General features: G+C 39.7%; 3 protein-coding genes across 15 annotated transcripts in view; all 3 read left to right on the forward strand.

Annotated features, from left to right (window-relative positions):
* Positions 1–15,561, forward strand: part of pfkfb4a (6-phosphofructo-2-kinase/fructose-2,6-biphosphatase 4a) — a 15,640-nt gene extending 79 nt beyond the window's left edge. The window contains exons 1-14 of one of the 4 annotated variants that reach the window (XM_077573643.1): positions 1–130; positions 6,082–6,198; positions 6,275–6,371; positions 6,439–6,505; positions 6,597–6,671; positions 8,845–8,901; positions 8,990–9,111; positions 9,652–9,859; positions 9,975–10,121; positions 10,228–10,332; positions 11,357–11,486; positions 11,792–11,854; positions 11,964–12,028; positions 13,819–14,506. The exon at positions 1–130 is cut by the window's left edge and continues 79 nt beyond it. In XM_077573643.1, coding sequence (XP_077429769.1) covers positions 76–130; positions 6,082–6,198; positions 6,275–6,371; positions 6,439–6,505; positions 6,597–6,671; positions 8,845–8,901; positions 8,990–9,111; positions 9,652–9,859; positions 9,975–10,121; positions 10,228–10,332; positions 11,357–11,486; positions 11,792–11,854; positions 11,964–12,028; positions 13,819–13,878 — 1,368 coding nt within the window. In that variant the 5' untranslated portion in view covers positions 1–75 and the 3' untranslated portion in view covers positions 13,879–14,506. The other 3 variants (XM_077573642.1, XM_077573641.1, XM_077573644.1) reach the window with 3 other exon arrangements.
* Positions 15,562–24,631: 9,070 nt separating this feature from the next.
* On the forward strand, positions 24,632–158,794 carry magi1b (membrane associated guanylate kinase, WW and PDZ domain containing 1b). 10 transcript variants are annotated; one of them, XM_077573570.1, is made up of 25 exons: positions 24,632–25,429; positions 78,478–78,594; positions 100,346–100,465; positions 102,400–102,639; positions 105,078–105,303; positions 106,890–106,972; positions 107,597–107,632; positions 111,787–111,844; positions 112,239–112,363; positions 113,370–113,483; positions 116,208–116,393; positions 116,535–117,191; positions 129,270–129,301; positions 129,772–129,816; positions 132,972–133,218; positions 137,348–137,439; positions 137,605–137,797; positions 139,065–139,442; positions 142,190–142,393; positions 147,827–147,920; positions 148,751–148,838; positions 149,489–149,632; positions 153,219–153,357; positions 154,904–154,983; positions 156,935–157,136. In XM_077573570.1, exons 1-25 carry the CDS (start codon positions 25,132–25,134, stop codon positions 156,989–156,991), a joined length of 4,053 nt encoding a protein of 1,350 aa, XP_077429696.1. In that variant the 5' UTR covers positions 24,632–25,131; the 3' UTR covers positions 156,992–157,136. The 10 variants fall into 10 exon arrangements, with proteins under 10 accessions (XP_077429696.1, XP_077429689.1, XP_077429692.1 ...); XM_077573563.1 differs by lacking the exon at positions 154,904–154,983 and having other exon boundaries at positions 156,935–158,794; XM_077573566.1 differs by lacking the exon at positions 154,904–154,983 and having other exon boundaries at positions 142,226–142,393; positions 156,935–158,794.
* Positions 158,795–209,619: 50,825 nt separating this feature from the next.
* Positions 209,620–261,719, forward strand: adamts9 (ADAM metallopeptidase with thrombospondin type 1 motif, 9). The gene is made up of 39 exons (XM_077574099.1): positions 209,620–210,007; positions 210,191–210,579; positions 212,630–212,795; positions 215,057–215,391; positions 217,471–217,554; positions 217,637–217,761; positions 217,869–217,909; positions 218,047–218,152; positions 218,811–218,957; positions 219,482–219,623; positions 221,670–221,774; positions 222,474–222,619; positions 224,226–224,407; positions 224,498–224,634; positions 226,164–226,281; positions 226,404–226,499; positions 227,363–227,529; positions 227,694–227,823; positions 229,504–229,630; positions 229,740–229,953; positions 230,043–230,207; positions 231,672–231,833; positions 233,114–233,233; positions 236,202–236,309; positions 236,439–236,606; positions 238,953–239,201; positions 241,532–241,693; positions 241,934–242,110; positions 251,115–251,285; positions 253,271–253,447; positions 256,983–257,153; positions 257,251–257,445; positions 257,723–257,852; positions 258,098–258,192; positions 258,621–258,715; positions 258,787–258,920; positions 259,327–259,418; positions 260,345–260,449; positions 261,519–261,719. Exons 1-39 carry the CDS (start codon positions 209,911–209,913, stop codon positions 261,606–261,608), a joined length of 5,820 nt encoding a protein of 1,939 aa, XP_077430225.1. The 5' UTR covers positions 209,620–209,910; the 3' UTR covers positions 261,609–261,719.
* Positions 261,720–288,358: the final 26,639 nt, after the last annotated feature.

A 288,358-nucleotide genomic window follows, 5' to 3' on the forward strand; every position in this document is an offset into this window, starting at 1 on the left:
TGTGTGAGCGTGTGTTCCCAGTAATAAGCAAAGCATCAGTGCGGCGCTTGGCTCGGGTCTCCATCCATACGGTCCATGATGAGAGGCTGCTGCGGCCGATCCAAGCCGGCACAGAACCAGGGCAGCGCGGGTAAGAAGGCTTCCGCTTCTCGTTGTTGTCTTGGGCTGTAATGCTGCGGTCTAAACGTGGGACAGAGTCGCGCGAGGGAGACGTAAACAAGAGTGAACGTGCTGCCTCTGCGCTGGCACTGTCACCGGGACCTTTACCCTACATAACAACAACAACCTCCCAACGCTGCTTTTTGCGTTGCGCACGCGCTGCTTTGCAAAATGCTTTATATTTTAATACATACATTTGACAATGCGTGTAACTGTCGGTGAAATGTCACCATATCATCAGTCGATTGCTTATTTTGACGTTCGCCATGCTGATGTAGCGCTTCTTGTTCATTTTGATGGCTCATTGAATGCGTAGCTATAGCAAACAGTTCATGTAGCCTACTGTGTAACATAACGTGCATTTTTAAGCGGAGATGCGTGTGTGGCGATCGTCTGTTTTCATTACCAGTAGGGACTGGAGGAACTGATCCCGATTATTTAGTCCATCTTGGGCTAAACGCTGTTAGCTGCTGGAAGGAGGGGCAATCCAATAAAGGGGACCTCGTTTTACGGCGGAGTTTACGCTCATACGGCGGCAAGATCATCCAAATTTGTATATCAACTGTGCCGATTGCAGTAATAAAATCAGACTCAAGTACGTGTATGAAAACCAGTGCTAGGCTACGCATGTGAAACTATCAAATTCAAATGATGAAAACAGTACGGCGGTAACTGAACCTTGATTTGTGTCGCGTGTGGAAGTATTATTGCGCCGCTGCACAAAATAGTTCAATGGGGGCCGAATACAAACCCATACGAACCCCAGTTAAGTGCTGTAATTACGCTGAGTTCTTTATTGTGCACCTGAATGGCTAGCATTATCAAAATGTGCTTGAGTGTAGAAACATTTGTGTAAAGGTCAGTTTGAGTTTATAAGACATTGTAATGAATGTATAGGCTGCTAATAATTTATAAGTTATTCTAATTATGACTGAATAAAGATATATTTTTTTCCACAATAAAAAAATAGTTGTTATATAGTATATGTACACTAGGCTATATTAGCCTATATGCTAAGGTGGGCAAGAGTTGGTGTGCTGACACACATTTGAGTCCACTGACAGTTTGTGGGAATTAAAGGAGCTATTTAATTGAAAAACCATGTTATCACATCATATGTATGTCACATACCCTGTTGTCCTCTGATGTAAGTTTAATATAACCAGGCAATTAAAACATGCCAACAAACTGTGCTGTTACAATCGAAAGAGGCTTTTATCAACAACAAAGATGAAAATTCTGTATTGTTCCTGTAAACAAAACAGTAGTTGTAGTGCAAAAGACAGAGTAAACAATAATGAATGGGACTTGTGTCAATGGCTTGGGGACTTGCATTGTGTTATGCTGAAAGGCAGGCACGTCATATTCAATCAAAAATAGTGATAGGACTTTGGCCCGAGTTATTTCTGGGTTGATTTGCTGATAACGTTAATGATATACAAGTTGGCACCACATGCAGTGTGTGAGGAAAAAGTGCAATGCTGCCATCTAACGGATATTGTTTGACATGGGCTACTCCACTACTGTGTTAAGTAGGCTATAACAAAACAAAACAAAACAAAACAAAACAGGTAAAGCCAGATTACTGGCTCACAATAATGTCAGTATTTTTACATCATGTGATTGGTCGGTCAGAACGAGGCTCGTTACAGTCAACTTTGACTAGCTGAACACGTCAGTAGCGATCTGCACACAGTAATTCATTTAATAATCATCATCTCTGGTGAGTATTAATTAGGCCATTTAAATATTTATCTTTTGTCACATTATTAGAGTAATATTTTATTATTGACGTGGCACAGCTGTTTGTTGATAGATTTTTTTTTATGGTATTGACAATGCCAAACTTCTGGGCATTTCTGATATTTCTGGAATGCAACGCAATGCAAACACTTCCAGCGGTGAAAACAAACGACATATTGCATTTCCTTTGCCTGTGACTAGCATGCAAACCAGGCAGATTGTTATACTAGTTGACGTTTCAATTTTGAAATCAAAGTAATCCTCCCAAATCAAATTCCAATGATCCAAAGTCCAGTGCTTTTCAATAGATGGAGAGGATCATTTCACCGCCATTTTGACTTGTGACGTAAAATTGGAATAGCCAATTGATGGTTTCCATGGTGGCGTGATGTTATTTAGAGGTGGATGAAGTTCTAAATCACAGGGCTGGACTGGCCATCTGGCATACAGCGCAGATGCCTAGTGGGTCAGTGTCTTTTGGGGCAAATGCGGTGCCATTTAATTATCATTTTCCTGAATTTCACCTCAACAGACTGGCCCGCAATTAGAGGGAGCAACCGATTAATCAATTTCCAATATAGATAGCAAACTAAACCAATCAATATCAGTGGCAGAGCTACGTGGTAGCCATGTCCATCCATTTATCTTTGTAACCGCTTATTATTCACAAGGGTCGCGGCCATGTTTGGTCAGAAATTGGGCTGGGCCAGGCCGGCAGGCCTAAGTCAAACTGCCAGGGCCATTTTTTTTGTGTCAGTCCAGTCCTGGTAAATACCCACTGAAGGCCGAGGTACCAAACTTCAGGCACGCCACTGTAGGATATAGTGTGATAGATAGCTAATTCCACTACATATTTGTTAGATTATAAGGCAAACAAAGCAAGTTTATCTGTATAGCACCGTGCCGTTCATACACAAGGAAACTCCTTAGTGCTTCACAGAGGCAGTCTGTAAACATTGAACTGAGGCAATCGGACTCCTATTGTTGGTTGAAGATGTACCAACTGCCGCCGTAGCATCGTGCTTTGGGGTGTTTTTTTTTTACTTCGTCTGAGACTGGAGACAATGTGCAAGGGATTATTCAACAGTGAGTGTTAGCACAAGATTTTAGGCTTCAACAGATTGAAAGGGGACTGGAGAACTGAACCATTCTTTCTTTCTGTGTATATGTTAATTATCAACGGATGCTACAGCTGCTTGTTTACTTTGAAACCTAGCATGAAGCAGACGTGTGTGACGTCATGCATGTCGTGATCATGACATCTCTGATCCTCTGATAAAAGGAAACTGAATCTCTCCTATTTTATCTATGACCACTTCTAACAACAAAGCGCATGTAGGAATGGAAATTGTTTTTGTTGCTTCTTTTTTATGATTGTATTATTGTTAATGTTTTATGTCATGTTTTCTGTAAAGTGCTTTGTTAAAGCTGTTGTGCAAGCACTATTTAAATAAAAAGTTAAGACAATCCTATAACATCTGGTATGTATTTGGGGTAAATCTAGTGCTTCTCAATTATTTTTTTCTATCAGGCCCCCCAGAGTTAACACGCCTTGCTCTCTAAAATTGAGAGCATCAACTGTAGTGGATATGCAATTATTCTTTATTCTACTAAAGCAAAAAAAAAAAAAAGAGTTCCCTGTGGTAATTCTGAACACATTCGCATCCACAGTACAGAAATAGGAAGTTGCAGCCCTGTCCACAGAAACAGTGTGCACTGTGTACACTTGTAAAACCAGATTATATCAGTTGTTGTTTTTTGCTTACTCATTTGCAAAGAGTAAAAAATCAATCAATCAATCAATAAATAAATAATATAGGTTATAGGTCACAACGGTGGAAAAAAGTTTTGAAGTGATTTATCTTGGTCTTCATTTCATTATACTGTATCACAAAACACAGCTTTTGTAGACTTTTCTGTATCCGCTGTATTTGTAGAGGAAAATAAATTAAAAACAAGAAAAACTATTAAAAGTGATAAACCGCGACATGAAACCAAGATAAGTAAAAAAATAAAAATAAAAAAAAGGGGGAAAGAAACACTAAAATTATCAAATGAAAAATAACTGGAAAATAAAAGAGGGTAAAATAATATTTTTGATTTATTAAAAAGATAGTAAAAGTTGTCAGGCAAAATATGAATGTTCATTCATTGTTCTTTTATTTCAGGCAGCTATCACAATCAAAATATATCAATGTAATTGACAATTTGACTGTTTCAGTCTGAGTGTAAAATAAATAAATGAATAAAGTCGTCGTCATCGTCTGTGTCGCTGTGACGTGTTTTACGGTTAAGCGTAAAAAAAAGTGCCTGCGCATGCATTATGGTCATTACGACCAAACGTCGGTCTCCTGCCAGGCGACATTGCACGTGACGTAACATAGCGCGATTGAGTGGGAGGCTGACGGAGACAGCGGCTGCATCCTCGTCTAGCTATCACGATGAAACCTCGGTCACCTTCGGAGCAGCATCACGGGAAAAGACCTCGCTTCCCCCCCGCGGCGGCCTCCACGTCGCCGCAAGACGCTATGGAGGACACCACGCCGCCGAATCCCCGGGAACTCACCCAAAACCCCCTCAAGAAAATTTGGATGCCGTGTAAAAATGGCCTTCCCGAGAGACACATTTCTCAAAGGAAGGGTGCGTATGGCGACGGCGTGGTTCTGACATGTCATTATTCCACTCCTGTGCTACTCGTTTGCATAACTTGTTTGCTTTTAACGCCCTGCGTTAAAGCAGTCGAACCTGCTTTGATTCCCGTGATGTGCTGCTAGCTTAAACCGTTAGCGCGAGTGCTTGCTGCTAATGCGGTCCTCTTGCACCTCACGTCACACTTTGAATGGGCCGAGCAGAAAGGAGCACACTGTACTACTCTGCGTGTCGTCGTGTGTAATGCGGACTGGACGCTCAACCCTGTGCCAAGCAACCGACGAGATGTGGCGCTAATACGGGGGTCCGCGTTTTACGACTGAGTTACGAGCGACGCAACGGAACGCCACTGAACAATTTACTCGCGTCGCGCAGTGTACGTATGGACCATCTTTAACTTTTAAGTTGCCAGGTAAGCGTGTATGAACCATCACAGCAATGGACACAAACACTTGTGACACACGCTAGAGCAGGGGCGTAGTTATGCATATGGCAACCCATTTGTGCATTTATGCTTGCCCATTAGTTTTCATTCATAATTCAGCGCACTAGTGGGATAGTAAATGCTCAAAAGGCTTGCCATAAAGAAGCACAACTATTCGAAGATTCTACTTGTTAACATCTAAGGCTTGACTACTAGAGAGCAGATGCCAACTTGTGCAATGATTTTCTTAAGTAGTTCATGTAGTTGTCCTACTAGTAGGTCAAAGTTGTCCTACTACTAGTGTGCTGAAATGCAATACAGTAGTGGTGAGGGAAAAAAATAATGAAACATTCTACTACTGTGGTTGTTGCACAACTAACATAACTCGATAAATCCAAATTGTATTTTTCATTTTGCTCCATTGGAACGCAGTAATGTAATTAAATGCATTTTTCAGAAACTCTGAATTAAATGAAATTGCTTTCTTGTTCAAAAGATGATTAATGATGTAATCTGATGGAAAACAAAAAGAATGTCAAGTGTTCAATATAGAATGAAGGTGAAGTGGACCCAAATGGCCAGCATAGAGCTCAACTCAGGCAGTTAACCATACAGTCAATTCCCATGTACCTATTGAGAAAAAGCGAAGCATTATGGGGAGAGTCTTTTCTGCTGCTTAAACTGGAGACATGAAAGTTTGTGTTCCTATGGTCAACAAGTAGAGCTGTCATTTCCAACAGCCTTTCAATGCGTCCTGGTGAAATAAGCAAAGGATGCGTGATCATCATTTTAAACCCGGTCCGGAGATAGAAAAATATCTTCTATCTTGCGCTGGAGTTGAAGCAATGAAATGTCTGACAGACATCAAAACAGAGACGCTATTTGGCCACTCTGCCCTCTGATACAGCCATCTGTGCAAACACTGGCCCAGTTAGGCAACTGACTCGTAATGATGTGAATGTGTAAAAGCGCTGTTTCACAATGCGTGACGCCAACACATTCTTCACAGGGATCACGGTATTGAGATGATCCACCATGATCTAATAATAAAATAATATGAATGATGTAATAAGATAATCAAGCCTGTCATCTCTCTTCTTTTGCAGTATGTATGACCAACTGTCCTACCCTGATAGTGACGGTGGGCCTTCCTGCTAGGGGGAAGACCTACATCTCCAAGAAGTTGACCCGCTATCTCAACTGGATAGGGGTTCCCACCAGAGGTAACACCTTGTCACTTTTTCATGATTTGAAGACTTCTTTAAAGATTAATGGGAGCAATCCTTCTGTGTTCTCCAGAGTTCAATGTAGGACAATACAGGAGAGAGTGTGTGAAGATCTATAAGTCCTTTGAGTTCTTCCGTCCAGATAATGAGGAAGGGTTAAAGATCAGAAGGTAAGAGTCTGTAATCATTGTGAAGTCGTTGATGCTGATCGCTGGGTTTTATGTCTGATCTTTGCAGACAATGCGCGTCGGCAGCTTTAAACGATGTGCGACAGTACCTCACAGAAGAAGGAGGCCAAGTTGCGGTAGGTCCCATGTTGGGTTAGGTGTTTGATGCTGCTGAGTTAGTTCAGTGTGCAGTGCCTTCATCGTTGGTTCTCTTTTTGTGCGGTGCAGGTTTTTGATGCTACAAACACCACCAGAGAAAGGAGGGAAACCATCATCGAGTTTGCAGAACAGAATGGCTTCAAGGTAGAGTCAAGTTGTCTTGATTATAGTAGACTAAACACCAATCAGATCAGCCAGTAGTTTACGTTTTTTTCTTCTTATAGGTTGTAATGTCTTAATTTGTGAGTGTAACTCCTTTAACTCAATTGGCTGCAATTAAACAGTTTTTCAAGTTATGTAAACTATTTTTGAAACAAAGACATATGCTATTGTGAACCTTGTTTCATAACACCCTCACTGCCTTCAAAGTTATATAGTCTATGCTAAAGTCTACCACTTATATAGTGCAAGACTATACAGCAGCAGCATTCCACTTCACATCATTCTGCCAAACAGGAGTTACGATTCATAAATTTGCATGTAATAAAATTATTTTTGAAAAGCTGAACCATTAATTGTATTTGACATTGACGTAATCGTGAAAGGCTGCAATTAAAATGGCCATTAAAACGAAGTGGAAGAAGAAAAAGAGGGAGGGGGAGCAGGAACGTCACCTCTGTAACTAAAACCTGCCGCCATAAATGCACGTAATTTTGGTAAGGTTTTTTTTTTTGTCTCATGAAACCTTGAGACAAGTGTCCAACATGTTTAATCGATTTGATCTTGGTTTTAAAACAACACTTCACAGTTGTGAGTTATGACTTTTCGGCTGCCGTAGTGTCGCGCGTTTTGTAAACTGAGTGTACACGCAAGTATGCGGCAGCGGTTGATAAATTTGAGTTGTCCTATGTTTTGAGGCTAAATAGGTACGTGGCCATATGTTGTGTCGTCCGATTTCACAAATGAAAATTAGGACAGATGAAATAATTATTGCTCGTCATTTAGGAGCCGCCACAGCCTCTTTTAATGTAAATGTATTGTAGTGTTGGTGAAGTAATCAGGCCAAGCGACGAACAAACAACTCCTTAATGACAATTTGCAAGTAAACGTCGTCCGTAACCACGCCAGAACACAACAGCTCCGGACGCGCTTAGCATACCAAAACAAAAGTATGTGGTTGCGTTCACGGACCGTCCAGACCATGGGAAACTACGCAACCCGCGACCCACCCACAACGATAGCTATAGAATGCTAGTGGTTTTTGAAATCAAATCGGAAAATGTTATGTGATATAATCGGGTATAATTTTACTTTGCCTACACTTTAGCATGTGTGAGTTTACTGACTGGAGATAGTATTTATTTTTTATTTTTTATATATATATTGAATTTATTTATTGATAAATACAGTTTTTAAAAAGTGCAGTGTTTACAATACCATGTTTCATGTAACATGAGAAGTGGGTATGTTGAAGTGGTAAATTGTAACTAACTAATTGTAGTAGAGGGGAAAAAAACTGATATAATGGCTTCATTTGCTTTTATTTTAAGATCCTGTAATCTATAATAGATCTGATATTGTTCATTATAATTAACTTTTTGTTGGGTAAAAAAATTATTGAAAAGAACCTTGAAAAAAAATAATTGCATATGATATTGCAATCGAAATTTTTTTGGGGGGGGTGGGGAATTGCAATTAGATTATTTTTCATAATCGTTCAGCCCTAGTTCCAACAGTCATCAGTACACAAATATACCAAATAAATAAACAAACTATTTAAATAGATATCTTGCTCCATTTTGTGATCGGGTTGGTGATCTTTTTTTTTTTTTAATTCGCTGATTGTGATCGGCCCTAAAAATCTTGATCTGGTAAAGCCTACTTAAAGGGGAAGTCAACCCAAAAAATGTTTTTACGATAACATTCTGATTCCAATTGCGTTCGTCAAATATGAATTCAGCAGCAAAATTTACCTGTCCATCTCAGGAGGCAGCCATTTTGGCACTTGCTGTTGAGTGAAAATCACATCACAGTTGCTCAGGAAACGACCAATCACAGCTCACCTGTTTTCTGAGTTTGGTCATGTGAGATTAGCGAGCTGAGCCATGATTGGTTGTTACTTGAGCCCTGAGCAACTGTGATGTTGTTTTTACTCGACTGCAAGTGGCAAAATGGCTGCCCCCAGAGATGGATAAAAACAGGTGGATTTTGCCGCCTAATTCATATTTGCCAACCACAAAATTGATCAAAATGCCCTGCTTAGACTAGTGTGGGCACATAGAACATATTATTTTTAACTTTCATAACAAGTTGTTGCATGCTTTTGTGATTGCTTTCGCTAAGGACTGTTAAAAGTGTGCTTGCATGTTTTCTTCAGGTGTTCTTTGTGGAATCTGTGTGTGAAGACCCAGATGTAATCCAGGAGAACATTGTGGTGAGCATGTAAATGTGTATATCAGATTACATCAAACCCAAATGAGCAAATGTCAGTTGTGCTCATTGTTTTCTGTGGTTCTGTTTAGCAAGTGAAGCTGGGCAGCCCTGATTACACCAACTGCAACACTGAAGAGGCGGTGGAAGACTTTATGAAGAGGATCAAGTGTTATGAAAACTCTTATGAGACCCTGGATGAGGTCTTGGACAGGTGAGAGTGAGACTGAGTCAAATAATGGTGTATCAAGCATTTATCAAACCGTATCATACCAATACCACCAGACATTATTATTGACATTACAGCATTAATGCTTTGTGAATAAATAGTATTCTGAGTGTAGTTGAGATTAAATGGCAGATCAAACGTAACATTTCACAATATACATCAATAAAAATGTATACCTTTGAAATTGACCCTACAGCTGTTGATTTCCATAGTCATAAGACCCAAGATGGGAGAGAATTGAGACATTCCAATCGTCTCTTTCTAAACTCATCAGCAAAAATGAGGCTGATCTTGAAATACTTCCTGCTTTCATCTTTCAAATTTAGTGTTGCACGATATAGTGCTGCCATCTAGTGCCCAAATGTTGAATTACACCCCCAACATATGAGTAAGAACTGGACAAAATACCGCGAAATACACTGGTCCGAAAACCCGAAACCCGCGATGGAGTGTTGTTTACTCTACTGTTGTATATAAACAAGCATAATGGGACACTCCGCATGATTCTTACTGCTCTCCGCTCAGGGATCTCTCCTACATCAAAATCATGGATGTAGGTCAGCGCTATTTGGTCAACCGGGTATTGGATCACATCCAGAGTCGGATCGTCTACTATCTCATGAACATCCACATCACGCCTCGCTCCATCTACTTGTGTCGCCATGGAGAGAGTGAGCTCAATGTGAAGGGTTGCATCGGAGGAGACTCGGGTCTGACACCGAGAGGCAAAGAGGTACGGAAGACATGGCCGCCAAAGTGTGGCTTCAGCATACATGATAGGGGAAGTCAAAATCTTCACCATCCTCTTCCCATGTGTCAACTTTTTAATCTTGTTCTCCTGTTTGCAGTTTGCTAAGAAGCTGGGCCAGTTCATCCAGGCTCAGGGCATCAGTGACCTGAAGGTGTGGACCAGTCAAATGAAGAGAACCATCCAGACCGCCGAAGCTCTCAGCGTGCCCTACGAACAGTGGAAGGTCCTCAACGAGATTGACGCCGTGAGTGCTGAGCTCAAGCTCAAATGATCGCCCGCCATCTTTTTCTGCTCTCATCACGCACTCTGTGCGGAGTGTTGATCAGTGCGTGTGTTTGGTGCCACTTCAGGGTGTGTGTGAGGAGATGATGTATGAGGAGATTCAAGATAACTACCCTCTGGAATTTGCACTGCGGGACCAGGACAAGTACCGTTACCGCTACCCTAAAGGAGAGGTCAGTCACGTAATGGAAGGTGTTTGACAAACACGACATTCATGGATGGAGACATAAATGATGGGATATGTGCTTTAGGCTTACACTAAAATAAAGGCAAATGAACCATGAATTTATATGTTAGATATTATTTAGCTCCCTCAGTTAGAGTTGTTAACTTAAAGGGGAAGTCAACCCAAAACAATAATGTGTTCTATGCAACCCCACTAGTCTAAATATGGTAATCTGGTTAATATTGTCAGTGGAATATGAGTTAAGCAGCAAATTCAGCCATTTTTATCCATCTCATGGGGCGGCCATTTTGCCGCTTTCTGTCGACTGAAGATGACATCAATGTTGCTCGGGTCTCGGGTAACAACCAATCACAGCGCAGCTTCAGAAAACAGGTGAGCTGTGATTGGTCGTTGCCTGAGCCCTGAGCAACATTGATGTCATTTTCAGGCAACAGTGAGTGGCAAAATGGTCGCCCCCTGAAATGGATAAAAAATGGCTAGGGTTTGCTTCATAACTCCTATTCCACAAATGTAATATTAATCATAATATAATGTTTAGACTAGTGAGGTCACATGTAACATATTATTGTCAAGTAATGTTTAAGGTTGACTTTCTCTTTAACACGTTGAGTTGCAGTTTTGAACATCCCAAAATTATACCAAACAAGTGTGGCATAAACATAAATCAGTAAATTACAATCTAGATCAGATTACAACAATAATGTAAACATACTTGTGGCTTTATCACTTCAACTTGTCATGTTTCATGAAACAATACTATGTATTTTACTGTTTGTATAAATTGCTCAATATGTTTAAGAATATGTTTATTGTTTTGGTCATGGTTCAAGTTAAGAAATGCATACATTGTGTGGTGTCATAGTTTTGTCCCTCCTAATAAGTGAATAGAATCAGTTGAGACTGACCTACATGTGCTCCATCTGTATTGTCAGTGGTAGACATTTACAATTTACACTTGACTCCAATCAATAGCATCTTGGCATACATGTCATTGTTTGTTGTTGACTCAGTCCTACGAGGACCTGGTGCAGCGCCTGGAACCCGTCATCATGGAGTTGGAGAGGCAGGAGAACGTGCTGGTCATCTGCCACCAGGCCGTCATGCGCTGCCTACTGGCTTACTTCCTGGACAAGACGGCGGGTGAGTCTTTGAGACGAAACCACTCGATGGCCTCTTGTAGAAAGACGTGCATCACTGCTGATAATTGCACTGATGAACCACAGTGAGTTTTTGGGAGGGACATTTTATGTATCAAGAGTACTTAGTGGTATCGTTGATGTGACAACTCAAGATTTGAGTACTCGCACTGGTATCCATCTGAAGAAAAAAAAGTGGTATCAAACATCCCTATACTCCGCTATACTATGAGCCCAAAACATTTGAACTATGATCCTGCTGTTGGTTGTGGTAGTCCCATGATTGTGTTCGTAATTGCATTTCCACAGAGGAGCTGCCCTACCTGAAGTGCCCGCTGCACACCGTGTTGAAGCTCACTCCAGTGGCGTACGGTAGGATGCTTTATTTTTTTGATTTTGTGTGTGCCTAAAGTGTACATACACAATAATAGTGTAAACTGTGACGGGCGCTCTTCTGACAAGTCTGGCCTCCTTTGAACAGGCTGTAAGGTGGAGTCCATCGGCCTCAATATCGATGCTGTCAACACGCACAGAGAGAAACCAGAGGTGTGTGCAATCATTCATACACAAACACACACACACACACCACTCGACCCACATTAAGTGCAAGGAAACTGGACAAAACCGGACAGCTTCAGGCGCTGAACATGATGCTGCAACATGATTATTTTTCAACATTTGGCATAGTAATCAGGTTACATAAATCTGAACTCCCCCCTCGTACCCTTCACACTTTTGTCGCAACACAAACGACAATTACAAAGTGTGTCTGGATTAGAAATAGGATTTTATGGTTTTTATAAGGACGATGACAATTATTAGAAGTCAAGCAGGCCGATACTCGATACTTGAAGCCGATATTCATTTCCACTTAAGAGGGGTTGGGGGTGGGATATTATGGCGTCAAGTAAAAAAAAAAAAAATACAAATACCAATCTTGACTTTATTGTAATGTCTTAAAGCGGAAGCCCCAAACCCCCCCCCCCATGTATGTTCTATGTAGCCCCACTAGTCTAAATACAGTATTCTGGTTAATATTGCATTAGTGAAATATGAGTGAAGCAGCAAAATCCAGCAGTTTTTATCAATATCAGAAGGCGGCTATTTTGCCTATAAGTGAAAATGACATCACAATTTCTTAGGTTTCAGGTAACAACCAATCACAGCTCAGTTTCATAAAACAGTTGAGCTGTGATTGGTCATTGCCTGAGCCCTGAGCAACTGTGATGTCATCTACAGTCGACAGCAAGTGGCAAAATGGCCGCCGCCTGAGATGGATAAAAACGGCTGGATTTTGCTGCATAACTCCTATTCCACAAATGTAATATTAATCAGAATGTCATGTTTAGACGAGTGAGGTCAGATACAACATATTTTTAAGAATAGTGTTGTTCCGATACCGTTTTTTGGGCCCCGATTCCGATACCCAGCTTTGCAGTATCGGCTGATGCCGATACCATACCCATACTGAAGTTTTTTTTCTTCTCAACATGAAAAAGCTGTCCTGCCATTGGTTCAGAGCATTCAAGATCCAATAAGATATGTTAGCTGGGCATGAAGTGAACATGTCATACATCAGTGAATGTCATGCATGAGCAAGACACAAGATGCTGCATCCAAAATCCTATACTAGCATCAGAATTAATGGTATCGGCATATTACTTGTTAGTACTCACCGATACTTTGTTTTAATGCAGTATCGGGGCCTCTGCCGATACCAGTATCGGTATTGGAACAGCACTAGTTAAGAAAGGTTTACGGTTGACTTCCCCTTTAAAGCATGTTTATTAAACAAATTTTCTGACCTTTCAAAATGTATGTATGTATGGCTTTGTTTTAATGTCGAACAAAAACTAATGGTTCAGAAGGTTCCCACTATCAGCAGCATCTCAGTAATAGTTCCCTGAGATGAAAATGGGCTTTAGATTAACTTTTTATCCGCCGTCAGATAATAATAAAAAAATAATAATGCTGAATCCGATATTCGTCAAAATGCCCAATATTGGTGTCCCTAGTCTGAATAAAACTTGATTTCCAACAAATACAACCTGGCCTAATGAAATGTTATATAGATTCCTGACTGAACATGAGAAATTAGATGCAGGTCAAATTTTACATTACAAATAAAATGTTGACCATTTTGATAGCTGACGAGCATGTAGCCTGAAGATCACTGAATAAAGAGAGTTGTACCCGAGCGTCCCCTGCTGATGAAAATACTGTTTGTCGAACAAGGTGGACTCATGGCTTGCTAACTTGACAGTTGTAATATCATCCCACGTTGTTTTGATCCCTCCACATTTGTGTGTGTGCTTTCCCCCTTCCTCGTGGAACAGAACGTAGAGGTGTCTCGGATGTCCGAGGAGGCTCTGCTAACAGTGCCAGCTCACCAATGAGGCAGTGCCCCTCCCCAGAGCTTCCTTTAGCCCTCATTGCGCACCTCGCCGTAACCCTTGTGATGCACACACTGCACCTACCAACTTCTTTGCTGTCCATCTTCCTTCCTCTCATACTATTCCTCTCCAACGTCGCCTGCGCTTTCTGCACTCGTATAAATGTTCGTTAGTGGAAGATGTGATTGATGATGCTGATAGCTGACTGGAATCCAGTTCATTCTTGATTATTTGTAATAATATGACACGGACTTCGTGTCATGCACATTCTCCCTTTTTTGGAGAACTAATGAAAAGATGTGTGGATGTGAGGCTCCCAAATGTGAAGCAACAAGACGAAATACGTCGCCCTACGAAGTTTCTTTGTTTTCCCCTAATGATTGAACTAATGTAATTGTGTTACTTTTTTTTACACATTTCTTGTACTTTTGCAACATTGCACAACTTTAATTTGTCACCAAAATGTGTAGGATGTCTCAACTCATTCATACGAGAGTAAAAATCATGGAAGTATGTTAACTTTTATTTGACACTGTGTATGTTTTTTTGTCCTCAAATCACTGACACTAATGAAGCAGACATTTCTATTAACTGTTTCTAAATAAACTTCTTTCACTCAGCATTGCTCCAAGCTCACTCTCTCGTCAAAGTCATTTCTTAATACTTTATTCAACATTTGTTATTCACACAGATCTGACATGTAGAATATTTCCACTTAACCGGCAGTGCAAATGGATTCATTCATTCTTCAACCTGAATTGAATACTCACTATTGTTGGGAATGTTTTTTGTCAAGTTAAAAATGGACAAAACCAATTATTTCAGAACTCAAGCCATTGTAGTAAGGAATAAAACAAACAGCAGAACAACAGAAAAGATGGTCTCAATTGCAGCAGACATGCGTGCGTCCGTTATAGGTCGATAAGAGCTCTGACACTGCTGCGTTGCTCTTTCCAGAACGTGAACGTCCATCGAACAACAGAGGACGCCCTGCAGACCGTCCCTGCTCACCTCTGACACTGCTGCGTGCGGCCCCCAGTGAGCCTCGCGTTTCCCTTGTGGTGCCCTATTGTCGCGTTCCCGCTCTCCTTTTCCTGTTCGCGCGTCAGGCTGAAGTGCCTCCTCTGATGCATAAACACCTCTGTAGCTCTTAGATAGGATTTGAAGGAATTCATTGATTTTGGAAGTTTTGCACCTTGTGGTCACATTTGCCCCAGCATGGTATCAGTGTGTCCATATGATTGTGCTTAGGTGCAGTAGTTTATTAAGTACTGTATTTTTATTATTATCAAAATGAGTCCCATCCAAAGATCATTTACTTCATATTTGAATCGCTTACATGTACAATCATTGTTTTTGTGATTGTGTCCTCAGTGTTTTTGTGCAATTTGAAGGTTTCTAACCTACTTAACCTGGAAGAAAAAGCTTTTATCTTTGCAAATGACATGACGGGAATCATATTAAGAACAACAATCACTCACCTCGGTTGTTTCCACTAACTTGTCTTTTATGGCTCGCCTCAAGCAGATGTACTGTCATTTGCAAATTCTGATATTCCATTAGGATGGACAATTGTGATGAGTGCGTGTGTGTGAGTGGGTTAATATGAAAAGAAAAAAAAGTTCAGGTAGGGTTGTGATTGTGATTCCATTGAAGTTCAATAAAAATGTTATTTTTACACACTGATCAATGTTACCAGTACTTCTGATTTATATTGGGCTTTTTATATCGCATTACTGCGATGTTTAGTGACAGGTTATTGGAATTTTTTCCCCTCCAGCCTATTCATTGATCAAACCATTTCTAGCACCTCCCCATGAAGATTTATCTGTACACTCTGGCTAATATTTGTGTAGGACATTGACACCAGAAGGCTGTTTTTACATCATAATTCCTTCTGATGTTTTTATCCCAAACAAATTTCATTCCACACCCACGGCCATTTAACTTATGACCCTCATATGTTTAAACATCTTTTTACCAGAGTGACACCCTGACATAATGTATTTCAATATAATGCAGGCTAGTGTCAGGCTGAACACACTTCACTTGAAATTAGAGCGCTAACAAAAATGCTGCTTTAACAATGAGAATTTAAACAAAAAAATGCACTGCCAACATAGTACTGTATATTCATTTAACAATGTTTAGTAAAAGGTGTGTACTGCATCATACTGACCTGAGCTGTTCATATTTTCCTCTATCATGTAGCCAAAAGAGTAAACAAATAAATTACAGTATTCAAGCTCTCTAGACAGTTTGTAAAATTATAGTATGCTATATTTTATTCAAGCATCTCAATTGTATTACATAGTTTATGCAGGTTTATAGCTACATAATGTGAGTGCTGCACATTAGATGCCAAACATAAATACAATAAAATCAAATCTACTCATCTACTTTCTCATCGCTGTCTCACAAAGACTCCGTAGTATTAAGATGAGCTCCATAAATATGGATAATGAAAACACTTATTGTGCCTTCCAGTGTTAAAATAGGCACTGCAAACAGTCAGAAGAGAACCGACTTTTGTCCGCTCACCCGAAAACGAAGTAACAAAATCCAAATGTACAACTAGATAAAGATTGTTTGATTGAAATACCTCTGCAACAGCGTTAATCAAAAGTGGCATCAAATCAGAAGTAATCGGTTTACGACGGGGTTCCGTTCTACGGCGGCCGCGTAAAAAGATTTTTTACGGTGCACTATCGCCGTCCACCGTTTGGAACTCTATTCAGGTATGTAAATCGAGACAGTCGTTTTCAGAGGATCCGCAGTTATGTTTTCAGTCCTGGGTTTCTCCTGCACTTAAAAAATCTTAATGGCCACCAGAGGGCTCTTGTCGCTGTCACTCTACTTCAACCCCATGTCTTTATTGAATTTAAGGTACATACTGTATTTTAATTTAGAAAAATCTCATCGACAATCAACAAAATGGCACAAAAAGTTGATATAGGGCAGACAAAACAAGTTTGACTTCTTTCTGTCCACTTTCATTTCTTTTACTTTACTTTGAATATTGCCTTATATTGTCTTTTTTTCTTTTACAAATGAATGAAATCAAAATGATTGATTGATTGAAGTGGATACACAGAATATTAATCGCCACGTAGAGGAAGAGCATTAGTTGCTCACTGCAGCCGGCATAGATAGATGAACAAAGATACATGGTTGTAAGAAATAATGTTCTGACCAATTAAGTACAATTGGATTATTTCTCACTTTACATCTGATTATCTCTGATCGCATTATGCAATTTAAAACATGAGATTTATAATTAAATATAAAAAATACAGTTTGTGTTTATGCATTTTTAGTGTTACTCGTAAATGGATTAAACCATTTTAGTAAAATAAATAAATGCTGTAATAAATACGTCGCCCAATACATCAATAAAAGTAACAGTTACATTAATACATGGTGTATGGTAAATATTGTGCCCACATCTGATGATATTTACATGATGGAGCAATTATCTATTCTTCAAAATACGTTTTCAGGGACAAAATTGACTGTTTGCACATCTTAAAACAAAAGGGTGATCCCGCCCACTACACTGTGTAGGCCTACAGCAGGTGAGCCTTGGATAAACATGCAAACACAACCGTCATGTTGACTGACAGAAAACACCCTGTGCATACGTACAGCGGCAGTCAAACAATGTCAGGAGAGCTCGGTTTCACATCCACTTCAGTTATGACTGAGCAATGCATAGTAATCATTGTTAAATGTGATACAAGTGATCCTTCAGGTCATTGTGAAACAAAACATGTTGTTGGAATAAAATACAATTGTATAAAAATATATATATTTTCTATATCTATATTCTAATAAGTTGGCACTGAAGTATTTTTTTCTTCCACAAAAGACCTAATGTTGTTTGCCATGTGTACAGATGCTACTAACCTTTGTTGAACATGTTCAGACTGAGTCAATTATAAATGTAATGGTTGTAATAAATAAATAAATGTCGGTTTAGATACATCCTCACGCCTGACCTCATTGCAGGCAGTGCGGGTTCTTTTCCCACTCAGTGATGGTGCAAATGGATGTCTTCCGCTCTACAGTATATGCCTTTGGATTGACTTGCATTGCCAAAGTCAGTTGAGATCAACAATTTACTGAAAACGGATGGATGGATTTTTAGCATTTTTGGAAGTTGGGCTGTTCATTAACTTGTTTTAGGACTGAACTATAATACATACTTGCCAATATGATTTCAGAACCAGAAGCTTGAAGACGTTCTTGCTTGGACTTTTAACTGAAGAACTCCTTGATAACGATAAACGATAGTAATGCTGCAGTGTTACTTGAGATGAAGCTCCAATTTAAAGGGACGGAAGAACCATAGAACAGCTTCTCATGTCAGATCTAAGAGGAAATGTATGTCTTCATGACATAAATGCGGTCAATTCCTAACCCAAAGATGATACTTAACTCTGCTCAGCTCCAAGTTCAAAAAAAGGAGATGATCTTGTCTGGGTTGCCGCTGACAAGAGAAGCTTTTGGAAAGCATTTCAGAGTGATCCCGACTCCCTGACCCAGCAGTTGAACGACTTAAAATGTGGACTCATTTGTCTTTTCATTTGTTGACTACGATATGTCGATGTTGCTCAGGCAGAGGTCAATTTATCATAGAGCAGCGACGCATTTCTACAGAATACATTTCCTTTTAAACCATTGACAGCTTGTTAGGGTTTACAATATTAGGCTTTGTCAAAAAAAAAAAAAGAAGAAACACTGCGGTTCTGTGCTTCATTAACTCATTCACTGCCATTGACGGTTATAGACGTCAAAAATTCATTTGAACTATTTCTATTAATTTAACTTTTTTTCACTTTTGTTAACAAGATTATGAAAACCTAAAAAAAATGTAATTGTACATTTAGAACAGATATAAAATGAGTGATTAATCATGAGTTAACTAGTGAAGTCATGCGATTAATTACGCTTAAAAAATGTAATCGCCTGACTCACGTTTAATCACAATTTTTTACATCTGTTCTAAATGTACAGTAAAAAATGTTTCTAGGTTTTCATACTCTTGTTAACTAAAATGGAAAAAATGTTAAATTAATAGAAATAGATTAAATGAATTTTTGACGTCTATAGTCGTCAATGGCAGTGAATAAGTTAAAGTAATTGAAGAGCCAAATATGTGCAGCTTCCAGAACCAGCGGATGTTTTATTGCTGGAATGGTTGCCAGGTCTGCAAACGTGAACGTAAGCAATCAAAACTGGTGCATCATGTGCATAATTCACTCATGGATAGTGCTCTGTCGTGCCTACTACTGAACTATTTCCCGACACCATAATTTTGGGAATATCATCACAAAAAAAAAAAGCTCCCTGTAACCGGTTGTGATATGACAACCCATTCTCATAATCTGATGGCCTATTTGGTCCGAGCCGTTCATCCTTAATCTTACTGAGCAATACTGAGCTTTGCAGTACAGCGCTGCTTTGGTTCAAAGAAGGATTTCTCACTATTTCTCCCACCTCCTGTCAATCTACTCTCACGCTCTCATTCCCTCTAATGCTTTGTGGATATTACAATGAATAAGGCATTATCTGGCCACAGAGGTAAAGAAGATTAAAGTGAAATTTAAAGCAAAAAAAAAGAAGAAAGTTCTGCTCATTTACAAGGCCGTGCTAAGTGATGAGGAAATAAATCATGGGTTAGTGACTTCTACAAGTCTCACATGATTCCAATAGGGGGAGGGGCCCCTTGCAGCCAATCCTGCTATAGTGCAACTACAGGCTTCAGCAATAAGAGCATTTGACTTATTTATGAATGATGCAGATGCGGCTTTACAGATGTGCGAAACGGTACATCAGTGCACAGTCACGCCACTTTGACTACGAGGTCACGTGGGGACTATGAGCTATGCTAGGGATTTGACACATACGTTTAAAGGTTAATATTTTGAGACATCAAAAATCATTTTCTGTCTAGATTTTAGATATCATCCATCCGCCCATTTTCTATATTTCTTTTCATCATTAGGTGACATATAGTCTATCAAGGTACAACCTCAACTGGTTGTCAGCCAATCGCAGTATGTACAAACTATTACATAAATAATGATATGTATGTACTCCAAACCTATATACAGTCGAACTTTTCTTTGCATTTGACTTTGTTTTAGGCTGTTTGAAAGTGCTATATAAATAAAGATGACTTGACTTCACTTAAGTGGTTGACTGGTTAGCACGTCCGCCTCCCAGTGCAGAGGATGTGAGATTGAGTCCGGGCTTCGGCCTTCCTGGGTGGAGTTTGCATGTTCTCCCCGTGCTTGCGTGGGTTTTCTCCGGGTACTCCGGTTTCCTCCCACATTCCAAAAATATGCATGGCAGGTTGATTGGACACTCCAAATTGTCCATAGGTGTGATTGTGAGTATGATTGTTCGTCTCTGTGTGCCCTGCAATTGACTGGCAACCAGTTCAGGGTGTACCCCGCCTACTACCCGAAGCCAGCTGGGATAGGCTCCAGCAACCCCCGCGACCCTTGTGAGTACAAGCAGTAAAGAAAATGGATGGATGGATGGATGACTTCACTTGACTTTTACACCTGTGACTATGCTTTGGACCTTTATTATGTCAGTTGATTTAGTCATTTATTTAGTGGGGCCAGGTGTCTTTGATTCCCTTGTGTATTTAAGCTCTAAGCTCCTCAGTTAAAGCGGAAGTAAACCCCCCCAAAAAATAATAATCATACTAATTAACTCATTCACTGCGATTGACAGCTATAGACTTAAAAAAAAAACATTTGAACTATTTCTATTAGTTTAACATTTTCTTCCATTTTTGTTAACAAGAGTATTAAAATGTAGATTTTTTTGTACATTTAGAACAGATATAAAATTTGTGATTAATCGTGAGTTAACTAGTGAAGTCATGCGTTAATTACGATTACAAATTTTAATCGCTGATGCCCCTAATTTTTAATAATCTTTTCTATAAAAAAAAACAAAAAACATTTTTTGTTTAATTTTTAATAATCTATTTTTTTTAAAGAAAAGATTATTAAAAACGTTTTATCGGAATTTATCGCATGACTTAACTAGTTAACTCATGATTAATCACACATTTTATATCTGTTCTAATACAATAAAAAATAATTCTAGGTTTTCATACTCTTGTTAACAAAAGTGAGAAAAAATGTTAAACTAATAGAAATAGTTCAAATGAATTTTTGACGTCTATAGCCGTCAATGGCAGTGAATGAGTTAATATTGCGTTTATGGAATATGCATTAAGCAGCAAACTCCACCCGTTTTTATCATGATCCGGGAGCGGCCATGTTGCTACTTGCTGGCAACTGAAAATTAAATCAAAGTTACTCAGGGCACAGGTGACAACAGTGGTAATTGCTCTAAGACTGCAAGGGAAGCTCAGATTCCCCTAAATGCCCCTTCCACTGCTGTGTGTACAATTCATTATGCCATAGAATACCTTCATCTTTTGTTCAGAATCAGCTACTTTTCGAATTATACAACTTCCTTCTCATTCAGCCATTGCACTTTTATTTATTTGTTTACACAGTCGGACACTGCTTTGTAGAGTGGGTTATTCCACTGTGCGAAAGGCGGACGGTCATTGGATAAATGCTGGGATGTTTTCTTAGTGTTGACTACATGTTTTATAGCGGTCTACAACCTCACTGTGCCTTTTCCTAATCTCAACCATTAGTGTCCCATGTAAAGACGTAACGTGTACTGTACAACCTCACTGAAAGCCTAATGCTAAGTCCAACCATTAGTCCGACGGCATATTGACATACATGTCAACACACACAAAAAAACCCCCCACTAATCTCATTACTGGCCTGTTAGCTCAGTAAGAGAAATGTTTGTCTACTGACCCGATGACCAGGGTTCAATTCCCATTACTGTGATTTTGTTATTTAACATGGCTGATATGGAGCATAGCCGATAGAGGTCTCTAAACTACAATATGTAACACTTGGTCGTATTTTGGTGCATGGTAAAACGACCGATATGGTCGTTATTGTGGGAAGACTTGTTGAATCACAGCTCACCTGTTTTCTTTCTTTGGTCATGTGATGTTTGCAAGCTGACTCGTGATTGGTTATTACTTGAGCCCTGAGCAACTGTGTTTTAATTTACAGTCAACAGCAAGTGGCAAAATGGCCGTCCCCTGAGATGGATAAAAACAGGGGGATTTTGCTATTGAATTCATATTCCACAAAGGCAATATTATTCAGAATATAATGTTCAGACTAGTGGGGTTGCATAGAACATATTATTGTAAAGAAAACGTTTGCATTTAAGCCCTTTTCACACTGCACTCAGTGTGAAAGAGTTGCTTGGCAACGCAAAATTACCAGTGCCCATTATTGGAAGTTCTGATGTAGCAAGTTTTAACCTACTAGGAAGTACCAACATATATTTTGCAGATATTTACACCATGCCACCCTAGACAAGATGTAGTTTTCATTGTTGTGAAAGAAAGCCCTGACTTATCGTTTACCTCCTGTTGGGTGATTTTGGTGTGTACTTTTGCAGTCCAAATTCTGCCCCTCACGTCACATGTACATCTTTTTGGAAGTCTGCTTGAATATAATGCAGAATCTGATTTTCAGCAGGATTAAAATGAATAGTAGTGGAAGCCTACTACAGGGACAAAAAAAAACATCCATGTGCTGAGATGTGAAAGCAGCATTAATACAATTTGCTGTTATCTTCTGATGATACTGACTAGAGGGAAAGGAAACAATGGATGGACAATTTGAGATAATCATTCAAAAATTCAGTGCAAGGGCTAGATATGAAAGCTCTTATTCAATGACAATGCACCGTGGCGGGATTTCTAAGATCATTCTGCAAGCCATTTCACTTGTAAATCTCATATCGTGTGTCATACTGAAGATGTTGACATACATGGAATGTAAAGCATGCAATTTTCTGTTTAATGCAATTCAGGTGGAAGACAACGCACAGATGTGCATGCACAAAGATGAAATTCATGAACACGTGCATGAGAGTGAAAGACGGTGATGGCGTGACACTGACTTGCAGTGATGCAGCAAATGTCAGAAAGAATATGTTGACATATCTGGACTGATGGATGAGGAAAACGAAGAATGTTGGAGCCAGTGGCTTCTTCTGTCGATCTGATTTATGACTGCAAGTTGGCAGAGAAGCTTTTGTTTCTCGTATCATTCTGTAGTTCTTCTGGTTGATGTATTTTTCATCATTGGAGCACAGTAAGTGCTGTTTTACTCAATAGTCTTCTGCCTTTGAACAAGGGTGTTCATAATTTATCATACTTGAGTCTTGGGTTATGCTCAAAGTGTCATCCTGTATAATTATTATTTTTATATGTTCGTCTTAAAGGGGTATTTTCCACCTCAAATGATGATAAAATAACTGAACTGAAGATAATGACTAAACATAAGGTTGTAACACTTAGTATTTCCCCTCATGTGGACCCATGTTTTTCTGCCCCATGAGACCAAGAGTGCTTTCAGTTATATTTTTAGATTTGGGAGAAGCTTATCTGATGCTCCCGAGGTGAGAAGCCTCGCCATTTGATTTCAATTCAACCCATCTTGTTTCTCTGTTTTAACGATCCACCCACCCATTATTTTATTGTGCCACACCCTCATTATGCATGTCCTCAGGGCAAGGAGCAGGAGTACACCCTCGACTGGTCCAATCAGAACCATGTATGCATCGGAAATTTAGAGTCTTCAGTTAACCTAACGTTTCATTTCTTTCAAACCCAGGGAGGACATCCAATGAAACAGGCGAAGCGGAGATAACTTCAGAACATCGTGCCGAACCAGTTTAAACTACAATAACTTTCTTTGCGTTGTAAGAGTTGCTTCAAACGGCTTTTTCTTAACAGGCTTATGTAGCTCTGGAATTGTATCATTGAAGACTATAGAATAGACCTATTTTTCCCTTGGTTTATTAAATAAAATGCTGCAAAGACAGTAAGATTCAAAAAGCACAGTAGGCTGAGTTGAGAACAGGTTCCACTCATAAATAAAAAATGCACTTCATCCTGTCCAACCTGAAATGCAGCAATCTTGACAAGTAGTATCACAGTGAGTGTAACAATGGGCCACTACGTCTTCAACGCTTATGGAAATATCAATAATGGATAAGTTCCCACTCTGCAGTTGGTCACATCAGTTTAATATGACTTCATATATGGACTATAGCATTCATAAGAATAACTTCCAGAATGGAAATTAAAACTATAACTTTCATTGACTCAACCATTCGCACGCTTGTCACGCATGCGCATTTGCATTGACGCTGCCTTCAAGAGCTCCTAATAGTGTGCGTCAAAATAATAAAGTTTGAATGAAAATGGATGATTAATTGAAAACCCACGTGCATACGCAAACAGTCACGAGGTGTCACCGTTCAGTTATTTGACATTTATTTCAATGCTGCTTTAGTCTGGGTAATTCAATGAAATGACATCTACAATTCACGTTTCAGATACGGCAATTATACCTTTAAGCGATGTAAATTTGGTTTACATTTTTGTAGCTGGCACAGTTCCTGACTTACGCTAACAGTTCCTCCACAATGAACCAATAATGATTGTTTACTTGTCACACTCAAGCTAAAAGTGCATTTAGTGGAAACAATAATATAAGATTTCCCTCATAAACATACTGCTTTTGTCACACGTACGTTGACTAATCGCGACGAGTATTTGCGACGCACACACCTTGAATCGAGTATTTCCTACAGTACTTGAATGTAGCACGAGCAGAGCACATTCTCCGCGCGCCGCTTGTGAGCAGTTCCAAGTCACAAGGAGAAGAACCCGCGTCGTACCTGGTCAAACCAGCCCTGACTAGCACGGGACCGAGGAGTCATCGACGGGGAAAGCAGAACAGCGAACCGTCGCTTCTCACTTTAAGTGAAGAAAATCGTATTTGAAGTGAGTTTACAAGACGTAAGTGGGGTAATTGCTAAGTGGCACCGTAGCAGATGTAACGTTAGTATTACCTCGTTAACGTGGGACTAAACCTACAGACATGTTGAAGAAGATACAACACTATCCACTGTGTAAGAAGTGACTTCCAGGTGGACGGGAATGGCTTGATTCTGCGTGCGACACTACTGTCAGAGGCGCTCATGTTTCTGTGGAAGCAACAGAAAGTTTGCTGCGCTTCACTAGGAAATAAAGCCAGTGTTTTGTGACTGTTTTAACAACACCCGAGCGGCAACGTCCGTCCGCTCGTGTGCCGCTGTCCCACTCCCAACATGTCCAACCCCGCGTTTAGAAAGAACCATTGGACCTCTCGGATGAACGAGTGCTCCGTGTCCAAAGATGCCCTCGGAGCCATGAACGTACCACTGCGCGGCGGTGCGGAGAATGGAGAGTTTGCTTTTATCGGGCAACTCAAACAATACCAAGTGCTTTACAACAGTGGACAGTTAAATGACGGAGAGATTCTTTTGGAGGTGGAGAACCTTCCCATCTCAGGATTACCCCTGTACGATGTGCAGACCCTCATCAAGAGCTGCAAAGGTCCCGTCAGGTTAAAAGCCGTCAAGCCAGGTAAGCGCTAAAGTGGCACCGACACACTTGGAAGCTCTCAAGTTGCTCACTTCCATTAAATGCATGAGAAAAGGACACTTTTCTTTTTAGAAAGTCGTTGTTAGGTCTAGCAGAGGCATAGCTAGTCATTTGGCCTTGGGGCTGATGCATCCAGGTTTAACTAAATGCATTTAATCAAGTAATGTGCTTTTGGTTAAATCTTGACAAAAGATGAGTTTGTTATTTGGTCCACTTTGTCCTGCTTTCGTAATCTAGGCAGCCTTATGTATATACCACATGTCATAAACAAGACAACACAGTGTGCATCACACAATGTGCTTAAAGCACAACAGAAGTATTTATTAACAAAACAGCTAAAGACATCAAACGGCAAAGAGGACAAAAGCTAGATATGCTAGTTACATAACCATTATTTATTGTTCAGTGCTGTCCAGCCAGTCCAGGGAATGCCATTTATCACCAAATATTTCGAAAATTAAGAGAGACGCTCGAGTATTGTCTAACAAGTGAATCCTCCCAATGCTTTTAATAGCAACAAGTTTTCAAAAATGACAGTCTGTCAAATTCTGAATCTGGTTAGAATGGCCACTTCAATCTGAGTGCAATAGTTTTTTTTTTTTTTTAATCTGATGATAAGTGCCAGAGAAATTGAGTAATATATTGAATGACTACCTCACGTTGGAGTACAACAGTACATTTTTTTTTGACATACTGTACCTACTCGGTCCTTTTGTTTAATCTACCAAATAACACATGGACACCAATGCCTTGTTAGGTTTTTATTTTGGAGTTGGCCTTGGTAGCGCGTTGGTAGCATATTACCATAATGCATAGTATGAACAGCTGTGGCTTGGTTATCTTTGCCTGGAGGTTGGCCTTGCTATCCTATACTGTTGCCACCAACATTGACACAATGCCATACTGAAGTCATATTCAATCTCTAAATCAAGGCTCTAATTAATTATGATGTCAATGTTTAAAATTGTATAAAAAAAGTGGCAGTCACCGGTGTAACAATGTTAGTCGCTAGTCACGATTACCTGGTAGGCTTGCGACACTGCCGTCGTGCAGTTAATTAGGCAGAAATAAATCTGCTGACAGCCTGACACAGTTGCAATTCCTTTCGATCCGTTTTTGACAAACCAGGCTCACTGAAATGTGCCGTTTTAGCAGGCTAACTCTGATGTCACCCAACATGGTGCCCCCTCAGATTGACCAATCTCACCTATTATTATGACGTTCATTTCTTATTCCACAAACACAGCATTAAATCTGAGTTTGGTCTAGTACTGGCACTTACAACCAATTATTGCAAAGAACAAATTTGGGTTGAGTTCCCCTTTAAGCACAACCCCTAACTATTAAGTCAAGTTAGGTTACTTTTTCAATTGTGTTCAGTTTGCTCCAGCTTGCTCTGTACCTGCACCTTTGATAAAGGAAAGAAATACATACATGCATCCCTTTATATTTGAGATAATTTAAGACGTACAGATAATGGATGGATGGATAGCATGCTCAAAGAAAGTGTTGGGCCTGTAGATTCTTCTAGTAGCTTGCTAGACTGACAAGACTATCATAAAAAAACAAGCTTATGGAACAGCATGCTAGCTAGTGTGATTGGTCTTTCTCGTTCATGGTCATCTTGACCCGGCAGGGCCCAGTGGGTTTGACACTGAGCCACTGTGACAGCTTCCGAGCCAAGCATGGCAGACTGCTGAAGGGACTCCACTCGGAATTATGCTAACTTCATGTTGCACCAGTCACAAAAAGCCGCAGTTCAACGATAAGTTTTAGAATTTGTGTACAACGGGACCATCCGTAAAAAGCACATCGTATTCAAATGATTTGAAAAGTAACATTACACATCTAATGCATTTCAGTCAGTGATCTACTTTTTTATTTTTACGGGAATTCTTGTTCTTTTTTTGTGCTCAGTTACAGCTCACTGTTTTATTTGGATTTTGTTCAAATGTGTGTTTGAAACAGTCAAAACTTGTTTCCTTCAATAGTTTTAATTGCTTTACTGTCTTGTGATTCCTCTATTTTTTAATTACATTTTTGGGGGATGGTTACACCATGTCACGTTTGTCTAGTGTCGTTCTGTGCAGCTGATTTAATAACCACACCTTCTACACATACTGTAATAGAAATTCAAAGTAGAGAGCGTTAGAGGGACAAATTGAACAAAACAGCTTGCTTGATGGAAGTGGTGCTCATCCAAATACCCGTACAAAAAATTGCAGTCATTGTGCATTTTGACTTGTCCTAATGTCTACTTATGAATATTCCTCTTCACTCATATCTCTAATGATGTGGATAAAAGCGAGCACATTGTCCATAATGAAACATAATTGGTTTTATGCATCAATGTAGTCCTGTATTCCTCCTCCTTGACAAGGATGGCACAAATCTCTGAGGCAGTGAAATTAAGAATAGTTAAAACCACCTGTGTTTATGTATTGGTTTGACATGCAGCAAACAAACGAACGAGGAATTGTTAAATTTTACCTTTAGTTTATGTTCAATCAGGTATTGGAAAAAATCTAGTTTCACAGTCAATTTCAATTCATAATATATTGATTTTGGCTTGTTTTATATTAATCGGTTAGTGATGGCCGCACATAGCCACTTTACAACTATACGCCCAGGAGGAGAAAACATACTATTCCACTTTTTGCTAATCACAAGGCTTCGGGTGGCATCTTTTCTAGGTCCCATCTGGGAATGTCGGGTGTCACTGCCATACGACGTCACGTGATTTCATTCCATTTGGAAGTTTTTAATAATTCATGCTGTCTGGGAATTTCCTTCCCTAATCACTTTTAATTGGGAAAATATGCTTGGCTATGAAGGCCATCTGTAAAATCAGGTTGACCTAATTTTACCCAGAACATGTTCCAATTTCTCACTTTAATCAAGTGAGATGTGAAGAGGGAATACGTCTAGAGTGGCTCCCTACTATTCAGGAAGCGCCGCGCTTGCTGACTGCCAATTGTATTTAGAGATTTGTTAAAAGCGTGGTGTTGGTCCCACACACATGCTTCGGGTACTGCTGAGCCCACGAACAAGGAGAAGTCAAGTTTACTGTGTATTGATCTGACAAAGCTATTTAATAAGATTATATAATAGGCAACTTAAACATGGAAAGTAGCTAATCTCAGTGTGATGGTCTACAACAGGGGTATCAAACTTATATTAGCTCAGCGCATAGAGGAAAATATATTACCAAGTGGGCCGGATCGGTAAAATAATGGTATACAACTTAAAAACAATTGCCGTCACTTATACGCAGATTTTCGCTATTTGTGGGCCAGCCCTACACTTTGCCTGTATGAGTTCAGGATGTGTTAAATCTACCTGTTTTGCATATATATTGTTCTCAGAATGCATTGTGTGGCGCAGTTAATGAAGTTTTAATCCTTGTCATATGTGTTTGTTACCAGTGCAGTAATTTCTGACCTATAAGGCGCACCTGACTATAAACTGCGGTAGCTAAATTCGGGGAATACTCAAGTTTGTTACACATATAAGCCGCACCCGACTGTAGGCCGTGTTTTAATGTTACCACACCGGGTTCCCGCTACTTTCTTTTCCATAATGAGGGTGCAAATTGTCTTGCTCTTGTTCTTGCTTCTCCTACTGTATTTAGGCTCACTTGGTTTGTTTTGCTCTGCCTGACACTCTTAAGCTTCCTTTCGAGTGTGATCTGATGGATAAGCCGCACATTTGTATTAGCCGCAGGGTCGAATGCAAGTGAAAAAAGTAGTGGCTTATAGACCCGAAATTACTGTAATTGAATTTGTGTCGTATTTACTACGTTTATGATAATAATTTTTTTTTTTAAACAAACCGTAACTTTAGGTTGTGTGTAAAATAATGACATCCAGGACGAGAACGTTGCATTGCTCATCTGAGGACTGCTTGTGAAATTGATATATGATATTTATATGTTTTGATTGTGGATGGCTGATTAATTGGTCCGACATTATGCCCCCCCCCCTTTTTAATATATTTTTTAAAATATATATTTTTTTAAACTTTACAAAATCATCTCGTGGGCCGTATTAAACCCCTATGCTGGCCTGATCCGGCCCATGGGCCGTATGTTTGACACCCCTGGTCTACTTTTTCAGTATATGCGTGATAATGATTGACATGGATGATTCTGTACATTAGGCTGCATTTGCAAGCATACATTCATGTCATGATTAGACTTGTCGAGTTGTTAGCCCCATCACACTATTTGTATAGCTTATTTTAGGCCCTTTAAAGCGACTCAAACTCACTGGATTTAGCTCAACATCACTCGTAGAAGTTTCTACATCTTCAGCTACAATATCCTCAATACAGTTCAGTTCAGTTCACCAAGGTCTGATTTGGATCAGGTTTCAGGGTTGTGTTTACACTGTGTGTAAGTAGGGTCACAAATCACGATAACTGCGCCAACTAGGTTAATATTACATCATACCAGTGAGAAAGTCTGTAAATAAAAAAAAAACGTAAATGAATGTGTTCCAGTACAGTGCAGTGTTCTAATTGATAGTACAGCTCCGTGTTGATATCCATTAACAGTCTTTGTATTCAAATCAGTTGAAAACAATAAGTGTAGCTAGCTCCAACCTATTCAAAGTGTACTATATGACATCTAAATGAAGGAATACTAAACGGTGAGATGGTTCAGGTCGGATATTCCGTGACCCGTTTCATTGGAATGAAACTCTTCGGGGAAATTAGGTTTTTCTTAAGCTGCTCTGCTGCTTGAAAGATTTACCGGTGAAAGGAGGAAAAACACAATCACAACTGGGACTGTTCACACTGAGATCACCAATATCATACAGCATATAAAAATCTACATATTATGTTGAATTGCATGTTTGTGGGTATTAAACGGATACGGATTATGATTTGACTTCTCTACAATGATAATTACGATGGTACAGTAGTGTGTGTGGTTTGCCTGGAAGGAATCTGTGCGTGTGGTGTGTGTATTGTCTTCAAAATTTGACACACATTTGACACTTTTACACTCTAAAATACGAGCTATCTTCATGTAACATCAACCATAGTTTAGCCCAGACTGGGAATCAAGAAACCACAGCTTGACGCGAGTGTTTTCCCAAGATGGTGTGATGATGTGTAATACCCCATTAGCCATAAAATGCCTGAAGACTAAATTATTTGTCGTCTTCAAATTGTGGCTTGCTAATTAGAGAGCCTCTGGATTATTCCATTAATGCCACTCGTGTGTGGATATGTGCCAGTGTTCTTGGCAGAGTTTGCATATGGAAGTGCTTATTTCCTTTTCTCACAGTAGGAAGTTAGACACCCCTTCTTTCTCTTAACAATTCTACCAGCTTTATATCCTCTGACCACAGTTCAAGGACTCCTATTTCCTTATTCAGAGCTTTGCTTAAGCAAAGATCTCTGGCGTTAATTTCCATGTGTGTGATTTTTATGTGAGCATGCGAAGAAACGTAGATGTGGTAAGTATAAGCGCCTTACCTACCTCAGGATGAAATTGTCTCTAAAGTGTATGTCGGCACTTCATTTTAAGATCTCCATTGAAATCCAGCATACCAGAGGGATGCTTCCTTTCCAACTAAAGAGACTATCACATGCTCTTTCACTAATGCCGCACATTTTTGTAAGTTGTACATGGGCAAAGATGGGTCCTGTATGCTAAATAATTGACTTTCTTTCCCTAATTAGCTCAATTAGAGGCAATTGTATTGTGGAGGAAGAATAGTTGGTCATGCTTGGCACTCTTAGTTACACACTATGTCAGAGGAGGAGAACGTCAAACTAATTTACGATGGTAAGAATAGAGGCACTGAGTTCCCCTTCCTGAAAACTGCTTTTGTGTGTTGTCCTTAAAATATATTTATATTTACACGTTACAAAAAGAAGACATTAAATTAGAGGCAACTCTAGACAAGGTAGCAATATTTTGGCAATCATACTAGCCTAAGCAGTCCCTTCATCAAAAAGCTAATGGGATACAAAAGTCAAGATACACAATGTTCTCTCTGAACATGAAAATTAAAGTATTAAACTTTACATTAGTGAAGTTGTGTTGACAAATCTATTCCAGAGCTCTTTTCTGAGTAATACTCTGACAGTCCCTCTGGTTTCTATGTTGCATAATCTCACAGGTATGAGGATGCTCAACATTTGAACAACAATTACAACCCTGCAACTTCCAAAGGTTTCGATACTTGTTTTCATGTCAAATGTTCCACTCGCATGAACAAAGGAGATGTTTCTTGTAAAGTCTAGTGTGGAAATCAGTCACATTGTCATAGCTTGGAGTTCAAGTGTAATGCTACCCAAAACATATTCATAGCAACAGTAATAGAATTAGGTTGTTATGAATCAAATATATTTGCTATTTCTGTTCTTGTCCTATTAACCAGTTTAAAAACAGCCATGGAATCATTAGTCCAATTTTTGCTTTGCAGGTGTTGAGGCCAACAAAATCTGCAGATGTTAATAGTTAAATAGGTACCAAGACCTTTAAAAACGGATTTGCATTACGAGCAGCTGATGCTTCACAGCGTCTTATTGTTCACTGTCACATGGTCTGAGCATTCCTGTTCTTTGTACCGTGTCCAGTCAGGAATGGGATCATACGGGTATGCTCCCAGAAAGCACTCTTGCATGTGTGCAGCCAGCCTAATGTGACCAAGTCTTTATTAGCTCAGCTACTGGAAAAACTTAGTTGAGAATGCGGTTATGTCTCTATTGAGTTTAGCTAGAAAACCAAATGAAAATCTTGGTTTTAATATTGAAGTGAAATTATAATTTCAGATCCACCCTGAAAATTGTGATGTCCCCTTGTCCTGTCTTCCTCATGATTACCGTACAAGCATCGTGCAGCTCACTTCACAATGGTTATGGTTGACAGTGAACAGCAACATGCGTAATACATCTTAATGTGGATGGCAGTGAAGGGAGACTTTGTTAGGTTAACAGTAAAATAAATAAGCCGAGGAAGATCTGAAGCAGGGAAGAAAGACAGGTCCACATGTGTTAGTTATCAGCTACAATGTAGAATTGAGTGAAGGGATTCTCAACTGTGGCATGAAGTCTCATCTAAAGGTCTTTTATTCAGTGTCCAGTGTGTGTAGGTATTTTTACAAGTATGCATCTATGGTTTTGCTTGGGATCTTCCAACTGTGCTACCAACACAGCTAGAAGTCCTCAAGAAGCCAATCATGTTTTTTTCCCTATTCTGTAACGACAATCTTCAACCAGAGAGCACCCTAGATGCAAATGTCATGGGAATTGCCCCCCACCAACCCGGATAAAATAACACTCCTCTGACAGTTTCACATGCCATATGAAGCCTTAACCTGCTGGTTTTGTGCAGAACTATCACCAGAGACATTGGATCTTTCCATCTTTCTGACTGTTCTCTGATGATTTCCCGGTCTGTGTATAGTTTCAGAACATCTTCAGTTAGATTCTGTCAAGGCATAGATGTCTGTATAGATGCCTCGTGACAGAAATACCTACTGGTCATCTGAATTTTAAAGGTCAGACATGACATTTTGACTGCCCATACTTATTTTTGTCAGCCAATCAGCCGCCGTCATGCTAAATGCTGCTGTATGCTGGCTACGTACAGTCTGATCTTAAATTGAGTCATTTAGTTAATCAAATATAATCAAATCAAGTCTGTGCAAATGGCGAATATGGAAGAAATGACAGTCTTATTGAGAGAACATGTGTCCTCTGGGTTTGCTGGAAAACCATCAGGGCACCGAATGGCTAATTTCTTGTGATGTCAAAGGGGAAATGGTTACGTCATCACAGGTGGCCCTCCACTACTAAGGAATTTTGAAGAATAAAAAAGGATTTCAGTGATAGTGAATAATCTGCCTGTCTGTTCGATCCATGCTTCTTCTTCAAGTTAGTATTTAAGTTGTTCTGAGAATCTAAACAAATTATTCTGTCTTTTGCTTCGAAGTCAGAAGTCAAAAGATGTATACAAAGTACATTAGGAAATAGGATCAAATTGGTCTTAGAATGTGTGGTCTTGCAAATAACGAAGAATGAGGTTCTTTATTTTTATGTGGTGGTCAAAGTATTGTACATGAATGTTCTTGGTAACGCCAAGCAGCCTAAACTCAGACATTAATCTGTCAGTCATTGCTACAATAGAAATACGTCTGTTATTTTTCACAAGACCCAAGCACTCACTTTAGTAAACCTACAGTGTGTGTAAAGCGTGACAGTTTAGTGATAGAATCTTAATGAGACAAGCAGCGTCTAATTAGGCAAGACAGGAAAAGGATGGAGTCTTAATTGAGTCTTGATGAAGAGGTCGCTGGTAGCCATCTTTTCTCTGCGCTGTGGGCATCACAATCATGTATGGTGCCTTAAAGCGGCATTTGTTTATGTGACTTCACAGGCTTTCGCAATAGTGCTCCACATCACGTGGGAGTCGTGCCACTTGAACCCAAACTCAAGTACACTGTACTTTAGGAAATCATGCAATAATGTATATATTTTTTAAACCACTAAATTACACAATAGTGGTGTCCATCTCCACAAAAGATCATTTGTTATGGTTTTCATTCAATACATGGGATGGGAAACTATTCAAGGATGGTTCGATTTTAAAGTGTAATGATTCGATTTGGTTTGACTGGGGATTACAATTGGATTCGATATGGCACGGCTCAATTCGAGACGGTGTGCAATTACTTTTTTGTTGTGATTTTATATATATATATATATATATATATATATATATATATATATATATTTCAATGAACTTGTCAGTACTGTGAGTGTGCCATTTCCTTCTAAGATATATCTCCAATAAAATATAATTTGATCCGCATCTCGATATATTTAAGTGGACGATTTGAATACGTGTTTTGTTACTCAAAATATAACAAATCAAACAAACAAATTTGCCTCTGATTCCCCCCTTCCCTTTGTGGTTCAGCATACTATTTGCATAAAATAAATTCATGATAAAATCAACAAAAATGTCTATGCTATTAGAATCATTCAATCAATCAACACTCATTTGATTATATTCTTATCAACACAAGTTAAAGTATTTAAGTAGTGCAACTCCGCTGGATAAACCTAACTGTATTAGTGTTTTAATCACAACTGCTACAACTGTGTGGTGTCCCACTTCGGTCGTGACACACACACATGCATGCATGGCCAAACTGAAAACTTGACATGCATGCAACATGTCCTGTCTTCCCCCCATACTTCCCCCTAGAGATCCATATTCTCCTTTACTTGATCAGGCTCACATTTTCAAAAATGTGATTTATTTATTTATTGTTAAAAAGGATCTTGTGTCAGCTGCTTTGGTTGGTTATTTGTTTCAGTTCAGACTAAGATGTTGAGACAAGGCACAGTGTCACATAGGCTCTCTGCTGCCATTGTTGCTTGCTCTTGGGTTTACAGACAATATTAAGTGACAGCTGCAACAAATGTGCTGTAGACTGAATGGGGGATGTGTGTCACGGCTTGGAGTGGCCACCATGACAAGTCCAGTCTGATACCCATATGGAAATGGTGCCAAGCAGCATTATGACTTGACGCGTAGCCTCTAGGACTTGTCCTCATCCCCCCACCTTCCCCCAATCAGGAGTGCATTGACTGACTATAACAGGGCTTGATGGCGGCTGTGGAAAGCTGGTTATAAACCACACAAATTACGCCTGTACTCTGAGAAACCAGAATGTTTGCAAACTTAGCATGTAAGAGAACACACATTCGCACACATGCACAGTTTGCACACACATCAAAAAGTGTTTTTCCTGTGCTCTGTACTGTTCAGGAATGCACTGTTTACACAGCCGGGGCTGTCCTACGTCAGCATTTGACTGTTGTAGGTGTCTGCTGGGTGTCACTGACATATATTATGCTATCGAGCAGCTTGAACTCCATTGTCATTTTGCCAGCGGATATGAGCATGTGACAGGTTTTGATATTTAATATTGTTATGAAAAAAAACTTCAAAGGGGAAGTTAACTTAGCCCCCCACCCCACCCAGAATTCTTAACAATAAAGTGCTCTATGCAGCCCCACGAGTCTAAATACGGTATTCTGTTTAATATTGCGTTAGTGGAATATGAGTTAAGCAGCAAAATCCAGCAGTTTTTATCAGTATCACAAAGCGGCCATTTTGCCACTTCTTGTCGAGTGAAAATACATTATAGTTGCTCAGGTCTCAGGTAATAACCAATCACAGTTCAGCTTCAGAAAACAGGTGAGCTGTGATTGGCCGTTGCCTGAGCCATGAGCAACTGTGATGTCATCTTCAGTCGATGGCATGTGGCAAAATGGCCGCCCCCTGAGATGGATAAAAACGGATGGATTTTGCTGCATAACTCAATTCCACAAATAAAATATTAATCAGAATGTTTGTTACACTAGTGAGGTCACATATGACATATTATTGTCAGGAAATGTTTAAGGTTGACTTCTGCTTTAATACAATGTGCTAGCTTTGTTGAAGTACACAAAAATATCCTGTTTTAACATTTAATCCAATATGCTTTTAGCACATCTTAAATGTTGTCACAGTGGCAAATGCATGTAGTTGCACGGAAGCATGCTATACTACTTGACATCATTTGAAGATAAGAACAGTTTTAAAACATCTGCCACTGAACATAGAAAGCTTATCACATTAGACTGTGCTCGTAATGCGGGCCACGCTAGTGGTGGATGACATTCATCTCTTATCCTTCCTACTAGAATTGAATCTCTTGCAATGTCAGAGCAATGTTGCTCCATCAGTACACAGAAAATATGAAAATATATAATTTTTCTCTCTAAATCTTCCTAATCCTATAGGCTACCAGAGATGTACGGTATTTCAATCTACTTAAAAGACAGCCAATCATCTGTTTCCTTAATAACACATTGATAGACCAAGAATATCTCTCTCTCCATGTCCTCAAGCTCTACTAGGCTTAGAAACTCATAAATTAGACAAGAAATCGAATTACTGTTGGGCTTTCAGGCACAGAGATGTGCTGTTTCTTTTCAGGGGCAGTTGATTTGTATTCTTCTTGATGTTTATAGGAGTATGGCTGGAGCTGGATTGTTGTGTAGTTGCGTGCTGAGTCACCGTGTAATAGTTCTACTCTCTGTCACAGGGACTCTAGGGATTTACCAGCGCGCATGACAGGCCTGTCTGCTGGTGTCTCCTCACAAGTGGAAGAAACTCTTTTTTTGGGGGGGGGTTACTAGGTATTGTATTGTGTTGCTCCCTCAGTGCCACGCAGGTCTGCCCCCTTACACATAAACAATGTTATCAGAGACAACAGCTGGGAAACAAGTGGTGAGATGATAAGAAGACTCATGTTAAGCATTGTCATTTTACCAAGCCTCTCGTCTCTTTCTAAGGCTATTTTTAAAGTGTTTTTTTTTCTCTTCAAATCCCCCACTCCTAATTCCTGCCTTGCTTCCTCAAACCATTGTGTTGCTTTTCTACACAGAGGTACTCATGGCATTTCCTGCATGGTAGGGCGGAGGTTTTCACACAGTTAGGACATGGTGTATTGGAGCACATTTGGACTTATCTGGCAAGTCTACAGAGTGTGTTTCATCCAATAAGATCATGTGAGGTCTTATAAAATCGTGACTCTTCCGATCACAGATGCCATTTGAAAAGTGAATTGTGCAGTTTGTGTTTTGATAATTCAAATTTTCAAAGCTTCAAATCACTGCTGGCACCATGGCACACCAAACTAATAAACTTTGTGAGATGATTTGTAGACAAAACCTAACTGTTGTTATGGTAATAAGCATTTAATCTTTGAGGTCTATGCTCTACCCATCCATCTATTTTCTATACCGTTTATCCTGTTCAGGGTTGCAGAGTTGGGACCTATCCCAGCTGACTGCGCAAAAAGACAACTGCGGCCCAGTCCTTAGGCTGCGTTCAGACTGCAGGCAAATCGGATTCCTCCTCAAATCAGATTTTTAGGGCTGACTGTACAGACTGTTTTTAGCAAGTGTTTAAATCCGATCTGGCCCTGTTCAGAGCATACTTATTGACCCATCTGACAGGTTTCTGTAGCAACGAAGTTGAACGGAGGCGGTGCTCAGCGCGTGTAGTGTTTGGCGTCATGTGACGCTGTTTACCGCTACGTACTTCCCATTTCTTGCAAGCACGTTAAGCGGTTTTCTTTTATGTATCTTCATTTATTTTATTTATTTTTTAACAACCATGTATCTATGGCTATGACCTGGCACTATTTCTGGTTGCGCATGTGAAGATCTGATGAGGTAGCGAGACCGGCTTTAGCGCTAGTAACGTATATTGTCAGTGTCACTGTATTTTCGGTTGAGCATGACTGCAGCCGACGGGGCAGTGGAGCCGTCAAGGCCATTGACTGCCGGGCATGCGAGGAAACAGCCTGGCAGCAAACCGATTGGATATTGACGCGGGCGCATTAGTTTTGCATACGTAGAGTGACGTCAGGACAGTCAAATACGTTCTGAGTGTTTCAATAATAATAATCAATAGGCGACTCGATTTTTAAAAAAGTCGTCAGTGAAAGTAGTAGTATTGTTTAATGTGAATCATTACATTGAAAATCTGAATTGTACAATTTGAATGTGAATTCATTACATTTGAACTGAAGTCCCATAAATTTGAAACTGAATTTAAAATAATGAAATGTATTTCAAGGCTGTTGGTTCTCACTGAAAATGCAACTCTACATATTTTCGCTTTCAGTTCAATCAAGCAAATTCAGTTCTGTACATTCGGATTCCAACTGGCTTTGACAGACATCCGGGTACGTTTGGATTTGCAATCCATTTCAGATACACGGATCTCCTCTTCGTCTAATCAGCACTGTTATCATTCAGGGGTTCAGCACACGGTTCAAATTTTTTTTGAGTAAAGCTATCGATTTGGCTCTTTGTTTACACAAAAACATTTCTACTATATGTAAAAGGGAAAGAAAAAAATCCTCCTTGTTGCAACTAGGTTTTACAATTACTCAGTCTTGAATCAGTCTATTTGGAGGGTGATTTTACAGTGAACAACATTAAATATTTGAGTTAACCTGCAATTGAGATGACTCAAAAGAATGCCTTTAGCTTGTTTCTTTTAATAGCTAGCTACTATTGATGAGTAACTCATTCTTCACTTTTGGATCAGTTGTACAGTCTATTTAGTTGAAATGTTTTATACCTGTCCATGTAGCAAAGCCAGTCCGACAGGTTGGAGTGAAACTTCTGCATAGTTGTGCTGCACCTGTCAGCGGCTGCACTGGGCAGTAGAATGCAGTGGAGGGGCGGGGGAACACAAGCTACAATGTTATAGGGAAAACGGTGCCACACACACCCAGAGGATTGTGAATTGTGTTATCATGGCGATCCCAGAGCTCTTCAGAATCAACCTTAAAAATATCTTTGTAACAGTACAGAATAGATTAGACTCCACTGATGTAGGATATGTATACGCCCTCCCCACCCCCCACCCACCACCACCCTGGTTATATCTTAAACTTATAAGAACTATGTCTTACCCGGCTCATGTCCTCAATGTTTATATGGGGTGTGCAAACATGGCCTTGATTGATGTCATGTGACCTTTGGTTTCCATGGCAGCAAGGTCCTAAATCCACAGGGGCCAGTCATCTATAAGGGCTTGGCTGATAACTAAATACAATCTTTCGGGATGCGTGCACACTCCCATCCACACACAGTTGGGAACCAGTAGATAAACATTGGTGGCGAGAGGAGAAGCTTTCAGTCTCATGATGTTGCGGGCAGATCATTATGGACAGACCACATTCCTATCATTTCTCTGCATGGTACAACAGACTTGTTATCCACATGTGGTTAGAGTGGAGTGTCACTTTGATGCAAGACTTGACTGATATAAGGCGGTTTTGTTGAATTCAGGAAAGACTCAATTTAACAAATAGAGAATAATAATAAAGAATAATCCTTTACCTGTGATATCCCCAATGTTTTGTTTATAAAAAGTTTACAATATGTTGCCACCAGATGCTTTCAATAGAGAAAGTACATTCTTTTCACTACAGACTGATTAGGAAAATCACTGCATTAAATGCATCTGTCTCATGATATCAACTTGACTTTAGTCTTCTAGCTAGCTGTGCCTTGCTAGGCAGTGATAACCAGCGACAAGTTCGAAACTCCTCTCCTTTGTTATAAGTAGGAAGACCGTTTTAAAAGTATGCCTTTATCCGTAGGATCACATTAATTCAGCAAACTCTGACTACATTTACATGCAGTCAATATTTGGGTTTTGGTCAGTATTCTGGTTTCTGAAACATTCGAGGTAACCTGTTTACATGCGTGGTGGGTAGTTACTCTCGTTTACATGGTAATTTGTGCTCAATTGGAATATTCTGTTTGGATCGTGATGCGCGGACAACGTAATTATGTAAATAACGTCATTTCCGCTTTTAACTCATTCACTTCTGGCCATTTTCACTGAAGCAACCCCCTTCGCTCCCTGCTGTTTTGACTGGATTGTGTTTCCATTTTGCAGCAATTAGCATTAGAATATAGCTAAGTTTCCTCATCATACACAGTGGTGGAAAGAGCTTTTTGCAACATGGCCCTGGTTGATCTCTTATACTCTGCTGCCACCTGCTGGCCATTTTTGTAATAACTACCATTGCTTGAAGCATTCTGTTTAGTTCAGAGGCTGCATCATAGCCTTTTGTATGCTCTAGCATAAAAAAAATCAAACGTATAAATACGTTTTTGAAAGTATGGTAATATTTAAAATAGAACGTATTTATACGTATTTTGGGAGCAAATGAGTTAACTTACTACATTCAATAAAAGGCATTATATTTATGTCACTCAAGTCACCACGTTAAATAAAGTCAGTCAGTTTCCTCCTCGTTCTAGAAGTGTGGTTCTTCGCTGCCTTATCATGTTTGTTTACACCGGCTAGGGTATTTCCGGTGGGTTACATGCCAGAAGCACAGACTTATATACTTGTACCTATGTGTGTATAGGCACAAACTGCCGTTATTTCACAAAATAATGTGAAAACGTTTGGTTAGTCCACACGCGTGGTTGTAATTTTTTGCAAATTATTGACCAAAAAGTAAAGTGTTGAAAACTAGGTGTGCACCGATCACAATTTTCCAGCTGATCCCCAATCCCCGAACTTTTAAAAAGTCTGATCTGCCGATCGCGATTTTTGCCGATCACGATTTTTTTTCTCCTTCCCATAACAAGCAGCATACACCTCCAGTGTTCCAATCCTGTTTTATTGGAAAACAATGAAAAAATATCTGTGAAATCATACAAACAGGTTGTTTTATCTGCACATGAAGTAGTTCTCTCAAATAAAAATGAAAAGTTAGTCATCTCAGCAGAAGAAGACAATGGCTGATTTTTTTCAGAGATCGGTTTATTTTTAAGGGATTGGCCGATTACCGATCCCCCAAAATTAAGGAAATCGGGGCAGATAAACCGCAGATCGATCTATTTAAAACAGCTTGCTCTCTTTGATGATGCAATGTTAATGGTTGAAAAAAACATGCAGTTTTTTGGGGTCTCCTGAAAAGTGATGATTTTGGAGGTACAAGGTTTTGGCCCAAATAAATAGTCCACCATTTTAGCAATGTCAGCAACATACTTTAAATAATACAAGCGGCATCATTAGGGTTACTTGTGTGAGGCTATGTTTACGGTGGTTATGGACAAAATGGGATTGTTGTGAGATAATGCGAGGGATAAGATGAGCAACGTGGGAACGAACATACTGGCAACTCTGGTATACTGCTGGTCGAAACAAATGTGCTTTTGAGCAGATTATATTTAAAAATTTTATATAGTGTAGATTTTAGATGTTGGTGTCTGTTCTTGTTATACATGATTTAAAAAAATCTTTTTGTTTAATCCACCTTTTTGACATTCGTTATTCATCCGTCCATCCAACAACCCATGTTCTTTCTGACCGCAGTGACTTTTTTTGTCATCATTTAGAAAAAACAAAAGTAGTAGTACTATTTTGTCTCATGAGTGTAATGAAAGTTGTATCAAAGTAGAGAAATATTGGAAACTAGTCTTAATGTTTCCATCCTAATGAGACAAACTGGTGCAGGTAAGTTGAATAATTCAATACAGTTTTAAACAAATGATGTCAGAGCATTGCTGTCCATTGTAAAAAGAAAGCTTTGTTCAACTTAGTTAATGTTCACGCCACTGCTGGCCCAGTGTGTACATGTGGTGAGTTAATGAAATGGCACCTGTACACCTCTGCTGAAATTTTCTGTGCTACACCTGGGGTCGCACCCCACACTTAGGGCAGTTCAGGTACACTGTAGTGTGCCTTGGTGCACGATACACACATACATACGCAGTCCATCACATTTTTCATCTGACTGACAATGAGGTGAAATAGAGCAGTAAAAGATGAGATGGCAAAAGTTGAATAATGAGTGGATCTGCTTCCATCCATCCATCCATTCCTCCTGCTTGTTTTCGCCCAGCTGAGTGCCAGCTGCACATTGAGGTATTTCAGTTCTACCTGAACATGGAACCCAAGTCAACCACCACAGTCCCATCACTCTGTTTTTAGTTGAATTGACAGCTTGAGAATGATGTATAGGCATTATGTATTTAAAGGGACATGCTATGAAAAATATATTTTTTTATTTGAATATTTATGGCTCTGCAGTGCCTGCCAACCCAAGTGTGAAATTAGACAAATATGTCTTTTGTTGTTTATTTCTGAAAAAGCTTGCTTCATGCCTCCCTACCTACCTGCCAGGCTTCTTTGAAGCTGTTTATGTCATTTAACCTGCTAGCTCTGCGGCCATCATGGTAATGAAAGTTATTGATGATCAATATTACCATGATTTTGGAAAAACAAAACAAAAAATACAATAAAATAAAAAACAATAGCGGATGTACTTAGCAAATGTATTATTTTTTTAAATAATAATAATAAAAAAAAGTAAAATCTTATTGCCAATTAGAAATTGGGTGGAGTTCACAAAGTCAAAAGACTTGGCGGCTAATTATGTGGAATTATTTTTCATCTGCCTCTCCCTCAGTTTGTAGGTGAAACAATTTTGGACTTTTTACCAATGTGTCCTAATTGGCATATGCACCTGATTTCTTGTTTTTCACATTTTCCACTTTTTTGATTTATTCTCACTTGTTTACTGTTGTGGCATGTACCGGAAGGGAGAATCTGAACAAACAAATTACAACATATGTATACACAACAAATTATGTGAAGTTCTTGGCTTTGAGTCACGGGGAATGGCAAAAGGAGAGGAGATTAACTAATTGTGCTGCCATTTGTACTCGTGTGACGTTCACGTCACACCCTTTTCCCTTTGTAGGGCACTGTCGTCATCACTGGCTATAGATCAAGTCAAGTTTATTTATATAGCCTTTAATCACAAAAGAGTCTTAAAGGGCTTCACATGCCTACAGTTGACAAATATTAACATCCCCTGATTGAACCACAAGAGGCCAAGGACAAACTTTAAAATAATAATAATAATAATGAGAAAAAAAAGAAACCTTGAGAAGGGGCCGCTCATAAAATCTCTGCTGCTGCTACTGCAAGCGATGACAGTGGTTTAATATGACTTCATAGTGCATGTAGTACGAGAGTGAAGGAATTACCATTAATTGTAATCGTTTGCGTGTTCAAATAATTCCAAGATGAGATTCTGGTGAAGAGGGTCCTTGCAAGGTTGGTTTATTACAGAGATCTCTGGGCACACAATTGCATATCACCTAAGCAGTGTCATCCAATGTGTGTGTCTTCTTTTGCCCACACAGCCTCTTTATTCAAAATATGAGGAAACGCCTCTGCCATCCCGTGAGGTACAGAATGAGTTTGCATTTTCCCAGTAAACTAGATCGTCCTTGAACTTTTGACAACCGGATTTCTGACGAACAGCAACTAGACTTCTTAGATAAACATAGAAACATTTTAACTTTCTCATGTCTGGGAAAACAGTAGAAAAGATAGCAAGAATGTCAAAAGCATTACTCACACAGGTTATATCAGGTCAACATAATTACACCTTCATCAACACATCTATAATGAAATGTAAAACTGGTCAAATGTAAAATAAAACAATGAAAATGTTAATAATGTCAACAAGAGTAAAGGCTAAACAAAGCAAGAAGAAGACTGTGATGTTTTTTCCCCCCACCTATCAAACCAATACCGCCCCTCTTCCCCTGAGACTCATTCCATCATTCAAAACTGAAATCAATCCCTATCGCTCTATGTGCTTCCTCCTAGCTCTGATTCCCTCAGTTGGATCTTTCATTCCTGACTTATCATCCTTTGTTCGCCAGTGGCTGCAATCTAATGAGGGCAAAGTTGGTCTGTGAAGAATGTTTGCTTCAAAGTTGTTGCTTTTAGTTTGAAAGTGAAGGAAGACCCCCATCATTATCCTATATGCCATTTGGCCTTCATACCCAGACGCTTCTTGGGTCAGCGTCACCTCATGGCCCCTCCTCTCTGCCATGGGTGTTCATCTCTGCTTGTGTTCCCACACTAAACAGTGGCAATGTTGACATTTTTCTTGTGGACCTGTCACTTTTTTTTGTCACACAACAGGCAAAGCTTGATTGTGGAAAGGTTAAAGAAGGGTCACAGTGGGGGAGAAGCTTCAGCTGGACAGAAGGATTGTTTTAATGACTGGTTGATGGTGGTTTGAATTTTTATTTAGCATTTACAGAAAGATGGGCATCGGCCATAGACAAGTTCGATCCTAGAGAGCCGCAGTTCTGCATGTTTTTGATGTCTCCCTCCTCGGAACACAGCTCAGAGGCTCCTGCAGAATGTAATTATGAGCTGATGATTTGAAACACCTGGGTTGGAGGCAGGAGACACCGAAAACGTGCAAGACTCTAAGACCGAACTTGCCTATACCTGGGATAGGCCTTTATAATATAGCATGTAACAACAGTATGAGAATTAAAGTACACCAAACTTGTGTGTCTTTAGATCTAGAGACGTAAACATTTTTAGACTCCCCAATAAAAAGAAAATAAAGCTGCTCTGTACCTCAAGTCAGGAAGAAGGCAGATTAACAAGTAATTAACATCAGTGATTTAATCATCTCCTCCTTAAAGGTTGAGTGTTTGTATTGTGGTTGTTATCATTCCTTTTTGCCCACACTTTGCACGTGTATTACGCCCAATTCGCACTGACTGCGGAACGGACGCGGTGCGTTTTCCGTGCGGCTGCCGCAAGGAATAGAAAGCATTTGAGTCTTCGTGTCAATTCACACCAGCTGAAGTGCGATGCGTGTGCGGAACTGATGCTGCGCTGCGGAAGGTTTCCGCAAGTGTTCTATTTTTTTCACGCAACGCGCACGGTGTGAATTGCAGTCCGTGCGGATGCCGTACGGAAAACACACCGTAACCATTCCGCAGTCAGCGTGAATTGGGCGTTAGGAATATTGTATTTGGACCACTTGGTGACATTATGTACCAAATGGATTTACCGTTGTAAATGTACCCATCCAAGTGGCAATATTTTACTTAGTTCTTCATCCATTTAAATTTGGTATTTATATTGAATGGCTATATATTTTCTGTGTATAGCCTTTGTATTTGAGCAGGAATATTCCCAATCTGCATGGGACTCATATCATGTAGTTTTATGGTAGAGGTTGTCAAATACAAGTTAAATGAGAATTTCAACCCACAATTTAGCTTTCTATTCACTATTTCCATTTAAAATTACACCACAGTCCGCACTCTTTAGCAATCTTAAGGTAAACTGTAGTTAAAAAAAAAAAGTGTTTCAATTGTTTTTCTGGTATGTATGAGTCTGAAAGAATATTACAATATGTTTTGCTGGCGTTGGGTGGAATCTCGGTGGAAACCATACATTTTTCAGGAAACAAAAAAATGCAAGTATGAGACATTAACATGGAATTGTCAAAGAAAGCAAACCATTTTCAACACTTTCGTCTGGTCAGTAATTTGTTAGGTATCACAAATACAAGTGGGGACCATTAGTATAGATTTGTTTAAAAAAAAAAAATATATATCCCAGAGAAATGTATAGACATCATTCAAGGTGTACTTTTTTTAAATTTATTTTGTCACCAAGTTTTACAATCAATTCACCATCGTGGAATGAGTTCATAACATTAAATTCTCCAACTTCAAAATCAATGTGTATTATGCAGATAATGCAGCTGTCTTGTAATAATAATTTATGGCCGGTAATCCCTGACTGAAGGAATGTAAAATGGTAACATTTCAAAGGCTGTGCTCTGTGCAGCGCTCGTGCATATGTACATCACACGGCCACATCAAAGACGTTATAAAATAGCGCTTGGAACAAAGTTTGGGGCCAAAGATTCAACACCCAAAACACATTTTTTACTAGAAACTTTCTAGTAGAAAGGGTTCAATTTAACTTGCGTAATCAAGGCGCAGCTACACACGGTCACTGGCGCACGGTCAATGAGCGAGAAGCACATCTTTCCATCCATTATCTGAACCACTGATCCTGACGTAATGCACTTTTTATGAAGCCGTATTTACAGTAAATGTTTATATTAAAAATACTTGTGCCTTAAGCCCGTATCTCACTGAGCGGCGCAGGCCTGCGAGGGTGCGCCCATGTATCGAGTATTGACTTTTAGTCACGTTTTGTTCAAGACTGCAAAATGTTGTAAAAAAGTTCAGCAGACTCTCGTAAACCATTTTATTGCGTGCGCTGTGCACACCACTTTAATGCTCGCAGGCAAATTTTGAATGTGTTCAAAATTTGATGGTCACAAGAAAAGCTGTCTGCGAGGATCTTGAACAAAAGTTGACAAAATACCAGCACCCGCAGCAAGCCTGCGCCGGTATACAAATGGCAGTAACTGAGTATGCCTTCTTGTGCTGCCTTATGATATATACATCCACAACGTTATTGAATTCTCATCTAACGGTACTGTTGTGAGCTCTCAGGACCTCTCTAGGGAAACATTTTATCTTAGCGGTACTCATTTTGTGAAGGGAGCAGTTATCTCAGGAACAGAATTGATCCTACAGCACATCTTCTGTGTGACTTTTTAATTAGGGGAGTTCTGCCTTGCATTGTCGCGTCTCTTCACCACAATGTCTCCTCACTGCTTAATTAGAGAAGAAGGTTATTTGAGGACAGCACAGCAGACCACTGCAGCCAGCAGATGGTAACCGTGTGTTTGTCTCATTTGATGCCACCTGTGTCTTTCAGTTCTCAAACACTCTTTTCTTCTTTGCAACAATTCACTTTTTGGAAGTATGCTGGGAGGTTGTGGCCTTCCTCTGCCATCCCTCTACTCTCTCTTCATCGCTCATGTCTGTCTGATACTTCATTTCTCCCCCCTGCTGTGTCCTCGCTGGTTTTGATTGATTGCTTTTAGTAAGCTAATAGAGTCACATTTATCACCTCCTGTGGATGGATTTGAAAAATGAGGACCTCCCCTTCGATAAACTTGACTGGGCCTTTCAAAATAAAATGTAGTTGAAGATTTAATGTACCTGTGTACTGTGTTGTATTTCTTTAGAAGACATACATCCATTACTCTCAGGGGATACTCGTTTTTAAAAATGACTGAGCTGCCATCTAATGTGAAGGTTCTACTAACCAGGGCTAGGGAACCCAGACCCTGGTCCTCGAGAGCCACTGTGCTGCTTGTTTTCTTTATGTCTCTCCTCAAACACAGCTGACTCAAATGATCAGCTAATCAGCAAGCTCTGTAGAAGCCTGATAACAATCTTGCTAATCAGGTGTGTTGATGGAGGGAGACATGGAAAACAGGCAGGACAGTGGTTCTTGAGGACCAGGGTTCTCTACTGTACTAGACGGTTTTTAACTGAAAATGCAAATGTGTGAAAAGCGGACATTTTTGAAAACGCGCGGTTAACATGACTACATTTTTCTTTAATTGAAAAGGGAATCTTTATCATACATGTCCTCAAAGAGAATCCGTAATGTCCTTATTTTCTTTAACTCATTTGGTCCCCAAAAACGTATAAATACTTTGTATTTTAAATATTACCAGTGTCTCATACGTTTTTGTTTATGCTAGAGAATACAGGCTTTGATTCAGTCTCTGAACTGAAGAGAACGGTTTAAGCAATGGTAGTTATTACAAAAACGACCAGGAGGTGGCAGCAGAGTATAAGAGATAAACCAAAGCTGTTTTAAACAGATTTGTGAATAATGATTAAACTTAAGCTATATTCTAATGCTAATTGTTGCAAAACGGAAATAGATAGAAATATACTTTTTTTCCTGATGAAAGAAGAGACTCTAATCGTTTGGTAGGTTCCATGTTTTTATAGCAATATAACAAAATATTCTGTGGGCCTTGCAAAATCAGTCAAAATCCAGTGAAACAGCCAGGAGCAAAGGGGATGGCTGGGAGTGAATCAGTTAATTATGACAGTATATGTGAGCATAAAGAAGTTATTCTGTAGCCACAATACTTTTGCTCATCTTGTGGAGTTGTCCACCAAGATGACAGCTTGGTTAAGTTAAAGTGTATGGTATGCATTTTTTTGTGGCTCCAGCCACAGTGGTGTGGTTCTAGTGAAATGATGGGCACACTGTTGTCTGTTCATTGGTCGACACTAGAGAATCATCACTTCTGTGAGGTATGAAAAGAACACAAAGGATGTATTTATACTGCATGGCTCATGTGACACAATTCTGATGTACTGTATATTTATTTTGTGCTCTCAAGTGTTTCGGATATGCGTCATGGCAGCGTAAAGACAGAGAGAAAAAAAAGCACGTGGCATTTAATATCCTCGAATCAGAATCAGACCGCCTCCAAATGTTAATGAAAATCTGATTCCTATTGGATATCTGCCAATGTGACTGCAGCGTAAAAAGGCAGATGGGATATGCCCTGTGAGTTGCAGTTTGACGTCATCCAAGATTGCTGATGTACAGCAACACAAATAAACGCACAGCTGTAAAGCTAGACTGCAGCCAATAAAATTAGACATCATTAGGTAAAATCCCCGCGGACGTGTGGATGACAGGGCAAGCCGCAGAAAAATATCTCCCATTTGCCTTTTTTGGTATGTTTCTGAAATTTGCAATAAATTGGAATGAAACGTAGACCTGCAGTGTAAATTCAGCAAAAGTGACTTGTTACCACCGGGTGGAAACATCGCTTATTCAAATAATAATAATAAAGTTTCAAAGCGTCTGAAGAGACACTTGCTGACTTTATGCTACTGCATGTTGTTAGACCTGTTTATCTGGATTACTAGTGGTCTGATAGTTTCTGTCTTCACGCTGCACAGCCCAGCTTCAGTTTCAGTGCACATACATACATACATGTCCTCAACTCTCTGCCTGGACAGTCTTTGATCTTCTATCATATCAAGTGTTCAGGCATTTAGAGGCTGCTTTCAAGGCCTTTTTCTCTTCTGATCCTATGAACTTGTGGGGGGGGGGAATAGCTGCACAAACAACAGATGTGCACTCTGTTCCCAGATCACCACTTACATTTTCAAAGAATGCGATGTTCTCAACCCCTTGACGTTACTTAACAAGAGGCATATCCTGAGAGAACAGTGTTTTTTATTTATTTATTAAAAAACAAAACAAAACTCCACCCACCTTAATCGTATCTCTGATTGCAACTGACATGTTTATGTCTTTAGTCTTTTAAACTGTTGGTGATGTTTTCATACCTAAATGGCCCTGCACGCTAGGAAAGAGGAGTGAGCATGTTTATGCATTTTTGTGCTTGTACACACTGCCAGCCACCTTTACACCTCTCGCACATGTTCACGTGCATATTTGCTGAGGACGCAGGAAAGTCATCTGATCTCTTCCTAAATTCCCACACTACAGAGACACAAAGACTCCTTTTTGGCCGACTGAGGGTGAGGTCACTCTTTTGACATTTTCCCGGGGCATGAGCTGGGTGAGGTAAATAAAAACTTTCATTAGTTGTGTTTACCATCTGTGAATAATCAGTGCTTCAAAACATATGTTTAGGTATAGCATAAGGGCATTTTTCTGTTCTCCTTATGATACGGTCTTACTGCTCAGTTTGCTGTGATAGTTTAGAATTGTGATAGCAATGTTACAGAAACCACTGCCTTATTTTAATTTACTAAAGGCCTTACATGATTAATGATACTGAAAACTCTATTAAGATAAATTTTGTGATGACCAGAAGTTATGTGTTTGATTTCATCTAGATGTAAAAAAACAAACACTAATTTAGATGCAAGTTTTGTACACTGATACTCATGACACTCCTTTATTGTTTGCATTTTGCACACTACATAAATGAGATTATCAGGAGCATCTTCCTTTGTTGGTCCTGTTTTCTGTCTGCAAACCTAATTTCCTCTTGAGTATCTTGCTCCCTAGTCCCCAATTCGACTCCACAGCACTTGGTTTGAAGTAGTGTTAATTTTATCCGCCATTTTTAAATCTAGTCTCCGTTTTAGTCCAGTTTCAATCACGCTTGTTAGTTTTTATCTTAGTCAACCTCATCCCGTTTTTATTTAGTCCATTCTTAGTGAAAAACTAAATGAATCTAGCATTTTAGTCCAAGAAAACATAATTTTATTCATCTAGTTTTAGTCAACGTTTTAGTCTAGTTTTAGTCATGACAATCATTTTACCCCTGTATTTATTTTGTCAGCAGATAATGTTGAAAATCTCGGATCTAAAACTGTCCCATAAAATGTTTTCATCTTTTTGATGAAAACCAACCAAGCACGCACGCACGCACGCACACACGCACACACGCACGCACGCACGCACACACGCACACACGCACGCACGCACGCACGCACACACACACACACACACACACACACACACACACACTTAACAGTAGTATTAACAAGCGGCTACTATGGCGCCATGCTATGAGCTAGTAAGTTAGCCAGCATTAGTTAGCGGTCGGATTAATATTATTGTTGGAACGTTACAGCCGTTGAATTAATGTTACCTGATTTGAAAGAGGGTCTACCGTCACTGTGTGTCACATGACAGCGTCACAGTGACAGATTAGCACAGACAAGATTTTACAAAATTGTAAAATTGTTGTCTCGTTTTTGTTCATGAACTAAAATGTCCATAGATTTTAGTGAAGTAAATTTTTGTCTCGCCTTTATTAGTTGTCAAAAATGCATACTGATTTAGTCCCAGTTATTGTTTATTGATGAGGGTTTTAGTCTAGTCTAGTTTTAGTCCAGTGAAAAATGTGTGTTGATGAAATTAACGCTAGTTTGGAGCGAGCTGCCATCAAAAGAACCTGTATGGTCTAGGCTGGGAGCAAAAGAAGTTCACTTGAATGCAAATGCAAGCACTGAGTGCTAGATACTCATCTCTCTCAGGGCTTTTGCTTTTTGTGGTCATCAAGCTAATATGCCCTCTGTAATTTAACAATTCAGTTTTCCATTGCCCAGAAGTAGGGTGAGTGTTTTGTGTGTGTGTGTGTGTGTGTGTGTGTGTGTGTGTATATGTGCCCTTCTGAACCCGGCGGCTCTAACATGGTGCCTCAGTTTTTCTGGAGTCATTGGGCTAGTGTAAGAGAAGAAGATGGAGACAGGGACAGAAGATTTGATGAGAGGATTAGCAGGTGTGTCTGTGTAAATTGTCTTTCAATTGTAATTCAGGTACTGAAAGATCAACAGATTGAAATGCAGCAAAAAGAAACATCGGCTCTTCAGGCCTGCTACTTATTTTCTTGCCAACTATGGATTTTTTATCTTTCTGTCATTGTTCTTTTCATTGCTGGGTTATTGCAGTGCCTGCCTTACTATAAGTTTATTTCAGCAGTGCTTTCAGTAGAGTTGAGGTCACATGTAGGTTACTACAACCGTGTTTAATACCCAGAGGTGGTGGTGCAACATGATACAGTAATTGATCCCACTGCTTGCTTTTTAGAGACGCGGTCACTTAAAAAGTGAAGTGATGTAATATAGTCATTGAAGACTGATTGTGGTCACTTTGTGGCTATTAGGTGAGGGTTTGGTCAGCTTTGCAGGAAACTTCACTGTATGTAGGAACATGACTAACTGGAATATTTCCAATATCGTGCTAGCATGAAACTCGAGTGAGTTGCAGTGGAACATTTTGTGGACATCAGATAGACATGAGTCTCTGGGACAGAGAGGGTTCAAAACAATCAATTTTATACTGTCATGCTTGTAATTATTATTATTATTTTTTTAAACCTTACAATCTAACTCCATTTGAAGATGAGTCATGTTATGTACTTACTTGTACAAGTTAAATTATAGTTCACCACTGTATAGAGATCTAGGAAAGAAAATCAATTACAGTACAGTAGTAGGGATGTAACAAGATCCAACCATCACGATACGATACCACGATATGAAGCTCACAATACAATAGGGGTGTTAGAAAAAATCGATTCGGCAATATATCACGATATTACAGCACGCAATTCTCGAATCGATTCGATATGCGGCCTAATCGATTTTTAAACATCCATTTTTTTAAATGGTAATATTCAACAAAACGTCTTACTTAGGGTTAGGATTCACACATTAAGCATGGAAGAATGTTATATTAATAGAACATTAAGCCTTAATATTTTATTTCAGTGCTGTTCAAACATGAAACAGACTGCAACATGTTTGTTAAATGCAGTGGCTCAGTTATAAGCCTGAATTTTCAGATAAATGAATACATTTTCATACAAAAAGTTAACTGATTTGTATTTTCTAAATTTGAGTTAAAAAAAATCGCAATAATCAATTTATAGATTCGTATCGGGATTAATCAGTATCGAATCGATTCGTGACATATGAATCACATATACGTGATACCAATCGAATCGCCAGGTACTAGGCAATTCACACCCGTACAATACAATAATTATTGCAATTTTTGTGGGGAGGTTGGCGATTATTAAAAAAAAAAAAGGTCACAATATTAGAAAAAATTAGCAAATGCTAAAAAAAAGCACAATATTGTGATTTTGTACATAACAGCAATGAATATAAACCACTTACAATCTCTAATAACACTTAATATTGAGGCACTTACTTGCTAATGCACACACTCATTGAGTTCCTCCACATATTAACTCGCTTCACAAGCATATTACGTTCCCCTTCATCTGACAATTAGCGGGAATTTTAAACATAGAAGGGCCAAAACATCCCTAATGAAAATTAAACTGCACTAAAAAGAAACCACCAGAGGGTGCTAGAACTGCACAAATGGAAATTAACCTGACTTTTTTAACAGATGTGTTGCTTTTTATCGTGACATGACGACGACTATATTGTGGCAGTTTTAATATCGCAATATCGCAGTTACATCCATATACAGCAGTATTCTTTACTTTTGCTTTGCTCAGTGGAAGAATAGCAAATTAATTATTTGTTTAATCATTTGTAGGGATGTTTAATACCACTTTTAATTTTTTTTACCGATACCAAGACCAATACTCAAATCTTTAGTACTTACCGATACCGATAGCATAAGTGACGATAGCATTAGTACTTATGATACATAAAATTTCCCCCAAAAAACTAAGACAGATATATATTCTTTTAAATGACATAAATCACAACTAAAGCTAATTTCCTTAAAATTGAAAACAATTAATGGCAATTATTATATTTATATTATATTGTTTTTCAATTTGCTCATAAGTCATTTTGCATAGAGCACACACTAAAATTAATTTGATAAAAAAAAGAAAAAAAAGATAAAACAAATAATCCAGTGGCCAGAAAAAAGGCCCCAATCAAAATATGTGGTTGTACAACTTATTTTCAAGGAATACAGTGAAGTGCAAAGAATTAAATTCAATACAATAGGGCTTCAAGTAATTTAGTTATATCTTCCATGTTAAGAATTCCTCAAGCTGTTTAGTGTGTGATGTTTAATTATATCTTGTTTTGAAATTCATGCTTTAATTTTGGAAGGCTGCTCTGTATTTCCAGTTCCTGTTTCACGTTATCCGTTCATTACAAATATAATGTAGTACTGTATGTAAAATAGCTATAATTAGCGTCTAAGATGGCTTTAAATGGCACCGTTCTATTTTAGCATCGCAGCTCGAATACGTTCAAAAGGCAATTAAGTGCACGGCAAAGTAAACGAGGCAATTAAACATGGGGGAGTTATTTGAGCTACAAACATATATAACACACATTGAACCACAGATAAAGGTGATATCACTCGCAACAAGAGTATTTACTTATTCTCAGTAACGCATGCTGAAATGGCGATGCCGAAAGTAATGAAATGAACAAGTGTTATCTCATAAGGAGACACACATGAAACGAACGAGACGGAGCAAAACTTTCGTTCCCCCCAGTCTTTCTGATAGTTCCTGACCGAAAAATGGCCACAAGAGCGGGAGCTGATACCAGTATCCATAACCGTCGTGAGTATCAATACCATGGAATGTGGCCAGGTATTGGCCCTCGCCCCTCCCTAATTATTTGATTTTACTTCTTTACGTCTTCTTCTGTGAACGTTGGACTGCCGGAATGCGGCTCAGCAGTAGCTGTGTCTCCCATAGCTTCAGTTGTAGCTTGGAGTACAGTGTGCTTTGTTTGGAGCCATCTTTGTGCTTAATTGATTACATGGGGAACTCTGCAGCCGCTGGTCTTTTAATACTGTCAACAAACTTGTACACATGGTGAGAGGAGAATCTATAGGAACACATGTCACATTACAGTTAGAACAATCAATCACGGCTGTTCTTGTAATATTACTAGTCTTGGCTTTTGAACCTTTTAGTATACCGTATGTGTGCATACAATACATTAAGTGACAGAGAAAAAAAATGCTCATTAAAGTAAACTTAGTGCACGGCTTTCTCAACCTGGAGCAGAGTTGCCATAAATAAATCTGCCTGAACTGTACTTGTTCTCCCCACTAGACATGATTAGACAAGTTAAAAACAAAACTATTGATCAGCAAGAGCAGAGGCTAAACATCACTGGCTAGTAGTAGGTATGTTTAACGACTAATTAAACGGCTTCATTAGGAGGGCACAGGGCTGATTGTCTGTGCAGAGTCATGTAGTCCATTTTGGAGCTCTGTAGTCTACTGATTTGTTTATTGTACAATGTGAGGGATTTGAGTAGAGATTAATGAGAAATGAGCAGCTGACATGGAAAACTGTGACAAGAAGACTGTCTTTGTGTTTTGGGCTTGAACTTGTTCCGTTTACTTTGGGTATTCAGTGTAAAGATTGCAGTTGGGAATTAGCAAAAAATAATGTTCATAATAGATATATTATACTGAGAGGTGATGTAGATGCATGCTGAATTGTTGCAGTTGACTTTTTTGTTGTCCTAAGGCAATGAAGTATGATTGGGCAGTTGCCAGCCTCCCCTACCAATTGCGGCTGGCGAGTGTATTTTTACACACTGTCCTCAGTTTTTATTTGTAACACAAATGCAGCATCAGCAGCAAAGGATATCATCTGCTAATTAGTCATTTTAGAATGCAGAAGGTTGTGCAGAATAGCAAACAGCTGTCGATAGTTCCCATTTCAATTAAGATACACTCTTTTATGTGCCCCCCCCCTTTTTTTCCCCCTCCTTAAATCATAGATTGATCTCGACCAATTGCTCTTCAAGCATTGTCTGACGCTCGTGGCCATTGACAGTTTTAGATCACATCGACTCTTTGCCGTTTAGTCTCTTGAAACAGTGGACAGAACAGAAATCAAGACTTAGACGAGAGCATTATTTATTACTTCAATGTCAAACTTTGACTGCGGCCTTTGTTCCCCTAACTGTCAGTTTGATATGCATTTCCCCTGAATGATCCAGACATCTTGAAGTGCTTTATGGTAACCCTAAGACCAACGCGCTCAACATCATGTCTTATGCTCTGTAAGCTGATTAACTGCTGTTTCTCAAGAGTTGCATCAACTTCAAACCAGATGACATTGTCATCATGCTGGAACATCATTTAGACTAAACGCATGGAGAGAGACAAATGATTGAGATTGATAACATTGAATGTGTTACTTGAGACTAGGTCTGCAAATACAGTGTTTGACCCTCGATAAAATGTTTCAGCAATTGGAGACAGAATGTTGTTTGCATAAGGACAAAAAAGGTGGCTTCAGACTGACTTTGAAGCGAATTCCATTGCGTTTTCCTAGCTTTGTGGTGTACAATGGCATTAAACAGACATTTAGTGCATTCTATACTTTTCATTTTTTATTTTCAGACTTTATATTAAATAGAACAGAATGACAATGTTTGTATTGGCCCAGCAAGAAACATTTAATTTCAACATTTCTTTAAATTATGTGCAGTGTGCTGATGTCAAAAATACATATTAATAAATCAATCTAAATAGTGATCTAGTTTTTAATGTATAATACCTGATTTCAAATATTTTCATTAATCCATAAATTCCGATTTGGAACATAGAGGGACAGCTGAAAATCGAGTTAACATGGCCCTTTTGGTAAATGGGACTTGCTGTTCTTGTGAAGCACACATACAAACCATGAACATGCTTGGCTATTTTCTTGTACATGTTATTATGGTTTTACTGTGAGCCATTTTTATTGAAAGCAATTGTAGGAAGTAATTGCAATTTTATGTACGTGGTCACATTACTGCTTAAAGGTATTTTGCACTTTAACTTTCTGGAACAAATTAAAATTAGAGTGGGGTAATTCCATTTTTGTCATTTTGCAGGAGATTTATGGCTGCAGAATAATTCTGGGTGATAATTTATGTCTTAATTGAATTATATAGCAATGATTACTTCCTGATACTTGGTTTTCCTTAGATCCCCCCAATGGCTCAGTTTGTGAATGTCACATGACTATACCCAGAAAACAGGTTAGCTGTGATTAGTCGTTTCCTTTTTTTTTTTTTCTGGAGAGCTCAGTATTGTTCATTCGGTAATTTTACCGATTTGACATGTCATCATCATTGCTCTTTTTTTTTTTTTGATTAGTCGTTTCCTGAGCCCAAAGCACAGATGGTGGGTGTCATTTTCAGTCGACAAGTGTCAAAATGTGTTTTTAAAGGCAATGAAGATATCAAATTAATTACAGACAAAATATTAACATTTTATCACTGAAAATGGCAAAATGAGTCAAGTATCCCTTTAAGGGGGAAAAGGGACTCACCCTTAAGCCCATAAGCCATGTTAATTTTTTACAGAAGGTAAAACCTTCCTTCATAAATTACTCTTATATAATTTTTCTGTAGTATTCCTTATTTGACAACTTTAAATGTTCTTTAAAATGAACAACTTAAGTTAAGCTAAGGATAGAAAGACAAATGGGTTTCAACAGATGACTTCAGCAAAGTTTGTAATGACTGTTTAATTAAAGATTAACAAAAAATAGCGATTAAAATTGCATAGAAAAAGCATTGTTTTACGGTGGTGAGTTTATTTTTCGATTTTTGCGTTAACTGCAGAGCCTACCAAAAGGCTTTTTGTTTCGATTTGCATTTAGCTCGCCTCTTGTGTTGTTTTGAAAGACTTGATGTAATTTTACTTTCAATGTCTACATCTAGTTGCAGAAGTCAAAGATAAAAAATACAGCACTGGGTGAGAATATTCCACCCCTGTACCTGGAGGTGTTAGTAATTCAAGATTTCAAGAGTTAGTATAAACTATAAACTACAACACACAGCAAACTTATTTTGTCCCAACTCCATCTGCCAGATCTGATGAGTCATTACCCCCACTTGGCCCGAATGTAAGTGGGCTTTAACGGCAACAAGTGAAAATACATTTTCTTGGTCTGCACAACCTTAATGAGCTCTTCTCTGGCCCTTGTGCCTCATCTCTCCAAGTTTTCTTGGAAATTACAGTGAGCATTTTTTTGCGCTATCATACTAACTAAATAATTCACTAACCTACTAGCCTAAACTCAGGCCCTTGTACTAAGTGGGCTTCTGGATGAGGTAATTTTTTGGGGGGAAATCACACTCATGTTGCGTTTTGGCACAAGGTTGGCTACATTCTTGTCCTTATTGTAATGCAGAAATCCATCCATCATCAGCCCTTAAGTTTCTACACTGCTTTGTTATGACCGCATGCAGAATGCATACACACTTTATAAATATTATAGCCAACATTATCTGTTCAGGGAGGGGTTCAGTTGTTTGGAGAACAGATTTCTAGTTCAGCAGCCTTGTATTCGCTGCAGGGCGGAGTGAGAATGGGGAAGGGTGGGGGTCTTATGGGAGATGGGGGTGCAGCTAACTAATTGTTGTAATGTGGTCTAACTGTGCACGACTGTTACTCTTTACGTCTGTCGTTGTGAATCAACTTGCCTTTGAGTGCTTCTGTCCTCAGTCGTCTGGAATGCACACTTGATCATGCACGCATGCACAAATGAGTTCTGCAAAGGGATGCCAGCCAAGCACATCTGCACATTTTTGTGCTACTTATAACCCTGAATTGAAAAGTTTATTCACTCCTGTATATGTATATGTATTTCTACATTTTCCCATTGGAATTCTCTTTATTCTTAAAACTCGTTCTGCCTGTGATTTCAGCTTGCGTAAAAAAAAGATCCATGCTTGTTTGTATGGTTCATTAAAACATTAACTCATTTGCCCTCAAAAACGTATACAAATGTTATATTTTAAATATTGCCATGGTCCCCAAAATGTATTTACAGTGCTCCCTCTTTCCAAAAACTACCCGCGATAATGTAAATCCGCGTTAATCCCCCCAGGTAATCATATATATTTTTTGTTTTTTTTGGTATGATTTTTCGTTTATTATGAATGCTTTTTCATTCATCATAAATGTTCTATTTTCATTAACAGTGTTTTTTTCCATTAAAAGTTATTTTTAAATTTACTTATTATACAGCACAGTATATATATATTTTGTTTATTCTAAATGTTTTTTTCGCTCATACTATATTTTTTTCATTTAGGTGTTAGAAATGGAAACAAATCGGCGTAGCGGATCCGCAATGCACACGCATGTGGTGTAATCTAGGGGTGAGCCATGGGGCGGTGGAGGACGCATGCTGGAGCGTTCCTGTGCATGAAATTGGGGAAACTGTCGGGCCTCTATCTCGCGAACGTGACAGGCAAGGTCATAACACAACGGGCCATACACTGTTGGAAAGGTCTTGTCAAAACAAATCCGCGTATGTCCCGGCTACGACGTAGGGCTGGGGAGATACGGCTGGCCAAAAACCTCCAGGACACCAAGGATTTTCAAAAAGGTAACCAACCGGTGATTGATCCCATCCTGGGTAAAATTTCTATGTTTGTCGGTCCCTTGTCTCCAGCCACCCAAAGACCTCCAGGACACTGACGATTTTCAAATGGTTACGACTGGTTTGGGGCGTACAATCTTAATTTTAAAGATGAGGCAGGACACGTAAACCCATTTTGACCGGGACCGCATCGACGCGGTGCCCCTGAAACTCCAATCGAGCGTGACCGACGGGCCCGCATGAACCGTGGGGCGGGTGGTGGACGCATGACGCGCTGAGTCATCAATGGGCACGACTGCATGGTTCTTGGCGAACAATTGCTGCAAAAAGGTGATAGATAGAAATTAACTTTTTTTTGTCCTGATGAAAGAAGATACTGTAATCTTTCTTTTGGTAAATTCCATATTTTTTATAGAAATAGAACACAATATTCTGTTGCCCTTGCAAAATAAGTCAAAATCCAGTAAAACAGGCAGGAGCGAAGGGGGTTGGTTGCTTCAGTGAAAATGGGAGTGAACGAGTTAATAATCAGTTGTGTTATGCTATACTTTGGAGAATCATCAGCACGTATGAGTGAGGGGGTATGTGGAATGACAAAAAAGTTCAGTGAAGATTCAAAAGGTTGGGAACCACTGGAGTAGACAACTGCTAGGCTAGACTTAATCCTGCCAGTCTCCTATATATAAAAGTCCTCTAGTGGGTTGGGGGGTTTAAGCACTGCACTCAAGCGGCAAATACTGATTGAAAGTCATTTGCATATAAATTGACATTGAATTTTGTTTTAAAAGAGCCTTCCTGATTTTGACAGCAATCTGTCGAGGTGTATCATCTCTTTGACCTAACTTTGAAATTCAAATATGATAAGATTCAGATATTTTCCAGTCTCATCTAAAATCTTTCTATATGGGAGGGCACAGTAGATGGAGGCTCATATGAAATATTGGAAACGCAAACGCCCCTCTCATCCCTGTTCCACCCACTTCCTTTTTTCCTGACTAACACCCTTTTCTCCTACCCTCTGTGACTCGTATCGTTCCGGCATTCTCTCACCTCTTTCCTCCCCTTGTCCCTAAACATTCCAATATTATAATTATAATGGATGGATAATACATACAGTATATGTCTCTGGTTGTGTCACATTTCCTTACTCTGTGGTACATCATTTATCATCGCTTCCAGACAGCTATACAATTTCCAACTATGGCTGCTCGTTTCCATCAAGGCCTTACATGTGGTGTCTGTGTTGGTGAGGCTTGATGTTTATCTTCCTCTTTTAGAAGCCGAGAGTGTGGCTTTGTTACACCTCTCTTTCTGCCACGCCAGCTTCCAAGGTAAACAACCCTGGAAGCCACAGCAACCTCTCCATGTAGTGTTAGCTTTCGGTCTTTGGGTTGAATGCTGCTGAAGTTAATGCTATGGCTTCTGACTCGTCCCAGGACTTTGCCAGAGTGCTAACATTAACACCATAAGCCCTCACTAAAGAATTAAAACAAGTCTGTTTCTACTCTGACCCACATTTTCATCTGTGACATTTTCCGACTTGCCATTGCCTGTTGCAATGACATTTGACTGTTTTACGGTATGTAATGCAGAGCCTATTATTTTAATTTATCAATGACGTCCTCGAATATACCTAGTGGACTGTAATGACATTTTTGCCTTGCCAACAGTAAATATGACCAGTTATTATGGAGACATATTAGTCTACAAGTTTACCTAATGCTTTGTCCCGTGAGTGTTGAGGGCACGTCTTCTCCATTTGTGACTTGCCCTATCACTTTTGTGCGCCTTGGCTTTTTTTTTTCTTTTGCTGAATGTGTTCTTTTCTTTGGTGTTTACTAAAGCTAAAAGAGACCCAAGTAGTTTGAGTCAATATGTGAATGTGATTAGATCCAGTCAGCACATCAGTCAGAGTGGTGGACACAGAATGTCTGGTGTATTGATCCTGGATTGGCTACTGAGCGTCTGTCTTTCTTTGACATTGCATTTATTTTCATCCTTTCTTGGGTAGCTCTTTGGTAATATGACTTTGAATTTAACATGCAAACAGCAACATAGCTGGAGAGTTTCACTTTCACTTTCTGTGGTCCACTACTTGAGTATTGTCAAATCAATCAGTCTTGGGCCCAAGCTGTACAACCGGCCTGATATGAGTGCCACTTGTACGCACACGACCAAAGTTTACAAACAAAAAACCCTATCATAGTCATGTCTGTGATTTGACTCCTTGGCCCATATTATGAGGTAAAAATCAAACATTTTAATGACCTAACTTTATCTGTTAATGTACACTCTAATCCAGAGGTGGGCATCGAGGGCCGAAGTCCTGCAGGTTTTGCATGTTGCCCTTCTCCAACACAGCTGATATATGATCAGCTCATCAGGAAGCTCTGCATAAGCCTGATAACGATCCTGTTGATTGGAATCAGCTTGTGTTGGAAGCGAGAAACTTCCAAAACCTGCAGGACTCCGGCCCTCGAGGACCGAGATTGCCCACCTCTGCTCTAATCAGTCCCAGATGTACTTTGCAATTTGTGCAAATTCGTTAATGTCAGCTTAACTACACCAATATGGTGAATGTGGTTAACATTTAACTTGGTGATGCTTGGCATAATGTTAGCAATTTGTCTTTTGATAGCAAATAAAAAATATACTGCTGTGGTCAAATTGAAACCTCACAACCTGAGTTGTGAAATACTCAAAACATGGGCTACTTTTTTAAAAAAAATTTTTTTTATGATTTTAGCTATTGTTACAATTGTCTTGTTTTTTTTCTCTCCCAGTCGGATACATGACAACTGTGTTTTTGTAGTTTAAAATACACAGTTTTATAATCAAACATTTTAAAATAAAAGTCCTAATACTTTATTTGCAATGTTACTCCATCAATACTGATCAGTGATTCTAACAGTAAGTTTCTTTTTCCACTTTCATGGTCCTGATTCTTGGAATGACTAATCATGGTGCCAGGTAAGACAAATACTCCCTTCTCTGGTTTCACAAGATGTCTCGTATGATAAATATATACAGAATGCATGTTCCACACTACAAGAGACTATTTCTTTACAGCAAAGTGTAATTCTCAAAATTCTATTTCTACAAATTGTTGACACGAGAGTCGAGTAAATCAGTCAGCAAGACAGACAGTTTGGCACTGCTGTCTGTTTAGCTTGGCGTGTAGTAATATTTTAAAAATGGGAAGCTTGGTGCCAGATTATAGGAGGATACAATTGTGAGCAGATGTACACACTGTACAAAGATTTGAAGGTGAAGGTAAATCACTTTTTTTTGTTTTGCCATTTTTAAGAAGTCATGATTTGCCTCAACCGGTTTAACCACTCACAATCTTATGAACCACAAGCACTTCCCCAACTAAGCTAATGGTGTCATTGCAAGTGACATTTATGTTTCCCGTTCCTCTGATCTCCTAAATATCCAAGCTATGATGAAGGTTCAGCCTTCACAGCTCACAAAAGGCCCGTAAATGCAGCTAACTTGAAATGGCAGCATGATAAATCTCACAGAGGGAAGCCATCTAAAGCATGAGACACTTTTCATCTTATTCAACTCATGGATATGCCACTTAACTACCTTTTCATCTGGAAGTCATGCCTAAGTCCCCTAGAAGCACCTGTAAATAGTGTTGTATTAAATCTAACCTTTTATATGCCCCCACATTTCTTGGGGTAAGAAATAAAAAAGCTCACTAAAATAAATAAATGAATGAATAAATAAATCAATATAGAATGCTGGCACCTACGAATGTGTTTTTACAAATATACTTAATTTACCACGCCCCAGATTGTTTAAACCGAAGGAAATGTACTTGCTGTGGTAAGTATTGACAGTGCATTTGTCCTGGTAGTGATCCTTCCACAGCACATTTGAGACATTTTGCATTTTGCTATCTTCAGTGCAATGTAAGACACCATTCAGTCATTTTGACGTGGAACTTTTCCGAGTTAATGCTCTCTCACAAGATTGCTGTTCGTTTGTGCCCCTGCTACATACCTAGCTGATTTTGAAGCAAATTTTTTTAAAACTTTTTTTTACAGTATAAAATGCAAATCTGAATTTAAAGATGCAAGAATGTACAGCATGCCAGTGAGTGTTGTTGTATGCTGTGTGTGTGTTAGTGTGGCAGTTGTTCACGTTTATAATTTCCGTACCGTCTATACTAATTTCCGTTAGCTCTTCTACGGCGTTTCACATTAAATGTTAGCATTAAGCTAGTGAACTTTTCCTTAAATGAAATGGCATGGTAACGTTGAACATTTTGGTGTGCAATTTTTTATTTGTATTTTGTTTTAATATTTCAGTCTTACAATGAGTGGTGCAACAGATCACAAAAGTCAAGGTTCGGATCGGATCATGGATTTGAGTCACTGATCGGATTGTTTTTCCCAAAAAATCTAATATAGCCGTGTAGGATTTAGTGTCTTCATTTATTTTGCAAAACGTCTTTTTCTATTAAATAAAAAATCAAATAAAAAAATCAATACAAAATGTCTGATATAGCCATTTAGGATTACAACTTTTAAGTGCAATATGAGGCAGAAACATTCTTATTTTTTCATGGTTCATGTGTAAAATAAGGTATTAATGGCTTAAAGTTGTGTTCCCATAATCTAAACAGCTAAATTTGAAATTTTGAGTTGAATGTTTTTCTTTTTAATGGGCAAAAGTGTTTTATAAAATAAATTAAGATAAAGTTCTATTTATCTTTTTTTTTCTTTTTTCTTTTTTAATAATGAAAAGCCCTCAATGTGCAATTTAGGGCACATTCCCTTCCTTTAAACATAGAAAGTGAATTACAAAGTAGCCTTGGTCCAGAATATTGAAAAATAATTTAAGTAAGCTGTTAAAACTTACTTATCAGCCGGCAGCCAGACATTCATTGGTCATGCTAACAGGTAGCCGCTAGCCGCTAGCCACTTGCGTCGGACACTTCTGCATGTCATACAATGACAGCGTAATTAATTAGTGGTTTCTTAGTGTCCTAAATTAGCGATTGAATACGTGTTCGGGATAGCGTTGTGTTGATGTTGGTCGCAACTACCATGTCAATGAACTACGATAACGTAACGTCTAAAAGGGATGTCAAGCTAGCCATCACGCCACAACGTGGGCGAACTTCAAAGTAAAAGTGTACTCAGGCTATTTGCTTTGCCGACAATGTAAGTTTTTGGTCAACTTTATTGTGAAGTTAGACTTAGCGTGTATACTTCGAGTATGTTTCGGCTTCCTTGACATGTCAGAACGGTCTGTGAATGCGCACTTTGTTTTTGTTTTGTCCCCCCCCATATACAGCTTGAAATGCATGCTATACCTCTTTATTTGGAGAATTGTGCGAGTAAGAGCAAGACCAGGCGTTAAGGACTATTTTAAAAAGTGTGTTTTAATAAATGTAATGGTGTGTTTTAAGTTTAAATGTGTTTAAAGCACAGGAGAGGGAACTATTGCAGACGGTTTGGAAGGTATCCACCATAATAAATGTTGTAAACTTTCAGCCACATGCAAATAAAGCTTGAATACCCTCCATTGTTGACCTTTGTTTAATGTGTTGTTCCAGTCACATTGGTGCTTCTTACCATATGTAGTTGACGTAACTTATTGCCATCAGGATCACAGAACCTTATAGACGAAACAGAGTTCACGTGTTCACACAAACCCATACCATGACAAGCTAAATTAAAGTGTGCTGCATGATGGAAAACTTGGCTTTAGGTCATTTTTCATGTGTATAGTTTCTGTCCACTAAGCACATTCCCTCTCAGGTACAGCAGTTATGGCACATCTGCGGTACACCCCCTATCCTGGCATCAGCCCAACAAGCCCCTCTACATTTCTCACTCCCTAATTCCTCCCCTTGCCTGCATTATTCAACTCCAAATATGTTTTTCTTGTCATTGTTGTTGTCATTCATTTACTTACTATTTCTATTTCCCTCCTTCAAATCTGAGGAGGCTGTGATTGGTGATAGCGTTTTGCATTGCTGATTCAATTGAAGCTCATCATGATTGTCCTGTAATTGAGTGGCAACTGTAGTCGGCTAGGAATATGCTCCGCCACTTGTCACGATTCCTATACTGGATAATCGTTAAAGAAAACATAGTATGCATATTTCTCTTCTTGGGTACATGGTCACATTTGCTCATGTGAGTAAAATGAACAGGCTTTTGTGTAATTTTTAGATTGAACACAGGGATTTTCGTGATTTGTCAGGCTCCCAAACACTGTGGTTGTGGCAGGCTCACAAGTGGAAGTGTTGTGGTTTGTGATTAAGTGACTAAAAGTTGGGAGCATGACAAGGAACTCGAGACCCATTTCAGACTAAAATGCCAAACAACCACGTGAAACCACAGCACAAAATCTTGCACACAAAGGATGTGACTGGATGAGTTAGCAGCGGTCTGTTATGTAAAGTATTTTTTATCCTGATTGCTTTTTTGTTTGTCCTGCTGATGTTAGTTTTGTTTTTGAGCTCATTCAAAACATTTTGGAACTAAAAGTGACCACTGCCTCTAATGTCTCGTTTTCAAGCTAGTATTGATCCTTTACCAGTAGAGTGGCTTATGTTTTTTTTTTCAGGGCTGATAACAAGACCAATTATTTGGAGCCAATGTTTTTTCACAAAAATGGAAAATATTGGCATCACAATTTTAGAAAATACAAAGTCCAACTGTAACTTTGTTGAAATGTTTTGAAGCATGATTGTTGAACACATTTTCAGATTTCTTCTTCTTTTTGTTCTTTTTTTGTGTCTTTTTTTCTTTTTCTCCTCCTCCTCATTTTATTATAATTATTACGATCTTAGACGATAAAATTTTTTGTTTTTTAAGCAGTTGTGTTATTAGTGATTTGCGAGTACCAATGCCAGGTATCGGATTTGGGTGGATATCAGGCTTTATTTCAAAGTATCAGTACTCGTGACTGCGGCCAATACCAATATCGGCCACCCTCTTGTGGCCACATTAAAATCATGAACTAGAAATTAGAAGAATACAATATTGCCGTTAATTTCATGCAACATTAATGGTAAAGGTTATATTGGAATATTTAGGTCTTTTTTTTTAATTTATATTCATCTCTCATTTTTGGGGTGGAAATTAAATGTATCAAAACTACTAGTGGTATCGGTACTTGGTGTTGTTGAGTACTCATACGGATATCGGTTTGAAAAAAAAAGTATCATACTTATTATTCTCTCTTTCTGATTGGCAGAAATAAATGACACTTTCAGCATTTTTAAATCTACATATACAATAACAATTACATTTTTATTATTAAAATGCAATTATTTTAAGCGCATCATAGATAACTGTATACATTCCATGTTCTAGAACAGGGGTGGGCAAACTTTTTGACTTGCGGGCCACAATGGGTTTGAAATTTTGACAGATCGGCCGGACCAGGAGCATTTGGACCTCATAGCACAGTAAAAACACACAGATAAATGTACAACACAATTTACTTATAGTGTGCACTTAGGACTGCGTTTTTCAAATGTGCAAAATCCACATATTTAAAACAGCTTTTCCAATAGCTTCATTTTTATTGTTTTAGCTCAACTTTTGCTGTGTTTTTATGCTTTGTAAAGTGACCTTGGGTGTTCTGAAAGGTGCTGTTTTTAAATGAAATGTATTATTATTATTATTATGATTATTATAAAATAGCCCTAATCCAGGTAGTACGTTTGGCTCAATGAATATGCAAGATGCGGCATTTACAAACTATTTGGCAAAGTGGGAGGAGAAATGTAAATAGATTATAATCGCACATACACTGTGATCTGTCAAACCTGGTGACTGCATCTATTATTAAGAGATTTCAATTCAAGGCGTAAAGTTAAAGATTTTTTTCCCATTGGCCCACCCATTTTTAACCCGGGCCCACAGTTCGTGTGACACATGCGGCTGCATGATAGCCGCTGCTGCCTGCCACGCGCTGAGGACAAAGCGCGTACATCCAATCCGCATTGCAGGGACAAAATGAAATTAATAAGATAAGATCCACTGATTGTCACACCCATCTAAGTGGGGCGAAATTTGTTCTCCGCATTTGACCCATCCCCTGAGGGAGCGGTGAGCAGCAACAGCGCTGCGCTCGGGAATCATGTGGTGATCTAACCTCCCAATTCCAACCCTTAATGCTGAGTATCAAGCAGAGTGGCAATCGGTCCCATTTTTATAGTCTTTGGTATGACCCGGCCGGGAATTGTACCCACGACCTCCCAGTCTCAGGGCGGACACTCTAACCACTCCGCCACTGAGCTGAACAAAAAAATAAAAAAATAAAAATAAATGAATTTTTTTCTAGCCTTATTGGATAAATTCGGCGGGCCGGATTTAAACGCATAACGGGCCGTATTTGGCCCGCGGGCCGGGGTTTGCCCATGTCTGTTCTAGAAGCTGATGATGGCGGACCAATTCTGTCTTATTTAAATCATATTCTCAAAAGATAGTAAGCTAATTTTTTATTAAGATTTGACAGAGAAGGGGTAGGTGTCTCCGTCACTGTGTCGTCAGCATGTCGTGGAGTTGAGGCCTCTGTGAGGGATTAAGACTCAGTAAGAACTGGCGGCATCAGCCTGGGTGAGCGCCCACAGTTTTTTTTTTTTTAAGAAAGTATCAAGCTTCTTCTATTATGTTTCATCTGCATCAGCCCAACAGCTCATTTAAGTACACACTTGCTGAGCTCTGCAAGCTCTTCCTATGGTTTGATGAGCTTTACCTTTCTTCACACAAATAACACACATTTCTATATATCTATGTTCACTGTAAGTGCACATGGCATCAAATAAAGCCAATTAAGTGCATGTCAGTAGGATTTTGTTGCTGTAGTAGTACAACTTTGTGTGTAGTGTAATTCTCTGTGAAATTACAGTATGTGCATTTTCATTGTCAAAAGGAAGAATAGAATTGATCCTTTCCATAGCACATTATATACAATTTGTATTGTAATAACCTAAGAGCATAGAATGGACCTTTTCTGAGGACATGGGGCATGAATGACTCAACCTTTTTGAAACAACAAACTCCTTGTTTGATACACACTTGTGAACTAACAAATTTGCTCAAGTATGCTCATGTGGTCCTTGGGGGCTACCTGGTGCAAAAAAAATCCATGTCAGCACCCATACACTAGGTTCGTTAATTATATGTGTGTGGATTTCTTTTGCATTTTCCCTCACTGATGATTGGGTAATGACTTTAATTCATATCTACTCTACAAAGTCATATTAGAGACTGTGAATGTTTTAATGGAGATGTATTTTGATACTAACATCGCCAGCTGCCAGCCCCTCTTGGTTGTAAGTTAATAGAACAACCTAATTGTTGTGTGTGCGCGTGCCTCCATGTCTGGCCTGGAGTGGGCTGTAAAGGGATGCAGCACTGGATGAGTGTTGCCTGATGCTGACCCAGAAAGGACTGTGGATGTAATCAGCAGTGACTGCTTCCACATTAGCCCACAACACTGTAACATACAGCTTTATGTGTGGAAATGAGTGGCTGCTTTTATGTTCATGTTCCTAGTTTTCTCTTATTCTCTCAAATAAAAGACGGGAGGGTTAATAGCTGCAATACTGCAAATACTATATGAAGGTAAAGGCACAAGTGTGAGGGGTCCATCTTTTGATGCAGTGCATGAGGAAATGATGCATGTTTCCTCCATTTAATCCCCATTTATGCTTGTTCATGTGAGTATGCGTTTCTGTTCCCATTCTCTTTCTAAAATTAGATCAGCGAACAGATGTGGAGAGTTGAGTCCCTTTTGTATGCATGTTGCCAAATGTACTCAAGCGCATGGACAAGACTCTGTGTGTGTGTATTTGTGCTTCACACAACAGCTTGAGCGAGTCTTGAGTCAGCAGAGTGACGGCGACGGACGAATGAAAAGTGGGTCAGTTGTGCCTTTTGATGGCACGAGAGAGGTGGATATGTGCAGGATGATGACTAGAGGTGGATATTTGCTGTTCAAAGGGTGCTGCTGAGAAAAAGAAATGACTTCTGGGGTCATTAGCAGGGGATTACATAAACATAGAAGGAGCAAGAAGTGGAGGCTGAGAAGCTTGGACTCACCAGTACGATTAGGCTGCCTACAACTCAACAGGAAAAAATAGAACTGGCGCAACATTTTAAAGCATGGGATCTCATAATCAACATCCTAGCTAATTTCCCAACAGACTCAAAGCAATGCTAATAGTTTGCAGCTACAAATATTAATGAGACTGTACCTGCATGACCACAACCCGTTTCCATGTTATATATATTTTTTATTATTATTTTGACAGTAGGTCAATGAATTCATAATTCAGGCCTTGTGCACATATTTGCACGGTATTTTTAAAACCGAATACTCTCCATGTAAAAAAATCCATCCACACTGCCTCGTTTGTTTAAAAAGACACATTCACATAAATGCACACAAAAAGTGTGTGTTTTTCAGATCAGAGTTGTGTTTTTAAGCTCATTTATTTCGGCAGTAGTTGGCCAAATACTGCTTAACTTTAAATTATTATTGTTTTTATTTATAAAAATACATGTAAACAGTCAGTGAGTGCATCATAAACAAAGCATAGAGGAAAACAAAGAGGATAAATACAAAATTACAAAAAAACCTTTAATTATCTTTTCTCTTTTTAAACAATTTGAGGTACAGTATGTGTGTGAGTGACGTGTGTAGAGCGATGACGTAAACACAGAGAAATACGGAGAAATGCGCAAATCTCCAATTTGACTGGAGTTTTTGGAAACCTTTGTTTTTTAGGAAAAAAAAACCCAGGGAACTACTTCCCTCCTAGCTACTAAATAGAGCCAATTTTAATCTCAGCTCTTTCAATACAAAAAAATAAAAATAAAAATCGGGAAGCTGTAAAACTGATAATATGACTTTTGGTGGAAAGATGTCCTCCTCCCATTTGGGGTAAGATCACCCGAATGATGGCTTGGTGGAGTAGGGGTCCCCTTCACACTGGAGGTGTGTGAAGGGGGGTCGTCTTTTACAGGCCTGAGGAGTAAGATGCCCCTTTACAAGATTTTCCATTTTGTTTTGTACCAGCAAAGTTGTAGTCTTGTGCAATCTAATTACCCCCCAGATGTATTTCCTTGGGCATACGTCTTGTGGACATATTATGTTGATTTTTAAAGAAAATTAAAAAATTTCTTTAAGGGTGCGCCACTCTTCTCTAATGCACAAGTAATGCTATGAGCAGATTCACCATTAAACAGTTGAAGCAGGGCCACACTGTCCACACTGTCCACTGTCCCCACAACCTGTGTGATATTACACCCTCTGGTGGCAGTGTTAAAGAACCACTCCCACAGCTTGCATCCACCCATTTTTCTATATTACTTATCCTCACGAGGGTCCCCGATGAGCTGGAGCAGGGTGAGGATGGTGGTGGGGTGCACCCTGGACTTGTCACCAGCCAATCACAGGGCACACACAGACAAATATTTCAATGGCTGCCCTGCTATCATGACACTCTTCTCAAATGTATTTCTTTCATTATCACATTTCCTCTGCAGGCCTACAAAACATTTTCTTTTGTCACATAAACCATTAACAGTCCATCCCACATAATTGGATGTATCATTTGTGATTACACATTTGTGACAAGTTTGGTATTGATCCATCTTCTTGCAGGACATGTGGTTATTAAGTCTTTCTCTGTGTAAAAGTGCTAAACTAGGTTATTAGCTGTAGGCCTGCATTAAATCTAGCAGCCAATCAGATGGCTTGTCACATGAGACTAATATATTGGTGTTGAAATACTGTCTTGTCAATGAGGAGAACCCCCGATGGAGCCGCAATTACCCTTCTAAGTACTGGCTTCCAACTGGCTTATACGTCAGTCCCACAATCACATCATTAGCCGGTGCTGACAGTAAGTTTGCATCAAGGAGGGTAATCATGGTTCACTCTGGCTTTTAGTGCTTTGTGGAGATATTTTTTGGTGCTAAATGTAAAATATTGTGGCTTCACTTGCCTCTTAGGCCTTTCTGAACTTCTCCGGAACTACCATACGGTTACTTCCACTTGTAACTCTGACGGTGAGTAAATCTCATGGAGGTAATCATTGGAAAAATATTAAAAATTTTAAGATTGTGTTCAAGATTCTCAAAGGTACAATATAGATGTGCGAGGTGTTTAGTGTTTAACTCATTTACTCCAAAAAACGTATAAATACGTTCCATTTTAAATGTTTTAGGTGTCCCAAAGACGTATTTATATGAAAATTAAAAATATAAAATTATGCTAGAGCAGTGATGGGCGTCCTGCATGTTTTGGAGGTTTCCCTGCTGCAACGCAGCTGATTCCAATCAACAGGATCGTTACCAAGCTTATGCAGAGCTTGCTGATGAGCTGATCATATATCATATATCATGTGTTGAAGGAAACATCCAAAACCTGCAGGACTCCGGCCCTCGAGGACTGAGTGTGCCCACCCCTGTGCTAGAGCATATATACTTTAATGCAGCCTCTCAACTGCAGAGAACAGTTGAGGAAATGGTAGTTATTACAAAAACGGCCAGCAGGTGGCAGCAGAGCAAAGAGATCAACCAGGGGCATATTGCAAACAAGCTGATTTCCCCACTGTTTTATACAGATTTGTGAATAATGATGAAACTTAGCTATATTCTAATGCTAATTCCTACAAAATGGAAACAGTTTTAAATATACTTTTTTTCCTGATGAAAGAAGAGACTAATCGTTTGGTAGGTTCCATCTTTTTATAGCAATAGAACACAATATTCTGTGGGCCTTGCAAAATCTTTCAAAATCCAGTAAAACAGCCGGGAGCGGACGGGGTGACTTTAGTGAAAATGGTTTGGAGTGAATGAGTTAAGAATTGGCCAACTTTGACAGCCATTTGTGTGGTATATGAGGTGTGTCAGAAGGGTTCCAGGACTTGTCACAAAAAATATTTATTTAAAACCTAAACTTCAAACTACAAGTTTTTCCCCTTACATGTGGGACAGACGATTATCCAGCATATCTACAAAGAGATCCTGCGGCATTAGATTTGTTCAATCAGTGAGAAAAGGCGAAAGTTGTGACATGACAACTTGTGGTTGCTTCAGCATGACAAAGAACCTCCTCACGTCGCTCTGAGCATCTGACGGTATATATCATAGTAGACTTAAAAATATACAATTCAGATATTGAAGGAATCTAAAGAAGAACCAGTTTTGTCATGGGAGTTTTGGGCCGGGCACTCATTTATTGACAACACAGAACCATCGAGTCATAGCGTGCATATTAATGCCAAGACAGAATGTATTGGGTGCTTCCTCTGTGCGTTGCTGATTAAAAATTCGACAATTTCAGGATTATTGTGGATTCTTTGGTACTGATTAAGGTTTGTTCACAATGATGACATCATCCCTGAGAAAATCTGTTCAGTCATGTGCCTTCTTTGTCTTTTGTTTTTGTAATACTTTGTTAGTCCAGAGGGTGGCGGCAGACTATGAAGGTCTGTGACCGCTGTGTTTTTACTCATCTGGCAGCTGTTGCCATGGATACAGTGTGCTGCCATTCCTGCAATATAAGCTACACATCTGAGGGACTTATATGGTAGTATTAAGATCAGATACAGGCATGCTTGCCTACCTGTCATGTGTTTGTGGATCTGCTTATTCAAAATAGCAAATTCAGTTTAAGAGTTGCATGTGCCTGTTGTAGGAGATCTGGAAGGGCACAGCCATCTGCCCTTTCTCCAGAATCCCCTCCAGGGTGGGCCCTTGTGGTTTTATGCATCATGCTTTGTGCATCTGTTATCCATTACTGGTACCTGAGCTTTAACAGTTTGTTAATAGATGAGATGAAGATGTACAACAAATGAATTATGAGCTAATAGCTCAGATACTGGTTTTATTTATTTATTTTTATTATGCTTTTTAGTCCTACAACTGAAGTCTCAACTCTTAGCTCAGATGTAAATAATTTCTGATGATAAATGCTCACTTAGTCTTCAGATCATTACAGCAATATATTACAGTACATTGTTCTTTAAAAAAAAAAAAAAAAAGTTTGTAAAATCTTCAACATTGCCGAGTAAAAAAAAAAAAAAATGAAAAAAAGACTGCATCATCCAGTTGGTCAAAATAAAATACTAGTGTTTGTGTGGCTACTGGCTATGATCCAAGATTTCCCCTATAAAGGGTCACATGACCTCTTTCCGCCTGTTCTCTGACAAGGAGAACATATGGTTAAGCCCTGATCAGAATGATGCAGAATGTTAACTGTACATAGCCACCACTGGTTGAATCAATTAAGTGGTGATTAGCCCTGATTATCTGATTAACTGCAGCCAAGGATGAAGTCTTCACTTAAGTGATTGATTAGTCTTGACATACTGTAACTTGGCATAATTCATGGTTAAACCTAACTCAAATTAGAGAGGGATTGAAGGGCAGAAATCCAATTACCATTGAAATTTGTTTTCTTAGGAATGAACCTTTTGAGGGAATCTGAGGTATGTTTGCATCTCGACAGATATTTTGGCCCACTATTCATGAGTAAATAGCTTCAACTTTCACAGACTGTATGTTTCAGGTTCTTTCACACGTCTAATGTATCAGGACTTTTCTAGTAGTACTAGTACAGTGTTCTGTTCTTAGCGACTCTTGTTTTTTGTTGCCCTTGTGCTTGCATCTTTATCAAGTAGGAAAACTCATGACCTGCAACTGCGACCAAGCTTTCTTACACTGGACAACACATACTGCTTCAAAATGGTTTGAGATTTCATTACACCCAAGACAGATTAAAGACACCCAGTGACAGTTTTAGCAAAGCAGCCCCAGAATATAACTGGACTTGCTTTTTGTTTCACAGTAGGTGAAGTGATCTTTTGTTTGTGTACACGACACAATCCGAATTGTTGGTATAGTTTAGTTAAAGAATCACACACAATCATTACATTAATTTTGCCCCGAAAGCATTGTGGCTAACCTTATTGATTTCAGCGAATTTCATTCTGATTAGTTTTAAATAGGACTGGAACTAAACATTATTTTGAATAATCGGTTAAAAACATATATTTTTTTAATTGCTGTTTCTTTACGCAAAAACACGTTATTTCAAAATAGCATTGCACAAATCTCAAATTAACATTCTTATATACTCGATAGAACAGAGGTGGGCAAACTCGGTCCTCGGGGGCCGGAGTCCTGCAGGTTTTGGAGGTTTCCCTACACAAGCTGATGTCAATCAACAGGATTGTTATCAGTAGGGCTGCACAAATATATCAAAGAAATATCTATCGCGTTATTGGCCCTTGCAATATGCATATCGCAAAAAGTTTCATATGGAATTTTATGCTTTTATCTGAATTTGACGAGTCAGCTGCTAAATAAAATGTGCGCCACCATCCAATAGTTGAACATTATTGAGAGGTGTAATTAACTAAGAATATATTGAGTTTGCTCTTTTGCTGCATAAAAAAAATAATTCTTTCATTATATAATAAAAATGTAATTTCTTTAGGTACATGATAAATATCGCAGTAATATCAATATCGCTATATTCAGCAACTATATCGCATAGCACACGATTTTCCAATATTGTGCAGCCCTAGTTATCCGGCTTATGCAGAGCTCACTGATGAGCTCATCATATATCAGCTGCCTTGGAGAAGGGAAACATCCAAAACCTGCAGGACTCTGGCCCTCGAGGACCAAGTTTGCCCACCCCTGCTCTAGAAGATTAACCTTGCCAGCAAGCTGAACTCTTGCGGTATTTGTTCACAAACACAGCAAGATTTCATCTTGTACTGCTCCCGCTGATTAGTTTGCAACCGACGTTTTTTAGGTCAGACCAATCAGGGGTTATTTAGGGCGGGACATGAAGCTGTGACGAAACCAGGAAGTGCCAAGCCCGGAGGAAACAAACCTAGACGAATGAACGCTGCAATTTTGTTCCTGCAGCAAGTAATTTCTACGAGAGGCGCTTCGTGCATTTTTAGCTGGTAAAGATGTTCGTGCTGTTTGTTCTCTTACGACGACGACAACATTCTAATCCGTTGCCGTGATTGGTCAAAACAAAAGTTTGGTAGGCGTGCACAAGTTAACGCATTGTCCAATCAACTTGAAGTATTGTACAGAATGTCCGAGCAAATCACAGTGGAGCAGTCCCAGATGAGATTGATATTGTGAAGTACTCCTTTGATTGAATCACTATTATTAATGTGGCTATTGCTAGGTTAATAGAAGATCTTTTCACCAACAACATTAGGGCCATTCATGCAAAAAAACCTCAAGATGTAGCTGGACTAATTCTTTCTAAAACAAACTTGACTCTTCCAAAACCCAAAGAAATCAAACAAACTCTTGGTTTCCACCCATCCCCACAATCGACGGATAGTTTCAGTTAAGACTTTATTTCCTCTTCTCAGGTGTGAATACTAGGGATGCACGATAATGCTATTTTCAACCGATATCGATAAACCAATAATTTAGAAAGTGCCGATAACAACAACAACCTGCATCTCATGTTCAAGATGGTAAAAAAAACAAAACAATCATGGCTCATGTCCTCCTAAGCCTTTAAGGCAACTAGTCACTTCATTCAAATGACTGCCAAACATGTTAAGGCCGTAAGCCCATTAACTACTACGACAACGACAACTACTGTACTACAACAACTGTATGTACCTTGTTCTGTTTTGGTACAGCAAGAAACCGGCTAGGCTGTTATTAGTTCACAAATATATACAGTACGCAATAGAAGATAGCCCTCATTTGGCCTAATTTTTATTCTCCACCTTTTATATACCGTATACACCATCAAACACGGAGCCCACATTTGGTAAAGTAGAGGTTACGCTTACTTATTCCCATTAATATCCATGATGGGTGCAGCATGCACAGTAACTGCACAATTGCAAGTGCAACTTCTTAATCATTGAAGTATACATTGAAGTAAGAAGGCAGTAGGACCTGGCTAGGAAAAAAATTGGCATGCTTTTAAAAACCCACCCACCCCCAATTTGCTTTTGTTCGATGATAATTAAATAAGACATCTTTCAAATGCTGCACACCTGTTATACATTTTCCATAAGATTTGGGGAGTGCCTATAAGCCATAACAACTAAAGTAAAAGAGGGACGGAGAGTTAGCCAGAGAGAACAGAACAGCCAGTCAGGCAAAACATGAGTACATTTTTTGACATGGATTAAATGTGAAAAGTTTTGTACTTCACAGGAATGTGCTATTGCAACTGCCAAAACCCCCTCTTTCTATGCTCCCACACTCACCAAGCCAAGGCCAGACATGGCACCAGCCAGTCAATCATTGTAATTGGTCGCACTTAAGGAAATGGAGGAAACAGCCAAACCATCCACTGGAAGTTGACATCTGTATTCACTAGGGATGCACGATAATATCGGTGGCTGATAAATATCGGCAATTATCGACCAATTTGACGTCAAACAAATAAAACCGATAATAAAGAAATCTGCCATTAATTATCGGCGATTATCAACCAATTTGACATCACACAGAGAGGCCCAATAATACAGAAGTCCGCCGATAATAATAGACTTGCCGCGTTGGTCCATCTGTTGTGGTTGCGGCTCAACTCCTCGACCCCTCCCCTCTCCTATGGTAGTGTGAGTGTCGCATATTTGTGATGTCATAATGCGCACAACGGACCTTGTGTTGACAGAAGATGCATCATGGCAACATGGAAGTCGCCAGTGTGGTCTTCCTTTGCTGTGTCTCTCCAAAATGTTACCCTCACAGTTTTTTGTTGCATTTTTAAAACGTGACTGTTTTGTTTTGGCAAACTCAAAATAAGTTACTGGTTGTCTTTGAAGCAGAGATATCAATAACATTCAGCTTTATGGTGATTTGCACAATGTTTCAATGTATTTGTACATGTTAGCTTTATAGTAGGACTCGAAAGTACATTTGTATTCAAGTTAATTTTGCAAACAATTATCGGCTTATTTATCTGTTATCAACATTGGTACTTTCTAAATTATTGGTTTATCGGTATCGGTTGAAAATAGCATTATCGTGAATCCCGAGTTGTATAAGTAATTTCTAAATGCAACAGGGGCTTGCGATCGTTTAGAAAAGGGGGAAATTAAAACGACATCTGCTGTAACAGAGCAAAATTCATACCAGAAGTTTCTTACCGGTAGTCACTCGCATAATTGTTTCTTCATGAGAACCCTCAGGAATGAGGTGGATAACAAGAAATGTGTACTCACATTGTAACTATTTGTATTTTTTTTTATTCAATAGGTATGAATGAAGCGCAAGCTAGGATGCAGCTGTATGAGGACTTAATGCTGTTGCTCTCAGTGCTCTTTGGAGTATTTTTATTCACTTCCATATTATACTGAGCAGGCTGCACAGTATTGCACGTACCCAATGGCTGACGGGGTGGCCTATTTACATATGAACATTTGGTGTGAGGTGTGCAAGGTTTCACTTCACTTGTCAAATGTTTCCATGATATTTTTCCACTGTTACCAATTTATGGTGGCATCACAAAGGAATAAAAAATAGTGGAGATAATCCTTTACTCACTGAGCTAACAACGAACAGTATATATGGCCAGTACATTCCAGTATTTAAGTCTCACAAGAATCAATTTCACGAACAGTATGATTGGGTTGTCTGTACAAGGTATTACATACACCAATTCAGTAGGCGTAAAGTAGTTAAAAAGAATAAGGCGCAATGTACTGTACTCCTAAGACCAATGTTCTTTTGTGCTTCGTGCCTTTCTCCGTTCAGAGAGCTAGCATTTTGTCATGTTACAGATTCCTCATGTTGAGTCTGGGCCACACACACATTTTATTGGTAGTTTAATATCCATGCTCTCCAATAACTGGTGTCTACAAGAGCATGCTGCCGTGTGTGCTACGTACTCTCTGTTGGCCCGAGTGCTTGCCTGTGACCTGTGGTGAGGATTACAACACTGCGATTTGTCTGGATGGGACGGCGCCAGGAGCAGGGATTCCTCTCGCGAGTCGCTTAGACAGTGGGCCTGAGAGTCAATCTTTCTAAATGGCTACATTTGGAACTGAATGAATGAATGAATGAATGAATGACATTGAGTTGGTTGTTATTACTGATTTGTACCAGTCAGTTGTACATATAATCTACATAATACATGAAGCTGGTCAGTCAAACGATGCCTGTAGGCTGTACATGCAGATTCAATTGTAGCTATTCTTCCAACCAGTGCATAACACTTCCCTGTACTATGCTTACAATATCAATCATGTTATTAAACACACAAGCACATACACAGTTTCCATGGAAACAGAATCCAGGGCCTTTATGACTAGCTGTTTGCCCAGGAAAACCAAAGATGGCCTCAACAGCAATGCAATTTCCTTGAAGCCACTGACGTTGTATATCTTTCGGAGACGATGCATCACAATTAGCTAAATTATATAAATGTGTGTCATTTCCATGTCCATGCCATTATGCATGTCATCATTCTGTTTGTATTGCTTTTCACACATTTAACATTGTTAGTAATGTGGACATTCACGGTAATGCGTACACAAAAACACTTGGAAGCAAACACACACACTTGCGTGTATGCATATTCTCACCATTCCATTGAATAATGTGTTTCTGGGGTCCAGATGGTCAATCGGTAGGATGACTGATTTGCAGTACTAGCTGTAATGCTAGCAGTAAGAGTTCTGGCTAGCTGGCAAGCTACGGAGGGTGATTCTGCAACCAGCTGCCTCCCTTTAAGTGGCAATGGCAAGTGTACAATGCAAGTTTAGTACTCCAAAAGCATCCTGTTTATTTTATTCAGCAGCCAAAAGCAAACCCAAACTTTAACAGTGATTTGTTTTGATGCCGTTACCACATGTTTTCCTGTTTGTGCTCACAATGACAGGAAATAAGCTGAACAAGGATCTGAAACACTATCTTAGCCAGCGGTTCCAGAAATCTTCGCCGGACCACGAACTGCAGCAAATTATCCGAGACAACCTCTACCGTCACGCCGTGCCTTGTAAGTCTGTGAACAACTCACCTTGTGCTCTTTAGCTGCTTTCCTCCCCGTCTTATTCTTCACACTGACTGCAAACTCCTGAATTCACAGAGGAGAACAACTTCAAGATGAATGAAATGACTTGTTCTAGCTGCGATTCAAAATGGAAATGATGACATGGAGAATAGAAGGCTGGTGATACCTACATAAAATTGAATACATAAACCGGATCACAGTGGTTTAGAAGTTTAAATTTGTAGTTAAAGAGTATTGATTTTTCAATATTATTAAGCCCTTCCTTTGTCCAAGATATTTTTCATCTGCTGGCCTTCTGATTAGTTTATTTACAGCGCGACACATAAATTACTAAATGTTTTCTGGTGGCTTGTTTAGGAGACTTTATCTGCATTGCCTCCTCTGCCATATGTCAGGCAGACACTGCTGGTGGCGGGTGGGGGTCTTGCTGTAATGGCCAGTTTAATCACTGAGTGTTCTATGGCCCTCTCGTAAAAAACTCCCAACACTGTTAGCTCGAACCAAAGCGTAAAGATGTTCCCTGGGACATATTGCTTTGTTTGTTTGCTGTGTTAGCTCTTCCATGTGATGGCGTTGCTGTTAATAGATGTGAGAGGTAAATGTGGACGTATGTCAGTTGGGCATCTATTGGTGATTAGTGCACAATGAACAGGTGGACAAACCCCGTTATGAATCTCTGGAAATGCTGGTGGGGGGGGGGGGGGGGAGATAAAAGTGATCAGTCATATTTACAAACATACTTCACAAGAACAAAAAATGTTTTGATTGGTCGATTGTGTTCCCTTAACTTTTCAGTAGAGCTGTCAAACGATTAAATATTCTAATCAGATTAATTTGATTTTTGAATTTTGATTAATCGCTTAATTGAAAAGGCTGAAAATTAATAGTGTGACTAATCTTTGTTAATACATGATTAATGTGATCATTTTTTGTGGTTAATTAATTACCGGTAGTTAACGCTTTAACTTTGACAGCCCTACTTTTTAGCATTGTAATTTGCTAAGATAACTTTTTAGCAGGGGAATTTGCTAAACAAAATGTGTTTTGGGTCAATGAATGGATTGGCTACTTGTGTTGTTGTTGAGGTGCAAAAATATGCAGTAACATTCATTATTTACTCTTTTTTTTTTTCAAATAGTGTTTACATGACTTTTTGGTGTTTACTTTTGTGTCTCACATCGGAGGATGCTAGCAGCTTCACTTAACATGGCTGTACTCCACTTTGTATTTTCAATATCTCAATATGACATTTTGTATCATGTCAACCAAAAAAGTTATATAACACGACAGAAATCAACAACAAAAAATATGTAACACGATAGAAGATATGGCACAGCCCGAGTACATTGACAAGTTTGTTTTCTAGGAATAGTAGTCTGGATGCACCACATTTTGGCGAAACATAATTCTGGCTGGCACTAGGTGCGCACCACTTCTTCACACATTACGTCATGTGCAATAAAGGAAAGACTCCAATCAAATGATGTAATTTCCATGGAACTTGAGAAAACTGAGCAATACTTGAATATGGAGGGACAAAAATCGACTAAATCCCGTGGCGCACATTAATACAGTTGGTACTACTTGTTGGACTGTTTAATTTAAGAATAAACACAAATCAGTTTAACAACTAAGGGTGATAGTATAAAGCAGAAAAAAGATTAGAAAAGAATCATGACAACTTACATGCTATGAAGTTAAAAAGGAGGCGAAGTAGGTAACTGATAGCTACTAGAAGTTATTCAGCACAATTGTTTCCATAACATAAAAGGCATTGCTCTCCCACCCTCCCCCATTATCCAAGGCTACCATCCCTTGTGGTCACCCCAAACGCTCATTCAGCATACCCATTATCTTTGCCGACCCTCCACTCTCTCTCTCGCTCTCATTGTTGACCCCGACCCAAACTCATGACAGCAGTGCTTCTTGTCATCCCACTCTCCCTTGGTTGCGTTCATTAAACTAGTTTTTGTTTGCCAGATGTCAACTTGTAGTTGCACCAGAAAAAATGAGTAAGTTGTGTCTATGGTTGAAGTGATTCGGGTAGCTTAGTCTTCTTAAATGAGCGATGGTTGCGGACACTAGGCTGCTTGTGCTTTTCTGAGCGAGGAATCACGGCGCAGTACAGACGATTGGGCGGCCCGTATATAGGCTAAGAGGACAGCTAGGAGGGCGGGGGGAGTCTGAAGCCTTAAGGATGGAGATGGGGGTTGGGTGGAGTTCGGGTGTGTGAAGGAAAAGGGTGGGGGCAGTAAATGGGAGATGAAGGAGCAGAGACAGATGGAGAGATGCAACAACACTCTCACACACTCCAATGCATGCTGGCTTCAGTGAGCTAGTGAAGCTAAGGTAAACACTTTAAGTTGGCTGTGTGAGCATCAGCAAGCTGGTGGCGGGCATACTGAGAGATACACCCACTGACGCAATCCCATTGTGTCACCTGAACAAAAGAGATCTTCCACTTAGAAATGATTGTGGAGTTCAGAAAGACTTTGGCGCAAGCAAAGCTCAAGATAAAACAGACCTAATATATATTTAGCTTCACCTTTTAGGCTCACTATTAAAGTTATGTCCTATTAAGCTATGTTTTTTTTCCCTGTCCATCTGTGAAATAAACTGTTAACTGGATGTACTACATCACTCATATAGTATGTCTGCACATGCTGGTGATGACCATAAGAGCTGAATGCTGGCCAGAGGAGATCTTTGAACCTAAAACCTTCGGTCAAATTGAATCAAAAGAAACTTCCCAAACAGAATCAATGATGGTCGCAGCACCCCTATATCCATAGTCCCCAACAGCTCCACACACATGCAATCACTCATGTGACTCTCAATCTTGTTCGTCCGTGTAAGCGCACAGACAGACATTTAGAGCAATTCATGCCTTGCACTGATAAAAACAATATGTGTAAATGTGCAAGCTTATATGTGGGGCTCACGGGTCGGTCAGTGTGTCGACGTGGGAATGGTTCCGTTGCTACAGAGCTTCCCTGGTTCCTTTTGAAATTGAATTAACTGTCATCCCTTGACACAATATACATCATGAACTGCTAATATTGCATAAGAAAGTGTGATTCCCCTACAAGAAGTCATATAAACTGTGGCACAGAATTAAAAAAACACCACACAGCAATGGACTAGATGCATTGAAGGTGGTATGATCTTCCAAGTCAAGTCAAGGCGTTGTCACTCTTTTCCAATTATCCTTGTTTCATTTCCGTAATGCCTGCTGTAACGAGTTGTACATTGTATCAAGCTAGGTGTGGATTTCATATTTCCAGACACTCCCATTCCCTTGACTGTAATGGAAGCTAAACTAAGGACTCAAAAGGTCAGTGTAGTTTAAAGGTCACTTTTGACCCATGGATTTTTTTCGGCACAATGGTGGGCTCATTGTAATATTTTGCAATCTAAGTAAAAATATGGCATTGGACTGCTATTGAATCTTTTTTGGTTATGTCGGACACTTATATTGCTACGTCTACAAACGGCGAGCTAAATAGGGATTTAACAGATATCACACCCATCATTCTTCTTAATGTATGCCAGCTTTTATAGAATGATAGAAAGCTTACTTGTTTAGATATTTGCAATTATTAACGGTTAATGCATTGATTGACTTTTTTCTGCCTAAGTTTGAAATGTCCGACAGTATTTGAATGCAGCTGCAGAACGCTGTCATTTGTTTTCTCTCCTGTTAGTGGCTAGATGCTGCAGACTTGGGTCGTATCCTAAGTGAAAGACTAAGTGAAAGACTAATCAACAGAGTAACTAACTTTCTTAGCGTCCTTAATTGGCAATTAAATACAATTTCGGGGTGGCGTCGTGTTGACCACGTGAGGACGAGTCTAGTTGGCCGCCTTAAACTGTGAGCCGTGCGCTATACCGGGACGCAGATACGGTGACGTCAGCAACATGCGCTACCGCGGTAAGACGTTAGAGTCAAAATCTCTACCTTTGGCAAAATTTATACCTCTGAATATACCGTTTTTATCGCCCAGCCCTAACACGTAATTTGTAATCCCAAAGCAATGTTGGACGATAAAGTAAGGTATGATTGGGGGGACGATGAAGTTGTCAGGAAACCTGAGGAAGGATCAAAGAAAAGTGAAAATCAGCACCGACCAGACATCACCTATTAACTACCGGGTTACCAACCAGAATCTTTCACCAACCCCAGAAACATCTAAATTCCAACAAATTAGGGAGACCTCAAGTGACCAGAGGAAAGACTGAGGAAAGGAAGGAAGGATAGATGAAGCAGAGTGAGATCCACAGACATCAGCCTCCACTGATTTAACGACCAGAGGAAGAAGCGGATTGTGTTTGAATTTCGGTAGATGCTGGTGTGGTGGATCTGGCATGCATGAAAACCTCCACTAAAGAGGAGAGCCGTCGACCCGGCCAGGACAGAGCAAGTACAGCCCCCCAGGCAGCGCCAAGGCACAACCCCCGGGCCCCTCAGGGGCCACCGTCCGGAGATCAAACCCACCCCAACGCGGCCCGCGCCCCAAGCCCAACACAGCAGAACGGGGCATGGCAAGCCCACCAGGTACCCCACTGTCCCACAGCCCCCCGCTACCACCACCCCGGCGGGCATATAAAGACAGCACGGCGGGGCGATAGGGCTCATCCACCCGGATACTGAGGCCCGCCTGAGGTGCCAGGAGGCAGGCACAAAACACCCACCCGCCCGGCCCCCGGAGACCCGGGCTCCAGGGGGAGGAAGGTGGACGGAAGGGGGACGGGGGGAAGAGACGACAAGAAGGGCAAGGGGCGGCAGCAGGGCAGGGCAGCAGAGAGAGGGGGGAGGAGGAGGAAGGGTGACGAGGGAGAAGGGACTGGGAGGCGGAGGACGGGCGGCAAGGGGGAGGGGAACCCGCCCCAAACCGAATCGCCGGGCACGGAGCGACGGACCGCACCAGAGAGAGCACCGCAACGCACCCCCCAAGAGACCCAAGGAATGGCCAAGACGCAGCCGCCAAGACGCAGCCGCCACCCAGCACCGAACAGAAGGGCAGAGCAACCTGACTAATGTTGTTCATTTGAAACATCTCTTTGATCTTATGAGACTGTTAGGGATGCTCGATACCACTTTTTTTCAGAACGATACCAGTATGAGTAGGCTTGAGTAGTCACCGATACCAAGTACCGATACCACTTCTAGTACTTTTGAATGAAAACAATAAATTTTAGAGAAAGACCTACCTTGTGTGTGTGTGTGCGTGTGTGTGTGTATGTATATGTGTGTATATATATATATATATATATGTGTGTATATATATATATATATATATATATATATATATATATATATATATATATATATATTAGTTTCTGGTCTTAATGGCCACAATGGGGTATTGGCTGCTAGCGTGAGTACTGATACCTTGAAATAAGGCCGGGTATTGGCCCGATACCTGGTATCGATAATCACCCATCTCTCAAGATTGTGTAAATGTAGTTAATCTGTCCTTTGAGTTTACCTGTTGGTTATATATCGATTGCATGCCATGGACCTGTACCTAACTGATTAAGTTGATTATACACACTCAAAATACCTGTACACTGGCCCGCTGTAGTACAGTTGCAGTTTTTCATAGCAGAATCTTTGTGAGCTGACCAGTTGATCAGTGATGTTTGTATGGAAGAGAAAGGGGGGTGAGAACCAAAAAGAGGAAATAATGGGGGTAAAAAGGGGGAGGGTGGGACAGAAAGAGGGTGAAAAAGCGGGGAGGTGGGCGGGTGCCTGTGAGACGGGAGACAGCGGGGCTCAGTCAGCGAGAGAGGGAGAGACAGAAGCCTCGCATTGGCGTTTGCGTGTGTTTGGGAATGAGACGGCACACATTCTAAGCCAATGTGTGGCCACTGCTTAGCTTAGCTCACGTTAGCTTAGCATCACAAAGCTGGACAGAGGACAGACGCTGGAGAAGAGGACGGGGAGGGTGACGCGTCGAAGGGGCTGCAAATCTGCACCGCTTTTTCTTCCACACCTGAATGGATTTTCTTTCCTTCTGTCTCTTGTCGACGCTCTGTGGACGATAGGGGAAGGAGAAAAGGATCGCCCACTGAGGTGTGTTGCTTTGTGCTTCATTTGAATAGGGGATGCTGCCATTTAATGGTTGGGGGTTGGGATGGAAAGCTGGGGAGGCAGGCAGTGAGGATGGCTGTGCATCAGGCGGACGGCATCAGGAGTGAACAGGCGGCGGCGGCGGCACATTGCTGGCAGTAATGGAGGCTGATGTTTTGTGGTCAAACTGAATGTGTGTGTGTGCGTGTGTGTGTGTGCGCTCCCTCAGGTATTGTCCATCTTTGCATGTCTCGCAGGTAGATGCCTGAGAAGAAAGTGTCACTTCCCACATTACATATGTTTGTGTTGAAGCAGTCCAGCTCTGACGGCTGTGTTGACATGGTTTGTATTGTTTGAGGCGGTTATAGCATCTGTATGTTTGTCTGTCTGGAGTCTTTCCTCTCCTTCATTCTCCGCTTTTCTTTTTATTCTTTCTTAGTCCTTTTTCCCCTCAATCTGTCTTTTGCCTGCATGACCTCCCCCTCCCTGTCTCCATCCATCCATCCCCACTCCCTCCCCGCCCCTCTAAATGGATCATTTTAGAGCCTTTCTTTTCCATTTCCATGTTGCTGTAGGTATTCGCTAGCCCACGGTGCTTTTTACCGGGTGCAATCACAAGACAAAAGGCCATGTGTGCATGTTGACGAAGGGGGTGGGGGGCATTTTCAGGCAGCTTTCTGGCTGATTTAGCTTTACTCTGCACTACTGGCCCCTCAGGTTTTTTGTTTCTCTAATTTCGTAACCTTTTCTCTTTCCCTGATCTTAGACTAGGCCTATATTCACCCTTTTCCAGCTGTGGAAAACCAAGCATTGTCCAGGAAGAGGAAAATGGGGGAAAATAGTCCAGAGTAAGGCCTGTGTTGATCCCCAATTGGTGGTCGTGTGTGTGTGACTGCATGGTCTCACCATTGCGAGCCTCTTTCAGTCAGCCGGAGCAGTGAAAACAACCTCCCCCGACTCAAAACACTCCGTCCTAAATGAAAGGTGTCTGCACCAGTGTTAAAAAATCCAGGCTTTGATATTTAATTCTCCACAACCACCATGAAGGGAAGTCCTCTTGAGGGATGCGTAATTCAGGTGTGGCAGCTCTAAGATTTGATGGTGATGGTTTGTACCCCCCACTCTCCGACCCCAAGTAAAACAAGCAAGGCCATGTGGAGACTGGAAAATGTTAGATTCTGCGGCCTGTAATTTTGCTTGGATTAACCCCTTATTGGGACAGATGGCTGCATCCCCCTACCGAGCAAACAAACCCCAGTCAGCTCGTCACCCTGGGTATGTGCGTGCATGTGCAACACGAGGGGGGAAAAACAGCAACCAAAAGAACTGCCAGACTAGCTGTGGCCAAGATGGTGGATAGATCTGTTTTGGCTTAGAAAAATGACCACAGTCTGCTGGCCTTCCCCTTGTATATACTGTTTGTGTGTACGTTTGTGTATCATGCCCCAATATTCTCCTGGAACATGTGAAAAAAAAGCCTGGCTATCTTATCAGTAGAGCATATTTATTATGGTTATGTAGAGAATTGCTCGTGCACAACAGTTGGCAGTCTTTCAGAATTTTCTCTCATCTCCTATAATGATATGAATGAATACATATTTATAACTGCCTTTGATAAACACCCAGCCACACATGTACAGTTTAAAATCACATTTTATTGTCACAAAATGGAAATCAGACATTTCTAATGTAGTGTAGAATTATGAAGTATTTTGCTTTACAGTGTTAGATGCCCTGTAGAAGGATTTGTCTCAAGGATGTGACACAAATTCGCTCACCTACTTATGGTGGAATATATAAAGCATCACTTCTGAATGTTTGATCCCCCCCCCAAAAAAAAATCTCTGTAGACTAATGCTACCTTAATCCAAAATTATGATAAACTGCACCTGGGTTGTGTTACAGAGAATACTTTTATAGGTTCATTTTGCATGCATAATCCACTTGTCACACACATCTGAACAGCAATATATATATTTTTTAATAACAGCACGTTATTATTAGAAACATTTACCTTTTGTCCCTGTGGATGTATTTGAGAGCTCTATTCATTTAATCACTACACTGAGATTAAATGGTACATATCCGTTGAAATAAGTTGGTGGCTTGAGGAAAAACCTGCTCATCCATCAGTAAAAGACGAAAGCACGAGCACTTTTGAGGCAAGAATCACGTCAAGAGAATTTATTGCCGCTGATTTTCCTACCAAGCGTATGTGCAAACGTTAAAGTGTACCCCGGCGGCCCGTTTCGAGGTATTGATGGGGTCAGTGGAGCAATACTGTATAATTTAATATTTTGTGTTCCCATCTTTGTGTCTAGTCTTGCCCAATTTGCCCGAAAGTCGCGCCCGCAACTAGGGCTAGGTTTAAAAAAATCGAAAAATCGATACCGAATTGATTTTCCTTTTTGAGCGTGATCTCGATTCACAAAACCATAAATCGATTATTTTGATATCTCCCCCCCCCCCATAAATTAACTAGAAAATATAATTCTAAAGCCTGAATTTTTTTTGTATCTTAGTTTTTTTTAAAGTTACTGTTCACATGAATTTAAAAGTATTTTCTATTATGACAATTCAAAATCTTTTAAGGGAAAAAAATTAATAAATAAAAATCAAATCAAACTGACCTCTTGTGAATCGAAATCAAATCGATTAAGGAAATTTGACTCAATATCCAGCCCTACCTGCAACCCCCCGGTTAATTTTAATGCACAGTGCTATCTGATATGTTTGGATCGGACGTGATGTCACGTCATTGACTGGGCTTTCAGTTTATCCGCCAGTTGCTATTGAGTGATGCACCAGATCGTTGTTATCATATTGTCACTTGTCATATATATTAATTGTCTTATAAAGCGCTTAGGGGCTGTAATCCGCAAATACAGTTTCATACTAACAGTCACCTTCCAACAAATCCATCCGCTAGTCATTCAAGCTGCTAGCTTGCGCTAAACTCTCTTGACACGTGACAGCATGAGGCAAGCAATCAAGTATCAAAGACAAAGGATGCTGATCACACATACATCATGGCACGTCACATGAGATGTGTGAGCGATATGTGACTTGTATCTGGAACAACTTATTCTGTGTTTTGTTTGTGACAGCCAATTACTGCTTATCCTTGTTTTTGGGCTTGTTATAGAGACATCCATACGCTTTGCATTCCGCCATGATAGCTTTTTGATCGACCAGAATCCTGTGCGATCAGGCACTGCAATCCACAATAGTGATCCTGATTTGCCTATCAGCGACTCTATATCACGGCTGCACCTCCTGCAGACCAAGAAGCAGCAAATATGTCTGTGCGCATTAGTTGCCATGGCGTCTCGAGATGATAGGTCCCATGAGCTATTAAAAGCTTGCTTTAATACAACCAGTTGTAACCAAAATATGTTTGGATCCAATTTTTCTTGCTAAACCATATATATTTTTCCTTCTGGCTACCACAGGTACACTTAGTGGCCCAATTCACAAGAGGGTAAATCTAGTTATCTGGTTGAAATAGTCATTTAATGTATGTAAATGTATGTAGCCAGAGCTATATATAACAGCTCCTTTGATAACTTTTATTTATGTACACATTATCAATTATGTTAGATATTCCAAGCACATTTATGAGCACTGCCATCCATATCACAAACTGCTTAAATTGCATGCTTTCAAATAAGTCATGTCCTGAATGACCTGTATGCCTACACACAAGCTGAATAAGAATAGAGGCATCTATTTATAGAACAATTATGATACTGAATCATTGCTAAACGCATTTATGATGTCCTACTTTTGAATCATTGCGGTTGTGTTTTTTTTTAAATTTTATTTAGGTTGGGTTGTACAGTACGGTGCAAAAATCTTACACCAACATTAGCTTTATTTTTGAGAATTAACCCTTTAAAGGCAGGACAGTCTAGGACACATAAAGTTAGCAGGTTACAAAAATTACAAAAACAATTTTCACCCCAAAAAAAGTTGTGTAATGGTGTATGAGTCCCTGAAAAACTAAAATGTTGTTCAGTATCTGGATAAACGTGCTGATACAGAAATTATTATTAAAACAAATCAATTTGAGTCAGTATGGAACCAATAAAATCTTCCATGTTTGTCATCGTTCGTGAACCAGAAAAGTGGCCTGCTAATTGTCAATATGGAGACACAAATACAAAACTCTGATTATTGTGATGCCCCACCCCCACTCATTTTACCAGCCTTGGTGGCGACCTATTACTTTTCATTGTAGACAGCTCTTCTACTTAAGAATAGTTTTAATCAGGTAAAAACAAGTCTGTTTTTGTTGTAAATTGTTATGGATACATCATTTGGTGGTACATCAACTGGTATATAAAGTTTGGTTTTAAGAATCTAGAGATTTTGACACCAAAACTGGCCAACATGTAAATGAAAATATAAAGCATTAAGGCCCCTCCTACATGACTCATTGTTTGGACTGGTGTGTGTGTGTTTAGAGCGAGACGGACTCGTTGGTCTTCCTTGTATTAAAATGTTTTAGTCTCTAATGTTAATTGGATCATCCAAATCCGGTTTGGACAGTTCTTCCCTCATACATGTCATTGAGTTACAAATCAACTAACATTCTAATGCATACAGGATACAGTATGTGTTTCCTAAATGTCGGAAACAGAAAAGTTTGTTTACATATCTACAGACACAGGTCAAAACACTGTATGAAACCTGCGCAGTTTTGCGTAGCCAAAATATTTGAAACACCTCCCGCTACACCAGGAGTAAGCAGTGCCCTTCGACATCACACAATTTGAAAAGGGCCATATCATTCAAGCCTCCATCTTTGACTTCCATCTTGTATTCATCTCATTCATTTGTGCTGCTCTTATGTCAACCTCACGTCCTAAAGGGCAAAATCCATTCAATTCCGCTACTGTTTGTTATATTTTGTTACGCACACACGCAGACATGAAAGAAGAGATGTATGAGTGAAAGGGGGCATTGCATGCAAACAATGCTGCACTTCTTGAGGTGGAGGTGGGAGGGGTGACAGTGCCTTGCTCAAGGACACTCGAACGGTAACAGGCTAGAATCTCTCCAAAAACTAGTTGCCATATTTGACATTTTTTGTCTGCGGTGGGAATTAAACCGTGACGTTCCTGCCCCAAAGCCAACATGCCCTTACAGATGAGCTACTTACCTTTTTGCAAATAAATAACCCTCACATTTTCTGTTGAAATGTGTCCCTTCTGTGATGATGGTGTAAATCAAGAGGATTTGGTGCATGGTGATTGCGTTTTTGGTATCACACTATTTTAGGATAATCTGTATTAAGTAGAATTTAATAGTGTGTATGTTTTAGAGTATGCTGATAATACCATATAGTTTTGTTTTAATGTATTCTAAATTTAAGCGTTAAAAAAATGACAATCAGTGTCAGGAAATGGTAAATAAACATGAACTATTTTTCATTTTAGTGACTTCTACTATCGGATTCTATACAGGGGTGCACATAACAATTTTGATGTGTTTCTCAAATGAGCACACAAGGTTGTTGTTTGGTGCTCATCAGACCTCATGTAAACTCTTAATAAATTATACTCCATTTTATTTTTTTGTGATGTACTTAAACTTTCAGCACACATGGTTAAAGTCTCTGACCAATCCTTACCAACCAACGATCACCACACTTCATTTTCAGGTGTTGAATTACACCCCTTTCTTCCCTGTAAATCTTAATTCTTCAGTTTATCAAGACATCATGCACTTTGCACGATTCAGTATTTCCGACTTTGTGGCAACAGTTTGATCAAGGCCCTCTTCAAAACTTGCCAACTGGCCCGATTCATGCGGGAGACTCGCAAATTTCACAGTATCTGGCAACAAGTCGCCAATGTGGTGAGAAGGCCAACTTCAAAACCAGACCTTACCAAATAATATGTTGAAGTTGTTCCTGGCAACGTGTCCTGGCATAGCAGCTTACTTGACCCATTGACAAATTATTGTGACCGACGTCAACAACAATTTCATCCTGAAATCATGTTCTATCGCCAATTAAAGGTGCTACAAAAAGACTTAATTACGCTGACCTTGTATTGCACGGCCCCTGTTGCCAGTGTTTAGCAGCGGCTAACAGCGCTAGCGCTAACACCATTTGCGGCTAACAGCGAGAGCCATCGGATTACTTTTCAAAAGCATTTTAATTGACGTAAATGATTCTGCACACTGATGCCGACAGCCTGACAGTTGCTGTTCCTAGTGATGACTTCAACAAACAGGGCTTACTCAAATGTGCTGTTGTAGTCGGCAAAATCACAACTGGGAGTCTGGCGTCACGTGGAGTGTGGAGTGATTTGTCTGAAATCTCACTAACAGTGATGCACGATATGAAATTATTTCTTATTTAAAATATTTCTACTGATAACCAATAACTACCTGCTTTGTGTGAACCATGATGAAAATCCCAAATTAGCTACATTCGCACAATTTGCATGCATTTGTCGCTCAGTGACATACATTTCATTTATGTAATTATTCAAATTTCCACTTTACTTTATGAAAGATATATATACAGACGCTCCCCAACTTACGAACGAGTTACGTTCCGAGCGATCGTTCGTAAGGTGAATTTGTTCGTAAGTTGCTTCAGTGCTATATTTTGTATTATAATTTATAAGTTTAAAGAGAATACGTACAGTACTGTACTACGTATGTTAGAGAGAGAGAGCGAGAGACACACACACACACAGTATGTACATGTACGTAATAAGATAAATAAAATGAAGTTTAACTTACTTTTGGAAGATGTACTCGATGCTTAAGGATTTGATGGAGGAGGAGGAGGAGGAAGAGGAGGATTTTATATCATGAGAGGTTCTTCGTCGTCGCTGGAATGGGCTTCAAAAGTTACTTCCTCCTCCGTAACTTCAATGTAGGAAGAAGTTGAGGGTTGATGAGGATTTACTAGAAAGGATTTACTAGAAACTGGCCGAAAGAAGCGATCTAACGACGATTGCACAGTTTTCTTCTTTTTTCATCATAAATGATGCGGTAGCACTGTATGGCATCATTCAATTGATTTGCAACCTTTGTGCAACGTTCAATATTTGGGTCTTGCTGCTCGAAGAGTGCGATGGCTTTATCTATGAGCGACAGGCGTTTCTTCTTCTTCCTCCTCCTCGACACGTTGCTGAGCCTCCAATGCTGGGTGAGCTCTCACAGCGCCAAGCGTCGGTATTAGCGGCGGAAAGAAGCACTACAGTACTCGGAAAAAGGTGCGCAATAAAAAATCTAACTTACAGCATCTCTTTCTGAACATTTTTTGTATGTACCGTTGTTCGTAACTCGAATGTTCGTAAGTAGGGGAGCGTCTGTATATATATATATATATATATATATATATATATATATATATATATATATATATATATATATATATATATATATATTTTTTTTTTAAGAGCTCAGTATTGTTCATTCGGTAATTTTACCGATTTGACATGTCATCATCATTGCTCTCTTTTTTATTTTTATTTTTTTTATTTTGTATGTGTGCGTGCGTGTGTACTCATTAGTTCACCTAAAACCTATTAAAAATCCCATACCGTTCACCTAAACCGAATACTTCAGAATCCAGCTAGTCGTGAGGTTGTCAGGAGACCCGAGGAAGGATCAAAGAAAAGAAAGAAACCCAGCACCGACCAGACATTATCGACTACCTACCGGGTTACCAACCAGAGTCTTTCACCAACCCCAGAAACATCTAAATTCCAACAAATTAGGGAGACCTCAAGAGACCAAAGGAGAGACTGAGGAAAGGAAGGAAGCATAGATGAAGCGGAGTAAGATCCACAGACACCAGCCTCCACCGATTCAACGACCAGTGGAAGAAGCAGATTGTGTTTGAATTTCGATAGATGCTGGTGTGGTGGATCTGGCACGCATGAAAACCTCCACCAAAGAGGGGAGCCGTCGACCCCGGCAAGGACAGAACAAGCACAACTTTATGAAAGATGATGCTGACACTGGGAATACTCGACACTTTATTTTAAAAAATGACAAATTTTGTTAAAATTAAGAAATAATGCAGACATTTATTTACAGTAGAATTTTTTAGGGAGCTATTTACTTGCTTAGTTTTTAATTTAGTTTAACACATGGTGATGATCCGGTAAGTAAGCTCCCTGCAATTTAAAAAAATATTTTTTAAAGAAAGCTGTCTCTTTTTTATATAATTACAATTAAAAGAAAAACATGAGTGTTGAACATTCGAAAAGTTGTTTTGACAAACATGCTTAACGACATTTCAACAAAGGTCATTTTTAAAATTTTGACGCTAATCTTTTCTCTTTTACTTCAAATGAATATCTGCTTGAAATATCGGTTATCGGCCTCCCTGACTACTAATAATCGGTATCTGTATCGACCCTGAAAAAAACATTGGTTCTATCACTTAACTACAAAAAATGAAGACCAAATGAAAACCAAATTAAGAGATAAAAGTGCATACTCAAACAAAGCTGAACCATCAACTAAAGGATTTATAGAATTGCTGCTACTAATGCATTGACTGCGCTAAGCAATAGTAGAGATTTCTAATTTCTACTCAAAATTTTACCCTCCAAGTTGTCAAATATGTTTTTTCCTGAAATGCTTTAATATCCTTGAAATGCTGAGTTTGCTGTAGTCTTTCAAGGTAACTGTAGTCAACTTCACCATGTTATCACCTTCAAATGTGTTTGTATGCTGAACTGACAGAGTCTATTTTGGGTGCAGGCATCATTCGGCCATTAATACTCATTAGTCTTGGGCGCCTTAGGCTTATAGTGAGGTCCTCCTCCAAGTTTGTTCAGTAAACAGACTAAAGTTATACCCAAATTTCCTGTTGAGTCTGACAGAGTCAATTCACACCAAGATGTCGCAAGATGTTTTTTCATCTGATCAGTTGGATGTAAAAGGAAATCTACTTAAATGTGGCCTTCCTTTTTTCCTGCTCCCCATCGTCATCAAATTCAAGAATGTTTGGACACATTGACCCGGGTCTCTATTTTCTTTTGGATTGCCGACATATGGACATGTTTAGTCTTTCTTCTCTGTCGCCTTGTGGCTGTTTTGGAGTTCGCAAAAAGAGAAAGAGGCCTGGAACTAATTTTCGGAAGGTGTACGAGTCGGGTTCCCTCGCATGTTTTGAAATTAAAGAAGACCACGTTGTTGGGAGAGAAGCTGGCTTACATTTTCAAGCAGGATCTAATAAGATTATAAGGAAAAACTTCCCAGCACCCAGCCATGAATCCAACATCCAAGGAGTCATGCCCAACATCGTCCTTCAGGATAAGATTAAATGTGGGTCAGTGCTAAATTGCAATACCATGCCTGTAGGCACAGAGGTGACTTAATTAACTGAAAATAAACTTTTTTTTCCTTCTAAAAAAACAAACAAAAAAAACAAACAAAGATTATCGTTTCCACTTTCCAGAATTTGGGTTCTGGTTGTATGAATGCATGAAATTATGTTCTAACCACCGTAATCTCCTTTTTTTTAATTTTTTTTTTTAGGTATATAATTTACCTAACTAATTTTATCAAGCAGTTTGTTTTGCTCAAAAAGATAATGAGTAGTTTAGGCACCCAGATAATTCCAAGACTGTCAAGTCATTCTGTGCCTTTACAAGTGGAAGGAATTTTACTTCTGTCACACATCTACAGTAGAAGAAAGCCATACGCTCCCCTAAAATAGTCCACAATCCGTTAAATATAGATGAGATGCTTGGATTTGTCTGCCAACACACACAGTGCTTGAAGAAGGAAGCACTGATGGTCTTTGTTTACGACTAGTAGGTTTTTTGGAGAATTTTAATAAACACGACTTGTTCGAGTCAAGTCCCACAAGCCATAAGCATCATAATGCAACATATAGGCAAACCATTAATATAATTCACTGCCAAATAGGAATCTAGTTGTATCTGTGTTTGTCATGTATTTTGCGGTACTGACTATCTCAGTCAATTGACCTCAAGTTATGAAAAGATAACTTTTAACTACTGTACAGTCATGACAACGAACAAGGTCAAAGAAAGAGACAAATGTTGCATGGGCATGTATGTCTGCCTCATACTAATTTGAACTGCAATTTTTATTTGCTCCCTGAACTGACCATAAGTATTAAGTACCGTAATAAATGTACATATTGAAGCGTTAAAGTTGCAGGCAATATAAATCCTATGTAGAATATATAACCATGAAATGCCTAAAACTTCAAGGCTCTGGTACTCTGGTTATTGTAAGACACAAGTCATAATTGAAACGTGTCATGAACAGGAACTTCCAAGTCTCAACATAAGTTAATTTTTTCCTGACTACCACCGGTACATTCCAGAATAGTTTAATTTTCATGGATACCATCCTGGTCTGACTTCTGGTCAAAGAGTTCAAATCTGCATTTGCCAAAAGTACAAGTGTACTGTACTGTACTTTTGTGCCACTACTAAATGAGGATATTATTACAGTATGTGCATCACCACCACATTTGTTTAATTCTACAAGGTAGTTAACAGTTACAGTTGTGTAGTGAGCACAATAAATATTCAAAGTAGAAATGAATTGCTTCAAATTGTTCCAACAGTATCCTTATCTTCATGCATTCAAGTCAGCGGCGTTTAATTGTACTTATGTCAGAGGTCAGCGAGTTCACAAGCTTAACATCATGTAGATACAGTAGATGCTTCCAACCTACCAGATTGAAGATGTATGTATGAAAGAATGAGATGAGTAATGTAAGAGTTCCATCACGAGAATTTTCACCTTAGGGGTTAGTGGGTCTAGTTAAGATCCTCCCCTTGTTATGCTTGGAACACCAAATTCACTTAATATTTATAACAGAAAGCATTGTACATTATTTATTTTCTGGTCCAACTTGTACTGGAAACACAAATATTGGGACATGCAGCTGGATTCAGGGCATTATTTTTGATTTATTTGTTTTAAAATTTTGGTTTAAATGGGATACAATGATTTGATGGCTTTGCTATAATATGGTTAGAATTTGGACAGCAATGCCTAACTTAAAATTATTCCCCTCATGACCATGTAAGTTTAGCAAAAGTTTATGAGTGTATGTTTGCAACAGCTGCTAGATCGAATACACAATCAAGTTTGCATGCATAATTGGCATGCATTTAGACACGTGTTTTTTCTAAAAATGATAGACTGCATCATAAAAGCTTTCTTCATGTAGTGTATCTTAAAGTGCATATAGGACAGAGGGAGATTATGTTCACTGGGTTTCATATGTCATTCTTCAAAATTACTACAGCACCTCGTGTTTTTTCGTGTTCAGTTTCTCATATCTCTCGGTCTCACTCTTTTCATGTATGCATCATATATGTTTTCTCTTGGGGATCAAGCCTTTGAGTCATGCATCTAAATCTTTTATATTTGTATGCATGGAATCATAAAATGTAGGAGAACATAGAATACTATGCATGTTTTCTGCTTGTATGACTTTTTAGACAAGTGAACTGTATTGTACAGTAGATGAGGTTAACTAAAGACTTGAATTTACCCATGGATATATGACATTATGGTACCTAAGATTGGCGGGGAAAGATCCATGCTATAGCCCACCTCCTACCTAAAGTCGGTATAGTAGGGGTGGACAATTAATCGAAATTTAAGCATGATTTTGATTTTGGCTCTCCTGATCAAAAAAAAAAAACATTGAAGAAAAACAATTAATGAATGGTGTGGTTATGAGCACTTCAGTTAGTTTCAAAGCTGCCAAATGTTACGTATCATCCCTATTTTGTTTTAGAACTCACTGGCTGCTAACTCATTACGTCTAACTAACGTAGCTAATCACATGCTGAGCCGTGGAGGTGAAAGTTGGTGTCCGATGTCATAAGCTACACTTTTGGAATTTATAAAGGGATGGCGGGCAATAAGTTTAAAGGAGAAAGACTGAGAAGTTGTAGTAATTGCTAAGCTAACACACATGTTGACATGCTTGGGTGATACAATAGACTTGTCACGTAGGTCTGACTGGAACTGCATTATAGTGGAGACTAACCAACCTTGAACAGCAAAATAGGCAAAAATAATACATGTCTGAAGAGAATATACAAAGAAAATACAAAAAAACTCTACAGCTGCACAGGACAGGAAATAAATTAGTACGTCACCACATACATCTGAGAGGGGCTTCTAAGATTAAAAATATATTACAGTAATATAATACATTTGTCTAATATAAGATCATGTTTATTAGTCCCACAATGGGGTAATTTGCATATTTTCAGCAGCACTAGTAGATATAGGAAATACAAATAGCATGCAAACATAAAATAAGTATTTTACACAAAATAGAAACCTAAACTATTTTCCGTGTATGAATTATCCAGTCTATCAGCGTGATTTGTTTTTTTACAAAATACAGTGCTGACTTTTTAAATGTAACTTTTGAGAACTGATAAATTTGATTTAGTAGCATTGCTTTCTTTGTTACGGTTCAAAACAGAAACAGTACAGGTTAATTAATCCAATGACAAAAATCAGTTAATAATTGTGTTTATTAATAACCATGATTTCAATAATCAAAATGATCATGATTATTATTTTTACAATAATTACCCACAAATTAATGGTTGCTGTAGTCTAGGTTGTTGTTTGCACTAGTTAAGTGCACTGCATCATACAGATAAATGGTAAGATTTTGTGCATGTTGGTTGTATTTTGTTAAAGCATTGGTGGTTCAGAACTCCATGTGCCACAGCTTGACCTCTAATTTCTCACCACTGGATTCTCTGATCCACTTTTTGAAATGCAAATGCTTTTTAACACCACCCACCCATGTTGGCGATGATGTTCAAGTTGCAAAGTTACAAGCAAGTCTGTTGTGAATGGACACAATTTCACCTTTTTTAACGATCCTGTAAAAAAGAGCAACAGACTATGTTTTATTTGCTGTAAAATGAAGCAGAAAAATAGAAAAGTATGTATGGAGGTTGTAAACACACTTGGATGGTATCTTGTCATTTGCTGTAGGTGGACTGGAGGAAAGACACTTGAACTTGTTTTACACCGATAATTTACAACATCACCATCAACACGTCATGCTGTTTTGTGCACAGCAAAAGGCTCTAACATTGCTTCTGCTACAGAGTACTTCATGTTAGTTTGTTTCACTTACACAGACTGTCACGAACTCTGTGCCTGCTCTCTGCCGTGTCTTTCCATTGTTACCGGGTTTACATTGTTCTGAGGTGAGGCCAAAAACTACTACATAAAAGCTTTTGCTTTTCAAATTCTTCTGTTTTCAGGAATTTACCTTTCATGAAGACTTTTATTTTTGAACATATCAGGGCGCATCTCACGCTATGCATGGCTCTCATGATCCCCAACCTGTCTTTCCGCTACACTCTATTTAACGGCTTGGTCAAAGGAGCCTTTGTGGGGGCATTGAATTAATTAAGTCTATAGAGATGACAGTGTCCAACCTCCTGGGTTTAAGCCAAGCTTCCATTTTTTTTTATATCCCATTTGAAATACTGGTCACATTTCCACTTCCTGTTTAGCTTTCTTTGAGTTGTAGTCTTGTACTTCTTCCTACTCCCTTTGAACATATAAACTGCGCGGAACTCTGACATCTTTGAGGGTCCTTTCCTTTCCACTTCTGCCATATATGAACCAGTATAACGGCGTGTCAGTTCCCTTACCTACAGCCTCCAACTGCTTTTCCGATTCAGTTTTAGATGGATTTCGGGTAGAATCCAGACTTCTTGATGATCATTAACTCCAGCGAGAGTCTCATAACTGGCCTCTTACCGTGCAAGCAGGCCAGGGTTGCCAAATACGGTGTCAAATATTCCCCACAATGTCAACTGTTTACTTCACTCTAAAACTGTTTCGTGTACAAATTTGTGCGTATGCACGTTAGTAAATGAGGCCCATTGTGTTTAATAAATGATGTAATTCACACAGAATAACATTCTGTCAGCTATACACATCCATTAGTCCTGCCCATACCTATTGAACTGCATTTACTGTTTCATAAGAAAGTAAGATTATCACAGCATTTAACAGGCAAAACTCCTGCCCATTATTATTATTCTGAAAAGGCCTAATATCGGTGTTAACAATTTAGAGCTTGAAGCAAACATATAAAAGGGAATTTGTAATTGTGACAAAGGGGTGAGGGGAAATAGCTGCATGTGAAAGATTCAGCAAGCCTTCACGTGTGCTGCATGTAATCTAGAGTTCGCGTTTACACATCTGTAATTAATCACTTGTGTCACTGAACATGGCTGCAGTGGGAGGCGGTCCCAAAGTCCCCACACATCTATTTTTACCGGTTTATTACCAACACACTTGTAACTGAGTGATTGTGAGATTAGACTGCTTAATCAGAGTTTGGGGCATTACTAATTTTATTTATTAACAGTTGACAGAAATAGAACTAAGAGGACAAACACATTTGTGAAACAAATTTGGAAAAGAGCTACATGGCATTTAAAGAGGGCACTGGGAAGATGGGTGTAGTGATCACCACTAGTGTGGTTTGCGTTGTTTTCTGAAGGGGCATAACCGTAAACATGTTTACCATTGACACCGCTCTCTGGCCAGCTATCAGCAGTTGTTAAAGGCAAGTGCCAGGTCACACTATTTACATGCCAAATTGTCCTCACACATGACAAATGTAGCACCTTCATGGGAGTGTTACATTGATATTTTGCTTTCTGAGCCAGCGTAAAAGAATAACGTAAACAGACATTGATTGTGCAACATTCATGAACTGTACTGCAATACAGTAATTCCCAAGCAGAGTGTGATGACGCCCTAATTCTTTTGTGAAAGAGGAGGAAATTATCCAATTTCATTTCATTTGCCCGAAAATGATTATTTATTAACTCAATTGCTCTCCAAAACGTATAAATACGTTCTATTTTAAATATGACCATGCTCCCAAAGAGGTATTTATAAAAAATATATATATATAATATATATATATATTTTTTTAATGCTAGAGCAATAGAGCATAATGATGTCAACTTAGCAATATTCTAATAATGCTAATTGCTGCAAAACGGAAACAGATAGAAATATTAAATTTTTTTCCTGATGAAAGAAGAGACTGTAATTTTTCTTTAAGTAGGTTGCATGTTTTTATGGCAATAGAAGACAATATTCTGTGGACCTTGCAAAATCAGTCAAAATCCAGTAAAACAGCCGTGAGCGAAGGGGGTTGCTTCAGTCAAAATAGCTCGGAGTGAATGAGTTAATAAATGCTGTTACTCTATTTATGTCACCAAAGTGTAGTGATGGCTAGAAAAATTAAATGCTCTACCAGTAGTTAGCGGAACGTTAAATGTGTCCACCTGTTGGCATTCATACAGCCGAATGTCAGGGCTTCCTGCGACTTTATTAGCTTTGTATTCAATGAATGAAATACCCCAGATTTAATTCTGAATGAGTCAATTTGAGAGTAAATTGAAATGATCGCTTTATCGTTTCATTACTCAGTCTTTTGTTGACTTTTTTTGTTTGGTGGTGTGTGCCATGAGATTCTTGTCATGAAAAAACATGTGCCTTGTCTCAATATAGGTTGGGAAACACTGCTGTAGGACACTTTCCAACCAAAGTCTAATAGAGGCTCTAGTTTTGTTGTTGTTGTTGTTTTGCTTACTTTCTCCTCTCTTTGAATGTTAGGTACAACCCGACCCCCTCGTGAAGGAGAAGTCCCTGGTGTGGACTACAAATTTCTTTCAGTTCCGGACTTCCTGGAGTTAGAGAAGAGCGGAACCCTGTTGGAAATTGGAACATATGAAGGTAAATTTAAAGTCATTTGAATTGGTATACTGTATGCTAGGGGTGTAACGGTTTATGTATTCGTCCTGAACTGTCTTGGTTCGGACGTAAAGGTTCGGTGCATACACATGATGATAACGCAAGTTCATTACAATATCTGCACTCCAAACCAGGTGGCAGTTATGCGCCAAAATCAGTTTGCCTAAAAAATAAAAAAAACACGAAGAAAAAAATGTTGATGTGTTAGCGTTTGATGAGAAATGGACACAATAGGGTTTTTTTTCATACTCGATAAATGGTAATTTGCTTGCGCATTTGTTTACATATGTTAGTAACATTCATTCACGTTACTTTTTGCCTCTTCTGTCTGTCAAATACTTTTGAGTCGGCACGCACACGCACACACTAGTAGTGGACTTAGAGAGGCTTTTGAAAAACTGCTCAGTTCCACAGTTCCAGTTCAGTTAATGTCTCAGGGATTTATAGGCGCAACTCTTTATCTAATTTTTAGTAAGGCGCAGCAGTGTTCAGTAGCGATGAGTATAAGAGCAAACTAGCACTAATCCTAACCATAGTTGGGCTAACAGCTATCGCTACGGCTCTCTGTTTGTACTATTTCATTGCTTTTGGATGACTGGATGGATTTTTTTTGGGTATTGCCAGGAAGTTGACTGGCAACCGGCAGTTTTGAGCGAGACCTGCGTACTGAGTCTCTCAAGGTCTCCCGTGCAGGGTAAACCGTTACACCCCTACTGTATACCTTTTCCAGAGATAGCAGTCCTATCAAGCACTTAATTTCATTTTGATGGCGAGGTTTGCAGCGGTAACGATGATCTGGCTAGCGTTTCTACATCAGAGAGTGTAGGTGGTGGAGTTATGATTGCTGCCTTATTTTCATTAATAGTGTGACATCATAGGAGCTTGACCGGGAAGGGACAAAATCGTGACAAAAACTGTCAATTGTCTTTGTGTGTAGCCGGCTTAGTATAAACAATGTCAAGCGGACTGAGGCTTGAAGCTTTGTAAATCAAAGTTGAGCTATGATTAAAGCTGTGTTGTTCCTTGAGTGAGTGTGTGGATGTGGCGCTGAAATTGACCAGGACATTTAGTCAATTACGATGAGGAAAGGGTGAAGATTGACAAATGACGGACACTCAAAGTTCAATGATGCGCCCACCTCCGGTGAATACTTGAAATCACTTTGAGATGGCCACCGACTCCTGGTTAAAAATGGCAGCTTTATGTCTGTATTATGCGCTCAAGCAGCCAAGCATCCCTCTTGTGGTTATTTATTGTTATGGTTCGAAGGGATTGAGGATTGGGATGTTTGATACTCTTTTTTCAGACTGATGCCACTCTTGAATAGTCACCGGCAAGTACCAATAGCATTAGAATGTTTGATACATAATATTTTCCACCATTAAACAATAACAGTTTTAAAGGACTTATATTTCCCAATATAGCACTTTTCTTAAAAGTTGCATGAAATTAATGACAATTTTCTCTTCTTCTACTAATTTTTAGTTCCTGATCTTAAAATGGCCACAAGAGGGCATCCAATAGCATTATCGGCAGTTGTCACGAGTATCGATATCTTCAAAAAAGGGTTTTGGCCCGATACCAATACCTAGTATTGGTACTCGTCCATCCCTAATTGAGGGGGATGTGGCTTAAAAAGCTTGGGAGCAGGTGAGCTAAAACAACAACAGAAATTATTTTCTTGAAATTGATGGTCATTTCTTTCACATAATCCTCTAAAAGAAATCAAGTCACATTCCCTCAGACAAACTCCAAACTCTCTATTTGCATACAAAGGCTTTGGCAAATCCCCCAACACGCACGCACGGCCAAACACAAATGTTGAGCCCTCCCCTTTTGCCCTCCTACTAAAATACCCTTATTTTTCTCTTTAAAAAAAAATCCCGCTCTGTGCCTCCCCCTCCTTGGTTGCCTAGGAAACTATTATGGGACACCCAAGCCGCCAGTGCAGCCCCCCGGTGGGAAAGTGATTACCAATAGCAGCGGCGGTGATGCCCCACGGCCAGACGGGCTCAGCGGTAGCCTGCCAGGCTCGCAAGACTCCACGCCCCGACGCTCCAAGTCCTACAATGACATGCACAATGCTGGAATAGTGCCTGGAGAACTGCCGCAGGAGGACGACGAGGACCTCCTTGACATGAACAGTAGCTATACAGGTATGTCAGCAAGCAAGGTCAAATGTTAAAATCAGCCTCTGTCAATAATTATCTGTGTTTAGCCTTGGAAGTTGTACATAAAATGCTATCAAGATAGTTTTGTACCTTTTTCAAAGCGTTTCTGGACAAAAGCAAGGCTCACACAAACACTAGGGTTGGGTATTGTTTGGTTTTATTCGATACTGGTGCCTTCTTGGTACTATTCAATTGGTTCCGGTGCTTAAACGGTTTTCACATCGGTATCTAAAAAACTGAAAATTGCTCATTTTCTTGTCAAAAACAATACCCTTTTATTTGCAGGGTTATATTGAACATAATATTATAAATAATGGTAAAATGAGTCACTGTGGTAACTTGAAAGCCAGAAATAAAAAATATTCATATCAAAATAGTTTAGAAGATACACCTAACTCTTCAAGTTACTAGTAGTATGCCATTCTGATTAACAGCTCACAACAACTGCATTTAACAAAAACACGGCCCAAGGCAGGAGGTATATTCGAGACAGGTAGGTCACCTAGTCAACAATCTTTAGCTAACCTTTCTGTTAGTGTGAACATTTTACATACAAAATTTCACACAGAGCACCAAGTGGAAGTATACACACATGCTGTTGAATGGCAACGGTGTTTGCTAGCAAGTTTGCTAACCAAAGTTAACAAAAATTTACGGTTGGCATTAAATGATGAGACTTACCCGAAGAAGAGAAAAGACTGCTGTCAGTGTAGTCAATGTCATCTGTCATTTCATATATACTGGTAGTGGCAGGGCTGCGAGTGGGACTTTTATTTTATTTGTCTTGAGTCCAACTGCTGCTGCTGCTGCTGAAGTGCTTGGATTTTAGAAACGTAATTTGTCAACACCGCGCACTGCTCAGCTTTTATATGGATTCCATGAGTTGCCAAGTGTTTTATTAAATTTGTGGCGTTACGTCCCTTGCATGCAAACGTTTTACTACACCTGCTGAATGTTGCACTCCCAAAGTCATCCTTCTTCGGTGAAAAATGAAGCCAAAATTTGGACCGTTTTGCTTTCGGCATCGCGCTATCCTTTCACTGTGCTACATAGCGCAAGTCATGCAAGTTGACACCGGTGTCGATACCAGATGTGATCGGGGTCGCCTACCGATGACGTCACATTACAGGATTGGCTTGTAACTATCCGGTTGACGTCAAAACATTGGAAAGAAAATATTAAAGATGTTTGGACTGAAATTGTAAAAATGTACATAAACCTAAGAATATAAAAGCAGGATGCAGGTTCTGAGTATGAGTTTGTATCAGGTGGCAAGGGTCAGTCTTGTATTTGGCCAATCAACCCACTGTTATATACCAATGCCATTTACTTCAAGACCTGCACAATTGGGTTCTTACTACAAAACTACTAATTACAAATTCCCTCTCATCCAAACAGCTTTCATATTCACTATATACACACTTGATCTCCCACAAGTCTGAGATGGCACTGGTGGCTTTAATAAGAAAAAATCCTTTAATCTTGTGAATGCACAAACTTAGGGGGAAAAAAAGCAGCAACCTGACAAAACGTTGTCTATTTAATGTAGACTGGAACTCTAGAATAGGATTTATCTTCAAGCTGCTCCGTTTAATAATCAGCAGGAGGTTTTGAGTGGTGATGCGTAAAGTGGGAGGCGATCATGAAAAGTGGCAGGAAATGAAAGCAAAAGAGGGGAGTGGTTGGGAAGGCACATGTGAAAAGAATGTGACTACAGAGACGCAGAGGGAACGAGGGAGGATAACCTAAAAAAAAAAAAAAATCAAGGAACTCAAGTAACAGTACTTAAAGAGCTTCTTTGATTGGTGAGTAAGAAAGATTTATCTGGGTTTGGCTAAGTCTGTCTTTATCCAGCCACCCAAAAATATGAAATACTGCCATCTGGCTGCAAGCAGCAGAGAGTGAATGACTGACCAGCCTCAACATTTAAAATCATCACTACTTGGTGGTTCACTTCAAATTACCATGTGCACAATGCTGACATCACTTCTGTTTTGTTGAAATAGCTTGTTGTGGATAGTTCTGCTATTTAATCTGTGTTAGTAGGTCAAATGGGCTCCGTCAAAAAGTTGCCCCAGCCTTAAGCTTTTTTTTCAATGTGTTTCTCTGGAGGTGGCACCAAAAATTGTTTATTTGCCGTCTGTGCCTGTGTGAGCTGCAAAGGTGCCAGTCAAGTGTGAGAACGAGATAACAGGAAGCAAGTTGATAGCACTCCACGGGCCCTGCTACATTGTGTGAACTGCCCACTCAGCCGTCTTAATTTAAGTGAATGGCCGTAGCAAGCTGTTGTCTGCTAAGAGCACGAACTTGAGTCAGCAAGTTGTTTTGATTTGCAGCGTTAGAAATTCTAAAAACAGAGGACATTTACAGTATATGGCTGTGGAAATGGAATGTATTGTGTTGTGTTGTCTTGACTCTACCAGGAGAATCAAGTGAATTTGACGATATTCATCGCTCGGTGAGACCCTTCACCCCTCGTCAGAGAGACCCATCCTACCTTGGGACGACCCCCTTACCACCGGCCACCACGGAGAGCACTCAGCAGACTCACCCTAACCTGAGCCATCCTCCCCCGGAGGACCCTCAGGGACCTCTGCCTGACAACTGGGAGATGGCCTACACGGAGAACGGAGAGGTCTATTTTATAGAGTAAGGACACTTTTACATGCAAAAGCAAAACAAGGCTACATTTGACACAAACTGCATACAACAAAGTATAAAGATGTATAAATTAGGGGTGTCAGGCGATTACAATTTTCAATTGTAATTACTAAATAATTACTTAAGTCGCATGACTTCAATAGTTAACTCACGATTACATGCAAATGTTATCTGTTAATGTACAATAAAATGTACAATTACGGTAAATATTTTTCATATGATATAATACAGTAATTTCTAGACTATAAGCAGCTACTTTTTTAGTTGCATTCGACCCTGCGGATAATACTAATGTGATATTGATTTGTGTTCAGGTCATTTTTCTGCCACTAGATGGCATAATTGCATGTGCAAGACATTGAAGACACCTCAGTGTGGTTTTTTTTTCATATTAAGAGCTATCTAATCTTTAAAGGCCTAGATACACCAATCCGATGTCGGCTAAATGTGACCGACGCCTGCTCCATGGCGTCAGCCCAGACGGCACGTCGCGGAAAAATTACATAAATACACACCGCACCGACACAAACTACTATGACGTACCTTCAGCGTATGCGCGAGAAGTAATTCCCCTTTGTACCTTCTGCGGCGGTAGTCATTATTCCTAAATCCAACTCGCAACCTCTTTACGGGGGCGCGATACGTAACGCAACGTAAACAACTAATACCGGTGTTGACAGCGGCGCCGGGGTAAACACGACGGCCAGCTGGTGAAGCGAAAACGGGCGCTGGAACAAGCTTCGTCGCCTTCTCGTTCCTGAGCGCATGGATGTACAGGCGTATCCTGGACCCTGTCGACTCCTGGCTGCTACCGATCGTCGGTTCACCCGAAAAGCTTTGGCCGTGCTGCCCTCCGCGTTTTGGACGCGGTGCCGACCTCCAGCTTCTGAAGGAGCTTCCTCGAGACCGCCGGATAAAAGGGCCATGCACCCCTGCTGCTGCTCCCACAAGGATCGCGCTGTTAAATGCGTGGTCATTGACAAACACAACGTTTATTTTGAGTTTTTCCTTTCCAACAACTTGGATTTCCTCTGCCTGATGGAGACCTGGACTGTCGCTAGTGAGTCCACCGTTATGATTGAATTACTACCGCCTGGCTGTGCTTTCTTCGTCGGGCCGAAGTGGAGGAACAGCGACTATTTAAAAAATAAAAAAAATAAATGTAAACAATGTCTATTTACCACATCGATCACAGCTTTGAAGCCACCTTCTTTGAAGTTGGCCAAACTGTCACTGTGCTGTGTCATTTACCGACCTCCAAAATACAATAAGGACTTTTTAAACGACTTTACAAATCTTCTTTCTGAAATCATGCTAAAATATGATCATATCCTCTTTATGGGGGACTTTAATATTCTCGTGTGCTGTCCTAAAAAAAAGTTGTGTTGAGTACTGTTTATCCGCGTTGTCTCTTCTTGCCCCGTGCGCTGATTCGCTAACTAACAGCCATTATACACAAATATATCCACAAATAAACCATGATAATAGACATTGATTTAAATCCATATAACCTTATAATAGCTTAAAAGAACAAAACTGGTACTGTCCTCGAGTTAATTTTGTGCTATTTTCAGCCACAATACAAAGACCACCTCTTGGATAGACCCTCGGTGCCTGGACAAACCTCAGAAACCTCTGGAAGAATGTGAAGATGATGGTATAAATCTCTCTGTCTGTGCATGTACTTGTGTTTGTGTTTTCATCATCAGTTATGTTTTGGTTATGGGACTCTGCTCAGTCCTCAAGTCAGTGTAAGGCTCCGAATATAGAGCAGGGCTTCATTCCAGTAACACAGCAGCAGTTGCCAATGACACATTTTCAATTTTAATGTGTTTCTGTCAAGGAAAAAAAAAGTCTCTAGGTGGCATTTCTCTTCATTTGGGAAAATGTCCCACAGATTTATGAAATAATTCAAATTGTGTCTTTCTTAAACTAAACAGCTCACATATACATATTTGTAGACTGAATGTGCACCATACATTCCTTGCATGAGACTGTAATGTATGCAGGAATTTGTCTTCCTCCGGCAACAATTTGTATGATAATACATATTTTCCTTTTACCAGCAGTGATTGTATCACAGCTCAAACCACATGTGGATTGTGTCATGCCTGCATTCTTATTTTGCAGAGGCAATGTACAGTAGTGGCATTTGATTAACTCTTGCCACCTAGTGGCAATATCTTGTTATTACAGTTGACTAATGCACTTGTACATCTTTGTCTTCTTATCTTCTTCACTTGGACCTGTGATGGTGATGTGATGTCCTCCTGCTGAGTAGAAGGGGTTCATACAGAGGAGCTGGACAATGATCCTGGTAGGTACCCCTCCCCCACCCTCACCCCCACTCACTTCTGTCAGTCAACACGTTGAAATTCATCACAACACCACTTGGTCATAGGCACATACACAATCCTTTGAATTTTAGAACTATTAACTGGCCAGCAAAGTCTCTTAGAGACCTATTATTGCTATTCGGCCCATTAGTTGACTTACTAGATTAGTTTATAGATGCATGTTATTTATAGCAAATAAAGCAGTCAATGTGTTTGTTTGTTAGCTAGTTGCTTGGGTTTACAGTTTGGATGGAGACCTAAATGTGCATATCCATCAAGTTCATTTTGGCCACTATTTGCATGCAGTTAGTTCTATATCGTTGAATATTAAGTCACATGTTAAGTGCCTCCTCGTGCCACACAGATGGACATCAGTATTTGCCTTTTCACTTTTAGTTATCATTTAGCATTTTTAAACTGTCTCCAACTATAATTTAGGAAAACATCACCTGCAGTGGCTTAACCAGATCCAGTGAAAGATGATAATGACATTGACACTCACATTTTGCCACACAGACTTGACCTTAAACAGCCCACTCTGGGGGTTTTATTTTTACAAACATTGTTTGCGATTACAAATATGGCCTTTTAGAGAATGTGTCATATCCAAGTCATGTTTACACACACACACACACACACACACACACACACACACACCGACACGCACACATTAACACACCATCTTGTCATTTATCAAAGATGAAAACTTATCTGAGAAAGACAGCTATAATTAGCATTTCTTAATGGGTGTTTGAGGCAAACGGGAACATGTTTTCCTCTTGACGCCTACCAGCACATGCTAGCCTATCATCCACTTGTGATAGGAAGTGTCTGAAGACCCTCAACATGATTCTACCCTATTTGGTGAGGTATGACTAGTTATAATAGCAGCACTGACTGTGTTTGTCATGCTTTGACTCTACCTACGAAAACAATAATAACATTTTAGCAGAGATGGGAAGTAACGAAGCACAAATACTTGTTACTGTAGTTTAGTAGTTTTTTCCCGGTACTTTGTACTTAGTATTTATTTTTTAGACTACTTTTTACTTGTCCCAGTTTGTTTAACATCTGTACTTTTTACTTGATACATTTTCAAAACAAGGTTGTTACTTTTGTTTTTAAATGCATGAGAATGATTAAAATACTTGATCTCATTGTCTTCTGGCTCTGCCAATCATTTGAAGCGTTACACACGGTACCCAAGATAGATCCCAGCTCTCACATGACGTGCAATTGGCTAGATTAGAACAACTCAACACTGTGGACTTCGATACAGGGTAAGTTAGAGAGTCAACTGGCCGATGTATACCCATTAGCTAATATCTTTCAAATTGACATAGGAGGAAACATCCGGTAAAAATACTTTTTACCTCTACCTGTCAAGTACATTTCAGACCCTTTACTTTTCCTTGAGTAGGTAATTATTTGAGTGAGTACTTTAACCAAAGTTGTTTTTTACACAAGTAATTGTACTTTTACTCAAGTAGAGAATGTCAATACTTTTTCCGTCTCTGAATTGTTATCATCCTTTTGAAGCTGCATAATCTATATAACAAAGAACATGAAATCCATTATGATTTGACATTTAATTATCAGTGGGATGTGGAAGCATTCCGCAGCTGCAAGCTCATTAATAACAGTAGCAAAAAGTGGATACAAAAAGCAGGAGAATCTGACAATAGACTTGAGCCTTGTTAGCAGCTCCTTCTGTTAAGCATCTTAAACAGCAGCCATATTAAAATCATCAGATCAGATGAACCTCCTTCCTGTAAGACAGCTCCCCACTGGACGAGCATACTCAATAATTATCGATTAGCACAATCCAATACAGGTGGGCAAAGAAATGCAATTAGGGGTGCAGCTGTCTGGCACTTTATGAATGTCAGCAGCTCATGCATGCACAAATTCTTTCCCGGAGGCGCCTGTTTTCTCAAGAGAAATCAATCACAGCACTGTATCAAGAGAATGAGATGCAACCAAAACGTGTCATTCATCACTGCTGACTCCCCCTTGACTTTGGAATATGTTATGGCTAGTAGATGGTGTGCGGTGCACTGAAGGACAAAGGCATGGGGTGAGCAAATTGTGAATGAGCAACGCACACATATACTTGTCCTGGAGTGGAGCTAGCACAGTGTGAAATCACATGGGTGATTACAATTTTGCACAGGGTGATGCGCAACAGCATTCTGTTTAATGTTCCACTTGAATACATTTGGATTCTGATTTTCCATGCTCGCCTCCTGCGCATCACTGTAACCTTGCATTTCTGACCTTATTTGTGGGCTTTGTATTGCAAGCAATTTGCAGGGATAAAACGGATGGATGGATGTGAAGAATTTTGTCAAAAAACATACGAACCAAACTCCGTACATCAGCAAACTATTTGTCAAAAAAGTGGCGAGGATTAGGATATTTTTATTTCCTAAAACGCAATCATAACAGTCACCATTTTCAAGTTACCCAGAGAAATTAAAGTCACTTCAATACGACTGTAATTCCATTCCATTATTTTCCTCTGAAATATTGTGAAGTCCAGCATGGTAAGCTTCACAAAATAAAATAATCATGTGTCAGAGATGTTTTTTTTTATTGCAGATTGATGTGATGTTCCTCATCAGTCATGACATTTCACCTTTTATTAGCATCTGCAGTTGACTCTTCTTTCCTAATCCTCATTGGAAAGAAGAGCACGCCTTTTCTTATTATTCATACTAGACTATTGGAATGAGCAACTACTTACATACGGAGTAATGTATCTGATGGAAGGGGAAATGATATGCAAAACTGTCAGGAAAGATTTATCTGGGAAAATTTGTTGATGCAAATTGTAATGTGTGTTATGTGTCTGACAATATGGAGGCTCTCATCACTTTGGGCGGAACAGCTTTACACTCAGTGTAAAAAAAACAACAACATGATTTACACACTTTGAAAGTGCAGAAGTGTACAACAGCGTATTAGGGCCACATATATATATATACTGTATATATATATATATATTTTTTTTTTTTTCAGAGGGGGAGTAATATTCCGAGAAAGTGGCAAATTTGAGAGTAAAACCCCTCAAACTTACGAAAAACACACGTAGTGTAGTTATAGTCTGTTAGGATTCGTTGGTGGTTAATGGGACACTGTTAATAAAATAAAAAGGCAGGTGGAGATGGATTCATTCTTAATTTAAACTTTACTCGTCATACACAGCAGCTAGAACGACAACACTTCCCGATCCCGATCAGCTGACTAACACTAACCAATCAGAAACTAGCATACTTTAGTTAAATGCAAGTGAATGACGCAGATTCGACACATCAACTTTTGGCTACTTGTACAAAAAACAAAAAATGTATAAATTTGTAAATCATAATTCTGGAAACATAAATAATCAAGTAAATATACATTTTTAACAAATTAACTTAAGCGTCTTTGTCGCTGGTCGTACCCAACGCTTCAAAGAGCGAATGCTTAACATCATAGGGTTCATCTCTGCTAAAGCAATTACTATTTCCTTATTTGAAAACCCGACCTAATTATATTGTATATTGAACAGTATTGGCCTAGTATTTTTAGTTTTTTCTCACAAATTTATCACTTTATAAATTTGCAAATTTGCCACTTTATAAACTCGCTTTTAATTTACACGTGCCCCACCCCCGTAAATTTGCGACCTTATAAAGTGGAAAATTTCAAAGGTTTTTTTCTCTGAATATTGCCCCCACCCTCTAAAAATATATATATTTATACGTGGCCCTAATATGCCGTCATAGGAAGTGTTCATTCATTCTAGAGGATATTTTTACCGTAACCCTCTCCATGCCACAGCACATCCCCCATCACCTTTCATATATCCAGCCTCCTGCGCCATTTGTCCATCTGCCCAAGGGTGCCTTGTTCAGTTGTTATCTGATTTGTGGAAATGTCAGCAATGTGCAGGGACATGGGGACAAGCAGACAGCATGGGATGCTGAGGGGTCACTCCGGCCCTGGAGACCGACTGACTGACAGATAGATACAATGCAGAGGCAAACTGTTCCCTACTGGCCCTGCCTCTAATAGTTCAATGCATGTCATCTAACTACTTGATGCTGTTTCCCCGTTTTCACCAGGATGGTCTTGTTTTATTGTCTTTTAGAACTTCCACCCGGATGGGAGAAAATAGATGATCCAGTGTATGGGGTCTACTATGTTGAGTAAGTGATGTACTGTATATGTAAGTAAGTCACCAAGAACACACAATTAGTGAATACACTAGTGTGACATCATAGTAGCTTGACAACAAAAAGCAACATAAGTCATTGCATTGTAAACTATTATTGTTATTATTCATGTGCAGCTTAATAGCGACAGAAAAAAACTACACACAAAAAATCAGGTTTTGAGAATATGCATGTTCCAGTAGCGTACTGTATTGTTTTACCATGTCATCACTTGCTCCCACCATGATTTATCTAATTTATTCTATTACACATCTTTAACATCACACTTTATTCTCATTAATGTGTTCTCCTTTTAATCATTTCTCCCGTTTCACCTTTTCCCTCTTCTCCAATTCCACCTCCATGTACTCTTTCTTTCCGTTTGAAGTCATATCAACAGGAAGACTCAGTATGAGAATCCTGTTTTGGAGGCTAAGCGGCGCAGGCAAGTGGAACAGCAACAGCCTCAACTGCAAAGCCAGCAGCCACCTGAAGGTGAGCACTACATCAGAGGTTTGTTTTCAAGCCCTAAAAGGGTGTCATCATTTCCTTTCTTTCTGTTCATGAGGGGGATTGAAACCGTATGCACATGTGAGAGATTCTGCCTGCTTTCACACTCATTTTGTTTTACATACAATTTTATGTTGCCAGCTACTTCTTTATGATTTGCCAAGTGCCCTACCATAGAGGCGTGCCTTTGATTTCAGTCATGTCATGCAGCCATTTTCATAGATTCTTTTGGTATTCCAGTTTGTAGAAGTAATGTGAAATATTTTGTTCCCCAAGGTGAGGACAGGTGTCTTTAGCCTCCTTTGCAAACAGTCAACTCGGGCTGTTTCATAATTTGCTGCTTAATGATTAAAACAATGATCACACTAATGATGTAGCAACACAGCAAATATTTAACTGAAGCTGTCTTGCGTTACTCATTTGCATGAAACCTTATAGAGCGAGCAATTGTATATGCATAGAAACTGTCCTATCAAGCTCCGACTTTTGCCCATTCGGCAGAAACCGTTCGATTTCACTCGATTACCAGCTGGCTTTTCTCCCGTTTGAAACTTCAATCCCTCCGCCAGTCCTCAATACCTTCAAGCAGCACTTTCAACCACTTTTTCACCCTGGCATTGATTATACAGTCCCTTGCTTTTGGAATATTAATGAAGGTAGTAGTCTGGCCTGTGCCGTGATACAGTAACAAGGTCATTAATCAAAGATGGTATGAAGAAATGGGGCACTCCATTTTTATGCACTTGCATTGTTACTCAGCAGAGAGACGGCAAGTGTTAAAAGTTTCATGACGTTTGCACAGCCTATTTTAATCTCAGCATACAACGTTTAAATGTTACACAGTGGGGAGGTATAAAATCAAAGTGTAGATTTTAGATTTAAACCACTTTTTTTTCTTTGCATCTCACTCTTTGTCCCTCTCCTATAACTTCATATTACACAATCGTTCTGTTTTGTTCAACGTTTTGACGACACAAGATAGCATACAGTATGCCTCCTTGTATTACAGAATGGATCGAAGACTCAACGTTTGCCGGGGCCCCTCTAACAAGTTATACTGCCAACCACCAAGAAACCTACAGGGACCCTCCAACTGGGCCCACGGTGCCAATGGGACAAAAACGTAAGTTTTTCATTTTGTTATTGAACAGGCCAAACAAGACCACTCGTTTATTCTACATCTGTTTTCAATGGTGTGGGTTTATTTGTTGGAAGTGCACACATTCCATTGTACAGTTTTATATTTTGATGTCATAAATATAAATGGGTAGACAACTTGATATATAGATAGATAGGTGGATGATAAATATCGTATAAATCAGGGTTTAGCAACCTTTCCTGTCAAAAGAGCCATTGTAGGCCAAAGAAATAACCGAAAATGTGTGTGAAGCTGCAAAACATTTGAAGATTGTGTTAGTCTAATGTACTGAGGGCCCAAGAGCTAATGGTAGTTGCACCATGACACAGAAATATGAGAGCAGCATCCAATACGTACGCATTCATTTCTTCGACCTTTCCTATTCCATTTTTTTGTTGTAATTTTTTTTAGACTTTTCAGCCTATCTGGCAAATTCATGACATTTTTGGCAATTTTAGTCTGTTCTTCTTATTTTGGACAGTTTATGGCTATTATTTATTTATTTTATTCATTTACATTTTTTTCTGCAGTTTTTGCTATCAATTTTTTTTGTGGCAAATTTGTGTACATTTTATGGAAATGTTCGGGTTTTCTTATTTTGTTTTTGGACATTTAATAGTTTTTGCATATTTTCCTTTCTGCCTTAAAAAATATATATCTATATTTTTTGGTAATTTTCTGAATCTCTTTTGTTTTTTGATATTTTATGGTTACTTTTTGAACATTTTCTGCCTTTTTATTAATTCACTGTCATTTTTGGGCAATTTCATGGACATTTTCTGGTAATTTTTTGCTTTTCCCATTCCTGACATTTTATAGTCACCTTTTTGTTATTTTTAGGTAATATTTAAAAATATTCAGCTACCTTTGGTCTCTTTTTATGACATTTTTTTGATTGTTTAATTATTCTTTTTTATTTAAATCATTAATTCATTTAAATTATATTTAATCTAAAAATAAATATACAAAAATATATTAATTTCTAGAAATTTTTTTTTGGGGGGGGGATTCACAGCAGGAGAGGGACTAAAGAATTCACGTGGCTCCAGAGCCGCAGATTGCAGATCTCTGGTTTAGATAATGGATGGGTGAATGGCTACAGACGCACAGAATGATAGATATAGTTGTGCTCATAAATTTACATAAGCTGGGGGAACGTGGTCATAAGTTTACATAAGCTAGGTGTATATAAACTTATGAGCATAACTGTATGGCGAGAAAAAGGCTTAATGTCCATAAAATTCTAAATATTGTGGCAATTGTTTTGATATTTTCTGAGGTTGAAGTGAACATGAATAGAGATACTCATACCTTAGGGGTAAACGTATGAGTGCAACTGTAGATAGATACTGTACTGTAGACATTCAGGTGTGTGTTCTCCAATAACAGACAATTCAACACATATCTCGATACATAGGGTGTGATAAGATTCAAGGATGGTTTATTTTAAAGTGGAACAATTTGATTCAGTTTGACTCAGTAGGATTCAGATTCACTTTGATACGGCCCAGTTTGAGAGTTCTTGTCATTTTGTGTGTGCGTAGGTCACAACATTCTTGAAAAGTAAACCAATAAAGGCAAAACACGACTGCATTGCCCCCCTCCCTGTCAGTGTTTAATTATTTGGTCACAATGCTGCACTGCCTGCTGTTCTCTCTATTGGCTAAAAAAAAACCCAAAAAAAAACACACAGGACGATGTTCTCTCTTCTCTTTGTTGCTGAATCTTTCAAACGAACCTCCTGCAAACAACTAGTTCATTCAGTGCAACCTTGGTAAAGAATGAATCTTGTTCACCTCCCTTCTGTTTGATTTGGTTTTCCTTTCTCCTTTGTCATTTGTTGTGGTTGACTGGATCTTATTCATTAGCTTTTCTGTCGCTCTTTCGTCCTCTTGAGCTACATTTTACCTTGAGCTGCATTCACATTGCCTTCTTTTCTGACAATTGGGTCCACCAGAGGTTAATGATACAGCCAGCATTTATTAGCCTCTCCCTTTCAGACAACTCGTGCATTAGCACACCAAATAATGTGATATGTTATAAAGTTAGCATCAATGTCTGCGACAATGGCAATTGCTTTGAGCACAAACAGTTATGAGCACTTTTTTGGGTGTTGAATGTCACACAGTAGTCATGGGCGTAGACAGGTTAGGGCAGTATTGCACCTCTAATAGGACATCAAAACCCCTCAAGTGGACTTAAACCCTCCCATCCTGCGTTGGTGTTTTAAGAGTAGTACAGCGAGCGAGAGAAAAGCTGGAGAGAGTGAAAGGGGATTTTGACAGCTTGCTATTTTGTCAATTATATTCCCTTACAGATAGTTGGGTTCTTTTTTGTCTCCCACCTCCAATGATCTTCTTGAATGCTGCGCCGGTCAAAGGTTTGGACGCACTTGCTCATGCTATAAATGAGAGGCTGTGTCTAAATGTTGACTGATGCTGAGTTTTGATTACTTTTTTTTTAAACTTTAAATGACAAAGGCCAGTTTTGTCACTGTTTTGTTATTTTATTGTACAACTATGTGTACTGTAGTTAAAATCGTTTTCAATCAATCAAGCTACCAAACAACATGCCCTGTACCAAAATACCATTTTGTATTGTTCGGGTGACACAAATAGAACCCAAAGCTGAGTAATTCATTTTTAGCTTTTGCAGTGGTACATCTGTTCCATTGAAATGTAATTACCGGTAACTCTGTTTTATTTTCAGGAGGAAAGCCTTTCTTTACCCGGAACCGATCTGAACTGAAGGGGACTTTCATCAATACCAAGCTGAAAAAGAGTCGCAGAGGTTTCGGTTTCACTGTAGTGGGAGGCGACGAGCCAGATGAATTCCTGCAAATCAAGAGCCTAGTCCTTGATGGGCCCGCCGCCCTCGACGGCAAAATGGAGACAGGTTGGGGCACTCTATTGATCAAAGATCACAAAGATGGAACACTGCTTTAATTAGATTTTCTGGATGCTGATTACGTACAAATGCAAAGTTCCAACTTTATCAAAGAGTCACGCTAACGTCTCTCTTGTTTTCCCTCCCAAGGTGACGTAATCGTGAGTGTCAATGACACCTGTGTGCTCGGCTACACCCATGCACAAGTTGTGAAGATCTTCCAGTCAATCCCAATTGGCTCTATGGTCAACTTGGAGCTGTGCCGGGGTTACCCACTGCCCTTTGACCCTGATGACCCCAACACAAGCCTGGTTACCTCAGTCGCCATTCTTGACAACAAAGATCCCATCATTGTGAATGGTCAAGAAGCCTCCAACAATACCTACGATTTGCCGCCCAGTCACAGCAGTCAGAACAACGGCTCAACCAATGGCGGGACAGCCCTCAATGGCCTCCCTCGATCTCACAGCCCCTCGGCAGATGTGGCCTCTGACACCACATCCCAACATGGCTACCCCAGCGATGTGGTCACTCTGGCCTCATCCATTGCAACGCAACCGGAGCTCATAACTGTACACATGGAGAAAGGAGACAAGGGCTTCGGCTTCACCATCGCCGATAGCCTCGGAGGCGGGGGGCAGAGAGTAAAACAGATTGTGGACTACCCGCGCTGCCGCGGCCTCAGAGAGGGTGACATCATTGTGGAGGTGAACAAGAGGAATGTGCAGAGTATGTCTCACAACCAGGTGGTTGACTTGCTCAGCAAGTGTCCAAAAGGCAGCGAGGTCACCATGTTGGTGCAGAGAGGTGAGTGGACGCTTCTTCCTGCTTTTTTTTGTCAATACGTGAACGCTTCTTCCTGCTTTTTTTTTGTCAATACGGGAAACATTAGAGTGGGATGTGAAAGGATGAAATGGGAAAAAGCCAACTCTCAAAACAGTGTCTTTGTTTATAAGGCAAGATACACAAATATAGCCAAATTTCCATCCAAATGTTTTGAAATTTTAAACTAAATTTTGTGGAACTGCGCAACACGGACATGTGACTTATGACCGCTTCCATCCGTTCTTCTTTTGCGAATAGAGAGGAGACTGCGGCGCGAGATGACGTCATATAAGTGCGTCTCTCTGCCACAAGACACAAAATGGAGAGATTACTGATCTGAAATAACGTTCATGTTTTTTTCTTTAATTAATTCTAAAAATAATTGTGTTTCTTTGTCTCCTCAAACATATCTTACTTTATTATCCGCCATTTTTTGTGTGACTACAAACGTACGTGTGACGTAGTATCCAGTCAAAACGTGCAATATATAGCCGGTCTTGTAGTTGTTTATTCGCAAAAGCTATTTCGATAGCCAAAATGCGCATTTTCCTTTTTTCAATACGCTTCAAAATCCACCCACTCCAAGCGTAAAAAGTTTTTGGGCAAATTTTGGGCCTTTTTTTCAAATTCTTGGCATTTCCATTCAGTTTCTTTTTCGCAATTCTTGCAAATTCGAATAAAAATAAGTGGATGGAAACCCCACTATTGTTGAATTTAAAGTTATTTGTCCGATTGATATAGTTCAATAAATAAAATGTTTAGCAATGGTCAACTGTGGCAGCAAGTAACATAAGTTGAGCTTTTTATAAATGTATTGCAAATCTAATTGTATCTGTGATTACTGAGTTTGGTGTCTTCTCATGCAAAAAAAAAGCTAACTGATTGATCACTTTGCTTGGACCGCTGAAATTGCCCAAGCGTGAAAGGACCCTTTTAGATGTACTGCACATTGATTGACAGTGGCGTTATGACACAGTTGAAAATTTGAAATTAAAATAAATAAAATATAATATACTGCAAATTGGCTGGCAACCAGTTCAGGGTGTACCCCGCCTACTGCCAACTGGGATAGGCTCCAGGGCCCCCCTCGACCCTTGTGAGGAATATGCGGTTAAGAAAATAGATGGATGAAAATATAATATCATAAATATTTAAAATATAATAAAATAAAATTATCAATCCTTTGGGCATCTAGGCTTCCCTTTGCCACTTTTCCCTTCACTTGTCCTGGAATGTATGACCTTTTTTGTCTAGTAACTGTAGCAACTCATTACCCACAGCTGGCTTTTTTTCCCTTTCACTTTTGTCTGAAAATGACTGGGGGAATAGGGGTGTGTGGGTGGATAAAAGTAAAATTCAATGAATTTTACCTTCATTCTCCTTGAGGCTCTCAAACCTCTAGAGCCCTAAAATCGCTGTGTGATAAAGTAATTGGACCATTTTCTCTGTCAAACTGTCCATACTTTGCTTTGGGGCTAGTTAAGCCAACTAAACCTTTTTGTCTTTGTATGTGTGTGCTTACTGCTTAGCATGGGGTGTGTGTGTGTGAATGTGCTCGGTTTATTTTTTTGTTAATGCTCCAAACTGTCAAAGGAAGGTGGTCAGATGAAAGGCAGCCAAATAACACTGCCGCTTGACATGTTATGGAATTTTCTTCTTTTCTTTTTCCCTCCCTGACATTTCCTCGTGAGTGCTATTTACTTTAACATGCGGGAGTACACAATCATGTGACGTGAAAGAGTCTCAATACACAAGGCATGTGGGCACGTGTAAACACTGGATTTGTCTCTTTTTATGTCCTGCAATTAGGCATTGAAATAGAACAGGGGTGGGCACACTTGGTCCTCGAGGGCCGGAGCCCCGCAGGCTTTGTATGTTTCCCTTCTCCAACACAGCTGATAAATGATCAGCTCATCAGCAAGCTCTACATAAGCCTGATAACGATCCTGGTGATTGGAATCAGCTGCGTTGGAGCAGAGAAACATCCAAAACCTGCAGGACTCCGGTCGTCAAGGACCGAATTTGCCTACTACTGAAATAGAAACAGTAGATGGAGCATTTAAATGGAACTAGCATTTAGTGAGAGGATGAATTTGAAATGTGATTGGTCAAAGAAACAGTCCAGTTAGTAATCTAGTTTGAAAATATAAATATTTAATGTACAGAACATTTTGACAAATTAAATACAGCCATTCTCATTAAAACTATTTCCAAATGCTCTAATTGCATAATTGTTTAGAATTTGCAAATGTATTTTTTTTTTAAATTATATATATATACATATATTATGATAGTCGTAATGGGGGGCCTTTTTCAATGCTAAAACAATTTCTTAATGTCTTTTGCCACTTGTATCATTCATTGACAGGAGATACCCATTCAACAACTAATACATTTTTTAATCACATTTTGGCTGGGGTATGAATTACTGGCTTTAACTGTATATTTCATATTTTGCACATACACCGAAGAGCATTTATGTGAAAATATCACAGTTCCTTAATTACACTCCTGCTTTGCACTGTCTGCCTTTTTAGTTTAGCTCTCTCCACCAGCAGCAAGGCACGCTGGCCTCTAATTGGGGTCCTGATGTCAGCTTTGCTTATTAAATACATACATCATCATCTAGGTCTCTCTGTTTTTGCACTCGCTGCTTCCATCCATCAAAGATTTTTTTCTCCATTAAGCAACACTTGCAGCATGTGTGTGCGTATACTCCACATAAAACATACAAAGCAGACTGCAAATGTGGGGAGACACACATTCAATGATAAATCGTGATAACTGGTAGTCTTAATTGGCGAAGCCCCTGCTGTTATGTACATCCCACCCATTCGCCCACGTTAGAAACCGGTGCTTGCATGCACTCGTTATGGTAGCTCTGCAGTGTGCCCACTTTGACTCTCTTGCTGGCATCTTGCAGTCCACACATCAGCGCATGTCCATGATTGTCCTCCTCCGCTGGTTTCAATGTCGCAGTAATCGGTCTGAAGACTGCTCACAACTTTTTTTGAATTGCTTGTAAATGATTTGTTTTTACATAAACTAGCTGAGCAAGGACTGAAGTGTTGTTTTTAGCCATTTGGTCCAGTTAACATTCAATGGATGGTTGGGTTTTTAGAAGTGGCAATAAATTAAGATTTTTTTTTCTTTTTGCACTATAATGTATTAAAATTGGACGACGGGTATGCATTTGATGATGGATACACTGCTCTAATGTGCTGATATTTTTTACTTGGGTTTTCCCTCCGTTGATACTGTAATGTAATTTTGCCCTGTGTCACTATTGTGCAAAATGCTTATTTCCTTGCCACTTTTCCCTGTTCTACCATAGGTGTAAAACTTAGCGGGTCCATTACGGATGCATACATCTGCTGAATAGCCCTTTGTCAGCAAAACCTAGTTTGGGTGTTCTTGAAATATAGCCCCTCAGTATCCCACTAGCTTGTCATTATTCATTAACATAAAGCCTGGTTGTTTCTGCTTTTGGCTTTTCTATGTAGGGTTATGGTCCTCCAATGAATGCAAGGTAATTTTGCTTAGCTTGAGCAGCTGCCTGTGGTCATGCACTGTAATGGAGAAATGTAGAGAAAAAGATGGAAGAAAGTAAGGAGATCAACAAGAATCAGAGGTATTCAAACATGTCTTCTGTCTTGAGAAAATGAAGAGTCAATTACTGAAAAACAAGTCAAAGACCTGCAGATTATCTGTATGATACTCTTGGGCATGCTCATCCACAAACACCCTTTACAATATAACACCAGAGGGGGCATTTCCTGTTGCTTACTGTGATTATTTCCTCCCCTTTGCCCTAAAGTGCAGTTTAAAAGAGATTGATTGCACCCTTGAAGAAAGCAATGTGTATTTTCTTTGTCTGTCCTGGAGGTGTGCCTCGAAAAACACAGGTGGATCTTTACCCGTGTAATTCTTATTTGGCATAATGAAGGGCATGTTCACAAATAGCGTCGGCGTGTTCACTAATGTAAACTTTATGTAACCTACATTTAAAAAAAGCCTACAGTTACCGGCATGCCAATTCACAAGAGCTTTGTAATGCAGACAGTGGAGTGCACTCAGAAGAGATAAATGTAGATGATGAGTCCCTGTGCAGACCAAAGCAGGAAATCAATTCACTGTACGGGCAGGAAGCATCGTTCTTGCCCACTTTGCATTAAAAATTCTGCTGACTGCACCTTCCAATGGCACCATAACCCACAGCATTGCGGTTCTGAAAAGCAGCGGTAGGGGAGCCGCCTGGCCACTCGATGCTCACAATTCACCTCTGCTCATTTCGGATGCTGGAGGCTTGAGCTGGTGAATCACTGCTTATTGCACAGGGCAAGGTGAGTCTTCCTCGGCCCAGCCAATCTCTCTGCGTCTTCACACCTCCACAGCTACTGGTTGGATCGTAAATCTTTTGTTTCCATGACAATGCTCTACTGCTAATCTCTAGCGGGGTCTCCCGGGTGGAGAGACGTGTGCGTATATGGGAGGAGGGGATTTAAAAAAAAAAAAAGCCACGCAAGAAGCAATTAATCACACTTCAAAACTAAATTCAGTGTTTTGACTGTCAGCATTAGGCTATAGATCCCTCAAGAAAATGAAAGACAGTTCAATAATGTGTTTTGGGTATATTTAGCTATTCATTTTTTTTGTTTATTAGTGCTATCAAAGCTGTCAACTCAATGATTAATTACAAAAAAATATTGCATTAATCATGTATTAACGCTAGGGTTATTATAGTTTTTAAATTTTTATTTTAGTCAGTTATTATTTTTGTTTTAAGTTTTGTCTTTTAAACGTAGTTAGTTTTAATTAGTTTTCAGTGTGGTTCTGTTAGTTTTTATTACTTTTCGATTTTTTTAATGCTTAGTTTTAGTTAGTTTCAGTATTAGTTATTTTATTTTATTTTTTTAAATGTTTATTACTCGTGCGCAATATTTAATAAACACCATGTTAAAATGAAAAAAGTAATGCATTTCTTACCTAGCGTTGCATTTCGGCTGAGTTAAATGAAAATGCAGGCGAGCCGAGCTATTGGAGCCAAAGTCAAGCATAGCAAAATTGTCACTGAGTTGCGACGTCACTTGAAGGTGCTTTTCTATTGGCCGCTGCTAGATGACATCACCTCTGTGTGACACACTTTCAAACATCTTTGTTCCGGTTAATATCGAAATAAAAATACTTGAAATCACATTTAAAATCATCCCCAAAAGCTCATGTATTAAATTCATTACCAAAGACTAAATCAAAGGACATTTTCACTATAATTATAGTTAGTTTTGTAAACATGAAATGAAATTTTCGTTTTAATTTAATTTTGTTAAAATTGTTTTTGGAATCTTAGTTTGTTTTTTTGTTAGTTTTTGTTAACTAAATTAACCTTGATTAACGCAGATTAATCATACTGTTTATTTTGACCGCAGATGATCCTTGACAGCGGACGCTTATGTTTAAGGTAGCACAGGTTGTGTTAGAGCAATACATATTACTACATGCTTTAAAATAAAGCATTTAATAAATGTTTGTGTATGACATTTAGAATATTTGTTCATGTCAAACTATTGGGGTCATTTTTCTCATTTGGAATCACGTAAGTAATTAGCTGATTAGAAAAAGGGGAGGATGAGTGTGCGCAGTTGATTTAAAAATGTTGAAGACGTCCTCGTAACAGTAAATGTTGAAAGAATTAACACAAAACAGGTGCTCTTTAAATTTGGCGGGTAAAAAAGTTTGATTAAAAAACATTTTAAATAAGTGATTAATCGAAAATTCTAAAATGTGATTAATCTGATTTCCAATGTAGTCTCGTGTTTCTACATGTGAAAACACAACTGTCACATCCAGACACTTAGACAGTGGTGAGCAACTCGCCATCACAACTGTTGCTGGGAGACCTTATGTCAGTAACCAACCAGGCCCTAATTGCTATGGTGACAGATGGAACTGGCTGTTGGAGACCACTGCAAATTGTTGCCAATATGTGCACATAGACACTGTGGACTGACATCATAATCTGCTTATTAGTGACTGCTGCTGTGCCAGTTTGGCTTAAACAGAACTGTGTAATACTTTATTGCATGGCTGGTTATTCACATTTGCTCAGCTCGGGCGATTGCTATAAAGGTTCAGCATCATTTAAGCCTGTTTGTTTTCACATGTTTCTCTTCCTCATGGTTATATCACAAGTTTGTAAATACACCCATATGTGGGAATGCACACTGCATGTGACATGTTTTCCCTGTTCATGCACTTATGGTGTTCCCCTGCCTCTGAAACAAGCTTATTCACCAGGCTGTGTAACAAACTGTTGATATACTGCATACTTGATGATTTGGCTCCTGTGAGATTAATTATGATCTGATATCTGATAGGCCATTAATCCCAAAAATGAGGTATGTTAAATGTGATGCCTAAAGGGTCCACATTTTCAGTAGTCAATTTTTCACCGGAAATATTGCATTAAGATTTGGCTGGCAAAATTAGGTTTTCTATTTCATGGCAGAGGCATTAAAAGCAACACATGATGGAAAATTGACTTGTTAATGTTTGTATACAAATATGTGGGTCTCTGGAGTGCCTGCCCACCCATCGAGTGTGAAATGAAACATCCAAGTCAATCTTTTCTTTCTATCCGCTTTAAAAAAGCTGTCGGAGCGAGCTGTTCTGCACTTCTGCCCCACTGAAAGAGTGGGACTCATTAACAATAATACACACAAAGTTCAAGCAATGACTTTACACAACATTGTTGTCTGATGATGCTATACAGTGACCCCCACCTATTCACAGTTAGGCATTTGTGAAACTGCCAATCACAGATTCTTTTTGGGAACTCGACCTCTGTTAACTCACCTATTTGCTTTTTTCATCATTTGGCCAAAGCCGTATCTATTATAAAAATAGCACTTCTCCACCATCTTTTGACACTTTGGGGACAATAAATTTGTTTCAAGCGTCATGTATTGAATTTGAGGCCTTTTCTGTCGCCCTCTTGTGGTATCTGTGGGCTGTTGCAAGCCTTATTGAGTAGGCGTCAGTTACTCATATTTTCACTACTCAGGGCAGAGCCACAGTCACTATCCTCCATGAATAGCAGGGGAACAAAGTAATAATGTTTGGCTAAGTAGTCTGTGTGGGTGGTGGGTGTATTTGTTTAGAGATGTGATAGGCTACACCACTACATGAATTGACAAGTGCATTTTCGTGGCTTTGCAATTAAGTGCCAATCCAATGGAGCCTCTATGTACGTTTGCTTTAAGGTTGTGTGCAAGTAGGAGTGTGGGGGGGTTGTATATGGGTGAATTATCGTCAGTGTTACTACTAATAAACTATGCTTTGTGAAGTTATTGGTGAAGAGGAGCTGGGCCTGATACTCGGCTGCACTTTTCAAAGCCACACCTAAAACAAGCTGGTTTGATCATGGCAAGAAATATACTGTAAAATTCTGTCTGTAATTGATGATCATTAGTGTATTTTAACAAAAACATACATGTAAAGAAATCTGGGAACTGTTTTACATTGTGGAAGAATGCACAATATGCTGTCCTTTAAATCACATTCCCATCTCAAAAGAAGTCCAACATTTTCTGTTACCTGTTCTTCCACCAAGCGGTAAATGATGATGATGATGATGATAGCTGCATCACTAAAAGCATTATATCATGCACCGAGACGGTGTAATCTGCCAATGAATTCAACAAAGATTTTGGAACAATACACAATTAACAAGGGGAAACAATGGAGGACATCCAGCCTTTTTTGTTTCCTCCACATCACCCATATCTTGATCCAGCCAATCAACAGAATACATTGTGTCTAGCGCCACCCTTTAGATAATGTTATGTCAAACAACAACCTCTGACAACTTTTAGTCTGGTTTTAAGAGCTGTTGTTCATTGCAATAAGATGGCAAATAATGAATGACCTGCTTTTAACAGCAGATAGCGAGGGGGACTCAATCCTTATTCTGATGGATTTTAGTGCCGTTTATTACAGCATTTATCGTGCTAATTTAATCAACCAGTTTCGACTGAGTAGGATCATGGACGCTTGGTTTGGCACTTTTTTTCCCCTGGTATCTTATGGAGCAAAACCTTGCACTCACTATAGCTAACCACTGCTCATCCTCCTGAGACTCTTGCATGTAGTGCGCCACAAGGTTAAGCTTTAGGCCCAATTTTATTTTGTAGTTAGATGCAGCCCCTTGGCTGCCACAAAGTATACTTTCAATGCTATGTAGTTGACACCAAGATGACCCTATAAATATCACTGTAAAAGACCACCTTTCTGATACCAGTTCCTGGATAGTAAAAAACTTTGAAGTCTGAAATATTTCTCTACATGATGCAAAATTCTGCCTGAAGGCTGCAATGACCATTTGAATAACTCCAATAATGTGGTTACAAAAGAAGATGAAGACAAATCTCTGTCTCAAAGCTTCTCAGTGATCATTTTTTCCCTCACAAGCCGTTAATGCAGACTAGGGCTGTAACTGATTAATAAATTATTTGTTTCATTAATGGATTATTATTTAATGATACAAAAATATATTTCATCCCTTAACTCAAAAACAGCCCATTTCTAATTGACAATGCCTAAAAGTGAACACGCTGGTTGTAACATGAGCATCCCACAGCTATTAAAATAGTAAATAATAAATAAATGCTGTGTCAGAAAGCTTTACAAGAGGTCACGGACAAACACGCAAAATTACGATTTTAGTACACAAAATGGGTATGTTGTTTGGTTTATAACTTGGGACATGGGGCCTCGTGTACAAAGACTTGCATACTAAAACAGCGTACAGCCACATCCAGAAAACTCACACGCACAAAAAAATCCAGATGCTGGAATCTGTGCGTAGGCACATTCATTTCATTTATCTCAATCATTGCGAAAATGTTGGAGTACCAAAGCCCCCTCACCACCCACCCCAAAATGACCATTATTTTTTGAGGCATGTGAACCTCCGTCCACCTCCAGCGCCCCCTCCCATGTGTGTAAGATCTAAATGTGTTACAAAAATATATGTTTAGTGGCAAAAAGTCCATGTCCCGCAATTTCCTAGCATCATTTCTATCCAAAATCAAGAAAAAATTGCGTCTGCCTGCCAAGCCCTTGGCATGGAGCACAGCACATTCCCACGGTCATTTCACTTTGGATACATCTGAACGTGATAGTGGAATGGTGCGTACACATCCTTCATGCATGATGCCCTAGAGCTATAATAACAATACATTCTAAATAAGAAAAAAAAACTGTGGTACAATCAATCAATAAATAAAATAAAAGCGGGGCACAGGGAAACCATGTAATGAAAGGCACCCAGGAAACACTGGAGCTAAAAACTAAAAGACAACTAAAAAAAAAATGTTAAAGGCTAAAAGAAAACAGAATAAAAGGCAAAAATATATAATAAAAGGAACTAATAACTAAGAAAAGAAACAAAAGGAATTAAAAACATAATTTAAATGCCAAACTAAAAAGCTGTGCCACCTCTTAAAATTTTTTAATAGTCTCTGCGGACCTGATGCCCACTGGCCAGATTAGATGAGGACCATAGTGGCCAAATTCACCCTCACCGTGTGACCAATATTTGGTTGTACTGCTACTGTTGAAAACATGCTTTTCATCAAGCCCTGTTTCAACAGTTATTGTCCATCGGCTCTTTCCCCATGTTGTTGTACGTTGTTAGAGCTGGAGGTTGGCTTCAACGTCGTTAGTACTGTTTGATATGGAGGCTTCAAACGCACCCTGCCTTATTTGTAATTCATTGAATTAATGAATCAAAATCAGTTCGGGTTTATATTTGTCAAATAAAAAATGTAAAGCAGATTTCAATAAGCTCAAAACATCTTGGTGAACTAAATCACATTGAATGTTGCTTGATGAGGTATCAAATCTCTTATGTATGTAATGTGGCGTATGGAGAGAGCACCAACTGAGAAATATTGATGGGCAGCTGCTGCTGATGATGATAGCACAGTGATGCATAGTCCAAGGCCAGCATGGTGCTTTGACGCCATGCTTCAGCCCAGAGAGAAAGCCTTTGCAATGTGTCAGACCACAGATCTACACATCTGATTAAGAGGATTGCTGTATACAGTGACTCCTAAATGAAGGATTGTTATTGATTGCGCAAAAGTGAACAGTGGGGCAGCGGCAAATGATGGGAAGGGAGGAGAGGGTTTGATTATAGATGTTTGTGTTCATGAATGGGTTTAGATGTCTGAGAGATTGCGTGTGCGTGCGCGTGAATGCTTAAGATCTTATCTAAAGAGCTGAACCACAATATTGACCCATTCTGTACTGTAGATCTGCCTGGCTTTAGAGTAGGGCTGGGTTTAAAGAATTGAATAATCCATATAGAATCGATTTTCCTTTTCAAGCCTAATATTGATTATATATCTCTTTTATTTTAGATACCTTTTTCCCATAGATTCGTATCCGGTATGAATCCAAAAACGTTTAAATATGTTTTTGTTTTTTATGCTAGAGCATACAGAAGGCTTTGATGCAGCCTTTGACCTGAAGAGGTCGCTTAAGGCAATGGTAGTTTTTACAAAAAAACGCCCAGCAGGTGGCAGCACAGTATAAGAGTTCAGCCAGTTCCATGTTGCAACAAGCTCTTTTTCCCAGTGTTTTCAACAGGTTTGTGAATAATGATGCTAATTGCTAAGTATACTTTTTTTTCCTGATGCAAGAAGATACTTTAATCTTTCCTTTGGTAGGTTCCATGTTTTTATAGCAATAGAACACAGTATTTGTGGGCCTTGCAAAATCAGTCAGAATCCCATATAACAGCCGGGAGCAAAGGAGGTTTCTTCAGTGAAAATGTCTCGAATCGAAATCAAATCGAACTGAACTCTTGTGAATCAAAATCAGATCGATTGAGGAAATTAGAATCGATATCCAGCCCTACTTTAGACTTAGTGTGGGTCATTTTATACCACACATTGCATGTAGTCCATTATTGTGTTTTTGTTATTGTGATGTTTCTTTCTCCTATACGCATTTCCAAAACTTCTTCATGTTTTTCTGCAAGACAGATCCAGGCGCGCATTTATACGCTCGACTCGGACTGTGGTAGTTCTACCACTTGTGTCAGTCATGTCGTTGTGAGCTTGTCTTTGCTAATGATATTTCTGGTCACTGATCATTCACGAAAGGCCCCTTTGTTGCATTTTAAGCACACTTTTGATTTGTGCAGTGAGCGGTGTATGAAACTGTCTGTGGGGTGTGTGCAGCTGCACGGATGTTTACCAGAACGTTGGTGTGGGAGGGAGACTCAGATAGAGGGAAGCTGATGATGCTGAGGGTGGAGGAGGGAGGGGTGATTGTGTGCAAGGAAGCGAGCGAGAAAGAGAGAGACGGAGCGAGAGAAAGTGGGTGAAAAAAGGAAAAGGCAGCTGGAAGGGGAGAGACGAGGAAGACGCGCCAACTGCCTATAGATGCTGGAGCCTTCGACAGTGGAGCGTGGCGCTCAGCGGACACGGGAAGATGGTCTCAGTAAGAGGGGAACTGACGGTTGCCTATAATTTAATGTTCAGTATCTTGGATTCCTTCTCCATGGGTAATGCTACGGCCAGGAAATCCAGAGCACAGCGTGCTTTGCTCTTCTCTGCTCCTCGCCTGCACTTGCTCTTTTTTGTCTACAGCTTAGTTGCTCTCCAGGATTCTGTCCTCTCCTCTTAACTCACCATTCGCGATCTCACTCACTCAAACACACACACACATGCATGCGTCTCTGTCGAATAGCCAGGGTTTAAGAGAACAGGGTTAGCCCCCGGGCTGGCCCCACTCTTGTGCTGCACCAGTTAAGACGAGCACTGGCCGCGGCAGTGATGCAGATAGATTGTGCTGCCTGCCTGCCCTCCCACTACACACAAGCCCACTAAATGCCAGTCAGGCAAGGGATCAGGGGAAGAGAGGCAAGGAGAGAGGAGGAGATTTGCAAAAGCTATACGAACGCTCTTCTGACTTGTTTTGGAGTTGTTTGATGGCAATTAAATTTTGAGCCTAACTGCATCGGTAATTTTCTCCTCTTTCTGGTCTTCACAGGGGTGGCACCTGCAAAGAAGAGCCCAAAACTGGTAAGTTTTTTTGTTTTTTTTCCCTTTCTATATTTGAACCCTCTGTTTCCTTATTTGTCTTTTGTTCTCCATCCTGTGTTTACATGTCTGGCAGAGGGATATTTTTCTCACTTTCATCACTTTTCATTCCTCTTCTTAATTGTTGTATGTAGGTACAACTTGTGCTGGTGTCGGGTGTCTGTTTATAGATATGCTATGTTGTGTGGGGGTGGAATCCCTGTAGCTTCGCAGCCGTTGCCACCCCTCCTCCTCTCCATTGGGGGGCTTGGATGAGGGGCTTTTGATGAACCGTGAGCTGGGTTGCTAACACTCTGTTGATGGTAGAGCCCCTGGTACCAAGCGCACTGTGTGAAGAGTTGAATATATGATCATGGCGAAGACGCAACATCATACTGTGATGTGCGCTTGCTCCATTAAAGAAGGGAGCCTGTTTGTTTTGACTAGACGTGTTTGTCGATTTTGTTTTGCAGGATGATTTTGACATGGCTCCTCCATACAGAGATTACACTAGGAGGGTATGTCATGTTATTTGGGTGGAGTGGATATTTTGGGGTTTGAGTTAGTAATGGTGTTGGGTAGAGGTGATGGTGATGGGTTTGCATTCTAGGACAATGTGTAGTACAATGATTGTGCAAATATTTTTGTCTGTGGCTCCTAAATAATCAAAAGTAAAGAGTACTCACCGATACCGAGTACCAACACCGCAAAGTACTTTTGAATATGTAAAATTTAATTTAGCACAATGACAAGAATTGTGAACGAGTACCTGCCTTTCTCAAGCAGATGATGATTCAACAAAGTGTCAAACTGCTTTTGTACCATTAAAGAAAGTGGTCAGTCAGAAACTCTACATATATTTCAAGAGTTTTTTCCCCCCACACATTCAGGGCAAACACCCTTAAAGTGGAAGTCAATCTTAAACATTTCTTGACAATAATATGCTATATGTGACCTCACTAGTCTAAACATGACATTCTGTTTAATATTATATTTGTGGAAATATGTGTTATGAAGCAAAATCTAGACGTTTTTATGCCTCTCAGCTGGCGGCCATTTTGCAACTTGCTGTCGACTGAAAATGACATTGCAGTTGCTTAGGGCTCAGGCAACGACCAATCACAACTCGTCTGTTTTCTGAAGCTGAGCTGTGATTTGTTGTTACCTGAGACCTGAACAACAGTGATCTAATTTTCACTCGACAGCAAGTGGCAAAATGACCGCCTTTTGATATTGATAAAAACTGCTGGATTGTGCTACTTAATTAATATTCCACTAACACAATATTAACCATAATACCATATTTAGACTAATGGGGCTGCATAGAACATAATATTGTCAAAAAAATTGGGTGTTGACTTCCCCTTCAAAGAGATGATCATCTCTCTACCCAGGACCCCCCCCCCCACCCCCACCCCAAAAAAACAACCTTGTTGAGGAGATGATGGTGCCACCAGACTGCTATAAATATAAAAATCAGATAAACTTACTGTGTGGGTCCCATCCTCCCTTGACCTGAACCCTATAGAGAAACTATCCTCAAGTAATTTGAGTGTGGGGGCGGTTCACTTTCAAATACCAGCTATAAGAGGTTAATCAGACGCCCTACAAAAATATTCATAAAAATTGAAGCAGATACTCAGTCAAGAAGTTGAAGTTGCTATAAAGTAAGGGATCCAAAATTATGCTGACTGCCATTTGCATGGATTATTTAAAAAAAAAAAAATTGAAATATATTATTGGCATAATAATTAGAAATGCAGTGTAGAATTTGATTGCTGCCTAATGTCTCTATGGGCTGCATTGAAATGCAAGTCAAGTAAAATGGACCTGATCCAATATCTTGATGATGATGGAAAGTAGGGCTAAGGCTGAGTCAGCCATCACAATTTGTTTTCATCTAGCGAGTCCTCCTCCTCTCAATCATCTCTCTCCCTAATTACTAGGTCATCGGAGAGGAACCACTGTTTTTTTTGTTTTTTTTTAAGGGGAATTAAGATTTTAATTTGGAGTGCATCAAACTGAGAGACATGCTAGAAAAAATGGAGTCACTTTGGCAAACAGAAGTACTTGTAAGTGTGATGGACTGTAGATGGCCTCTTTCTCCTTTGATGCTTGCTGAACTGTGCTGACATCATGTACACTCTAAAAAGAGAATTATTGAACCAATTTAATATTACAAACTGAATTGATAACCAACTTAAAAAAAAAATCACTTCAATTGGTAACACACAATTGAATTAAGTTAGTCCAAAGTGAAAATATTAGGTTTAATTAACTATGAGTTCATTAAACTTCAAATATTAACCTGAATTAAGTTAATCCAAAGTGTCTCCAATCCAAAGTATTAAGTTTAATAAACTCATATTTAATAAAACTTAACATATTCTTTTTGGACTAACTTAGTTCAATCGTGTTACCAATTGAAGCAATTTATTTTAAATTTGGTCAACAATTCAATTTGTAATCTTAAATTGGTTCAACAATTCTCTTTTTAGAGTGTAAAACAACATTTTGCTTTTAGTATTTGTAAATTCCACGACTTCGAAGGTTCCCCTGTATAAATGTGTCTCTATCAATGAGTATAGGCGGTTTAATCCGAAGGTAAGGATCTGGAAGATATTCTGTTTTTGTGTTCTTAACACTACAGTGGATTTAAAAAGAGAGGCTGACTGCCTGGATGCCTTCCTGCTATGTTTTTGTCCTCCACGGTCAAAGAACTGCGAGGTCATACTAAGTGAGATGCAATTGCTGTCTGATTTGCCTTTTGCTCTCATGCAATGTCTTAGTTCTTGTGTTCACAAGTTTCTTTCTTTTTGGGGGGGATGAAAAACGCAGGCCCAAAATGTGAAATAAAAATTAAGGAGAATAACAAATGATTGTTTTTTTCCTCTTCAAATCCTTGAGCAGGTGGCCAGATGTTAGTGAGAGGACAGTGGCAATTTAATGAGTTTTTCCCCATTTAAAATCCTTCATTTTTAAACCCACTTTGCTTTTTTGTGAATATTTCTCCATAAGCCGCAGGGAAAGCAGCTCTTATTGCATTGCAATTAAACAACAATACAAGAAATGTGTAAAAATGTTACCTTCAGCTGAATGATTTTAACTCTTTGACTGCCAGACGTTTTCAGAAAAGGGATGCCGTGGGTGCCAGCCGATTTAAGCATTTTGACTGATCTTTCAAGGTCCACAGAAAATGTTGTGTTTGGACTATGGAAACACACATACTTCCAAATGAAAGATTGGACTCTAATCTTTCATCAGAAAAAAAAGTTTGTTTCTACCTTATTCCGTTTTTCAGTCTTTGAAAAAAATGCTCAAGCGTGACAACTTGGTGAACGTCTTTTAACGTCTTTGGCGCTCCTCCGTAGGATTTTACTAAACGTTATTTAACGTTTTTGGCAGTCGAAGAGTTAATAATGAAAAAAACATTTTTCCCCACACAATATCTTCTGGAATATTCTTTGACATAATTTTTTTGTTTTTCATTTAAAAGCCTACTGTTCCTTTTACAAACCACCAGTCCAGCGTTTTTTTTCTGTCGTTAAGTTGCCAGTTTTTTTCTCACCTGTCTGTCAGTTGTTGGCATTGCCGCCATGCTTCTTTGTGGTACACAATGTACTGACAGCATGTCTCCTAGTCGACCAATTATATTGATCTGCTTCCCCAACAGCAATTGTCAAGGAAGGACAGTCAGAACAGCTCACAGCTCAGTGTTTCCAGCCACCGGAGTGCCCACACGGACTCGCCCCTACATTCATCGCTGGCACCTCCACTCAGCGAGAGCGCCGCTCCACCGGTACCATCTCAGCCCCTACCAGGGCTTCCACCCCAGGACTCCACGACCGACGGGACCATCCAGAGAAAACCAGATCCCTTTAAGATTTGGGCCCAGTCCAGGAGCATGTATGAAAGTAGGCGTAAGTATAATATTTTTGGTGGCGGTTGGATGAGTGCTGCGTGCAGGGGCTGTGGGCTTGGTGGAGGCCTGCGATGAGGTTTGGAAAGAATTGGGGTGAGGATTAATGCTGGTGCATGTAAGTACCTTTCTTGTATTTTTAGAGGGGACCTATTGCGCTCTATGGCTTTCGGGACACTGTTAACTTTAACTCATCAAGAAAGTACTGTACATGAAGTCTTTAATTATCTCCTTCTGGCACCCTAATTAGTTAGTCCTCATGCTGGCAGATGCACATCTAGAGACAGTTAACTTAACAAAAGCAATTCCTCATTCTCAGGTTTATTAACTCATTCACTCCCAGCCATTTTCACTGAAGCAACCCCCTTCGCTCCCGGCTGTTTTACTGGATTTTGACTGATTTTGCAAGACCCACAGAATATTGTGTTCTATTGCTTTAAAAACATGGAACCTACCAAAAGAAAGAATAGAGTCTTTTCTTTTAAAAAAAAGTATATTTGTATCTGTTTCCGTTTTGCATCAAATAGCATTAAAATATAGCTCAGTTTCATCATTATTCACAAATCTGTTTAGAATTGTGGGGAAATCATCTTGTTTGCAACATAGCCCTGGTTGATCTCCTATACTCTGCTGTCACCTGGTGGCTGTTTTTGTAATACCTACCATTGCTTCACCCATTCTCTGCAGTTCAAAGGCTGCATCAAGCCTTCTTTATGCTCAAGCATAAAAAAACAACAACATATAAATAAGTCTTTAGGACACTTAAACCATTTAAAATAGAACATATTTATATGTTTTTGGGAGCGAATGAGTTAATAACGTCTGTGTCATGCTAGTGTGCAGTCATGTTTCATGTAAATGAGCCACTGCTCACATAGTGAGGCACAGCTTTTTTCCGATATTGATCAGTGACAGAGCAACAAGGCAAGGGAACAAGTCTAAAGAAAACCGTGAGCCACCATGACGGCAAACAAACCATCCATTTTATGAACCACTTCTACTCAACCAAAAACATAACTCTAGTATCTTCACTGGATTGCACTCGCTAACTAGTATGTGTATCCGTGTGGTTCACGGAACAAACGCATCCCCAACCCAAATGCCAGTACTGAGTGCTGGTTGACCGAAGAATGCTCAACTCTAACACTGCTGCTCTGTTTACCTTTCGACTTGGACGCAATTGTGCTTTCATGGAGTCGGACGTATTCAGGCTGTTGCTTGAAAACTGCAAATTTATGGAAATTATGTAAAATTAAGAATGTCTCTTACAGACATCATAAATATACAGCTACTTGATGGGGGGCTGACACCAGAGAAACCCTAATATTTGTCTGCAAACAATTAAAACGTTATTTTTATATGTCCTCTTACATTAACTCATTTGCTCCCAAAAACATATAAATATGTTCAATTTTAAATGTTCTAAGTGTCCCAAAGATATATTTATACTTTTTTTATGTTACTGCAGAGAACGGGTGAAGCAATGGTAGTTATTACAAAATGGTATAAGTGATCAACCAGGGCCATGTGACAAACAACCCACAGTTCTAAACAGATTTGTGAATAATGATGAAACTTAACTATTCTAATGCTAATTGCTGCAAAATGGAAACAGATAGAATGATATTTTTTTATTGACAAAAGAAAAGACTATTCTTTCTTCTGGTAGGTTCCATGTTTTTATAGCAATAAAACAGAATATTCTGTGGGCCTTGCAAAATCACTCAAAATACAGTAAAAGAGACTGGAGCGAAAGGGGGTTGCTTCAGTAAAAATGGCTGAAAGTGAATGAGTTAAAATAGTTAAGCCTGTGTACATAATTTACAGAACAATAAATGCCGTATATTTCACTTTATTTTTGACCATCATATAATCACTAATGTTCTTGGTCCAGCCTGTTAGCACGTATGTCTGACTGTGTTTCAATTGCCGTCAGTGACTCTGATGCACCAGACATCTCTCTACAGATGTATTATTAGTTTCAATAGCGGAGTGGATGTCAGCGGATTGCATGCCTCCCTCTCCCTTGTCTTACTAAAGCACGGAGAAAGTTCTAATTAAAATGCTCTCAGATCTAGTGTCCCAAAAAATGGGGGAGGAAAAAAAGCAACATTCTTCAAGGGCTGAGCAACGTTAACATCTAATCATTTTGGAAGGCATCACTTGTCAAAGCCTTCCATTATTTAGATGAAGCAGAATACAAAAAGAGGGGCAAACCATAGGCTATTTTGCACATGGTGTTGGCTTGTTTGCAAGTCGCCGTGATATCTGCATTGTAATCATATTTGAGTTTACTAAAGGCGGGATGAAGGAAACAAAAACAAGGATGCAATTATAGCTCCAATTAACTAAGGGGTAAACCGGGAAGAAACTCCGGGATATAAAATGAATAGGAATGTTGTGATAGAAGAGACGCCAGAAAAAGACAGGTTGCGCATTGAAGTTGACCCGGCTGTAACAGAAGGATAAAATCCTCACTTTCCTCTCGCTGCTTTGAGCTTTTGTGCCGGAAAATCCTGCAATATGCACCCTGTCAGACTCAGACATTTGCCGGAGCGAATACGTTTCTGTGCGCAAGGTTATCTGCAATGAAAAGTTTTTTTAAATGGAAGATTTCAACACATACAAAACACCCTCAGTCACCATAAAGTATAATATGATCCAAGCTGTGGTTCTATATTTATAGGGCAACTAATGGACAAGGGCAGAGTGTAACTCCAGAGTTGACCTTTACCAATTACAGGTGCAGATTGTGACAGTTAGCCCTTTGAGTCTGCCTCTCCTCCACTGTTCGGTGGTGATAGATTGAAAGAGATAGCTGGACTCCGCTGGGATTGTGGCTGTCGTCGAAAGGATTGTAAGCAGACTGCTTGCTTACGCCTTCTGTCTCCCTAATGTCTCTTCGTGGCTTTGGTGACCTTGGCAAGGAAAATCTCCTTGCCAGTTTGCTCAGTGATCTGCACAGCTGCAACCATCCAAATTTCTGCATTAATATGTGTATAAGTGCATTCGTAAAATGAGATGACCATTTATGCAGAGGACAGGGCACAAAGACGTACACACCCTCAGGCTCCTACTTTTTTCTCTAAATTAACAATGAGCTGTCAGTTGCTGCATCACAAGTCATTCTATTGTTACACAGGGTCTTTGCAGTACACACACACACACACACACACACACACACACACACACACACACACAACACTGCCAGCTTCTTTCTTATTGATGGCCGTGGACCAGGCCGGCCTGGGCCATCTGGAGGGAGGGGCGGGACAATTCCCGGTGGGCCGCCAGAAGGCGCTATATATTCCGGGCCGTGGGTTCAAAATCGCTCTTATCCCATTTAATGTACATTTGCTTATGGGTTCCTTTTTGTCCCTTTTCTTTGCCCATTTTATGTTCACATTCTTGTTCAAATAAATACTAATCATGCACTTGTAAGAGCTTTCAATTGACATTTTTTATCAAATGCAATATGAATATCGTTGGAGGGAATGCTCATCTATTTTATATTGATACACACTAACTGTAAAATTTTGTATGTTCATTAAAACGTGAGCTAAATTGGGCTGGTCTGAGCCCTGAAACTCTAGGCCTGTGAATGAGTGTGGCCTATGGAGTGGACTATGACCCTTGCCAAATTGGGGACCCTGTGCAGAATTATAAATATTCCATTGCTGCATGTTTCAGTATATTGCCCGTTAGAAATGTTGGTATTGTGAGATGCTTCATAAAGAATAATTAAAGTTTGGTAGTCGGGATTGTATTTCAGACAATAGAATCACACTTAATCCAACAAAGATCCGTCTGTTCTTTGATAGCCTACGTTTTTTAGTTTTTTTTGTCAAGGCATCCAGGTAGTTTGTTTGTGAAAAGTTCTTTCTTTTCACAAAGCTCAGCTGCGATATTAATTATATGCACAATTGGTTTTCCGCACTGTAAACATTGCTTACCTTATGGCCATATCAATATCGGCATTCATTATTATTATTATGAAAATCCTTCCCTCCTGAGATTCATGCTAGAGTTGTATTAAATGGGGTATGCATGAGAGTGTGAAATCCATCTCTTGGATGACTTTTAGAATAATGTGTTGCTTTAGATTACTGATGTTATGTTGATCTTTACAGTTCCAGACTTCCAGGAGCAGGATATTTTCCTGTGGAGGAAGGACACAGGGTTTGGCTTTAGAATTCTTGGAGGGAATGAAGAAGGAGAGCCAGTAAGTATCACACTTTTCTCTGATAGATGGATTTAGTTTTTACTTTTCATTTGCTCTTGTATTGGTTAGTAAGAATTTGAAGATGTTTTTTTTTTCTTAAGAAGGAAATCCGAGTAGAACATCCATTCATCTTTGAGCTTATGCATGCTCTTCTTTGTCTTTTAGATCTACATTGGCCACATTGTGAAGTACGGTGCAGCAGACGAGGATGGACGCCTAAGGTCTGGCGATGAGCTCATATGTGTGGATGGCACAGCCGTGGTGGGCAAGTCGCACCAACTGGTGGTGCAACTGATGCAGCAAGCGGCCAAGCAGGGTCATGTCAACCTCACCGTGCGACGCAAAACCAGTTATGCCGGTACGAATCCAGAGCAAATCTGTAATATTTAGATCATCTTCTAAAATTGGGAATGGTAGAAAAATGTTAGCGGCTCTTCGCTGACCAAGCAGATTTATGACAAATTCAGTGTACATCTCTGAATTATTGTCCAGCTGTATTTAGCTGGAAAAAGCCTCCCTGAGACCTAAGGTTAGCATTAGCACATGTCTCTTTTCTTTGCTATTGGCCAGATAAGTGTCAGGCTCCACTCCTCAGCACATTGATAAAAAAAAGCCGATAAAATTGATGGAGTGGCCGGTAAACCTTCGGCCTGGTGACAGCGGCTGCTGCTCACCATCTGTCTTCGAGCATCAAGAATATGAAATGCCCTCGTTGCTATACAGGAAATGAAATGTGGAATGAAATGTCCAGATATATCAAGCGGGCACTCTTCTTTTTCTGGTAGTTGAGAGATTGTTGGAGAGATCAACTTTCAGCAAAAATTGCTAAAGTGATGATGGCTTCACGTCACCTGTGTCCACAGTTTATCACTTCTTATACATGATATAGGGATAGACCGATTATCGGCCGGCCGATTATAGGTGCCGATATTTGTCAAAATGCCAAATATCTGCATCTGCCTTTTTACGAATCCGATAAAGCTGGTATCTCACTGAGCGGTGAATTTAGGGTTTTCATCAAGATTTTCAAGATGTTCACAGACAGCTTTTACTTGTCGCAAAGACATTTCGAACATATTCAGACAATTTTGTCTGCAAAGATCTTGTGAAACCTTTACAAACCCTGACAAAAAAAAACTAATTAGTTACATGCATTTGGCATGCATTTGTTATACAGTGAGATAAAATAACTTTTCATTTATGGATATATTTAAAAAAAATATATATATATTTTATGTAAAATGATGCTGACACTGGGAACTCTCTACACTTTTGTATTTAAAAAAAAGTTAATATTGAAATTTTGGAAAACTTTATTTACACTAGAAAACTTTAGGGAACTATTTGCTTGTTTAGTATTTAATTTAGCTTAACAAATGCTGATGACCCTGGACGCTCCCTGCAGTTTTTCTTAAAAATGTTAAGCTGTCAATATAGTTAAATAAAATTAAAATAAATGTTTGTTTGTTTTTACACAAATATTTTGTCTTTTTGTCCTTGTTATCGTCCTCCTTTACTAATAATTGGTATCATATCGGCCTTGAAAAAGCCATATCGGTCATCAATCATTAATTATAATATATATATTTTTTATATCCACATCTTTCCCCCTCTACCAACTCAAGTTAAAGCTGAAGGAGACGTGCCTCCATCGCCCGCCTCATCCCACCACAGCAGCACCCAGGCACCTAGCCTGACGGATGAGATCGGAAAGCGAACTCCGCAGGGCAGTCAGAATTCCCTCAACACCGTCAGTTCCGGCAGCGGCTCCACCTCTGGCATCGGCAGCGGGGGAGGTGGCGGAGGGGCCGGGGGTAGCGCTAATGCCGTGGTGGCTGCCGCAGCAGCAGCCACCACCTCATCACAGCCTGCCAACGTGAACTCCGGCGCCCCCGTCTCCACCATGCAGCCTTACGACGTAGAGATCCGCCGCGGTGAGAACGAGGGCTTTGGATTCGTCATTGTGTCGTCCGTGTCGCGCCCTGAGGCTGGCACCACATTTGGTAAGTCAAGCCTCACCTTGCACTTTTATTTGAGTTTTTTTACATGAAATGTGAAACACACTTTTCTACGACGGTGTATTAGGTCCACGTATATATATATATATATATATATATATATATATTTTTTTTTAAAGGGGTTGGTAATATTCAGAGAAAAAACTCGCAAATTTGCTACTTTATAAAGTGATAAATTTGCGGGGAAAAAACTCACAAATTTGCGAGTTTATAAAGTGGCAGAGAAAATAAATGAGATAGTAATTTCTTTAACAGAGATGAACCATAACATGTTAAGCATTCACACTTTGAAGCGTTGCCTCCAGTGCTAATAACACAGGTGTATGGAAGGTGCAAATGTTTGGTGGTGGTCGGCGGGGCCGTAGGCGCACACTGGCAGCCTTGCTTCCGTCAGCCTGCCCCAGGGCAGCTGTGGCTACTTAAGTAGCGTACCGCCGCCACAGTGTGAATGTGTGAGTGCATGAATAATGTATCCATTCCATTGTAAAGCGTCTTTGAGTGTCTAGAAAAGCGCTATATAAATTTGATGCATTATATATTACTGCTGGCGACAGACGCCTGGCTTTGCGAAAGTCCACATCCTGAGGATCAAGCATTTAAGTGAATTTGTTAAAAATACTTGTACATTTATGTTTCCAGAATTATTTACACATTCATGCATTTTGGTATTTTTTTGTACAAGTAGCTAAATTGATGTTGAATCTTCTGCTGTCCGTCATTCACTTGCATTTACCTAAAGTATTCTAGCTTCTGATTGGTTAGTGTTAGTCAGCTGATGGGGGATCAGGAAGTGTTGTCGCTCTAGCTGCCGTCTATGACGAGTAAAGTTTAAATTAAGAATAAATTTGTCTCCATCCTGCCTTTTCATTTTATAAACAGTGTTCCATTAGCCACCAACGAATCCTCACGTTAGACTATAGCTACGCATTTGTTGTAAGTTTTTGAGTTTTTTTCTTGCAAATTTGCCACTTCATAAAGTCTGAAATCTGCCATTTGCGACTTTATAAAGTGGCAAATTTGTGTGAAAAAACTCACAAAGTTTGAGTGGCAAATTTGCGAGTTTTTTTTCTCTGAATCAATATTACCCTGTTTCTGGGGGAAAATTTTTTTATATTTGGCCCAAATACACCGTCGTACTTTGCTTTATCACTGGGGTCTTTTATCCTCCTATTATCTTTATGGGCAGTCGTCATCCATAAAACACCGAAGCATCACAGCAACGGTGTTCTTGCAATTGAAATCCAAACATCATTCAAAGAAGTGGTTCATCTTTTAGTCTTGTATGAGTCAAACTAGTAAACCTTTTCTTTGCTGGCAGCTGCTGCTTTATTCACACACGGCCTTCATAATTGATCACAAGTGAAGTGTGCCTTATATAAGACACGTGTATTATTCAGCCCAACTTAAATAGCTCCACATACAAGTGACAATGACAACATAATCAGAAGTACTGTCCATCCATCCATTTTCTTCCCCTTATCTGGGTTAAGGTTACTTGTCTAAGCAAAATACATACGTTATTGGCTCAACAAGCTTTTACTTGTTACTAGCTACAGTGCAGAGTGCAGACGTAGCATTTTGGGTCATACTTCACTTTTTTTTTTTTTTTTGTAAGCTAGTTGTGTATTTTTTTATGCAACACACTCTTGGCCCTGTTGTCATGATTTCCTGTCTACGTCAATTAGGTATTTTACTGCTCTCTATGCTTGCCTTCTTTCTGTGTGGGCGGACTGAAAAACTGCATAGCTCTTCACATTTGGCTCACAAAGAAGCATAGCTTCATTTCACTGGCCAGTCGAAAAGTTTATCTCATAGTAAAAGACATGTAAAATCTAATGGAAACATGTGGGAGCAAATTTTGTCAGGGACCACCGTAAATCATTCCCGCAGGTATAAACAAGCCTTTCTGAATCTGAATTTACATAGAGCGTCTTTCTCCGTTGAAGTGACTTGACATTTTACAGCATAAGTTGTTGTTTTTTTCAGGCTAAAAATGTAGATGGTGGTTGAGAAGGTATGGATGAAAAGCAAAATGGTGATACAGTTAGCGCACTTTTGAGTGACAGCTGTCAGACCTCGGTGTGAAAAAGGAGACAGGGAGCCCTTGAGGCATTTGGGAAGATTTTAACTCAGATGTATGTTTGTCATCTCCTGCGTCGTGCAGGTGAGACTCTCCACGATGCAGACGGCATCAGTTTTTTTTTCATGATCAGATTTTCGACGCAGGGAGAGATTCATGAAAAAAAAATCCATTTTAGAATTTAGGTGCAAGGACACGTAAAATAAACGTGAGTTTTGAAAGGCGATAGGGGAAACTAAGATGTACGGAAGAGGATTAGGGCTAGTGAAGAAAAAAAAGGTTGACAGGATTCTGACTTTACTCTCAGAATTCAGATTTTAAAGTGAGAATTCTCACCTGTGACGTAGAGCTATGAATTGTGGGGGGAAGTCAGAAAGTCCTCTTCCGTAAATATGAAAGGTTTCTTAGCAGATCATATTTTCCTGTCTTGGCCAATTGCATTCTGCTTTGCTCGTTTTCTAATCAACTCCTCTGTGTCTTTGGCTTTACTCATGGCTGCCGGTGAATTAACGCTTAACCTTCTTTTTCTCTGTCTCTGCTTCCTTCCCTGTTTCCCACCTATCTTCTTTTCCCCCTCCACCAAATTCCACTACAATAATTCATACACACACACTCTGATATGTGCGTCACATCATGTCATCGGTGACCATAGCTGGCAATGCATGTGTGGCCATGCCTCACAAAATAGGGCGGATCATTGAGGGAAGCCCAGCAGACCGATGTGGGAAGTTGAAGGTCGGAGATCGCATCCTGGCAGTGAACTCGTGCTCCATCACCAACAAGTCTCACTCGGACATTGTCAACCTCATCAAGGAGGCCGGGAATACTGTTACGCTTCGCATCATTCCTGGAGACGGTGAGTAGAAACAGCTGTTCAACATTTTCAGGCAGCCATGACATCTTAAATCAGTATTTAACCAGGGCTGTGCTTACAATCACTCTCTAGCCAGTAGTCACCATTTTGCACTGCTTTTTGAATGTGTAGTGAAGTGAGTGCAGCTAAGTGTGCCCTCGGTGTGTCCCACAAAACATCTTGAAAAGCAGTGATTGCAATATATTATATAAACTGTATTTGTTTGGATTGGCAGCAGGCGGGCGGACATTTGGTCGGGTCTCGTTTGCTTGCTGCCAAACCTGGAAATGTATAGCAAGTGTGAAAGCCTGCTTGAGTGGGTGACATTACGCTTGTATTGTTTATGATCTCCTTTTATTCCCGGGGGTCCCTCACAGAAAATACAGACAAATAAAGCAATAATCTTTACAAAATGAAAAGCAGCACATAATCCATTTCTATACAAGGTTATATAGCATCATTCATGAGTTCTTTTCCAATTATTACTTTTTTAAATTCGTTTTTGAAGCTTAATGTTTTAAGCATAAAAAGCTGGTAAGGGGGAAGATGGTTCCAGCATGAAACTGCTCTATACATGACTGTTCTTTTAAGTGCATTATAGTTCTGGGAATAGGCAGGGTCAAGTGATTACTCAGACCCGGTCTGGCGTCATAGTGCCGTCCGTGCCTTTCAGTGGTTGATCGTAGTTGTGCAAACAAGAAACCAGGCTTACCTGAAATCTAGATATTTTTTGAAAACAAAATATGTCTGCATGCCAGTCAAACATCCACCAGCATCCTCACATGCATGCTGTCAATACTATGTCTAATTTAACAGCGAAGAGCCAGCGAGCCCCTCTATTTTGAGTCATTTGAAATTTGCAGTAGTCCAGATGAGACAAGACTAAAGATTTAATTAATTAACTCATTATCGTTTCATTCAGCAAATAGGTGCTCCTCCTAATATTGGATATATTTCTGCTCATTTTAGACATAATGTCATTAATGTAAGAAGACCAAGATAATGTTTCATCACCAGTAACAGTTTGGCTTTTCTAACCTGTTCCCGGTCTTTGATTTACTGCAATTTGAAGGGAAAATGCTATATTGATATATATATATATATATATATATATATATAGGTCTTCTTTAAAATTATATCTCCTCATTTTTGGAGGAACTTTTATGTATCATAATAAGTACTAGTGGTATCGGTACTTGGGATCGTTGACTACTTGAGTTCAGTTCTCGTAGTGGTAGCGTCTGAAATATTGAACAGCCCTACTTACTAATATACTGTAATATGCTAATATATTAGGAAAGTATTGCACCTGAGCCCATGCATTGTATTTTAGATATTATGGGTAGGTGACTTTAATAATAATAATAATAATAATAATAATAATAATAATAATAATAATAATAATAATACATTTAATTTATCAACGCCTTTCATGACATCCAAGGACACTTTACAGGGCAGACTAAACAAAACTAAGACAATTAAAAGCAAACTCAGAAATTAGGGCAGAGAAAAATAATTTAAATAAATAAATAAAAAGGCGTAAAATCAATACAGTAAATGGAAAGACTGGCAGGAAACGTTAAGTGTAGTAGGCAGTCCGAAACAGGTGTGTTTTAAGTCTTGATTTGGAGGAGGAGAGAGAGTCACTGTTTCTGAGGTCCGGTGGCAGAGTGTTCCAGAGCTGGGGGGGGAGAACGACTGTAGGCTCTGCCCCCCATGTTGTTGAGGCGGGCTGGGGGAACAGAGAGATGAATGGAGGAGGAGGATCTGAGCGAGCGAGCATTGATGGACACTTGTAGGAGATCAGACGGGTAGAGAGGGGCGAGGTTGTGGATGGCCATGTAGGTGAACAGGAGAAGTTTCTAACTGATGCGATATTTCACAGGGAGCCAGTGGAAAACAAGGGCTGCTGTGGCAGTATGCGGGGGTCCGTGTGATGATGCGGGCAGCAGAGTTTTGGACCAGTTGGATTTTATGGAGAGACTTACTTATAATACCTAATTTATGGAAAGACGGATATTGGCGTCTGTGCCACGGAAGCTAGAGTGAACTGCATGATGCTGCCATAGCAACAGTTTTATCAGAACTTAACTCAAAGTGAAGCAAAGATCAGCAGTCATAGGAAAAATATTTCTCCCAGTCGACACTAATTTATGTACGACTGCGTAGTTTCTCTTGACCATACGTGTTGATCTGATTAGCTCATAATAAATGTGATGGACATGAGCTTCATCCAAACACTTTTATTTATCTATTTTATGGTGGCTGTATTTCTTTTTTATGGAAAGTTGATGGATTGTCTACGTGTCGTTCTCTTCGATTTGCACTGACAGATGAATCTGGCATGCTATACAAATATTGTTTAAGAGTATTTGTGTGCGCAAGGAAGCCAATAGTCCCTGTCAATCTGTGGACTGGTAGAAATTGGAGCTATTTGTCTACTCGCCACTCACTTCCAGCTCATTTCTAATGGGTGAAGTTTTTTTGGCCCGCTGATGGGCTGTTAAGAACAGTGAGCCAAAATTGCTCTGCCAAGGAGACAAGCAAGTGAGAGCCAAGCGTGAGGGGAAATAGCTGCACACTTTTCGAAAAGTTTGTCGTTGATGTGGAGACTGACACCAGAGACATAAAGAGGGTCGGGAGAAGATTGTGGCTTGTGTTTCTAAATGATCTGCCTGTGTTTCCACATGGCTGAACAGGCCTTTTGTTGTTGTTCAGTTCGCTTAACTTTCTGACGGGAATAAATAAATAGCAGAGCAAAGAGACTCCACTGAGATAAGCGAGTTTGGGATCGTTCTTACTGACTCTGCAGCAAAGACTTACGATGTAGACCAGGCACAGTTTTGTTTTCCAGCATGCCTCTTTAGATACAATCATATTGTGTATTTCTATAAAGAATAAGATTCTTGTAAGAAAAACATACCTTCTCCACTCCCTGTCTCCTTGTTGATCATATTCCTCTTTTTCTTCTCATATTTTCTTTCTTTTTTTTCCCCAGAAGGCCAACATTTCTTTTTTTTCTTTTTTTTCTTCTTTTTTTCCCCCTGAGAGCTCATTATTATTCGTTCGGCAGCTTTCCCCGAGTTAACATCATCATCGCTCTCTCTCTCTCTTTTTTTGCGTGCGTGCGTGTTTTTGCTCTTTCATTCACCTGAAACCTGTTAATAGTGTTATTTTCGTCAATGAAAACTAAACAAAAATAAAATAATACAAAAATAATTTCGTCAACACACATTTTTCACCAGACTAAAAACTAGACTAGACTAAAACCCTCACTAATAAACTGGGACTAAATCAGTATGCATTTTTGTTGACTAATAAAGAGGAGACGAAAATGTACTTCACTTAATGAAAACTGGACTAAAATCTATGGACATTTTAGCTCATGAACTAAAACGAGACGGAAATCATATGATTTTGTAAAAAAAAGGCTCTGCTAATCCGTCACCGTGACAGTGTCATGTCTGCAGCTAGCGAGTACTACGTGCACAAACACATCGGACAAACAGGAGGTGTATTCAGTGTGAAAGGTTAAAAAAATAAAGAAAAATAAGTAAATTATTGTTATAATGTAACATTAATCCAATGGCTATAACGTTCTAACAATAATGGCAATCCGACCGCTAACTAATTCTGGCTAATTTATTAGTGGCATGGAGCCATAGTAGTCATTTGTTGATATACTGTAATTGTGTGTCAAGTTGTTTCTCATCAAAAAGATGAGAGAAAATTTTACGAGTTTTAGATCCGAAATGTTCAACTTTATCTGCTGAGAAAAATTTATATAGAGGTAAAATGATTGTCTTGACTAAAACGTTGACAGTTTTTGTTGACTAAAAACTAGATGAATAAAATTATGTTTACTTGGACTAAAGACTAAAACGCTATATTTATAGTCGACTACAAATGGACTAAATAAAATTGGCATGAGGTTGACTAACTATGTTAAAAACTAACAAGCGTGATTGAAACTGGACTAAAACTGAGACAAAATTTAAAATATGGCGGATAAAATGAACACTACCTGTTAAAAATCCCATACCCTTCACTTTAAACGGATACTTCAGAGTCGTGAAGTTGTCAGGAGACCAGAGGAAGGATCAAAGGAAAGAAAGATGAAGTGAAATCTAGCACCAAGAAGACACCACCTACCACACACAGTTACAAAACCAGAATCTTTCACCAACCCCACAAACATGTAAATTCCAACAGATTAGGGAGACCTCAAGAGACCAGAGGAAAGACTAAAGAAATGAAGGAAGGATAGATAAAGCAGAGTGAGATCCACAAACACCAGCCTACACTCATTCAGCGACCAGTGGGAGAAGCAAATTCTGTTTGAATTTCAGCATATGCTGGTGTGGTGGATCATGAGAACCTCCACCAAATGGGGGAGCCGTCGACCCCCCAGGGCCCCCCAGGCCGCAGCAGCACCGGGGCACCACCCCCCGGTTGAAAACCTCCTCACTGTAACGCCGGAGCAGATATTTTTGTCTTAGTCAATCCACGCTGTCGAGGTTGAGTATATATCTGAAAGAGGCAGCTTGAACAACGTGCTGTGGAGTATGAAATGTAGTCAGACAAGAGTGGAAAAAGATGGCGGCGGGAGCTTATTCAATTAATTTCCGGACAGAAAGCAGCTGGGCAGCTGGGCGAGAGCTAAATGGAGGGAGGCAGCAGAACAGAAGAAGATGCCACTGAACAGATGGAAAAGGCTTTACACAGCAAACAGCCATTTAATGAGAGAGTAGCCGCTTTTGCTGTACATGCCAGAAAATGGTGTATTGGGCGCTTTGGTGCTGAGTCCTAAACAGAACCATTCATCCTCTCTTATACGTTTTGAATGTGAGGACAAGTTCAAGCAACAAGTTGTGAAGTGGACATGAGTACTGAAGCGAAAGAAAGAAATGAGAATGACGCCGAGTCGGGATCTGTGAAGTGAGCAAGAAAGAATTCCAATCATAGGTTACCTGTAGACACCTGATTAAGATTACATTGTTCTTGTAGCAAGAGTAATGATGTGGTCCCCTGTTTTTTGCAGTTGGAACTCATTCTGATTCACTGATAACATTCTGTGTTTGAAGCTGTGGCACGATAACAGGCAAAAAATGCAAAGGCGTCAATGTCTCCTAAGGCTACAAGTACATGTTTTTTGTTTTATCAATCACAGCTTGGCACAAAGTGTTTGGGTGTAAGACATATGCCTCTTGCAGATAAAATGCTGTTTGACAGACAGCTTGACAAAATAAATAAACATGTTATATTACTTTGCTTACTAGAAACAAGCAACTTTCTTCTGTGTCGGGGGTCAATGGTATTGCTCTCATTGTAGTTTTAAAAAAACAACAACTTTAATCAACAGCTATTGTTTGCTATTTATTTCTCAACACATTGCAGCTTCCTCTTACAAATGGGCTTTTCTGTCACCTTCAGAATCATCAAATGCATCTTTATTAACCAATGCGGAGAAGATTGCCACTATAACCACCACTCACACAGCCCAGCAACAGGCAGCACCAGAGGCCAGGTAAATGCCAACTTCGGATCTCGGATTCAAGACTTTACATGTGAAAAATATGTTGGATGAAATTCATTTTGTTTCTTAAAGTATACATAAAAATGTGTTTTACTGGACAAATAGAAAACACCATTTTGTGAATGGGTATATTTTAGTTTCAAATTTAATAAAATATTGAGTCTTTTTAATTCAGTTTTAGTACTATGTCCAAAATAAGTCATACTTTCTTATTACATGCAAAGCCAAAATGTTCTCTTGAGATTTCAGTACAAAAGATTGTTTGATCGAAATTCTCAGAGATTTGAAAAATTGTCCATCCATCCATTATTTAGATTGTTTATCTGCTTAAGGGTTCGGATGAAGAATGGTCAAAATGTAAAACTGGCAAAATGGCAAATATTCAGAATATATGTAACTGTCTTGCTTTCCAGATCAAATTGACACTTTCAACACCTAAAAATGGACCCAAAAAATTAAACTGACTAGGGAATGAATAATAATTTGATTTCCTTAATTTTATACAATGCCATTGAGAAAATATCACCTACTGGCCACAACATTAGCTCCACCTTTGCAATCCGGCCAAGACCTTTATCTGGAAAAATGCAACAACAACAAAAACAAAAAAGAAGATTGTATAAGCATGTGACTTTTGTTGTTGTTGTCGTTTGTTTGGGCTTTTTTTTTGTTTTTGTTTTTTTAATACCGAAGTTTGTGTTATGTATGTGTACCAGTGTTGGTTTTGGCCGCCATTCTGTTTAGTTTTTTTTAATAAGAAATTGCTTATTGGTTTTAGTTACAAGCACACTTTGAATTCATGTTTGCAATATTTGTTTCAGAAACAATACCAAACCAAAACAGGAGTCATTTGACTTTAAAGCCCCTCAAGCGCCTCCCCCTCAGCTTCCAACGCAAGTCTCCGCCCAGGTAAGAAATGAAACAACTGTCCGTCTGTCTGTCCATCCAATACCCTGGAACGTACTAATATCATCATGCATGTCCACGGAGCTTTTACTAGCCGCACAACTTGTTTGTCCTCTAAGAATCAGTCAGTGCAGTGACTAATCCCTCAAATTCCCAATCCAAGGACAAACAAGGTGTATTTTTATTTACTTGGGTATTTCTCCTGCCGGCATTCAGTTTGTTTTTTTACATTAAGAAAATCCTGCCTGCTTTCAAAGTAACCCCTGCGTCTGCCATGTACCCTGCTGAATTAATGTGGCTCTACGTGGAGATGGCTCCTCCAGATAGCATTGATCGCTCAGCAGAGAAGATTAGGAAGGTGCGAGGACGAGAGGATCTGTCTGCCTGTCCTTGCAATGCACTGCGACACCACTCTGCTTCTCCGCCTTCAGCTCAGCGCATCAATTATTCACAATCCTTACACCCGATGTATGCATGCACACACATGTACACACAGCATACATACAGGTGTGACTTGACGGAACCAGGGTGGTCTTTGTTCCATGCAGCTGAAAGAAAAAGCGCATGCCTTTATATCTGATTCACAAAAGTGACCTTGATGCAACTTTGTTTTTCCCCTTTCTTTGTGTGTATGCTTGGTCTGCCTCTATTAGGATTCAGAGTTTTACTCCGCCGACCTGGAGAGAGATAGCAAAGGCTTTGGCTTCAGTCTGCGTGGAGGCAGAGAATACAACATGGACCTTTACGTACTGAGACTAGCGGAAGATGGAGCAGCTGTCCGCAACGGGAAAATGAGGGTATGGACTGCATACAAAAGCACAAATAATGGCAACATTGTGTTCATCACTAAATCGATTTATTAGCATTAGAAGAAGAAATCCTGACAGGTGGAACATTGTGTTGGTATTATCAAGAGTGTATGGATGTCTCATGATGGTCAGTGAAGGCACCAATCTTTTCCACAATTGACAATTCTGTACTTTAGGTCGATATGAATTTTATAGTGAGTATTATTAAACTGCATCTTCTGAACAATTTACAGAGCCCAAAAGATTTAAAAAAAAAAAACAGGTCATCGAGTGATTATTTTTTTTGTGGCTGATTGTGTTGTTTTATTATAACAATACATTTTTGTATTTTCAGCCACAACACAAAACCTGTCACAAGAGATTAGTTCAAAATTGTTAATGGTAGTTTTCTGTGGCAGGGAAGGGAAATGCAAACGCATCATACGGAGAGCGGTATATGTCGCCCCTCTTGGGTATCAATAGCTCTCGATATTAACCAAATATTAGTATATACTTTATTTTCAGACCATTAGTACGTTATCTCATTATGGGAATTTTCCTTAAAGTGGCATTAAATTAACTAATTCACTGCCATTGACGGCTATAGACGTAAAAAATTCATTTGAACTATTTCTATTAGTTTCACATTTTTTTCCACTTTTGTTAACAAGAGTGAAAACCTAGAAAAAAAGTATTGTACATTTAGAACAGATATAAAATTTGTGATTAATCGTGAGTTAACTAGTGAAATTATGTGATTAATTACAATTAAGAATTTTAATTGCCCCTAATAACAAAAAAGAACAATTAATTAAAAAGTAGGGGCGTCAGACAATTAATTTTTTTAATTGTAATTAATCGCATAAATTCAAGTCTCTTATAGAGACAACATATCTGTTCTAAATGTACAATAAAAAAAATCTAGGTTTTCATACTCTTGTTAATAAAAATGGGGAAAAAAATAATAGAAATAGTTAAAATGATTTTTTTTTACGTCTATAGCCGTCATTGGCAGTGAATGAGTTAATGGCAATTTTCTGTTCTTCTGTTTTGTAATTTCTAGTTCCTAATTGTAAAATGGCCACAAGAGGGCAGCTGATGCTGGTATCGGCCACCATTGCGAGTACAGTAAAGGCCCGAAACCAATACAGGATATCAATGCAGCCCTATTAGTGCTGGATATAATTGAAACGTGTTGGTGTACCTAATGAAGTGACCGAAGAGACAATTTCTATGCCAATATCAAGTGTTAATATTTTCAAACTGGAGTCATATTAGGCATTAGAGCTGTTACAATTAATCAACAAGTAATCAATTATCAAATTAGTCAACGACTATTTTAATAATCAAGTGATCGTGTGGAGCCATTTCTTTAATTTAAAATTGTCCAAATCCTCTGATTTCAGCATATCGACAGTAATTGTTGAATGATTTCTGTTGTCCTGCATGAAAGAAGAATGACTATCGTCTGTGTTTAATCAAAATAAGACATTTGCAAACATATGTGACCAAACGGTAACATAAACATTAATCCCCCTTTTTTTAATCACTATAGGAGTATGAAGTACGAAATAACCGCCTGGTTATTGGTTAATAAACAATAATCAGGGAAAAAATGCTTTTGTAATACACTTAAATGCAAAATTAAAATGATTCCAATTAGACAGATTCATCGATTCCAAAAATAACGCTATTAGGCACTGTTTAATGAATTGATGTTGGTCATCAAAGAGGTTAAAAAAATCTATTTTACGTCCATGTAAATATGATGAATTGTTTTTGTTGCCACCAATTACTGCAAAGTCTGTTTTATGTAACATGAACACTGTTGGCCCCAGGCTGGAGCCAACAGTTCCCGTGTGAGAGCAGCATCAAAACTCAACTCATGCCAGCCTGGCTCAAACTACATACATACATACATAGATTTAATGAATTATGATCTTTAAAACACTGTGTGCAACCTTTTATTTGATTGACTGCACTAGTTGCTATTCCCTACTTTCTTGTCCCTCTGAGGAAATCCCATGGCCCTTTTAGCTTTCTGAGATTACGGCATGGGAAGGAAGTTGGCAGGAAGAAAGTGTTATCTTCTGTTTTTATTACCCTTATTTCTCTCCGCATCACATTTGTGCCAAACTGTTTTACTGTAACTGTAACTGATGTTTTTGGGAGAGAAAAATCCAAGCAATTTTAGAAGATTGGATGTGTAACCTTCAGTGTTTTTCCACCATTCTCTCCTTCCCTCTGTCACTACGTCTCTATTGAGCTTGGTATCTGTTCTTCCCCCTTCTGCTGCTCTCCACGTTATTCTGTTGCTGCCTCCTCTTCCTCTGATTCACACCTCGTCGGCTTGTCACACTACTTCACCTATCATCCCTGCCTCCCACTCGCTTGTATTCTAATTAGGGGTGTGCCCCCCCCCCCCCAAAAAAAAATGTATTCTCATAAAAATCACCATCCACATTTAGTACGATTCAGAATCGATTGTTAATGTCTCAAAATCAATTTCATTTAAATTATTTTATAATGGCTTGCCCCTGTTTGTGTGCACCTTTATTAGGAGCGCTGTTCATGTTGTACACTATTTGGCCACTTAGGGGCAGCGTGGTTCTGCACATTTTGATACACTGTTAAATTGTAGCCACCTTAGAGAGTAGAAAAAAAATCACTATCAAGTTATACCAATAAAAAAAGTTGTTTTTTGGAAGCGTAGGAAGAGCATATGCCAGTGAGTAATGTTAAGATGCTTCTCTGTATGCATTCCTGACATGTTTTGTATGAATTCCCATTCTTTTGAGTGATAAAAGTGCCGCGGGTAGCACGCTAATTAGCGTGAGCGAGTCAATGGCGCTGTCCATTGCGTGTTAGCCTTGAGTTGGCTACGTTCGGTAAACAAGCTAAACAAAGTGCATTTGCATTTAATTGTGCACGTTGTGTAATTTTCTTTGTTTTGTGTGTTTCGATTTACAGTTAACCTCAGCTAGAGTGTAGTAAACGGCTTGATGCTGTAACAACAGTATTGTTAGTTTGAGTTCATGTTGCTTGGGGGACTGATTATAGAGTGAGGGAACACATTCAAGGAAGTGAAGTAGACAGCATGTGCTATGAGCCAGGTATAACGAACTGTCCTGTGTTGAGTAATGCAAATAAATACAAGTAAGCAAATCACTGCTTTATATGGTCAAAACGGAAAAGGGGGAAACTGACTTTGGACATTAGACTCTTTTTGAGGGATTGCTCGCTGTCTGCTGTCAATCTATTCAGGGAGGGCAGAATATACTATAAAAGCGATAAATTTATAGCTAGCTACATAGCGTAGACGTGGTCCACATACCGTTTTTGTGGGAAAAGGCACTTTCCTTACAGTTGAAAACTTTGTAAATGAAAATAAAATTTCAAAAAAATACATTTTAATGTCTCCATTTATCATGCAAACCAGACTGGAGTAGATCATGACGGTTCTTTGCACGTTTATAAATTTAAGCAGAAATCATTGTCAATCAAATAATTTAGAATGAAATATCATTCTTCATCGAAAATGGATTCTGAATTTCTCACCCCTAATTCTCCTTTTATCCTCTTTCCACCTCCCCAGGTTGGTGACGAAATCTTGGAAATCAACGGCGAGAGCACAAAGGGCATGAAGCACTCCCGAGCCATCGAGCTCATTAAGAGCGGAGGCCGACGTGTCCATCTGGTGCTCAAAAGGGGTGATGGCTCGGTGCCCGAATATGGTGGGTCAATCTATGAAAACATCCCATTTTCCCCCATCTTCACACCCTGAGCGAGCGGCCGGCCGGCCGACGGACGGTGGTGGGTCTCTATCCACGTCGCCCACCCATGGGACAAACCCCCCAGGGAGGGGCGGGGTTGATGTTGTCTGGTGTCTTTCTGGTGAAGGTCACGCTTGCGCTTTGGGATTTTTGGGGTGCTGTCGCCCGTCCTGCTGTCACCAAACTTTCCATGTCATCCCACTGTCACTTTTCACCTTCAAGCAGAAACTCTTTGCTGAGACTTTCCAGAATGATGGCGGGTCTGTGACCAGACAAACTGTTTACAAGGTTTAAATAACCTTATAGTGAAAATGTTTTTTGTGATGGCTTCTCATCAAACCCGTACTCAACTTGACGAGAAGAGGGGGAAAAAAACGTGACCAATGCATCCCCATAATAAAATGGGAGTTACTCTTGAACACAGCTTTTGTCAGGACGTGTCACAAAATATTTATGATATTTATTGAAGGTGAATGTAAGCTACTGAACTAAGGATTTTAAAGTGGGAGCCAAAATGCAAGGCTAAAGAGAGAACCTCACTTCCATGCTTGACATGACTCACTAATTCCATCGTTTTGCACCCACTGTTAATATCATTGAAAGCTGTGACAATAGGAACTCCACCCATCCACATTGAAAAGTAAGTTGCTCCCACTATATCGAGTTTTGTACAGAGATGAACAAATAGAGGCATTTTTACAAATATTTTTGTTCTGTGTACAGAGCCATGAAGCAAAGCCACATATAAATGGATAAAAGTCTATTTCTGCATGAACCTGTCAACAGTGTAAATGGGATCTTTTTCCTTTTGTCTATTTTCCATAATATTTATGGAAGTTTTTTTAAATTGTTTGAGCAGTCTTTATTGATAGTCATGTTAAATGTATAGTTTTTTTTTTCTTTTTTGGCTTTCGCTTTGTTTGCCTGTCTTGACAAGTGATTTGATTTGCGCTACAAATGTGCTCGTCTTTCCGTGCACAACTCTGGCATCATGTGACCTTGTATTTGTTTTTTCTTTTGTTTGTTTGTTTTTTATTTTGTAATTTTTCATCGGCACAATCTTTTTGACAGCCTTGCTTTCGTTTCTGTTGATTCCTGTCAGTGATGTAAAACTGCTTCATATGCTGTTGTTGTGGGGGTGTGCGTACGAGTGTCACATTTTTGCAGAGGGGTGACGTCTTTTGCTGCTTGTGTGTCCAAATGTTTGCTCGTGGCTTTGTGCGTGTGTGTGTGTGTGTGTGTGTGTGTGTGTGGGCTTCTGTGCGAACTTGTTTGCGGGTCTTTTCTCTGTAAACGCTGGTTTCCACTGAAGGGTTTGGGCAACTTCCTGGACTGTCTCTTTATTCTGAATGACTCGCTGGTCAATAAACATTTTTTTCCATTGAAAATCAATATAGACAATAATGTTTCTTTCTTGAAGTTTGGTCTGAGTGATCTAAAACCACTTCTCTTTCTCTTTTCTATCCTCCTGGGTGTGGTATTGCGCTGGGCTGTTTTCTTCCTTCAGGGGTGGTGGCTCCCCATCTCACTGCATGTTTGAGAAATGACAAGATGGGGGAGGCCTCTGTCCTCCAAAATCAAACCACGGTTTGTAACTGTCCTCCGCTCCCCCATCCTGATGTCTGTGTGCTGTGGCATCACCTGCCTGTGCTCTCCAGCCCCATCCTCCATCCGCACACAATGTATTGCCAGCACTGCCGCCACGTTATTCGCTGTGCACTCAAAGCCTTTCACGTCTGTATAACAATGCCAAATACAAAAGTTGTTCTCAGTTCTTTAGAAGCTAAAGCGACAGTAATAGGTTTTGCACAAATGTAACCTGTTCTTACAAGGATTGTGGAAGATCTTTAGTGAAAACCAAGCAACGGCAGTGACTAGAGTATTTTTGGACTGTCGCTCCAGTCAAAAACAACAGGAAGAAGTGCAAAAACGTATACAGTAATAATATGGGGGGAACTTTGATTTACCCAAAAAAACAGACCTCGTAAATATGCCCGAGCACACACTCCACTCAGAAACGTATCTCGTCGTTCAAATGTGCCCTTCTGTTATTCAAAGTATCCCAAAAAGGAGCCCAGTGCTTACAAGCTACAAAGAAAATAAACAGTTATGCAGCAAAATCCATATGCTCAGGCAACGACCAATCACAGCTCAGCTGTTTTCTAAAGCTGAGCTGTGATTGGTTGAGCAACTGTGATGTCATTTTCACTCGACAGCAAGTGGCAAAATGGCTGCCTTCTGGATTTTGCTGCTATTTGCAACACAATATTAACAATAATACCGTATTTAGACTAGTGGGGCTGTATAGAACATATAATTGTCAATAATCTTTTTTTTGGGGGGGGGGGGTTAACTTTCCCTTTTAATGCAACCGGATTGCGGGTCTACCTCTCGAAATGCACACAAACTGCCAATTTTTTGAAATTTTGAAACTTCCACTATGTAACAGCTTTATGCTAGTTTCAAATGGCCTACCTTAACTACAATCCTGCATTGCATTGTATCTTATGGTCGAATCTTATTAGTCCATCTGTTATGGACTTGTTACTCGTCTTCTATTTCTTCTTTTACTTCCATTTGGCGGTTGCCGAATACTTTTGGTGCATTAGCGCGTCAAGAATAAGAAAATATAAATCGCAGGATCAGACAGACTATGAAAAAAAAGTGACTTGTAGTCCGAAAAATACGGTTGATATGTTTGAGTTGCTGAAAAAAAAAAAAAAAAAGATTCTAAAACTGTGTATGCGCGCCGTATGTACCGTATGGAGGTACAGTATGTTATGTATTTATACTTACTTTTCTATACTATAATAGGTATTTATATAATTGTTTTGAAACAATTTATACGGCAATTTATTTATTGATTTGGACCAAGTTTATTCTTATTCAGTTTTTATTCTCTCTGTTGAGTACATTTATTCTGCTATCCATTATATGAGGAAGCTAAAGATGGGTGGGTTGCACAGTGCCCACTCGGGAGCAAGAACATAATACAGTGACACTATCTTATAGGACTTCCTACTCATTCTGGTGAGAACATGTTTTTTGTAGCATAGGGAGTGGTAACAGGTTCACAGTCCAACAGTCTACATTACCTTCTCAATCATTACATCCCTGGCCTGTGCAAAATCGTCGAGTTTTCAGATCCTAACTTGCTTTGAATCGCGTCTTCAGAATTATGATAGTGCATGACAGAGCATGGCTAATGGGTGAAGTCGAGCTGTGTCTTCAACGAGCAACAAACTAGCACTGATGTCCACCAGTCAGCCATGCACGCTTCCAGACGCGAACCCAAGTAGACCTGGGAGCAGGTTTGTTCTTGTTAACGTCGACTTTACAAATGTGCCAGTGTCGTCTGATTTTGAACGTTTCTTTCTTTCAATCTGCCGCTGTGCCATCTAACAACTTGCCATCTTTGCTGGTAACTGCATCCGAATGGCTTTCATTCAGCATGGTCGTTGTTTCACAAGTCATAAGCTGTTGCTTGAAAGCATGTTTGATCACCCCGGCCTGGTCTGAATGTCGCACTGTGTTGCAGACGGCACCCCTAACGACAGCAGCACAGCCTCAGGGTTACAAAACGCTGCGGAAGTGAGCTCCGTGCCCTTCAATGAGCCGTCGGAACAAAGCTACAACCCAGAACCCCAAATCTCATACCGGACCAGGAAAGAGACCACGCATCATTCTTCGGGCACCGGCAAGCACCATTCACGTCACCGCCATCGCTCTCCTCATAAGAAAACCGGCACAGGAAAACACAAAAGGACAAAATCTCCCAGAAAGATCAATCTGTTAAAGAAAAAGAAGGATGAAAAGGAAAAATACAGCGGGCACCGCCGCCACCGCTCTCCTGACAAGGGTTACAAACGGTCACGTAGTGCAGAGAACGCGCTGGACGGCCATCATGGGGGACGGCGCCACGGTCGCTCCCCCGAAAGGCACCACGGTCACCACACTCGCCACCGCTCTCCTCACCGTTCCCACCAACGCTCACCTCGTCGCTCGCCTTACCGCTCACCTCCCCGCTACAGGTCGCCCCATCGCTCTCGCCACCGCTCCCCCACCCGACGCCACCACCGCTCCCCCGAACCCTACCGCAGATACGGCTCCCCGCAGGGAACGAGGCAGCGCGGCAACGAAAAGCCCGCCGCCGAGGTGGTATTGAAGGAGCCGTCGAGGTCTCCTGAACCAAGCCTGGATTTTGAGGATAGCGTCCTGCGTGAAGCCCCCGCCCTGGTCCGCCTCAACAGGGAGGCCGGAGAGGATCGTCCCATCCTAAACGACAGCCTCCTGACGAGAGCTTCTACCATGGAAAGAGCCTTCGGCGGGGACAGCCTGCTAAGGGACATTTCTCGCAACCCCGCAACCTACAGGAATGGCTCTCTGCCCCGAGTGCGCACACCCGACTCCGACTTGGCGTACAATCGGTACAGCTCGCTCCTGAGGGGGCGATCGCCCGAGAGGGCGGACAGGGGCAGGAATTACCCCAGCAGAGAATCAACCCCAGAACCGTACAGAACCCGCAGCCTGGGACGAGACATCTCCCCGATCAGAAGCCCCAGAAGGGAAGACTCTGAGGACGAAGAGGATGACGACAACTTTGTGGCATCTAAGGTGAGAGAGTACTACAGCACGCTGAAGAGCGACAACAGTCGCTCCACCAGGCCGGTGCTGCCGGAGCCCAAGAAGACCTATAAGGACAACCCTTATAAGGACAACCCCAGAGACCTGAGCATCTGATTGGACGGCAGCCTTCCAGTCACAGCCACTACGCATAATTCATGCCCATTAAGCTATTTGAAAGTAAGCGCAGTTGTGTACACACAGCAGACCACAACTCTTGCACGCAGATTTGATCAATTGATGTAACAAATGTTGAGTTACAAGCAAGACAGTGGTTCACTTGTTTTTTTATCGTATGATTTTCCCCCCTTTTCCCCTTGATTTGAATTGATATTCTACATTTAGAATAATCCAGACTTTTCCATAAAATATAAAACCATAAAAACAATGATGTGCCTAACAGTTACATTAACAACCATTTGTTTGTTTTATTTGATATTTAGCAGGCATTTTGTGCTGCACATGATGAAATGGAGAAAAAAAGAAATGTCTGTAATTTTCCACAAAGATCCTACCTATGGAGTGCATGTCTTTACTGGTCTCTCTCTGTCTCACTTTCTATCTTGCACTTTCTTTCAGCCGCCCCCCCACCCCCATGCCACTGTTTTATAGACATTTGACCAGACTATAGCACAAGCCTGCATTTGTTTGTATATTTTTTGACAGTTTGCAGTATGTGTACATTCAGAGCTGATCATTTTAAATGAATGGAGGGGAAATTAAAAGTTAAACTATAATGATGGTGATGTTAAAATAAAATAATATATTCAACAAATGGTGAAAATGTGGTTGTTTTTTATTTTATTTTGGGTGGTGGTTGGAGGGGGGGGGGTCACAATTCTATTAGCACGTCATTATACAGATAAAGTGCAATCCTTATCTGAAGACGCTGTAGCCTACTGACTACTCTTATAAAAAAAATGAAAAGCAAACGGCTGTTTGTGAAATGATTTCTATTTTTACTTCATAAGAAATCTATTTTCGCCGTGTGCCTGTAAACACAACCTCAAAATGACTTTTCATATCAAATATACAGATGAGAAGCAATCATCCATTAACAACTAGCTTTATCTTTAATGTATTTTGTATTACGTATTTAGCTAATTTTCTGCCAGATGTACGAGAGTACTTTTAAGTCAGATTACATATCAACTTGGTGGACTTTGAGGTCTGCATTTGAGCACACAAGACAAAGAAATGAGGATGATGACATTGTTAGCGCAAAGTGTTTGTTGAGATAAAGCCTTTGAAGCAAAGAGCTTCCATCTTGATCCAACATCTAAGATCACGTGTGTGCAGTCGGCCTCACTTCCTCTCGCTGCTCATTTTCTTTGTCTTGCACGTCTAAGCCCCCTTCACACTCTTCCGCCTCCGTCACCAAAGCTTTGTTCAAATAACGAGGGAGATGGTGAAGACCTCCACAAAGTTCACAAAATGGAAAGTGTAGACTGCGGAATTGCATTGCTGGTTTCAATTTTTGCAATCCGGAGAGTGGACTCGCCCAAGCACGAGGCGGTAAATGGCTTTTATTGAGAAGCAGAACGTGGTCTTTTTTTAATAGCATGCTAGCTCCTGGTGCAACATGAACATATTAGATCACAGCATTCAGCCTGTCAATCACACAATAACAACAATAACATTCTTGCTAAAATGAAGAGGGCAGAAGATGGGACCGTACCAATTTGAGTTTGGAACTGTGAGAACACTTCTATTCTGATGAAAAAATAAAATCCTCCAACTTTCTGTAGCTACGTTAGCAGGTCTAGTTTATGTAGGCCTATGTGAAATGCTCTGGCAAAAAGGTCCACATGCGTATTTGACCGAAAAAGAGCAGGTTGAAAATGTTGATTTTGAGATTTCTCCACTAATAGCCTCCTTGAGGTCTCTAGTTTATTTCCCAGCAGCACAAAGCTAAAAAATAAATAAATGTTATAGTGTATGAAAATAAGCAATTATTGGACAACATGCATCTTAACTAGGGAGTGTTTTTAGCCTAGCCGCTAGCTAGCGCCCCCGTCTTGGCAACCCAGATTTCCTCACCTCAAATGTCAATCATAAATAGTTTCTATAAATGTTGTGAGGTTAAGCGGTTTTGATAATGAATGGATGGATGAACATAACCAAAAAGTCTATGTACACCATAATGAATTAATGAATACATGACGCACATAACATGCCATCATACCTTGTAGTAGAAGCGCGGCGGTCCGGTCCTCCACCCCCTCTCTCCTCAAATATTATATGGATTATATTATTGTCATATAGCGCAACTTGGAGCACGTGTAGCACTTCCAGCCAGTCAAGTTGGATGTTCCCGGCATCCACGAGATGAGAGACGGTCAGCACCAGCAAGAATCAAATACCATGAACAAGACTGCACTGTAACAATGTAAGACATAACTCCATGGACTGTAACTTTATGGATTTTAACAGCCTGCCAGACCAGGTTTTAATGTCTGCTTGAGTTTTGTCACTTCCTTCAAGCTAACATTAGTTTAACTTTCCACACCACCACAAAACCAAGCAAGCCTGCATCAGTGGCCTATTGCTGAAATGTTGTGTTCCTCTGAGTTGCTTTTTGTTAATAGATTAAATTAAAGAGACATGCACATTATTGGCATCTATGTCTCTCTTTTCTCCCTGAAAAGCAGTGCCACCAGGTATACTGGCACTTTCTCGGTGACTCACTCAATTTGTTTCTCTTCATCTCTCTCAACATCACGTGGCTCGCTCTCAACGTCTGCCGCATTGTTATTCCACTTTATGCTACAGAAATGGGGGCAATGTCCATTTTTCCTTTTCATCTTGGATCATAAGGTAAAAGAGTAATACACAACCTGTCAAAAATGGTGTCTAGAGGCTACAGTTGCTGAAATGTTTTTTTTTTTTTTTTAACAGGGTTATGTAATGTTATCTGGAAGTGGAATTTACCAAAAATAAAACCTGTGGAAAAAATGGTCTACAACTGTTTCTGATTAGTACACGGTGACTTTGCAGTGGTGCTGAGGTGTTTCTGATCCTCTCATGTAACAAAATAAACATTTTTGCATTATTAACTTATGTAGACGTTTTGATACCTAATGTTGCTGTAGTGTTGTGGAGAAGCGACACAAATGCAGTTTATTCTAGCTTGCGCTCACAAGATTTCCCTCTGGGCACAATGTGTGCAGGCCTTATGAGAGGAAATGACGGCGAAGATGAAAAGTCATGTTCAAACGCAAATATTTCAGAGCTTTTTCTGGATGCACTCCTTTTGATGCTAACGTAATTTTTGGACAATTTGATCATTATTTTCCTATTACTGTAATGATTTCAAAACCTGCCTTCACAGAGTGATAAGGATTGCGGCCCAGAATAAGAAAGGGAAGTACATTCACATCTCTTTCACATAGCCACAAACACACATAAGTGGAAGCAAGTCCTAAATAATGGATGTAATTCGCTCTCCATCGCACTCTTCCCCTCTTTAAATCTCTCCCTCCCTCCCTCTTTATCAGAACACACTCAGCTCCTCCTCGTCATCAAAGGCAGAGACCTATTTTTTTATTACATGTTCGACCCCAAGGATGATTAACAACCAGAATGTGGTGACAATTTATCACATGCGCCTCTAGCAGGAGGCAGACGCGCTAATGAAAAGTCTACTAGCAACAAGATTCCGGCCCCGAAAAGGCGACAGCCGACCAGGTTAAGCTTCCATTTTCCTCTCGGCTCGGTTCCAGGTGCTCTCGCACCAACCTTGGAGACCCTCGGCTCCCGTGTTGCCGTGGCAACGCTGATGCGACCGGTTCATACTTCAGAGGTGCAGATGTGTAAACGCGGCTGAGGGAGAAAAGCAGAAAAAAGGTGTGCTGGAAATGTTAACATCATTTTTGAGGATGTTCTACAGTATATGCTGATGCTGCACATGTCAACCTGCGTACAAACATCTTCTTTTTACCGTCACCCTGAGAGAGCAATGTGGTTCAAGGGTCAAATGTCTACAATACTTTTTTTGTACGCATTTTCAATATTCAGTCAATTACATTTAGAAGCAAGTTAACTTTTAGATTTTTTTTTTTACGCTTATTCCAAATCAGCCCAAGTTTTTTTCTCCAGCACATCAAATTTTCATACTAGTAATATAGTATGTAATATAGTTAGTGAAATAAATAAATACGGTTTAAGTTCAGCAACCTGTGGTGTGTTTTTTCTCCCAGAAACATTAAAGCTATAAATTACAATGCATGGTAAAAATCTGTATTGTGCAAGCTTTTATAGGTCAAACTTAAAAGGGGAAATGGAGTCAATAAATGTCTTTACGTTCTATGCGTCCCCACTAGTCTAAACACGGTATTCTGATTAATATTGCATTTGCGGAACATGAATTAAAACCCCTTCAGACCAATAGATGATTGCAGTGGACATGACATATTCGTGTATCTAAACCAATAAAACGCATAATAATCGCAAGTTGATTTGCATGATGTTCATGTTAAAATTTTTGCATATAAGCTCAGTAAATTTACAACACGCTACAGCCATATTATCCTGGCGTACACTAAAAACATAACATAACCCCCTCAAAAAATTTCCATGTTGTTTTTATGTGGGAAAAGTCAAAATCAGCACACACAAAAACTAATAAAAAAAATTTTTTTGCCCGGCAGAAAAAATGCGGGTCTCACGGGGGTTAACCAACAAAATCCACCAGTTTTTATCATCTTAGGAGGTGGCCATTTTGTCATTTTCTGACGACTGAAAATGACAGCACAGTTCCTCAGGTAATGACCATTCATGTTTCACCTATTTTTTGAGTATGGTCATGTGACATTTGCGAGCTGAGCTGTGATTGGTCGTTACCTGAGCCCTTAGCAACTGATGTAATTTCCAGTCATCTCCCATGCTGTACATGCAAATTTCACAGTGCATGATAAGGCACTAAAAGGATGTTCTAAATTGTAAATAGAATGGCAGTTCACAATGCCTGTCTGTGGCAGAAACTGTTTTTAATTCTTGTCGTTGCTTTGTCATCGCTTTCACACTCCGCAGCATCTGCTAGACAGCGCAAGTGTGAACAGTGTGGATGTGTTCCCTTAATTTTGCCGTGTGCCCTCCTCGTGACCCTTTTTAATGTTGTCGCGGTGGGACTGGAAAGCTGCTCGATGTATTGTGTCGTTTTATTAACATATTGGTTGTTCATCATCCAAGAACTGCTGATACACGAAACTGGCACTTGTCATGCACCAACCAAGTCTTAGGAGCTTAGAGTTTACCACTGCATAGATTAGGAACTAAGTAAGTCTGTATGGCCCTCCATTGTTAGGTCTCTTTATATGGCTTTGTCATCGTTCCAATTCAAGTCAGAAGGAATCAATAAATTTTCAGCCGCCTGAAAGTATCCTGCTTCCTGTTGTTTCCTACATGTCGTGTGACAAAATGAAGAGAAGAGATGCAAGAGGTGAGCGCTAATGAAAGTGAAGCTGATCGAACTCTGTTTGTTTAGCCTCAATGGAGGTTTGTGCTTGCAGTGAAATGCAGGCAGACGGCTGACAAAACGGAGAGGAGCGGTGAGCACTTTGAGAGATTGAAAAGAAATGGCCCCTGACAAGTTTGTGCCTGAACAAAAATTGCTGAGTCCGACAACCGTCAGGTGGCCGGAAACACGAGAGTAAATAAGTGTTCACCTTAGTTAAAAGCTTGTTATGTTGCTCCCGCACGGCCCAGGGATCAATAGTACTTTCTCTAGGACAACGTGTGGTAATTGTTAGCAAGTACCTGTACTAAAGTAAAAAAAGGCGTACATGAGTGGCAAGCCAGCTCAGCTGTATAGCGTTTATCTTGCCATTAGGAAGCTTTAGCTTTTAGCATTAGCAGTTTTAGCATTAACTTATTGTTCTTTGTCAACTTACACATATGACACAATGTAAATATAAAGAGGTCAATTGCAGTTTAGACCTTGATTCATTGAGATCTTCAGGAGCTTCTGTCACTCAAAATGCAGAGCTGTCGACACTACTGAACTGAGCGTGAGTCGAGCATTTCTGTCCTTTCGCTAAGAAAAAGTACCACTGGGGAAAAAAAGACAACAATGTCAAAATGACTGTGGGTTATCGGGGTTGGCATCGATAATTGAGAACGGAGTGGAACTGAGAAATCCTTGCCCTGGAGCTGCACACGGCTATGTAGTGTGATTCTATCGTGGCAGGTCGGCAAGTGCCAGTGGGCGGTGAAGGTCTGTCGATGGAGTTGCAAGTCTGTGGGGCTGTTCCCGCCGCCCGCTCCCCGCCGGTGTCCGCCAAACACGAGCAAAGAACAAAGAAATGTGTGAGCACGCCTCGAATAACTAAGCAGGAAGTGAGAGCAAGTATCAAGCTCGTGATTTGCGGACACTTTGGTGGAGATAAAAAAAAAAAAAGATCATTCTTTTACTCAATGCAACAGGTGTAATAATAATATAGCATGAGTTGATTGCATGTGCCTCAATTCCTCAAATGGGCTTTGTTCTGTGTTTGAATGATGTCCTTGAGTTTTATCTCATGTCCGGTCAACTCCGGTTGAACTGTTTACTGGAAACTGTGTGGTACCGCCCTTCAAGATAGTATAAGAATATTGTAAGTCCTCTGTAATCTTCGCACTTGTGAGAGGCTACAGCCATTGTCTGTAACTCGCTTGTGCCCGGAATATTCTGTAAAAATAAAAGCTTTGAAGGAACTGTTCATCGATCTCCAGCCTGTATTCAGATAACCAACATTCTCACTACCCGAAAGAAAACGAACACGCAGAAAAGATCCCAGAAGCTCTTGAGAATCTTTATTCACCTAAATGTGTTACCTCCTCCTATTTCTGTTAAAATATGTAAATACACTTTGTCCAATTGGCAAGTAAAGTAAGTCAATTACCTGTTTCCACAGTGCACACTCAAGCGGGGCCACCACCTCAGCTCGCTTCCTTCTTTCACAAAGCTCGTCCTCATCCTGTTTCATGCTTAAGCTGCTCTTCCTATTGTACACCCCATAGTAGAAAATGGTTGTTTGAAAAGTGGCTCGTCCTCTCTTAGAGAAGAAATAGCCTTTTGAGAGCAGTATTGGCGGACCCAGCCAATAAAATATTTATAACGGGCTGGAATGCATGCAGAAATGTCTGCTTTTTTTTCTGTGGCAATGCTGAATGATTCATTTGAAACTGGTCATGGTGTGACCTGATCCATCAACTCCCTCAAGTCATGTTTCTGCGCGGAAAAAAGTATCGGCGGCACATTAAGAGCTTCCTCTCTTCTTTGTCCAAGATGATGGAGTGTGTCCAGATTGTTTTATGTAAGTAGGAGGTCAATTGTGAGCTTGTCTTAAGAATGCATCTACTTGACTGTAGGATTGATAAGACACTGATTTTAAAGGTTTGCGATGATGCAAAGCCACTGCTCTGTTTGGCTTAGCGGAAATAAAATGTGTCCTACTGGTTGTGATATGATTACATGTAGAAAAATGGAACATGCAGATGAAAGGTAGCAGATTTGAGGCCATAATTAATTTCACTTGAAATGTCCTATTCACTTGGACCCTTAATAGGACACCAATTTACACAGCAGCCTAAAAACAAGTACATTTATGCTATTCTGGAAAAAAATGAAATTATTATATATATTTTTTAAAATAATGATTTCCTGGCATAATGTAATTTCCTTTCATTCTCTTTAACTATACTGGGTTTTCGTTGAGTAGAAGGGTTATATTGCAGGGTCCCTAAACCTGAAGAATAAAAGCGCACAAGGTAATAGGACTGTTTCAAAGGCTGTGAGGAAACGGGTCAGGTTCTGTGTAGCAGAATGTTGAACATTTAAGCACGACACACAGTAAGCAATGACGGCAATGGAAGTTAAAAAATAAATAAATAGCGCGGGGCGGGGCACATGCACAACATTTAGGCGTGTGTGTCAAATTCTGGGAGGACATCAATCGGATGTTAGCTCAGGAAAACTCTTCCTTGTCAGCAGCATTTCTTTTTTTAGATGTGCCGATGTCAGGTTAAATATTGATGCTCTGAAGTTGCTCAAATGAGGCAACAAAGCAGCCTGCTGGAGTCTTATTTTGGCAAGATAAAAGGGACAAAAGATATTGTTGATAATAAAGTAGATTATTTTCAAATTGATCAAAACATGTATTATTATTCCAAAATGTAGTACAAGAGCTACTTTTTTTAATTTAAACAATCCTCAGTTAATTATTTTGGCGACAGTTTCCAAAGAAAGGATGCATCACTGTGAAATGTTTCTAAATTGTTGCCTCTCTCACCTTGCAAAGTACAAAATACCAATGATGATTCCTGTTTATACAAAAAGTTTATTTTCACAATGTGCTATCAACTTGTATGAATAAGAAACCTTGAAAAGCCATGCCTGTAATCCTGGTTACCAATAGTGAACGGCACCTTTAATCAATTTGGCAACACATGAAGGCCGCAGACTGCATTGATAAAGTCTCGCTGCATTCCATCACCTACCCGGCATTGTAAAAAAACAATATCGCATCCACTTTATGCATGAAGAAATCTGCCTGGAATCTTATTGCATTACCAAGCCTATTCATCGACATTTTGTTTTATTTTATTTTATTTTATTTGAAAGCGGTGCATAATATATTTGACACCATTGCTTGATGCTGAACAGGCGACTGTGTCAAAGCACAAAAGTAATTGTTGAATGGGTAGTCATTGTTTTACATTACATTGAATAAGTGCAAATTTCCCCACTGTGTGATCAGAACGAATTTCAAATTCTGTTGAGTGTTGTTAGCTGAATGGAGAGCTCAATACGTGTGACGTATGTGTGGAGTGTGTACCTGGAAGTGGATGTGCATTAATGGCAGTAGTTGGCGAGCTAGTGAGCGTTAAATAAACTATTAAGATGTACAATCAATGAAGCCCATCTCCATCACCATAGTCAGGCATGGTATAGTGTAGATAAAGTACGATAGAAGTGTACTCCAATTACCATTTTGATCAAATTGAAAATTTCATTATTGGACTTTGATTTTGTTTTGTTTTTTTGTAATAGATAGCACCAGAGCACCACATGATGCTTCTTTAACTTACTTCAACATAGTTGTATGGCACCAAAATATCAGCATATGGTGCCACAACAGCAAATGGGTGTTTTTCTGCAGTTAATGAAAGTTACACTAAATAAACAAATAGGTGAATCCATGCGACCCTTGTGAGGAACAAGCGGTTAAGAAAATGGATGGATAGGGGTTGGTGAAAGATTCTGGTTGGTAACCCAGTGGGTAGTAGGTGATGTCTGGTCGGTGCTGGATTTCACTTTTCTTTCTTTTCTTTGATCCTTCCTCGGGTCTCCTGACAACCTCATTACTCTAGCTGGATTCTGAAGTATTCGGTCTAGGTGAACGGTGTGGGATTTTTAATAGGTTTTAGGTGAATTAATGAGCACACACTCATACGCACGCACATATGCACACACATACTCACGCACATTCAAAAAAAAAAAGAAAAATAAGAAAAAAATAGAGAGCAATGATGATGACATGTGGAATCGGTAAGATTACCAAATGAACAATACTGAGCTCTCTCTCAAAAAAAATAAAAAAGAAAGAAAATGGATGGATAGATGAATCCATGAATAGCGACTCTGAAATGTACAGGGGGTCACTGTACTTAATTAAAGCAAAATTGTCAGCAACATTTGAATTGACAAGATGTCCAAATGACTCTCTCTTTCTCTTTCTCTCTCACACTCTCTCTCTCTCACTCTTTCTCTCACACTCTTTCTCTCTCGCCCTCTTTCCCTCACACTCTTTCTCTCTGTCACTCTCACACTCACTCTATCTCAAAATTTACTCAGATCAAGATAAAAAAGAAAAACATAATACCTTGAAACAAGTGAAATGTTCACAAAACCTGCCTGGTAAAAAGAAATATCTTGCCAGACAAAGAACAAGCATATTTTTCAGTTTTTGCAGCGTAGAATAGAAGCAGTGACAAGATTTGTAAATCTACAAATAAGAACAAATTATGACCGATCGTTTTCAGCTTGGTGGCAGCCTTCTGAAAAGTGTCCAAAATAAATGGTCCATTTCATATGATAGATGGTAGAACACCAACCGCTGTGTGTCTTGGTGATGTGAGGCTGTTACTTCCAAGAAGCCGTCAGCTTGATTTACACACGGCTCACACTGACTCTCAAGACTAACTCTGATTGGCCCTACTGTTTTGAGTGTTAAAGCTCTCTATTGCGACATCACTGATACACAGACTCGTGAAGAGGTTCATCATCATCATCCTGAGGGGATGATGCCGATGATCTCCATTAAGCACATGAAAAGCTGTAAGAGGGGCTTGAGTAGAATTTTGTTTTCTTCCATTCTAACTTTCAACAAGCAGCAACGCTGCTAGGATTTAAATTACAGTAGTCAGAATCCCTTTATTTATACTCGGTCGTAATTATGTATGTTTATTATTTTTATTATGTATGTTTATTATTATTATTATGTATGTTTATTAGCCCTGAATGATGCAAACATACTGTAGTCTAATGGCTTAGTGAAAGGATTGTGCAACTGCGCATATAAAAATAAAATAAAAAATTGCATGGTGTTTTTTTGGGGGCCGGTTGTTGAATTTTAGCCTAGGAGCCCTTGTCAAATGAGGATTTTAAATACAGCATCTAATTGCAAGACTATCAAAATCAATGAAATTAATAAAATATGTGAACATCCGTCTGCAAGCATCTGGCCAATAGTTTTCCGACTGGATTTGGGTTCGAATTTCCACCCTCTGGCTGCAGATGTGACATGATGTGCACATCGTGTTTGTGAAGAAGGGTGTGTGCAGTTTAATTTTTCGATTACAGGTGGCAGTAGCAATCGTAATTGAATTTTCAGTGTTCAATAGTTTTAAGATGAGGAATTTTGGATATATTCCAAACTGGAAACTTTCTAACGGAATTTGTAGGAATTAACTGGAAATTGGGGGTAATTTAAACACTATATCATATACAAACATAAATGTAAATATTTTTATTTTGCCAATAAGCAAATCTCCACTTAAAATTCCCATCTAGCTAGCTGGCTAGCTCCTGTATGAATACATATTTATTAATTTATTTGTAAGTTAAACAGTAATACATTATAATGGGCTCACTTGTGACTTGATACGTATCACAACCGTGGTGAAAGAAGTACAGTACAGATTAATAAACACTGTTACATCAGTAGAAAAAAAGACTGGTAAAAAGGAAGAAGTGATTCAACTATTTTACTTAAAGTGCAACTCAACCCCCTCCCAGACTCTTGCTCCACCCCTCACAAATAAAAAGAAACATGGCGCTCAAAGGAGGCGTTGCTTGGAGGACCAGTTGTGCTGCCTTGGATACACCGTGGTGGCAGAGCGACTACGCCAGATTCAAGAAGTGACATTGGTAGTCTCTGCTTGTTTAATCAGAGGACAAATAGTTGAGTTGGTGTTGAGTTGCTCTTTAAGTAAAAGTATAAACTTAGATTTATGTAAATTTTGCTTGGGACTCCTGCTTTTGGATCTGTGCTTTCATTTCTGAAATGGTTGCTTTCTTTCTTTCTCTCTTTCTTTCTCTTTTTTCTTTCTCCGTCTCTTTCTTTCTCTATTTCTTTCTCTCTTTGTTTTTGTGTAACTGAATATTCCTGATGTAACCAGGCACAGCATCAGGATCCCCCCCCCCCCCCCCCTCTCCTGGGACTTAAAATGGCCTCTTTTTTTTTAATCAATTCACTTGCTTTATAAAAAGCAGTTCTCGTTTTTACAGTAGAATCATTCTATAAATAGTTTTAATTTTTAGAGTCAGACTTTATTTTATGTGAACAATGTCATGCTTAAATTTTAAACAAAAATGGAGAGGGACCTCTTTATATGAACATAACATGACCTATATTGTGCAGTAGTTTATGGAGGGTGTGCAGCTAACAGATGTCTTGATACTCCATTATAATTATTTTTTTGAGTTGTAAGCAGTGGACACATTCAAATCAGATTTACCTTCTTTAAATGTCCACAACAACAACAAAACATCACCCATGTTATTCTTAAGAGTCAGGAATTACAAATAAAAAACAACTTTTGTGTTCTATATGGATATGTATTTTCAATATCTGAGATAAGCTCCTAGGCTAAAATCCTTTGTTGTGTCCCAAGGAAGCCTCATGCAAAATCAGTGCACTATCTGCTGAAAAACATGCGCGGATCCTAGACTAACAAAGTCACGAAAACATTTAACATTCAGAAATATAGCTATTGTTTCCAATTGTAGTGTTTGACTTTTAAGGACTTTTTGATTGTTGGTTGAACAATGTACAAATATGAACATTTGGAGAGAACCAGCATTAACTTCATAAATGCAAAGCTCAAGTTAGGCAAGTAGTCATCCCTGATCCCTGCCAGCAGCATCATGTCCCACAGTGCCGTCTAGTGGTGAGCAGTAGTCATAGCCTTCCCCTCCCAATCCTCATAAAGTCAGACAGTGTGATTGCCTTAAAGCTGTGAGTCGTCTCACTATTTCCCGTGTCACCCATTCTGTCACGTCCCAGTGATAAGTCACAGTCAGGAGAGTGAGTGATGCTCTAAAATGAGAAGCTGGGCTGTTAAATAAAGCCAAGGACTCAGGATCAATATGCCAAACTATGGGAATTTGTGCAATATTGTGTGTGTCGGTGGAGGTCGCATTGGGTTGGGGGTGGTTCAGGGTCACAGTGGAATGATAGCCAGTGGTTCTTTTGTTTAACTTATTGATTAAGTCTATAGACTTGTGATTGGCTAGCAACCAGTCCAGGATGCTTGTAGACATCCACATTCATCCAGGTCATTTCTTTCATTAGATTGCAACTGGACCACTCTGTTTTTCTTAGAAGATATTTTGACAGTCCAAGGTTTATCTTACCTCTCACCACCGTTACAGTGTAATGGAAGCATTTGCTATATGAACCTCCAGACAGAAAATAAAATAGCATAGAGATCAATACAAAAATCTTAAGTCTTAGTTGTACTGTAATGTTATGTATGTATGTGTTACTGTTATGTAACGACATAAATGACGCAGAAAGGGACAGGACCCTGTTATGGTCACTTCAATGTTAACTGAATGAAAAAAAAATGACCCACATTCTTCCGTGCGTACTATACAGTATGTCCGTGCAACGTACACAAACAACACATGGCTTTGCTTACGGCCTGGCCGCTGCACGGTGCACATTACCAAGGCCTTCATGCATCACGACATCAAAGTGTTACGTTTTCATCTTCGGCACGGAGGAAGTGAAGAGTCACTAAAGTGGGTCGGACACACAATACACACAGAAATACGCAGAGCCAACACAAGAAGAGCACCCCGTCAGTGATGATATGATAATAAAGAATGTGTTTGGCTCAAATTTAGAGGAACAACACAATGAGTTTCTGTTGCTTGCTGGAAGTAGTTAATAGTTGGTTTGTAGTAGTTAGTTGGTTTAATTCTCTACCAAAATTGAGACACTGGCATATCCATCAGGGCAGCAGATAATGCTAAAAACAAACAGAGCACACACACAAACACACTGTTTATCTTCCACACAGCAAGGAACCCAGCTTACCAATCAATAAGGCTGTAGTGAGCCAAAGAAACAAATTACGTTTGTTGTTGTTGTTTTTTTAAACCTTGCGAACATGGAGAAAAATCCTTTTGTAATCTGTATTTGTTTTACAGTTAACGCTCATATTGCTTGGGTTTTCTGTGGGTTCCGGTACTCGTCTTTTTTTCCCTCCACATTGTGGAATGTTGTGGTTGTAAATATTTTGCTGTCCTTGTGACCTCCTTGCTGAGGACACTGACAATACATACAGTTTTGTCTTTTGCCTTCTAGTTTGAAAACAATATTGCAACTAGTTAGACAATGAAATGCTCATTTATTTTCTTGGCCACTACAAAAAACATTTATTGTGCTGTTTTTAGATGAATATTGATTTTTAACTGCTCCAGATAATGTGTTTCACCATTATGAGCTGTTACATTGCCTTTTTGTATGCTATTGAGGCCTTTTCTAATAGTAGTGATGTTAACTCTTTAACCGCCAAAAAACATCAACTGACGTTAACTCTTTTACTGCCAAAGACGTTAAATGACGTTCTGCAAAAACCTACGGAGGAGCGCCAAAGACGTTAAAAGACGTCCTCCCATTTTTTTATTTTTTATTTTTTGAAACGGGTGCTGGGAAGGCTTGCGGAGCTCTCCTGAAAGTTTTAAGCAGGTCTTGTGAGCCTAATGACTATTTTTGGCCCCTAGAGGGCAGCGATGACTCTCTTTTGACAAGATCGGGTGGGCGTCAGTAGAGGCGGAGCTAGAGCGTTGAGCAGGAGATCAGAATGGAAAACAAAGGAAAAATGGCGGCCGGTCGCGAGGAGCTAACGCCAGAGCCGTTTTTTTCAAAGACCAAAAGCATCGCTAAAAGAGCACATTGTTGATGACGATGATCATCATCGATGATGAAGATGATGGTGACTCCGTGGTTGGAAAGCATTGACGCGGCAGTAGAAGACCTTAGATGGAGCTAGATGGAGGAGGGAACGGGCAATGGCGAGCGTTTGCAAGCAGCTCTACACTTACAAGACAAAAGGCATCTACCAACGCTAAAAGAGTACATTGATGACGATGATGATGAAGGTGAATCCGAGCTTGACGGCGAAATTGGAACCGCTGACGCGGCGGCTATGACGGTGTCGTAACGCGGAGCGCAACCGAGCACGCACAGGCGGACGTTCGATCGGACGACGGAGAGTGCCCCGAGTCCAATGCATATTCATCGGAGGAAGTGTGTACAGTCTGCTACTTGCTTTTTTATTCCCCGGAAAAAAAGGCCGTCAAGAAAGTGTAACGTTTGCACGCAAAACGGACCAATGCGAAAGTGAAAGTAAACTGTGTGCGAGTCCTGGCGTCTCCTTGTATGCAGGAGAGCGTTACAAAAAGAAAAACTGTATTTGAAACATCCACATAATTGTAAGTAGTACCACAGTTGCACACATTTGTAAATAATTTGCGAAATTGTTTTGTCAAATTGTTACACTGTTGAATGGAAATAAACGCATTTTGCAATCAAAAAACCCTTTTTCATTGTTGGTGAAAGCGTTTTACAGAAGTAAAGCACTATTTAGGTGTTTGTGGCATCATTCATGGACAAAAAGAAGTGTACAATTCACTAGAGTGCATGAAATAACATCGTTTCACAAAAAGCTCTTTTTCTCCGTTTTTTGTTTCAAAACAGAGAATTTCGGTGAAAGTAACCATTTTCTATTGTTGATTACTGAAGAACGGAATAAGGTAGAAACAAACTTTTTTTTCTGATGAAAGATGAGAGTTCAATCTTTCATTTGGTCGGATGTGTGTTTCCATAGTCCAAACACAACATTTTCTGTGGACCTTGAAAGATCACTCAAAATGCTTAAATCGGCTGGCACTGGCGACAACCCGTTTTTGAAAACGTCTGGCAGTCAAAGAGTTAAGGACACGCCCACTGTATACGACCAATAACGTCAATTGAAGTCAACTATGGTTTTTGTCTTCTTAAAGGGCCGTGCAACATCTTGTGCAGCGCTGCTTTGTGAATGGGGTTGTGAAAATCCCAAAACACCCACTAACTACAGCCAGCAGATGGCAGCATTGTATCTCTTTTCAATTGGCTCCCGGGTATCGAAATACATGAAAACATGGCGCATCTTGAATGAACAAAGCGTTTGTCACATTAAATCTAATTCACACAGCATCACTAAACAAAAAATATTAGTGTCAAAGTCACTGTAGTGCAGAAAACCCCCATTTTCAAATGGTGATTACTAAAGAATGGAATAAAGTAGAAACAATTTTTTTTTCCTAATGAAAGAATGGAATCCAATCTTTCATATGGTATCCACCATGTTTATGTAGTCATAGCACACACGATTCTGTTTGCCTTGAAAGCTGAGTGAAAATGCTCGAAATCGGCTGGCACTTGTAGGTTTTGTTTTTTGATAACGTTTGGCAGTAAAAGAGTTAAGAGTTGGATTAAGTTTGGGAAGATTCACACTGAAAGCCAAGGTTACTAAAAACACATAGCCCTCTGCGAATATACAGTTAAATCATTATATTTGCCCAAAAAATTACTGTCCCTTAATTTTGCAGCTGGGAAATGTGTGCGTGTGCATTAGACAACGTTTTCCGCAAGCTTCATGAAATTACTTAAATGTATTCTTCTCGCTGTACATCTTTCCAACTGACATTCAGAGATGAATAAAGCCTACAAGTCTTTTTCAATCTTTTAATCTGTTCCCCTTTTTCATCTCTTTGTTGAGATTTATAGCAGCCACTAAACAAGTTGCTGTATGTGGAAACCAACATCTATTTACTGCCTCACTTCAAACAAAAGTAGGCATGGCTTGTGAATAGCAGATTTAACAATTTGAAGAGCCCGTGGAAGCCAATTCATGGATTTGTTTCTAAACACATGAAACATATTGGAATGTAATTGCTGAAAATGTGAAAAGATGGGTGTTCATGATTTTTTGGGGGGAACATGGATAAAATGGCTGCCCAGTGACAGAGTTGGGAAAATGACACGAATTCATCCCCATACAATCAGTATCAGATTTATTGGCCAAGAATGTAAAAACATGCAAGGAATTGCTCTTTACAGTCACAACCCGTTCAAGAAACAGGAAAAAATAAAGAGACAGATCGGGAAGCCTCGTGGTTCGCTAGTTAGCACGCCGAGTTTCTTGGATGAAAAAATAAACAATCAATCTGCAACAATTTGATATAGTGACAAAATGTGTTTGCAATGTGTGTTGATAGGCCATCTTAAGGTGGCTAGCACTACGTTATGCTGGACTCATTCACATTTCTAAATTATTAATGGTGTGGGGATGGGGGTGAACATTCTGCAGCAGGCTGAGAGGAACGAGGTTGATTTTCAGGTAGGTCGTTATCTGGTCATTTGGCTTAGAATTGGATGCAAGACATTTTTTAGGTCATAGTGCTGGTATTTAACTTGGACGTGGATTCAATCAAAGGAGCAATTTAGGGCCCGACCAATCAAAAACGGCCACCCCCCACAGCTTTTTTCAAGTTATTATTTTTTATTTTTACACATTAGCACATTAGAACATATAACAAAGATGATGACATGAAACACCCGCACCAAAAATAAAACAAAGGTGACTAAATCTACTTTCATCCATCCATTTTCGTGACCGCTCATTAGTAGGCGGGGTACACCTTGAACTGGTTGTAAATCTACTTACTTTTGACAATTTTTCTAGCTGTTAAGTTAAACAAATTCTAAAGGGCAAAATATATAAAAAAACAAAATAATCAAATGTTCTGCCTGTGTGTTGTGTGTCATGATCTGTGATGTCAGTCCTGTGCTCTCAGGTAGTTTTGTGTTTTGCTTGCAGCAACAGCCTGGCTAGTGGGCGGGTCCCAGGAGACACACCTGCAGCCACTTCTCAATCAGTAGAGTGTGTATATAGAGGCAGCTGAGGTCTGAGTCACTTGTCGACCATTCGTTTTGCTCACCTCCTTAGCCCAACAGTAGTTTTGACTTCCTGATCCTGTTCCTCGACTATGTTTTGCCTCGCCCGTTTTTGACTTGTTGCTCAATGTTTTCTTGCTGCATTTTGTTTGGCTCAAGCACCTTTTGTTTATGTAGACTTCCGCGTTTCGTTGTGCGCTTTCGGTTCTTCTCATTCCTTATATTTGCAAGTGATTTCAGTTGTACTTTGTTTATTGTGTGCTTTTTGTGTAGAATAAATGTTTGTGTTCCTACTCGGTGTCTACATTTATGGGATCTACTGCTTACTCGTAACAAAGTTTAAATGGGAACAAATACGTTTTTATTGTTTGTTTGTTTTTTTAATTAATCTGTTAGTTAGAATTGGAATCTGTTGGTTAGAATTTGATTCTGACAAATATCAGAATCACCCCTGCCAATTGTACTGAAATTTGGTGTGGGGGGTAATTTATAGCACAGAAAGCTAACATTTTAAATTTCAGTTTGATTGGATCAACGGTTGCTGAGAGAGCAATTTTATGTTTCCCCTTGTTCACGAAAATTACATTGTAATGAATGTAATGAAAATTACAAAGTACATTGCCACTGAATTTCAAATTACCTTTTCTCAGCACCTGCTGGTCCGAATTAAAAAAATAAAAATAAAAATAAAAAATTATCTCTGGAAATTATAAAATTATAAGGAATCACAATCTGGCACTTGTTTTTGCATCATTGTTTGTTGTTTTTTTCTGGAGAGCTCAGTATTGTTCATTCGGTAATTTTACCGATTTGACATGTCATCATCATTGCTCTCTTTTGTATGTGTATGTGCGTGCGTGTGAGTGTGTATTCATTAGTTCACCTAAACCCTATTAAAAAAATCCCATACCGTTCACCTAAACCGAACACTTCCAGCCAGAGTCGTGAGGCCGTCAGGAGACCTGAGGAAGGACCAAAGAAAAGAAAGGAAAGTGAAATCCAGCACCGACCAGACACCACCCACCGGGCCACCAACCAGAGTCTTTCACCAACCCCAGAAACATCTAAATTCCAACAAATCAGGGAGACCAAAGGAGAGACTGAGGAAAGGAAGGAGGGACAGACGAAGCAGAGTGAGATCCACAGACACCAGCCTCCACCGATTCAATGACCTGAGGAAGAAGCAGATTGTGTCTGAGTTTCGATAGATGCTGGTGTGGTGGATCTGGCATGCATGAAAATCTCCACCAAAGAGGGGAGCCGTCGACCCCTGCCAGGACAGAGCAAGCGCACCACCTCAGGGCCCCCCAGGCCGCGGTAGCGCCAAAGGACAACCCCCGGGCCGCGCATGGGCCACCGGCCAGAGAGCAAACCCAGGAGCAGGAGCGCCCCCACCCCAACACGGCCCGCACCCCTAACCCAACGCAGCAGGACGGGACATTGCAGGCCCGCCAGGCACCCCATCGGTCCACAGCCCTCGCTCCCCCCATGACATCCCACCCGCAGCACCCCCCCCCCCCTCCAAAAAAAATTGGGAGCAGGTGAACCGGAGCAGAGGGAAATTATATCCCCACGCTCCGATCCACCTGCCTCCCAGGCATGTCAGTGAGTGTATGTGGTGCATTAAAAAAATTAATAGGGGGGGACACTGACAGGGGACCGCAGCACTGCTCTATACTGCGGTCTGCCCCAGCCGATGGCATCCCCCCCCCCCCCCCCCACACACACACAGTTGTGTGGTGCATTACAATTGGAGGGGAGTTGTAGGGCGAAGACGGTGTCTCCACCCTACTCCACCCCCCAAAAGTGTGTTATGTGCCCTAGTGCAGTGAGTTAAGAGGAGCGAACAGCGGGCCGGGGCAGCGCTGCCCCTGACACCAGGGAGAGCCCCGCAATGCAGCACCCCCCAAGAGACCCAGGGAACGGCCAAGACGCAGCCGCCACCCAGCAGCCAACAGAGGGGCAGAGCCGCCCACGCCCAGCCAGGAGGAGACAGCGCCTATAGAATTAAGACATTAGCATGCAGTGAATACGAATATTAACCCTTAGTGCCCATTGGAGGTAAATCTTGAGGAGTTGGTGATTAAGGTGTCGTTTGATGTAATCTGCTCGATCCTGCTGGCAGCAACTGGGTTCCTGACTATAAAAACACAACCATTAGTTACAAATTGCCAAATACAGAAACAGCAACGCAAGTTATCACGATGTGGTGGCTCTCGCTAACAGGCAGAATTAAGTAACCAGATTTAGGTTAAAATATTCTATATACGTAGACCATGGTTCTATAAATTTTGATATTTGGTTTATATTTGAGGCAGATATTTTTTTCCATTAAAATGGGATTCATGAGGAAGTTAGACCATTGGTCGATATTCAGAGTTTGTTTATTTTTCAAGTTAACAAGAATTATTTTTATTTTTTTGCAATAGTATATATTATTATATACAATTATATTATATATAATAATAATGTATTGGCCCTCTGGGTCTGTTATTGTATTATTTAGAGTAAAGAATAAATTCTTATGTATGAGTATACATACTCCTCTTTGTCTACTGTTATAAGGGGCAGAGTACGCTTGGCTAAAATTCTTATCAATAAGTAATTTGTCTTCAGATTTTTGTAGGTGGGTTTTTTGTAGGAGGCAAATATCTGCTTTTAATTTTAAGAGATGGTCTAAATTTTTTATTCTTTTTGCCTCTGAGCGAGCGCCACAAACATTCCAGGAAACCAGAACTAATTTATGCATACAAACAATATAGATTCAGTCCTGTGTATATATCTGTATAGGCTATTTGTTAATATAGGCATGTTATAGGATCGAATCAAAGTGGTTAGGTGATTTATGTAATTTGTGTAAAATATGAGGTAACGTGTAAGTAAATATAACAGTGAAAAAACAGGAGGGAGGTGAAAGTGAAGGAAATTAGCGGGGGATTAAACATAACACTACACCAGTAACTGGTAACCTAAACGAGATTTTTTGTTTAAATATACTTTAGATATAGTTAGGTATTAATATTATATTTGTAATATAGCCTAAACATAATGAGAATTCATATTTTAGGTTTTATAACCACATATGCAGTATATGTATACATCTAATAATCAAACAAAGTTTAGTTCCACCAATGCCAATTAGAACAGCCAGGGAGTGGAGTTGGGGTTCCGGAATAGTTGGCCATCGATGTATAGCTTATCAACGACCATCGTAGTCCGTTTACCCTCCTGCCTATTTTGTCTCATTATAGGAAACAGTACCTTTCGCCGCTCCTTAATCCCTCTCGGGTATTGGTCATTCATTCCAAATGAGGTCCCTTTAAGCTCCCGTCCTTTACTTTTAACAAATTCTTTCTGTTTAAAATACTCAAACTCTGCGATAATAGGACGGGCTTTGTTGCCCCTACGGGCTCCAAACCGATGTACCCGGTGAAAAGAGATATTATTATATGCGTGTTTCAATGTTATTGTTGTGCTGTATATTAATTTCAAAATGTTACTCCAGACCTCTGCACAGGAAGACCTGCTCGTGTCAAAGGGCTGGAATATAACCGGAGCAGGGTGGGATTGACCGTAAATTGTGACGAGCGTATTCAGTTGGGAACATCAGAAACGACATGTACAAGAACAGGAAGAACAAACAGTAGCATTTCCTGCTTGAGTTTGTGCCAAAAGACTTGATTTGTAACTTGTCTTGAGCAATAACGCTAAATAGGCGCTGACGTCCACTTGGAATGAGTTTTGGGCGTGTGTGTGTTCCTTCCATGAATTCTTCACTGCATCCTTTGCGCAGCACAGTGACTAAGCATTAGCATTTGACAAAATGCTGAATGAAGGGTGTGAGTTTGTGGGTGTGTCAAAGTTACTTCAGAAGAGGAAAGGTGACCCCCATCCTGTGAAGACAATGCAGAGCTCGTATGCGGGAGGAGATGATGGGCTGGGCTGGGCTCAGATCTTACCTGGGTGGATTGAGTAAAATCTTTCACATATTGCAGTTCCACATGAATCGTTTTCACCATTGGTATTATTATATGCACACATACTACTAGCAACATAAGGGGTACAAGTCACTACAAAAAAATTCAACCAAGAACAAATATTAAGCAAAGGTGTGTTTCTGTAAAAATATGTTAATTTGTGGAATGATTTTGGAACTGACCTGAAAAGATGTCAGTCACTTGCTGAATTAAAAAAAATTGTTTAAAAGCAAAGTTTTAAAAAATTACTTACGTCAGTCATGAGCTGTTAAAATGCATATATGCTGTAATTTCTTTGGATGTATCGGTATGAGTGTAATGAAAATTGTATATGTGAGTATGAGGATATGATTCATGTATTATGGTATTTGCCTATGAATGTCATGTACATATGTTGCTGTCAAATGTGTGCATGTTAAAGTGAACTTGTGTATTTATAATTAGTTTTACACATTTATTTTTGTTGAAATGTAACATAAAACGAATAAGGGGTAGGGCTAGATACGTTTTTAACTTCCTCCTACCCCTTTTGAACATATAAACGCTTTTCTTTATTCATATTCTTGTTTTCTTTTTCACTTCAATTTATATTTTAGACTTGTAATGTGTTTTCTTTATGTTTATATGTTCAATAAAAACATAAACCAAACCTACTTGACAAGATTTCCCTAAAATGACAGGTCTGGTTGGAGAGGCCACTTCAACCTGATTATAATGTAAGAAGAATTTTGAATTAGTATTTTTTTTAATGTTTTGTTATGTTGTTTTTTTTTGCTTCAGAAATAAATGACATTATTGTGGAATGTATTTTGTGTGATATCACATATAGAAATTGTTTCAGTTAAAAATATCCACCAATTAGCTCGTACGGGCTGACATTTTCAGAGGTTCACAAAGTTTTTAAAGTGTTTAAATTTATGTTGTGTTTCTAAATTGCCTTGAAGAAATAAAAAGCACAATTGGAACATTATTTGTGAGAAGAGGAATGATGGTAGTAGAATAGGCCATGCATGTTAGTAATTAAAACTTTTTTTTTTGTGAATTAATTTGTTATGGAGGATTTTTTAAGAGGTGTTTCATGTGTTTCATTCCATGTGTTTTATATCTGTATATTTCTACAGTATGTCTATATGCCCATATTTATACAATATATTATCTATGTATTCTGTGTGCATAAGGTATGATAGCATTTAAGGATATAACGATTTTAAATTAAAAAGGTTACAATTTGATTTACTATTTCATTTGATATGATACATACGGCTGTAGCTTCAGTCATGTTTATTAATATGCAACAAAATGAAATCAGAAACCAAAAATCAACCTTCTTAACCCTAATTCAATGTTGATTTAACATCTTTTGCTATCTGGGTTGCCAACGTTAATTTGAAGTATTTGTTTTCCAGTTTGATCTCATTCAACTTTGTTGCTGTGTAAGTCTGTCTTTACCTTACAACGCTTGCATTGAAACATCAACATTATTTAGCAAATAAAAACAATATTTTCAGACCAATTAGGTGAAATTGGATGATTTCCCACCACACCCCTGATGATCTCATGGCACACTAACATGCCACGGCATAGTGGTTGGGAATCACTGGTCACGGGTCGGGCCTGAGAGATCATAAAAGAGGGGCAGGCCAAACCAGTTTGCAGGTCAATGGAACAACAGTTTGGGTCACACAGCATGAACACGAAGCAACCACGCCAGTTCTGTGGGAAAATGGCACTGAGCATGCTCTGTGACCCCTGCGGCCTGCTCCAGAGAGGGACCCCAGAGGACGCTTTGCAGAAAAGAAAGTCCCTCTCATTTTGTCTGAATTTTGTCCATGATTTAGGAGCAGGTCACTGAGTGGAGTATGCTGGGTGCCCTTTTTCAGTCGATTATGCAAGTAAGTCTTGTTGTGTGAGAGCATTTACTCTTATGAAGAGTCATAAAGTCCCACAGGAACTTCGCAAACTTGCAAGATTCCCAAAGTGAGTCGTGTGTTGACAAAATGTCCACATGAGATTACGTCTGTGCGGGCTTTCCTGCTTGAGCTTCAATCTGCTGACGTGACCGACTTGTGCTCGAGTGCGGTGACGTCAGGAGAAGTGCACTGGCTAAATGAGTCAAAACATGGCCATGAAAAGCGAGTGGATGACTACTGTGTTTTTTCGGTCAGCAAATTTGTTTATCGCAACTTTGTGAAGTTGAATTGAACACTTTCCTTCTACCACCCCCTTCCCTTTACTAGCTAAAAGCAGAGTTGGCAAATCCAGGTCCAGAAAGTAAATAGCCTGCCACAGTTTGGCTTTAGGCCCAAGTGCTAGCTAGCTAGCTCCTATGGTGCTTGTTTACCTGCTAGGGAGCTAGCTAGTACAAGGAACTAAAGCCAAACTGTGGCAGGGTATTTACTTTCTGGACCTGGATTTGCCACCACTGGCTAAAAGGAAGCCATGTAACATACATGAATGCCAAAACATGCACCTCCTGCCCCATTCCCTTTGTACTTGGTCATATAACATGCATTAAGATCCACCCTTGTACCCACAGTCGTCTCCCCAGGGCTGACCCTGGGTCTGACCTTTCCATAATAATGTGGGTCAGGGGTTATCACAACGTGCTATCAGAGCAGCTTAAGCCTTGACCAAATGGGCGCCCCCATCAGACTGAGAGTAGTCAAATAAGCCATCCCACGCTGACTCAGCATCCCCCCACGCCTCCACAACTTGGACCGAGTTCCCCTTGAGTACGAACAGACCCCCTACCTCCAGACTTCACTGTAATGTGATGTGTGTGCTTTTTCTTCTTCTTGTGGTTTTGCTCGACAAGGCTTTTTCAGATCACCTTTGACCTTGATGTCAGTCACTCCAATGCAAAGGGCTTTTAGATGTAAGCCCCCTACACAGTTTTGATGCTTGCCAGGAGCTCTCAGAAGTTTTGACAAACAAGTAGTGACAGAAGAAAAAAAAAAGTTTACAGTATAGAAGCATCAGATAAAAGGTTTGGGCGGAATTATCTTCGTGGCTTTCTTAATAATAATAAGAGCGATCACTAAAACCACAGCTTTGAACAGTATGTTCTTTTAATGCCTGTAAAAAAAACGGAATTGATCAATGACTAGGTAGGCTAAGTCACTATTGATTCTTGCCGAGCAGTTTCTGAAGGCTTCAAGCAAACACCTCTTCCTCTCTCTCTAACATATATTCCTCAATGTAGGTTCTCAAAAAATATTTGTTTATTATTGCAGTTAGTTATGGGCTGATTACCGGTTCGATGGTTTACCGTGGTTTTAAAAAGCAGGGCACAATACAATTAATTGGCTGTTTGCTCCTTTGAAGTTAATTGCCTTCAATGAACTTTTTTCCCCTCTCCTTCTCAGGCGAGTAGAGAGGGGAGTGGTGAGCAGTTGCGCATGGAGGTGGGAGAGAGAGACTGTGCAGACACCAGGGTTATTATAGTTTTGGAATTTTTATTTTAGTTAGTTTTTATTTCGTTTTGAGTTTTGTTTTTTTATATTTAGTTTTAATTAGTTTTAAGGGTTGTGTTATTTTTTTAATCAGTTTTAGTTATTTAAAAAATTTATCATTTTAGTTTAGTTTTAGTGGGTTTCAGTATTAGTTTTTATTTTATTTTATATTGTGCGCAAAATATATATATATAAAAAACATGATAAAATGAAAAATTTAACACATTTCTTATCTAGCGTTGCATTTCGGCGGAGTTAAATGAAAAAAGCAGGCGATCCGAGCCATGAAAGTCAAGCAGGCAAATTTGTCGCCTAGGTGCAATGTCATCTGAATGTGCTTTTTACTTTTCACTTCTGTGTGACACACTTTCAAACATCTTTAGAATAATCCCCAAAGGCTCATGTACTAAATTAATTACCAAAGACTAAAACAAAGGACATTTTCACTATAATTCTAATTTGTTTTAGTTAATTTTGTAAACATAAAATGCAGTTTTAGTTAGTTTTCATAAAAAAAAAAATGCATTTTCGTTTTTATTTTATTTTGTTAACAGTAGTTTTTTGAATTTTAGTTTTAGTTTTTTTTGTTAGTTTTTGTTAACTAAAATAACCTAATGTCTTTTTGCTCTGTTGATTAATGTGCATTGCAATTTTTTAATTTAATTTAAAGGTGCCAACGAGTACTAAGATAACATGCCTTAAGGACAACATGAGTAGTCCTCAGGTCTGTTCTAAAAAATAAATCCCCAGTGATGGAACACTGTGACTAACTGAAATGAATTAAAAAAGAAAAAGAACATTATCATTTATTCAAGCTTAACATGGTACAGGTTTCTTCTGTACCAAATATTTTATATAGTATTTTCTTTAAAAACTAAACATTTATTTCAATTAAAAAAATGCAGTTTTTGCTTATCAATATATATATATTTTAAAAAGTAATTTTAGAACTATAATTTTAATACCATGATAGCACAATTATTTTGGTCACTGTTATCATACCGTTAAAATCTGAAATTGGCCCATGCCTAATTGCAATATATTTCAGTGTTGGTATCTTAATACAGCAATTCTTCACAAACAACTGTTCCACGGCTATCAGAACAAAGTAAACGAGAAAAGAAGTTAGTTTGTTGGTAACAATGAATTACTGGCTTGCACAAGGGCAGGTGTTTGAGTTCAAATGCAGGAAAATAATTCAGTTGGGATGTCGGATGGCTCCAAACAGACTCCAGCTGCAGAAGGGCTTTTGTGATGTCAAGTCACAAATACATTGCCTGAAGCTGCAGATATCAGCATGCAGTGATGGCAATCAGACATCCTCTTGACATCTCCCTCATTAGGGCCGAGTCTTCGCAACACATGATCACCACCTACTGTAGTAGCAAAAGGAAGGCAGAGATAAGAGAAAGATGAAAAGTATGTTTCATCATTTTTATTTTCATCCAGCAGTCAGACTCCTAATTGTAATGCTAGCTGGATGTTCCAGTTCATACTCAACAATGAGGACAGAAGTGTGTGTGTGTGTGTGTGTGTGTGTGTGTGTGTGTGTGTGTGTGTGTGTGTGTGTGTGCGTGTGCGTGTGTGTGTGTGTGTGTGTGTGTGCACGCGTGTGTGCGTGGACAACATTTTTGAGTCCTGTTGAATGGAGCAATTCACATCTGTGTTTTTGTTGTTTAGATTATTAGATGTTTGGTTTTGTTTTGTCTCGTTTTCTCTGAGTCACATCTTCATGTCTTGTCTTGCTTGTTAGGTTTTCAATTCCACCTGTTCTCGTCAGCCTTCTTTGTGTCTTCCAATAATCGCCCTCCGCTTGGAGGCTGCATTTGAGGAAGGTGAGAAGTCTGACTTTTCAGGCTTCATACCAGCAAGTATGCGGGGGGATGCCACTTTAACCTTGGAAATCCGAGTTGCAAAGTTGGGGGAAAAAAAGAACCCTGACTATACCGACTGGTTTAAATGACAAAACATAATTTATACAATTAATATATTTATCTGTTTATTTACTGTAGCGTTAATTTAGTTATTCCAAAAAAAGTAACTTTAGGTAACCCGAATCAATTTATCGGAATCAGTCATCGATGTTGTTTGCATTTGCTTCAAATGCTTTGAGGTCAGAAATGGGAGGTTACAAGTGGGTGATTTCCCAGCTTCCTCGAATGCAGCATTAGTTCCCTAGTTTCTTTCTTTTAGCCTGTGCCTGTTTTGCCGTGGTTGCGTGTTGTCACAAGTTGATTTTCATTGTTCCTTCAACGGTGACAACAAAGTTGCATTCTATTCCAAACACACACGCAATCACACAGAATTAATCTTGTAATAATATTGAGGAAAGTACACTCGGGTTTTGTGTGACTTTCAAAGGCTACCAACTTTTGACTTGCCCAACCTTCGGAAGTTTGACTTTGGAGCTTCCACCAGTGGAAAGTGGCCATTTTACTAAATTGGAAATGAAATAGCAACATACTTTTATTTTACTTCTGACGTTTCTGCAGATATGAGCTTCTCTTCATTCTATACCATTTCTTGCCAAACAGTCAACCACATGTAGTAGCACAACATTAGATTCAAAATCATTATTTCCCCATTGGCGACCAGCTGGCTCGTTTCTCATGATGCACTCTGCTTGAATTCCTTATCAGCGTACAAAGCTTTTTATCTGCCTCTCTGGTCATCAACTACACCACCAGTTTCTTTTCTACCTCCCAGCCCAGAAAAGATGTTTAGAAGATTGAATCTAGGTGGAAGCGATATCTCACGTTGAGTAAGTGTCAGGTCCGTTTTTTTTAACATGGGTGACTGGTTTGATGTATTTCCTGCTTTCCAGTGTTATTTTTCATTAAGATTGGAATGACCTAACAAAATGTTTTTGTGTTTGTGTAAAGTGTTGAGATTTGCATAACTGTTTTGCACCCTCTCCGTTGCGCCTCACTTTCAGAGGAAAGTGTTGAGTGATGAAATGCAGACTCAAGACAAAGCTAAAAGCTTTGTGAAGCACACACACACATATGTATATATAAAATATATATATATACATATATATACATATATATACATATACATATATATACATATATATACATATACATATATATATATATATATACACATGTATATATATATATATATATATATACATATATATATACATATATATATATATAGACGTATATATATATAGAGAGAGACGTGTATATATATATATATATAGGGATTCTTGTACTGACACTGCAGACATGCTGTACAGAAGTCTGAGACTCACTTCAGAACATGGGCCTGCTGGTGGAGACAAAAGCTTTGGCCTTCATTGGCTGTCGGTTGAGACACCACAGGCAGTAATTTTCCCCTGTCAGCCCCTGCTCATTACACCACTTACTGGGAAATCTCTAGTGTATACCTCAGCACACAAATCAGACAATACCTTGTGGAATGTAAAAAAACAACAACAACAACAACAATGCACTGTGGGAATATTGTTTGGGGGCTGAGGGAAAAGGAGGGCTGTTTGAAAAAATAAGTGCTTCGTGCGCGTTTTGAATCCAAGTGCAACTCTTGCTTCAGAAAGCAGTGCACAACCTCATCTGTTTTTGTTGTTTTTCTGCAGCAATTGATCAAGTGAGTGACCTGAATGACTAAGGGAATGGAAGGTTGCATGTAACATGCACAGTGGATATAAAAACTGTTAAAATGACATTGTGCAAAACTAAAAGGTAATCAGGCTAAATCACAACTTTTTCCACCATTTTGCTGGCATCAGGCCAAAACGTACCTCCGAAATCATCAATTTTTAGGAGACCGGAAAATGGCATGTTTGTTCCATTAACATTGCATCATCAAAGACACCAAGTAATTTTCAACACTTTAGATTGGTCAATATTTTGTAAACATGACATGCACACGTATGAACCGACCAAAAGTATAGATTTTTGAAGAAAATGTAAAATTTGGCCTAATTGTAACTTCTTTGGTTTTGGCCCGACATCAGCGATTTGATATCTATAACCTGTACATCACAAATCCGCCCCTCCCCCCAAAAAAGTTGAATAAAAAAATAAACAATTGACATGTGATTGTACAAGTGCGGACACACTTACAAAATGGTGGTGCCCTGCGCCGCGTGGCTTCTGGAGTTTCCAGAATTAAAAGGTGAAGTCAACCCAAACATTTTCAGAACAATTTTGTTGTTGTATGAGCCCCCGCTGGTCTAAACACGGCATGCTTAACATTACCTTTGTGGAATATGAGTTAAGCAGCAAAATCCACCCGTTTTTAATCAGCCATGGTCATTTTGCCACTTTCTGTCTGGCTCATCTGTTTTCTGAAGCTGATCTTTGATTCATTGTTAGCTCAGCAACTGTGATGTTATTTTCAGTCGAAAGCAAGTAGCAAAATGGGCGCCCACTGCGATGGATAAGAACAAGTGAATTTTGCTGCTTTATTTATATTCCGCAATATGAATCAGAAAGCCATGTTTATATTAGTGGCGTTGCATAGAACACATCAAGAAAAAATTGGCGTTGACTTTAATTGCCTTTACAATGACTTTGAAACCTATTTAAGTGCCATCTCAATGCCAATAACACGTAAAGTATAGCTGAGACTAACGATTCCAATTTCGAGATTTATTGGCAATCTCTACGTTAAAATGTACTCATGGCAGACAGAACTGCATCAGTAAGAAAGATCTTCCAAGTTCAGTTAATGTTGAGACAATTTTATTTTCCCTAAATGTTCCACAATCCCTACTGCCACCAATAAACGTTTATCCAGATGTCATCTAACAAACAGGCAAAAGTAGTTAGTTACTCCTCAACACATGAACAAGTGAATGCATATACTGATCTCATTCGAGGCTACATTGATGTGATGCAGATTTGTTTGGCGCAACATGAGACACGCACCTGAAAGCTTTCCTGCTTTATAAATGAGGCCTCATTTGATAAGGAGATGACTTACAGGTCAAGTAATTTGTTTCACAGGAATGTTGGCATCATCAACAATCTCAAATTTTAAGAAATCACTTCCCTTCACAACAGCTCCAATTGTTGCCGTTTTCCTTATGGCTCAGAATACTCCATTGAGAGTCAGAAGAATAGTCAACTTCCATGACTAAAAGCTAACTGGTCTTCTATTTCTTGTACGTTTGCAAAAACCTTTTGTGCATCGTGATGATTGTGTTTGCATTTGTGACTTTCCTTCCCTGCTTCGTTTGCGGGACTTTGAAGAAAAATTGTTGGGAGCAAGAGATGATCTCTGATCAAACTCCGCTGTGTTCCCTTCCTCCTCCTCCATCTGTATTCCTCCAAACAAGGCGCAGCTGCTCTGTGTGCTCATTCCTCATGTAAATACAGCTCCTGTCTCTCCTTACACTTCACAGGTTTATCATGCCCCCTTCCCGCCTTTTATCAGCTCATTACTCTTTCTCAAGCAACCACAAGTCTGACAAGTTGTCAGCAGATGGGGAGAAAGTTAGGCTTATAAGCGGGAGTTCAAATGATAGTAAAATTATATCATAGTGAGACAAAAGTATTAGTGTCCAGTAGAGTAAAAGTCTACATAAACTATCTTTTCTTTTGAAATGTGTCCTGTTCAGATTCAACAGGTGGTTTGGTGGTCGCAGTATATGCACTGCCGAAGCGGAGTTGGATGGCGGCCGCAGCATACGCGACACCAGTGGGACATACTTGAAAACATGGTCTGATGCTGCGCCACTGGAACAGGGTAGGATGCTGGCCCAAGACATTCGCTGAATGAACAGGTTAGATTGTAGCCGCAGAATATGCACGACTGGAACAGGGTCAGATGGCGGCCGCAGCACATTCGCAGCCGGAACCCGCTTGGAAGTCACCTTGCAGTTGATTGTGTTCGGAAATGGCAGAGCATAACACCTCTGTGTTTCTTTTGGCCAGATTGTTCCATTATGGTTTGCAACTGGTTGTACCCCAAAGCAGAAATAGAGCATGGTAGCGATTTAACAGTCTTTATTGGGTGGAAAATGAACAAATAAAACAGGCCAAAAAACTGGGGAACAAAAAGTGCTAACATCAATGGTGCAAGATGAAAAGCAAAGACTAGAAAAGTGTAGCTTAGGCTAATGGGAAGATGGAGCAAAGAGGCTCACCAAGAAGACATCAAAACTCACAGGAACCAGGGCAGAAAACAAACAAACATGGAATCCTATTGGGAGTTGTATAAAGTAAGACTGGAAAAAAAAAAAGACAGTTTCCAAATTGGTTGCAAGCAAACTAATAAGAGGCGCGATCCAACATCTTCCTGGCAAACATGCTGCGCTTAAGACTAGGATCTGATTACCAATCATTTCCAGGTGCGCACCTCCAAGACTCCGAGCTGATTGGCAATCGCTCCAAGGTGCGCGCGTCCTTGCTCACTCCACCCAACTTGCTTCACGAAAATCAATAATAAAAGCTCGCTGACAGGGCAAAACAAAATACAAAGCAGAACATAACACCCTCTGTGTTTATTTACTGCTAAAGTGTATTGTGTCAACAACAGAGAATTTTATTATTAACTAGAAAATGTAGTTTCTGGAGAAATTGCATGTGAAGGCTATAAGGCTGAATGAAAAATGTGGAATGATTTAGAATGATGTTGAATGGCATGGAATGATGCACAATGAGAGCTGAATAATTGAATGTTGGAATGGTTAACTTAGAATCGGTGAATAAATGTAGAAATTACAGCAGAAAAATAAAAAAGGGGTAGGGTGTGAAGAATCAGGTAGGAAATTAAGTAATGTTTGAAGAATCAAGAAGAGAATGGACTAATAATCATCCCTAAATTGAAAGGAATAAGTTAAATGTTTTGAATGTTACTTTGATATGATGTAAATGTGTAATGTTGATTCTGCCATTGGAAATGGATGGGGAATAGTAGGGTACAAAATTGGGAATTATGGGTAAGGTGTGAATATTTGGAATAAAATAAATGGATCCAAGCATAATGTGAATATTTGGAATATGTTAAAATTGGAATAACTAAAATTGGATGAATTATGTGAATGGATTAAGTGATGAAGAATCAATTAGAAAATGGTGTAAGATTTGAAGAATCAAGTAGTGAATGGACTAATTATCATCTCTAAAGTGAAAGAGTTAAATGTTTTGAATGTCATTTTGAAATGATCTAAATGTGAAATGTAGAATCTCCTATTAAGAATGAAGAGGGAAAAATAGGGTACCAAATCGGCAATTGTGGGTAAGGCGTGAATATTTGGTATATAAAAAATGAAAGCACTCATGGCAGGATTTTTTGGAATATGGTAAAATGGGAATGACGAGAATCGGATGAATTATGTGGAAGTAGATAAATGCCGAAAAAGTGGGAAGTTTGAAATATAGGAATAACATACTGTATGTGTGGCCACAGCCTTCACACAATAATAAAAAGCATGATGCTTGAATTCAAGCGCACCACTTACAAGCCTCCATCTCCACTTTCTTCAACTCTACACCTGCATCATGAAAACATGAATAATTTATTTTCACCTACTTTAATCATAACAGAGGTTACCATCTTTTATACTGCTTCTGCATTTTCGGCGAGGGCTCTATGACGCAAATACACGGAGTGAGTGAAGGACCCCATCGACGGATGTAAACCTTCATCTGTCGATGCCCAGCCTGTGTGTGTTTTTACGAGGCTTTGTGATATAAAGCACTCGCTGAATGACGAGCCATTGTATTGACGGATTTGCCCACCTCTGGTAACAATAAAGCCTCCAAAACAAGAATGGTTCTTAACCAGTGAAATGTGAGGTTTCTCAGTACAAAATCAGCCCATCCATTTTCTATACAGTATATTGTCATGATCGGGTTGACATTGGGCGAGACAGAACTAAACGTTTAGATCATAACATGCCAGGGACGTTTTGATGTTAACACAGAGCTGCGAGAGAAATCACACAATTACTGGTGACATGGATCCAAATTATGAAGATTGTGTGTGTGCATGTTTGCTGATCCACTGTCAGTACCCATTTGTTTTCATATCTTTCATGTGATGTGTGTTTACCAAATGTTCTTTTGACGTTTCAATAATGGCGCCATTCAAATGTCTTTATTTAATTGTGTTCAATGCCAATTTCTCACTAAGATATGACAAAGAAACTATAAAACTTTATGAAATCAAATAAACACTTCCATCCATGTCCATATTTCTCATCTTAGTTAGGTTAACACCTTTCTGTTTTTGGAGATTTAAACCCAAAACCTCATGTCTGTGAAGCAGACTTGCTAACCTCTTCTTCAGTGTGTTGGCTTGTGAAAATACTCTACAAACTATGCGGAAAAATTTTATTAAATGGACCCAAGAAGTGTACGCTGACAAATATGCCCAAAACTTTCTGCCTTCATTTCCACACAAAGTTTCCAGCTGATTGTTGTGAGAAGTCCAGGACATCAGAATCCTGACAGAATAGTGTCACTTGTTACCAACGTCTTCCGTAAGGCTACCACTCCTACAACATCATGAGAAATTGTGTGACACATCGTCCCAGCTGCCTCCCATCATAAACAGTGCAAATGTCACACATCTATCAATTGTATTCTCTCCAGATACTCAAACAAGGTGAAATTGAGCTTGCCTACTTTTAGATCAAATTTGTAAAGAATGTTCAGGTACAGTTTATCTAAAATGGAACTTTCAATGTGGAATGCAAACATTCTTCTGACCCAAGAATGAACATTTTGATAAGAAGGGACATTGTGAAAAGCTGCAAGCCAGTCAGCAGCTAGCTACGTAGCAACTAGCATGAGCATGTGTCAAACCCAAAACAGTGCAACATCCACACAGAGCAAATAATTTGATTATGGTTAAACGGAACTTAGAGAGATGTGTTTGGTTGATCAAACTTGGCTTGCTCTGACCGAACAATCAGTACAGCCAAATCTAAACACTGAGAAATGAAGAGAATAGACTGTTGGCAATAAATGTATTTAATTTAATGGGATACATACAATTAAGTTATTAGGTTGTAAATGTAGGTCAGTGCTTTTGGTACTTTTTAGGTCATGCTGGATCTGATGGTTCACCAATGATGGTTGTAAGAGAATCCTTCTGGATATCCACCATCAGCCTATACGGATGGCAAGTGTTCCAGGTGAGTTATTCAGTTCCACTAATATATATATATATATATATATATATATATCAATAATCGATTTGCAGACAAATGAATTTACATTTTATAACACATTTGCAATTGATTCATTTATTATTGAATTTTGTTATCATTATATTTTTGTCCAACTGTACAATGTGTCTTTCCATGCCATCTTTTGTCATTACAATTGTTTCCCCCCTCCCAACTATTGTCTTACACAAGCAAGCACAAGTTTAGGGCACGCACACAAAAATCTACAAAATGGAAGCGAGCTGCATATAAACTCATCAAGGGTTTCTCTCAAAATACACAAATGTACCATATAAAGCCACAGTAATTGGACAGTGAGTGAATGAATCAGGATCAGAAAGCCTTTCAGGTTTCTTGCGCATTGTGTGTCGACAGGACACAAAGCAGAAGAATGACAGGAAAACATCTCTCAGGAAATGATGGTCTGAAGAGCCTTTCTGTTTTTAAACCTCCACTTTTATGACTTGAACTCAAATCATGCATGCTGAGTTCAGATCAATATAGCTTCTATGTTTGTATAAATTAGACAGATTCCATTCTATTCAATGATCACAAAAATGTCTCAACTGTTTTTTTGCTTTTTTTTATTTTTATAAAAACAGTTACTAGACTTGAATGTGTGTGTACGTGTGTGTATGTGTGTTGGTGTACATACCGAGAGAGGATGTGTGCAGCAGATACACGCTTGTGCTGGGGCACAACTTGTGCTGCATGGAGGACACACTGCTGCTCCCACAAGAACTGTCCACAAACTTGCTGACACATATGGCTTAGCTCTGTGCTGCTTTTGAGCTCATTAGCGCCATTCAACCCTGTTCCAAGAAACACTTCCACTGGAATATATCCTTTGATCTGACTATATGGCCATTAGTAGTTTTGTGGATCACATTGCTGGCTTTCTTGAAGCTAGCACTGAGTCCCAGTAAATACCATCATACATTCGCCATGTGATTGTCTATTTCAGGGTCCTGACTGTCAAAAAAACATAAAGTTTTCCCACAAACAGGGAATGATGTACAGGAGATGGCTCGATTGATGGATTTAATATAAACCCTAAATGACTCAAGGACATGCGAATCTAAATGGCAATTTACTATATTTTATAATAGTACTAAATTTTAGGCCCATTTCTAAGCTGCTTTCATTAAAAACTAATTCTGGACAAAGTTGTACACATGCAGTTCAATTCCTTCTTGGACGAACATAACATCATTGAGGTTTTCCAGTCAGGTTTCAACCCGGTTACAAGTTTCTTTACAAGACATCCTGCTGGCAAATGACCCTGGAGACAATGTATGTCTTGTTTTGTCGGATCTAACTGCAGCATTCGATACGGTGGACCACAGTATTGTGTTGGCTCGTTTACAGCACCAGGTGGGCATTAGTGGTAGTGCTCAAGTGGTTTAGATCTTGTTCGGCTGACAGAAATTTCTGTGCTCTAAGGCCTTGTCCAGACTACCAGCCCAATGAGTCAATAATGTGTCTCAGTCTGAACGGGGCCAGATCGGATTTTGACACTTGCTGAAAACAGTCTGGACAGTCAGCCCTAAAAAATTTATTTGAGGAGGCATCTGATTGGAATCAGACATGCCTGCACTGCCCCATTGTCATATGGTGTTCTACAGGGTTCTGTTTAGGGACTCCTCCTGTTTTCATTGTAATTGCACCACCAAGGTTCCATCATGGGATTTATTTCCACTGCTATGCTGATGACAGTCAGATCTATGTCCTGCTGTGCAAAATGGACTTTCTCATTGAGAACACGTTTGTCCTGTCTGGAGGAAATCAAGGCCTGGATGGGACTGAATTGCTTGAAAGTCAATGAAAAGACAACTGCAGTTTCGGTCTTTAGTCCTAGTGGCCCTTCTACATCTTACTCTGCTGACTTGAGCCGCCTTTCCACCGCAGGAACTTTGGGGTAAATTTACGGGGCCAGCCCCGTATGTGCACGTTTCCACTGCAGGAGCCTTCCCAACAGGGCCACATTCAAACTCGGACTTTCGTGTTGATTGGCTAAAAATTATTTAGTATAAAAAAAAATATCTTACCTTCATGCGCGACGATGATGCATTCTCGGCTTTAGTCTCTTCCACCAAAACAATTCTCTTAATAATCCTATGCCTATTTTTGTTACACTCTACTGTTAGCCCTTTCAAATTCTTTATCTAGACACTGTCTCCTCTCACCCAAACCATCCATCTACGCCAAGTAGTTCCTGTGAAAGTCCCTACCCCTCTCCCTATATCCGTGCTTGGGTGACGTCACAGAAACCGTCGCAAGGCGGTCGCAACGTGTCGATCGGAACTCGTGACTTGCGAGTCAGCCTTTTTCAATTCTTCATCTAACCGCCGTCTACTCTCACTCAAACTATCCATCCTTGGCAACTAGATTAAAAAAGCAGAAAAAACAAGTTTTTCCTCTTTCCTCGTTCTGATTTTTGTCGCGCGTGCATGGGTGACGTTATGGGAGAAATTGTCGCACAGCATTTACATGTTGATCGAAATGCGTGACGTCGCGAAATGGGTCGTACTCCGCAGTGAAGACACAGCCACAAGCGGGCCGGCTGAGAGGACGTTTCCTGTGAAAGTCCCTCCCCCCTCCCTATACCCGTGCTTGGGTGACATCAAAGAAACCGTCGCAAGGCGATTACGTGTCGATCGAAACTCGTGACTTGCGAGTCAGCCTTTTCCAATTCTTCATCTAACAGCTGTCTCCTCTCATTCAAACCATCCATCCACGCCAAGTACATAAAATAAAAAGCAGAGAAAAACAGCAACCAAAGTTTTTCTCTTTCCTCGTTGTTGTGATTTTTGACACGCGGTGCTTGGGTGACGTCACGGGAGAAACCGTCGCACGGCGTTAACGTGTCAATCGAAACTCGTGACATCGCGAAATGGGTCGTACTCCGCAGTGGAGACACTGCACAAGCGGGCCGGCTGAGAGGACGGTTCCTGTGAAAGTCCCTACCCCTCACCCCATACTCGAACGTCCTGCGGTGGAAACGTGGCATTGGGCCCTTTGGCCCAACAACAGACAACAGTCTCGAACTTCGTTTTTTTGGACAGTGATTTTAAATTGGACCAACAAATTGGTGCTGTTGTCAGATCCAGCTTTTTCATCTTAACTTGTGCCTGTAGGACGGAGCATGTAACCCCAATTCTGGCCTCTCTTCACTGGTTGGTCTTGCCCCAATTTACCTCCCTGTGCTCCAATACCCCTATGCAAATGCCTGGTGCCTCATGTCAGTGGACCAGACACTACTGGAGGTATCAAGGCCTGAGTGGAGTCTTTTGTGGGGTTTGAGCCTTTTCAGTTGCCGGTCCCTCCCTTTGGAACGACCTTTTGACTGTAAATGTCATTCCGTCATTGCCACATGGTCAGCTAGTTTTCTACATAATAAGCAGCAACGTTTTTCTCTTTGAGGAAGTAAGTTGTTGAGTGATTGTTGGTGTCTGAGGTTTCTTTTTAGGTTGTGCTTGATGTATTTGTTCATGTGTGCTCATAAGCAACAAAACACACCAACAATGAAAGCAAATAGCTTTTTTGTTTTCTGCGACTTTCACAGGAAAAATGATACCAGGCATTAAAGAATAGAAATGCAATTTGCTAGTGCACATCTTCACAGAGCACATCTGGTTTTCTCCCGGATTAAACATCCCGAATATGACCTGCGCTGGAAGCGATTTGTTCACCAGCAGTGCTGTCACTGCTGCCAAAAGGAACGGGGGTGGGACCATGGTGAGGGAGGTGATGATTCTTGTGGAAGGGTAGGTTGAGTGCACGGAGTTCATCTGGCTTTCATGATGGGTTGGTCAGTAGTGTGACACTTTTCGTGTTTTCTGATCACTTACTGCAATGTTATCCACGTCAAAAACAAAGTTGTTATTCATTGTCATACAGGTAGACAGCATAATAAAGAGGTTTGACAATAGCATTTGAGTACATATTGGGTGTTTCCACTGCTTAGGCATCTGAAGCGATGCAGATTGGGCATTGTTAAGGTCAGTTTCTTTACAGCCAGGCTGTCATAAAAGAGATTCATGTCGGTACATGCAGTGCAAGCTAAGATCATTTGTAAGTCACATGATAATCAAAGCACGAGATGTGTGGTTGGTTACATCTGGCATCGTTCGTATTTTCTTGTTAATGGACGTAATACTTTCAAAGTTGGGTTCCTTAAAAAGAAAGCCACAATAAATACATTCTTGTAGGGAGGCTATGATGCCAGAATGGACACAAATCAAAGAATTGCAAAGGATTTTAAAATACATTTGACAATGTTTATGATAGGGTGGCCCAGTGGTTTGTACTGTTGCCTCACAACAACAAGGTTTTGAATTCTAATCGTAGCTTAAAGCCTTTCTTTGTACAGTTTGCATGTTCTCCGTGTGCTTGTGGGGGTTTTCTCTGGGAGCTGTGGCTCTTTGCATAGTTTCAAAACATGTGGTTTGTATGTACTGCTTAACAAATGTATTTAACCACCAACTAAGTAAGCTTTACATAGACGACAGCTGGCCTAAATTATTCGCAGTTTCTGAAACAACACACAATTTACAAGCCATTTCACTGAAATGACACTTTAGGTGCTAAAATATCAATGTTATAGTTATCAATTAATTTTCAAATTACTTGCCTGAATTGAAAGAGATGCTTGGTCATCACATTTAGATTCTTGACTAGTTGTCTCATACATTTGGTGACCATAAATGAAGACTCAAAATGACCTATAGATGTACATCTGACTGTCTGAGTCTGGGTTAGGTTGCCATAGTGAAAGAATGTAAATTGTATGCACACCATAATTCGCCAAAATGTCTAAAAGTTACCAATTTTGCTGGAATCAGCCCCAGGAGTTGGAATTGTGGATTCCAAGTTCCATGGGTTTCAAATTCTATTGTATGGAGGTTTGGTTGGGGCACTTCCAACTCCCATGCCTAGCCATGAACCACTATTCGTGGGTACAAACTTCCTATTCCGCTCCCTTGCAAGGGACCTGGAGCTTCGGGGTGAGACTTGGGATATTTAATAGGGGTGTGCATCTCTGCACAAAAGATGATTCCAATGCATTTTTTTATATGTAGGGTGCAAAACAAATCAAGAACGTTCAATTTGAAAGTGGAACGATTCAATTCGGTTTGACTCAGTGGAATTACGATTGGAATCCGTATGGTATGGCTCAGTTTGAGAGTATGGTGCAATGACTTTTTGTCGTTATATATATTAAAATTTACTTCAGTCAGTACTATAAATATGCAATTTCCTTCTAAGACAGTGGTTCTTGACCTTGTTGGAGGTACTGAATCCCACCAGTTTCCAATGCACATTCACCAAACTCTTCGTTATTGAGAAATAAAATATCTTTTTTTTTCAAATTCAAGACATAGGTACAGTGTGTTCACTGCTGAACAAAATGAACAGGGACCCGACACCAGATAAGCGATAGACAATGGATGGATGGAATGGAACCCAGGGACTGTGGATACAATAAAAAAAAGCAGAGGCCCCACAATTGAACCCTGTGGAACACCATGCGTTCCGTTACACGTGAATTCATATTGTACAGATCCGTCCGACCACTTTCTTTTTTTTTTTCTCAGCACGGGGTTTACAATAAAAAGAAGAGATTACAATAATAAAGAAATCACTCGACGTAACCATCACAACAGCCAAATGTTCTGTCTCGCTGATTTTCTCATGCTAACTTGACTGGGTTAGCTCTCAAAGGAAAACATTAAAACTTTTACTTATGCTTCAGGACATTGATAAATATTTATCTTACCCTGGCAATATCTGCGATAAAAACAATTAGCATTTACGAGAGAACATACAGTCTGTCCCTTCAAAGAAGAATTGATTGCCTTGTTTCAAGCTTCTCAAGAGATTTTTGTCTTTTTTTTTAATCACTCGATAAAGTAACTAGCATTACTCAATAGTGTAAACTTAGGTCAACATCAGAAACACAGACTGATTCGATTCATTCACGTTAGAATGAAATGTGATGGCTAATCTTGGGTGGTAAACCAGCGCTTAATGCCCTTGAGTCGACACCGCACTTAGTTTGCTCTCTGACCAGATAAAAAGCAGAAACTGAAGGTTTAAAAGCCCTAAACTGATGAGTAGGAAATGATGTAATTAGGTTCATCTGTGTTCTATCAGAAAGCCAAAATGTGGGGCTCTGGATGGCGGAGTGGTTACCGTCACTTGCCTTCGGTGCAGGTTGGCGTGAGTTAGCTTCCTGCCTGGGAGACCATATATATGTGTGTGAGTGCACCCCCAAAAAAAAAAAGGCCAAAATGTCTTTCACCCATTGGGGACATGTGGTGTTTAATGCGTGTAGCGTTCAAACACTGATGCATGTGACCTCAAATTATCCCAACTTAATTTTGTCAATTTGTGTTCAGCTTTGCAAGCCTTCCTACATACTGTATGTGGACGGTGGATATTTTTTCGACTGTGACACTGAAAACGTCCCTATATAGCACGGCTGACTTGACAAGAAAAGCACATGAAAGCTATCTCTTACAAAGCCATTTGTGGTGGTTTTATGCTTCTGTCATTTTAATAATGTGAGAGAGGTCAATGTTGGCTTAGTGGAATACTCTCAGATTTTTGTTTACTGCACGCATCTTATTGTGAGTTTTCTGCTGCATGCATCTAAATCTCAATTTGAGCTGAACAAAATGATAGGATTTGCTTGACAATTTAAGGTATTCTCTTTAATGAATAACCGTGGAATTTGACAGGCTCAAGGAATAAGAGAAGACTAAATTGGAAAGACATTTAGAACTCGGTCACACGAGCACGAAGACCCACACTGAGCAAGTTTCTGGCATCCAGTATTTGACTGGAAATGCGTTATGAGATAGGATGTTTAGTCACGTGCTTTGTAGATGTAATAAAAAAAGAAGCTTTATAGTTTTGACCTTGGCCAGAATCACCAATTTTTTTCACGAGTCGAGCTCATAAATAAGATAAAGAAAAAAAGTACAAATTTGTCTTTGTTGAGGCCTATTGAGTTCATGAATGCAATTTATTTGGGTCTATCCTCCTTTCCCCAGGCCATGTAGCGAGTGGAGCAGTTGCAGATGGCTTGTTTCATGAAACCACGGACCCAAAAGGCATCCCTCTCTGCTGTGCATTTAGTATACAAACTACAAAGGCGGGCTGCGGTCAGCACACCCTTGTGAAAGGGGCTAAAATAGTGTCAGCAGGATGTCCGACAGACTGCAAGCAAGCAACGGAGAGAGCAGAATACAGACCTGCGCCGCCAGGAGAGGGAAACAAGCCAACAAGTTGTTTGAAGTTGGGAAAATTGAATCAAGAATATGTTTTTTCTTTGCTAAACATTCCAATACATCAGCAAAGTCTCAGCAGGGGAAATGTAGTTGTAAACATCTAAATGTCCTCACACAGGAGTAAGAAATCAGTTTGGTTGTAATGTATTGCATGTTGATGATATTTCTCCAGTTAGATGTGTGAGCAATCTAGTGAACTGTATTACTGTAATGTCAATGTCATGAATTCAGAAAATCTAATTATCAGCTTAAACGTGTGGAAAAAATAACTGGGTCCTTTGAGGTGGATTTCTTCACCTTTCAAATTTTACAATTAAAGATAGTATTTTTTTAAATTTGTTCTATGTTTATAAATATAGTTTTTTGATATCCAAATGTTAAATAGAATGCTATTATTTAGGGCTGCAAACAATTATTTCAATTGATTCAATTATTAATCAATTAATATGTCAAAATTATTATTATTATTTTTGAACAATAAAACAACAAAAAAAAGATTTTTTTTAAAGGACATTCTTTCAAATCAACAGTGCACAAAAATAAATGAATTATGATTCAGTTACTGGTTTGGTCTGTAACGTGAGGAAAATAAGCAAAAATGGAGCACTACAGAAATTGGAGAATATTTACTGTTGAGGAGGTGAAATTCCAAACATTTGGACAATTTGAAATAATAATAAAAAACAAGATATCTAAACAATTCATCTATTAGAAAAAAAAACTAGATTAATTTGATAATTTATTACATGTCGATCAATCTTTGCAACTCTACTTTTATTTTTGCCAAAATGTAGTTTTCTTGTCTGAATGACTTAAAAAAATAAAATTATTATTCATAGTTTATTTTGTGAAAAGTTCAAGTGAAAGATGAGACTGTAATGTATGCTGCAATAATAATAATAATAACAGGTGCCTTGGAGCTCGGGGCATGCCAACTGATTGGGATTTGCATACAGTATGTTTGATGTTTGCAGCATGTTCAGATTTGCTTTCCCAGGCCTTTTTTTTCCTCCACAAAGCATAATTTATTTTGTTTAAAGAGACAGCTGTTTAAGTTTACAGCTCTTAAGTGGAGTGTTTTTCCTCATTCAAGTAAGTATTTCTGCTTTGTATTATTGTTTGTGCAAACTTCAATTCACTGTCCATGAGCTGCCAAGAACTCAATCCAGTTGTTTGGTTGATCTCAACACAGATGTGCTCTTTGCAAAGTGTTTTTGCTCACTGATTAGAAGCAAGTTCGATAAGTGGATCGTCATCTTTGTACCCAGCTGCAATATTGTTCAGCATACCTTAGTGACATATTCGGATGAGATACCTGATGAAAGTGGTTACTGTTTTACTGACTAATGTCAAAAGCAGAGCCTCCCACACACACCCAAAGAATGTAGCTTTGTGCTGCTTCAGACTCCGTCAAATCACATGCTGCTTCTCACGTTTAGCACTGTGTTTTGTGTCAAAGTTTGCATTCCTGTCATATTAAAACATTCTTATACAGATGTTTTTCCAGCGCAGTGCTGAAAGGGTGTGATTAACAATGAGGTACCACACATGGTTGTGATGAATGTTCATGCTAGTTAGGCACGGTTTCTTAGAAAGCATGACTCCGCTGTGTTGCCACAAAACAAACAAACAAAAACAGCTTTCTTGCTTGTCCAGCTATTTTTTTTTTGGTGCAGTTTTTGTTTTATGTTATGAACTCCATACTCCCGTCTTAATAGATATCACCTCAATAAACTTGATCAATTACTTAAAAAATATTTCATTTTAGCTAGTATCAGCTATGAACTCAGAGCGTCTTCTCAGGTTGGATTTCTATCAAAACATTACAGGTGTGACAACTCATTTAAGCCCGAGCAGAAATTCAAATGAGAGAAAGCTTAAGATCATTCAAAAGTCTGACCTCATCTGTGTCAAGCCAACACTTAAAAAGATAGAATGGATCCTGAGGATAAACCAAGATGGAGGTGATTTGACATCATGATCAAGAACCACTTTGTAGATGCAGACTGGTGAGAACTGTTGAGATGTTGTGTACAAAATTCCAACAAGAAGTTTGTGACACTTATGCAGAAGATTTAATGCCAGTGGTGGTGGTGAGCTCAATATTAAAAACAACGGAACAAACTGATTGTCACTTCTTTTTTTTTTGGTAATACTAGTGTGTATGATACAAAAACTAGTGTTGGCACCAAAAATGTATAAAATATTTTTATTATTATTATTTTCAAAATTGATAGATAATTAGTTATAAATTCAAAAGTCAAGGGCAAACGTTTGTTTGTCAATTTATTTTTAAAAAGGGGTTTGTTAAGAATAAAATGCAAAATCTCTCTCGGTTGCAATTTTGGAACATATGTAGCAAGAAACAAAGTAAACAAATTTGCAATAGCAAATTTTCTCAACCATAAAATAATGCGGCTGGCCAGGTCTCGCGCAGGCCTCGAGTTTGACACCTGTGACCTATAGCTACTGTTGACACCCCCTCCCTCCCTCTCACACCTAGCTTTTGTACATGTACACTGATGTGTGCATGCCTGTCAACTGTAGTTGGCTGTTCTTACTGTAGCCGGCGATGACCCATTTACACAGTAACCCTTCCAGCAGGACTCAGGCCAGCATATTCCACTAGCCACTAAATGGAGCCCTTGACCCAGAATACCAGCAATGCAAAGATAAAGAAGGAGAAATCCTAATGATTTCAAAGTACAGTGCTGTTAGAGGGATAGAATGATATCCAAACATCACAGAGGTGGCGAAGTAAATTAAAAAAAAAAATCACAATATTGTAAAACTAAAAAAAGCTCACATTGTAAAAATAATATTGTAAAACAATATTGTGTTTTTGTACATAATACCAGCAGTAAATGTCTCCTACGTACAAATTCTAGTTAACAGAGGTCATAATTATACATGTACAGTACATAAATGACCTACAATCACTTAATATTGAGGCACTTACGGTACATGCTAATGCACACACATTGTGAATCGAGTCAATTTGTGGAGGAACTCAAATCGGTTACGTTCCCCTTCATCTGGCTACTAGCGTTGGTCTTAAACGTAGGTGCTAAAACTTGCCTAATTAAAATGAAACTGCAGTAATCTACGAGCAACTAGAGGGATTTGTAACTGCACAAATTGAATACAAAACGGCCTTTTTAACAGATGTGCTGCTTTTCAATATCGGAACATGACGACAACGATATTATGGCAATTTTAATATTGCGATATTGCCGTTATCATTACATCCCTTGTGGTGTATGGGTTGACAATGTAGGGATTGGCAAAGCAAGTATACCTCACAAATTGCAGTGTACTTAGCTAGATGAAAGCAGCATCAAGAGAAAAAGAATGTGCACTCGCTCATATCACTAAAGCAAACAGGCACTTGCACCTCTAATGTGCTCTGTAACCTAATCAGCTCCCCATCACCTTACACTCACCATGTATGTGTTACGAAGAAGAAACACATACCCTCTTACAAGTGATGGCAGTGACTCACTGAGTCCTACTGCTGTAAACAAAGTAGTTCTCGGAAGTACTGAAGGGCTGCTGGAACTCCGGGATGCGCACAGCTCGCATGAGCGTCATAGGCAAGCCGTGCCACGCTGCACCGCTGCTGACTTCTTCTCTTCAACTGATTAATTTGATCCCCGTCACGTCTGCGTGCTGCTGATCCACAAAGAATGTGGAAAGCGTTCCGACATGGGTGGGAGCCGCTGACAGCTGTTGTACCACTTGAGCAGTGTCCAGAATCCTCTCTTGTGGTGTGTGAGCTTTTCAAATTCACTAATTGCTTTTCAGATGTTGAGATGTCCAAGGCTATCTCTAAAGCACATTCACAGAAGCTTCCATTATCTCGGCTAAAGCTCCAGTGCGAACATGTATCAAAGCTTGATGGTGGAACATGTCGGTACCCATCTGTATGTGTTTGACTGCGGTTGTACGTCTATGCCTGCAAGGTTTTTGGGGAGCCATGTGTGTCTGTGTCATTGTGATTGAGACCAATTACTGCCATGTTGAGATGATGTATTTATTAAGTGAGCGGCCACATTGCGAATGCTTGAGCTCACATGAAGAAACTTCATTAATGAAATACAGCATTACACAAATAATGCACATGCTAGAACTGGCTTTTGCGGAATATTTTTTGCTGCAGATTACTGAAAGGATTATCAGATGTGGTGAATCGCTGTTGTCCTTTTCCAGTGGGTTCAATTAAATTCCTGTATTTCCAATTTTTACACTTCAGACCAGGATTATAATAATTTTGATTAGTAAGTTTTGATTAGTTTACATTGTGGGTTTGTTAAAAAAATAATATTTTTTTTCCCGAAAGTACTTTGTTTAGTTTTTATTATTTTAGTTTTAATTTATGTTTTTTTGTGGGTATTTCTTGTGTGAAAGATTAAAAAAATATTGCAAGTCTTGTGTAGTAAAAATTCAACAAAAATACATTTTTAAAAACCATTAAAAACAACCATCTACAAATTAAATACAGTACAGTAAGTGCAGTGCATAATACTGCTTCCAAAGTCAGATTCATAACAACCCAAAATATAACCCCAAAAATGTTGATCATTGTTTTCCAAAGTATAATTTTTATTACTATTTTGGTATAAAACAAAGATAATCAATTCGCTTTCACCAAGGACTACAAAAATTGTAGAATATTTACTGTTGAGGAAGTGAAATTCTGAGCAGTTAGACAATTTTAAATTAAAGAAGCAGTGTGTATTATTCAGTGCCATCTAGTGGTGAATTAATAGAAAACAATGATTTAGAAACACGACAGACCACACTTAGCAAGGCTACCACCAATTACCGCCAGTTATTGTTTGAAGTGAGTGAGCGAGCGAGCAGGAGCTATGCGAGCAGTGCGCAAGAGTGGCTAGCAAGAACTAGCTGGCACGGCTAACAATAGTGGCTAGCGGGAGATGCTAGCAAAAGCTAGCGAGAGCAAAGCAGAGGGTCACAAGTGGCGGGAGCTCCAAATCACAGGACTCAGCGTTGACAACTTGCAGGTCCCAGCTGTGGTCAATCATTGCGTCCAACACTAGCTGAAAGCACCACCAGAGGCTAACTATGTTTGCAAAGTTCTTCTCCTTCAGGTATCTGTAGCAGAAAGATGACGAAGAAACATGTCAGCCTCCTGCAATGCGCAGAGCGACCTATGTAATATAATGAGCGATTACTAGAGCTACGATTATTTAAAAAATGTACGTTGATGTGATAGCAGGGAGGGGCCAAGGATACTTACTATACATATCCAAAGATTATGCCAAATACTTGTGTTTTTATAAACAATTAATTTCAAACGGAGTCTCTAAATGTTTAAATATATTTAAGTACATATTATAGCACATGTAAGCGGTTCAGGAAATGCATGAATGGATTATAGCTCACAGGAGATATTTATGCTGGACAAAATGTACAATATTCGAATAGACAATTAACAGTGTTTAACATGAATGGAATTATCAATTTGTTTGAAATTTTAAATTTGTTTTGTTTAAGGAACAAGTAATATTTTCTTGTTTAATAATTTTCCCCACACCCTATGAAAAAAAAAAAGAAATTTGTTACTCCTAGCACTTTATTTCGAACCACATAATGTTACTAATGTTATTATTTAATAATAATGTTATCAAACCTGGCTATTAAACCCCCCAATTCTGGACTAAAAACATTAGGGCATATACAATCTGTGAGTAAGTGCTAAACTATATTCTTCAAGCTGTTTTGTGTGTGATGTTTAAATCTCTTATTTTGGAATCTATGCTTTTAATTTGGAAGGCCGCTCCGTACTTCTGTTTCCTGTTTAACTCACTCACATCTCACGGGGAAACCAACATGTCATTGCCAAAAACGTGTCATCTTGATGTACTAATCTGAAGTGTCTTGATGGGACTTGGGAGATTCTTGTTCTCCAGACTCCTATTAAGGTTGATTACAACATATTGTGGTACATAGCGCCACCTACTGTGGAGGAGGGGCATAGCAATTAGTAGGCGTATGATTGAAAAAAATGGGAGGCTGCACTGGCCACTGTGCTGGTGTTGTGTTATGTCAATCCCCTCTAGCTCAGCCAGTGGTCATGTCACGATATTAAAAGCAGCACATCTTTTTTAAATAGTCAGGTTGATTTCCATTTGAGCAGTTCTAGCACCCTCTGGTAGCTCGTTTTTTTAGTGCAGTTTAATTTTCACAAGGCATGTTTTGGCCCTTCTATGTTTAAAATCCACGCTAATGGTCAGATGAAGGGGAACGTAATGTGCTTGTGAATAGAGTCAATATGTGGAGGAACTCAATGTGTGCTTACATTAGCAAGTAAGTGCCTCAATATATACATTCTATCTATATATTTTTTATATGTAATATTTATAATATTTTTATAATATTTGTCATTGCTGTAATGCACAAAAGCACAATATTGTGTGTGTTTTTTTTAACATGAGCTCTTTTTTTTTTTTTAATAATATTGTGACCTTTTTTTTGTATCGCCAACCTCCCCACAATATTCTGATAATTATCGTATCGTGACCTTCATATCGTGGTAATATCGTATCGTGATGTTTGGATATTGTTACATCACTAGAGATGATGCCGCTTCTACGTGACACACACTAAAAGGACTACAACTCCCAAACGACTGTTCGACCGTCCTTCTTCCGACTAACAGCTGTGGTTTAATATTGACATTTTAATTAATTGCCAAAGACGAAGGACAATTTCGCTACAATTACAATTAGTTTTAATTAGTTCTGTAAACGTAAAATAATTTGCCTAAATGTAAAGTGTAGTTTCAGTTAGCTATCAAATTTCAATTTTTATTTTATTACATTAATGAAAGTAATAATAGTTTTAATAAATAAATATTGTTACTTTTCATTACATAAAATAACCTTGCTTCAGACACATTCACAACAATATTTTAGTCAATGTAAAATACTTGGCCTCCGGTTCGTACAGAGAGATTGCCTTTGTCATGAGGACAAGTTCACTGGGCCAAGAGCTTCATCTTGGGTGGGGCTGAGAGAGAGTAAAAAGAGATTTTGAAAGCTCCACAATTAAAATGTATCTCTTTGAAATCCCAGCCCGGGTTTGGCCACTTCATTCAAGCTTTCCGCTCCCTGCGGACCGATTATCTGATCTGGAGGGGAAGTGAAGTTTACACTGCTGATAACTGCTCTGAATGATGTAGCCTGCACACAAGTGAGGGGGATGACTCTGATGACCTCGGTGACCATTGAGAACACACACACACAACTGTAATGACTTCCCCATTGAAAAACAGGGAAGGCAGCCAGCTGAGTGGAGATGGTGACATTTAAAGTTGATGTTCCCTCATTCTACTCACCGTTTTGCTTCTGGAACAAATGGAAATCCGAGAGTCAATGTGAAATATTCACTTTTACTGTAGATAGCAATCATGCATGCAGTTGAAACTTTGGCTGCAATGTAACAAATGAAAGCCAACCCCTTGACGTATCACCCAATTGTTTTTGTTTGTTTATTTATTTCTTCAAGCTAAAAAGTATCTATCTATTTAAAGGTGTTTGACCTGTAGCTCTACATGGCAATGTTTGAGCTTCCAGCCAGAGGAAATGAGCAAGCTCCTGTACAAACGTGTCTGGATTTGCTAGTTAGTAAAGCTGATTAGGATGGCAATTTTGAGGACCTCAATCAACCTCATATTTGGTGATTCCAAATGCTGGAATTTCACTGAGTTACATTTTCTTCCTTCTTACCAGAAAAGGTGTTTGATACACGTTTAATGACTTTTTAAATCAGGAAAAACTTGGCAAGTGTTCTAAAAGCTCCAAAAGTTTGTGGTGTCCATCACAGCACACCACTAAAATTAAGAAATCTTCACCAACAATGGAGTCTCATTTCCAAACTGAGTAGTACCAAGACCGACCTGTTGGAGTCAGTATAGTGCCACTGGCCAGCCAGACTGTCAGAAAAGACGAAAGCGCAGGTAAGAAGAAATGAGTGAAGCTAGGCCAACAGATAGTCTGTATCATAACTCGATTGTGCTTACATACTCTTCTCCTTGACGTTTTTATTGTGGTGAATGACTTGGGGACACAATTTAGCCTACAGTAGCAGTTAACAATTACAATTTATATATATGTATATATATATATATATATATATATATATATATATATATATATATATATATATATATATATATATATATATATATATATATATATATATATATACAGTATATACAGTATATATAAACATATGACCAGAGATGCAGATGCCACATACTAGCTAGCTATTGCATTCATACAATCCTGCTCTGAAAATGCCTCAAAAATCCATTTCTTAACTTCTTATCTTTTCACTGTTTTATACTGAGGCCAAAACAATAAAACTAAAACTAGACCATCTCTGGGTCAAGGAACTATGTTGAGGTGAGTTGATGACTTGTTTTAAAAACATAAACAGTGCTTTGCCACCATCCTTAGGCATCTTGATGTAATGTTGGAGTTGAGGAATTTGGTGCTATGTTTTGGCATCTATAGGCATTAAACCTTTTGGGGCGGGGATGTCAACTTGCAGATTTTCTTTTCAGCTTGGTTTACTCACTAATTTGCTTTAACTCAGGCAAAAACTGAGTCATTACTGGGACTGCTGAAGATGAAGAAGATGTATAACAACATGAAAAAGTTGCATTCTTGCACAAAATCTTCATAACAATTACATACATTCTCCCCAAAAGACTGATTTCATTATTTTAAAGGTAAAGTCAACTCTAAATGCAGCATTCTGATTGATATTGCCTTGGTGGACTATGAGTTTAGCAGATCCACTTGTTTTTATCCATCTCAGGGGCGGCCATTTTGTCACTTGTTGACTGAAAATGACATCACAGTTGCTCAGGACACAGGTAACGACCAATCATGGCTCACCTGTTTTCTGAGTTTGGTCATGTGACCTTTCCAAAGCTCAGCCATGATAGGTCGTTACCTGAGCCCTGAGCAACTGCGATGTCATTTTCAGTTGACAGCAAGTGGGCAAAATGGCTGCCCCCTGAGATGGATAAAAACTGGTAGATTTTATTGCTTAATTCATATTACTCAAAATACCATCTTTATACTAGTGGGGCTGCATAAAACTTATTGTAAAGAAAATGTTTGGTTCGACTTCCCCTTTAATGTTAGCACTTAAAATGAAAACAATGTGTAAATCTTCAATTTTGAACATTAAGTGGGTCCTTGTCATGCCTCAACTTAAAAGTTTTTGGAGTCAAATTTGGTGTATTTTTTTATTTGTACTGTGAACCTGAAGTTAAATTATGAGTGAGCTTCATTTTTGTCACAGTTCGAGTGAAATCCAGCCACATTTGCCTCTGCACTTTAAGCTGTTTATCGAACAGGACAGACAGTCAGACAAATGTAAACCAAAAACATTTACAATGAGCATTAAGAAGAGGCTGGCTGAAATGTGTCACCCGGGCGGTGATACAGCAGTCGAGACTAGTTATGAATTGAACTTGTAAATGAGCTGTAGTATGAAGATAAAACAGTTACTATACATGCATAGGGATTATGTGTGCGTCTGATTGTTCATCAGGATGGTGGGGTTGCATGAATGGTGCAGGAGAGCCCACTCTTTGATACTCCAAATAACAAAGCACCTATAAAAGCATCCATACAGGTTGTATTTATCCCACTGAAAGGGCTCCAGCTCATAAAGTCGTTACCATGATCCCCTCTCAATCCCTTTTCCAGCATCTACTTAATACCCCAAACCTCTACTGCACTGTATCTGGCTCTACTGCTTGCCTGTTTTGCATTTTCTCACTCTCATCAACTATCAAGTCTCTCGCCAAGTGAAGATTAAGTCATCAGTCGCTCGAGGGCAGGTATTTTATTTATTTATTTGGATCCCTACTTTACTGTCATGGTCATTGTTCTGCACCGCTGCAAGTTCCCACTCCTTTTAAAACCAGATTAACCCTAAACTTTTGAAAGTAAGTTATTATCCCATTATTTGAATTTCTTATGAGAATTCCTTTGAGCCGGGCTGGCGGTGATTAAAACACACACTGCAGCACAGTAGGCTGGCACCTGAGAGCCCAAAGGGACGACCACCCTTCGGTCCAGTTGACGGGAGTGGCTTGTGCAAAAAGTGTACCTTGGCTGTCTGAGCCCGCCCCTCGCCGGGGGAGAGAGATGGTGCAGACTTGCAGTCCACACACACACACGAGCAGACCTTTTTGGAGCAGCCCACCCCTCTGTGCAGTATGCATGTTGGCCTGGGAACTTGCGGAGCTCTCACGTCCCAGCAGCGGTGTACCTCGGCGGCCAGAGGACATCTAGACGAGAGTCGAGGATAACACACTGTGTTGGATGTAGCAGAGGGGGGGACCACAGGCGGAAATGCTGAAGTGACAGGGGGAATATTTGATTATAGTATTTATTATTATTGTCATTGTTGGTGTTATTATTAGGACCGGGATTACAGGAGTAGCTACAAGCTGCCGCTCTCCTCTGAAAGTGGACAATCATGCATGTGCTCTTTTGGGGCTTGGGATTCCTGCTATTCCCTGATGTATTAACTGCAGACGCATCCACGGGGGGGCTGCTATTGAATCCAAGCACAGGTAAGAATTTCCTGCTACTGCTTAGCCAGCCATGCTTTATGACACAGTTATGTCAATGAATGAATGAATGAATGAATGAATGAATGAATGAATGAATGAATGAATGAATGAAGGCAGCGCTCGAGCATCACAGTTAGTTTTTGTGTGCGCGTAACATTCACAATGTTACGTTTGCATGCGCAGTAAAAGAGGAGCTCGGCGCCTATGAGATTGTCACACCGGTGCGAGTGGACGGAGTCGGTGACAAGTTGCCAAACAGCGTGCACTTCAAGAGGAAACGGCGAAGTTTGGACGAGAAGAGCGCCAACACTACGGAGCACTGGGCTTCTCCAAATATCCACTACAGGATTTTTGCTTTCGGAAGGGACTATCACCTCAACCTCACGCTGGACTCGGGATTTATCGCCCCGCTTTACACTGTGACAATACTTGGAGTACCTAGAGGAGATAACGTGACAGGCGAGGAGGAGGAAGAGGAGGAGGAGGACAGCGAGTTGAGGCACTGCTTTTATAAAGGACAAGTAAATGCGAAATCTGAGCACGCCGCAGTCATCAGTTTGTGCTCCGGGCTGGTGAGTTTATTATTATTATGGCAAGATCTTAACGTAAGCCAACTTTCTATTTTTTTATAGCGTACTTTGGGCGACGTCTTAAATTCTTTCAGCTTTAACTTTCATAAGCCATCTTTGCGTTACGCAAACACTCTGCGCACCAGCAAATCGTGTGCAACCTTAAATGAATTATTGTGTCAAGTCAGCGGATGCGTCACGTTTTTACTGTCCGATGCAAAGTGTTCTTTCTGGTCTGTAGTGGTCTCTCATCTCCCGGTAGCCGCTGACGTGTTTACGCACGCCACTACGGCGCATGTACGCGCGGCATTGACGTCACCACCGCTCAACTCTCACTCGCAGTCTTTCAGAAAACAATTTGTAGTACATGGTACAGTCATGTCAAGGTTGAATTCATTCATAGAGACCAAGATGAGATGACAAATTATGTCCCGAATGCCTACTAAAGAATTTCAAGCATTTGATGAGATTGGTATAGCTCCATTCTCTGGCAGTTTGTTATTCATTGCCAAAGCTCTGGGGGCACTATTTGAACATGGAATATAAGTGGTGCCCAAAACTATTTATCTTATGACACTTGTCAGGGAGGTCAAGGTCAATCAAAGTATGGACATAATAGACCTCTGGGGAAGGACACGTACTCACTTACTCACACTGTACTTTATACAACATTGTTTCACAATTTTTAGTCAGCTAAGGCAAATATCTAAAGGCACACTAACAAACATAAGCCACAAAAAAGTGGATACACAGGCCAATTATGTGCCCGCTGCTTTCCAAAAGAAGATCATTTAATTGTTCTGCTTGTCACTATATAATGTTCACATAGATGAGCAATGATTCGTTATTTGTAATAAATAATTTTCAAATGGTATAATTTCATTATTTTATCATTAAGCAAGGCAGCTTTATTGATATATTACATTTCATACACAATGCAACTCAATGTGCTTCACACAAGAAAGGACACAACACCTAAAAGCATTTAAAAACACAACAGCTATTCAAAAGCAAAAAAAAAAAGAATGTACATTGACAACATTAAACACATTAACATAAGACTTAAAAAAGCATTTTAAAGTAAGGATGTAAAAATAGGTTTAATCAAAGGTATGTGAAAAAAGCAACATTTTCAACCTGGTTTTAAAAGCATTTTCACTCAGGGTTGACATCTGATTTGGGTGCAGCATAACAGCTAAATGCCACTTCACCATGTTTGCTTTGAACTCTGGGCTCCATTAATTGACCTGAGCCTGCAGATCTTAGAGGCCTACTGGTTTTATATTCAATCTATAGTTATATTAGCTAGCACAGTGGTGGTTTACCTTACAGTCAAGAGGTTCCAGGTTTGAATCTTGGCTCGGGTCCTCCTGTTGGTGTTTATATGTTCTCCTTGGCTTTCTACCACATTACAAAAACATACAGCAGTGTGAACCGTTGTTTGTATATGTGTGTCCTTTGATTACCTGGTCACGTCCAAGTCTAAATGAGCCCTTTCTCTCACCCAAAGTCAGCTGAAGATAAGAACTCTCGAAAATGGATGGCTGATGGATGTTGTCACACACAATTGGTTAATACTTGGTGAAGCGTCAAATCATGCGCACATCAGTGAACGGCACATGGAAAATGCTTGTGTTGGCACGTACTTTATCAAGTGTATCGTAGACCTCCACATTATCCCGTCATGTTAAATGTGCCATGTGGAGTGCTGTACATACAATAGCACTTTGGGTTGGCTTGCCAAGAACGTACAAAAATATACAGTCTCGGTGTTTTTCTGATAGCCATCATACTCACTTTTGGGACCATTCCTATGTGCATGCAAATTCCTCTAAAACGTCTTATGGCTTAATGAACACCATTACACTGATGTTTACTATAAATATTTTGAAGTAGATATAGCTTACATTTGGGCAAAATCTTGATATTGGCAGCATTCAATTAAATACCCCTCTTGGTACTATTAGCATGTTTGAGCATAAACATTTGCAAAATAATATATGTACTTTGCATGCATGGTGGCGATTAACTGCTTTGTTTTCTTTTTCCTCAGTTTGGTACCTTCAGATCTCCAGAAGGGGAGTATTTTGTTGAACCCCTTCACAGCTATCAAGGAGAACATTATGAAGAGGAACACACAAAACCTCATATCGTGTACAGGAAGAGTGCACCCGCCGAGAAAGAGAAATCTGGGGAGAGCTCAGCTTGTGACACTTCAGGTAAAGCGGAGGACATGATGAGTTTGTGCATGGCTACTCTTCTTACACATATACAGTACTGTACATTCACGTGGAATCAAGCATGCGTGGGTGTGTGTTGGGGTCACGTCAGACCTTTAAGTGAGTTCCCACAGATGTCAGCAGTTGCGTCATTCCCCGCAATCACTTGTATCAGGAAATTATTATATAATAGTAGTTGAGCCTTATGAGTTTTTATAGAGATTGTAGCATAATCATAACTTGTATATCTTATCTGAGTGATTAACGAGAATTGTGGATTTTCCACTTGGGCATAAAATTGAAAACCACTTGTTATGGTCTAGAAGTGGCATGCAAGTTTATTTTATTGATTGCATTTGCTGTCTAAAACTGTTTGTTGGCAGTCGTTGTAGCTGATACACAGCGGCGTGCAAGATTTCCTTGTCTCACACAGGAAGAGTCATTTGGAAGTTCTCCCTGGTATCATCTCATCTCAGTTTACTGTCTGAACTTCCTGTTGACTCTCGGGCTTCCTCTCGCTTTACGATAAGGAAGCTGGGTCGACCCACTACCATGAACATGTAGTGTGGATATCATGACGACAAAGCCGTGCCAACTTGAAAGTGTCAAATCATCAAGAAGGAGCCGTGGACTCACTTTAGCTTAGCACGACAACGCCAAACAAAGCCATTGGGATGGTGCATATGATTGTAATGAGTAGCATTGCTTTCATTGCCATGGTCACCTGTTTGAGTTGTCTTTAATACTGGTGGACCAGCCAGAACAGCCCTTGTCGTTACTTGAGGAACTTAAAGTGAAGTCAACCTTAAACATGTCTTGACAATAATATGTTATATGTGACCTTACAAGTCTAAACATATTCTGATTAATATAATTTTTTTGGAATTTGAGTTATGAAACAAAATCCAGACGTTTTTATCCATCTCAGGGGGCGGCCATTTTGCCACTTGCTGTCGACTGAAGATGACATCAATGTTGCTCGGGGCTCAAGCAACAACCAATCAGAGCTCACCTGTTTTCTGACGCTGCGCTGTGATTGGTTGTTACCTGAGCAACATTGTTGTCATCTTCAGTCGACAGAAAGTGGCAAAATGGCCGCCTTCTGTTATTGATAAAAACTGCTGGATTTTGCTGCTCAACTCATATTCCACTAACGCAATATTAACCAGAATACCATATTTAGACCAGTGGGGCTGCATAGAACATATAGTCAAAAAAAAATTGGGGGGTTGACTTCTTTAATTACTAATTTGTTATGTTCACAAATCAGACCTTGACACAGACAACACTAAGCAGAGGAAAACATTACTTCTGAAACTGAAATATCTTCATGAGTCGAATTTATTATTAGTAGAGTTGCAAGACGTGTCAAAAGTTCATTTTTATATATGCTGAGGGCTGATAGAAAATGGACAGCAGGCCAGAAATGTCCCCCAGGCCGTAGTTTGAACGCCACTGACCTGAACAATTGGCCAATGCATATTTCAAGACATGATGACTGATGAATTTTAACATTTAAATCTGGCTTATTTGGTTTCTGATCTAGAAAAATGGGTAACAAATTTATGACTGTGGTTTTGCATGTAAGACATTGACAACACCATCAAGAGTAAGAAATCCCCACAGCTGCTCCCTACGACTAGTTAAATGTTTTCTTTGTTCTCTGCCAGATGTTTGGTGTCACTGTGAGTAGCTTTTCTTTTGCCTGTTTGATACAGATACAAGTTTTATGTTTCTGTTATCATGAGCTGAGTTTGCATGTGTTTGTTTATTCTTATACTTACTTTTATTCTTAATTGTTGTGATTTTATGACTTTAAATCAATGTGTGTAGTCTTCCCAAGGTAGGGATTACCACACAGAGTGTGCTGGTTCTGATTCTGCAATTCAAGCTGAGGATTGTGCAGTTTCGTTCCAATGTGATGTTAAAATCATTTCCCAGTAGTACTGAGAATGTTAAGTGACTCTCTTTTTGGACTGATTTTCTTTCGGTGTGTGTACTTCAGCTTGTGTTACTTTCTTTATGGCCTCACGCCAGGTTTACCTAACCTGAACTCTTTGCCCTCTTTCGAGAGAGAGAAAAAAAGCACTCCAGGCGGCAGTCAGCACAATTTGAGCTGATGTGAAGAAAGGGGAAAGAGACAGCAATGTATCTGGACCATCTTTATTTCTAAAGGCTTCATTCACATTACCCCACTCCCTTTCATCCTGGCATCTCTGTATATTCACACATTTCTCATCCCCTCTGGCTCTTCCTTCTAGGACACAAACACAGGCATAAGAGGCACAAGCTGAGGAAAAAGCCAACAGCTGGGGTGACCTCGGACAAAATTAATGTTCCCAGGACTGGTATATTGAGTGATGTGGAGTTGCTGAGTGGCCGCTTGACCGCTGATGCCTTGCACAGATCCGAGAGCAGCAGTGCAGGCGCGAAAGCTGCAAATGAAAGCAGAAGTAATGACTCCAGACCTCACAAGAGGGCAAAGCGCTTCCTCTCCTTCCCTCGCTTTGTTGAAGTCATGTTGGTGGCCGACAGCAAAATGGTGGAACATCACCGAAGTAATCTGCAGCACTACATACTCACATTAATGTCCATAGTAAGTCCAACACTTTCAATTGGTTATTTTGAAAGGAAAATAACATTATCTCTCTCTCTCAAAAGAGAAAAAAATGTTTGGTACACCTACTCCGTACTGTACTACCATTGCTCAGTAAACATTTTTTGCACTGGCGAATACGTTGGAACGTGTTTGTAGGCTGAATGCTACAAACATAGCATATTTTCTCATAATGCCACGGGATGTTACTTGCTCATAATGATAAATCATAAAAGTTACAAATAAACAATGTTTATTACTTAATTTTCGAACATATTGATATAATGTGGGCCTAATGCTTAAAAAAACAATTTTTTTGTTCACTTGCGTATGCACATATAATATCCCGTAGCATTATGGGAAATATTTTATGTTTTTAGCATTTAGTATACAAGTAAGTTTGAATGTACTTGCAAGTATGTTCAAACGTATTTGTGAGTATATTTGAACGTATTTGAGAGTACATCCGAGCATACTGGTATTTAAATACGCTCGAACGTACTCCCAAATGCAGTATGTTCAAACTTACTCACCAGTCAAAATAGTTTACTCCATATTTGCAGTCCCATGCTTCCGTAATAGAGACTTTATTTGTATTATTATAAAGTTACCATATGGACTGGTGTACCTAATGCAGTCTACAATAAGTGCACATGTAGACACTGTCCATGGAAATCTGAATTTATAGATAAAGTGGATCTAAAAAGTCTACACACCCTTGTTTTAATGCCACATTTGAATGATATTTTGTGGAATTCAATTGAAAAAAAATCTGTTCAAGAGGTAAGGTAAAAAAAATAATAATTATATGGGTGTATAAGTGTTCACACCCTTTTCTAACTGGTGATGTGGCTGTGTTCAGAATGAACACAATTCAAATAATGAAATGGGAATCAGCACACACCAACCGCCATTTAAAATGCCAAAGATGTTATAGTAGACTTTTCCTGACTTTGTTTGTTTCTTTTTAGCAGTAGTCTGAAGTGTTTATCTAAACACTGAGTGCAATTTGGAATTGTTCGTAATTCTCTTCATCATCACTAAGGACTAAGTTCCAACTGAAGAAAAACGGGCACAATGCATGATGCTGCCACCATCATGCTTCGCCGTATGAATGGTGCTCTTTTGGTGATGAACAATGTTGTTTGAGCCAAACATACGTTTTGTAATTACTCCAAAAAGTTCAACCTTGTTTTGATCATAAAATAACACATTTCCCCAAATGCATTTGGTAGACTTCAAGCGTGATAGGCTTGTGCCTTGCCACGTCCCTTACACAATAGTCCAGACATATGAAGGCGACGAGAGATTATGTTCACTTATACTAAACAATCAAAACTTGCCAGAGATTTTTGCAGTTCCTTCAATTTGGCTGTGAGCCTCTTGGCTGCTCTTGTGTTGCATGTAATCAGCTCTCTGCGGACACCGGCTTGTGCTATAAGATGTGACCACAAAAATGTCAGTAAAATTACGCAGCTGACCTTCGGTTTGATTTAATCAGATTCACTTTAAATGGTGGCAGGTGGGTGCTTACTCCCCTTTAACTGGAGTTATAATGTTATGGGTTAATTCTGCAAACAGCCAATTTCAGATATCATATGTATTATGGGTATTACAATGGAAAAGTTGTAAACATGATTTACCTCGGTCTTACAAAACCCTGGCATTTGAACATGGGTGTGAAGACCTGTTATTTCCACTGTAAATCGAAAGTTTCTATACGAGTCCATCACACAACCATTGAGGTTTTGGGATCTGTGGGAGGGAAAAGGGCAGCCTCGGGCAGGGCTAAACACAGTTTCCAAACGGCCAATGGGAAGAGAGGGCAATCCAAGGCAGTACCTGTCTGGCAGCTTTGATGAATGTGAAAAATTATGCTCAAGTATGTCACACCCAGAGCATATTCCGGTTCGAATACCAGCTTTTACAGGCCGATCCTCAAGGGGAAGTTAAAATGACTTACTGGTCTTGGCAAAGGCTGCTTTTGTAAAGCCATGAACAACTCATGCAAACTCACACAAACACATATAAAAGCTATTTTAATAATAAGACATTTTCTATTTCCTTTCTTCTTTTCAGGTGTCTTCCATCTACAAGGACCCCAGCATTGGCAATCTAATTAACATTGTGATTGTGAAATTAGTCATAATAAACAACGAGCAGGTAAAATTGGCTCATCAACATTCATAAAGTCAAAGAACTTACTTGGCATTTTCTGCATGTAACTTGGCTCTTTTTTTCTTAGGATGGTCCCCTTGTTTCATTTAACGCACAGACCACTTTGAAGAACTTTTGCATTTGGCAGCACAGTCAAAATGTTCTGGATGATAACCACCACTCACACCATGACACTGCCATCCTCATCACAAAGTACACTGCTACATTTCATATTTATTTTTATGACTGTAGACTGTAACATTAGTAGGAATATTCCCTTTATTTATTTATTTTTTTAATTGTCTCTACTTTTGCCATAGACAAGACATCTGCAGAGCGAGGGACAAATGTGACACTTTAGGTAACAAAACAGACACAAAAAACGACAGATAAATTACACTTTCACCAATCACTACCTGTCAGTATCGATCAAATCGACATCTCCCACTGCACGGGTGTACCTAATGAAGTGACTTACTGGGATGTTTTACCTTTCAGGACTGGCAGAGTTGGGCACTGTGTGCGATCCGTACAGAAGCTGCAGCATCAGTGAGGACAACGGCTTGAGCACAGCGTTCACTATCGCCCACGAACTCGGCCACGTGTAAGTGTCGCATGTGAGAGGCCAGCATTCTTCAAACGCTTTATATCAAGTCACCTGTGAAGGAGGATGTCCTTTCTTTTTTTCAAGTGTTTTACTTTGCTTTTGTGTGCAACAGATCACATTTCCCCGCTTTTTTCTCTCGCCTGCGCAAACTCTCTCTTTTTTTTTTTTGTCCAAAGTCTCGAGTCAGCCCGAGCACGGGCCCGTTGGCCTACTACACCGGAGACTGTTACCGACCTCATCATCTTTAACAAATGCTCTTTTCCAATCAGTAACAAACGGCGGGATTGTTGAGTTCCATTTTTATCCGCATCAAGCGGTGACGACATGCACAGCGACAGCTTAGCAGTGTTATATGGTACCTGTCAGGTGGGCTGTTGAGTAGCTCAGAGGGAGGGGGCAGAAGGGCAGTGTGGGGACCACTGACTTACAACTGGTTCATATTCACTGGAAAAGTGCTTTGATACTAATTAACACTAACAGAGTAATGACATATTTTTTATTATGTAGAAGACACACAGCTCTTATTCAGATACAGTACATTTCAACACCACATGTTTGAATCTAGTTTCTTCACAAGTAACAGTTCTCAAAATATGTGTTTTCTTTGAAACTTTTAAATCAATTTCATAGACATACTCTGCGTTCTCTCTTCCAGGTTCAACATGCCTCATGATGACAGCAATAAATGTAAGGAGGACGGCGTTAAAATCCAGCAACATGTGATGGCGCCCACACTTAACTACAACACAAATCCTTGGATGTGGTCCAAGTGTAGCAGGAAGTACATCACAGAGTTCCTTGAGTATGTCACACTCTTTTCCTCTCAGTTTTTCCGAATAGATTGAGATAGATTGTGTTTTCATTCAGAATTGGAGGAACTTTGAAATAACCCAAACTAGAGAGTGTATCAAACAAGATGTGCATTTAACAGAAAGGGGTGTAAAGATGCTGATAAGAATGATTTTATGGAGATGCATGGAGGGCCGTGGGAGTTCAGTGTTTATGTATTGTTCATAAATTGGAGCACTGACACACTTGACAACACTCCCTTGTTTCTTCAAACAAATTAAAAAGATGAGGGAACTCTTTTGCAAAAGTAAAGTAAAGTAGTAAGCAGAATAGTATCTGGCAACTGTCCAAAATGTCTTATTCTTCTCCCTTAAACAACTACACTGATGGAATAGAGATGTGTAAACAAGCACTCATACGTATGGTCTGTGCATTCATAAATGTGCAGAAAAATAACATGGCTGTACTTTTTTGTGTCTGTTTGTGTCTTTTGTTTTCTTTTTTTCTTGAAGTCATTTTATTTTCATTTCTTAATAGCACAGGCTATGGTGAGTGCTTGCTGGACGAGCCCGTTTCTAGGCCATACAGTCTTTCGCAGCAGCTGCCTGGACAGTTATACGATGTCAATAAACAGTGTGAATTGATATTTGGGCCGGGAACGCAGGTGTGCCCTTATATGGTAAGTGGAGTCTTAACTGTGATGTTGCAGCTTGTGTGGCTGGCTGTGCTAAATTTGAAGTCATTTGTTTGTACAGTATACAATAATAACACTGCAAAACCACACACTACTTATCTACATCTGACTGAGGGATTAAACACATAAAACATACCCATCAGATAGGCAGGACATCTTCTTGCCTATCAGTAATACCAAAACAATAATAAAAAACATTTATATGATGTCATGCCATGCTTGGATTTGTACTTTAAACCATGCATGCAATTTTGGCAGAAAGTGCAGAAACGTATTATGTATATATACATATATATGGACAAAAGTTACGCACACATCTTTCAATTAATAACATAATTAAAGGTTGGGAAAAAAACCTTAGTTCACACTAAGGGCCATATTTTCATGCCCAGCACAAGTCTGGCGCAAAGCTCTGTCTCACTGCGCATGTGCAGACTTTTCTTTAAGGGTGTCAGGCGATTACATTTTTTAGTCGTAATTAATCACATGACTTCAATAGTTAACTCTCGTTAAATCGCAAGTTTGATATCTGTTCTAAATGCACAATAAAATGTTCACTAAAATATATTTTTTTCTAAGTTTCATACTCTTGTTAACATAAAATTCGAAAAAAATGTTTAACTAATAGAAATATGGCTGCATCTGTAGTCATTGATACAGTAATTGAAAGTTAAAATTAAAAAGATGTACTGTACTCTAAAAAACTCAAAAAAAAGTGATATTGATTTGTGTTGAGGTTTTTTTTCTGTCACTAGATGGCATAATTGCATTTGTAAGCCATTGGTGACAGCTCAGTGCATTTTTGTTTTCATATTAAGAGCTACCTAAACTTTAATATGAAGTAACTTGTGAAATTTTGCATTTTTTTTTTAAATTGTAAAATACAACTTAAGCAGTCTCCACAAATATATGCATTATTCTTAAATTTATTACTGCTAAATTTTGACGTGGACACGTCTGCTGCATTGCGACTGGAATTCCCCCAGTAACGCATACCAAGTAAGGGGCGGTCATTAATCGCGTGTTTAAAAAATTCGCGACATTAAAGGAACTTTAAATTAACTCAAAATTAATGAATTAATTTTGACACCCGTACTTTTTCCCTCTTTATTCCCCATTTTGCTAGACTAGTGCATATAGAAGACGGTGTTTGCATTGTTATATGCTGTTGTGGGAGGGAATGCAACCAATGCAGATTGTCCAACCCAATTGTCATATTCATGAATGAAATATGCACCATACACATCCACTGAGCTCAAAATCTGTCTACTTGCACTTTGATCAAGTCCAATTAAATTACATTACACAATCTGTGCCAAAATTTAGACCTGCTTTTTGCTAGTCTAAAATCTAGTCTACTTTAGGTCACTAAATTACCAGATGCACCAGGGTCATGCCCACCGGAACGCAACACGGTCTGCCAAATTCACAAACACAGTAAAAATGAAGATGTGCCAACTTTAATGATGACACCTGTTTGCAATTCTACACCCCAGCGTACAAAGCAAAGTTGCATGAGTTGCAAGTTGGTTGTAAGTTTGGTGTGCAGTGACTTGAGGTCTAAATAATCGCCTAAGTCAGTTTTTCAGGAAACAAAATTTTTTACCATTTGCAACATGAGGAGATGATTTAGGCAAAAAATAATAATTTTTGCAATTTAAAAAAATTACTTAGGCAATTATTTTAAGAGGGTGACAATATTTGAGATGAACTTCATCAGTGACCTTGATTGTCACAAACGTTCTTTGGACTGAAATTCCCTATGGACACACTCAATATCTATAAATATTTCCAAGACAATAGAAGTATTTATAGTTACAATGAGGAGATCCACAGGTCTAAAAGTGGTTTCCTTTCCTTTCCTTTTGTCCATGTATCACACTTGTAATACCTTGCTGCTTGATGTTATTTTGGGGGCTCTTGAATCCACCCTACAAAACCAGACCTATCTAAGAAATACTTTGCAACGATGACGAGTTATACCATCTGACAGAATATTTAGTAATGTGTGTTATATGTGTATATGCGCAGACCCAATGTCGAAGGCTATGGTGCACCAGCCCAGAGGGGGCCCAGAGAGGTTGCAGAACACAGCACATGCCGTGGGCTGACGGCACTGATTGCTCCCCTGGAAAGGTAAATCTGATGTATAAATGAAGGCTAGAATTCATTATATTAAAAGAAAAAAATATATTCAATGAATTTGATTTCATTAGAGGCTTAAGAATGTATTTTAATGCCATGTAGTGTATATACTTACACAAAGTCTGCATTTAAGTAGAAAATATTTTTATTTTTTTTGTCCTTTCACCTCAGCCGTAAATGTAGAAAACACAAGGTGAACGGTGGATCATTTAAAATATATAAAAAGTATCACCCAGGTTTTATGATCCACCTCACACTACCATTAGTAATGAGAGGACATGGAGGAGGCATTAGGGCCAAATGTCCTACACACACACACGCACACGCACACACACACACACACACACACACACACACACACATACTTGAGTTTATGCTGACCACACTAAATTCTTAAATCACGTTTGTCTCATCAAGCGTGATTATCCTGCGGTTATGAGCGGAGATGTTCATTGACTTGTTTGACATTTCATGTCTTCCATTCAGACAGACGCAGACATGAAATATTTCACTGTATAATTTTTCTCAGATTAGCATCAAAGACCAGCAAAGCAGATGTTTTGCTTGTTCCAAGAAAACGATTTCATGTGTGTTTCTCTCCCTCTCACTGGTTTTCTCTTCGCTCACTTTTATGACTATTCTCTCTTCCCTGTTTATTTTTCTTTTCCTGACTTTCCTCTCCTGATGCAGCACTGCAAACACGGGCTGTGCATAGCCAAAGAGCATGACGCCATACCTGTGGAGGGCGCATGGGGGGTTTGGAGTCCTTTCGGTACCTGTTCTCGGACGTGCGGCGGGGGCATCAAGATGGCAGAGCGCGAATGCAACCGACCCGTGTGAGCACTCCTCTTTGTAGTCACGCATGCCCGCTGGACCTTGTCTCCATCTTAGATGCCAAAGTCAATGTTCCATAGATCAATCCACCCTAAGGGAATTCTTGCCATAACTAATGTTCAGCCACGCTTTCGCTGATGGACAATTTTAAAAGCTTATTTCCCGGTAAATACACAAGTCTAATAGTTGTTATGCAAGGAGGGAGTGCCAAGAATCTTTCTTTTTTTTTTTACCTTTTTTCTATAATTTGTCTTTTTGGAAATGGTGGTTGGTAAGATTGATAGGCAGCTTTAAAAGACATATTGATCATGATACTCAGTTATCAACATGACTAAAGTTCATGTTTTTATATAGGTAAGAATTGATTTCTATATATTATCTGACCTTAACTCAACATATCTACTTGTTTACTACATTTATGGTGTAACTGTCAAACGCTGTAGTCAGCAATTGCAGCAAATGACATTTAGTGTGAAACCCCATTGAACATGTTAACCCTAATGCTAGGTTGGTTTCTCAGACACAACAATAATGTTCCCAGGTCAACTTGAGCCAAGCTTGATGAACATGCATCTCATAAATATTATTAATCGCTTTAGTTGAAAATATTTCGGATTAAACATTTTTAACAATTTCATCATGAAATACTATTATTTGTTGTTCTTTAACTTTAAAATGTGGCTATTTGACCCAGCTATATTTAATGTTCCTAAAGCATTGTGATAAACATTAGGAACCATTTTAGTTGTAAATATGTCAAAGTAAACCATTTTAATTGATGAGCAGTTTTGTAGCAATAAAATACTCATTTGTAGTTCTTCAACTTTAAAATGGGTCAATTTGATCCAGGCTATGTTTAATGTTCCAAAAGCATTCCGATGAACGTTAGTAACCATTTGTATTGAAAATATGTCACAGTAAACCATTTTAACAGATGAGAAGTTTCATAGCAAAATATCACTAATTAGCATTTCTTTACCTTTAAAAAAAATAACATTTTAACTGAAAATATGTCAAATTGTACAATTTTAATTGCCTGTTGATGAGAAGTTTCACTCTTGAAATGTTTCAGTTTGACCTGAAATGTTTAACTTTTGAAAACAACCCAATATATATTGGCGTTTTTAGGCTTTAGGTTTTTAGGCTTATTGCACATATGTCAAAATGAACCGTTTGTAGTGGGGTAAAAAATAAAAAAAATCATAATTTGCTTCTTTTTTTTAATTTTTTTTTAACTTTAAATAAAATGGGGTAATTTGACCCAAAATATGCTCAATGTTCCAAAAGCATCCTGATAAACATAGTTAGAGCCCAATATTAACTGTTTTCATTGCATATATGCCGAAATGAACCATTTCTTATAATCTGTTGGTGCCAAGTTTGCTAGTGAAAAACTTGCATAGTGAAAAATTTGTTGTTTAATTTGAAAGTGGGTCATTCCGACCCACAACATAACTGGAGGTTTAATGTTAAAATTACGCATAAATGTAGTACACCATTTTAAGCTTTACCCAATACAAACATGACCTCAATTAGGCGCTGTTTCGGGGTTTGAGAGGCTTTTTGTTTGTTAGTATTTATTCCTCTCTGATGACATGTCCCCACTAGGCCAAGGAACGGAGGAATGTACTGTGTTGGTCGCCGGATGAAGTTCCGTTCCTGTAATTCTGAGCCATGCTCCAAGCAGAAGAAGGACTTCAGAGAGGAGCAGTGTGCTGCTTTCGATGGCAGGCATTTCAACATCAACGGTCTACCTCCTAATGTTCGCTGGGTGCCCAAATACAGTGGAAGTGAGTCTTGCTCATGCTGAAATCCTTTTATTGAATAAAAATGTCCGACTCGCTAAGACGTATTTGTCTTTCTATTGTCTCTGTGAGCAGTCCTAATGAAGGACAGATGTAAGCTGTTCTGCAGGGTAGCAGGCAGCACAGTCTACTATCAGCTCAGGGACCGGGTCACAGACGGCACGCCGTGTGGACCTGATACCAACGACATCTGCGTCCAAGGCTTGTGTAGGGTGAGGTTCTTAGTGTATGGTTGCACTACATGACATCATGAGCTGAAGAAGCCGAATCTGCACACATTGTTTGGGTTAGAGAGTTATTGACTATAGATTTACTGGTCTTGGCAAGCATTGTTTGATTGATCCCGTTTTACTTAGCCTAGACCATACATCCTTGTAGATATTAAAAAATGTCTTGCTGAAACCACTTACATGTGGTTCAGTTTACGTGCCATCTCAAATGGTGTGTTACAGGGAAAATGTAGATCAGATGGGAGGCTGGAACAAGAGAGATATGTCAAGGGCCACACAGTATACAGTATATACTGTATGTGTATAATGTATGTGACCCAGCAGAGCAAAATGAGTCAGAGTTAAGTCAAAGTTGAATTTTCATGAAATAAACATTGTGTAGTGTTCAAAAATCTCATTTTGCATAAAGTATTCCGCATTCAAGAAGGAAGTTGGTAATAATCTCAAAATATAGCATTACAATCACTGATTATGTTACCATTGTCTTAGTTTTCATTTGTGGAATCCACAACATTAGTAAAGCCGACAATTCCAGTTTTCTATTTTGTACTCATTTTATAATTTAACATCCATCATTGGTAGCTAATATTATGCTAGGATTTTTACGAAAATGCCCATGAACAATAACATACCAACTGTTGCGATGCTAGAGTTCATGACCCCAATACTGGCGTCTGATTGGTCTATTGCCACACAAAAAAAAATCCATAATTAATTGCGATTAATCACATTTTTCTACTTCTGCTTCTGTTTAAAAAAAATCTTGTAACAGATATTTACATCTTGCAATTAATGTAAAGTAATTAAGTAATTAATTTAATAATCACATTTTCCCACTTTTGCTTCAGTTAATTTTTTTTACAAAGCTTGTAACAGATATTTACCTCTTGAAATTCATGTAAATAATTTATTGAATTAATTAATCACTCAATTAAGTAAATCTTGCGATTAATGTAAAATCATCAAACAGAAAGTATATTTAGACTCCAAGACTCTTCTAATGGCCTTCTTTGATCCTTGAATAGAATTCCTGCAACTGTTGAACAAAATGATCAAAATCTTTTTCTCATAGAAATAAATTGTCCAAACTTCTCACTTCCAGGTTTAGATGTGCCCATAAGCAGCACACTTCAGAAGGGTTGATTTGTGAGGGCCCGTGGAGGGAACTTAGCAGGGCATTTTGCTCTTAAATGATACGCCCAAGATGTACAACTAATATGTTTTTGAATATGGCTTTGTAAAATGTAGTAATTATTTGAAACATCAAGTAATAAAAACTGAAAGTAAAAGCACCTACAGTTTATGTTTGTCCATCATCACACCAGTGGCTAAGTTTGGCAGCAGGTTATAGGCAGTAAATAAAACTGAGTTAACTTTTTTAACCTGTCTCTCATCCTGATTCAACTGGAATGACTGTGCTATCCAACACAGAATAAGTAATGTAAAAAAATGCATATTTTCTAACATGTATATCTGTCCTTGTCTCCTCATTTTATTGCATTGTTGAACAGCAAGCCGGCTGTGATCATGTATTAAACTCCAAAGCCAGAAGAGACAAGTGTGGCGTCTGTGGTGGTGACAACTCTTCTTGTAAAACTGTGGCAAACACTTTCAATATTGTACGCTACGGTAAGCAAGAATCTTTTTTAATGCAGCTCAGCTGTTATGTACTCTATGTCCCAGTTTGTACAAAGTACTGTACATGTGTTTACTGTAGCACCAGCAGTCTAATGATGTACATTCATAAACAGGCTACAATGAAGTCGTGCGGATACCCAGTGGTGCTACAAACATAGATGTTCGTCAACACAGCTACTCAGGGAAACCAGAGGATGACAACTACCTCGGTAAGGAATAACAGTGTTTCCTCAAAAAGGCTATAATGCCGGCTTCACACTGTTTGAGACTTACAATATCATCATAACAATGTATTTATTATTGTAGTGGAAGTTTGCAGATGTTTAGCACTTCAAGATTTGAATATAGCTCTTGTTTTAGATTGCATTGGACTAGTGTACGTAATGGTGTACGTTTTGAGTGAAATGGTATAAAGGAGTAGGCCATATTCGCATCAGCATGGCCGTGGCATTTTGTGGACAGATCTTATTGGCACTGACATGCTAAAACCAGAGCTCAGATATCCCTTGGGCTAAAGTGCTGTCAAGATCAACATGTCGTTTTTGTGCAAAGGGTTTACTGTACATGGATGCATCCGGCATCCTGTTGATGACATGCAATTATTTGAAGACTGTGGACTTCCACAAAATCTCCAAACAGATGTTTTTCAGTCTGTGCAGAGCTTTGTAGGCTACTTTATTGCCGTGAGATGGTAGCAAATGATGCTGCCTGAAACAAGGGCATTCATATTAATATGATGTGTGAAATGGTGGGGGAAATTAAAGTCAGGAAGTCGCATCTATAATCGCATCAGGGTTAGTGAGTGCAGCGATTGGACTGCTTGGAACAACAGGACTGGACACGCATAGATGGTACTCGTCTGAGGATTTAAGGAAATACTTTGTGCCATGTACCTTATTGTCAAATGCAGTGATTCAGCTATTTGTTAAGTTAGCTCAAGCTTGTGTATAACGTTGACAGGACAATATCATTTCTGCAGTTGAAAACAAGTTAAGCAAAGCTAGTTTGATCTCATGTGGAGTTCATTGGGATAAAGCAGCGCATGTGATCGAGTCTTTCTGTGTCCCCGCAGCCATATCAAATAGCCGTGGAGAGTTCCTGCTTAATGGAGAGTTTGTAGTCAGCATGTTCAAAAGGGAAATTAAAGTCGGAAATGCTGTCATCGAGTACAGTGGCTCTGACCATGTTATTGAGAGGATTAATTGTACTGAGCGCATCGAAGAGGAGATCATCGTCCAGGTAAAGTGAATTTCTTTCTACTAAGATATGGAATAACTGCTTCCTATGATTAGCAAATTGTAATTTTATTAGTCACCTGTTTGTGTCAAGCCTATTGTTTCAAATGATTGCAGGCTTGTAAATCCTCCATTCAGTCTGTTTTACAATGTATCTCTTGATGGTAGGTGTTGTCCGTGGGGAACCTTTATAACCCAGATGTCAGGTACTCCTTCAACATCCCCATAGAGGATAGACCTCAACAGTTCTTCTGGGATGCCTATGGTCCGTGGCAGGAGTGCAGCCGTCTTTGCCAAGGTGAGGGTTATGGGATTAGCAGTCTTTGGACAGATTTTTCAATGATAAATGACGTGGTGAGAGTAACAGAGTGGCTCTTATAGGCACATAACTATGAAAAAGGTATAGCAAAACTTGGCAAGCTCGTATTAGGTACAAAGTTTTGGCTCATTTTCATAGAATGCATGTTGCAGATTACTTTTCTGTGTCATGTCTGCATGTATGTAACGAACGTGGTTGTGCAGAGGTGGGTGGCAGGTAAATATGAAAACTTGCTTTGACTCATGGCTCAAAGACTTAAATCCTTTTTTTAAACTGACCTGCCTGAACAAGCAAGTCTAACTGTCCACATTGGTAGAGTTTTCTTTCTTTTGGTATTTAGTTTTTTAGATTGGGTACTGGTAAAAAGTTGTGTGTGTGTGCACACAAACAAACAAAGAGTCCCCTAGCCAATGGACTCAAACAAATACAAATAGGGTTTCTAGGGTCCATACAGAAGATTAAAGCATGCAAAGTAGATTTAAAAGGAGCTGCAAGCAGATCTCTCTGGATGGATGATGTATAGTTGGCCAGGGCGATCACGGATCACTGCTATGAAGTGGGCACTTGAGGACCACCTTTCATCCCGATCGTTCGTGTCGTGTTGTCCTATTCATGAAATAAAATAAAATGACATCCACTACACAAATCAGCGGAGCGCAGAGTCTGCCTGCACCTCGACCAAGTTCACCAAAAACATGTTAAGGCCTCTCTACAACAATCTGACATCGGCCAATGTGACAATGCCTAACGCCAAATGACGGAGCCACAAAATGACGGAAATTGAACAATCAGAATCAAACGCTGACTATTAAGCACCTTTTGCGCAAATATGAGATGTAATACCTCTCCATACCATCAGTGGCGGCAGTCACTATTGCTCATTGTTAGAAAAATGCAACCGGAAAGCTCTCTATGAAGGCATGATATAAAAACTTAAACAATGCATACTGCTATCTCTGTCACTCACGATGTACGCAAATCCTACCTGGTATGACCATTTGCGTCTCAATGTCTTGCCATAGTTTGGCTTTCATCACTTTATCGACATACCCTTTAAATACAATGACAGTCTCTCTTGAACCATAATAATGAATACATCTTCTTACTCTTCTGTCCAGACATACATTATACGTCCAACTGCCAAGGGTGATAATGTGCAAAATGAGTGAACTTGTAAAGGCTTGCGATGGCTTACAGTTTATCCGCGGTCGTCACTTCCTGTTCTTGGCGCTGTGTGCTGACACAGTAGCTAACAGCCAATCAGAGTGAAATGCCACAACATATTGAATTCGCCCAAAACACCCCCAGACACTCTGCCAATGGCTGCAACTTTACGACAGTGATTTATACAATAATCAGACAGTTCATACAGACGATCAGCCACTTCCCGACTTTCGACGTTGGATTGGTGTATCGAGGCCCTTACACCACCTGCGACACAACTTAGACCTGCTTTTAGTTGCTATACATACACACATGTTGCAGGGGGGTCTTCCAAATTCTCAAACACGGTAAACTAGTCTTGCCCCAGCACAAACATTTTTTTTTACCACGAACGCATGTTCACTGTTTACAAAAATGGAGCCTTAAATGGGAATTGTTGGTTGTTTGCAAAAGCAGTGTCAATGCTGAACAACCTGTTTGCTGGTGTCTTCCTAGGAGAAAAGAAGAGAAAGATTCTCTGTAGCCGAGAGTCTGACAGAGTGGTGGTGTCAGACCAGAGATGTCATGGTGTGCCAAGACCTCAGGTCATTCCTGAGGCCTGCAACACAGAATGTGAATTGAGGTTTGTGTCACCATTTTGACTCATTTTCAATCATCCACATCACGTTTTAGCTCAAATGTAAATCAAAGATTCTCTTATTGATTATGTACTTATCATCTTTGTAATGAAGGTGGCATGTAGCTCGAAAGAGTGAATGCACAGCTCAATGTGGTGTTGGATATCGCACCCTGGACATATTCTGTGCCAAAATTAGCCACGCAGACGGAAAGATCCAAAAGGTTGATGACCGTTATTGTAGCGGGCAGCGCAAACCTGATGACAAGGAGGTTTGTCAGGGAGATTGTAATCCTGGAGGCGGCTGGGAGTACTCGTCCTGGTCAGAGGTGAAATGGCTAAGGTGGTTATATGTCAAACTGAAACCAACATTTGTTTTTACACAACATTTCCTCTTGTTGATCTGTCTGTTGTGCAGTGCTCAACGAGTTGTGGTGGGGGCACCCGCCGAAGAGGGGCAGTGTGTCGAAAGGCAGCAGAGGCTCAAAGTGATGACAGCAAGTGCAGTCAACGGGACAAGCTGGCCGTCCAACCCTGCAATGAATTCCTCTGTCCACAATGGAAGACTGGAGACTGGTCAGAGGTTTGTTCAGTAGTTACTGACACTTTTACTTAAAACAGATTTATGACACTTTCACGCTCTTAGAGCATATAGTCACGGGTACTGCCAGGGATTTGGCACTCCGAAAAAAATATTGCTTTGAGCCTCACAGCTTCAATCTTGAAAATTGTATGCTGTTTTCTAAGGGCACCTGTCAGTCATGGGCACTAAGGATCATCACAACTTTTCTCCCACTTAGAGCGCTCATTTCTAACTCAAGATAAAGGCAGTTTAGAGGACTTTGATTTTAATTCATAATCTCAAGGACCAGAATGTCACTGTGGCTGTGACAGCTATACCTTTGGCTGTTATTTTCTTTATAGGTGGTGGAAGTGGGGCGACTGGTGCACATCTGCAATTTGGCGCACTGGATCCTAGTGGGGCTCTTCAGAGCCCCGTCAAGTGTCACCAGCTGGGCCTTAGCAGTGTTGCCTTCTTAGTGATGTTGTTCCAGTCAACTAGATCAAATGAAAAATGTAAAGATGACAATATAATTTGACCACTTAGCACGACTTGTAAGACACTCCATAGCGCATAGGTCTCAAACTCCGGTCCTTGGGGGGTCACAAACCTGCATTTTTAAAGATGTTTCCCTCCTTCAGCTCACCTGATTCAAATGATCAGGAAGATGATCCTGATCATTTGAATCATCATCCTGACTATTTGAATCAGGTGTGTTGGAGGAGGGAAACATCTAAAACATGCAGGAATGCCACCCTCGAGGACCGGAGTTTGAGACCTATGCCGTAGCTGATTCATTACTATAGGATTGTATTGTATGTAGTTGGCAACACTGGCGCGCAACATCTTAATCCGACCAGCACAATTAATGGGAAGGTCTCCAAGAATGGCCTAGCACGTGCTATCGCATAAGCAGGCCTTGTCCAATGGTATGTTTGTTTGCTTGCTGTGAGTTGTGGCTCATAAGCTAGTCCAATTTTTCGGTTTTCCACTGTCGGTGATTCTAGTTATTACAAGCTGGACCTGATTGACACACACCCACTTGCTTGCACTGAGCGAAGGTGGGGCCATGTGCAGTTGCCCATGCCTAAATAAATACTTTTAATTGCAAGACCCCATTGTTAAATCCCAGTGCTTTATTCAACTTTTGAACTATAGTCAGCAAAAGACTGCACAGTTTACGCATTGTGGACCAAGGAGCTTGAAAAGCTTTGGGTTACATTCCAGAAATATTTTACATCTCCCATGTGGGTGCCTCCAAATACAAACAACTACACTGTACTATATGCCTCCCCCAACATAATATTTGTACATGCAGTATGCATGTCCTTTGTTGAGGAAAATACACTTGCTTTAAAAGTCAAAACTGTTGGATCATCTGTGTGACATCAAGAGGATGTTCCAATGAGCTAAACTGAGCTGACTGAGATAATGCTATACACATTTAGTGTGACTACTTTAATCATGAATGTATCTTGCTTTTAGTGCCTTGTCACATGCGGGAAAGGCTATAAGCACCGCCAAACATGGTGCCAGTTTGGTGAGGACCGTCTAGATGACCGTTTCTGTGGTTCACCAAAGCCTGAGTCAGTCCAGACGTGTCAGCAGCAGGAGTGTGCCTCTTGGCAGGTCGGACCTTGGGGACAGGTAAGGCCCATTGAATATTGTTCTTATCCAAAACGCGCAGATTAATTGGAGCTCAGATTTCACGCTACAATGCACAAGACTCCATTCTTTACAATATTCATCTCAAAGTTCCGCTTGGGGGTACGGTTTTTCCATGTGTAAACTGGGTGGTTTTACATTGATTTTAGTACCCCGAACCGCCTTCCAGTACGAGTGAGCCTGTTGATAGAGCATATAATTTTCCAGATGTGCTAGTCAGTTTTTAAAGGGTTTAGTATATAAAGTTGAAGTTAAAGTACCACTGACTGTCATACACACCTAAGTGGGGCCAAATTCGTTCGCCACATTTGACCCATCCCCTGAGGGAGCGGTGAGCAGCAGCAGGGGCCACGCTCGGGAATCATTTGGTGATCTAACCCCCCAATTCCAAACCTTAATGCTGAGTGTCAAGCATGGCGGCAATGGGTCCTATTTTTATAAGTCTTTGCTATGACCTGGCCGGGGATTGAACCCACAACGTCCCAATCTCAGGGCGGACACTGGGAGCTGAGCTGGTCAATTAGTCTTTTTAAGAGCAGTGAAAAGAACAGATTCAAAATATGATGGAACAATTTCTCAGATAAGGAAATTATTTGCCATTTCCTATCAGCTACGTTTTTGGCCAACAGGAACGCCTCTTGTCCAACCTTTGCATCAATGCAAATTTGGTTGAGTGATCTTCATAAAAAAAATTACCAATTTTATGCAAACACCAGATTAATTAATACAATTAATAATTAATAAACCACGCTTATTCAAATGTGTGTGTGTGTGTTTTCCTGATAAATAGCTGATAAATTATTCCATTTAATCATTTTTCCATGAACGCAATATTAACCACCAGTGTTTAGTCTAGTGGGGGCACATAGAACACATTACTACAAAGACATTTTTTACTTGATTTCCCCTATAAGGTATATTTGAAGCTGTTTAATTAAGCATGGTCAAACTGTAAGTGAAGTGTCTGCCAAACAAGTTTGACCCTATTTCATTGAGGTCAGTGAGGGAGAAGAGAGTGGAAGGTAGAACCTCTGAGTTAGCTATTGTAGACGATTCAATGTATATTAAGTAGGCTTTCCAGGTACAGTATTGTGTCTTGCATTTAAGGTCAAATTGCCTTTCACAAGAGTAAAGTTGTATTTCTGCTGACTTATTAAATTTTGTTTTGAACTGGTTTTGTTGCCTCGATCAGACCTCTTTTGTTGGCCTTTCTTTTGCTGTCCTCCACGATCACTCGTTTTCTCTCTGTCTTTTGAACACAGTGCACTACCTCATGTGGGCTTGGGTACCAGATGCGAGCTGTAAAATGTGTGGTTGGATCTTATGGTGCAGTCATGGAAGACACTGAATGTAATGCTGCCACCCGGCCCACTGACACCCAGGTAAAGGCGGGGAAATAATTTTTTGTCTTTTCACCTCCTTTGTTCAGTCTTGTTAAGTGATTAAACCCATAGGAGCCTACAATGTCTGTACTTTCCTATCATGCATGTAATGTCCACACATTTATTGACATTTTAACATTTCTTCACTCTTAAATGTTTTCCCCCCAAAATTGCTTATTAGGGAAATCCTCCATATTTGTGCACATATGACCGTCGGTGCATGCAGACAGAAACATACTTTGTCATTGCCACCTGGTCTCAATAAAGCTGTCTGATCTCGTATAGTCTACATTGGCAGGAAAATAATATACTGTACGTCACTGCCCCACATATTCAAGCGGCTCTCAGACAGAATTCCCTGGGATGCATGTTATTAAAAACTGTGCTGTGTTATGTAAGAAACAGTAAGAGTCTTGAATATGTTGTATACATAGGTTACATTAAAGAATACAAAAATGCAATTTAAAACATTTCCCAGGTGTCTTAATAAAAGGCCTCTGACATTCTTCCAGCAAAATACACAAAGGATAATGATTTGCAGCACACTTAATATCAACTTGCAACACCATGATTGAAATCTTTGTTTTGGTTAGCTGTCTCAATACCGAATACAACTTTTGCTACAATGGCGGCCGGGCAAGGGCATGCAACGAAGCAAACCTACTCAGTGTTGCTAACTGAGTAAATCACAATAAATCTAGCCTCCATGTTAACATCTTATCCCAACGTTTGAGTATAGGCTGGTTATATACTAGCTAATGCTAAACTATGCTAGCACTTCAGCGCTGCTTACCTTTCGGCTTTTGTTCTTTTTTTGGACTCATCACTTCACCCATCACTTGACAATGATAGATCTTTGCCCAGTCTAGCTGCCAAGTCACGGGCAGGCAAACTTGTTGTGGGGTCAGTTTTTATGTAAATTAGTCAATTTGTGACTTCTCAATTAGCATAATTTACAACACCTCGCTTACCGACCGTCACCTTACCATGGTGTCGTTTTTTTGTGTGTTCCTATTATCCTAGGAGTCAAGTTAACAGACGCTTTATGCCGCTGTTAGGGTCACTGGAGAGACTAGGTCAGGGGGTGCTCAAACTTTTTTGCTCCAAGATCTACTTTTCAAGGAGCCAGCCTCCTGCAATTGACCTTTTTTGAGGGGTGCAGTCCACTTGGGGATTGAATCTCCGACTTCCGGTTAAGGTGCATAGAGAGCTACCAGTGAGCTATTTTTGATGTCACGCGATCTACCATTATTACTATAATAATACTAATCATCATCATCATCATCATAATAATAATAATAATAAACTACAATACTAGCCTTGGATGAGATCTGCACTCCACTGAGTGCTGTTCTAGCTATAAGTGTATTCCAAGACCCTATTAACAAGACAGCAAAAATATTCAACTCATCAGTTGTAGTGATAGCCAAATTGGAGTGGAAGTGTCGAATTTGCCTGTTTGCAAAGTTCTCTAGACACAGACATAAATTGGGTTTCCATCCACCCATTTTTATTCGAATTTTCAAGAAATGCGGAAAAAAAAAACTGAATGGAAACACGAGAAATTCGAAAAAGGGCCCAAAATTCACGAAGACGTTTTTACGCTTAGAGGTGGTGGTTTTTGAAGCGTATCGAAAAAAGAAAAATGCTAATTTTGACTATGGAAACAGGTTTTGCGAATAACCGCTGGCAAGACTGGATACACGTCGAAAGTTTTGACCGGATATTACGTCACACGTATGTTTGTAGTCCCAAAGCAATGTTGGACGATAAAATAAGGTATGTTTGGGGAGACGACCAATCAGAAATCTTTTTGGAATTAATTAAAGAAGTGAATATTAATGCTATTTTAGATGGAAAACAGCAAAGAAACGCTACGGTTGATCAATAATTACAAAAGAAAACTCATACAACGTCATCGCACGGCGCAGTCGCTTCCTGGTCTTCTTCTTTTAAATTACTGGTGGATCACATCTCTATGGTGTATATTGCCACCTATAGTGGCGGAGTCCCCTCTCAATTTTTGCAAAAGATGAACAGATGGAAACGGGCATAAGTCGCATGTCCATTTTGCGCATTTTCAGTAAATTCGCTTAAAAAATTTGAAACATATGGATGGAAACCTGACTATAGAAATGACTACAAAACCTATTTCGACAATGAATGAAACATTTGTTTATCGTGAGGTATTTATCACATTGTGAGGGCAGAGTATGCAGACTCAGGATGAGCCGCCTTCCCTTCTAGTCACGGCAGTTCTTCATTCCGGTGCCTGGGTTAACAGAAGCAGTGACCCCGAAGCAGTCGGCACACCTTGTTGTGATTCTAACCAGCTAGCCCTGAAGTCGGTCATTGAGCTGCCAGTCCCAGCAGCAGCAGCCAAGTAGAGCTTAGTAAGAGAGGTGCAGATAGATGGATGGAGTTTTAAATGCAAGGTTAGAGAGGTTTGTATTTTTGCCACTTAGTTGGGATGGCGTTGGGGAAGGATGACCATTTATTAGTGTCTGCTCGTTGCATGCCGAGAGCCGCTTTGAATGTGGCCGTGAGTGTGGAATGTGGAGCCTGCGAGATTTGACTAACTCTCATTCCTAAAGACTGGGGTCAGAGGGCATAGCAGGGCATGGGAGGGAAAAAGGGAAAAGGGCGGAAGGTTAGGGACAAGGGTTGGACAAGGGGTGGAGCTTTGAACCATGCCAGCATGGGCATTGGACCCCTGAGTACCACTCCACTATGACCTGTTATGACAGGGATCAGGGCTTTATGCTGAGTGGCTTACTGCCACAATCCATAGTTTGAACTGATAGGGAGATGCAGCTCATGTTGTTTTGACAAGCTGGTATGGGTTGATGGGAAACATAACCACTCTCAAACTGCTGCATACACAACTGCATAAGTTATTTGTGAGTGTTTCACGTCAAAGGATCTGTCTTAGTCGTGACATTGCATGTCTATACTTGTTCTTCCGCAGGACTGTGAACTGGCCCAGTGTCCAAACAGACAACCTGTTCCCCCAGGGACCAAAGTCCCGTCCCATCAGGGCCACAAAACCCAGTGGCGGTTTGGTTCCTGGACCCAGGTTGGTGATCCATATAGTTGTATATTGTATACTATATGGTGATCCGTATAGTATATATTCCATATATACAATCAATTTGCCCTTGTATTGGTTCTACAGTAACTTATCTTTTACTCCGCTTTTTAACAGTGCAGTGCCAGCTGTGGCAAAGGAACCCGTATGCGTTATGTCAGTTGTCGTGACAACCACGGTGGTGTGGCAGATGAGTCGGCATGTGCTCAGCTCCCAAAACCTCCGGCCAGAGAAGTGTGCTCCGTTGTTGCATGTGGACAATGGAAAGTGTTGGAGTGGACTGCGGTAAGAAAATTATTTAACGTCTTATTTCTACTCAGGTTCATCAAGTGTCATAATGAATCAAATCATAGATATGCAACAATCTCATAAATGATTATTTAGATTTTGAATCCTTGTTGAATTCCCTTTCCAACAATACCTGTTTTGCGACGATTGAGCCAGTACTTCCCGAGATTCCCGAGACACTTCCGGAAGGCTGTCAAAATTTTGGTGGGCTGATTGACCTAAAATTTGAGATTTGTTTTTGTGCCATCACTATCAACAAATAGGCTACAGTAGAGCAACTTTCATGAAAATGAAAGTCTGCTTGGTTAAACCCAATTTATGATTAGGCATTGACCGACCCACTTGTACCAAATGTAGAAAGACCTTTCTTTACACATCCCCCATGTGCAAACACTTCTGAATGTGATCAAATTACCACGCAGTTGGAGAGAATGGGAAAGAAGCCTCAGGTGGTCTCAGCCTATAGCAACATAGTAATTACGGGATGATTCAGGACATCTAACCTCATCTGGAACCAATGTAGGTCTAACATGGAACCATTATACTATATGTGGCTTCAAAAACTCATAAGTACAAGACGGGTCACATTTTTTGAGGCAGCAAATTCAGGATCGTCGGTAGGTATGCAAGGGTCAGTCACCGACTGTAATTTGTTCACAGTTGTCCATTTCTGTCTAGTTCAAGTTGTGTTGCTCTGTGTACTCCAGGCTTAACAGTGAATATAGACTAGACCAGTGTTTTTCAACCTTTTTTTGTGCTAAGGCACATTTTTTTCATTGACAAAATCCCGAGGCACACCACCCATAGAAAAAAAAAAACCTGACTAAACTAAAACGGCTCTAGCGTTTAATTCTTTAACACTTTTAATATATCTTTTGTAATAAAATAATATCTTAAAATCAAAAGTGCACATATTCTCACAGGTGTATTATGCACATTATAATCAAACTATATAAAAGATATTGCCAATGCTAAGAAATATGCAGTGCTTAATTCTCTCATGGCCAACATTGCTACTACTACATTTCCTCCTCAAAATCATCAGCTTCCACTTGATCTCTCTGAAAAACATACTTTTGTACACTTTCAATTAAGAGAGTATGGTGATATATCTTCAGTTTATAATTCTACACATTAAAAGACATGTTTAATGATTGATTTACGTCAGAAAACTGTCCAACTCCATGCTTGCATGTTGCATCATTCACATACAAATGTTATACAACTGCCCACCGTTTCTCACTTGGTTTTCCCGACAGACCTCGACTCCATCCCCTCCATCAGCGTGATTTGCCGAAACTGCATACTTCTTTCAACACTTTTCACGTGTTTAGCACTCGGGAAATCAGCTAGGGAGAGGGTAAGCAGAGAGGCAAGCATTTTTTGAGATGAGAGATCCAAGGGGCTGCACCCTTGCTTACAGATGGTTTTCATCAGGACACGTGTATTACAATACTGGTCAACTGCAGGTCTGGTCGCCAATAACAAACATATGCACACCCAAATGTGCGCAAACTCACATCTTACCACTGAGCCAAAGACACTCTATGACTTCCTCAAAGGGAAACTGTTCATCCTTAATCCTTATTACAGTGTTTATACTGTATTCATATTTATGCAGCTTTGTGTTGATAACATTGCACTTGGGCAGTAGAAATGCCAGGACATGCATGCAGTTGCATAACTCTGCAATAGAAGACCTTATACAAGAATGTCAAAATGTGGAGTCTGCTTGGGGAATGCGAAGGGTGACACTATATTGTTTGATGCCACTGTTTTGACCGTTATTGCAGTAAGCGGAACGACATGTGCCACAACACAACTGAACCATCATTTTGACTACATGGGGAAAAAAAGCACAGAGGTGCCTCGAGTGTTTTCCTGAAGCTTTCTGCTCAAGCATGGCAATGCTGCGCAGCATCAAGGAATTTTCCAAAATACATCATACTCTTTCTTCAACAGTCTTTACGAATAGTAGAATCATATTTATTGACCAAGTATGTAAAAACACAGAAGGAATTTGTCCTCATAGTCACAACCAAGAAACACAAAAAATAACAATGACCCACAGTGGGAGGCAGGATGGGAATCCTGGCAGTTTGTTCGTTAGTGTCCCAAGTTTCTTAAATGGAAGGAGACATGAAGAAGGAGGTAGGAAAAAAAACAAGGCCCAACTGTGCTTCTTAATGGTGGGGGCACAGTATGAACCTGGAAAAAAACCTGCACATATCAACACAATGATGACATACACAAATTTTGAGACTCACACATGTGGGAGGGGGCTTGTGTATTTCTAAACAGCAAGGTAATTTTAATTGATTCCTAATGTGAAACTGTTTTCAGTGTTCAGTAACCTGTGGTCAGGGGAAGACAACACGGCAAGTGGTCTGTGTCAACTTCAATGACCAAGAAGTGAACGCCAACGAGTGTGACCCAGACGATCGGCCGAGCACAGAACAGGACTGCGCCATGTCTCAATGCCCATCCCATTCCAGTGATTCCAGACCTTTTCCATCCACACCCAACAGCAGCGCCAGGAACATCATTCCTCAAAGCCAATCCCACCAATGGCGGACTGGGCCCTGGGGCGCGGTGAGTGAACTGTCAACAAGATCTAAAAATTCTGTGCAAATCCAGAAAAGCGTTCAAGAGCACAGGATTGTTTACAAGCTGCTGTATGAAGCAAAGCGTTTATGCTAGCAATGCTAACATAAGACGGTTTGAGCATGCAGTGAACTTGGAAGCATGCTTACTTAGCGCCGTACTTACTGCTTTTCCATTTGATCGTTTTTCAAGTGTTTTTTATACCAATATTTAATGAAATTATGAATTTACTATATACGTATAAGTTAGCGATATACTAATATACGGATATACGGACAAATTCCAGTTACGTCACCACTTGAAGAGCACAATGCTGTCATAAACCGAGGACGGCCTTGTATTATATATATATTATGTAGCTAAATACAGTAAGTAAGCTCAAAGCTGCTAGTAGGCATATTTGAATAGTATCTATAATAGTATAGTCAGCTTCTTTTTTTTCCTTTTTTTTGCATTACTGGGTGTGCATAGACTTCCTTAACTTTAATAAGACATGATTGCGCTCAAGACCTGAGCCTGTCTTACTACTTTGTGAGTCTGCTTACTTCAGGACCTTCCGGTATAGGCTATTGTTCTTCATAAAAAGCCACAACAAACAAAGTAAAATAAATTGATAGTCATTGAATTGAGCCGGAAGTATACTGAGGTCTTGTGTGACGTCATTTATAAAGTTTTAGGCAGAGGTGGGTAGTAAAGAGTTACATTTACTCCGTTACAATTACTTGAGAAACTTTTTTTTGGGGTGGGGGGGGGGTTAAGTACTTCTAAGAGTAGTTTTACCACACAATACTTTTTACTTTTACTCGAGTAGATGTGTGAAGTAGAAATGCTACTCTTACTCCGCTATATTGGGCTACACTATGGTTGTTACCTGCCGCCCCAATCATACATTAGATTTACCGTATTTTCACGTAAGCGTTCCACTTGACTGACTGTGTGGGAGCATTTCCGCAGACACATTGCTTATATACAGGAATGCGGCCCTGGTTGAGAACTGGCAGGCATGATGGGAACCCGAAAGAGTCAACTGAAAGATGACATCTTGGTGCTTTTGATTTCAGAAACTGCCACCTATGGGCGTTAGACTGGGAGGAGAGTTACGCCACAATTTGTGAATGGATTGTGCATGCTTTGGGCTAACGTGTCTGCTTGCACTGTTGTCTGAGTTTAAAAAGTTATTATTTTTATTTTATGATTTGACGATGCCAGCATTTGCTGATAATTTTATGTTTTTGTCTGTTTGATGACATTGTTTTTAAAAATAATCAGACTTCATGTTCAAGCAGTTACTCAGTACTTGAGTATTCGTTTCAGTGAATACTTTTTTTTTTACTTGTACTTGAGTGATTTTTTTTATGACTACTTTTTACTTTTACTTGAGTAATATTATTTTGCCTGGATTGACTGACACACAGTTCAGGGTGTACCCCGGTTACTGCCCGAAGCCAGCTGGGATAGGCTCCACCACCCCCGCGACCCTTGTAAGGAATAAGCGGTTCAGAAAATAGATGGATGGATAATATTATTTTGAAGTAACACAACTCTTACTTGAGTACAATTTTTGCCTACTCTACCCACCTCTGGTTTTAGGTGACTTCACAGACATTTTGCCCCACAATTGTGGTCTAATTTCAAATTATATCACTTCAGAGGTCTTTTACATCCAAAACAAAACATTCAGGGCACCCTGTTAACGTCCTATACACTAAGGATATTGCTCTAATGATATACCAGCGCAAACACGCCCACAAAGTTGGACTGCTGGGGGAAAACATGGTATGTCATGGATTTGCGTTTGCGCCAAGAACACTGCAGTAGACTATAGTAACAGTTGCGAGAATGATGACATTATCAGAAGGCGAGGTTAGACCGAGGAGGTCCAAATGTGTTTTCCTCATTTGGTGCTATTAATCTATAGTGAGTGGAGAGGATGAGGATGACGACGACGTCATTCAGTCATTCAGTCATTCAGTCATTCAGTCATTCAGTCATTCATTTAATGTCCTTAAAATATCAATTATTGGTGCAATCATTTTGTTTTCAACATTTTTCAGATGTTGACGTGGGCATAAATCATGCATCTTTCACGTGAAAATGATCACAAAATGGCTCCATTTTTACCGGTTAGCGCCACGGAAAAGCTACGAAAAACCTTTAGTATATATGGCCCTCAGTTGCTACTCCATTGCCATCGGTTTCACATCATCACATCTACCCTTAAATATCATTCAGTGCAACATCCCTTCTGGGCTCCACTGGGTCTATCCCTGTATACACTGTGCAGCAAAGTGTGAGAACCTCTCTCTCTTTGACAACAGTGCTCCAGCACATGTGCAGGAGGCTTTCAGCGGCGAGTCGTAGTGTGCCAGGATGAGAACGGCTACCCTGCCAACAGCTGTGAGGATCGCAGCCGGCCCAGTGAGCAGCGATCCTGTGAGTCGGGGCCATGTCCGCAGTGGATCTATGGCAACTGGGGAGAGGTAAGGCAGACAGACACAGCTTTACTGGTGTTAAAAGGGCTAGTGGGAAAACCAAACTTTGGGATGCTTATGTTTGGATAATTACTTTGACTGTTTGTGAAGGTTGCATGAGAAAAAGGACATCTGAAAATACCTGAAGCTCAATTTCACATTCTTTGTGATTCCCACGGGATAGCATTAGTGTTTTGTTTTGTTTTTGAAACAGCTTTTTAATGTGAGCTCTCCTCATGCTGTCCTCAGTGCACCAAACCATGCGGAGGCGGGATCAAGACGAGACTGGTGGTATGTCAACGTCCAAATGGTGAGCGTTTCAATGATCTGAGCTGCGAGATCCACGACAAGCCGCCGGATCGGGAGCAGTGCAATACTCAGCCGTGCCCGTCTAGCCCCCACTGGAGCGCAGACCCATGGAGCTCGGTACGCTCATAAAAAAACAACAACAACTCTATAACTTCTTTTTTTAACCTCACTTTTTGCCAGTAGTGATATTCAGTCACAATCATACTGAAAGGGGCATCTGTGGTGCTTTTGCATTGGAGAAAAGAAACTGTATACTCCTAAGACTTTAAGTCCCCAACGCTTCCCGCACTGGTGCCTGCAACATTTTCTCAAGACATTTGGAAAATCCATTACTGTTGCACTTACATAGCAGTGATATTCTGTCCTGCAAATGTGCCAGAGACAGTACATCACAACAAAACGCTTCAGTGACAGCTGTGGCCAGAAGAATCTTCTTTTCTCTAGTTACTATAAAACAGTAGTTGGGCTGTGTGTTAGTAATGAAAGACATCAGGATCACTTTGTATCACGATCAGAGTTAGTTTTGTAAAATATTGTTTTGAATACATAATTTATTGATATATTTTTTGGGGTCCTCTTTATCATTTGTACATAGCATTAATTTTAAAAGTGATTTATTTTGTCTTAGCTCTTTGTATTCGAACGTTGCCAATTGTTCTCCATGTGCAAATACTGATGAATGTTTTTGTATATCAGGAATATACAGTATGATGCCTTGTTCATTTATTATCCAAAGAATGCCCCATGTTATAGATGTGTGGTGCTTCATTTGATATTTGGATGTTCCAATCTGCGCATTTAAAGAATTTACACGGGACTCCGTTTCTGCTGCGTGCTCTATATACTTTGACGTAGTGTGCATATTTGAAATGGCTATCATGTCGAGAATTGAGTTTGCCATAAGGCCCATGTGCTTTGTTAGATAACACTGGGGAACATCATTTTGTTGAGTTAGGTCTGACAGCTATTTTTGGGTGCAGAATGTAAAACTGATCTCAAGTTTTCAAGGATACTCAAGTCACTATCTTAAAAAATATGTTATAATAGTGTATGTATGTAATATGAAACACTAATATGGAATTGTTACAGGCCTTGAAAACTACCAAAACACTATAAAACAAAATGTAATTTACAGCGGTATGTCCACGGTTACAAAGTTAAGACAAAGCTAGTCGTATAATCCGCTCTTCTACAGACTACAGTCTTACTACAGCTAATCAGTGGAATTCTGCTTATCTGAAGCTGCGGAGAAAAAACTTGACATGCTAGAAAAAAAAATACTTCAATCTTGGAATCAGCATGCCATTTTTAGTTTTTATCTGCACAACAATCTGACTCAGCAGATTTTTTTTCAAATTGTTTACCCAGTGTAATGAGTTGTTGACACTTTATTTGACAGTTTTGTACCAAATTTTCTCCTGCTGCATACCCAATTTGACAACTTTGACAGTTTCTTTGCTTATATTCAACATTCCCAAACCAGGTTATGTTTGCTGTGCAATCATCAGGATTTCATTCTATCCTAGTTGTGCTATTGCATGTCTGGATAAGAGCTCTATAGGAATTAGCAGGAACAGCAGCAGTAACCAGCATTGTGAAATAAAGTGTCTTAAGTGTGCATAGCCATAACATTCAAATATTGTGGGTGGCTTTGACACAGCTTTCTGTAGGTTTGTAAAACTCCAAGCTCTGCTTCAAAGGTGCTCTGAGTGTATCCATGTCAGTGTTTGATTCATACAGTACTTGGACTTGCTATAAATGCTCAACAATACCTCACTTGGAAACCAACACAAACTCAGCTTGCCATTAACGTATGATCAATAACCTTCAATGGTGCTCTGGCCAAACAAGGGAGATCTAAGTATCATAAATGAACCATCGGTTTCCAACGGGTAGGTTTTTCTATGCCGACTCTTCATGTCATGAAGTGTAGACGAATATAATATTGAAGAGGTGCAAAGTGTGTCATCATGTTGACGTGTCTTTGAATGTCACTCCAGCAATGACCAATTAAAATGTGTATTTGAAATAAGTGTGACCACAGGGGGAGCTTATATTGTTTTGTATCCAGAGCTCTTAACTCTGAGCCAACCTAGTGTGTCTACCTCAGTCTCTGTTATGATAGCCCCCCTGCCACATCTTTCTCTCCCTTTTGGCTGACTTGTTGAGGCTAACCAGTGCAGCTGATGGGACTAAACACAGATTCGGGTTTGTGTCATTTCACTTTTGAATACTTTTTCGCACACAGTGAGAGGCGGAGGTGGCAAATCCAGGTCCAGAAAGTAAAAATCCTGTCACCGTTTGGCTTCAGCCCCTGATGCTAGCTAACTAGCTCCCTAGCAGGTAAACGAGCACCATGGAAGCTCGCTCATCTAGCACCTGGGGGCTAAAGCCAAATTGTGGCAGGGTTTTTACTCTCTGGACCTGGATTTGGCACCTCTGGTGAGAGGTGACCCAATCTGTGGTTAGGGGCAGCATCTGCCTGCAGCCCACCCAGTCAACTGCTCCGGATCATAAATGTCTCAAGTGACCGCACACCTTATTTTAAGGGCCTGTTATCACAGCAGTGGCTGCATTTTGTACTGCACATCATCTGCTAATGAGAGCTGTTGCATGTAATGATTCCCACGTGTGATCGCAAATTAGCCATTGGGTGGAAGTCGAACGCAATATTAGCATGTGTTGCTCAAATTCTACCTATATTTCTGCCATAATTGTTCAATCGATAAACTTTATTTTTAGAAGCACCTCAGTGTCACAAACTCCGCAGGCTCTTGAAATAAGCGTCGGGTTTGTTTCTTATCCATAAATGGCAGTATTAGACATTTTTTCAAGAAGCGTTTTCTGTATATTTATGTAATTACTTGTATTTATTGTTACTTCATTATAATGTTGTGTCAATATTTAATTTTTTATGGATTCGTTGGATTTCTGTTCACTTCCACAAAATGTTACAATTAAAGTGTCGTAGAGGTCATGTGTAAGGCTTTTTATCCTTATTTGAGTTTCAATATATATTTTTTTCCATGTATGTATTTGGACAGAAGCTTTCAACAGAAATGCTGGTGCAATAGCGAGCCAGCTCTCCCCTCGCAGTCTACTGAATGGCGTGTTTTTCCTGAATGAATATGCACAAATCACTGAGCATTCACACTGTTATTTTATGCGGTCAGGGCCTCTGCTGACCCCTCGAAGCGATCATGCTTTTAACCGTTTATGGCGGGGGTGTTCAAAGCGCTTCCCATCAAGGTAAATTTTTGTCCTGCGTGACAATGCCTCGGTAAATCTTGCGGCTTATTTACTGTGCTTATTCACTTTAATGTCGTTTTGGGATGCCTGGCGACGTTCGAGTTGCTATCAGGCTGCCAGTGTCCTTTTCCCCTCTCTGTCAGGCCCTCTCTCACTCTGGTCTAATGCAGCTTGATGACAGTGTACAAATGCGGGGGCCGGTGACAGTGACTCGAATGGAGCGGGCCGTCAGCAAGACAATGCCGTGGTGTATTGGCAGGGTCAGGGGTCACGTTTGATCTGAACAGGGGCCCCTTCCCTCTTCTCTCCATAAGGATAGACAGACTTCTGAGAAATTGGAGCTGGGGGGTTAATGCTGACGTTTCAAGCATATGAGTTTTTTTTTTCGTTTTGTTTTTTTATCTTTTAGTGGTGGTTCTTAACCTTTAGGAGGTACTGAACCTCACCAGTTTACTATGCACATTCACCAAACCCTTCTTTAATGAAAAATCTAATGTGGTTTCTTTCAAATTAAAGACATCGGTTTTGGGCTTATTGTTTAACAAAATGAACAGGGAGAGTAGCCTTTTCATCAAATCTGGCTTTCTTCCCCTTGAATTCAGAAAGTGTTCTGTTCTCGTATTCCCCATCTCCATGCAGTTTGTTCCTTGAGTTTTTCGAGATAGCTACCTGGGCTTGAATTGCTCAACTTTGCATTGCAAATCATGCAGTCAGGACGCTGATTTCCATCAGTCAACTTAATTTATAGAGCACTTCAAAACAACCACCGCTGTTTTCTTAAGATGGAACCCAGTGGCAGCAGATAGAATGAAAACAGCACAGGAGTCAGAATTAAACCCTGTGGAACACCATACATGTCATGTTTGGATCTGTTTTCCTTGTGTGTCTTCCTTGTCTTGTTAAGTGTGATCCTGCCCTTCCTTGTGTGATCCAATCAGTGCCCTGAGCCACTTGTGTCTTGCCCAGGTGTGTCTTGTTGTGTCGTTAGTGTCTGTGTATTTAGTCTGCTGTCTCGGTTCATTGTTTTTCCCCATGTCATGCGGCCTGTTTTTTTACCTCGGCTTGTCACCATGTCATGCTGTTCGTTTTTGCCTAGTTGTTCCCCCATGTTTTGGTTCTAGTTTTAGTTTATCTTCGAATTTGGAAGATCACCTTTTGTTCACCTTTTGTTTGTAAGTAATTAAAATTCCTTTTTTTTTTTAATTGAACCTCTGGCTCCTTGCCCTGTCTTCCTGCATTTGGGTCCTCAAGCTCCCCCATCCTGACAGAATGAACCGACCTGAGGAGGACCCAGCGGGAGCGCTGAAGGCCGAGTTGTGGAATCAGGAGGCATGCCTGTCACGCCATGAGAAGCTCCAGCACGCCATGGCCGCCCAAATGGACCTACTGTCGTCCTTGGTTGAGGGAGTCGGGCGTCGCTGGGCTTCGGCTGGTGGTGCTCGGAGCCACGTCTGCCGCTGTCCCAAGTCCCCGAGCCACGTCTGCCGCTGTCCCAAGTCCCCGAGCCACGTCTGCCGCTGTCCCAAGTCCCCGAGCCACGTCTGCCGCTGTCCCAAGTCCCCGAGCCACGTCTGCCTCGGCAGACCCAGGTCCCCGAGCCACGTCTGCCTCGGCAGACCCAGGTCCCCGAGCCACGTCTGCCTCGGCAGACCCAGGTCCCCGAGCCACGTCTGCCTCGGCAGACCCAGGTCCCCGAGCCACGTCTGCCTCGGCAGACCCAGGTCCCCGAGCCTCGTCTGCCTCGGCAGACCCAGGTCCCCTTGCCTCGTCTGCCTCGGCAGACCCAGGTCCCCTTGCCTCGTCTGCCTCGGCAGACCCAGGTCCCCTTGCCTCGTCTGCCTCGGCAGACCCAGGTCCCCTTGCCTCGTCTGCCTCGGCAGACCCAGGGCCCCTTGCCTCGTCTGCCTCGGCAGACCCAGGTCCCCGTGCCTCGTCTGCCTCGGCAGACCCAGGTCCCCGTGCCTCGTCTGCCGCCTCCACGGCTGCCCCAGGTCCCCGTGCCTCGTCTGCCGCCTCCACGGCTGCCCCAGGTCCCCGTGCCTCGTCTGCCGCCTCCACGGCTGCCCCAGGTCCCCGTGCCTCGTCTGCCGCCTCCACGGCTGCCCCAGGTCCCCGTGCCTCGCCGGCCGCCTCCACGGCTGCCCCAGGCCCCCGTGCCTCGCCGGCCGCCTCCACGGCTGCCCCAGGCCCCCGTGCCTCGCCGGCCGCCTCCACGGCTGCCCCAGGCCCCCGTGCCTCGCCGGCCGCCTCCACGGCTGCCCCAGGCCCCCGTGCCTCGCCGGCCGCCTCCACGGCTGCCCCAAGCCCCCGTGCCTCGCCGGCCGCTGCAGTCCCTGGTCTCTTCGCCTCTTCAATGGCGGCGTCATGCCCATGAGGGTGGACAAGAGGTGTACGTACGTCGGGGCGCCGCCGGGCTCCCCTCGTCTGGTGTCAAGACGCCCCCCGGACTGGCCCTGATGGATGTGCCAGGTTCCTGCCTCCGTGCTCCCCTCCGCCCGCTCTGTTTTTGAACTTTTTTTTTTTTATAGAGACGTCTGGGAGCCGTCCCTCGACGGAGGGGTTCTGTCATGTTTGGATCTGTTTTCCTTGTGTGTCTTCCTTGTCTTGTTAAGTGTGATCCTGCCCTTCCTCGTGTGATCCAATCAGTGCCCTCAGCCACTTGTGTCTTGCCCAGGTGTGTCTTGTGTCGTTAGTGTCTGCTGTCTCCCCTCTGTCTGTGTCGGTTCATTGTTTTTCCCCATGGCATGCTGCCCGTTTTTTGCCTCGTCTTTTCCCTCGTCTTTTCCCCATGTCATGCTATTCATTTTTGCCTAGTTCCCCCATGTTTTGGTTTATCTTCGACTTTGGAAGATCACCTTTTGTTTGTAAGTAATTAAAATTCTTTTTTTTTTTTTTTTTTTTTTTTTTAAATTGAACCTCTGCCTCCTTGCCCTGTCTTCCCGCATTTGGGTCCTCAAGCTCCCCCATCCTGAAAATACATGTGAATTCATATTGCACATATTTGTCCGATCACACAGTACATTTTGTAGAATACTCTAAAATGACAAAATTTGCTCCCAGTCTAACAATACATTTACGTTTACTTTGAATATTTGTACTTTTTTTTTTTTTTCCAAGTGTAAATTTGACTAGGGCTGTGTATCAATTCTAATTTCCTCAATCGATTCAATTTTGATTCACAAGTGTCAAAAAGTCAATCTGATATTGATTAATTATAAAACATAAATTCTTCTTGACTATAAAGGAAATGATAAAATCTCCACAAACATTCAATTTTCTGGAGGCAGTAGCTGATTACATGATTTAGTTTATTAATGAAAGTAACACGTCCTATAATCACTTAAGTGTTACACAAACATTAACATCAGCAAGGAGGAGATGAAAATATTTCAATAATTCAAATTCAATAGTTGTACATATAAATTAAAAAGATTCTAAATTGTCTTAAAGTGCAATAAGTCAGGTCTTTCATAAATGTAGGATAATACTTTTAAATTCAATTCAACAGTAAATTTCAAGAAAACCGATACAAAAAATGTGGCCTTTAAAAGGTGATATTAAAATAAGCGATTCATGGTTTTACGAATCTATATCAGTGATTCAATATCGATTATTACATTTTTATTAAACCCAGCCCTACCTAAATTTGACTAAGTTTAGGCTTGGACTAAACAGTCTTTTTTTTAGAGTCAAATGTACTATACTAAATTTATTGTGTACTTTCTTCCTTTGCTCAGCATAGTTAGTATGAAATGATTAAAATAATAAAGAAAACACATGATGGCGTCACGGTGGTTGACTGGTTGGCACGTCCGCCTTCCAGTGCGAAGGACGTGAAATCGAGTTCGTGCTTTAGCCTTCCTGGGTGGAGAGTGCATGTTCTCCCCGTGCTTGTGTGGGTTTTCTCCGGGTGCTTCGGTTTCCTCCCACATTTCCAAAGACATGCATGCCAGGTTAATTGTACACACCAAATTGTCCATAGGTGTGATTGTGAGTGTGGATGATTGTTTGTCTCTGTGTGCCCTGCGATTGACTGGCAACCAGTTCAGCCTGCCTACTGCCCGAAGCCAGCTGAGATAGGCTCCAGCGCCCCCCGCGACCCTTGTGTGAGGACAAGTGGTTAAGAAAATGGATGGATGGAGAAAACACACGATGTACCATCACAAAAGTCACAAGTCGACTACCGAGTGCACAAAATTCCCTGCAGCTCAGATAGGACAATCAATATACCGTGATCCAAGCGAGGCGTATCATTTGAATCAGGTGTGAGTCTTGACCTCCATCAAACCTCTGACATTGACTCACCGATCTTCTAAGGTTTGATCAAACCCAGGTTAAGAACCACTGTCTTACAGTAATAGTTTGTCTGTTGTGAGTTCATACGTCTAAGTCACATGTACAGTATGTGCGGTTGTATGTTCTGCTCCATATAATTACAGAATCCTAGGGAAGCTAATAAACCCTACACACGGGTGTTCATTTACTGTTATCACACATGATGTTTCAATTGGACCCAGTGGTTGCGTGTCCCAGGGTATTCTGAGGGCACTTCAGCGCAGCACATTTCCAAGAAAGCCCCTTATAAAAAAAAAAAAGGATTTAAAAGACGGAGAATGACCTAGATTGCAAAAACATTCTGCTTCCTACTCACGGGCCAATTTTGTTTCAGCTTGAGCCACAGCATCTGAAATATTCATAATGTGCTATGCTTATATTGGCCAGTAATATTAAATAAATATTGGTGAGCAGTTACTTAGTGTGTTTTATGTGGAACCGAATGGGTCCCCAAGTTTCTACAAATGATTATATTTTATTGTCACAAGCGTTAACAACCTTATTGCCCAAATCCCTCAAGGGATGAATAATTTAAAAAAAAACTCCATATTTTATTAGCCATTGCAATGATGAATGAGGTCTGAACGAGGTGAAAGGTCACATGGCGTTCCTGTCCAGTACATTATCTTGCTGCACGGGACAGCACCGCACGCTGTGCCACGTACCCATTCAACTCTGAGCCTGTCGCTTCCCATCCATCCTCAAATGCTGTACGACGCCCCCTGTGATTATCCGAGCTCAGTCCAGCCCCTCTCTACACCCACTTCGCAGCCCTCTGAAACACTGCACGGTGTGTGTGCGCGCATGTGTGTGAGCGTGTAAGTATGTGAGTGTCTGCCTGTCACAACAAGTTAGGCTTTCGGTGACTCGGTGAACCTGGAAGTGAAAGAAAGTTCTGCCGGGGTGATCTGACGCAGGCTGTCATTGGTTCGCTAAAAATCGCGCAGGAATCATGCAAATTCATATATCTATATATATATATATATATATATATATATATATATATATATATATATATATATATATATATATACTCAATATGGAAACATGGAAATACACCTGCACTTTCATCACATTTTCAACCATATAAATTTAACTAAAAAATTCTGCTATTTGAATTTTGTTTAGTTTGTGATTGTGTGACAATAATGTGCAACGTAGCTCATTTTGTTAGTCTTTTGACAACAGTTTGCTTGTTTAATTCCTAAGTTTAATTCCTGTGCAGTAGTTTGTTTGTATGTTGTGGAAATAAATTCTTTATAATCTCAAATCAACAACATATGGTGAAGATAAAAAAATATTTGTTTGTTTGTATGTATGTGTGTGCGTGTATATATATATATATATATATATATATATATATATATATATATATATATATATATATATATATATATATATATATATACATACATACAGTATCTGCGTCTGCGTTTGTTGTCTTTCAGAGTCCAAAAATAGCTTTTGATATATATTTTTTAATTAATTTATTATTTATTAATTAATTCATTTATATACTGTTCTTGATATCTTGCAGTGTTCAGCCTCTTGCGGAAGAGGCTTCAAGTCCCGCAAGGTTCGCTGTTTGACCAGCCCAGACCTCTCTGTTGAAGATGAAAATTGCCAGCACTTGAGCCCCAAACCCAGAAAGCAGAGGCGCTGCCGAGGTGGCCGCTGTCCCAAGTGGAAGACTGGCAGTTGGGATGCGGTAGGCTTCTTTCACATTCCCATAAAACATTTCATATTCATAATGTGAGGCCTCATTCATTTTTAGACTTTATTATATATACCAATCAAATTCACAAAAATTGCGTTAGACTACCTGCACCAGTTTTTAGATGTGGTCTGAGCAGGCAACATCCTTTAGACTGACTTTCTGCACATTCGCTGACATCTCAAACTGTCACAGTATAGCGCTAACTAATGCTGAGGAGGACTTACTTGATGTCAGATTTTTTTTTTTGTTGCCTTAATTGGAAAGTCAACCTTAAACATTTCTTGACAATAATATGTTATATGTGACCTCACTAGTCTAAACATGACATTCTGATTAATATTGCATTTGTGGGTTTTTGAGTTATGCAGCAAAATCCAGCCGTTTTTATCCATCAACTTGCTGTCAACTGAAGATGACATCAGAGTTGCACAGTGCTCAGGCATCAACTAATCACGGCTCACCTGTTTTCTGAAGCTGAGCTGTGATTGGTTGTTACCTGAGACCTGAGCAACTACAGTATGATGTAATTTTCACTCGACAGCAAGTGGTCAAATGGCCACCTTCTGATATTGATTAAAAATGGCTGGATTTTGCTGCTTATCTCTTATTGCGAAGATTCAGATACCTTAAAATTAGGCCAGTCTCAGCCCGATATGATACCTACAATCGGTATTTGCCTATGCCTAATATATACTCATGTGATCGTACCAACATAATACACTCTGAATACAATTGGGTAAAAAAAATAACCCAATAGGGGTCAAAAAGGGTCTGACCCAACGTTTTGGATTAATCATTTAACACAAAATTGGGTTAATCATTTAACACAAGTTGGGTCAAAATGAACAACCCACAAAACACATCGCAACCCAAAAAAGTGTGATATTTTGCAGGTTATTCATTTGACCTAAGATTTGTGTGAAATTAATAATGTAAAAAGTCGAGTTTGTATCCAACTGTGTTTAGAGCTTACTTACTTCAAGTTCAAGAACATGACTGCCTTTCTTTTCTACCCAACTATTTATGCATCTTTTCAACCTCTTGCTTGTGTAGACTTTGTGAATTTCCCCCACTGGCTAAGAGGTATCCAAGCACAGGAAAACATCTGTACCTCATACATCAGAAAGGATGTGCGTCTTTGCAGGACAGCTGCAGAGCAAGAATGAGGCCAGGAGGAAATTATGCTCCATTGTCCCCACAGCATGATAACACATGGCTAAACACACTGCATTTAGGTTTGACGGTTGAAATGTGTGAAAAGTCAAATGAGTGAAAAATCATATTATAATCCACTAGAGTTTTTAACAGCAACTGTTTGTAAAGAGAAAAAGAAAAGTAGATACAATCCAATAAATGTCTGTGTTTATTTATTACTGAAAACAAGTTTAAGACGGCAACATCATGTTGAAGATTAATAGAAGGTATCACTCACTATTCTTTATTCTCTCAGCAGCCACTTAAGGATACAGGAGTAGATTTTTTTTTTTTTAACTACATTTGATCAATGCTCAATTTTGATCATACTGACATCCAAGAAGATAAACAAAGTACTCAAAACACTTCAATGCTAAAAAAAAAACAAAGTTCAATGCCACTCTAATGTACAATCATAATAATAAACTTATTAATGTCTCTAACTCTGTCACATGAAATGGCATTTTTATCTTTGCAACGGCAGTAGTTTAGATGCTATTTAAATCTTGCTAAATAGGGCAGATGTACCTAATAAAGTGGACGTGTCATCTCCATTGCTTGGCTTCATCACAAAGTCTTGAAGATGAAAGTGACAGTACACAAATGATGCAGCACAAATATGAACTACATATTTATATTTTATTTAATCACTGTATACAATCAAAGAACTGAATTCAACACAACTATTATCCAGATGAATTAATCAAACTCACATAATCATCGTCCACACAGTGAAGTTACAATACGATATTGTTGTTATGCAGTACCTGTCCTGTCTCCAGTGCTCAGCATCCTGCGGCGACGGCATCCAGCGGCGGGAGGTGATCTGCCAGGCTGGCACCCGAAGGAGCCCACTCGAGACCGACTGCCCCGCGCGCTCCCGCCCGCCATCTACTCAAAGCTGCCAGGTCGCTGAGTGTCCCTCACGCCACCGGTGGAGAGAAGGAGACTGGCAGACGGTAGGGAAGGCGTTTTCTGCTTGCAGATGTGTTTTGTGTCTGCTGTTGGAGCTTGCAGAGAAACTTCTGATGAGGTTCTGAGTCAAGGCTGCGGGCTTTTCTGCTAGAGCAGCGGGAGTCAGGGGAAAGGAGGAGGGCTGCTCCTTGCTTCATTCACTGATGGGAATCAAATGACCAGGCTTGTTTTTTTCAACAAAACATTTTTCACTTTAGGAAGTGTCTTTTTTTGGTCATGTAATCGGCAAGGCTCATTAGAAAGGCTGGATAATGCTCTTGGCAGGTGTACCTAATAAAGTGGACGTGCCATCTCCATTGCTTGGCTTCATCACAAAGTCTTAAAGATGAAAGTGACAGTACACAAATGATGCAGCACAAATATGAACTACATATTTATATTTTATTTAATCACTGTATACAATCAAAGAACTGAATTTAACACAACTATTATCCAGATGAATTAATCAAACTCACATACTCACCCTCAACCAGCCCAGGAATAAAAAATAAAAGTCATGTCATACAGTTGATTTACATGGATTTATTGTGTCTAGTTTGCATGTTTTTGTCAACGTGTGTTGACTCAAAGTCACCTCTGATAGGCTGATAGGCTAACCCAGGGATAGGCAAGTTCGGTCCTAGAGTGCCGCAGCTCTGCATGTTTTCGATGTCTCCTGCCTCCAAACCCAGGTGTTTCAAATCATCATCTCATCATTACGTTCTGCAGGAGCCTCTCAGCTGTGTTCAAGGAGGGAGACATCAAAAACATGCAGGATTGTGACTCTCTAGGTCTGAACTTGCCTATCCCTCAGCTAACCCAAAACCCTAAAGTGAAAATGGTTAGATGTTAACATCTGTGTCCTTTTCAGGTGTTTTTACACTTGACAGATTTGGTTCTGTGAAAATGAACTTGATTGCTTGATCTAATTTGATTAGAGTGTAAGCACTAGTGTAAGATCACTTTAAAACAGGTTTGTCAAACATAACGCCTGTGGGCCAGAACTGGTCTGTCAGAGTGTACTGTCTAGCCCGCAAGGACCATCCATCAATCCAGCCATTTACTACCGCTTATCCAGGGTCGGGTCGCGAGGGCAGCAGCTTCAGCAGGGAAGTCCAGACTTCCCTCTCCCCAGCCACTTAAACCAGCTTCTCCAGCGGGATCCCAAGGCGTTCCCAGGCCAGCCGAGAGACAAAGTCTCTTCAGTGTGTCCTGGGTCGTCCCTGGGGCCTCCCACCAGTGGGACATGCCCGGAACACCTCTCCAGGGAGGCGTCAAGGAGGCATCCGAACCAGATGCCCGAGCCACCTCAACTGGTTCCTCTCAATGCAGAGGAGTAGTGGCTCGACCCTGAGTCCCTCCCGAATGACCGAGTTTCTCACCCTATCTCTAAAGGAGAGCCCGGACACCCTACAGAGGAAACTCCTTTCGGCTGCTTGTATCCGGGATCTTGTTCTTTCGGTCCCAAAGCTTGTGACCATAGGTGATGGTAGGAATGTAGACCACCGGTAAATCGAGAGCTTCGCCGGCCCGTGGGAACAGAACACAAATTGCATTTTTTTTCACTAAAATTATCGGTTGTTGCTAATTTTGTCCCCTGGAGGGCGCACTAACAACCATTTAAATGACATTCTGAAATGTGGCTGTTACTCAGGATATGATACAAAAACTTTGCTCTCATTTATGTTAAAGTGGAAGTCAACCCCCCCCCCCCCCCAAAAAAAAATATCCTAAACACAGTATTCTGATTAAAATTGTGTTAGTGGAATACGAGTTAAGCAGCAAAATTCACCCGTTTTTAACCATCTCAAGGGTTAGGCCACTTGCTACGGAGCAACATGGCAATTATTTTTTGCTTTTATTTATTTATGTAATACTTTTGTTTATCTATTTATGGATATATATATATATACATATATATATATATATATATATATATATATATATATATATATATATATATATATATATATATATATATATATATATATATATATATATATTGTTGTTATTATTATCCATTTATATATATTTTTTATTTATTACATTTTTAAAATATTTGTTGTATCCGGTTTTATTTATTTTAAATTTTTCCAGTTTTGGTCCTTCCTAGCTTGAAAATGTCACATTACCAAACTCAGGAAACAGGTGAACCATGATTGGTCGTTGCCTGAGGAATAATGATGTAATTTTGACTCAACAGCAATTCGCAAAATAGCTAAAGGCTCAGGTAATGACCAATCACGGCTCACCTGTTTTCTGGGTTTGGTCATGTGACATTCACAAATTTAACCGTTAGGCACTGTGAAAAAAATGGCCGCAACCTGAGATGGATTAAAATGGGTGTATTTGGCTGCTTAGCTCATATTCTACAAACGCAATAATATTCAGAATACTGTGTTTAGACTAGTGGGACTGCATAGAACATATTATTATAAAGATTTTTTATTATTATTCTCCTTTAAGAAATTTCACATTACTTTACAACAATAATAATAAATGGAAATATTTTCAGAACCTATGTGTAATTAGTTGCACCAAAAAAACAGGAAGTATTTTGACCTGTCGTTATCTATAGACATAGACAAACTGGCACGCCCACTTGAAATTTGGGTGAAAGTGGCCCCTGAACTAAAATGAGTTTGACATCCCTGCTTTAAAAGGTGGGTGGGTCTCAATTTATGTAACCTGTTAACATTTTAAAGTCAAGTTTATTTACATATCCCTTAATCACAAAATATTTTGAAATTGCTTCACACACCCATAAAAAAAGGCTAATGTGAAGGCTATAAGTGATTCAGGACTAAAAGCGCCGTCCAAACCACCTCAAGTACATTGGTTTGAACCTGAGAACTAAATTGTGAATCCAACATGAAGTTGTGTCAGTTTTATAGGAAAATCAAGAGATTATCTTGATACAGATAGAGATCCTTTGCAACAGGCCAATTGCATTGGGGTGAGTTTCCTCACAGATGCGGAATTTGCTTTCAATCTGAAACCACTCATCATGTAATGAATAATGATCAGACATATTTTGAAAATGTACTTATCCACAAGTCTCTCGTCACTTTTATCAAAGTAGCCGGCGGGTCAGTGTTGTGAAGGGTTAGCTCATTCCCATTCCTCAGAACAGCTGCACAGCTCAATAACATTTCCAGGTATTTCACTTGTTTGACATGAGTCCTGCGCATGAAGCGATGAAGCCCAGCTGGAATCAGCTGCAGCTGTATGTGACGCACGTAGAGCTTCCGCGAGTCTCTTATATAATGATTGGACAGCAACATAAATCCTTTCTTCTGTGCAAGATCTTGGAAGATAAAAGACATTTCTATAAAATCCACTATTGTGTCATCTATCAGGTCTTGGTCATGTTCTCTGTTTTGGTTCTTCTTATCGAGAACTCATTGATTTCAATTTGTGTTGTGTTTTTGCCTTGTGAAATGAAATGTGCCGTATAGATAAAGCTTCCTTGCCTTGCCAATAAAACGGTTGTTTACTTGTTAGTTAAAATAAAATCCTTGTCCTTTGTCTCCACTGTAGTGCAGTAAATCATGTGGATCAGGCCACAGAAGACGAGACTTAAAATGTGTGGACCACCACAAGCAGAAGGTCCATGAAATATACTGCGTGAACCAAATCCGACCTCCAGATATAGAGAGCTGTAATGTCCAAGCCTGTGAATTTGTTTGGATCACAGGAGAATGGACTGAGGTGAATCTTAATACAATACAATACAAACGAAGGGCTCGTGTTAACCATCATCTTCAAATCAAATCTTTATTTTATCTTTATTTATTATATTTCCCAGTGCTCAGTCAGCTGTGGCCAGGGCTACCGCCAGCGTCGGATCTCCTGCAGCGAGGTGCACATAGAGATTGATAACTATGAGTATGGTCATCAGTCTCTTTCCAACTGTCCAGGGACCCCCCCTGAGAAATATATGCCGTGTCATCAGGAGCCTTGTCCACCTCTGCATGAGTGGAGGGTTGGAACATGGGGACCAGTGAGTAAACCTGATATATTGCAGTCTGCTATTTTATTAGAATTCATGAATGTGATTTATAGAAAATATTTTAATTGCATAAATTTGTCGATGCTTTCCTTTTGAGTGTTGCGTATTTAAGTTTTGATGATTGCATCAAACCACAGATAAAAAAGAATCAAATAAATCTGACTCCTAAACCTCCCTGCATAAAACTGGCATGGACCGGATCTTAAAATGACAAAAATACAGATAAGATCTCATTTCACCTACTTCCACACTTCCGCCTCCTTTTTAGTGCTCAGAGAGCTGTGGAGATGGAGTGATGGAAAGAGTGGTGCAGTGTGTGAAAACAGATGACCAGCAAAGCGATAAATGCTCCGTCCATGCCATGCCAGAAGCCAGGAAAGTCTGCAGAAACCTGAGCTGTGAGTTTTTTTTCTCAAGTTGTGGGTCGGTCTTTTGCGGTAAAATGGAGGGAAATAATAATAGAATAGAACCACATCGGCCCCAAAAGACACCGGCCCACCGGGCATCTGCCCTGTATGCCAAAATGCCAGTCCAGCCCTGATAATGTTTAATATTATAGTATCTCATTTAGGGTGATTTTAATAATGTCTATTTAGTTGCCTACCTAAAGTTACATCTCTTCTTTTTTTTCCCCCATCCCAAGGCCATTTGCCTTCTAGCTGCCAGGTGGTTCAGCACATGAATGGCATGCTCCCAGATGGTGAACATTTACTGAATATTCAAGGAAGTACTCTCAAGGTAAATTGTTTAGTTTTCTTCAAATGTATAAAATAAATAAATTCCTTATAATGCAAGAAAATACAAAATCATAAATATTAGCACTCCTCTAATCACATAAATATTGAGAATCATAACAGCTGAGATATGGAAATGAATTGTTTTCAGTACTAGAGAAAACAACAGTGTTACAGTGTCCAAGTGGTCTTATGTGTTTGTCTCTTTTGTGAAATTCCAACTGTTGGCTGCTGCATATTGTGTAACACTGTTGGAGGAAATGCCACAGAATGCATTTTGAAGTCTTGCCAGCTGTTCACCTGTTTAGAAAATAAAAGAATTAGGTCTTTTTGAGGATTTTGTCTTCTCAAGATCCTTTGCTTTCATTTTATATTTCAGTAACGTATTTTGTCCTCCTCCTTTCCCTATTACTCTTTATTTTTTATCCTCAGGTCTACTGTGCAGGAATGCAGACAGAGAATCCACGGGAGTATATCACCTTGACAACAGGAGAGGGGGAGAATTTTTCTGAGATCTTTGGCTTCAGGTAAACTGCAAGCTAAGAGCAGCCTGTAAATGTAAAACAGATCTCAGGTGTTTGTGTTTGCACGTTTGCAGACTCAATGACCCCTCCCAGTGTCCATCCAACGGGTCCAGAAGAGAAGACTGCAACTGCCGCAGAGACTACTCTGCTGCGGGCTTCACCACCTTCTCCAAGGTCCGCCTGGACCTGAGCAAGATGAGCATCATCAGTGAGTCAGTAGCCCATGCACATTAGTGCAGCTTCACAGCTCTTAATGAGGGTGCCACAAACAAAACAACATCCTGAGATAATTATGGGAATGTATACCATCACTCTCACTATATGTGATCAAACTTTAAAGCATCCTGCCTCACTCTCAAATAAGAACATCCCCTGCCATTTAATTACACCCATGCTCATGAAGGGTTAATGGACTCAAGATGTCTTCAATGTTCATTTAAACAACATACAATTACAAGGCTGGGGTGGCCAAGATCCTGTTACACTGATATTGCAGACCCTAAAAATACAAGTGCTGACCAAACTAAAGATTTTGAATAAAAAAGGCTCGGCTTAATCCTTGTGGTATTCAACTTTTGCATCACGGCATATTTTCTCCATTCTCAATCATTTAGCTACAGATTGGCAGTTTGCATTGACTCCTGAAGGCAACAGGGTTCCATTTGGCACAGCAGGGGACTGCTACAGCGCCTCCCAATGTCCACAGGTGAGTAAAACAAGCTGTTGAGAAGAGTCCTTTAGCCATCATCCATCTACAATAATGCATGTCCTGTTTACATTGCTGTGACTGGCTGGCGACCAGTTCAAGGTGCATCCACCTCTCGCTCAAAGTCAGCTGGAATATGTTCCATCTCACTCGTGATCCTAATAGGGGTAAATGATATAGAGAAAAAAAGATGGTTCGATTGCATTCTTTTAGTGATGAGGGTATTTCAACTTCCTGTCCTGTAAATGTGAACTTTTTAAAAATGAGTTCATATAGAAGAGCTGCATAAAAAATATTATTTCTAAAGATAATAATGCTCAATTTTCAATGAAAATGTCAGAGATTACATCATTCTTCTATACATGTTAAATATTGAGGTTGTTTGCTGTTCTGTACAATTGCACTGTATCCTACTAAGGACTGTCTTTAGTAGTTTAACGACATTATTTCCCTCCCCTGGGGGAGTATTTGACATGTGAGTATTGTAACACTATTTATATCATACAGTATAGATTTTATCTATATGATTTACTACTGTATGTCCTTTTTAATTATGATGTTTGCGCAATTTACTAATATGCTCTCGATTTTTTTCCTGCCATTAACAACTCACTTAATGACTGATTTCTATACAGTGTAATTATTTGTTTTCTTTACTTTGTATTGTACATGCTTTTTAAGTGAGACTTGCAGGGACATAAAACACCACGATGATAGACAGAAGGAAAAATAACCGATATACTGGACTAGAAAATATGTACAAAATGTTTTTGTGTGAATGCTGCATGCAAAACTAGAAGTGCACAACATGTGTTCACTTCCCAATGATTCTTGAACATCTTGCATTCATATGGCCAATCAGAAATAAGTTCACTTTATGCAGACATTTTGTGATAATTTACTTATTGTGTTTCTGGTACTTTCAGGGGCGCTTCAGCATCAACCTCTCAGGGACGGGTTTTAAAGTGGCTGCAGACACCTCGTGGACCTCCCAAGGCAATTATGCTGTGGCTGATATAAGGAAATCACAGGTATTGTATAACAGACAGTGTCTCAAGGGGGAGATCCTTTCATTTACCGGCAGTTGTCTTTAATGGTGAACAGTATCGGTACCAAACCAGCCAATCTGTAGAAGCCAGAATTGCTTTTTAAGGGAGCCTTTAGGGGATCAAATTCTTATTTTACTCAATAAAATGCATAACATCTTCTAACTTTCATATTGTCCTGGCACCCCCCCAACTAGCATATGGTTCTTTAGATTGAATCAAGGTGTCTTTTTTTTTTTCAAGCCTTGACCATAAATTTTAGCTTGACCTTCGAAAGCATTTTCTTCCTTCTTCCTACCCTTTTCAGTCTGACTGCTTTTGAATAGATTCTGTAGTCCAAGAGCTTGTCCCCATAAACAAGCGGCGAAAAGACCCTTATTAGGCAGCTGCTCTGTCAAGTGCCCACCCACCATTTGCTTTTCATACGAGGATCAAGCTTAAGGACTCAGGGTCTTGGCAAGACTTTTAGGCAGCAGAGATGCCAAGATGTTCACAGTTTAATATCCATAGCCAGTCGTTTCAATCTGGCCATCGCAGGCACTTTAAATAAAGGCAGGTTGTGTGGGGAGGAGGGGCGGATACTCCAAAGGAGACCAGACAGGAATCTCCCTGTTCACAATGCCTTACATGTTGATGGACGGTGCTTTGGTGCTACCGTTTCCTTTGTGGTTTTGTTTGTTTCAGACCACCATTTGTGGTGCATGTACAGTACATGATGCCACTTGTGTTTTGTTTTTTTTTGCGGTGGGGAAGGATCATATACTGTGAAGCAGCTTGCTAGATGTTGGTATTAATTTGGCAATATTTGATGATGATGATGATGATGATGATGATGATGACGTACGTCTGCATGGCTCTGCCAGATGGTTTAAAATATTTGGGCCACCTGTATAATGCTGTGCAGTTTGGATTGTCTCTAGAACAAACAATGTTTTCAAATGATTACGTATTATCATGAAATAAACTAGCACTTTATTACTCACATGCAGTGAGTAAAGTATCATTAAGACTGTGCAGTGGAACTTAACTGATGTTGTTACTTTTATGTCCTCAGGATGGCAGCAGAGTGTTAGGAACATGTGGAGGCTACTGTGGCAAATGTTCTCCAGCGTCAGCTTCCATTCTGCACATTACAGTGGCCTAGATCGCGCACAAGTGTTGGGTATCTACATTCACATATGTAACATGTAACATAATATAACCAATTTTCTCTATTACTCAAAGCCTGTGGCTGGCCTTGTCCTGCATTTCCTAAAAATGTTGTCATGCCGCTGACTGTGTTGGTCAGTTAGGTGCTCGTCAGGATCTCCTTCCATTTTGGTGCTACGTCCATCAAACAGCACAAATCCGCCCATCACATGACCTCTTTTTGGTTTTTGTTTACCTTGTGTCGTATAATGTGTTGTAATAGCTGTAAATAAGGATATGTGTATATGTCTTATTTATTGTAGGCCTACTTCTATTATTACTTTTTTATTGTGAAGTAACACACAATGTTGTTTTGCCAGAGTGTGCCTTTTATTTTTAGATAATTACACATTTTATGCCTCTATATGATGCATGTTAGGAATATGTCCATTCAGAGATGGTGCATGGTTCTCTGATTATCTTATTTGTGCATAAAACTGTTGAGTCAGTTCAGGCACTACATTGACATTCATTCTGATATAAACCCAATTGTGATAGTGATTTTCATAATGTGCTTTATCAACACCAAGTCAAGTCATCTTTATTTATATGTGTGAATACTTTTGATCAGCTGCTAATTAATAGAATACCATGAATAATTTGTTGCTGCATTGCCTCCACACAAATACGCACTTGGCAGTTGAATATGACTTTAATAGGTAAATGAAATTTAAGATGAAGACATCTGGGTGAGTGTTCAGGAGGCGTACAGCAAGTTATGTTTATGTAGCTGTGAAGGAGTCACTGCAAGGCAATTTATCATTTGTGTAATCTTAGCCTAGAACCCTAACCTATATAGACAAAAATTGGGGGGACACATGGCTATTATATGAACAGGAAGTACAAACTCCAATTCCAATAAAGTTGGGATGTTGTGTAAAACATAACAAGCAAAAAATAAAAACAGAATACAATGGCAATTATTTTTCTACTTGAACTTTATTGAGGGGTTTTCATATTAATATAAACATTTGCCCAAAAATATCTTTCTAATAGCCTTTTTATTTGACCATTTATGACTGAAACACTTTTTAATTAGTAGATTAACACCTTAGCTGTTCATATTGGGAACTCTGACCAGTTGTTTTCAGATAGGATTTGGGTTTGAATTCCCCTCTCTCTGTCTGTGGATGTGTCATCAATGTGCGCATTGTGTATGTGAATAAGGGAAAGGGATCGGTACAGCGTCTGCAGTGATCCGGACTCTGTATCGGTCCGTTGTGGTAAAGAAGGATTTCTCGATTTACCCATCAATCTACGTACCTAGCCTCTCCTATGGTCACGAGTTGTGGGTCGTGACCGAAAGATCCCGGATGCAAGCGGCCGAAATGAGTTTCCTCCGCAGGTTGTCCGGGCTCTCCTTTAGAGATGAGGTGAGAAGCTCGGTCATCCGGGAGGGACTCAGTGTCGAGCTGCTACTCCTCCGCTTTGAGAGGAACCAGTTGAGGTGCCTCGCACACCTGGTTCGGATGCCTCCTGGACGCTTTCCTGGAGAGGTGTTCCGGGGACAACCCAGGACACGCTGGAGAGACTATGTCTCTTGGCTGGCGTTAATCAGTTTGAACATTTGACATCTTGCCTTTGGAGTATATTCAAATGAATATACAGTAGCTTGATAAGAATTTTCCAATGATCAAATTCAGTTTTTACTAGGAATGTTCAATACCACTTTTTGTCAGACTGATTGATACCAGTACAACTACTCAACTCATGAGTAGTCGCCGATACTAACACCAAGTACTGATACCACTATAGTGCTTTTGATGTATAAAATCCACCCCCCCCAAAAAAAAAAACAATGACAAATAATTTCACAGAGAGACCTGAAAATCCCAATATAGCGTGTTTCCTTATGATTACATGAAAATAATAGGACTTTTCTATTCTTCTAATTTCTAATTCCTGATTATAAACAGGCTACAAGAGGGCAACCAATACTGATATCAGATTCCACCTTGAAATAAGGCCTGCTATTGGCATTGACTTGCCCGTCCCTAGATTTTATTTACATTTTACACAACATCTCAAATTGATTGGAGTTGGGGTTTGTCGATATGTGGGAAAATGATTCTGTAAGTGAGTATGTATGTGGGAACCGTTGTCCGTTCTGTTTGAGTGAATGGTGATGGCTGGCGACCAGTTCAGGGTGTACCGAGCCTCTTGCCCAGAGTAAGCTTTGATAGGCTGCAGCTCACATGTGACCCTGATATGGACGGGCAACTGGTTTAGAAAGTACATAGATGGATGTTTGAGGAACTGAGGCCAATTTTCTCAAATTCCACTGAACTCATCCAAGCGTATTTTTATGTGCCTTGCTTTACGCACTGGGGAACAGTCATGCTGGAACAGACAAGGCAAGGACCTTCTCCAAACTTCACACAGTCACAAGCCTAACAAGTCGCAATTCCCTAGCAGGCGCATTTCATTACTTTGTTGTACCTGACATGCATTTTCAAATGTTTTTTGGTGCTGTATTGTGATCAGTTAAAGAGAGGAGGAGAAATGCATAGGCATAAACAAACAGACGGAAACACCAGTCGAAAGATGGTTGGATATTACATTTCCAGACACAATGTGCAACAAATTCCTCTACGTTCTGGCATCCGTGTCAGGTAGCATGACAAAGTAAAGCAATGGGCTTTGAGAGAACACACAGGTTATCTTCACTGGTGTAGCTTGAAAGAAGGATTTCACCTCCGCCCAATAAAACCCCAGTAGATACCCTGCAGATGTTCTCCACAGCCCCGTCCTCGGAGAGACCTCACAAGTAGTTCTAGCAGCGTGAGATCTTTCCACGTAAATTATGTCAACTGTTACCTTCTGTACTCTATTGTACTTTATTGTGAATGTCCAACATGTTCGTTTGATGTTCTTGCTTATCACCTGTCTCTTATTGTCCTTTTTGAACCAGTCATGGTACACTCACTGTGTTTTATGATTTCATACCTCTCATTTCTCAAATAATCCATAAAGGGAAGATGGAGCAAAAATGTAGCACAGTTGTATGGAAACCTGCCATCATATCAAAAGGAGATGGGACAGAAACATTTTGTTACACATTGCACCAATATTTCACTTCAGGCCAGCAGGCTCTCAGGTGACACAGATGAAGGGATTATTGGAATATTGAAATGTATTTATCTCGTTTTTATGCAATTGTCACACGTTAATCAGGTATCTGTAAATGCATCACTTCAGTTGTATACTCTGCAGTGTAATGTATGCTTTATTTCAAATGCTAATATTTATTATACCTTGTCTTGTGAATGTACAGTTTATGAGCTTGGACCATAAATTCCAATGCAGTATCAAGAGATTTGTTCATAGGCTTTAAAATCTGTCACATGTGCATGATTTGTGAACAAAAAATTAGCATTTCCATATGAAAAGCATGATTTATGTTATACAGACATAAAGATGTCATGGGGAAATAAAATGCCTTACACACAACAAATGAAAATCTTATTTTGTGTTTAACATCAACACAATGAGGTGTGTATTTCAACATCACATTCACCACGTGGTAATTGTCATTAAAGATGGCCATTGCAAGCTTGAATTGATGACCCATGTCATTACTTTTGATCAGATTTATTTTTATTTTTTTACTTTTTATTTTTAAGTCTTTTTATTTTTTATTTTTAAGTCTTTTTATTTTATTTTTAATTATGTGTGAACTGCAAGTACTGTAGTGGATAGTGAGGGATGAAGTCTCCGCAGTGGAAAAGTCCTGGATATAAAATAAAAATATGTACAGGATAAAAATTGACTTCCTTGTGACTCTGCAGTCTTTCTTAGTGGACCTTCTCACAAGGATTAGAGCTGGGCGGCTGAAATCTGCACTAGATGTTCCCAACACTTCTCAGTGTCACTTCGGCTACCTTGCAGTTTGCTGCTCTTTGAACTTGAATAAGTGCTGACAGGCTTCACCGGTGAGACATTAGAGACAATGTGAGGTAGAACGGGACTAGGCTCCTTTCTAGTTTCATAAAAGATGGATGGATGGATGGTGCTTTCATGTTTCGGTTCTATGGGGTTTGGTTTTTGTTTGATTTTGGATGTTCATGTTCCATTTTGTCTGTGTGTTCAATGTTTTGTTTTGTGTTCCTTGTCTTTCCTCTCGTCTCGTTTTGTGTAACCATGTCCGCCTGTGTGTCTTCCCTTCCCCTGTGTGCCAACCTATCAGTGCCCTCAGCCGCTTGTGTATTCCCCAGGTGTGTCTTGTCAGGTAATTAGCATTGGTGTGTTTAGGCCCCGTCCACACGAAAGCCAGTTTCAATGTATCCTCACAAGTTTCTTACTGTTTTGGCCGTTCGTCCACACGATGGCTCGGTTTCGGAGCTTGAAACCGATCACTTTTGAAACCGGGCTCTAGAGTGGAAAGATTTCAAAACGCGCCTGTCCGTCTGGACACCATATGCAGGATACTCCTCCAGTGATGACGTAATGGTTGCAGCTCGATGACGACGCGTTGTCGCACATTGATGACGTATGCGCCAATTCTCGCGTGACTTTGCGTGAACCGTCAGTCTGTCAACAACGATGGCGGATAGCCGTGTCGTAGTCGTTTTGCGCAGCCTCCTTAGCTTGCTTATGCTTTTGCAGCTAAATATTTTGCTTCTTTATTCCCACGTTCAATAAGCGGCGCTGTACTTGAATCACCCGCCTTTGTCACTTCTCCTGTGTTCGTCTTTTCCATGTTGTTTTGATACATGCAAAGCCATGTTTGTTCTGTAGATTGCAATAACGTTTTTAAAAAATGTGTTCGTCTTCTTCGCTGATTCTTCTTTTACGTTCTCTGTTAACCCACTGTGGCTGCGCTACAGCGCCACTTCAGACTTGGCATATACATTACAGCCGTTAAACGTCCTCAGCGTCTTCTTTTGGACACTCGCATGTCTTGAAATGCTTCTGTGTGTACGAGATTTGTTTGAGGAACAAAGCCGACTTTGCTTCCGTCTGGACGGGGCCTTAGTATGTTGGGTCTGTCCAGTTAGTGTGGGAGCATTGTTGACGTTATGTGTGGAAATTCATGTGTCTTGTCTCGTCAAAACTAAGCCTGTCACAGCCAAGTCTTAGTCACAGCTAAGCTTTCACCACAGCCAAGTCTTAGTTACACCCAAGTCTTCGTCACAGCCACGTCTTCATCACAGCCAAGCTTTCGTCACAGTCAAAGTTTACGTCGCAGTTAAGTCTTTGTCACACCCAAGTGCCATTGTGGCAGCCAAGTAGCCATTGTGGCAGCCAAGTCATCTTCGCCACAGCCAAAGCCAAGCCATCGTCACAGCCAAGTCATAGCCACTCCACAGCAAGTCAAGTCAAGGCAAATCAGGTCCTGTCCAGTCATGGCGACCAGTCTAGTTCCGTCCTGTCCAGTCATGGCGACCAGTCTAGTCCCGTCCCGTCCAGTCACAGCAACCAGTCCAGTCACGATGACCAGTCCAGTCACGTCACATCCAGTCAGGGCGACCAGTCCAGTCACATCCTTTCCAGTCATGGTTGTCTGCTCACCTTTTTCCCTATGTCTCTTTTAAGTACCACGCATTGCACTTGATTCCTCTTTCACTGCCTTATTTTCCTGCATTTGTGTCCGCCATCCCTCAATCACTCACGTCCCTCATGACAGGTGCAACTCAAAGTCTAACGCACTGCAATATTTGTCTCACTTTTGAACTTGAAATGAACAGAACAAAATTGTTTTTGTTTCTTCTAGAAGAGTTTAAATACTTTAATTTAGACTTAATGGGGCGACTTTATAAGCAATGTGCCTCAGGGTCAGACATTGTCATCATTATTCCTCACATTAATCTTGGGTGACTTTACTGAGACTTGCTTGCACGAACTCCACTGAGCTGTGTCCAAACATGGCAACTGATGAAACGTCCAATAATAAACAGCTATTTACCATTACTGCAGTTGTGTCCTATCTCATCCTATATTTGTTTTCAGTTTGAAAATAGAGCCCTTTGAGTAGTAGTATATAAACAACATGAAACAAGCATTATAACAATTTTAAAAGTGTTATCTGAAAATTTGCAGTGCAAATAAGTTGTTAAAATCTTTTGGTCTGGAATCCGAATTCCTGACTTTAACTGTAAATGTGGGAATCTCTAATTTTAGACGGAAGAGTGACTCTGAACCTTAAATAAACACAAAAGAACATTTTCATCCAAGTCTTTGTGAGTTAATTAATTAAGGCACAGACCGCATTCGTTTTTTGATCCACCCACTATTATTCCAAATTTTTACTCAGACTGAAGAATAGTCTAAAACAGTGGTGTCCAAACTCGGTCCTCGGGGGCCGGTAGTCCCGCAGGTTTTGGATATTTCTCTCCTCCAACACAGCTGAAGCTCATCAGCAAGCTCTGCATAAGCATGATAACGACCTTGTTGATTGGAACAGGTGCGTTGGAGCAGGGAAACCTAAAAAACCTGCAGGACTACCGGCCCTCGAGGACCGAGTTTGGACACCACTGGTCTAAAAAGTCCAATTTCGAGTCCACAATTACACTCATGCTGTACTACAATTTGCTCATTCATGGCCGTTCAAGAATCAACATGTTAGATCAGAAGACAGCCTTGAGCTAGATGTGTGTCCGGAAATATTAATATAGCCTACAACTGGACCTTAGCACTCAGGTAATCTTTTTTCACCCTTATGAAGGGCATGGAAAGCTTTCCATCTGAGCTCAACAGGGCTTATGGATTAATCTTTTCCTTTTCAAATGTAAAATTAATTACGGTGGATTGTGGGGCTGTGACTGACATTGTCAGATGACTCAAAGCTCTGAATGGGAACAGAGAGTACAGACTGAATCGAACAGTAGTCACTGGTGTGCTATACATATAGTATATGCCCGAAACACTTCAGAATTCATCTTGCTGCTTTTGTCAGCAATCACATCATCTAAAAGTTCATCTGTCCATCCATCCATCCATCCATATATCCATCCATCCATCCATCCATCCATCCATTATGCAGTTTAATACAAATACTACAAGTATTTGTTGTAGTTACAAGAATATCGTTGTTCATCTAACCATGTCAGTGTCACTTGGTAAAGGAATTAAAGAAGAACTAAATTATCTTCCATTAGATGGCAGAAGGGACAATAAACCTGTGTATCACCTGTCTCCATTCATACAAGAGAATAAGCCATGGATTTCTGTGTGTACATCATCTTCCGCATTCAATTTAACAGCCCAAGATTTCACACTAATTTGTAAGTAAATAGGGACAAGATCATTATTACTTCAGTACAAGCCAACTCTTTTTGCGAGAAAGCAGTATGAGAGTGTGGTAATATTACAAATGACAGTTTTTCTCTATAGGTTTGGCACATTTCTTGAAACTGAGATGACATTTTCAAATTACCATGGACAAGTCCCAAAACTACTTTACAATTAGTCTCAATTGAATGGCATCTCTCATAGCTTTCATGAAATTGTCAATGTCTTAGTACATGTCTCAATTGCCTCAGTGGATCTGTGCAAATGGTTGTGTACATTTAGCCTACAGTTAGCACAATTTGCCCACATTTAGCACATTTTCCAAATGGATAGATCAGTCTAATGGTTGTCCTTAGCAGGATTTCAGTGTGTAAGTCATAATATGCAAAATCATCTGTCCAATTGTCAAAATTAGTCAAGCATATCACAGGGTATCAGTGTAGAGGAAGGTTGAGACATTCACACCGTTTTTTCCTCGCAGCATTGCAAGGGAAAATATCGGCTGCGACGTGGATGAAAACCTTTGACCAAACAAAGAGCAGCGTATGGATGGCCAGGGGGGGAAGGTGACGATAGTGACTACACAGTGAATTCTGTAGTGTAAATCTGTAGTGTAAATCTGTAATGTCTATTTAGAGTAAATTTGACAAAATTTTGAGTGGGACCAAATAGCCTCAGTTTAGAGTAATATTTACACTTGGAAGAGAGTAAAATAAAGAATTGACAAAAAATAAAAGTCACTAAAGGGTTGAGGAACATTCAGGTTGGGGTACGGCTGCAGTACCACCTGAGCTATGCCACTTCTACTGTTTGCTTAGCTCCAAGATGTTTTTGGTCTCGCAGTTATGAAAATTCCAGCTGACATGAGCAATATACTTACTACAGTAACACACAGCAGGAGCTCTGTTGCTCAGGGCGTCAATTGGCTGTCTCCCAAGCTGAAGGTCGTGAGTTCGTTCCTCAACCCTTGAGTGACTTTTACTTATTTAATTTTCACTTCATTATTTTACACTCTTCCAAGTGTAAATATTACTCTAAAACTGAGTTTATTTCATCCCACTCTAAAAAGAGTCAAATTTACTTGACAGAATTTACTGTGTAGTGAAAGTGTTACAGTAGTTAGGTATAATTTTAGTTATTAGTTTTTCATGAATATACAGATTACGGTATTACGATTATTGCACTTTCTTTTGTTTCACTCTAATGTGTAAGTAACTTTGTGTCAATAAAAAGTGTTGCAATTTCTTTGACTGTGAGTGGAGTATGTCGAACCGCAAGCTTTGAAAACTGCTCTTGTAAAATCGTTTTTTCCCCCTCAGTTTTATATATAATTGTATTTTGTTAGCGGCACCTCTGCTGTTGTGACAAAACATCAAATGATTTTGACCTGCAGTGCTCACAGTATGTCAAAGGGAATATGCATTTTGGGGGCACTGACTACTTAAATTTGATTTTGACACATAGGTGAGCTGTTTTGGGAGAGATATGGGTTTTTGATTAATGGGCTTTTGATCCATGGGCTTGTGCAAAATCTAAGTGAATGCAGATGAGCCAAAGCAGTTGAGATGGATCTTTGCAGTTGTGACTATCGACTCTTTGTTTGGGAAAGGAACTTGGAGTGAAGCATGTCTGAACTGTTTTGGGATAGATGTGTGCTTTTACTAATTAACTGATTCACGTGCACAAATGTCTGTTTGACCAAATGAGCTTGCAGTTTTGAAAATTTTAATTAAATTTTGACATCGATCTTGATACTAACGTGCAAAATAAAAAGATAAATTCAACATTTCAGACACCAAAGAACAGACATAAAATATGTTGTCATTTGTGATTTGGCAATAATAATGAACAACTAACTGTCAATGGAGAAGAGTCTTTGCACAGCCGACAATGGTCAAGTGCCGGTGGGCAGCAGGAGCTCATGTATGACAACCAGAAAAAAAAATTCCCGCACACTGACAGAACTTCACTCAATGAGTTTTATTTGAGGGAAACAACGCATTTCGTGCTGAGCGTCATCAGGTTCACCTCAAATCACCAAATTGAGGTGAACGTGATGACGCTCAACGCCAAACACGTTCCATCCATCCATCCATCCATTTTCTTAACCGCTTTTCCTCACAAGGGTCGCGGGGGCACTGGAGCCTATCCCAGCTGGCTTCGGGCAGTAGGTGGGGTACATCCTGAACTGGTTGCCAGCCAATTGCAGGGCACACAGAGATGAACAGGCCAGCACGGCGGCTGACTGGTTAGCACGTCCGCCTCCCAGTGCAGAGGACGTGAGATCGATTCTGGGCTTCGGCCTTCCTGGGTGGAGTTTGCATGTTCTCCCCGTGCTTGCGTGGGTTTTCACCGGGTACTCCGGTTTCCTCCCACATTCCAAAAACATGCATGGCAGGTTAATTGAACACTCCAAATTGTCCCTAGGTGTGAATGTGAGTGTGGTTGTTCCTCTTTGTGTGCCCTGCGATTGGCTGGCAACCAGTTCAGGGTGTACCCCGCCTACTGCCCGAAGCCAGCTGGGATAGGCTCCAGCACCCCCGCGACCCTTGTGAGGAAAAGCGGATGGACAGAGACGAACAACCGCCAAACATGTTGTTTCCCTCAAATAAAATTCATTGAGTGACAACTAACTGTATTAGACCTACTGGCTCCAATTAAAAATAGTATCCTTATTACTCTACCACACTACAACAATGCTAGTGATTGCCAATTTATGATCTTTTTTGTTTATGTGGTACATACGTACATCAAATTGTTTTACTACTGGCGGCCTAATAATCTAGTGCATATTACAAACAAATTCTACAACATTTGTAATCTCGTGAGAGTACGATAGATATACAGTGTGAGACTTAAATTTGAAAAGAAAAGCAAAATAATTTAATTCTAATCCTTCTCCATTTGTGCTTCTGGACCTTAATTTAAATTGTTGCCGGATTAATTGTCACTTCAGATATCATGAAAATCTGGCCCTTTGAGGTCGTTAACTGCATTAGGGATTCCATCAGAGCAATCAGATTATATGGTTTATGAATATTTTTTGGGGCGATGCATGACATTGTTCCTTTCTGTTCATGAAGTCCCCTTTGATCCTCTGCCAATAACACAAAAATCTGCCTTTTTTCACCATTTGTTGTGAGAAAAGCAGTTACTTGGCTTTTCCATAAAATAAGACTAATAAAAGAGATACAAGGGGAAGGTAAGCATCTGTATTTAAAGAATTATTTTCAGTAATATTTTTTTCGTGGAAGTTAAAATTCCACAATTTTAGTTATGAGTTTTATTTAGATTAATTTATGAATATACATTATTATTAACATTATAATACTAAATTATCTTCCAATGGATGGCAGAAAGGACAATGAACTTGTGTATCACCTGTCTCCATTAATACAACAGAATAAGCCATGGATTTCTGTGAGTACATCATCTTCCGCATTCAATAAAACGGCCAAGATTTCACCCTAGTTTGTGAGTAAATAGACAAGATCATTATTACTTCAGTACAAGTCAACTCTTTTTTGTGAGAAAGCAATATGAGAGTGGTAACATGAAAAAAGATACATTACAAATTAATGTCACCACATTTGTACATTTGATACTACAGTAAACTTTGACATAGCTCTTAATACTAATGTGAAAAATAACATTTTAAAATCAACATTGCAGACACACCAATAATAATAATAATAATAATAATAATAATAATAATAATAATAATAATAATAATAATAATAATAATAATGATGATGATTATTATTATTAGAAATGTTTGTTTTTGTGATTGGCTGTTTGCACCACAGGGTGGAGCTGCGACCCAGAACATCCCAAAATTGCCCTTGACAGTAATTTAACTTTTTTTTCTTTCTTTTTTTTCGTAAGTCGTAAGTGAACAAGGACCCCGACTCTCCAATCCGCCTTTTGTCTGCCCGACTGTCCTCCTGGAATCAGCCTGACATGTTTGGTCGCAGCTTGAAGAAGAGAGATTCTCGCAGACCGGTATGTTGACAACTAGTTTTGTTGTTGTTGCTAAAACTCTTTTCATAAGAATCAATGAATCACTCACGTTCGTAAAGCATTCGTTAGCTGTTCGGTGCATTCGTTTGTGTCCCGTTGCTATAGTAGTGGCATCGAGTTACGTTTGTTGTTACTGGCACAGGTCAAAATGCAAATTGTTTATATTACATCTGCTTAGAATTCCGGTGAGAGCACGTCTATTTTCCAGCAATGAGAGGTAAAATTTGATACTTAAACAGGATTAACTGAGAGGGATTTATTTTAAGGTAGTTCATGGGGCTGTCAAACTATCTATCTATCTATCTATCTATCTATCTATCTATCTATCTATCTATCTATCTATCTATCTATCTACCTACCTACCTATCTATCTATCTATCTATCTATCTATCTATCTATCTATCTATCTATCTATCTATCTATCTATCTATCTATCTATCTATCTATCTGTCTGTTTGTTTTAAGTGTTAAAGTATCTGTTCTGTACTGGAACTTGGGTTAGGCCTACCACTTTTTTAAAATCCAAATGATCATTTTATGTGTTTTCCAAGCCAAAGTCATCTGATAAGCCGCAGAGAGGACTGTCTTACTGCACTTCTAAAGAGCAGTGTCCGGGCTTCACCCAGCACGAATGGAGGTAATCTGCATTACTTCACTTCATTAAGACTAATTTCAGAAAAACATCACATTTGATATACAAATTTTTAGTGACAGCATGAGAAATTATTTCTGTATTCAGTCCAGACACTGGTCAAGGAAATATAAGTTTTCAACTTTCAAAGTTAAAATAAGAATTTCCTATTCATCAGATCTAATTAAAGTTAATTCTGCCATTTTTAAAGATGATACAAATGTTTGACACTGTCATATTCATTTACCAAATGTTTGCTCTGATTTGGAACTGCATTGTATACTGTGGGTCATCCATACCATATTGTACTGTAAAAGACACATAACATATAAATGTATGGGTTGTCATACATGTCGTGTGACTACGTTCTTCCTAATGTTTGTTTTTCTGCAGGAACAACACTGAGTATTCATTTAGTTCCCTACTATTGTCAGGTGCCTTTAAACATTTAGCTAGTTACATTACTCAGAAAAGAGCATTGTTTTCCCTGAATAGCTGCAGGAGGGAAAATTGAGAAAGCGTGCATTTACTTATGCATTGTGTACTGTAAAAAGAACGTGATCCTGCTAAGCAGCACAGGTGGTTCACGTTAGTGTGTGAAAGTGTGACTAATATGTGCAGTTCTGCTCTAGCAATGCAAAACGCAAAGCATCACATTAGTCCTGAGGTTGATCAGAATCAGCTGACTCCCATAACCTGCCATGAATACTGACACTTATGTTGTGGGAAGAAGGAGATGTTGTGAGCTGTTCAAGTGTCATCTGAAGCACACTTTGTGCAAAAAAATGAAACCTCAGTGTACAATATGTGCTGGTTAGGAATTCCAACTTGGTGTTGGAGTTTAAACAACAAAGGGGGCTGGAAGCGGCGGCTAGCGATTATGCCTGGATCAGTCGTAAGAAAGCATACGGCAAGGCTGTTTATTGTGCTGTTGTTTTGTCCTTATGCCACTAAACAAATAACAGCTTGGTGGTGCCAACCAAAAACTTGAATATGGCAACAATGGGGTTGTTCAAAAAGAATCAGACGCTGAGTATCATTCACCCTCCTTTGGCGTAAAGTAAACGGTTGTAGGAGCAACAGCCGGCGCAGGAATGCTGCCTTTTAATTGCCGGTCTTTGCTGGCTCACAATAAAATAAACTTCTTTCCCCTCCAGCAAACAGGGATCAATGCTGTCTGTGGACAGAGACTTCTGAAGGCGGCCTGTCTGTTTTACAGCTCCGACAAGTTTTTGTCCAGGACAAAAATCTTGCTTGCATCACAAAGAATTTACTACCTCACTTTCAAGCTAATATAAACTTGTTTTCCTGTCTTTTTGCAAGGTGCTGGCGTAATTATGTGTTGTGGAATGTGATGGACTTCATGTGACCCAAAAGAGGTTAGATATACGAGAGACAGAGACAGCACACGGACTGTTGTTCATGTTGTTAGTCTCTATGGTCAGCTGACAAATCTGAATGAAATAGGGTTGGTTGGACTGTTCCAATACACACACAGACATATACTACACACTTCTTAAGTTACTTTTCACACTACGATAATCCCTCACCTTTTCACATCTTTTATGTGGAACCTATCCCAACTGAAAAACTCACCTATGTGCATTTTTGTGCTCTTACTGAAATTCCCCGAGATGCCTCAAGATGGTGTCAAAGCCCTGCTTTGGAAAGTAGTACATTGGTGCCAAGGAACTATATGTTGTAGTGGCACTTCTTGACTGAGAGAAATCACCTGTTATTTTCAAAGGCAAGGGTGTTTTAAAGGGGAAGAAAAACAATTCTTGACAATAATATGTTCTATGCAGCCCCTCTAGTCTAAATACAGTATTGTGGTTAATATTGCGTTAGAGGAATATGAGTTACGCATCAAAATCCAGCAGTTTTTATCAACAACAAAAGGCGGCCGTTTTGCCACTTCCTGTTGACTTATGATGTCACACGTGCTCAGGAAACGGGTAACGACTAATCATGGCTCAGTTTACTAACGTCACATGACCAAACCCAGAAAATAGATGAGCCGTGATTGGCCAGGACTTGTTTCCTGAGCATGCTCGATGTCATTTTAAGTCGACAGCAAGTAGCAAAAAAAATTCTTAAGGCATTAATTGTACATGAAAAATAATGAAGCTATCAAATTAATTATAAACAAAATATTAACTTTTTACTGCTGAAAATGGTTAAATTAATCAAGTATCCCTTTAACTGTACTAGGAGAACGTCTACAGGCCGTCAATTAGTTTGTCTCTGAGCTCACTGATCATACTTTTAACAACACACCTTGGATAAAACACTCAGGCAATGTTTTATCCTCTCACTGTGTTTCAACTGCATTGGCTTCTAGGGAGAGCAAAAGGTCAGGCTTGTCTTTTATGGCTAGTTGACCATGTGTGTTGAGGCAATTTCCATTCAGAGTCAACACAGTAGTGAGTCCTCTATTGCTTGTTTAAAATCACCCAGGCCTACGTAAACATTTTCCCCAAGACAATGTGTGTTAAGATGTTATATTTACTGAAATAGGAGTTTTCGTCCCGACATTCCTGTGTTTGTAGAATCTGAAACAACTGCTTCCTGCTTGCTAAAAGAATGTTACTGCTGAATCAAGCGGTTGGCATCTGCAAGGTCTCATTCCGCACGGCAGGAGTTTCCTTTATTATAGTTTAGTATGTCTGTTGACCGTAGCCAGATCATGCACAGTGGGAAGAATGTTATGATAGAGTCAGAATGCTCTGGCAACTTACCAAACATAAAATCATAATACGGTGTCTGCGATTAGTGGTGTGTAAGAAACAAAAAAAAAAGAAAACAACTAAAATTCATCATGATATCTGACAAACAGGCTTTTCAACAGTAAAAAGTTAATAGTTTCTCTGTAATTAATGTGATGTCTTCATTTTTTTTCATGTACATTCAATACCTTTAAAAACACATTCTCCACTTGCTGTCGACTGAAGATGACATGATCTGTGCTGAGGAAGTAGGTAACGACCAATCACGGCTCACCTGTTTTCTGGGTTTGGTCAGCAAACTGAGCCATGATTGCATTACTTACTTCCTCAGCACAGGTGATGTCATCTTCAATCAACAGCAAGTGGAAAAAATTGTTTTTATCGGTATTAGTTGTACATGAAAAATAATGAAGTTACAGTATCACATTAATTCTGGACAAAATAACAACTTTTTACTGCTGAAATTGGCTCAATTAGTGAAGTATCCCTTTAAATTGTATCTATTCTATAGTCTGCACTCAGCATAAGGGATTGTTTACAGACCCCTGATTTGAATAAAAAACAACAACTGGCATTTATGTGCTCGAAAATGAAGTACCACTGATTGTCACACCCATCTAAGTGGGGCGAAATTTGTTCTCCGCATTTGAGCCATCCCCTGAGGGAGCGGTGAGCAGCAGCAGGAGCCACGTTCGGGAATCATTTGGTGATCTAACCCCCCAATTCTAACCCTTAATGCTGAGGGTCAAGCAGGGAGGCAAAAGGGTCAAATTTTTATAGTCTTTGGTATGACCCGGCCTGGGATTGAACCCACAACCTCCCAGTCTCAGGGTAGACACTCTACCACTAGGCCGTATACACAAACATACAAACAAACCTTTGGAAACGTGTCTGCAGGATGATTTGTTTAAAATCTCTGCACTGTTATTATTTCTCTCTAATCTCTAGTAAGAGAAATAGTCTGTGTTATTTTCAGTCAGGCATAATGTCACATCCAAAACAACAATGGCAAAATATGTTTAACGGTTGACAAAGTCCGGGAAAGTGCACGTTGACTGTCACGTCACTACTAATGTATCCAACAAAACACTTATGCCCATTTTTCATTTATTTTTTTGTGTGCGTTTTTTGGGACGTCTGCATTCATTTTCATCCCATATACGTAAAAATGTAAAAAAAATTAAATAAAATAAAAGACAAAAATGGACATGTTTTTCACAGGACAGCGACAATATGTATACTGCATGCCTTTAAAACCTATTTAAAAGATGGTAGAAAGAAGCATTAGTGTGCATTTTTAGTTTTTTCAGCATGAGATCATTTTGTGAACTCAACAAAAAACTTTGAAAAGAGGCAAAGAAAACATATTCCTGTGTTGGAGGTTGTTGTCAGTCACGTACCTAAAACTTGTGCGTCGTTGAAATTTCGTAAGCTTACTTGGCTGCTTGAGGCACGTTAGAACAGGAGAAGCTTTTCCTTGAACAACACACCCTTTGCATTATTAATGCTTGGCTTAGCTAATGAGACTCATTACCAGGTTTATTACCACAAGTGTTGTGGTAAATATGCAATGTGATAGGGCGCTCTTCTTCGCAATGCTCTGTGGTTTAGAGAACTAAAAGATTACGCTTGACTTGTAGATTCAGACGTGAATCAGACTATAAAAGAGGGTTTAAGCAGTGGGATATTGCCGTTTGCATCCTTCATTTCCTCCACCCAGCATAATGTCAAATGTTCATTAAAAAGTGGCGGTTTACTTCAGGATTGACTGACCATGGACAAAGACTGTCCCTGTATGTAACAGCTGAAAGGGAAACTGCTGAAAAGAAGGTAGCAGAGGTAGCTGCAGTAGCACATGGAGGTTTGAGGTTGAGCTTTAACCCAACCCTGAATGGCTTCCTGATGTCTGTCCCCTCGGTAACCCAGCGCCATCTACATAACACAGCCCGGCCTGCTAGTCATTGTGTTAACAAGATGGCCTGGCAAATAAACCTGTCAGGGCGCCAAGACATATGAATGGGTTTGGGCTATCTGGCCGCAGAAAAAGGAGACTCAGTTAGAGGAGTGGGGGCGGTGGCCGAGGAGACACAAGAAGCCACTGGTGGTCGGCGCCACACAATAGATACTTAGCAGATTTATTGCTAACGCTGTGTGTCTGTTGGCAAGGAGGTGATCAGCCGTCTTGAAGCCGAGTTTCTTTCTGTAATGGGACAAAAACACTCCGCGCCCTGCTGTCTTCTCCCAGGGTTTCTCTTGTAGCACATCTGCAGCGCATGGCAGCACATCTATAGGTCAGGAGAAAAACGACTTTTTAAACTGGGTGTTTTGTTGTGTAAATGGTGTGCTTTGTCATTTAGAGGAGATGTGTTGTGAAAATGGGCGTTTTGAAGTGATTTGGACGGGAATCAATTGATGTATGGCTGGTGTTCTCAGGTAAAACAAACATGGGAGCCGTGAAGAATCTTACTTTGACCTTTGGGTCAGTGTTGGAATGAATCTCTCTTAGTTTCCCATTACCCCTTCCTGCCCACATCATTGTTTTTTTTTGGTTTTAATTATTCTTCATGTTCACTTCCCCCCTTTCTTCCATGTAATTCTCTAACTCTACATTGTGTCTGCACATTATTGAGAGAAAACTATTTTGTACTCTGATAGCATGATGCATTGCTGTCATGGAAACAAGGTCTGTCTTGGCTGAATTCCAATGAATTCCCACTCCAAGTATTGGAATTCCAAAGCACATACTGTAACGTGATGGAGAAATTTGCACAGATAATTTTCTCACTTTGTATGTGGACGTTAAGATTTGAGCGAAGGAAAGGGGGCCCTGACACAACCTCTGATGTGTAACAATTAGGGATGTCAAGCTATTTCAATCGTTAACTCACAATTAATCACAAATTGTATATTTGTTTTTAATGTACAATAAAATGTACAATGGAATATTTTTTCCTAAGTTTTCATACTCTTATTGTTAAAGTGGAAACAAATGTTAAACTAATAGAAATATGGCTGCATCTTTTAGTCATTGATACAGCAATTTCATAATAATTCATCAAATTGAGTTCAAATTAAAAATATGTATTTTACTGTAAAAAAAACTAGTGTAATATTGATGTGTTGAGATAATTTTCCTGCCACTAGATGGCAGATTTGAATTTGCAAGACATTGCATTTTTCTTTTCATATTAAGAGCTATCTAATCTTTAATATGAAGTAACTTGTGAAATTCTGCACATAAAATTAAAATACAAATTAACCCCAGTCTCCACAAATATATGCATTATTATTACATTTATTACTGCTAAATTTTGACGTGGATGTGACTGCTGCGTTGCGACTGGAATTCCCACAGTACAGGCTTTCTAAGTAAATGGCGGTCATTAATTGCACATTAAATACATTTGTGGCATTAAAGGAACTTTAAATTAACTCAAAATGAACGCACTAATTTTGACACCCCCTAGCAACAAGACTTTTGGGCATAAGATATTATGTGGTAGTCCAATCTCCAGTTTTGATACCAACTCAAAGTATTAATTTTTTATCAGAACATTTTTAAGGAGATTCAATTAAATATTATCATAAACTGTAATATTTTCAAAGATGATCACGTTTAGGTTTGAGATTTAAAGTAAAGGAAATATTCCATACACAACTTAGAATGTGTGTGTGTGAGTTGATTGAATGTGACAATGTGCTCGCCACAACAATGGTGTCAGCTTGTTACACAGCACTGTGTTGCATTACACAACAAAGGGCAGTGTCATCTTATCTCCCAGGTAGGCTCAACTTGTAACAGGAAACCCCTACAAAGTGTCGTGTTGCTACACTTCTGTGTGCTTGTAATTGCTTTGGTTACTTTCAGTGTCATTAGTAATTTTCTATTGTTGCTTGGACAAGATGCGCATGCTATCTGTGTTACATTTGTTGCTGAAATTATTATGTGTTTGAAATTATTTTTTTGCCTCTTTTGTCTACAAAAGAAATCCATCTCTGCCTATAGTCCAAATGGGAAATTATTTAACCATTATATTACTATTTGGCCGAGTCAAGCACATTTGCCTCTCAGGTTAGGTTTGGCTTGGGTTATCAAAAGGGATTAATTTGAGTGTGTATGGTTGATTGGGTATATGTATGTGCCCTGTGATTGGCTGGGAACCAGTCTAGGCCACTTGCCCAAAGTCAACTGCCATAGGTTCTACCTCAACCGTGACCCTAATCAGTATAAACAGTACAGAAAATGAATAGATGAATTAATTATTACATGCCGCCTAATACTAGAATTCTGTATAATTAAAACCTTACATAAATCCGGTGTAGCAATAAAGGATGGCTCATCACTGGATTTCACCCAGCTGTCTGCCTTATGTGACCAGCAGGAGGCAAAGTTGTCTAACAAATGCAACCTGAAGTTAAATTGCCACTTAAAGTAATACAACCTGGTTCACACAAGGCACATAAAAGGCATTTGGATGTGATGGCAAAAGTATACTGAGATGCAAAATCTGAAACTTGAGTAAGTCTTGCAAGTGTTTGCCAACAAATCTAATGGCATGTCTGTTGAGAGAAACATTTACATGAATGTATTCATGGATACAGCACATGATGTGTGTTGCATTTCAGCTCAGAAAGCTGCTTTATCTACAAAGTGAATCTGTTAACCTCACCATATTTCCCTTCACACACTTGATCTTTATTGTATCAGACAGCTGTGTAAAGATCTCTAATGCCCTCTGGAAGCTCCTGCATTAATTCCAGTCACTTTGTCCCACATCTCCAGCATTTTTAGCCACCCCCTATCAAGGTCATCTCTAACAGGTGCTCATGCATTTAGATTAGCAGTAGTCGGCATATTTTTGAAGATGGGGTTTTCCGCATAGTACTGTATGCAAAAAATAAATAACTCATATAATATTTGTATCCTAAGTCCACGCTGATGTCAACCCTTATAAGTGGTTTGTTGAGCGATAACTAATGGTTTGCGCCCCCTCATTCTTCTCAATACAACACTGGCTTTGAAAATAAGGTTGAAGAACAATCAGTGAGCGGTTATCCCATTCTATTATATGATTTATTTACAAATAATCAGTTGCTAATTTCGCCCATTTTAAATCACAAAAGTGACTTAAACTGAAATCCCTAGATGCAAGGTATCCGTAAAATGAATGACGATGAAAAGTGTAACATTGTAATATAATAATAATAACATTTACAAATGAAAATAACTATACAGTAAAAGATGACTTCCTTTGTTTTGACAATACACAGAAAAACGATGGTTGGCACTTGCTTATAAGCAAACCTCTGTAATTGCCTCTTAACTTTCAAAGCTGATTCAGTCAGATGTTGTCCTGGTGCTCAACCACGCCTTTATGAAGGCTTAGCGGGATAAATTGCCTTTGACCTGTCATTGAGAATAAAGAGATGCAGCCTCATTGCTGACATTTGAAAAGCAAGGTAGCACTTCAATTCCAACACAGTAAAGAGAGCCCATTCAGAAAGTCATCCGTGCTGTTTCCTCCCCGAATGCCTGTGCACACTGTTTGGTAGATTGCCTTGCCGTTTTACAGCTGTATAATAATTTAGTGTTTAGTTTCCGTCTTGAATACAGGCACATGTTTTACACAGAAGGGAGTGAAGACCATTTATCACTGCTTCGTCAGAGATTTGACTTTGTTTGAACACCTGCTTGCCTTCATTTTGATTCAGATTTTGTTGTGAGAGCTCTCCCACCAGGTGCATAAGCTTTCAGTCACATTAATTACATTTATTACTTTATCGTCACAGTTTCTCCCGTTGGATGCTCTAATTTTGCAGGATGAGCCAGTAAGCTTGGGATTTATTGATGTCAACAACCATGCACCAGGGGAAACTTGTGAGGTTGATTTCACTATTAATCACTTTATTGGTCATCTCCACTCAGAAAATAGCTAAAGTCTGTTTCCATATCATTAATGTTATCATCTTTAGATGGATTTAAAAATATGAGAAGCAAAAATAAAATAGAATCTCTTGTGTCTATTTGATATGAGATTCTGTTGTAATCAATAGTGAATAATTCTTTTTTCCCCCTTTTTTGCCAGTAAGTGAAAGGTTTTAAAATAAACTTTGATATGATTGACAATTCATCACATTATTCTTTGTGGGAAACTACAGTATATTTTCCTTACTTGGTGTAAACCACCCCATCACTTCTCCTGCATGCATCCATTCCACACCTCCCTCATCCTGTTTGTGTGTAAAGATGGCAGTGCATTGAGGCCCAAGTGGTACACCACTTCAGAAGATCTCCTGATTATCTCCGCCCCCTCCCTTGTGTTGTGCATGCCGATTTGAAGGAACTCTAATGATTAGCGTGTGTAGACTGAACAGCAATTTAAACTCATTAAATTCCTTATGGAAGGTTGAACTGTTAAATGTTGAATAGAGGTTGTGTCGTACAGTATTTGTCTTTCTGACTGCTTTGTGGCAAGCTGTAATTTCTGCAATCGGGATTTGCTGATGACTGGCATTACTTAAAACAGGGGTGCTCAAGTTCGGTCCTCGAGAGCTGTTTTCCATGTTTCTTTCCACTAACACACCTGATTCACGATCAGGATCGCTATCAGGCTTCTGCAAAGCTTGCTGATTAGCTGATCATTAGATACAGCTGTGCTGCAGGAGGAAAAATGGAAAACAGGCTGGATAAGGGCTCTCGAGGACCGAACTTGAGCGCCTCTGATTTAAAATATCAGGAAAAAGCAATACTTCTGGTGCTAAATGAAATCCATCAGTGGATGTTTAATCTGATGCACGGTATAGGTGGTATTGGCTGGCGTAGGCTTTACCCGATCAGCATTTTTGGGTCTGATCACTGATCCTATCACAAAATCGAGCAATATGTCTTTTTAAACAACTTGTTTATCTCGTGTACTCTTTACTGAGCATCAACAAAAGTATTCTCCGTCCTCCAATATAGCTGAACAGATGGGTAGAAAGTCTACACTGGGGGGGAAGGTGCTCTACAGCTTAGACTTTTTGCAGTGATTGTGATTTTGGCCCTAAGTACAAATTAATCCCATAAACTGTTAGATAAAATTGAATTTGCTATAGCACCAATGACACACACATCATAATATATGAAAAGCGTGTCAAATTCAGAAGTTAATTGTTAACTGATGAGACAGGTCTCTCTCTCTCTCTCTCTCTCTCTCTCTCTCTCTCTCTCTCTCTCTCTCTCTCTCTTTCTTTCTCTCAAATCAAATCAATCGTGCGTCGTTTTACCTTTAAAGACCGCAAGTCCCACCGGAAGCACAAACTCATTTACCCAATGTTGTGATTGAAGCAATTGTGTTAAAGAATTTGATTGTCTTATTGATTCAAATAGTGTGTTTATAGTTGATCAGCATATTGACCAAAAATAATAGAGTCTAATACTGAACCTCAATTAGATATAAGACCATTAAAAACAAAGACAAGGCAAATATTTCTGTATTGATTGGAGTGTGGTCATGTTTTACCTGCCTATCTCTCCTTCTCTCAGTCTGACACTTCATAATTTATCGTCTGGAGTGTAGGCGAAGTGTCGCCTTGGTTCTCTTCACAGTTCTAGATGAGTCAAACCTGAATGTCGTTGGCTGAATAAACTGTGATGACGTTGTGCATCTCTTCAACTAGTGTGCTTGTGTGTTTGTGTGCAAAAAGGCTTTAAAAAAAACCCTGATTTTATTGATGAGATGAGAAAGTGGGCCTTAAATGCCAACCTGAACAGGTAGTGTTTCATTCAAGTGATCTACAAAAAGGGTGCTGAGCGACAGGAAGAAGAAAACGAAAACAGGCATCGCCACTTTCTTATAAATTGAGATTCTCACAAAAAATTGAGAAAAAGTAGTGCATGGTGGGAGTCTAAATGAAAGTGTGCAGAAATTGGTTTCACGGTTTTAGTCACAATAGCATTAATTACAGTACAATGAATGGAACTATGATCCCTAAAATTAAGTGCTGGGAATGTTAAACTTCAAAATGAAGTCTACACAATTATGAAACAATCAATTAACTTACTGCTGAATGTAGAGATGAAATAAATGCTTATTTAAACAAAATGCTATATTTAGTCAATCAGATTTGGAACATATTCAAAATTTATAAGAAATTTATAAGAAAAACTGTAACCATAAAAACTGTGTGGCAAATGTCTTTGCAACCTTTTGCAACCTTTAACAAACCCTGACGGGAAAAAAATGTTTTGCGTGCGCCAACACTCGCACACATTCACCGCTCAGTGAGACAACTAAAACAGTCCATCTGAGATTGATTCAATGATCTGAGAAGGAAATGACCTGGATGAATGAAAATATTCACAATCTTAGTTAAATTTAAAAATTATAGCTGGCCCACAGATTTAAATAAAATTACCAGACCTTGTAGTCAGTTTGACATTCTGCTAAGAAAACGGTACTGTCAAAACTTTATGATCAAACGGAACTTATTTGTTATTCATAATCCAATCACCTAGGGCAAGTCAATTTAATTGCAAAGCATCCATCCATCCATCCATTTTCTTGGCCGCTTTTTCCTCACAAGGGTTGCGGGGGTGCTGGAGCCTATCCCAGCTGGCTTCGGGCAGTAGGCGGGGTACACCCTGAACTGGTTGCCAGCCAATCGCAGGGCACACAGAGACGAACAACCACACTCACATTCACACCTAGGGACAATTTGGAGTGTTCAATTAACCTGCCATGCATGTTTTTGGAATGTGGGAGGAAACCGGAGTACCCGGTGAAAACCCACGCAAGCACGGGGAGAACATGCAAACTCCACCCAGGAAGGCCGAAGCCCGGACTCGATCTCACGTCCTCTGCACTGGGAGGCGGACGTGCTAACCAGTCAGCCACCGTAATTGCAAAGCATTGATTATTAAATTCAAGCATTGAGTCAAAGATTAGTTGAGGTCACACCGCATTTGTATGCAAAGCCTCATCATCTTGCTCGGCCGTGACAGTGAATTTGACTTACATTTGAGGCGCTGCCGACTCCCGTGTGGGAGAACTGAATGAGAATTAAAAGGCTGCTGTATGTTTAAGTCAGAGGTCACTTTTAAACCAGCAAATCCCCGATCTCCATTTTAATCCTCTGTCCTGGGGTTTTCCCACACCACACAATTCCTATCAGAACAACCAGAGCACAGACGAGCCTGTGTGCTAGTTCCATAAGTACCAGACAGGCCGTACAAGTAGTCATCACAACAGTTAATCCTTTTATGATTTATTTAATGTGAAGGTCTCACAAGTTTGACCACTGTTTTTGTCACTTTACGCTCTTTGGTGTCAGTATTATGATACTTAATAATTTCTTGTGAACTGAAAGAAGAGAGAGTGTAAAATAATAATTCCAGGAAGAAAGGCCACCCCTTGACTAATTATTTAAGAATGCACTCTCCATCTCATAATTTGGACTATTTTAAACAAATCTGCTGATTTGGGTAAGTTTTCCCTCTTTTGGCACCCTTTTCACTATTGGCACCTACTATCTATCCTATTTACTCTTATATACAGTATAAGGAGTATGACAGTAGCAGAACATCAATATGTACAAGACCAATGGGATTGAAAACATCATTTAACAGCTTTATTAAAAAAATAATTATATATATAATATTTTAGTCATTTGCTGTATATCTGTCACTACACATTGAGCATAAATATATAAATAATATAAATTCAATTTGTAATTATAGATTAGAATACTGTCTTTAATTGGTTGATTTGTGTGATGATAACGATTATTATGATGATTTGATTTCCCCCCTATCAAATTTATGTCAAACCGGTTTTTCGTTGCCTAAAGACAGCTGAGATATTGGCTGCCATATATTCTGCAAAGGATCACATATGCAACACATATACTGTAGGCTCCCTAATACCAACTCAGTGGCCTTGTGGTAGAGTGTCTACTCTGAGACTGGGAGGTTGTGGGTTCAATCCCCGGCCGGGTCATACCAAAGACTATACAAATGGGACCCATTACCTCCCTGCTTGACACTCAGTATAAAGGGTTGGAATTGGGGGATTAGATCACCATGTGATTCCCGAGTGCAATCATTGCTGCTCACCGCTACCTCAGGGGATGGTCAAATGCAGAGAACAAATTTCACCCCCACTTAGTTGGGTGTGACAATCAGTGGAATTTACCTTAATACATTAATAAGACCATTGATGTGTCAACATCATTATTTGCTCTAATCGAGCCCCATTTGGCCACTAGAGCGATTAGAAGCCATTTGTAGCAACCGGCAATATGTATCTCAGTATTCTATTATTATTCCAAGTCCAATGCCCTTTGTTAAGGACTTTAACCATACTCATCATCCCCCAACAAAGAGAATCACTCATTTGGTGTGAAGATCAAAGACTCCAATATTTACAAGTGGTTTGGGGTGTAATTTGTTTCTCATTGGGCTCTGCCGAAATTATTCCCAGCCTGCCCTTTCATTTATCAATGACTTTATTTATTCATCTGCTCAAACCAAACCCCTTCTTCCTCATTATGGTCCCGTTTTAATGTCCTCGCCGAGCACATACTAAATGATATATAATGAGCGCTGTGCCGGCACACTGAGTGAAATGTAAATTGTTTGCCTGCAGCTCTGTTGATGAAACAGGAGGCAGGCAGAGTGCATAACCGAGCAGAGTACGGAAAGTCTTATCTCCTGTCATGTGGGAACAGGATCCCACACTGCCTGCCTGGTTTTGAGCTTGCATATTTTAAAGCGCCATCTGGTTGTCTTCGAATGTGTTTTAAGGGCTTTTTCATTTTCTTAGATCACTTTTAAGACCATGCTTGATCCGCATCTGCTGTAGTTCAGGGAAATGATGGCACACGTGTTTCATGAAATCAGCCAATCAAGTTGATTCTCTTGTCTGTGATTGCCAACTGAGGCTAAATGGGTTGTCATGTAAATAAGGGGCCATTGTTGACATGGCGTCTATATGAGGGATGCACACAGGTGGCATATGTACTGTATTGTGTGTGTGTGTGGTGAGAGAGCGGCAACAGGTGTTAGATGCAAAAGATTCATTGTTTTAACTCATTAGAAGCAGGTGCCCACGCAAAGCCATATGGACGTGTGTGCGTGTTTGTGAGTGTGCTACCACACGTGCTTACCCGTGGCTGGTAACAGAGAAAGAATGGCCCCAGCAGGCTCGAAAGCTACAATATTTAACAGCTTGACACCTGAACCATAAAGCGTGCCTCACTTCATATCCAGCCTGTTGTTCAATAATGGCCGCAATACAAGATGTAGCCAAGATTCAGTTGATATCCTACACGAGTGCACGTGATTGACATTGCATCCCGTGTCTACTTGAACGTGACACTTTGACCTTCTTGTTCTCTGCATTGTGATATTTAATTACCAAGCCTGTGGAAAATATTGATCTCCATACATCACTGTGTCTATTCCTTCAAATGGTAATTGTTGTGTTGAAAGGTAGGCCTTTATAACAATTATTAGAATTATTAGAAGACACAGTAACATACACTTAGATTTCCTTGCCACTATATTTTGACATGAAGTAAAAAAAAATAAATCCAGTATCTAGTCCCCACCAAAGCACCATAGTGCTTTTTCTTTTTTTCTTTTTCTTTTTTAAAGATAGTAAACTGAAACTACATTTTATGGTCACAAAACTAACTAAAACTAACTATACTTTCATACATGAGCTTTTTTTTTTTTAAATCACCATCCATTTTTCAGCATCCCACAGCATATACTAAAAACTACATTTGTACAGTTGATTGAGACTACCACAACTAATAATCTATTTATTTTCATTGTCTGTAGAGCTTTCCTATATATAAAATATACAATTTAGCTATATACATGTAAAATGGTAACATTTATCATCATAACACTGTGGTGCATAATTGATCATTCATGTATTGAAGCAAAAATGGTTTCTTGTGCATTTTGCTCTGTGTCAATGCCCGAATTGTGAACCTATCACATTAATTAATTCAAGTCAAGTCGAGTCATCTTTATTTATATAGTGCTTTCAAAACAGCCGCAGCATTAATTGTACTTTTTTATTTTATTTTTTATTTTCAGTATAAAGAGGG

Source organism: Vanacampus margaritifer, chromosome 8 (genome assembly GCF_051991255.1).
Source record: "Vanacampus margaritifer isolate UIUO_Vmar chromosome 8, RoL_Vmar_1.0, whole genome shotgun sequence".
Classification (NCBI taxonomy): Eukaryota; Metazoa; Chordata; class Actinopteri; order Syngnathiformes; family Syngnathidae; genus Vanacampus; species Vanacampus margaritifer.

Excerpts from the sequence above, each read along its gene's own strand:
- magi1b (XM_077573563.1), top strand. The coding sequence starts at position 25,132 with ATGTCCAACCCCGCGTTTAGAAAGAACCATTGGACCTCTCGGATGAAC. Across the intron at positions 106,973-107,596 it reads GGAAGAATGTGAAGATGATG|AAGGGGTTCATACAGAGGAG; the intron begins GTATAAATCTCT and ends CCTGCTGAGTAG. Across the intron at positions 133,219-137,347 it reads GAGCATGTATGAAAGTAGGC|TTCCAGACTTCCAGGAGCAG; the intron begins GTAAGTATAATA and ends TGATCTTTACAG.
- adamts9 (XM_077574099.1), top strand. The coding sequence starts at position 209,911 with ATGCATGTGCTCTTTTGGGGCTTGGGATTCCTGCTATTCCCTGATGTA. Across the intron at positions 229,954-230,042 it reads AGTACTCGTCCTGGTCAGAG|TGCTCAACGAGTTGTGGTGG; the intron begins GTGAAATGGCTA and ends TCTGTTGTGCAG. Across the intron at positions 257,154-257,250 it reads TCACAGGAGAATGGACTGAG|TGCTCAGTCAGCTGTGGCCA; the intron begins GTGAATCTTAAT and ends TATATTTCCCAG.